Here is a 286,119-nt window from a genome sequence, read left to right on the forward strand (position 1 = left end):
TTGGTCTTCTAAAAGTTGTTCTCTATCCCATCATTCTTTAATTTTGGATCCGTATATGCAGGGTGTTAGGGAATGCCTCCCAAGAATTTCAGGATGAGTTTATCAGGGAAAATGTGGTCGAACATCTTTATACCATTTTTGGATAAATTAAACCGTTTTCTGAAAATAACATTGCTCCCTGTTGCTTTGGGAGTGCTGAAATACAGGGTGATTTTGAAAGTTGTGCAGATATTTTAATCACGAACTACTGGCTTCATGTAGGACTCGGAAAAATGTTTAAAAAATTCTATGGGGCATTCCACGGTGACGGGTGGGACATTTTTATTAATTGTTTACAACTTCGCGGCTAAGTTTTATGTATTTTGTGTGGGAATTTCTAAAGTTCTTATACCCAAACAAAAGTGTACCCACAGCTTTATATTTATAACCTAGGACACATTGGATTTCAAAACTCAACGCAAAAATATAGGGCATTTTACTTGTCGTGACGGGCGGGACACTCTTAATTCTAAACAAATTGGCCTAACTACCATTTATTTAGTTGTTTAGTCAAATGTAGCAGAATGTATTGAATTCGCATACCTGTATATAAAAATCAGGTATTGTAAATTTTCGACTTCCTTGACTTTTCCTCGATGATTTTTTTTCTCCCTCATTTGGTGTATTGTTGGTTGCCGCATTGCCTCAGATGTTATTTTTGCGGAAAAATACGAAACAAAAATAATGAGAAAAGAAATATTTATGGATCCTACGTTGTGTTTTATTGTTCATTTTGTTTAATTAGGTTCTAACGAGAGGCCGTACCTTCGGAAGGTTTTTCCAAATAGAATTAAAACGATTGAGCACACTTCACTTAAATTTTATTTAACAAATAATCGAGTGTGGTGGTGTTTGGTCCCAACAAATTATAGAAATAAATAAATGAATTTAATAACAGAAGTTGGTGGAAATTTGACCCAATGAAATTTGACTCTCGGCCCACGAATTGAGATCTGACTCATGAATAAATGACTAAGCTGGGCAAATATATGAGTTTTATGGCGCGAACAGCATTATACGAGTTTGAGATGCGAACTATGTGTTCCGATTTAGATTACAATTATTTCCCCAATTAAATTTAACCCGACGCGATGCCCTGGAATCTCATAGATCACCCCGGTCTAATCCGGTGGTCGAAAATAAAAGGAAAAAAGGTTCTAACAGGGCCAAAGGGTACCTCTCTTCACGTGTCAGCTGGCCTAGTTTGGTCGCTGGCCCCCTTGGGGGTGACGCGGCTAATTTTGTGCTCTTACGCCGGACCACAGCTTATTGAGTGCGACGGACACTGGCGGTAGCTTCCCGAACTCGAAAATCCAAGACATAAATAATGAATGGAAATGTTTTATAATAATTGCATACTAGTTCCCCTTGACAAGAGCACGTTTCCCCAATCGGTAAATGTAAGAAGATAACATACTTCGCGGTAAAGAAATTAATATAAGATTCTAAAGAGTCACGTGGTCATTAAAGCTCAAAGAAAATAATGTAATCTTTACTTTAGAACGATAAAGAACTAAATGCTGTTTGACTAATTAAATCGCGACTACAAATAATGTACAAGAATTAGAGACATAATTTACCTTGTGAATGTAAAGAACGTGGTCACAAAATGGCTGCTGGAAGTACTGAACGTACCCCCGGCTACTTTGGAGATCAAACCCCGAGTGAATCAAAAAAGCCCTGTTTCCCGTCCCGCAATTGGTTTTATCATTTCTGGCGCACCCCACTTTCGCAACCCCTACTTGGCCAAAGTGACCAATCAGCTCGGTTCTACTTTACGCCGACCGCGACACCCTTTCGATATCTCTAGAACTTTTGAAATTACAGTCTCCGTTTTCCACCATTAATTTAAATGTTTAAATTTAGACTTTTGTTAGGACCAGACCGAATGTACATAATTTGTTGTTGAATTAGAACTCTGAAAAAGAACACTAAATTACTGACTCTATACAATAATAAACCTCAAGATCAAGAAACAAACACAATTAAAAATGGAACAAATAGAATTAAACAGGAACACTGAATTACCGACTCTATACAGTAATAAAAATCAGCACCAAGAATTAAACAGAATTAAAATGAAACTAACAGAATTAAAAATGAAACAAACAGAATTAAAATGAAACAAACAAAATTAAAATGAAACAAACATAATAACATGAAACAAACAGAATTAAAATAGAACAAATTAACCTTATTTTGGAAACCTAAATTGGGCTTGAAACGCTGTTACGTAATTGTCATGTCATGTAACTAAATTCCGTTGATCTGCTACTTCTAAAAATTGTTCTACATTGGTTTGATTACCCAAACTGTTCTAATTAATAATTACTTCGTAAATTTCATTCTCTCTCTCTCACTCACACGTCTGATTTCTACGACTACCTGGCTTTACCGTTACCCGGTCCTCTGTGTTTTCTACCGACTCCCTTTCTACTTTGCTTTGTTACTTTTCTAACTAAAAGTGCAAACGATTCTAGTTATTTTCTACGATAAAGCGCTCTGTTTTTAGTTTGCAATTCTCGCCTTTTAATTACAAATATGCCACAAATTTGAGAATGCTAAAAAAAGTAAATTAACCTAATGAACATTAATTTTGTTGTTCTCTCAATTTGAAACCTGCTAACATCAAATTCATTAATTCAATTATCCCCTGATTTTAACTGGACTCCCCAAATTGTCGAACGAGTAAATTTTGCAATGTTTCTTTTCCCATAAAAACTGTTATCTTTGTGTTGTGTTCGGACGGGACGTGTACCTGCATTTTCAAAGAAAGGTTGGCAGATTTCACTTGAGGAATGTGGTGCCGACACGGCTTCAATAAAATTTACAACTGACGAGCATTTCCGTCGCAAATGAACGGTATTTAAAATATTTCCTTGAAATTATTTTAAAATTAAAATTCTTAATTTATCGAACCTATTCGGACCATTACAGTATTTAGTTTTTTTTTTCCGATATTAGTTAATGAATTTATTTTTACATTAAATCTGGAAGCGAGTTTTAAAAATTGTGACCGGTGGGACAAGAGTGGTGACGGGTGGGACTTGTCGAAAAAAGTTTTACCAAATTAAGCAAATTATGGACGGATCTCACAAAACTTGTAAATTTTTAGTAAAAGCTGCAATGTTCTTTATAAATTAGAGGTGGAAGCAGATTTTTAAAATTGTGATGGGTGGGACAAATTTGAATTTTTTACAGCAAATACACATTTCTGCGATGAATTATATATTTAATTGTAACACTACAAAAGATCGTCCGTAATCATAATACAGTACGATCAAACAAGAACTTTATTTTAACAACAACAATAAGGGAAATACAAAAATAACTTACAACATCCTTACAAATTTCAATTCGGTATATCCGGTAAGCGAATAACCAATAGACGTTTGGTTTGCGGCTACGAAGTAATGACTTTTTTGTATATTAGGAATGTTATTTACAGTTTTCCAACGAGCTTTCAAAAGTTCATTTTCTGCCGTTGAAACCTCGTTGACATCGACATAGAGAAACTTGATGTTGGTTGTTTGTGTTTCTAAAAATTGATAACACTCCAGTGATGTGTTAATCTGTACTCTTCTTGACTTGATAGCTGACCACAACTTTTGCTTAGTTGTGGCTCCCACTCCATCCATTGCACCTTTACCATGACTTGTAGCAAAAAAAGCCCACTCGCAGGATACTCCCTAGTCTTTATTACAAAAACAAAGGTTTGATAAGGTGAATCTATTTTTGAATTGACTTGCACAGCCATCAGTAAAGATTGTAACTTCTTTTTTATTATACCTGAATCATAATCCCTGTTTTTGACACTAAAATGCGTGCGAAAAAGGGCCTTTAAAACACTAAAGCTTTAAGGGTTGCTTAGATAACAACAAATTCACCTACATTTTGAACAATGATAAATAGACATTGATACACGATTTATGATAGCAACGAAACAACAACAATTGACCATTTCTATATCAACGATTAATGACACAGATAACCTCGGAAAAGGTATTTCAGTTTACTTTTTTTGTTATAATTTTCAGATTGTAGTGCAGGTATAATAAAAAATAGCGTATGATACACGTTTATAAGGGCCTTTAAAGCACTTGCGACGTTAAAAGCACTCCGCTACGCGTCGTGCTCTTAAACTCGTCGCGCGTGCTTTAAAGGCTTCCTTATAAACTTGTATCATAATATACTATTATTGTATTATAGACAGTCTAAAGATCATTTATAATTTTTTTTATAAAACCCACACCGAAATTTTACTATGAGACAAATCCTCACTTATGATTGAATACGAGATTTTTTCCTCTGCTTTGTTTAACCATACACATGCCGTATAAATAGTAACTTGTGGATGACGCCAATGGGCACTTTGAATTTTATCTTGGGAGATAATGGCGAAATTTTCGGCGAAGTCCATTTGAAGAACAATTTTTTCGAAGGTACTTTCAGACCTTTTCTGTTGAAAAAACAATGTTTGTTGATCCTTAATATAGACGTGACACTTAAATTTTGTATACTGTTTTTTAATTTCCTCAAGTAATTCAATTTTTGTTCCTTTTTGTCTTACAATTTGTAGACAATCTTCTTTTTTCCATTGTTTCCAGCTTATTAAAGAAGTGTCATCGGCATGAGTTAATGTACAAAGATCTTCAACATCCCAACAACGGTTGCACAACTTTTCACTTGTCATACAAAATTCATTCTTGTCATCGCAGCACGTTTCACGTAATAAATCGCGATAGGAATGAATGTTAGGAATTACTCCTATTAAATTATCCTTAGCTGAATCTATTAGATAAACAAAATTTGCATGATAAATGCAGACACGCACATTGTGTGGCATTTCTTTAAGGGGTCTAACATGCTTTGGTTTAACTGCATAAAATTTTGAGATTCCAATTTTCAAGTCGTAATGTTGTTGTTTAAAGATTGAATAGGCTTCGCCACCGGTCATCATCAAGTGCCTCTTTGGCACCAAGTTCCGAACGCCAGTGACAGGATCTTTGATAGAGATAACATCTTTTCGGTCTGGAGATTGACGACTGATATCGTCTCTCTCAAAGAAACATTTTACAACGTTGATCTGGTCAGGGCTTAAAGCGTCACTGCGAATTTTCTTGTTACAGCTTAGACTGACTTCTGGTAAGTTGTCTTTAACTAATTCCACAATGACGGCTTTTCGTCTGTTCGGGTTGGAAGGTAGGGCAATGTTGGCTTTCTTTACTGCTTTACGTAAAGATGTTTTTGCATTTATATGCAACTTCTTCCCTCGTCAGTTCTTTATCTTCAGGAATTCGCGAAGGAATTTGTTGTTTTTGTTTGAGTCTGTATTTTCTTTTCCTCAGTTTTTCCCGCTCTCGATAGTTTTTTAACGCCGTCGGATTGTTCATCCGGTGTCTTTTTATCTTCTGTCGTCTCTTCTTGTCCCGCTCCCTCTCTTTTTCCAGAAAACGAGCTCTCTTTACCGGATCATTTGACAATTTTTCCCTGCTTTTCCTTTTTCGTGTTTTGGCGTCAGCAGCCATGGTCACTATAAAATTGTAGACTTGTTTAGTTTTAATAAAAATGTTGTGACGGGTGGGGACAATTTTTCTCTACTTTAAATTTATATTTAAATTTAAATTTTAAAATTCCAGTAAAGCACATCATGTACATAATCGTCTTAGTGTTACTTTGGCGATTAAAAAAGGTGCAATTTATTTTTTGATTTATTAGCCATTTTGAAATAACAAAATATTGTGACGGGTGGGACAAAGTGAATCAAATGTGATTTTTTAAGAATAGTATCTACAATACTTACCTTATTTTCAAATATTGGGCACTATAAGAACCTTTACACTTCAAGTAACTACAGAATAATGCAGATTTGACAAGAAAACCGTATTTTAAGATGTGCCAGGTTTACAACAACAAAAATCAGTGTAAACGAATAAAACATGTATAGTCGTTTTCAATGACATCCGTGCTGTCAGTATGACAGTATGTTGGCATCACTTGCTGTTTCAGTTTAGTAATTTTGAATTTCCTAATTTGGCCATTTACCTTGACGCGGCAAATTGATAAATTCAAATTATTATTTATCATTTCCGATAAAAAATGTAGTCTGATTCAGATTCCGAGGATGATTTCGTTTAACCATGTTTTACACCATGTTGAAGACTGAGTTTTATCGTTTGTTGTTGACGTTTCACGAAATATACATTTTCTTTTACCATTACCTCAATTTCTTGTTTGACATTTTTTTAACTAGGATTTTCTTATACTCTGAATTCTTGTTATGAATTTGTGTGTACAATCTGCACCAACATATTAAAAATGACACTGACAGCACGGATGTCGTTGAAAACGACTATATTTGCGCACGTTTACCATAAAATATAAAGTTAAACGAAACTGAAACTGGCAGTGAAGTTGGGATAAGGATATATTTTTTTTCAAGCAGCTCGGTTACGATTACCGTGGAATACCCCCTATGTCAAAAAATAAAATAATATTTATTTTTTGAACTACAATTTTTTTTTTATTGATTTTAGTCTTCTACGTTGTCAAACAACCTCGTAGGAAAAATTTCGACGCATTTTAAAAATACACCCTGTATATCATATTTTATAAAACGTACACCAATGCGGTTTCCTTGTTTTAAAGCATATTTCCTATAGGTTACTTTGCATTGGCGTACATTTTATAAAACATGATATACAAGGGTGTATTTTTAAAATGTGCCCAAATTTTACCTACGAGGTTGTAGGACAACGTAGAATACTAAAAGCAATTTAAAAAAATTGTAGCTCAAAAAGTAAATATCATTTTATTTTTTGACATAGAATTTTTTAAATATTTTTTCCGAGTTCTACATGACGCCAGTAGCTCGTGATTAAAATATCTGCACAACTTTCAAAATCACCCTGTATTGCTCTGTGCTGTGTCTGTGCGCGAAAAAATCTTGTATGTTGCGATCGTAAAATGATTGCTTGGTAACGATTCGAAATTTACTAATGTCACAGTCTCCACTTTGACTTGATTGCATGCGGAGATTCCAATCGTTTACAATGTCCGAGTATTCTATCGTGGAGTATGCAGATATGCATTTTGACATTTTGTGTATGGGGAAAATGGAAAAAATGTAGCGGAAAAGCCAATACAACGTTTTCCGACACCGCTTTCAGATTCTTCTTGTTACACCAGTCTTTAAACGTCTAAAGTCACTGTAACGTTTTTCATATTGCCGTTTCGATTTTTCAGGTTTCAAATGCGACACTGCACAATTTATAATATTCTTTATTGTTTTCGACTGTCATAAATTCTCATTTTTCTCCTTTGTAAACTGCCTCCTAACTGCTCTAAAGCAAAAAATAGCAGATAACCAACCGTTGCCCTAGACAACACATTCAAAGTGACATTTCTTGAAAAATTTGTCAAAACTGTCAAAAGCAAATGCGAAATCATTTTTAATAGATTTGGAAGCTTTGGGGACGTCGTTTCAAACAATAAAATTTTGTATGCAACTCTTTTCTGTGCAAATTGGACTTTTCTAATTCCCCGAGAGGCCAGATTGAAATACGAGCGTAGCGAGGATTTTAAGGCCTAACTATTAAATCTGGATGAGTAGATAGGTACACGGAACTGAAACATCATAATTTTCTTCCGACATTTCTACAATTTTTTTCAAAATGAATTGTTTTACTTAAGTCGTTTCTATAGCGACGTGGCGACATGCGAGCCGACTTTATTTTTATTGACAGCGAAGGAAATTTTACGTGTTCATTTTATAATAATTACAAATTTTCTGTTGCACAGAAAATGTTGTGTACACCGTGGCTACGAAATCCTTTGACGACCTTGTGATTGCTTGCCTCGGCCTAAACGGCCTCGGCGACAATTTTTCTCTCGGTACGTCAAAGAACGATTTCGCATCATTGATATACAAATAACTATGTTAGCAACACGATATTGTTTCTTTTCGTCATAGATTCACATTATGAAAAACAATTCATAACTCCCTTGGGATATTTCAAATTTTTTCGCCTTCCACATTGTTTACAACAAACTCATTAGTACCAAACTATAGCAACCATATATTCACGCAATCTTCCCCTGCAAAATATTTTTAAGAAGGTTTTAGCTTTTAAGTACAGATACTAAAAAATAAAATATTGTATGCACCACGGGAAATATTCATGTTTTTCCCCTCGGTCAACCTCAGGGACAAATCATGTTCATATCTCCCTTAATGCACAAATAGGTATAGTTTGTCTCAATTCTAAATTTCCACCACCTGTTGAATTATATTGGCAAAATAAAAATATTTCTAAATTGGGGATTCTTATAACCAAAGTTGGCAATTATTTTATAAATATGATTGAAATCATTAAAATTAGTTCCTAAGTTTATTTTGATTTTCTACCTACTTATTTGCTGCATTTTAAAAAAGGTTTTCGTTCTTTCCCTTTATTCTAAAATTTTGAGTTGTAAAAACGGAAATTGGCAGATAACCTAACAAATACAATCTGACACATTTTTCACCAAACAGTGTTGCCGGTTGTATTTCCAAAGTAGAATGCAGTGTTGGTGGAAATTTAGAATTGAGACAGACTTTATTTACGTTACAAGACCGGTAGTAACGTTTTACGAGTATGGATGAGCTAGTGAATTACGGGTCGAGGCTCGTAAACTAGCGAGGCCATAATGCGTATACCGGTCGTGTGACGTAGAAGATTTTTTAGTATACTGATACAATTATTTAAAAGAAAATAATTTGGGATAATAATTTAAATAAAAAAAATTGGCTTTGAAAAAGATTGCTATGCCTTTTTACTATGATAACAAACGATTCAACAAAATTCACTCTGTCAAAGTTTTTTATGCGTGTTGAGGATCTACTAAATAGTGCTGAAATGGAAGGTGGCTGGAAGTAGAAACAAGGTTTTGTTCATTTTCTTTCTTCTTAAACTAACACAGAGTACTTCTGCACGTCAACCCACCGACACGCAGGATGCCTGCATGATCAGATCAATGATTGCAGTGAATCTTGACAATCCGTGAGATTCCTTGAGACGTTTTCCAGCTTGAAGAGTAATACGCCTGATGAGTTCTCTTTATCCAAAAAAGCTTGGCATTATCTAGATCCGCTGGGTTGATAGGTGAGACGGACAGTTTTGAATTGGGAATCTTTTTGAAGCATGGGCAGGCATATGAGAGGCTTGTTCTCTGTTCTAGGTCGTCGCGGGGAGGTACCTTCGATGGCCAGAATTCTGGCGGTTGAGATAGCCACGCAGGTCCTGTCCACCATAATAGATGGCACAGTCAGCCGGGTTCTGCTTCCCTGAAATGAACTTCCAGTGAGCTTCAGGCAATGTTTCCTGAATCAATGAGAATCTGTTACCGACGAATTCTTTCCAACGCATTGGACTGCTCCTGATTCATGCAAGAGTTGCTGATGAATCTGTCCATGTGAATACGGGCACTTATTGCAGCTCTAGAGTGACCTGGATGCGTTTCACGAGTTTTGCAAGTAACGCTGCAGCTGATAATTCCAGCCGTGGAATTGTGAGACGTTTCAGAGGGGTTACCTTCGTCTTCGAGCATACTAATGTCACGATGGATGAGGAGTCTTGATTTGTTACTCTGATGTATACTATTGCAGCCATTGCCAGTTGAGTGTTGCTGATGAGATTTGTGCTCCAAAATGGAACAGTGACTTCACCGGGCTCAGGTTGTTGTTCGGGGCTCTGGGGGTAGGTTCTGTTGTGGGCGCCAGGCAACTATAATTTTGGACCTACTGTAGGTCTTGCTCAGTTGCCGGAACAAGAGTTCCTAGTTCTCGACACCGTGATACAAAAAAAAAACTAGACTTGTGTTGAAAATTTAAATAAACTTCTTTCATTATGGATTATTGATACAACGATGAAAATAAAATGAAATGTTGAAGAGCGGTTAATTAATTGTAATTGAATGAATATAAATTAAATTAAATGGTATTTAAGAAAAGCTTTCCTTTTACAAGGGTTTTGTTAACTTAATAATTAATTACTTTTGCTTAATAACTACGATAAAACTTAATACATTTTTAAGCTAGAAACTGTTGGAAATTGTAGTTGCGGTTGCATATAACGAAATTTTCATCGGAAGTCTCTCGTGAATAACCTGTATACTGTTACGATTTAAAATTCCCTCCAAATCGTACTTTTAGAACCTTCTAGAACGTTCGGGAACGTGTGCACGGCCCGCGTTTTCCGTATCCACCACAGAGATAAACCGGACTAGAGGGGCTGAAGGAATATAAGGGAGGAATGAGCGCATCTCAGGTGATTCTCACGACCGTTTGTTCGGTGTGTGTTTGTGTTCAAAGTGGAAGTGTAGGGGGTGTTTTAAGTGTAGCAGGTGTTGGCGTGTCCGTGGAGGAAGTCAATTCTGGCTGGAGAAGTTGTCGTCCAAGGAACTCGAGCTTGAGCCATATCGCCGCGGCGGATTCGAGACTTCCACCACGAAGGGTTAAGCGAACCCAATGCTCAAGCGGATTAAACCCACGTCACCCCTGTTGGACCGCTCATCCCCCAAAGTCCACCTGGAGAGCACGGACATCGCACTGGGCAGACCCACGGCAGAACACCTACGCCACCAGGTCGTGGACCTCCAAGGAAGGTCGTAAGATAAATCTTATCTTCCAGACCGCCATTTTTTCAATTTTCTTTTACACGGACATTCTCATCAGACTGCGAGTGACCTCGCCAGTAAAGACGTGTCAGTCGCATGTACCATTTTTCTGTACCTAGATTTATTTCGCCAGGCCTCGCCGATTATGAATTTTTTTTCTTCTGTTTAGTGTCCGCGAAGGCGGAATAGCGGCGTAGCAGGACTTGGGAGACCTTCCTCCCCTTTTTTCAAGTAAACCACGTTAATTGTATTCCGGGAAAAGTTTAATAATTCGACTGGGACCCGGAGTAAGGCTTTACTTTCATTTTCCTTTTGATTCATAGTAATTCAATTTTATCTGTTTTTCACTTGACCATATTTCAGTCACGTCTTCAGCGATCATAGGAATTGTAACTTAATTTTGTTCACGGTTCAGGACTTATTTTTCAAAATTTTTGCTTGTTTAGTATAATTCTTATGTCAAGCTTATGTCCATTGTGAATAAGGGCCGTCATCGGCTGGTTAGGTTCTTGGAGTTTCATTTCATTTTGCTGGTTGTACTTAAGGCTGGCATACCGTATATGTATTGGGTATAGGGAAACATGGTGACATTATTTCTGGTTTTCAAGAAAAATAATGGATTTTTAAGTTAAAAACTAAAATACAGTTTAATATTTAAGCTTCTTTATTGGCTCCGAAGTAATAGTTGTGGTTCCAAAGACTAAAAGTATTAAATACATAAACGGCAAACTTTGTCAATTTTATGGCTTAGTAAATAAATAAAATATAAAAATTGTGACAACATTGAGAAATTAGTCATTATTCACAGCCAATAAAGGATATTAAGGTTTAATTTAAGGCGTCTCATAGTTAATTCAGTCTTCCGGTTTCGTTAAAAAACAAGAAAGATTAAAAGATTAATTTGCTTACAATATATTGGTGACTCGGCGAGAACAAAATAATTTTACAGTGATCACTGATCACTGAAGAAAAATGTTCAGATGTTCAGTGAGTGAGTGAGTGAGTTAACACGTGCAATTCGTGCATCTCGCAACGCAAAGATATCGTCCTTTCAAGAAAGGACAGGCCTTCTTTGGCTTTAATTGGCTAAGGGAGTCCGTTTCGGCTCAGGTCGCGGGTTCGATTCCGACCCGGGGCGAAATTAAAAAAAAAAAGTTATATTCTATCTCGTGATTCGGAAGTCACGTTAAGCCATTGGTCCCGGTCTACTGAGTTGGTCATCATGCCCCTCATAGATTTGTAAACCAGTCCTAGACTGTGAGACAACATTTATATAATCTCGGTTTTCACTTGATCTTCTATAAGCATCAGAAAAATGAGTTAAAAAATTTAAAAAAGGTAATTTTGAATTTTCTAATTCCGTTGCAATAGGTGGTTTTTGATTATCATTTCAGTGAGAAGTAGAAAATTACAAGTTAAACTTTCTTTTCTTTTACTAAAGCAATAAAAATATTGAATTGATCGCATCAGTTCATCGGCTACAAGAGACTTAAAAAATGTAATCACAGCCATTAAACAGCTGATCCGTGATCCGTAATACGTATAATGCGCTCACAATCGACTCTTTAATGCCAACTATGACGATAAATTTAAATGAACGCACGATATAAGGTATTCATTTTAAATGTTGGGTAAAGTTGTAAACTCAAAATATCATAAATTACGAAAGCGGCAAGTTTTCATTGTGTGGGTACTGTAAAGTAGTAATCCCTCTGCTCACATAAAATTGGTACCACGTTGTACATTCACCATCTTATCGACAAGCAAAAGAAAAAGAGCAAAAGTATTGAGATAACCGCTTTTGAATTCAAAACTAACCGCCAATGAAAGCTATAGAATTACCGGCGTTCGGTACCGTCGGCGACCGCTTGGGGGCGTGGGTGAAAGTCGACAGGGGATGAACGGCCATGTTTTTTTTTTGGAGGGCACTTTTTCTTGACCGCAGAGTAGTACAGAAGTACCGCGTATTTTTCTGTGTGCTAATTGTGCGATTTTAGTTGTTTTTTTTATTGAACTGTGCTAAATGTTGCTGTCCAACTTCTGTTTCGAACTAGGTATGTGTTTGGGGTACTAAAATTAATTCTGCTTCGCGCGAAATGTAGTTTAACAATAATAAGACACAAATGGGTCGCACGTGGGTTTCCACCATGTTTTACAAAATCCACATTTATCTCGACCATCCCCATGTATTATGTTTTTAACATTATAAGCTTGCGAAGGAGCGTAAGGCAGCCTGGTTCTAGTTTTGCTAAATTTATAAAATTGACGGATCACGTTTTCCCTTTGTTGTCAAAGCAGGTTTTTACAATTCACTAATTTTCCTAAAAGAAAATGACTCCAAGTTTTAGCGTGGGTCTGTGGCTTTCACTTTTTATCAGCGCACTCCCTCACTTTGAGCCCCTTTCTAATTATTCCGAGTGACGCTTTTGGTGTAACAAGTATTTATTTATTGCTTAACATTTTTAATCAAAATTTGAAAGTTTCCACTTTCCATCCCGGTAGCAACCAAATGTGTTTATATTTCAGGTATCTGCGCGGGCTTTTTCCTTATCCAGGGATCTTCTACATTTAGGTATTTTCATCGTTTAGTCCCGGGGCGCCCTCCATATTATCCAAGGGGGGGGCCCTTGTCGATGATCCGGCTCTAATAGGCTAGGGTCGACTGGACTGTGTTTTTTTGTTTTATTGTTATGTATGTGTTATTGGTTGTTACCACTTTTCCATCCCAAACTGAAAGTGTTCTTAGATTACTCCGTCAACAAAGTTTTGTCGCGGTTTCGTTTGCATTTTCCAGTTGCTGTAAATGTCAATTCTTCCTTATCGCGAGGGTCTCTCTCTGTTTGAGGGGTTTAGTTGCTCCTAACATCCAATCGTTGAACACGACCCCGCGGCCCCTCGTTTAACATGTTGTGCCCCAAGAGAGACCCGAAAACCATAACGCTTGGCGGGGCTTGTTGAATGCTGGTCCGCAACGTCGCTCATGGTGTAAGTTGAATCCGAGTTCCTTGGCACAGAACTTCCGGAATGGTAATCTGTTCTCGAAGTTTGTGGTACTTGACAAGCGTCGTTTGTTTTTGCTCTGAAATAGTCATATTCAATTCAACCGATGAACTTAGGGTACCTCAATTTGTTGACTTAACGTAAAGCAGTTAGGATTTTTCCCCTTAGCACTAAATCACGGGTAGGCGGGAAATGATAAAGTCGTAAGGATAGGTACCACAGACCTCCGGACCACCCAAAGCCACTCACTCCTTCTATAGCGTATCTGCCGTATTTTGTAAATTAACTTGGAAAAGAAAAAAAGAACATGCTGAAGTTCTCGTCTAGTGCCCGCTCTCGCTCGAACGGTCCGAAGTAACTGTTTTGTTTGTAATGTACATGACCCTCCCGTTTTTTTTTCTGAATTTGAAATTGTGTTGTTTATGAAATCAGTTTTGCTCAATTCTCACTAACTGTCCCGTCCACGTTGTCACTTCGGACTTGTTCGTATTTTCAGGAGAGGTTTTAGCGGAGACGTTTTATTATTCATGAATCCCGGCGTTAACCAAAATCATAACTTTGAATAAATAGCTGGTTTTAATTATTGTGTTGTTTTATTTGCACTCTTCTGTGTGGTTCACAAACCCTGTTGGAACGAATCTGGTAATGTTTAATTTGTATTTAAAAAAAAAACACAACGTAGGGAAATTAACTAAGTACGATCAAGCGCTCTTGGCCATTTTTTTGAATTTCGCGGGTTTTATTTTTCATTGTGTATGTTGGTACAAAAAAAAAAATGCAATGGCCGCTTGGTGGGAAATTTGAATTACCCACTTGGTTCATCACAGTATCCACAAAAAAAATAACACATTTTGCGATCAGTGGCCAAAAAAATGTTAAGAGATTGTTGATTTTGTACTGGGAAATTTTGTATTTGAGAAATAAGATTACTAAATAAATTGATAAATATAGGATTTGCGGAACTGAAGGGGAAACCATTGAACACAGTTCTTCTTGCACCGTTTTGGCTCAATGAATTTAGCAGTTAAATTCAACTTATTAAAGGATACACAACCACATCATATTTATAAACCAGAAAGTTGTTTGGAAAATGACAATTACAAATCATATTTTGATCGTACAGTTTTAACTGATATTCCTATTCAGCATAACAGACCGGACATTATTATTTTAAATAAACAACAAAAGCAAGCATATCTTTTAGATATAGCTGTTCCAAATTCACAGACATATAACACAAGAATTAATAAATATTTAGAACTCTCCGTTGCTATGAGAAATCTTTGGTGTTTAGAAAAAAATTCGATTTTACCACTTATAATTTCAGCAACAGGAATAGTACCGCAAACTCTTTAAAAAAATTTAAAAATTTTGGACTTAGAGAACACATTGGTGGTTGAAATTCAAAAAGGTATATTACTCATGTCATATCGTGAGGAAATTCCTTAACATTGAAACAGAACATAAAACACAAAAAAGTCAAAATGTGGAGGCGAGACGCCGGTAATTGTGTTGATAAGCACTGCACTATTACTTGATAGTATTATCGGTAATTGTGTATGTACCCGGCAAAATTGCCGTACATAAACAAATAGAAAATTAATCGTCATCTGAATCAAATTCATTAGATAATTCACCAGTATTGGCAACAAATATTAATGGTTCCACGTGGTTTTATAAAAGTTGCTCTCGATGCCACCATTCTTTAATTTTGTCTTCAGTGTGCCGCACTGAATTTCTCCACATTTTTGGGGTAATTTGTTGGAGGGCTTCTTTCCACATATCTACGACATTATTTTCCGCATAGCCGTCTCTTTCAATATGTCTGTCGTAATAATTTTTCGTGATTCCCCATATCAACTCTCTATGGGGTTCAACTGACAGTGGTAAGGGGGTAAGCGGAGTACTTTGTGGCCATATGAATAGGACATTTCATCAACTATATGCTCCTTTTCTTTTTTGTTGTTTCTGGCAATATTTAATAATTCAACTTTAAAACTTTTTGCTGGAAAATGAATATTGTTTTCTTTCAACCAGTTTACAATGTTTCCCTTAGTCCATGAAGATGTTGGTTGTTTCTTACTTATTCTCGAATGGTTCACTAAGAGAGTGAAGAACTTGTAGAAACCAATTTTAAAAGAACTCGTGGTTCATATTCTCGTAGTAATCTTGACTATTGGAATGACAAGCAAAAATCCTTCCTGCATTTTCCACAAATCCATCTTTGGTTCCAGCATGTACAATCATGTACCGTTTGCCATTTGATGATCGTCCCGAGTCTCTAACACTTTTTATAGAATCATCGTGCCATGTTTTTTTACTCTCTCCTCTCTGAAAGATCCATGTCTCATCTAAGAAAACCATTTGCGTATACCTAGACGGAGCTGAGATAAAATCGACATATTCTCTCAGAAAATTAATACCCATTCTTACAATATGCGGTTTTTCGCACAATCCACGTTGCTGTAGACAAAGCCACTGGATTTTATTAATTTATGAAGACTTGTTCTTCCAATGTCTATAATTTGTTTTTGTTTAATTTTCTGTAATAGGGAATCGGGGGTGATATGTTCTTTAGCGGCGCGTATGTCATATTATATTACATTTCTTATTTCATGTTGCACGCTTTCATCAACGTCTTCCGTTTTTGAACACATTCTTTTTCTTTTTTTGGGAATGTTATCCTTGTTTTCATGGCGTTGTATAATTTTCGTTAATGTTGTTTTGGATATTCCAGTAGCAAAATAAGTTTTCTTCTTTGGGGCCATCACTGAAGTTAACAAACCTTGATTTTGTTTTTCGTTCTCAGCACATTAAGAATAATGTGTTCCGACTGATGAATGAATCAGATGACCCAAACCACCTGACATATTGAGTAAAATTAACGCACTGAATTCACTTTACACGACACATCAAGTTATCTCTTGAAGGGTACAACTAAGACTGTAATCGTTTAGTGGCTTAGGGCCGGCCGGTCCTCTATTTTTAAAATTCTGGAAAACCCCATTATTATGTACTTTCTGTCTACGCTTGGGATTTCTTATTATTACCTGCACCCATCGTATAGATAAGGTAAGCAGAACGTATTTAAAGTACCTAAAAACAAATGTTTTACCGACGAATGCAAATGTATGTTAAATAATGAACCCCCCAGAACACTCGCTATTTGTCTCAAGAAAATCTGCGGATAAACTTAACTACAAGAACGCAATACCCTCAGAAAATTAATGTTTGGGATGGTATTTTTAATAATCAAATTATTGGGCGATTTTAGTACTAAATTTAAATTCACAAACATATTTCGACATTTTGATAAATGTGAATTATAGCAGTTTCTTTATTGGTAACCAATTTTGCTCATTTAAAACACGCCTGAACGTGTTTAAATCGAACTTTAAAAAACGCTCTTTTCCATGGCAACATCGCGCGTTTTCCATGGAAACATCACCAAACCCGATAGGACCGGAGAAACGTGAAGTCTAAATGTTAACTCATTTAACATTAAAAAAAATATATCGTAAAGTATTCGTGGATAACTGGTCTTTAAAACACTTGCTCTATTTCGAACACTCTGGCTGCGCCGTCGTGCTCGAAAAATCGCGCGTGTTTTAAAGACCTTAATATCGACTTATACTTTAATACTATATTAAAGGACGAGTTTTATAAGGGTTGATTTGGCGCACGAGCCCCAAGTGTAGAAAACGACCCGTAGGGAGTTTTGTATGGGACGAGTGCGCCAATGCCCTTATAAAACGAGTTTTTTTATGTTATTTTTTAGAATTTGCACCCTTGTTTTAATTTTTAAATAAAAAAAAATAAATTTTCAAATTCTAGGGAATTTTGTATTAATTGGTAATTCAAGGTAACGCATGCAACTACATCTGCAACATATGTTAAAAAGTAGAGTTTGGAAGTTTTTTGGTGTAAATGACAATAATACACTGAAATATTGATAAAAATTTTCTTAAAGATCTATTAAACTACGAGTGCTTTAAGAGATAACCATAAACGACTCCAAATTGAATACAATAATAGACCTATTACACACGCAGATTCTAAAATATACTATTATTTGATGAGTTTGTGAGTAAATTGGGCCTTTTTTTGGCACGAGTGGGCCATTTTAAAACGCTAGTGCCAAAAAAGGCCCAATTTACACACGAACGAGTTGAATACAACGTTTTTTTGTCCGACGAGCCCCTTAAAGGCTCCAAATCGGCTTAAAACCTTTAAAATTAGCTTGACGTTTCATTTTGACAAGTTGTGACATTTATCAAAATCCGTTCACATAAGAGAAAATTCTCAAATTCTGACAGTGTCGAACAAAAAAAATGTTTTTCTTCAAACGTCCGTAAAATATGATATTGCACTGCCGCATTGATAATGCTAAAGTGTCACTTCATTGTCATGGCATCTAACGATCTAACCAGAGTCCGTGAAGTTATTATCTCCGCTGAGGAGCGTCCGTGAAGTTATTATCTCCGCTGAGGGCGTCCGTGAAGTTATTATTTCCGCTGAAGAGCGGCTGTAAAGTAAACTAGCTAAATCATTTGAAATTCCTACCTGGTTTCTTAACATGTAAAAAATAGTATATGTTATTCGAAGCAAAAATGGTTTTATGTGCTTTGGCTGATTTATCTGCCTCACTGCGTTCGGCAGCCAATCTACCAGCCGCAGCCATTAAACTTCATTTTTGCTCCTCATAACATAATACAGGGTGTTTGGGGTATAAGGTAACAAACTTCTCCTGTGTAAAGAAATAGACAAAATAAAACTTTTATTCTAGTAACATTTTTTAGTATGTGTTATAATTTTCTAGTAATCATTTTTTCAATTTGAAGAACTACTGTGTGAGATTCACCGGATTTATAAATTATAAAGGCGGCAGCTAAGGCATTTTCCTTTACAAATCTTTATTAGTTTGGTATTAATAATTACAGATACGAACAGTGGCTCTCAAACAGTGGAAACACAGTTTAGTCAGTTAAGTTCAGCATAATAAAAAAAGCGAATTGAAAAAAATGTCACTAAGAAAAGTTGTTCATTTAACCTAGCTGTGCATCTCAGAAAAGTTTGTTACCTTAAACACCAAACACCCTGTATACTATTCTAATAAGTTGACCACTTAAGAAATTGAGATAGCCGAGTTTGAATTTAAACCAACCGCCAACAAAAGCCAGGAAAGTACCGGTGTCGGTACCACCAGCGACCACTAGAGGCGGGGGTGGAAGCTGACAGGGGATGAACGGCCATGTTTTTTTTGCGACACTGCTCCCTTGTCTGTAGATGAGTGCAGAGGTACCCTGTGTGATTTTCTTTTGTGCTCCAACTGTGTGATTTTCGGTGCTTTCCGAACTACATTAGACGTTGTTGTTGTCCAGCCCTTCTGGTTTGAACAAGGTATGTTTGCGGTACTAAAATTATGTCTGTTTCGCGCGAAATGTATTTTAACTATCATAATGAGTCGCACGTGGGTTGTTGATGTTCCCACCATATTGTATAAAATCCGCAATTATCTCGACCATCCCCATGTATCACGTTTTTTAACACTTGTAAGCTTGTGAAGGAGAGTAAGGCCGCCTGGTTCTAGTTTTGCAAATTTTATAAAATTGTACGGATCACGTTTTTTTTTTGTTGTCAAATCTGGTTTTACAATTCACTAACTTTCCTAAAAGAAAATGGCACCAAGTTTTAGCGTGGGTCTGTGGCTTTCACTTTTTATAAGCGCACTCCCTCATTTTTGATCCCTTTTAATTATTCCGAGTGACGCTTTTGGTGTGATAAGTACCTAGTTATTGTGCAACACTTTAATCAACATTTCAAAGTTTCCACTTTCCATCCCGGTAGCAACCAAATGTGTTTATATTTCAGGTGTCTCCGTGGGTTTTTCCTTAGCTAGGAATCTACTACATTTAGTTATTTCCACCGCTTAGTCCCGGGGCGCCCTCCATATTATTCAAGGCGCCCCCCTTGTCGATGAACCGGCTCTAATATGCTAGGGTCGACCGGACTATGGTTTTAAATTTTTCTGTATGTGTTATTGGTTGTTACCACTTTTCCATCCCAATTTGAAAGTATTCTTAGATAGCTCTGTCAACAAATATTTGTCGTGTTTCTTTTTTTGTTTGCTTTTTCCAGTTTGCTGTAGATGTAAATTCTTGACCTTACCGCGAGGGTCTCTCTCTGTTTGAGGGGTTTTGTTTTCTTCTAACCTACAAGCGTTGAACACGACCTCGCGGCCCTCATAAAATTTGCACCCCAAGGGAGACCCAAAAACCTAACGCTTGGCAGGACTTGTTGAATGCTGGGTTATACTCGAGCTCCATGGCACACTTCCGGAAATGTGATCAGGTCTATTTTCCCTGAGTCTGTGTAGCCTGACAAGCGCGTTTTGTTTTTCTTTTGCTTTGGAAAAGTCATGTTCACTTCAACCGATGAACTTAGAGTACCTCGATTTGTTGACTTAACGTAAAGCAGTTAGGACTTTTCCCTTAGCACTAAATCACGGGTAGGCGGGAAATGTTAAAGTCGTAAGGATAGCCGCACATTGTAAATTAACTTGAAAAAAAAAACATGCTAAAGTTCTCGTCTAGTGCTCGCTCTCGCTCGAAAGGTCCGAAGTAACTGCATTGTTTGTAATGTACATGACCCTTTCGTTTTTTCCTGAATTTTAGATTGTGTTGTTTATGAAATCAGTTTTGCTCAATTTTCAATAACTGTCCCGTCCACGTTGTCACTTCGGACTTGTTCGTATTTTCAGGAGAGGTTTTAGCGGAGCCTCATTCGGGGGTCTAGGGGAATGGCCAGAGCTCACCATTTTCCTAGAGTTCTAAATGAGTAGTCTTCTCACATTTGGGGCGACTTGGGTGCCCTCTCCCGAGACGTTTTTATTATTCATTAATCCCGGCGTTAACAAAAATCATACCTAACTTTGAATAAATAGCTGGTTTTAATTATTGTGTTGTTTTATTTGTACTCTTCTGTGTGGTTCACAAACCCTGTTGGAACGAATCTGGTAATGTTTAATTTGTATAAAAAAAAAACACAACGTAGGGAAATTAACGAGGTACGATCACGCGCTCTTGGCAATTTTTGAATTTCGCGAGTTTTATTTCCATTGCGTATGTTGGTAGAAAAAAAATATGAGATGGCCGCTTGGTGGGAATTTTGAATTACCCACTTGGTTCATCACAAAATGTAAAATTTAATAAATTTCTTAATGAAATAGGTACTTACCTGAAATCACCCATAAACTATTTTTCATGTGATCAGTTTTAGATTCACTGAATTTCGGACAAGTGTCAAAGCAGGCAAGTTTTATTACTAAACCCAACATTTAAAATGAATGCCCTATAGCATATTTTAAGTAAAATAGTTTACTTTCCTTCATTGCGGGACTCGATTAGAGATTTGTCAAAAATGACAATTATCCTACATTATAATTATTATGAGACATTGTTATAAGAATTTATTCAACATGCCTGGTCATTTACATTTATTGCGATGTTTTCAATATGCCTAACTTGCATCAGGCATTATGCAAAATGACTGAAAACGGTAAGTAATTTTGAATAATTGAAAGTGACGCTATTTTGCAAAATGCCTAGGTTTTTTGCAAAAAGCCTAATTCAGCTATAAGCCTGCGACATCTTCATATTCGTATTTTGTATCGAGAGTTGCATAATATTTTTAACACGACCTGCTGTATAATAACCGGCCTGTTCATTTCATTAAAAAAGCATTGCGAAAATGTTTCCGAGAAAGAGCCTATTTTCGCCGATGAGGGCGCCACAGTACGGGCGCTTCTAAAGAATAAAAATGCGGAAAAATATGTTTAGACATGATTTTAGAGTTAAGATTGAGTACAGTAAGTTCATATTTTCTTTCTAAAGCTATACTGAATACAATTGTATTTTTGTACTTTTGATTTTAAATTCGAATGTCATTTGAACGAGAAAAACTCTCGGTGACAAAAACTTAAGATGAATAATATCCCCAAAAAGCGCCCGTACACTAGCGCTCTGCGGGGATCACTCAAATTACACTTTTGAACAGGCCGGTTATAATACAGCAGGTCCTGATTTTTAATATACTAGTATCAAGAGTTGCCTACTCACTAGGTGGTGCTATTATAACTGACTGTGGCGAGACTCCCGTGGTCCTTTGGCGCCGGCGCCGTTGCTAGTCTGGGTGACTGGGACAGCCAAGAGTCAACACTCAACACAACACGTGTTTTTGTTTTGGTGTTCAAACAGAGAGAGTGCGACAAATGAAATTGTAAGTTTTTCTTTTCATATTTCGTTTATTATGTTCATTATTGATTACATTTTTCACAATAATGGCAATAGGCGCATAAATGTACAGGTTTGTTTGCTTACGGTTACATTTTAATGATTGCCGATGTAAAGCGGTAGGTAAGCGCCATTTTTAGGTTATGTTAACTTTTTGCAAAATCGAAGTTTTTCCCGAACGTTTTTATTATCTACTCTGTTGTATTTCGTAGAATGAACTGCGCCGATGAACGGACCGTTGTGTGTGGTTTTTGAGGGATGAGTTATCACTCCGGCTTGGGATGTCACTCGAGAAGGCTCGAAGCAATTAGTAACTCACCACTGAATGGTAAGTGTCAAACGCTTGATTGTGGCAATCTCAGAGTGTTATTAAATGTTCAGTAAATAGGTATGTATTTAGCTATTGCAGGTCATTGTTGCAATGAATATTGGAGCACATTTATTCCTGGGTTATTCATGAGAGACTTTCGATGAAAATTGCGTTAGAAATGGATATTTTGTTTAATTTCAAATAAGTTCGCAATTCAAGAAGCTTGGCAAATGGGATTAATCATGACACTTTCTCTTTATTGAGGTTATGAGCAAAAGTTTTTACAACAAACATGGATGTTGCCTATTTGGGAATTTCCGTCTGTAAATAAATGCACCTTACGCATTTTTCTTATATGAGAATCATATCCGTCTGTTCATTTTTTGTGTACATTATGAAAAACGTCTTGAAAATTTATGATCAGTTAAAAATGTGAAAACTGACATGACGGATAATACATAAAGTCCATTCAAAAAACATCTGGACTGTCAAAATCAAAATTGCAGTTGTTAGGTTGGTTAAATCACTAGTTGTTTTCATATTGCCTAGTTGTCTATGATTTTTTAATTTTTCAAACTATTCATTTGTTTAAATTGACATTGTCAAATAAATTGCAAAATTATTTAAGTGTATTTTGTAAAAAGGTTAAAATAGAAATGTTAAATAATTTTCTTCCGATTCTGAATAAATGAAACAGGTTAGTTTATTTTGGATGATTTTGGTTGTTTAATTTGTTACCTGTTTTCAGTTTGTCGTGTGTTTTTATAAACTTTATTAAATTGCTCCAATTCATTTAGTTGCTGCATTTCACTTCAAGTGTTCGAAGCAATGAATGATTCAAAACATTTTTTTTCATTCATTTTAGTTCAATAATTAAAAATGAAAACATAACCTAAATATATTTTGTAACTAGATTTTGATGTCGGTACACTCTAGCGAAAATTTTTTATACCCAAGTACAGTCAAAACAAGCATTTTATTTAAAATTTAATTTTGACAGTCCAGGAGTTTTTTGAATTTACTATACGGACATGACAGACAATAAAGGCCAGCAATCGTTGATTTCAGTTTTATTTTTTATTAATTTAGGAAGCTGGAAGCTATTGGAAATTGTACGGGGTTATTATAAATTTTTGTAGTCCAAGTAAGCGTAAAAACTGAATGTAAACTTTATGGTTGCCGCTCCATATAAAAAAACATTAAAATGATGTGAATAAGTGAATACACACAGGAGTTACCTAAATTGGATGCAAAACAACTCAATATTTTTAGAATTGGTTGCAAAACAAATCAATATTTTTGAATTCAATCGTTAATTTAAAAAAAAAAATAAAACCCTCATCACCGCACTTTTCATGTAAAAAATGACAGCGACAGCGACAAAAATTGACAGTTTACATGAAAGCGGCAAAAATTTCATAACATGGACATGGCCTGCTTCGACGACAATGATTTATAATAACCTGTAGTTTCGGTTGCATATAACGAAATTTCATCCCAAGTCTCTTGTGAATAATCCTGTATGGTATAATTCATTTTTTAATGCTGTAGAACAAGCCAGGCAGTCCAATATACACTCAATACAGTGAGGACTTTATTTCGCTGATCATGGATTTCCATGTTCAGTTTTTGAATATCCGTGTCAATGCATTGGGTGATATTAATAAAAATAAGCAAATGCTTCCAAGCATTTGCTACTTAGCATTAGCATTTGCTTTAAAGTAAAAGCTTTTGCTTCTAGCAATTGCTTGTTTTGGTATTAATAAAGAAATCCTCTTGACGAAAGCATATGCTAGTGACTTGACAAGTAATTGCTTGCCGTTCAACGCAGGGCGCCAGGAAAATATATCCAAAGTGGTGCCTTGTCTATAATTTTTCCCGTGACAAATTTTACAACATTCGATACAATTGGTTGACTTACTTCCATGAGTTCAGCTACCCCAATCTGAAATCCTGTAAATAGTTTAACACTATTTATTACTCTTTGAATAATTTAATTTTTTATACTTGGATCAGCTACATATCGCAATAATATTTTTATTTTCATCACCACGCGTTTCTGCATCGTCATTCCCAAGAAAATCAGCAATCCACTGAACACTTTCATTTCGGAAATGAAACAATTTTACATCATCTTCTCTTTTATAATTTTTATAATTTTTTTCTTTAAGTAGGGTCTTTGTTCGGTTTATTTATGACTTAAGCCAAAATTCCTTAGGAAGATAAAAATACTATAATGGTATTGTCTTTCCTTTCTTTGTAAAATTTACGGTTTCTTGGCACTTGGAATATACTTTTATGGTGTTTTAACAGCCGATTTACAACTACTAGTACGACACGAAGGAGAATGTCATTTATCCTAAAGTGCGTCTATCGATATTTTAAAACAACCTTTTGCTTCCTTCAGTGGTTTATTGCCCGCTAACAAAGATTGTCCTAAAAGTGGTGAGTAACCGATCCTCAATAATCCGCAGGTATACCATCGAGAGTTTTTGTTACAGGGTAGGTAAATAATCCCCTAGTAATGAGACCATCATAAACGACCCAAAATGTTAACTAGTGTTTAAAAAGTCGTTTCAAAATATCGATAGACGCACTTTTAGCAATTGCTTACTATGGGTGCAACTGAACTGCGCACAAAATCCATTAGATCTTTAAACTGACACTCGAACTGCGCTCAAGACATTTTTTCTACCTGGACTGACCTTTACAAACACCTGAACTGCGCTCAGTATCCAAAAGGATTAGAGAGATGGTGAAGTAACCATTGATTCAAATTCATTTTCCCTCACAAATCAAATTATTTATTTCAATATTTTTACAAAATTGTAATGTTTATATTATAATATATAACATAAAAAGTAATATATTTACCTATTACAAATTCGCAATACTACTAAATTTATACGAAATACATTTAACAAAATTATAACGTGATATTTCATGCCTATCTAACTGTATAATTTTTGATCGGATAAACTTCTGTTTTAACAATATTTCCCGTCGAATATATTTCTTTTCATTTCGCTTAATAGAATTTTACATATGTGTCGGTTTGCATTTCCAACAATACTTTTAAAAATGAATGTATGTTTGGATATGGGCTTGAATTTTCTTTTTCAAATTTAGAACGGAAAGATTCGCATGTGTTTGTCGTCCTTAAAATGCTGCAACTGTTTTCCGCCCACATCTCTGGGGGAAATTTAGACTCACTGTCGATGTAATTGTCAACCAAATAATCAGCAAACTGGTCAAGCTTCGAATTTTCTGGTTTTTTTGCACATGAAATCTTCCGCGAAACAATCTCCCACTTCCGCCGGTGGAAGAAATGTCAGGCCGAATAAATGTTTTAGCCAGGTTCCAATAGGAGACTGCTCGTTTTTATATTCTGAAGCTAGTCCCAGTTGCTGTATTTTATGCCACCTATAACAAAAAATGTATAGGGTTGGGCGGAAAATAGTTGGCGCTCCCCACCAGTCCGCTACAGCGTCGCACCGCTGTCTTTTCGCTGCGAGCGTGAACCGTGGATCGTTTATAATACGAGCGCGCTGCACTGGATCGTGATGGTGGGAGGTATTCTTGACGCGTTCACTATTTTTCGCTTAAGTCTAGTTATGTATTATTTGCTTAACAAATAAAAAAGAAATATGAAACGTTATACGTACCATGATTGCGCAAGATGGAATCGGCATCCAATAATTTGAACTCCTTGCCAAACTTCTTCAACGCTTAAATGAATTGCCATTTCGAAATCAATTACAATAGTCTTCGGGTTTAGAATACAATGCATCAAATCACATTTTTCTTTTAATATATCTGTGGCGGTCGTGAAAAAGTAGGTAAGTCAAATAATTTCAAAAATGTGTTAACGATGTTTACACCTTAATAATAAATCATGGAATTAAATAATTCCGATTTTCACAGTTTAAAATTTACTTATATTGAAAGCAAGTACAGGTAGAAAGAAGTTTCTATTTAATTACAGGATTATAGGAATGATGTGGAATTTTGAAACGTTGCCCTGAAAAATTAACATTTTCGACTTACCTACTTTTTCACGACCGTCACAGATATTAAATAGTCTTAAATATGTACTTTTTGATTTGAAGAGTAGAGTTAAATTTCGTTGTCATTTTTTTGTCCTTTGGCTAGTTTCCAAGTTATACAGAGTTTAAAGTAAGCAAATGTGGCAACATCGGTTGGTATGCACAATCAACTAAACCAATTCTCCTTTGAGGTCAGTGTTGCCGCTGCTATTTTAGCCTATTTTGGTAGGTCATTACTCTAAAAAGAAGGACTTCTGTGTTGTTCCACTACCCAAATGGATCTTGGAAAAATTAAAACAGTAAAGAAATTTATAATCCACCTGTAAAATTTGTTAATAAAGGAGATACATCTCTTTAAAATCAGCATATTTTAAGAGCAAGTTGTACAAGATTTATTGTTCCGATCAAAGTTTTTTATTGAGATTTACCTTACCAGACCTCTATTCTTTAAGACCCTTAGGAGATTGGGCGCCATTTTTGAGACACCCTCTATAAGTAAAAAAACGAAAAAAATGCATTCTCAAAAAAAACTTAAATCGCTAATTTTATCACATAAATTAATAAGATCATTGGGGGGTACCCCGTCATAACAACTTTGGTTCGCTAACAATTCTTTGGTTAAAAGAAGTGCATCACAGCTGTCTATATTCCTAGGTTTTGTTTTTATGAGGCTTAGTTGTGAAAATAAACGTTCAGCGGCTGCACCACTATGGGGGAGACAACTTAATGCTTTAAAAAACTGTATGATATTTGGAAATAAAGGCTCTTCGGCTCCATTTTTTAAAGTAGTTAAGTATTCTCTCAATTCATTAAAACCAATGATATTTTTTTTTGCTTTAAAATCACTAAGTAGTCTCCACTCCATGTTTAAGTCGTTAATTGTGTTTGCTTCAACAACATTTTGAAATCGTGAAATTAAATTAAGAAGACTACATTTATCGTCGTCAAACATTGTTTTCGGGTTTAAAATACTCAGGAATTTTAAGGTTTCATCATCAAAATTTACCCGTTCTCTAATTTCTGTGCAAAGCTTCACATAAAAATCGAGACACTTGACTTTCACACTGTCAATGTCTCGTTGGCTCTAGCCATTGGACGTTAAAATTAATTCTGCCTCCATACACAAGTAAACTTTTTCAATTGGCAGGAAGTAATCTGGATTTCTGGGGTTGATTTTACTAATCTCCATTTTATTTACAATTTCAGATTAAAACAAAAAACTTTAATATAAGTACTTCTATAAATACTGGTAATGCTTTCTAAAAATATATGAAACCTAGGAGATTCAGACTGAAAAAAAGTATTAAGTTTAATGACAATGGTTAAAATATGTTTTAAAAATTTAAAATAAGTAAGAAATATTTTACTATCTAAACATTCTAGAATAAAAAACGCACTAGGAACATCATCCTGTAAAACCTCTGATCTAAAGTACAGGGTTAAAGCTGACCATTGCTCACATATTCTTTCCACAACCATATGTAAAGGCAGCCACCTGGTCTGCGAAGGTCTCAACATCTGATGTGACTGTCTGAGTAAAAGTTTGAAACTCGGTTAAACAACTTTTGCGTTTTGCGCTGTGTGAAATAGCTATTTATGCACCAAGGGCGTTACAACGATGATTACGCCCGGAGAACGATGAATCCAGCTCGAGGGCTTTACGGTGTGGCCGGATTGCGGCCGTGGTCACACTTTACCTGTACATTGAGGGCCGTATTGCAGCGGAATTGAAATTGTACCTGTAAAGGTAGGGGCCGGATTGCGGCCGGTCCGCGAAATTACTGGACATCATTAGGGAAGGGATATTTAATCCTAAAATGTCTATTACCTACCATAAAAGTCCTGTTATAAATATCCGGTTTTTCAAAATTATGGTTAGTCTTAACAGTAAACGACACAAGAGGAGAAGTGAAGATGGAAGTGATATTTAGTGAACGTGGTAAAGAATTGATTCTTTCAGAGTCTTTTAAATACTCTAAAAAAAGTGCCACAAAGCAAGGTGTGAAGTGGTGTTGCACAGTGAAGAGCTGCAATGCAAAAATATATGTAGACGAAAGTCCATCGCCGCAATCCGGCCCTGCCCCTTTTTACCCGAATGCTATCACTGCCGCAATCCGGCCATCACCTTTCCAGGTACATTTTAAACGGGAGATTTAAAAGTTGACCATCGCCGCAATCCGGCCCTGCCCGGGCTTTAGCCCGAGAGATGGATATCGTTCGATGGGCGTAATCATTCGGTGACGCCGTGGTGCATACAAGATTTTATTTTTCACTATACGTGTTCTTAAAAAAAAAAAAAATGGCATCTTTGCAATTTTGAATTGATGAGGGCTTACGTATTTCGTATCCTAGGAGTTATCATGCAATTATACTAAAGTGAAAAATAAAATAATTATAAATATCATGGCACAACCTTTCCAAATCATTTTGCAGAGTTTTACAAGCTTTCGATGCACATAAATGTAGGGAATGTGAAATACAAGGCATCACAAATACATCCGGAATCAGCTCTTTAAAATGGGCTTTAACTCCACCAATATTTCCCATCATTACAGATGTATTGTCCAGGGTTGGCATGTTTAAATAGTATATTGTATATCAAGAGTTGAAAATGAAAGATTTCACACGAGTTTGCAGAATTGAGCCACAAGCCGTAGGCGCGTGGCTTAAGCAAACGAGTGTGAAATCGAATTTTCAACACGTGGTATACACGATATTTTTCCGACGACCACAAAAAAAAAACGCTAATATTCGGCATCCCTTCAAACTTCAAATATTATTCGACAGAGCTGCGGACAAAATAATTATGCCGTTGCGCGGAGATAGACATCGTTAATCATCGGCCCGTGTACAATATAAAAACACACAGCTGTCGGCCAATCAGATTTCTCAAATTTTTCATTGTACACGGTTAGGCTGTTCGTTCGTGTTCGTGTTGAAATCGTTTGCAATTTTAAATTTTCACTAAGGAAAAACCGTGTGAAATGTGCCATATTTCACAGTGGTCGTCTGAAAACATTATATTTTAATCTATAGTTTAAAACAGTGTTTTAAACATGTTGTATAAAAAACACACGTTTGTTTAAAACTGTTTAAAACACGTTTTAAACATGTTTTTTAATCCATGTGCTTTAAAACAATAAAAAACAACAAGAATTCAACTTTTTACAGTCACGTTCATTTATTCATATTTCCAATACAAATTTTTTTTGGTATGAGTGGTCCACGAGTGCCAAAAACCCCCAATTTACACACGAACCCGTTAAATAAACTACTACATATTATACCACTAGAGGATAACACGAGAAAATAATAAGAAATCAAATTTCGGTAATTTCGCAGTTTGCATTGCAATATTGCAATACAACTGCGCAGTGCGCATGCCCAGTGTTTGTTCGTAAAAGTAAAAAAGCAACATAATAAAGATTTCAACCGGTTTAATACTGTTTTATTCGTGTTTAAAATTGGTTTAAAACCTGTTTTTTTTAGCCAAGTTTAAAACATATTTTAAACAAAAAAAACTGTTTAAAATAAAAAAAACTGTATGTTTTGTTTTAAATAAAAAAAAAACACGTTTTTTGCCAACCCTGGTATTGTCTGATGCAAAACCCATGCAATTTTTCAAATTGACATTTATTTTTTAAACACATCAGCAATTGAAAGAAATATATCATTTGCAGTTGCTGAATTTACTACTACAAGAGCAAAGTGGCAGTCATTGACTTTATTTAATTTATCATTAAAAAATCTCACTGCAATGACCAATGACTGTTTGGTCGATACGTCAGTTGTTTCATCGATAATTATTGAAAATTTTGACTCTCTTAAATGACTTGCTATGTTTTTTCGAACATACGGCCCTATAACATTTTTAATTATATCTGTCGTTTTAGTTCTAGAGCAGCTCAGTTCCTTAGCAACGTTAGAATCAGGAAAACAATGGGGACAAAATTTGCTTCCATGTTCCATGTATAGAAACGGCAAGTTATGTTCTGCTAAAGCTAAATGAACACAAATTTTTAATTGTGCCTCCTTAACTAATCGCTCCAACCTCTTCTTTTCTTCCGATACCAAGCATTTTTCAATAGAAAGAGTGCCTTTCACACTGTTTACAAATTTTTTATGCAAACTTGTTGCCTCATGCCGTGTTAAGTGCTTCCTTCCACCTTGCACTATTTTGTGGCAGTACTTGCAGTATGCCTTATTATTTTTGTCCACCACCCAGCTGAATTCGTGGGTGCAGACCTCACGGAAGTTCCTTGTTGGGAATTGTCGATGTTGTTTACTGTTACCTTCAATACCTTCATCATTTGTGGGTGTTGTTGAGGTTTCTTGTTCTTCTATATCTGGGTCTGGGAGTGATTCGAAGTGCGAAGACTGCGATGTTGAGGGTGTTGAGGTCGAGGGTTGGAGAGAATGTTTTATTAAAAACCTATGAAGATAATTTATTTGTTATCAAAACTGATGATATTTTTTTTTTATAGAAACTCATACTTATCCATTTCTGATACCAGATGAAAAACTGGAAATTGGCGCCAACACACTTAAGTACGCCACGAGCCACGTGCTATGTCTATGTCACTTGTTATTTACTAATCACTAATCTACTAATCTAACTATTCAAAAAACTGGAAACTCGCGCCAACACACTTAACCCACGTGGTAATCACTAAATTGCTAATCTAGCTGTTCAAAAAACTGGAAACTGGCTTCAACACACCAAACTACGCCACGAACCACGTGCTATGTCACTTGTTATCACTCGGTACTCGGTTGTTGTTGTTGATGTTGTAGCCAGGAAGTCAGGTTGCCACTCGGGACTCTGTCAGTTGTTATAAACAAATTGCCAACTGTGACAACTTTGCGTTATAGTGGAACCAGAAATATAGTGTTTTTATGGACTCTGGTCCATAATTTCTTTTACAATTTTGGGGTCACTTTTATTACCAACTTGAAGAGAGTTATAAATCTTCTATGACAGATGTTTTTGAGCCGTCTGAAAATGGACCATCGGAGACAAAGGTAGGTAGAGCCCAGTCGCGCGACGAGTGCCAGAAGTTTATTGCCCTGCCATAACTGACCCTCTCAAGTTAATGTACTCCATCCCTCATAAAAACACTATATTTCTGGTTCCACTATACCAACAGCGTGGCTACCAAAGTTACTATTACTGGTAATTTTTACAGAGGTGGAAAATTAAATTTTTGTCAGCATATATTTACGTAATCGAAAAAATAAAAATGTATCAAAATGTGATTTAAAAAAAAAGTAGTACCACCGTACCGGCCACAAGAAAAAGTACCAATTTTGGTACAATTGTACCAACGCGGCAACGCTGGCTCTGGGCGGTCCTCATTGTAGCGTTCCTAGATGTCGCCAGTTTAAAAGAGCGCGGGTACTTTGAAATTATCCATGGCAACTTGTTACATCTTTTTGTTTGGGCTCTTTCTTTAACGTTTCACATTGCAAATTTATATATTATTATTTATCTAGAATTCGTTTTATTACAAAATATGTACATGATATATTAAGTAGTAGAAATAATTTGAATAACATTTTTTCTGAAACCGGAGCGAAAGTACTATTTTACGCCCACTTTAGGCATGAATAACATACGAGTATAGGACGAGTTTTTTAATTCGAGTTTAAACTCGGTTCAAAATGTAAACTTAGTTCAGAGGAGAGTGGGCGTTTTTCAATTTAGGATCTAGAGTTAGAACAAAATAGATGTTTATTAGTGTTATAACATACACCCTATTTTTACACAAGTCAAATAAATAAACAAAGACAAAATTAATATTGGATCACAACAGGTCTCACTAACTACCTTATTAATGAAATGATTTTATTATGAAATATTGCTTTATAATGTTTATAATTATCAAATGAAAATAAAACTAATTAATGTAATAAAAAAAAAACTAAGAATGCTGCCAAATAAATTTTTTTCGTTGCATCTTTTTGCCTTCATCTGTCAATCTAAAATTAGCATTGACAAATTTCAAACAATAAAACAATCGCATTCTGCTGACAATCAAATTAAATATTTATGTGGAAATTCTCCACAGGGATGTTCAAAGGACACATCATTGTGAATATCTATGAATGTGGACATCGTGTTGTCCTTTAAAGCTACTCGTTCAAAATTGTATTCAAAAAGTTTCTCGAGTTTGCAAATATAATCAAAAAAACAATTGTGTGGCATATAGAGCTTGCCAAAAAGGTCGTCCAAATCCACAATCTACGATAACCAGTCTATTTTGCGACTGTCTCACAACTTCTACTGTTGACGGAGTAGGCGGTGTCGACACGGACAAATCTTTTAGTTGTTTAGAACTAGTAGGAATTTCGCATTGAATTGATTTGTCCTTTTTAGTGTTAGTTAATGAATTGGCAAGAGGTGTATTTAATTTAACAATTGCTGCAGAAGTACTCGGTTGTGGTTGTGAGGGTGCTGAAGGCTTGCGTAATTGTGCAATTCCGGCAGAAGTACTTGGTTGCGGCTGAGAGAGTGCTGAAGGCTTAAATAATTCAGCAATTCCGGCAGAAGTACTAGGTTGCGGCTGAAAGGGGGCTGAAGGCTTAATTAATTTTGCAATTCCGTCAGAAGTTCTTGGTTGTGACTGAAAATCAGCTGAAGGGTTATTGAATTGTAGAAATTTTACAGATGTATGTACTTTGTTGTGATTGAGAAATTGCTGAAGGCGTCAAAGAAGATACACAGAAGGTATCTTCTGAAGAACACACATTTTTTTTCTGAATGTCTGTAAATCAATGATTATATAGTACAAATAACAAATCATTTACCCATTTGAAAATTACCTATCGCTGATGAAGAAATTATTCTTGGCACATTCATAGTTTTATCCTGAAAGTAAATTTCACCAAAAAGGTTATTCTTCCTCTTCCAGTTCTTCGTGTTTTATCTTTTATTGTGGTGTAAGTTTTTTTGAAATTACGCCACTTTATTTCATTCCACAATATTTTTTTTTAAATCTTTGGATCTCGAAATCTATCCACTCTTTCCATATATTCATTTATTAGGAATAGAAAATCGGATAAGAACATATGTGTGCATACACTCATGGAGTCTCGGCCGTTCTTCCCGACTCAGCCTGTATATTTTACTTACTATGCATATTTTCGTCGTCCTGGTAGTCCATTTCCCACTCTTTTATCCTTTAAGAGCTCAACACGTTTTTTTTACAAAAAATGGCGTCCGCTCCACAGACATCAATAACGGGTGATTTTTTAAATTTGACTTCGAAGTAGGCGTTGAACTGTCGATTGTGATCGCACAATACAGGTTACGGATCACGGATCAGCTATTTAAATCTTACGCTTTTACATGAGTGGTGCGCTCTCAATCGACTCTCCAACGCCTACTTCGACGCCAAATAAAAAAAAAACACCCTTTATAATAGCCTTTCGCGTCGACGACAGACATAACAATTTGGCATCTTCTACTGATTGTTGACTTTACTTTTGCCGACAAAGACATCAATAAAATCTACAACAACTGCATTTCTGTCCCAAATGAACGGTTTTAAAGATGTTTCCTTGAAATCTCGCCGTGTCTTGGAATTGGAGCCTGAAATTCTGCAAGCTGTTGAGGAAGAACCGAATATTAGTTACCGACGACTTGCATTACGAATGGGCGTTCCCAGTTTTACAATTTGGAGAACGCTGCAGTTTGTCAATGGCTTCTTCAAAAAATCGACGAAGAACCCAATTTTTTAAGCATCGTCTTAACCACAAATGAAGCAGAATTTACTCGAGATGGAGTTTTCAATTCGCATAATACCCACATCTGGTCGGAAGAAAATCCACACCAAATCGTGATTTCCAACACAGATTTCCGATTAACGTGTGGGCGGGAATAATTGGGTATCGTTTGATCGGGCCACAGGTCTTACCTTAACATTTAAATGGTGAAGAATATTTAATGCTGAGATTATCTTCTTCTTAGCAGAACTGTGAGGATTCAAGTGGAGGTGAAGGAGGTTGCACATTTTTAATTTTAGCTTGTTGTAAAGCATCAGTAAACAAATAATTTGCGGGCGTGGACCTCTTGTGCTTTGTTCAAATAAAATCATTCTCACTCGGTAAATAGCTTGCAATGGTGCTGGATGATCATGAAGACCTCCCCTAGTCCTCGACTAAAACGTTAAGAGTACTTGTTAAAATTATTATATTTAAAATAGAAAATACAACTTACCTGAGAAAAAAAAATCACTAGGCAATCTTGGTTCAGTCGATGAGTTAAAATATATTCTACGCTGTATCTTTCTTTCAAAAATTCATATAAGCCCTCCAAAGACTTGCACGACATAATTATTCCCTTTTGAAAGATCTGTAGAGAAGATTTTGATATGCGTCTCATCCCTTCTATCATTTCAACCATTTCATGAAGTAAATCCTTCTGTTCTTGTAGTTTTTTCCCACATGGAGTTCTTGTTGGAATGGAAGCAATTGGTGAATATGTGTTGAATAAACCACTTGCTTACTAAGTTGATAAAATTGTCCACATTATGAGCCAAGTTCTTATCTTCTCCTGGCAGATATCTCAATACTGCTGTGTTAGCTGTGTTTAACAGCAATTGTGCTGCCAAAGCGACATTTTGGCGCTCTGTATTCTGACATGTTACATGTAACATAGTAAGTTTGTGAGAGGAATAAACTTCCGAATTTCTGTCCTCCACAAGTTTCACCAATGGTGCCTTGATTATTGTTTGTCCATTAGGTAGTTGAAATCCACGATCTAATAACCAGTTCCTTAATAATTTCAACAAATGGGGCGCGTCAACATAGAAAAAAAATTGAGCTTGCATTGCATCCTCAAAATCTTCCAGTACAAAATATTTGTTACAAATTCTTTTGTTTTTTGGGTCCCATTTATCCTTTCTAAAACATCTTCCCACCCATTCTTTTTCTACTTTCAAACCACCGAATAACATGAATGTTTGTGTTTTCGTATATAACCGATTGTTCTTGCATGCTTCCTCTTCCTCTTTGTTTAATTTGTTTTTCCTTTATACCGCTGAAGTTTTTAAATTTGTTTAGCCGAACCGTACCAACAGAATGAATATTCCTTTCTGACAGATAATGCAACTAATGGTAGACTTGAAAAATAGTTGTCATAGTAGAGCTTATGGTGCATATTGTTGGGGATTTTTCTGGCCATTCTGACCACTACATTACTGGCTGCTTCAAAATCTGGCTCGTTTGGCACTTCCACATAACCTTGGTTACCGGCACAGAGTTCAAAGTTATAGGAAAAACCAGAAACCCCAGAAAGGACCAACATTTTATAACCCCATTTGTGAGGTTTCTTTGGGTTGTAAGTTTTAAAAGTTGAGCGTCCCTTGAAAGGGATAACTTGCTCATCACATGATAAATCTTGTTCCATTGGGATTGCCAAGCAAGCATTGCGTATTTAATAGATAAGCGGCAAAATTTTATCGATGTTGCGATCGTTTTCTAAATTGTTACTGAAATGTAAGCGCCTTTTTATTTTCTCAAATCTGTTTACCGGCATTACATCCGCAACTTTAGAAACTCTTGTCTGCGGAGACCAATATCTTCGTGTATTGGGTTGTCGGATAATGGACATCCATAATAAAATTCCTAAGAATTTTTCAATTTCATTTGGACTTGTCGTAATTGGTTTGTTTGGCTGAATTTGAGTACTATGTATGCATGTCTCACGAACAATTCTAATCAAAAAATCTTGTGACAGAAAGTGGCTAAACAATTTGTAAGGGTTATTGAGTTGTAGTATGTGAGCTGGGAGTATTTCAGAGGCTTCAAATTCTCGTTTTAAATAGTCTTCTTCAATTTTAGTTACGTGTTCACAATATTTTTCCATTCTTCTACTTCAACGTTGTTAAATTTGTCAACGGCAATTTTGCAAACACCAGTCACATTGAACGTAACGTTATGGGTAGCTACATAATTTTTTACTAACGCCCATATTAATTCGATAGGATTCAGGTCAGGGTGGTATGGAGGCAATCGAAGCACTGAATGGGCATGCTCTGATAAAAGTGGCATAAAATTGACGGTTTGACTTATGTATTTTAATTTTTACATAAAGTTCAGGTTTTGATTTTTAAACAATCAAAAAATAAATTTCTTTCGTTGAGCCATTTTAGCATATCTCTTCTTTTCAATCGGAATTTGGGTTTGGTTCAACAGTCGCATTATGGTATGAGGCATTTATCAATTACCACGACTGAATTAGGTTCCAAGTTAGGAATTCGTTTTTCTTGTAGCCACTTGGTATAATTGTTGTGGTTTATGTCATGGCGGTAAGCATCACTTTTTAGCTCTAACCGTAAACCATTTTTTACGAAACCCTTGGAACGACCTGCATGCACTATAATTAATCTTCTCGCTTTAGCTACTGGTGATTTTAAAGTATTGGAAGTGCCGTCATCCCAAAATTTTGGCACAGTGTGTGAACTGTGTAAATACGTTTCGTCTGTATAAATAATATTTCGTCCTTCCTCCTTGTACCGCTTCAACTTTCTTAAAAATTCCACTCGCTTAGCACGAATTTCGGTTTTTTCAATTAAGCATTTTCAGTTGTCTTGCGTTTTCATCCAACGAAATCCCATTTTATGTATCAATTTGTTTTCGTCAAGGGCGCCCAGTCTCCAACCCTTCGCCTCCTCGCTTGTTCGGTCCGATCTCGCCCGCTCCCGTACCTCGTAGGTCAGGTGCCTGTGGTCGCTCATGGTTTCCTCCTATGAAACCTCCCACTGCAGGATCCTTCTTACGATTCCAGTTGTCCCGAAGGTTAGATCTGTGATGGAACTACTTTCGCCGCGGGCAAACGTAGGCTTCTGGCCACGTTCCTGATTAAAAAATTATTTTGTGCCATCCACTCTGCGAGAATTTGCCCCCTGCTGTCTTCCGTATCGGCGCCCTCACTCCCAGGACTTGCTGTTGAAGTCCCCGCCTTCTTCTTCACTTCTCCACCCTTGGTCCGAAAATCGTCCTGAAGGAGGTTGAGGTATCCCTTAAAATCTGCCAGGGTACAGTTCGATGATATGTAGCAGTTGTAGATTGTCAGGGTCCTGGATTGCAGCCAAGTGAAACCCTTCCCGGAATCGTGTTGGGTTGCTCCGAGATTTTGTGGTCCTGTTCATGATAGCCATCTTTCCCTCACAATCCGTAATCCAGCCGCGTTTCTTCGTGGTCATCCTGACGTTCGGCTCGTTCACTAGCACGACGTCAGTTTGTTGCTGTGCGGCCGTTGCCTCCAGTAGGTCTTGGGCTCGGACGCAACAGTTCAAATTTATTTGTAGGATTTTTAATGTGAAGGCGTTGCTTGGCCTTTCGCGGTGGTTGCGTTCACCTTCACCTTCTTTGGCGGACTTCCCGCGCCTTCCTGGCCTTCACGAACATTTTTCTGAATTCGGGACAGGCTTTGGAATCATAACGATGTCCGTCTATCTTGCAAACCGTACATCTTGCATTCCGCTGGCACTCCTTGGCTTTGTGGTCGGCCGCTCCTCTGTTCGTGTAGTTTCCGGCCGCATGGCCGAACTGCCAGCATTTCTCGGTCCGCTGTTTCGTCGAATAGATGATGACTTAGGTTTTCGCTCCATGGAATACAATCTCCACCGTTTTTTTGCAGCCTCTGCACCAGTGGCGGCTCGTGCAATTTTTGTCTGGGGGGCGCTAAAGTAAGAAAAAGGAAGGAACAACTTAGCAACTGACATATAATTTTTAGATACACAAAAACAAATTACAAAAATATTAATATTTATTAAAATTATTATACTTGAGAAAATTCAAAATATAAAATTTATTTAAAATAATACATAGTTTAAGCCTACTTATAAACGTAACAAAACATAAATGCATTCTTTTGAACATAAGTAAAAAAATTATATATTTTGATGTGTAAAAGTCCCTCTCTTCTCCACTGTGTAGGTGAGATGGACCAATGAGGGGAGGAGAGTTAGACTGGAATGAATAACAAACTTATAATCAATATTTTTTCTTGCGACCATGTTTTCCACATTGTTGGCACAAATCTGTATACGTAGTACATCCTTCGTGCATCCAACGGCCGCAAATAGTACATTTTATCCAATCTTCTGTTTTTTTAGTCTTCCGGTAGTCTTCTTTGCACCCCACACATTCATTTTCATAATCTGCTGCTTCTTCGTTGTTATCAGTATCTGATGAATCATTTAATATAATTTCATCAGAACTGGTGGAGGAGGAACAAGATCTCTTACGTTTCAAGGGGGTTTTCTTCTTCTTATTTTCTCTTTTAGCAATTATATTTTTCTTTTTTGTGTCCAATTCTTTTCTTTTTTGTCTGTTCTCCTCAGAAGTAAGAACAGTAGCAATATTTCCTCCGCGCTTACGGACGTTTAATACTGATGTCGAAGGTGTTTCCGCCTCTACGAGTATATTTTCTTGATCAGTTTCTTGCCTTTGAGGTTCATTGTTTGTTTGGTCTTCTGTTATAGTAGGTTCTTCCGTGCGATTACGTATGTTAGCAATAAATGCGTAATCCGGAATAGCCTGCGGATTAAAGGGTACGATCCCAGTCGCACGAAAGGTTGATACCGCATTTTCGACTGTAGCGGCTCTATTCCATGATTCTCCTAATATTAGGGTGTCCAGAAAGTTCTGGGCGTTTTTTAGAAAAATAGATAAAAATAAATAAATATCTATTACTTAAAAAATTAAACAACAATTAAACTAAATATTCGCCGTTATTGTCAATGACTTCCAACCATCTTTGTCCCAAAAACTCTAATCCAGAACGATAGAAGATGGGCTCTTTCGTCCGGAACGACTCTTATCTTTAAGGCTGTTGCCTAGTGGTTGGCCAAGCAATGGTAAAGCGCGCTCAACGGATTCTAATTATTTTTCCACAGTTTTATGTTTGAAGCTATGGTGACTATATTTTTTGTTAAACATTAACGTATCTCACCGGGCTACTGTCTCAGTTTTTTGAAAAATCGCTTCATTCTTTATAAAAAAATTAATAACGTTTTTCAGTAATTCTAGCTATTTTTGCTCAATTTTTCATTTAGAGACTATTTAAAAAGTGCATTGGATTCAGAAGAACGTATCTCATGGGGCTACTGTCTCAGTTTTTGGAAAAACAAATTAGATTGGAAGCAAAAAAATAAACAAAAGCCTCAACAAAACGCGTAAAATTCGGTTATTAGGCAGTCCACTATACTTCTCAACTACCTGGAGGTCGTAAACTCGGGTTGACATAATCACTACTTAACGCCCGCAATGCAACTTTTGTTGGGAACATACTTGCACTGGGCTCACGGGAACATCCTCGGGGCAGAGCCGGCGTGCCGCGATGGTCAACTTATGAATAAAACTAAAATATACCTGTAAAGGAGATGGTCGGATTGCGACGGTGCGGTGGTATCATTTGGATAAAAAGATTGTCATAATCTTTTTAACAAAGTTTAAACCAATCACTAATTATAATAATAGACAGTAATTAAAATAAAAAAGGGTTTTCCACATCACCTCAGAGGTACCCCAACTGATGCGTTGGCTCTAAGGAGGCCTCGCCTATAGCCCTATCTCCATTGTATCTATATATATAAATATAATATACAGTGAGCGGCAAAAGTATGGAATAAATTCCTTAAAAATTAAACAAAATCTTTTTCAAAAAAATCTTTGGACAGGTCAATTTTAGTTTATAAAAATACATGTTTTAATACCAAAGAAAATTTCAAGCAGTCATTTGTTTTCGAGTGAAGACGTCATCGATACTTTTTTTAAATGGAAACCACCTATTTTTTTTCTTGATTCTGATAGCCCCTTTAATTGTCTAAATGACAGTATAAAAATTTTGTTATCTTACATAAGGAAATTTTTGAAAAAAAAAATAATAAAGTTGGAAAAAATTAATTTTATAACGAACAAAAACAAGTCAAAAAATCAAGTAGGTAAATCAAACAGTCAAATGTTACTGTCAATTTCATTCGTCTGTGTTATTAGTTTTACAAAACGTTTTCGAAAATGACTCATTTAACAGAAACACAACGTATAGAAATTTTAATTTTGATTGGGTGCTGGGATAAAACTAAAACAGGGGGAATTTCTTCATAAACTTGCTTATTGTCAACAAGCTGGGGAATGGCAATTCAAACATTTAATTCCATAATTTTAAGTACTGACTAACACAGTTTTTGACTTATTTTTGTTCGTTATAAAATTTATTTTTTCCAACTTTATTATTTTTTTTCTCAAAAATTACCTTATGTAAGGTAACTAAATTTTTATACTGGCGTTTAGACAATTAAAAGGGCTATCAGAATCAAGAAAAAAAATAAGGTGTTTCCATTTAAAAAAAGTATCGATGACGTCATAACTCGAAAACAAATGACTGCTTGTATTTTTATTTTGTATTAAAATATGTATTTTTATAAACTAAAATTGACCTGTCCAAAGATTTTTTTGAAAAAAATTTTGTTTAATTTTTAAGAAATTTATTCCTTACTTTTGCTGCTCACTGTATATATACCTATTCGCAATACCATATGGCACCCTACTCATTAAATGGCATTGTTGCTCCCATGTATATAACATATACACAAGTTCCAGGAAAAAGTAATTGTGGCGCCCAGGACAATAAAATATAATATGGCACCCGTATATATACTATAAAAACTGTTAAAATAGCGCCTTCCGCTGTTGCCAAGTTTATGCTACAAATAGAACTGTGTTGCACTATATCGCGCGCTATATAGGCGCGAATGTTACGATATATCTGCTTATGATGAAATTTTAGAGTCAGTCAATGCATATGGGAACTTAATTTTGTAAATTTACCTGCTACTACAATAATTTATATCAGGGTCCTACATGGTATCTATAAATGATTGTCGGGTCAACCCTGCTTTGGAAAAAATATTATGGTGCCACCTTTTTAAAAAAAGATGCTCAATTTTAATTCGTAATAAATAATTAACTGTCACTTTTGACAATGACGTTTTGTTCGTCCTTTTCAGTTCAGTTTTCTTGGTTCCATAGGTACCTATATTCGTTTTATCGACTGTAATTACACGAGAGGTTTTTTTTTATCCTGGACGAAAAAACCTCGAGCGTAATTCGATGAGATAATTTAATGAATAATAACACTGGTTTACACGGTTTATATACCTTAGCTGAAAATTGTAATTTCTTGTAGATTTTAGGGCACTGAATTCAGAAAAAATATTCAAAAAATTCTATCACGTCAGGTTAAAGAACTATTTAATCATTAACATTAATAATACAAGAGTAATTCCAAAATCAACAAAATTAAAAATGACCTATTTTACTTTGTTTCTTATAATTTTCTGCATCAGTTTCCCTTATAACAGACCAACAGTAATCCCCTAACATACTTTCATCCCAAATGCCTTTGTGCCGATCTCCAAAAAATTTCACATCGTGATGAAACCGCTCGCCCTGCTCGTCACTCGTGCTACCTAAGTTTTCAGGAAAGAACTTCAAATGCGAGTGAAGGAAATGTATTTTAAGAGACATATTTACACCCATCTGGTGATAATTTTACAATAATTCAGGGACAATTTCCCGATATTAGTCATCTTTTTTATTTCTTAAAAATCCTTTGACAAAATTTTTAAAGGATATCCAAGCATTTTTTTCTTTCGAAGACAAACGGGATGAGGTAGGATTTCTGAATGTAGAATCGACTTTGTTACAGACAGAACATCAGGACAAAGAATTTTATGTCTGTTTTTGGAATTTATACCTGAAATCTGTGTCATGCATAAATAAGAGTGGTATTCACGGGCTCTCGCCAAAATACTGGAACTCCAAATCGAATTTTTTTTTTCTCCAGATACCTATCGTATTAGAGTTATCCTGCAGCTTTCACAAAAAACGTGTGAAACCCATTTCTTCTTTTGAAAACCAAATTAATGCAGATATCCTGATTTCAGTGCTTCTGAAATAGGTCTTCCTTTTTTTGCAAATATAAATTGTCCACAAACGCAACAAAAACGATCAGAAGGTAATTTACACGATCTACTATTAGACATTTTGTACAAATTAGGACACTTTCTGATACCAGATGTCTTAAAACAATGAACTTTAAATCGCAGGCATTCGTTCAGAGAAGCAGAAATATTATCTTTTTTAACAAAAAACTGTGAGGTGATAAAAAGATTTTGACTATTAGTGGAGTAACGTTAGGTTTTTATTTCGGAACCGGTAGCAAGAGCTCGGATTTGAACGAAATTTTTTTAATGTGTTATAAATAAAACATATTAAAACCTTTATAGGTTAAAAATTGCCGCTCATTGTTTGTTTAATTAATTTATTGTTTATTTATAAGAACTGAAATTTTCCAGTTAGAAATCGTTATTTTCGCAAGAAAAATACTAGAGAACAATATAGAATGACTTTGGGAAGAGTATATTGTTATACTGAAACTTGTTTGGAATTCATTGTATGTGGAAAAAGAAGAACAATAGGCAGATGTTCGGTAGCCCGGTGTTGACCGGCTCAGATAGAAACACGTTCAGTTTGTCTTCTAGAGTCGCATAGTTAGCATTTTTGAAGAAAATATATTATTATTTTTAATGATTTTTGACAAAAAAGTGTTTAGTAATACCATCCGATCTAAAATAAAAAAAATCCAGAGGTCCGTGAGTAATACGCTTCAGTTGGCAACACGTAAAAATGTAATTCAAATGTCATCACTCATCAGATGTCATTACAATGGAGAACTGTCATTATTAATTATTGACTATTAAGATTGCTATTGCAATATCTTCACTTAAGAGCAAAAAATTTTCATTGTGCAGTGTTACTTCAGAAACGGCGAATCGTCCTATTCAACACCTCTAGTTTTCGAGGAATTTCAACAAAAGTTTCCGAACTTTCAAGGCACTTACAGAGGAGAGTAAAAAAACCAGACATAATTTTTGACATAACAGTCATAAGTGTGAAACCGCCCTTCCTACATTTAAACTTATTTAGACTGATTCTGACAGTTTAGTTAATAGCTGTGCTACAATCGTGTCAAAAATAAATTACTCTCTAGGATTTAGGGATATTCGATACTAGGTTGCCATAAATTTGGTTAGGTTGGGGGCTATGTGGTTTCTAGTGGCAGACAAAAGATATCTCAAAAAAGTAAGGCTGTGGCTAATTCCTTGTCACAGTTGCAAATTAATGACTAATGCCTCGCTAAGTGATAGATGATTTTTCGTTTCACAATCAATTTTGGTTTCTGTCGGCATATTTAATTGAACTTAATCCCTCAATTCATAGTAACCAACCTTAGGCATTCAAAATTACTTCTGAAAATTCTAGTTACAGAACATGAAAAACGTTATTTCTCTAAATGTTCGAAATATAGGGAGTAATTTATTTTTGACAAGGTAGTAGGTACGTCTGATCAATTCTTCAAATCTTCCAGTTGTCATAAACTGTCACATTGACAATAAAGAATGGATTATATTGAATTTTTGAAAATGTCACAATTTTGATGTCCGTTTTTTTTTACTTCCAACTGTACCAACAACTTGCCTTGATTATTTTGTTTTTCCATTCCTGAAAAACAATGTGCTCAAAAATAGGCCACTGTAATTGCCCACCATCAACAATTTTAGATGAAAATGACATAGAAGAGGATGAAACCGGGGAAAATATTTAATTTTTATAATACACTCTTAATAAATTTTTACTTTCAGCATCTCTTGTATATTTTTTACCAATACCCGTCACAATGATCGTTTGAAGAGTTCTACTCACTTTGAATTTTAAGTAATTCATTGTCTTAGATTTTTTTTTTTTGTATCATGTTGTATTGGTAGGTGATATTCTTTGGCAAAGAATAACTTATAGTTGACTCAAGTTGCAAAAAACCACTTTGCCTTTGCAACAGCACTTTTATGGCATTAGTCATTCGAAATTACTTTAAAACTGTACTTATATGGAAAATATTCAGTCCAAACTATGACTTTCTGGTCCCTTTGTGCCTTTATTTGGTTCAAAAATATTTAAAAAATGCTGCTGCAGATGACAACTGGTTTTTTGCAACTTGAGTCAACTATAAGTTATTCTTTGCCAAAGAATATCCGACAAACAAAACATTAAACACAGGGAATAAGATTTTATTGAAAAATGATAAAAGCTATTTTTTAGAAAAAAAATTTATGTTATAAAAAATTGTCAGAATTTTAACAGTATTTTGAATTAGTATCTTGTATTATCAAATTAAAAATTTTAACACGTAAAACAACCGACAAAAACACAACATGGAAGTACCGCAAACTTTTCAATAATTTATTTAAACAAAATAATTCGGTTGCCATGGTGACCATAGCACTCCCGATCTTTGAAAATATCCCAATTTAACTATTATAAAAAAAAAATAAGCACAAATATAATTTCAAGATTATTTATTAAAGAAATCATAATGAGTCGCTTTTTGTGTCGGTGAGTGTATTTCCCACTATGAGCGTCAATTTTTAACCTATAAAGCTTTTAGTATTTTGTATTCATGACATAAAAAAAATAAATTATTACAATCGGAACTCTTGCTACCGGTTCCGAAATAACGCCGTATCTTTGTCTATCGTTACTCCACTATATCATTTGTGTTTTATAGAAGGCAACTAAACATAAAAATAAGGTTTTGATAAAAGGTATATAAAAAAAAATATTTGTAAACTAGTGTAATCGGTAGGTAATTATGAAAAATTAAATTGGCCATTTTGCACTTCAATTTATTACAAGCTGTGTCAATGTTTAAGATTGTTGGTTCGTTATCATAACAACAAACAATAATCAGGTTCGAAAAAGTTTGCCATGGAAGTTTAAGCACATTTTGTTCAGATGCAAAGTTAGGGCTAACTTTATCCGATGTCAAAGTGACAAATGCATCGCGGCTTATGGGATTTTTTATACACGAATTAAATTATGGCAGTTAATCACGGTTAATAAACACAAAAAGTCTGTATTTTTCAACATTTACTGAGTCAAACAGACTGCCAACATTTGTGAGGTTAGTTTTTAATTTTTTAATTTTATTTTAGCTTTACTTTCTCGACGATGGTTTGTTCTATTGAGAATACGTTCATTGTTGTTTCTTACTTTCAAAATGGAAGGTTTATTAATGGTAAACGCACATCTTCATTATCTGCTTATAAAAATGAATTACAGACAAAATATCAATCAACATTCTGGTTGGTTCTTTGTTAACTCACATTGGGCGAATTGTGAACAGGTTTTTAACGGTTGGAAGGGTGTAAGGGTAAATCATCAGGACGGTCACCAATATCTGATGAACTTGTCGAGGATTTGAGAGAAAGGGTGGAAGAGACTCCACAAATATCCATAGCCTGTTTATCAACAATCTGTGTTGTGTATGTTGTTAAATAAATTTAAGATTTTATTGGAAACCTGGAAGAATTATTTCTCCTGAAAAACACTGTTATTTATGTTGGAAGAAAACATGGAGTTAATACCATAGTCGACAGTCCAGTCTAGGTCGTATTTATCAGAAACAATATCACAAGACTTCCCATTTTTTCGGAAAATTTTAATTTTATGACGAAAAGTTTGTTGCTTGGCAATAACCTTTTGCCTAAAGCAACAAACTTTGAGTCTAATAAAATCAAAATTTTCCGAAAAAAAATGGGAAGTCGAGTTATATTTGTCTAGACAAATTCCCGAATGAACAATTCAAACAAACATTCGGAACAACATCACAAAACGGATAAAAGGTTAGTTAATATTCATCGTGGCACTTTTCCTGCAACAATTTACATGTTGTATTCCAAATTGTTTTCACACTGTAGTCAATATCACTGCTGGAGTCGTTTCTAAAATGATTTTTTAAATCCATTTCGGAAAACGTCAAAATAATTTTCTGACATTTTGTTCATTAATTTGTGTTACCAACAAAAATAAAAGCCTTGTCAACGTTGTTTTCACCGGAAGGGAGTTTTTTGTCGGTGGAAGACGCATTTTCCGATCATGACTAGATTTATTAAAAACATGTAAATCGGTACAAGTCGTAGAACATACACCATCCCAAACCATAACCGAGCTACCTCCGTAAGGCTGCCTTCCAAGAATGTTGCATTGGTCCTCGAATTACTCTTACACGTCTGTCAGATTATTCCAATAAGCAAAATCTGGACTCATCTGAGAACAATAGTCGTGCCCATTCATTAGGTATCATTCCATCTGGCATAGTTTTCTGCAAACTGCAGACGTGCTTGCCGATGAGCTCCTGATAATAAGAGTCCAGTAGCAGGGCGTCGAATGTGCAAGTTGTTTTCTAGAAGACATTGGCGAATGGTTTCGAGACCAATTCGAACATTAGTTTCTCAGGCTAACTGCATTTGCAGAAGTAGGGTATTGGCATTGTCTAAGTAGAACAATTCTTCTACTTAGACAATGGTATTGGTGAAGCGTTCTCTGACAGCGAGCAGTCTCAGATATCTGTCCTGTGCTGGTGTTGTGGGCCGATGTCTTCCTTGTCCAGGACGCCTAACATGGTTTCCAGTCTCCCTGTAACGTTGCATGACCTGAGAAAAGGTAGGTTGCGAAACATCAAATCTTTACACCAGCGCAGGATGGGAATATCCTTCGCCCGCTAATGTAGCCACTTCAACGCACTCACCACGGCTTAAATTGCGAAAAACTTGTTTCATTATGACCAAGACTTGTGATTTTTTTACAAATCGCTAGCAAGACAATACAAATTATAATACAATTCGATCAAAAAGGACAACCGTTTACTGTACGTGTTAACACCTTATCTTTTAGTAGGTATGGCTTTTTTTTTAATAAATAAGCAAGGTCAAACTATCTACGAGTATTTTAGTTTTGCACGTACTATTTTAACAAATCATAGCATCCATGTTTGGAAATTTTTGTAAACTTTTCGATTATTACAGGAAATGTTAGTGATGCGTTAATTTCTGAGAGCAGTGTAGATGAGGCACCCGAACATTTCGGAACAACAGCAAGGAAGTTATATCTAAATATGTAAAGTGAGCCCGATTTTAAGTCAGGGTGACAAATAGGTCAGGTCAGGTGCAGCGCAAATGTGTAGCTATCTTTGTCCTACACATTAATTACTAAATATGCGTCATCTTTCTCAAACTTGCAATTTTGTGCCGTTACCATGACAATACAAGTTGCAACTCAACTTGAAATCGGCCTCTAAGTGAATTGGGCGCAAGAGAGAATTTAAGTGGGCGCTGCGTTAACACCCCGGGTTTTCTTTGTATCTATTTCTCTATGGGATTAGGTCAAAGGAAGAGTTTATGTTAATTGTCCCAACAATAATTGATTAATATCCTCCTTTTTATTTACACAAAAGATGCAAATAGGAATTAAAAAAAAGTACAGCTACAATATTTTTTAATTTATATTGAAAAAGTAACAAATAGTATCTAATACCTACACACAGATGAATACATAATTAATACTCAACGTATCCCACCTCCACCCGGCGGCACGGCAATTTTGCAGGAGTACATACACTATTACGGATAATACTATCAAGTAATAGTGCAGTGCTTATCAACATAATTACCGGCGTCTCGCCTCCGCATTTTGACTTTTTTGTGTTTTATGTTCTGTGTCAATGTTAAGGAATTTTCTCACGATGTGACATGAGTATAATAATATACCTTTTTGAATTTCAACCACCAATGTGTTCTCTAAGTCCAAAATTTTTAAATTTTTAAAAAGAGATTGGGGTACTATTCCTGTTGCTGAAATTATAAATGGTAAAATCGAAATTTTTTCTAAACACCAAAGATTTCTCATAGCAACGGAGAGTTCTAAATATTTATTAATTTTTGTATTATATGTCTGTGTTATATTGTGTGAATTTGGAACAGCTATTTATGGGTGAGTACCTGAATGTATTGTAAAAAAAGAATCATTTAGTATTGTATTCATTTACGATCAAAGTTCTTATTCGAACATAGTCATCTTCCCCAAATATGTCTGCATGCTCTTTTATAAATTTCATTATCAAATCTTTTTTGGGAAATATGCGATTTTTAATATTTTTGGCAAACGCATTTTTTACCATTTTTTTTTTCCGATTCGATCCATCTTCTTCTTAAGCCTACAGAAAATGTAATAAATTAAATGGATCACGTCCAACATAACTAGAGTTTCAACAAAAAATAGTGGATTCATTTTATAACTGCAATCTGCCATATTGTAAAATTATCGAAATGTTAAAGTTTTCTAAACCGAATTAGAAAAAATCTAAACAATCGGTTTAATGGGAACGATTGCTAAGATAATGCGGTTGACTTGGATAACTAGAATTTGAAGTTTGACAGATTTTTGTTATGAAATAAATTCATTAACATTATGTATACCTTTAGTACTTTTTTTCTTTTTAGGGGCCTCGTTCCTTTTAGAAGAACCTACAAAAATATTAGGTATTATGTAAATTACAGTAATTTTTACTTTAATTGCAAGACTTTTTGGAATTTGATTTGCAAAATTAACCAATAGCATATTATTTCATAGGTAGTTGTTAAAATGAAACTTTTTGTGTCAAAACTGAAGGCGATAAGTACAAACCCAGAAGAATGATCTCTACATTGGTTCAAAGGAACTTATTGGAAATTAGTTAATATGCAATCCAAATTATTATCCTCTAATTGTATAAAAAAAAACAATTATATACCTGGTGTATTTTCAATGGCAACATCTTGACTTCCATTTTGTAAATCTGAAAAATATTAACAATCAATCTTTCTTTATGAAAAATAAACACTATCTTGTTGTTAGTAGTTAGTACACATTGGTGTTATTGGTGTTCCTGTTTGTTATTTTGATTGTCATTAAAATTATCACCTACGACTTTTGTATAATGCACAAAACAATTACTTTGAATATTTTCGACAGCATGTACGACTACGTTTTCTTGTCCATTTTGCAAATCTAAAAAAATATTAAGTCTATTATTCATAACGAAAAATAAATATTAGTAGATAGAATCGCGGGCAAAGAATACTGGTACAATATGTTACTGTAGACACTTCCAAAATTCACTCAAAATGTGAGTTTTGGAACTATCTACACGAATATGCTGTACTTACCAGTATCTTGTGCTCGCAATAGTACCTACCTACACATTGGTGTTATTTTGTGATTGCTTATATTATAGTATTTATTCATCTTACCTGGTTCATTTTCTTCGTCCGTCTCATCTTCTAGTGCTTCATTAATATTAATATCAATTTCGTCCAACGATTTATTTTTGAAATGTGTAGCGTTTCCTTTTTCCATCATTTGTAAAATTTTTGATACCTTTGCTGTCTGGTATACATCTTGAGGCAGTCTAAATTATAATTAAATTAAATTATAGTAACAAATGTATTTTCTTAAAGTAAACTTACTTGTAGAATTGTTCATGAGTACGAGTCGTATGACCCATAAATTTAGCTAACTGATCTATTTCGTTATTTTTAAGAGCTAAGAGTTGAGTGACTGTTGCGATATGTTTTCGTAATCGACTGGAGGTAATCAAATGTGGTTGTTTGGCACCACACATTTTTGCATATTTACGCATGACAGCGGTTCCATCTATCCAACGTTGGGATTTTGGGTAAGTAAAAAAGTAAACATTTTTTTCCGGCAACCAATTCATATTTTTTCGAATGCTGAGAATCATATCATAAAACTTAAGTGTATCTTTAGGAATTAGAACATGGACAGTTCGGCTACCTTTGCCACAGGTGTTAATTTTCTTATAGTGCTGAGTTAAAACTTTTTCCGTCTCGGTAAGTGATTTTAAAAATTCGTCTTGGTTTGTACTCATAGCATCGTTTTTGCTTTGTTCTTCATAAGATTCTAATTCGAGATACTGAATATCGCCTACACGTTTTCGGTTATGTAGAATACTTAAAACAAGAGTGGTTTCTACCAATGCTCTATAATCTTCCATTTCCGTAAGCTTCCTCGGCACACTTGTCAAGCAGTTGTTTTAATTTCATAATATCTTCGGTTAAGGGCAATAATTTTGGTTTGTTTGCTGCTCTGTTATTGAGATCCTTCATTGCAAGGCTGCCTAGTTCTATAGTCCACTGACTTTCTATTAATTCTTTGAATCTCTTTAAATCGCGCAGGCAAATTTCAACGTCACCTACGGAAATTAAAATATTTTTTCTTAATATTATTTTCATGGTTAAATCAGCAATTTGCTTTAAGTAAGCCCCAAATTGTAAAGCTGTTGATCCTGATTTAAATGTTCTTGTTTCGGCATTGTACCGTGACATTTTTTTTGTGGCTTCGATCACATCATCAAAAGCTTCTGGCTTTAGACAGGATAACATATCCTTGTATTTTGGGTCTATTATTCTCATGTTAATTACAAAATTTGCGCAGCGTCGCATTTTTGCCTTGAGATGGTATTTGCTCCTATTACTAGGTGTTTTTTTCAAAAGGTCATCTCCCCAACTTACAATTAATATGTCATTCATTATTTCTTTTGCTACGTTATCTCCTCTCATTTTTGACAACACTTCTTTCTTTAAGTTCATACTGTCCAAAATTTTTCCATATTTTTTTTGACAAGCGGAATAAATAAACGAATCAATCACAGCATGTGATCTTCCACAATCAGTTTTGGTGTTCGCAAAACAACGTTTTTCATGACGACATAAATATATTTTTTTTATGTATGATTTGCAGTGTGAGCAAATGATATAAGTGTCTTCATCGGCTTCTTGACCCCGTATACGACGTTTTGGAATTATATGTCCTCGAATTCCTGCTTCTAAATTTCCGTTATTGCGAATCAAAGTTAAAAGTTTTTTTCTTTCCGGGTCGTTTTTCTTCAATTTTGACAATGCAACGACTTCTTTTTTCTCTTTATGATTCCTTTCTAAATGTCTAGCAAAGTGTTTTGAGTCAATTTCACTGTCGCAGAATGTACAAAACGTTTTCTTGTACCCAGTTTCAAAAAGAAAAGATCTCTGCAAAACAGAGAACATAAAAGCAAGGTATCCCAACAATACAGATGGTTGTAAAAAAAAAACGGGAACTCTCAGAATAAAATTGACACATTTTTATAATTTTTTCCATGGTGTGAAACCTTCTTTCGAGAGATAGGTTAGAATTATGGTCAAAATTCAATGACATTTTAAAACATTGTTTGATAGGTATTGTCAAGTAAACAGTTAATTGACAAATGGACAAAACCAAATTTACATTAGGAGAATTTCCTTTTCCAGTTTTTTTTCGCAACCAACTGTACGATTAAATAGAACTCCGCCTGTTATGCAAATCAGACCAAAACATAAACTTGTATGTACATACAAACCTTTGAAACTAGGGGTTCTTTTACTATGTTTTGATGACTAATTTGTTGTTCATCTAAAGATATGTTTATGCTAATTATTGGATCAGATATTTTTGTTGAACTGACCGCAACCTCATTATTAACGATAATTGTGTTTTCTGGCTACAAAACATATTGAATGTTTTTAAAATTATTTCATATCTTGCAGAAAATAAAAAATTGATAAAAAACATAAAATTTACCTTCCATAATAAATCTTGTCCTTTGCCAACATTATCTGCCTCTGGAGTAAGATTTTCCTGGATTTGCTTCAACGTTTCTGAGTCAAACAAGTTGTTATTCTGCAAATCAATTTATTTAAAAAAAAATATTTTCTTTTTTTTTTAAACAACTAATAATTAATTTTGATGACTGATAAGTGATAACGAGTAATAAGCTAAAAGTAATTTTGACGATTGTGCACAAAAAGCTTGTATAAAATTAGCAAGTGATTCTTAGTTAAGGTAGAAATTCGTTCTACATTGTTAGTGAAATAACATGTTGAATGAAAATGACTTAAAAAAATATGTTGTTATGTTTAAATCATTTCATTCATAAATGAAATTTAAAAAAACACCCGATATTTAAACGTACAACACAAAAAACATAGTAATCGCATGCGATCGTTCAGGGAGTAATAATTTTTGAATGGAAAAAACTTAAATAATTTTTGTTTTATAATACAAAAATTTCCGATAATATTCCGGAATCTGGAAAAGTATTTAAATTGAAAAACAGCAAAGTATTCTATGAGAGAGTAATTTATATTACAGGAATAAAGTGCTAAATCAGGCACTATTCGTGAATCACCTTGTATAGAGCAAGATTAGGGTTAAATTGGGCTAAATTTTTGTATTGTTCTTATAGAGTTGTTATGCAATTAATCCTGATTTTGGTTTATACAACTCGTCCTTAGAAACACTGTTGCATGCATTTGGGGCACACCGTACTTACAAAAAATGACCAAAAAACCAAGAATGGTTTTTATCAGCTATCTTGTTTATTAATGTTTATTGATACTAACCATTAGATTATTATCAGTTTCTCCTGCAATTTTAAAATAATTTGGTTCGGCAGTGTTGATGTTTATATAAGTAGAAGTTTTTTTCCCATCGTCAAATTCCTTATGAGAGAAAGATAGAAAATAAATTAGGGGTATTAATATATGTAGTTAACAAATGGTTAACTACAATTTTTATAGAATTGATATTTACATCTTCAGAACTGGTAAATGATGAACTCATGTTGTCCGAGTAATTGCTGTAATCGGGTGAAAAGTCTCTCTCCATCGAGTCCTCTTCTCCAGTGTCATTGTGAATAGTAGTATAAGCAGCTAAAAATGCAAAAATTTAATAGGGAAGTAGGAAGTACGAAGTCATAATAATGACGAGGAAAACTTCGTTGTAACTGGTTGTTGGAGTTGTAACGATTAAAATACAGAGTGTTTTTTAAATGCTAGTACAATAGTAGGTGAGGATGAGTAGATCTCATACACAAAAAAATTATCTAATCAAACAATTTTCGTTTTCGAGATAAAAATAAATTAAACTTTGGCTAAATTGTCAGTACGCTACTGAATTAAAAATAATTAAAAACGTAATTGGGGTTCTCAAGCAACATTAATAACTTTGTTGTATTTTTGTTTATAGCATTGCCGGATTGCTATAGTTTAACTTATTGTTTACTATTGTTGTGTCTGTGGCGTAGAATGTCCATGGACAGGGTTGTTAGTTTATCCATACCGTTTTAGATTAAAAAAGAAAATGGTTTTCTGGACTCTTTAGTATCTCTAGATGACACAGTTTTTTTTTTGTACTAGCATTTAAAAAACACACTCTATATTCAAGTATCCATTCGTCAAACGCCACATGTTACATTTAATAAAACAGCTGTAATTGCGGCAGTATTGCACGGGTATCGACGTTACCTACCTAATCACAAAAATAACAACAGACATGGGAACTTGCATTCATTTTTTAAAACCCAACAAAAAGGGGAATCCCCTATTCCAAGTGCCTATCTTAAAATAAAATTGGCTTTTAGTTATTTTCCAATATCTGTCTTAGAAAGAAACCATGCTGTAAAGTCCTCGTCGAAAATGTTTACTTTAATTGTAAATCATTTTACAATAGGAGAGAAAATACCATAAATAATTCCATTATACCCTATAATTTTATTGCCCCTTTGTTGTGCAGTACCGACTCAAGGAAAGGCAAATATCAGGTAAACTAACAACCCCTCCTTAATTATGGAATTATATAAGACGATTTTCTCTCCTATTGTAAAATGATTTACAATTTAAGTCAAGATTGACTATTTTTCAACGAGGAATTTACCTATCTCGAATGATTAGGTACGTTGACAACAGTGAATATTTTTAAAGGTTTAAAGGTATAAAAAATAACTGGGTGTTTTTATTTACTTACCTACCTTATCAGAATAAGAATATTAGGTACCGTATGTTTCAAAAAATTTCTGGTCAAGTAGGTTCTGAAAAACAAAAGCATTAAAAACGTATGGCTTAGCTTCTCAAATAATAATTGAACTGTCAAAAACGTCATTAATCGCCATAATAATTTTGTTCGCAAAATTTTATCTATGAAAATGGTTTTCACTCCTGAACAACAGATATTCATGATTGAACCTTATTTTCGCGATGGTTACACACTTCACACATTTCGTGAAAGTGGCAGTGTTCAGCGGAAGTAGTCGACCTAAAGTTTGTACTGAGGAAAATATTGAGACTCTCCAACTCAACGTCAAATGGAAGACGAACCCCAATTATCTCTCAGACAACTGTCGCAGCAGACTGAGTTATCTGTGTCCACTTGTCAAAGAATTGTTTGAAAGGATCTTGATGGTTCAGTAAAAGCTGAAATGTACCGAAACAAGATTCTTAATGTTTTCATCGCTCAACTCCAACTCGCTCAGGGGTATTTTCAATAAGACGGGGCTACAGCACGGGAGACTCTTCGTTATGTGGGGCAATTTTTTGATGATAGGTTGATCCATCGAGATCTCTGGCCTGCACTTTCAATGTGCATCGAAGCTCAAGGCTATCATTTTCAACACTTGCTCTAGAGCATAGGTGGCCAACCTTTTTGTTCTCGAGTGCCACTTTATTTTATTAAAAATTTATTAAAAATTTGACGTGCCACTTTTTCTTTTCTGTTTCATTCTTCTAAATGATAATGCATTATGTACCCCTGCTCTACTCTTTCATCTGAATCGAATAACAAGAAAAAAGTTTTCACTTTGCGCGAGTATTGTCACCGCGGGCAAATAGTGGCACGCGGTCATAATCTCATCATAATACTTACGCTAAGTAAAAACTTTTTTCCTGTTATTCGATTCAGATAACTTAGTAGGGCAAGTTTACATATGCATTACCTTTCAGAAGAGTGAAAAAGAAATGAAAAAGGGGCACGTCAAATCTTTTTAGTTAAATAAAGTGGCACTCGAGAACAAAAAGTTTGGCCACCGTTGCTCTAGAGTAATTTAAAACACATTATTGTTGATTGTTGTTTATTTATTTATAATTACATTACTTATTTACACAATTTGCGCGGATTTATTTGTTTTTGTTGATCTGGATTCATACCCTAACTTTAACCTGTTACAAGAAGGTCAAAGACCGTTCCTGGCGGCAATATTAAATGTTCAGCCAACGCAAATTCTCGTAGAATCGTAAGAAAATAACCGTTCTCAAGCTTTTCCTGAAATTGTTATTTTATGACAGTTAGTTCAAACAATTATTGTGATAAACACATTTACGCCTGAATTATTCAAGTTACGCCATACGTTTTTAATGCTTTTGTTTTTCAGAACCTACTTGACCAGAAATTTTTTGAAACATACGGTATAAGTACTTACCAAGTTGTGCTAACTGCAGAATTCGCTTACTTCTTGATGGCATTTTATTTAAATTAAATTAACCCCTACACTGAAGCACGTGTCTACTCCACAACGTTCATTAGAAATTCTGTCAAACCTTCATAAGACTGACCTTTTTTAAATAAAATTTAAATTTTCCGTCTTGTACAGATTTATTTCCGGTTTAGACAGGGAAGCACTGCATAAAACGATTCCACCTAATACAGGTTTCACTATACAGATTAAAATAAAAGCGCGCGAACGCGATAACAGCTTAAACAATGACATTGTTGAATCAAACAGTGTAGTTGTTTAAATTACAAAAATATCCTCTGGAAATTCATAGCCATAATTACAATTAAATAGTGCTTATAGGCGGCCCGGCCACGACTCGAACGGAGCAAACAGTGAAATACATTGGTTGGAATCCTACACTAAAGCTTGCCAAGTTAATTTCTGGGAATAAAACAGGCTAATGCCTCTATACCTCCAATTAATAATAATAATAAAAAAAAAAATTCAATTAATAATATGTAATTTCAGCAACAGGAATAGTACCGCAAACTCTTTTTAAAAATTTAAAAATTTTGGACTTAGAGAACACATTGGTGGTTGAAATTCAAAAAGGTATATTATTATACTCATGTCATATCGTGAGGAAATTCCTTAACATTGACACAAAACATAAAACACAAAAAAGTCAAAATGTGGAGACGAGACGCCGGTATTTATGTTAATAAGCACTGCACTATTTATTACTTGATAGTATTATCCCTAATAGTGTATGTACTCCGGCAAAATTGCCGTGCCTCCGGGTGGTGGAGGGTTAAGATGTAATAATAATAATGTTGAAAATGTTGTTACACAGTCTAGGAGGGTGCAACTGAACTGCGCACAAAATCCATTAGATCCTTAATCCGACACTCAAACTGCGCTCAAGAAATTTTTTCTACCTGAACTGACCTTTACAAACACCTGAACTGCGCTCAGTATCCAAAAGGATTAGAGAGATGGTGAAGTAACCATTGATTCAAATTCCTTTTCCCTCACAAATCAAATTATTTATTTCAATATTTTTACAAAATGTAAATGTTTATATTATAATACATAACATAAAAAGTAATATATTTACCTATTACAAATTCGCAATACTACTAAATTTATACGAAATACATTTAACAAAATTATAACGTGATATTTCATGCCTATCTAACTGTATAATTTTTGATCGGATAAACTTGTTTTAACAATATTTCCCGTCGAATATATTTCTTTTCATTTCGCTTAATAGAATTAAGTTTTACATATGTGTCGGTTTGCATTTCCAACAATACTTTTAAAAATGAATGTATGTTTGGATATGGGCTTGAATTTTCTCTTTTAAATTTAGAATGGAAAGATTCGCATGTGTTTGTCGTCCTTAAAATGCTGCAACTGTTTTCCGCCCACATCTCTGGGGGAAATTTAGACTCACTGTCGATGTAATTGTCAACCAAATAATCAGCAAACTGGTCAAGTTTCGAATTTTCTGGTTTTTCGCACATGAAATCTTCCGCGAAACAATCTCCCACTTCCGCCGGTGGAAGAAATGTCAGGCCGAATAAATGTTTTAGCCAGGTTCCAATAGGAGACTGCTCGTTTTTATATTCTGAAGCTAGTCCCAGTTGCTGTATTTTACGCCACCTGTAATAAAAAATCATTTTAAGTTATGTATTATTTGCTTAACAAATAAAAAAGAAATATGAAATACAGTACAACCTCGATAATCCGAACCAATTCAGCACGAGCGTGTTCGGATTTGGCTTTTGTTCGGATTAAAGAAAACTATCCAAAAAGACTACAAACAAACTGAAAAATAATATTTATTCCAAAAAATAACATCAGAGCCTACTCGTTAAGAAAAAAATCTTTAATTGACGTTTGTTTGAAGATATTTGATTTATTAATGTGTAGTTTCATCGCTTTTTCTCGCATTTGCCTTAGCAATAATATTTGATTCAATGGAATGCCATTTTCCGTTGCCCATTGGATACAAATATTGAAACCAGCTAATGCTGTGCTGTGAAGAGTTGATCCTTCTTCAGTATCTGGTTCATCTTCTTCTGGTTCATTTTGTTCCACGACCTCAGCAACAATTTCATCGTCTGTAAATGTGATGTCTTGTTTTTCATCTTCATTGTCGATTGCCCATATTCTAACTTCATTTCTAGTTAGATTTCCTCCTTTAGACAAGTTATTTAGGAGTCCAGTCATAATAGCTAATTCGTTTTCTTTTGTGTTCTCATCCGGACGATTCCCTCTCAGTAGTGTGGATAATGGAAGCAGATCTTCTTCATCATAGGAATTATCTTGATTATCGTTAATGAAAGATGCGTCTTGAAAGCGATTGGGCCAAAGATTCTTCCAAGATTTTGTAATTAAGTTTACACTAACAGATTGCCATGCTTCCTCCAGTGAATAAACAACGTCTTTTAGGTTTAATTTTTTCAAAGTCTCAGAGATGTCATTTTCTGCACTTACAACTTGCAGCAGCAGAGTCTTGCGATAATGTAGCTTAATGGCTTGGATGACGTTCTGATCCATGGGCTGCAATATCGGTGTACAATTTGGTGGTAAAAACATGGTGGTAATTTGACCATCGTCACTAAGTAACTCGTCTTCACTGGGATGCCCAGGAGCGTTGTCCAGAACAAGAAGTGCTTTCTTCGGCAATTTTAATTCTGACATTTTTCTTCTCACGGCTGGTACAAATTCTTCGAAGAACCATTCCTTGAATATATCTTGAGTGACCCAAGCTCTAGGCTGTCCTTTGTAAATCACTGGTAAGGAACCAGTCTTAGTAAAAGCTCTCGGTTTTCTGGCTTTCCCAATTACGAGCAGTTTCAGTTTGTGGGTGCCCGTTGAGTTGGCACAGGGCATAAATGTTATCCTTTCTTTACTAATCTTACGCCCCGGAGCAGAATCTTCATTTTTGTGTACTAGAGTCTTATTTGGAAGAACCCTCCAAAATAATCCACTTTCGTCTGCATTGTACACTTGATCTGGTGTCAACCCGAGTTCTCCAATTTTCTGCAGAAATTTATTCTTGAATGGTTCAATGGCGGTTATGTCCGAAGAAAGTTTTTCCCCACTTACAGTCAGCTGTCGAATACCGAATCTATTTTTAAATTTGTCAAGCCAACCCAAACTAGCTTGAAAATCATTTTTTCCTGTAATTTTTTGATAAAAATATCTTGCCTTTTCTCTCAAAATTTCTCCAGATATCGGGGTATTTCGGCATCTTTCTTGAAGAAACCACGTGTAAACTGCAGAATCTACTGCTGGGTAAAATGCTTGCTTTATGGTTTTTCTTTTACTTGTTTCGGCTTCGCTAGATGCAATAAATTGTTTTATTTTCTCTTTTTTCTTTTTAATATCCGAAATTGTAGCTTTTCCTACTCCATATTCTTTTGAAAGTGCTGTGACCGTTTGTCCGTCTTCGAGTTTTTGTAAAATGTTATACTTTTGTAACAGAGTAAGGGTACGATGTTTTCTTTTTTCTGCCATAATTTTGTGTAATAAAGCAACGATACTCTCACAAAGACGCACTTCTTGTAACTGAAAATGCATTCATTGTTTTGTTCTCCCCACTTTCTTCTAACAGCTAGTCAAAACAAACATGTTATGACGGTGTTCGGATTAGCGAATTTGAACAACTGGTTTTGTTCGGATTATAGAAACAAAATATTTGTTCGGATTACTGGAGTTTCGGATTACCGGGGGTTCGGATTATCGAGGTTGTACTGTAATACGTACCATGATTGCGCAAGATGGAATCGGCATCCAATAATTTGAACTCCTTGCCAAACTTCTTCGACGCTTAAATGAATTGCCATTTCGAAATCAATTACAATAGTCTTCGGGTTTAGAATACAATGCATCAAATCACATTTTTCTTTTAATATATTAAATAGTCTTAAATATGTACTTTTTGATTTATTTTTCAATAAACAAAATACTACCGGCACATAAACCTCATTGCACAATGCATGTATGGTAAAAAGTTGCCCAAAGAATTTTGCGCAAAATTCGAATGTGCCGTCCATGTAAAGAGTGTCTTGTTGGCACATAAATTCGATATTGCTTTTACAAGAAAACACAACGATATTTTCTGATAGATTGTTACACAACAAGAACGGTTCTTCCTTACTTGTTTTTAAGTTCGCAGTATTTAAAAATATTTGTACCTCTTCAGCCGATCTTGGCAATTTTGGCACTAATTGTAATCGTGCACGATTAATATTGTTTCTTATGTATCGAAAATCGGTGACAGATATAGTTTCTAATGCGTCTCTTTGATTATTTAATTCTTTCCGAATTAATTTCGCTGGTTTGGCAGAAATGTCTTCTTGGGCTTGTCTCTTTAAGGAGTTACTGACTTTTTGTCTTACCAATAATTCTTCTTCCAAATTGTGATTGTGAGTACCTTCTTTTCTCGAAAAAACTGAATTTAGAGTGTAAACTGTTGCTATGCAATTTTTGTTTGTACACCGCCACACTGTTTCTTCACTTGTTTTCAAAACTCTGTATTTTCTGAACTTGTATTTTTCAAAAATTAACAACAACTGTCCACGTTGACTTAACATAGTATCAAAATTTTCCATATTTACGCTTTTAGTAAAACTAAAATTCACAAATAACTTATATTTGTTACTTATACCTCACTTATTTATAATTTTTTCTCACCTTCTTACCCCTTCCAGCCCCCACTAAACAGTTTTTTGAAAATTGTTATTGGCCATCACCCTTCTCGGTTCTCCTATCTGCTCAATGGACAACTATTTGAAATAGATAGTTTTTGGAAATTCATAATGTTGTTAGAGCGGCCTGTCCAATTTGGTTTATGAATTGTGATGCCGCCGACAAGTACCTACTTTCGATACGTTGGTGGGCCCTCAAAGAACTGCGAAAATCCCAACATTTGGCGTCTGTTTGTCGCTATCCTGTGGCAAAATCCACAGGAGGCAACGTCGAACGAAACAAACAAAAAAGTACCTGCATAAGTACTGAGCGCAGTTCAGTTGAAGATTAAGCAACCCTTCTGATAACCTGACTACCTGTTTCTAATCTGTGCGCAGTTCGAGTGCCTCCGTCTAGGACTGGTTTACGAATCTATGAGGGGCGTGATGACCAACTCAATAGACCGGGACCAATGGCTTAACGTGACTTCCGAATCACGAGATAGAATATAGCCTTTTTTTAAATAATAATAATTATTATTATTAATTGGAGGAATAGAGGCATTAGCCTGTTTTATTCCCAGAAATTAACTTAGCAAGCTTTAGTGTAGGATTTCCAACAGATGTATTTCACTGTTGTAATTATGGCTATGAATTTCCAGAGGATATTTTTGTAATTTAAACAACTAGGTACACTGTTTGATTCAACAATGTCATTGTTTAAGCTGTTCAGAAAGACACGAATGGGTAAAAAATGTTCTCTGCATTTGGTTTTATGTTGCATTTTTATTATGTTTTTTGTTGAAAAAATTGTTTTTTTTTACTAGAAATTTTAACTTAACAACTACTCTTTATACTTCAGTTTCCATATAAAAAAAATCTTTGAAATAAATATCGTGGAAAACGAATTTTTTTCCATAATTCGCAAATTATTGTTTAAACAATATAAATATTTACGTGCCCCAACCAAAATGTTTCTGATTTCAAATAATATATAAATACACAAATTTAAAAAAAAAAATTCATCAAAATCGGAGCTGTTTCTGAGGATTAAGAAGTTTCGGCGATTTTTCGGCTTTATTGACTCGACTATTTTAATTATGCAAAATTTTAAATCTACTTTTGTGTAAACTATAAAATAGCAAGTATCCCGTTTAGTAATATGTAACTGCCCTTGAATTTGAAACATATAATTATGGTTAGATTTCAAAATTACATTTTCATCTTTATCTAAAGTACAATAATCAATTTTTTTCGTTTCTATACCTTCTTTTACGGTTACATCTCTGGCCGAATATGGTCATTTCACCTCTACAATTGATGTTGCTCCAATTAAACCATCTGGAGAAGCTGCTAAAAATCTTATTTCTGAGTCAACAAATAAGCCACATTTTTCTACTTTTAAATTAGTTTGATTCTGAAATACGTGCAAGGCATTTGCTTCATTTTCTATACCATATGCTAAAGATTTAGGTAATTTATTTGAGGAATATGACGCTTTTAAAAGGCATTTTACGGTATTAGCAGTATCAGTGTGAGGCTTCATTTTGCAAATTTTTCCAAAATTACTAGCAGTTAATCTCAAAGACCTTTCGTTATGCCACTGCGGGTTGGTATTTTGGCCAAAAGTATTTTTTTCTATCTCGCTAACATCTAACTTATTCAAATCATGCAAAAAATTTAACTTGGCACTTTCAAAATCTTCTGGAGACATGTCGGGAGCGTTATTGATTTCATTTAATGTGTTACCATAATCGGAATCTGTACTAGCAATTCTATTTTGTCTCTTCGCACCATTATTTTTTCTCATACCCCTAGCTTTGAAATGTCGTTCTGAAAATTTTTGTGTATGATATCCCACTATATTGTTATTTAATTTTTCAATTGTTTTTAAAATAAATAAGCCCTTTGTATTATAATCAACAAGAGCGCTGTAACATCTACCTTCGTATGAACCTTTTAAAGAAAAATTAATTCTTTTGCCCCCAACAAATTTATTCACTATTGAATTGTAACATTGAAGAAAGATTGGCTACTCTGTTAAGACAACGTAAAAACGGTTCGAATAAAGATGAATTAACAAAATCTGAATACAAAATAACACTCGGTTGTCCAGCCTTCTTACAAAAATATGATGCACAATTCGAATGATCCCCGAAAATATGGTTAGGGCTGTTTAATATGTCGGTTTTTAAATACTCAATTTTTTGCGATAGAGGGATATTTTGACATTTACGATATTTAATAGCACTTGTAACAGCGGTTCTAAACTTTAAAATATTGTTACGCAAGAAATTTCTAATTTGAAAATCGACTCTAGGCATTTTTCCTATTTCTCTAATTTTATTACAGTAGTTTCGCATTATGTGATTTCTGCATTCGATTTTTTCTATGAAACAATGTGGACCGTAGGGCATCGACTCTTTTATCTTTTATCTATCTCCATCTCCTATGATTTTAGTATATTTTAAATTATGCATAGCTACAGAATTTTTAAAACCTTCTAAAATAATAGCTGTTTCCATTGATGTTGATGTGCTTTTCCAATTTTTAAAACATTTATGTGATGGTGCTTTTTTTTTAATTTAGCAAATTTTTCGCATATTCTGCAGTACTTATTTTTAATACCTATATATAATACTTTTTTTGATCGAGCGCCAATTATAGAAGCTACCCCTGACAATGCATTATAATTCGTTTTATAAGAGCGTTTACTCCATGCTCCCTCAACAATGACTGTAATCATGCCTACGCCATTTGTATCAACTTCTCCCGCTTCTAGCGCTAACCTAAGTTCTTCTTGCCCTGCATCAATCATTTCATTTATTGCAACTTCTTTAACATTATTTAATACTTGATTTTCTACAGCAAAATATGTTCACGAGCTCATGCATGGGATATCTAATGCTGCAGATAAATAGGAAAATTGAGTAAAACCGGCACCCATCGCAATAATTCCACATACAGCCGATTTATTAATTTGCGAAGAATCGGTGTCGGGTTCACTACTAAATGTCCCTTCCAAGCCGCAAATAGCACATTTGTAACTGAAATAACTTTTTAAACCATACCGTTTTTCATTGATAATATCTACATTATAAATTTACAATGGTGTCAGTCCACTTTACCGATTAGATTTGGTGGACTGGGAATTCGCCGCATTTCCGATATTTGCCTCCCTGCTTTCCTATCTTCAGTTCATGGTGTTAAAAAGCTTGTTTCTCAGTTACTAAATTCAAAGGATAATGAGCTTATTATTCACCATTATGATGAAGCTTTAGCAGTCTGGGATGTAGAAAATGAGAACGAAAGACCAACAATTCCACAATTTCAGAAGAATTGGGATAATATCAATATCAAAAGAATAATTGACAATGACTTAATCTTTAATTCATCTAGGGACTTGGCTCGTTTTAAGGCTTTGCAATGCAGAGAATCAGGATCTTGGTTACATGCAATACCTTCTCCTAATATTGGTACTCTTTTAGATAACACTTCCTTCCAAGTTTGTATTGGTTTAAGATTGGGTTGTAATCTTTGTACACCTCATATTTGCAAATGCAATGCGAAAGTTGATGAAATTGGTATTCACGGTCTAAGTTGTTCCAAAAGCAGTGGTAGATTTTCAAGACACACTGAAATTAATTCTATTATCAACCGGTCTTTGACTTCTATTCATGTTAATTCAACTTTAGAACCAAACGGACTATCTCGTGATGACGGAAAACGCCCTGATGGGATGACTTTAGTACCGTGGAATAAAGGTCAACCTTTGGTTTGGGACGTTACTGTCGTAGATACACTTGCAGACAGTTACGTATTGAAAACATCTGAAGTCTCAGGTTTTGCCGCTGAAATGGCTTGCAAACGCAAACATAACAAATATCGTTCAATTATTTCGTCAAACTACATATTTAAAGGTTTAGCCTTTGAAACCTTAGGCCCTTGGTGCAAAGAAACAATAGATTTAATTAATGTCATCGGAGACCGACTTATCGCGGAATCAGGGGATTCAAAATCTAAGAAATTCCTTTTTGAGAGGATTTCCCTTGCCATTCAACGTGGAAACGCTGCAAGCATTCGGGGCACTTTTCCAGATTCCGCATTTTTATCGGAAATTTTCGCATTGTAAATTAAAAATGTTATTTTATGTTAAATTTTAATAAATAATTTCTCATTATAGAAACTGCAATCGAAACCTTGGTGTTTAATTGATTTTAATGTCAAAAATAAGTGATTTATGTCAACAATTCTACGACCTGTCAGCTGAAGTTTAGTCTCATTTGGAGAATTAGCACTTTCTTGTAAAAAAACATCGTCATCTAAATTTTCAAAACTATTATTTAAACTTATATCAATATCATTGTTGAAATTAGCAATATTGTCTATATGTTCAGCTGTAAAAACACTTTTAGAACCTTTTCTTTTTTTTAATTTTTTTTAAATATTTCTTTTCTACTTTTCCGCTTTCTTGAACAAGCAACATGTTTTTTACTTTCGTGCCCCATTTAAAAGCAATAATAAAACTTAATTCTATTTTCAAATAATAAAATAAAAGAAATTAAATTAGAAAGCCTAAGATTAAAATACCTATACTATATATTAACTAATTAATCAAACAACTAAATAACCTTAGAATCAGCACAGTAGATAATAATCAGCAGCCAGCACAGTGATCAGCATGAATGTGACACTCAAAATGCAACCACAAAACTGAAAATATTTTTTCCATTAATGCATGTTTATAAACTTTTCTATCCCCATTCTTTCCAATCTGGAAGCCGTTGTTGGTCAGTTGGGCCGAACTACCTGTGTCTGTCTAATGTCGAGTAAACGGCCAAACTGTAGGTAATTAGTTGTTCTCAGTAAAGATTCAATATTGAATATTAGCACCCCTTCTAATTTACACAGAAACTAGGTAAATACCTATCATCTTTTTCAATAAACGTCTGAGTGGATAAATTCTGACAGGGTTCCAAGTATTTCTGGCAAATGGAGAAAGTTGGAAGTATTATCCGATAGCAGATTTTTTTCTGGAAATTATTTGCGGCGGAGACGAGTTCCTTCCGGTACCCAAAATATCCTAATCTTGGATGCAGGTAGTGAAGGGTTGGGGATTAGACTGCATTTCAGGGGTGGTAATTATGATCTGCACATTTAAAAAATAATTTTTATTCTAGTCATCCTTCCATTTTTGCTTTTTTAGATGTACTTATTAGTTTTCAAACATATACGTATAGCAAAATTCAATCTGCAAACAGAGGAATGAAAAAGTTGAGAAACGACGTAAGAAACAAAAAAGAGACATTACAAAAATTAATAGAAAATTGTGAGAATGGAATACTCCATAGAATAAATTTTGTACAAATAATTTCTTATCGTGATAACCCTATGTTGTAATAATATTCCTGAAAGTAAAGATTTTATTTTAATATTTAGTAAGTTTTCCTTTATCTTGCACTCAAAAATGTAAAAATATACCTGTCGCCTTCCTTAATCCTTCGACAATAAGCGGGAGCAACTCGTCTACAGATAACAGCTAAGTACCGACCACCTGTGGTGTAAACTGACCGCTGGGAGGAACTCGTCTATGACCATTATTTGTGCAGGTAGTGAAAACAGGCGCTATTGTAATTGTAATCCTATCTTTCTTATATAGAGATATAGTATAGCCTTTTGGGAAGACGTCACGATTTTCTTTCTCGTTTTCTCCTGTTTGAAATGACAGAAAAAAATGCGATGCGTTTATTTATTATAGGTTACAAATTTGAAACATAATAGTTATTCATGATCAATTCAAATTAGTTTCTGACTAGTTCAAACATACGTGAAGTTACTAGATAATGGCGTCCTCGCAAATGGGTAAACATTGGACTCTAACAACTATTTTTGCATTAAAATTTGATTAATAGTGACAGTTGTTTGATGTTTATTAGCTAAAGATAGCAGAGATACGAAAAATCTGACACTGTCAAAGTCATAGTTGCCTCTTATCTAAGTAATAGTTGATTGCACGGTATTTAGAGTTTTTTTTACCTATTTACCCATGACGTCATTAGCTAATAACTTTTACGTATGTTTGAGCTAGGATCCCAAACAAATTTGAATTGGTCGTAAATAACACTAATATCAATATCTGTTCATGTTGGAATGAACATCAGTGGTGCAAATGACCTGACCTGTTACTATGATAACTCACATGAAAGTTAATGCCCCATGTGTGCGATTTGCACCACTGATGTTCAATCCAACGTGAACAGTATACTGTGAGCGACAAAAGTATGGAATAAATTCATTAAAAATTAAACAATATTTTTTTTTCAAAATATCTTTGAACAGGTCAATTTTAGTTTATGAAGAAATTCTCCCTGTTTTAGTTTTATCTAGTTTTATCCCCGCACCCAATCAAAATTAAAATTATGTAAGATAACAAAATTTTTATACTGTCATTTAGACAATTAAAAGGGCTATCAGAATCAAGAAAAAAAATTGGTGTTTTCTATTTAAAAAAACTATGGATGACGTCATAACTCGAAAACAAATGACTGCTTGGAATTTTCTTTCATACTAAAACATGTAGTTTTATAAACTAAAATTGACTTGTCCAAAGATTTTTTTGAAAAAAAAATTGTTTTATTTTTTAGGAATTTATTCCATACTTTTGCCGCTCACTGCATATACTTTATTCACGTTGAGTTGAACATTTCAAGGTCAAATAATTTATTTTTTTGGCTCTGTAATTATGTTTTGTAAATAGTGACATGCAGCTAATCAACGTAATGCGAATTGTCAAATTGACACGAGCATAAAATAACCGCACAGTAACCAACAATAAATAAATCATTCTTTAAATTAATTTTCTGGAAGTAAGAGATTAAACCGCTAAAGTACACAGATACCTCCAACCTTCAAGAAAATCTAAAATTTGCCAACAGATTTGTTCACAGTAGGAAGATTTACTGCTCTTATAAAATGCTAATTTTATGACTGACGGGTCTCGAGAGGGTACCTGCTGCAGTGTTTGACCGATCTAAGAATTCTGAATACTTCTGCAACTTGAACTACACCTCGCCCAAAAGTTTTATTACTGTGCAACAGCCTTAAGACCTTCTTCCTCATTTATTAATTTCGCAAACCATCACCGACAAGTATACTGTTTTACCGTCCCCGCACCTTTAATTCTGCATATATTTCTTGTCGCTGCTGCCGCTGAATGTCCACATTTAAATTCTTATAACATTAAATTACGATTTCGTTCTTTTTCCATGTAAACAATCAATTACCAGAATGTAACAAATTGAAAATTATTTAATTGAGACACGTCAAATTGTTTATGGACAAGTGTACTTCATATTTTAAAAAACTAACAAAAATTACCAATTGATTTTACATTTATTTTATATCGAGAAACAGAATACCACAAAAACGCTCATAACTTTCTGGACACCCTAATAGTTTTCCAAAATTGACCCTTTTTAATTTCCGGCCAGTGTTTCCTTTAATAAATCGACGACAGGCGTCGTAGTAAAAAATTTTTAATGACTTGAAAAAACCCCGATCTAAAGGCTGTAGGTAGTGGGTTGTATGTGGGGGCAAACAAAGCAGTATAATATTTTTTTCTTCAGAAAATTGTAGCATCTCTAAATTGTTTGTATGTGAAGTGTGACCGTCAACTATCAACAAAACTTTTCCGGGCATCTTTCTGGGAAGGAAGTGGAACTTCAACCAATCAAAGAAAATGTCTGAATTAACGTAGGCTGATTTTTTATTCATCCTGATTGCGGACCCCGGTGGCATACCATCTGATAACTCATCGTTCTTGTTTTTACCCTTAAAAATACAATAAGGGGGGAGGAAGAAGCCCTCTGCATTACAGCAAGGCACGACGCTTATGGTTTCACCTTTCTCCCCAGGACTCATTGATGGAACACTTCTAGATCCTTTTTCCGCTAAGACCATACCAGCTCTTGTATTCAACTGTAACCCTGTCTCATCAACATTATAAATGTTGCCAGGTTTATCATACAATTCATTATCAGTCAAAATGGTATCTAGTAAAGTAAAATATTTTTCAATTGTTTGTTTAGACATTGCCACTGAACGAGCAACTGACATGTTTTCAGCTTTTCGAACACTTATGTCAATATTTCGCCGCAAAAAAGACTGCAGCCATTTTATTCCTGCTTTACCTAAAAACAGATAAACAGCGGCATTGTTAAATGAAACATTTGCAAATATAAATAGATATATTAATTTACCTTTTCGTGCCTCCGGCCGGAATTTGGTAAATTACAGATCTCGAAATCGTCCAGAAACACATGCATTGCCGGCCTAGTCCGGCTAAAAGTAGGGATTTTGAGTTGTCATCGGTTTCGGTTAGCATTTGTTATCAGAATTCTATCAAACGTCAATGTTTGTTCTGTGGATGGCTCGTTAAAAATGTTTTTCTATTTATAACAAGGCACAAACTACAAAGAAGCAATATTCAACTAAAATTAATTAATTAAAATTACGTTTCGAGCCACTTCTTGAATATGGGCTGGTGTATTTATTACAACAAATGTTTCAGGAAAATGTCAAAAACAAAACAAATTAATTAAATTTAATAAATGTCAGGAAACAAGAGCGATGTTGATTTTAAAATTTAAATGTTTAAATGTAAGTGTTGCCAACACAAAAAAAGTCCCTAATACCAATTATTAAAACAACTGCTTTAACTTCCATTTAACAAAAATCCGCAGAAGTCGGCATGAAAAATTTTGTGTATCACACGCCCAGAAACTGTTTTGCGAGCATTCGTACTTACAATACTCGTCTATCGACTCGTATTGCAAACCGTACTCATGCTCGCAAACGTGCAGTTTCTGGCCTTGTGATACAAATAACTATTAACGTTGTCAAAATTATGCTTTACTCCTAGTTTTGCAGCTAAATTATATGCCATTACGCGTACTTCTTCTCGCGTCGGGGCAAATCCACTTCTTTGTAACTTTTTAATATGAGTGGCCAATTTTTTTTCTGCAATTTCCTCTAATAATGAGTCTGATCCGAGACGATGTTTCTTGAATAAATTAATTGTTTTCATTCTTCTAAGTAACGTAGATTTAGGTATGCTAAATGCTTTGGCAGCTTCATTGACTCCCATCGCCCCAGTACTCACTGCGTTTACTGCATTTTGCAAGTTTTCTGCAGTCCACTCCCCTCGATTTGGCGGACTTTTCTTCCGAATATAAAATGTAGGCATATCTGAAATGAAAAATACATAGAAACCCTTGGTCCATCTCTCCTCTGTAAAGGTGGTCCATCTGTCCTCGATGCAGAGGGGAGATGGACCACTTAATTACAGCTAATTCTGCTTGAATATAACCACATTTTTAGGTTATAATATCTTTTAAACATTTAATTGTTACGTTGGAGTATGAATAATAAGTGTAAACTTACCGGATTTTTTTTAACATTAATGTTCATGTAAGGCACCAAAAATTATTCACTGCTTTTTCCCAAGATTATTTATTATTTCACTTAAACGGAACACTCTTTCTACGCGGTTATTTGTAGGAACTGGGATCATTATAATTAACATTCGTTAGGAGAGGGGGTGCTCTGAGATACTTTTAAGACCAATAGTCCATCTCTCCTACCGGTCCATCTCTCCTCCCTTTACCCTAAATGAAAAATCCATCCTTCTGTCTTTCGCCGATATGAAGTCTTGAATAACTTTCTCGTCGAAATCATTTATGTTATGAATCAGATTTTTATTTATTGAGATCATTGCCAAAGCGTTAAGACGTTCGTCGCTCATTGAATTACTCAAAAATGGTTTTATTCTCTTTAAAGTTGAAAAGCAAGGCTCTGATTCCGCAGTAGACTTCGGTGTTGTTATTATTATTTTTAATAATCTGATGAGCTCACTGTAAGTCTCTTGTAGATTATTTTCAACAATGAAAGAAAGCATTTTTATGGCTCCAACAATATATCTAAAGTCTTGTCTGCTATAAATAACTTCTAATTCGGTCTTCAGTTTTTCACGTTCTACCATTGGGTAAAATTGAACAACCGAATTGAAGACTCACAATGGAAATTGTTTTGAATATTCGGCAAACATATCTGGGTCTAATAAAAATGAAACTTCCAAATGACCTTTGTAAAACATCTGTCTTTTAATTGAAGAACAATCGTATCGCAAACTTCTTTTGAAATTAGACTATTTCTACTTTCAGCGGTGATTTTTCGTCGTTTATGTAGGTTATGCGTGTTTTAAACTTGTTTCTCTATTTCATCTGTTGTTCCTAACTGAAGAAATAACCGCTTCAAATGTTTCCATATCCTTTAGTAGTTGCACGCCATCTTTTTTTCTGTTTTGAAATTGATTGAATAAGGTTTCCACATGTGGAAAAATCTTATGAAATAAAGTTAGCCAAAATATAAAATCTTGGTCTTCAAGAGCCCTTCGTAACCCATACGTGTCTCTGCAAGTTACAGATTTATCGCATTTCACATCTGTATGTTGAATGAGAAAAAAAAATCGGAATGGCGGACAAATTTGAAAAAAAAATTCACTTTAGGATTTTGACTCGTTGCCTTTTGCATAATTAAATTTAATTGGTGAGCATAACAGTGCATAAAGTGAGCATGCTTGTACGTATCTTTAATTTTTGTCTGCACACCTCCAATAGCACCACTCATCACATTTGCACCATCATAGGTTTGTGCTATTAATTTATTGGGCGTTCTATGAAGCAGTGGACCTATAACGATTTTAATACTTTGCGATATACCATCGGCTGTCTTCTTTGTAATTCTAATAAACGACCAAAGTCTTTCAAAAACGTTACACTGAAAGATGTATCTAAACACTACTACCATTTGACAGTGACTTGTAACGTCTGTTGTTTCATCACATTGTATGGGCAGAAAATCTGCTTCATTAATTTGATTTCGAATTTCTGTTTGACATACAGCAAACATACTATCCAGAATTTCGTTCTGTATTGTCTTCGACGTACCTTTGAAAATGGATGCGGTCTTTAAGTGTTCGTTCATAATGTAGTCGATGTCTGAAGTAAAATCCAAGAGTTCTCGGAAAAAACCACGATTGTGGGAATCTTCTTTTTCGTCGTGTCCTCTCAATGCAAGCTCCAATTTTCCGCAAAATTTAATACAGTTTATAATTGGAGTACAGAATTTACTTTTTCAACACCTACTCAGCCCAGGTTTTCATTTGAACGCATGACGTTGCCGATTGTTGGGGATATCAAAAATTATCTTGGTCAAAGATGGTCATGGATTGGAAAACATCCGTTTCAACTTATTTCGTGTGGTTTGTAGGGCTTTGTTTCATACGTTAAAGAATGTCATTAACAACTCCTTTTACTTCTTTAGTACGAACGATTGGCCTACCAGCACCTTTTTTGAGTCACAGAGCCAGTTTCGCGAAACACACCAACACAATTTGTAGGGCATGCATAAAAATTCTGATTTTGACATTAAAAAATGATTGACACAAATGCTTCGACAATTATTTGAAAATCCATGACCACCTTTGACCAAGATCATTTTTGAAATCCCGGTATTTTCACGTAAAAAATTGGCGAAGCCGCGGGTAAAACCTAGTACATAATAAATGTGAACAAACTTTGGCTAGCATAACACAAATGCGCATTTTCTTTGAATTCTCGTAATTCAGTAAAATGTCGTACTTTTTTTGGTTCATCAGATGTGTATAGCACAGAGCGCCAGCATGTATCGCAAAGCTTGTGATTCTGCTTTAGCTTAAAAAGTGAGGCGCCTAAAAAATTATACAATGCAGCCTGCACGGTGTCACTAAGTGTTTGTCCATTTATCGGATCATTCTCTACATTAGAGAGATAGGAATCTATATTTTTGTCGTTACTCTCTTCATCTATGACTGGTGGTATGTCACTTATAGATTGACAGTAACGAACAAGATGTCTATGGTCCGAAATTCCATAACGACCATGCTTAATGCTGCATTCAAATTGTGACAGGCACCCTAATGCAGTACCGATCTAAGCTCTCGAGCATCTGGCACAGATCTGCGACTCCTTATTAACACAGAAGAGATTTTCTAATGCATCTAGAGTTAATCGCCCTAGCATTACATACTGAAAACCTTTTTGCTCTAGATATATTTGTTGGTAATCCAGAGCCGTTTGTGTTGCCAACAAACATCCTGTCTGGAAGGGTTTCCAGCATTTATCCTCAGTTGTTGTATGGCGTATTATGTTCATGAATGAATGCAAAAATTTTATTGAAACTTCGTATTCTCCCATCTCCTTGTGTGACAATGCTAGCTGCTAGTCATTAGTTGGAACCAGTTGTGCATAATACCTAGACAGGAACCAGGCTGTAGTTTCATATCTTGAAGATATGTTATTCGCGGCAATGTGATATCGTATTGCCGCGGATACATCATGACTTAAAAAGACGACACTCAAGCCAACATTCATTGTCTCAAAATGATTTGGTTGTAAAACATTCTCTTTGAGGCGTGGACATACCGACACGCTTCTGTCCGCCATTGTAGGGCAAAATCTACTTTCTCTCTCTAACGCACGTTCAATATCTATTGCGGTACTTTGTATATCTAGTGACTTTATACAGCCGTACTATTTTTACATTTTTGCGATTTTCTACGTTTTTCTTACAGAAATTTCTACCTACTTCCTTTGTAAAACTATGTTAGTAAATCGGCAGTAATCGTACGGAGCAAGGTTTGCTTACAATGATTAAATAAAGAAAATTGATTTGTACATCAGAATTACGATTACTCCAGCTTAAATTAGGGTTAAATTGTATATCAAAATGTTCAGAAAAATACAGCACGTCTTTCTAAAATAGTGGGTTTGTAACCTGACTTTGTTTAAACAAGAATTTATAAATTTTCCCACGACTGACCACACGTGCAAGTGTAATCTGATATCTTACTTAAAAGCCTTGATCTGTAACGCTTCTCTCTCCACCTTAACTTATCGGACCAACCCTTGGCTGGCGACGCTGGGTTTAAAATCTAAATCGCAGACGCTCAATTCTAGTGAACCAATTCATTTGTGAATATTTTAAACAATTCGGGTGATTTAAAAGGATTTAAACTAATTAACAAATTTTACTATACAGTGAATTTTTTTTATCGATGAACCATAGGGATTTACATGGTGTAAACTTTATTTCGTGTTAGTGGGTTTTCTACTGCTAATTTCAAAATTATTTTTCACACACTTTTAGCTTACTTAATTTTTCACAAGTTCTGATAATTTTTTTTAAATATTATTACATTACATTAATAATTTAATAATTTTAACCCATTTTTACATTTCATTAAAGTTAGTAGGCTGTGTCCACTAACATTGAAATAAATTACGAAGCTCTAAAACTGAAAAGTAAACATTTTAACCCCTATTGTCGATTCTAGATAAGCGCTACGCTCCCTAGCGGAAAAAAACCGAATTACCACTAGTGACGTCATAGTGAGGACGCTGTTTGCTGTTACATGTTTTGATGTTATTTATACTTTATGTATACGGGTTTACACGTGGTTTCGTGCTTTTGTGTGTTTACATGTCCATTTGGATTTAATTTTAATTGATATACGATATAGACGTTTTGTTAAAAGTGTGGTTCTAAGTGATTGTTAGTGACTAGTAATAAACACTATTAACAGTAATAAGGCAAGGCTTTTGGTAAGATGGTAAGACCATAACAGGAGTGATTGTACATACAAAGCACTGTTTATAGGAAAAAAGAAAATCTTTTGAAGTCATTAGTAGCGATTTTTATGAACAATGGCAGGTAGAAAATGCAATGTAAATTGTGCAGTATATGGTTGTACTTCAGTACGTAAAAAGAACCCAGAATTGTCTTTTCATTCATTTCCAAAAGAAGGGGAAAAAGTCAATATTAAAAATGGATTTGGAGTTGAAGAGGTTTGTAATCGAAGACAGTTATGGGAGGCAAAGTTGAAAATCGGGAAAAAAGTGTCAAAATCTATGAAAATATGTTCTGTACATTTTAAAAAAGAAGATTTTGAACATGCAAGTAAGTTGAATATACAGTGTGGAAATTACTTATGGAATAAATTCATTAGTTTTGAAATTACTGAATTTATTTCATAAGTAGTTTCTACGCAGTATAATATAAATACTGATAAAATGAATTTTTTTTTTTTTAAAAGATAGTGGGTTATGGAGTGGTAAGAAGATGTTGTTGCCAACAGCTGTCCCCAGTGTTAATCTTCCCCAGTCAGCAACTGTAGTTGTAGATGAAGGAAACCAGAATAAAACAAAGGCAGCAAGAGATATGCGTTCAAAGACAAGACAATTGTTTAAAGAGCAAACAGCAGATCATAATGTAAGCAATATAAAAACAGAAGAACAGAGCACGAGAGTTGATACTCTTAGTAATTTGGATGTTGAACAACAAAACATGAGACTTGCAGCCGCTGAGACCCTCATTTTTCTCAACAGGCAAGAGCCAAAATATAAAGATGCTAGCGTACAGACAATAGAGACATGCAAATGTTTTGAAGCCAAGGATACAAAAGAGTGTTTCGTACAAGTAGACACCAAGTTGTCAGTTTCAGTAACTGATGTAGTTAAAACGGATAAGCAGTTAAACAGTTTAACTGGGATTTATTCATTTCAGTTATTTAATGCAATTGTTAAACTCATATCTATGGTTATTGACGATAAACGAGCGCACAGATTATCTGTTTACAATAGGTTATTTTTAGTATTCATGAAATTAAAGTTGGACATGCCTTATGTTGTGTTTGCGGTATTATTCGGAGTTTCATCTCAAACTTGTAAAAATATATTTTTTGATGTAGTTCCAAAATTGGCATGTGTTTTACGCTGCACTATATCTTTGCCTTCTGCTGAGGAAATTAAAAAAAATATGCCCCTGTGTTTCACAGACTTCCAAAAAGTGGGAATTGTTCTAGACTGTATAGAATTGTCTGTACAACAGCACAAAAGACTTTGTTGTAGGATTAAGTGTTATTCACATTATAAAGGTACAACAACATTAAAATTCATGACCGGCGTTAGTCCTGCTGGGGTAATTATATATGTAAGCCCTTTGTATGGAGGCCGAGCTTCCGATAAAGCCATATTTGAAAAGAGTGGTATTTTGGATAAACTAACTCCATACGTAGATGAAATTATAGTCGACAAAGGATTCTTAATTCAAGATTTATGTGAAGGATATGGCATAAAAATAGTAAGGCCACCCTTTCTAAAAAATAAAAAGCAGTTTTCTTATGCAGAGGCAATTATAAATGCCAAGATTGCTTCTGCAAGAGTGCATGTTGAAAGGGCAAACGCGCGCATAAAGATATTTAAAGTTCTTTCAGGCAAAATATCTGTTGAGATGATACCTCTAATGAACGATATTTTCAATATTGTATGTGGTATTGTTAATTTATCAAGACCAATATTGGCCGACAATAAATTTATGTCATAATAGTGTATTACATATTACTTAATGTTACATGTTATTATATTTGAACTGAATCACTATTGGCAGGTGAAAAAATTATTAATAATTGTAATTTATTTTTAAATAAATACTGTATTTTATTTTATGATTTATTTACACAAACATGGTGCAACATGTGGACAAAATAATTAAATTTCAAAGTAAAACAAAATTTTTTTAACAAATCATGATCTCTTAATACATTAATGTTTAAGAAACTATTGTCCTTACTTGCAAAGACCACAAAATCAGTACTATTTAAACCCAAAATGGCCATTCCCAACTGAACTTGGCCATAATATCTGTGTTTAGGGTTTAAATAGTATTGATCTCCATCATGTTTAATAAAATCTCGATGATGTTGAATTGCTTCTTCTATTGTATATTTTTTTCCTAGAATCATAGAAATTAATATTTTTATTACAAGTATTTGGAATTGTTACCTTTCACTATGCACTTTATTTCCAACAATTTTTGTGGTCGTCCATTTGCATCCAGAATTATTCCGTCAGGGGAATATGCCAGCCAAGGATTTGCTTGGCTGATTACCAGTCCTACTTGTAAAATCTCACAATTGTAGTGTTTCCGGTAGGCATCTTTTGCAACTGCCTCACATGCTATGCCATATTCCATATTTGCATTTCTAAAAGGCTTCGGCCAAAAATATTGCAGTGACTTTTTTTCCCATTTTGATTTGACATTTTTGCCATATGTAAATATCGAATAGCACCTTGAGCCAGTTATACGAAATTGGCGCTGTTTCATCCAGGCTGTGCTACAGTGGTAGGTTTTCATAGCCATTGAAATTGGGTCATCACAAACCACATTTGACATATAAAAATCGTGACAGCAACCATGGAGTGGCTGGATTTCTAGTTCTGCCACATATTTCATTATATCATTTGGTTCTTCTAGTAGGGTCTTTAGTGCAATATTTGGCATCTCATTAGAATTTATCATTGAAGGAGCTGGGGTCACTTCTAAATTGCTGCTGCTTGCACCAGGCATGCTCACACGTCCTTGTCTGTATAATTTTAAAATAAGATCACCAGAATTAATTGTTGCATGTTCATCTTACCTGTGTTTAGTCAGAGCAGAATGAGGACTTGCCTCTAAAAGTATTTTTTCAAAATACTTTGAAAGTTCTTCATCCACAACACATGGTGTGACCTCCTCAAAACAAGCCGTTTCCATTAATGGCATGGGTTGATACTGCTCTAATGCAGGTCCTTTTTTAATACTCCATGTACATTTCACATCAGTTTGTGATAGTACCACGAAGTTGGAAATGTTGTTCCTAAAACAGAAATTAAAAAAATTAGTCCACATGTTAAATGTCTATATAGCAAGTACAATAATAAATAAATAATAGCATGCTAAAGGGAAATTAATTCTTATACAACCTTGTACAGAAGATCAGCACTCCAGCGATATGTTTGCATTTTGCACTTTCTCCTGCCTTGCATGTACACTTCATCTCTGTAATATTTACTTTGGCGTTAGAAATCCTCAGCACCCCCGTCACTGTGTGCGGTAACGACACAAGAGATGAAGTTTGCAAACAAATTGCATTTAGATGCACTTCACTACTTGTTTTTTTTGTTGCATCGCACGAAATCACGTGGCGACTATTCAACAAGCGTTCTCCTTCGGCGAAATTTCTCGATTTCGGAGTAGCATCCAGGAATTTGCAAACTGTTTCCACAGTTACATATAATTCTTGTTCACTTGAACTGGACATTTTGAAATTAAAAGCCGTTTAACCAAGACACCACAGTAAGACACAAAGAATAAACAGAATAAACACGTCCTCGAACTTGGCATTGACAAACGAATATCCTCACGTTGACGTCACGAACTATGTCACTACCTGTTTTACCGACATATAGAATGACGTTTGAATCGTCAATTATTAAAAGATTTCCCAATTCGAAAGATAAAAAACGCACCCAGAAAAACACTCTTATTTTGTAACCGCACAGCACAGTCACACACAGCACCGGAGCTGTATTTTTCAGGGAGCGGGTAGTTGTTCGGGCAGACTCCTTGATTCCTTCACAGAGTCCGGTACAAATCGTTACAGGGCGCCAAGTAGCTTGATTTGCCGCTCTGTGCTACTGAAAGCCACTCAAGAAGAAACGAACACAAACTTTGTAACAATATATTGACTGCCTGTCGACCACTCGCACCTATTATGTGGCGAGCAACCGTGATCTGGATATACTGGCCAGTCAAGAGTATTCTTATTTTTAATCTAAATCTAAATTTGGTAATGTTCTTTGGCAAAAAGTAAACATTAAAAATGTATTCATTCATAAGATGATGACTTCTTAACTAGTCGACATACTTTTCTATGTCTTTAACGCTGTAATAACCTCTGTTGACGGTATCATTCTGAGTGTACCAGAGTACATCTTCCTTTTTTGGCCACTTCCAATTTCCAAATTTTCCGACTTGTTCCATACACTTCACCTTCACAAGATGATCTTCCTGTTCAATTATTTGCCCCGGGATATTTCTTCAGTCTATAAGAAACGAAGACAAAATCTCCGTCTCCTGGTCCCAAGTAAGAGGCCTCTTCATCATCTTCATCTGATGACGGTTGAATGGCAATAGAACTTTCTTCAGAGTCTGACGATTCAGGCGTAGGTTTGGATTTTCCCTTGGTTAAGTTTGGTTTCTTTCGTGGATTTTTAAGGATTTTACTTTTCTTATTTTTTGCTGCTTCAATTAATTTTCAGAAGCTTCTCAACATATTCTTGTTTTGTAATGATCTCTGCGCCATTGCATACACGCTTTCTAGTTTTCTTTGGTGGGGTTTCACCACTAGGTTTCTGCTCTTTGACCAAAGACAAAAGAATATTTTGAAAACACTTAACACTAGGAATATCGGGGTCCTCTAAAATTGTGCCTCTTGAAGTAGATGGTCTATCTTCATCAGTCTGAGGGGCGGGACCTTTTTCATTATTAACACTGTCCTTTTCATCTTGAGAAATGTTTTCAGCTTCCACTTCCATCAGTACTGCATCTTGTTCTTCATCATGACCATTTCTTCTCGACTTCCATTGTAGCTGCAAATCCCTTTGTGATGTTGCCCACAACTAAATCTCTATAAACTTCTTTGAGAATATTAACAAAGTCGGGGTTGGGAATTCTTTTTCTTGGGTTAAGACGCTGCCAACGGACGAGTTCCTTATCCCATGCCGTCTTCAAAGGCCCAAAAATGCAGACATCTAGGGGCTCCAAGTAATGCGTTGCGTAACTAAGGTAACGATGTTGGGGTTGGATGCGTTTACAATTTCGTCACTCAAGGCGTTCCAGTCGCTAAAAACCCGATTCGGAAGGAAATGGCTTCTGACACTTGTCTTAAAATTTTGAATTTTCTGTTTAAGTCGATGGCCGCGCAAATGGATGTTTGTGTTGAATTCAAATAAATTAAGGAATTCGTCAGATTCATTGTTGGTCAATATTTTATAGGTCCATATGAGATCACCCCGTCTTCTGCGGTGTTGGAGAGTTGGCAAGTCTAACATTTGGAGTCTAGTTGCGTATGGAATCGATCTAAGTCCAGCGACTCGTTTAGTAGCACTGCTTTGAATTCTCTCAAGGGTGTCAATATCACGTTGTAAGTGAGGGGACCATATCACATTCACATATTCCAGCAGAGGACGTATATAGACTTTATATAATTTTTTGAAAGTTTCAAAATCAAGACGACGAAAAACCTTGAACATTAAATAACTAGATCTGTTCGCACGTTTTGTTATGAAACATGCATGAAGTTCCTTTAAAGCATTTACAATATTTCGAGCATTGTCTGTGACAACTGCTACTACTTTATTATTTATTTCCCATTTTAACATAGCCAAATTTAAGTTGTGAGCTAGATTTTCACCAGAATGACTGTCATATTCAAAAGGCATTTCCAAACAAAAGTTTTGTGTTCCAAAATTTTGGTTGATGCCATGTGCGGTCAAACTAATAAAATAATTAATATTGGAAGACTAGTCCACAGATCCGTAGTAATTACAATGTATGGAATATGTTTCAATTCTATTTGTACTTTATTTTTTATACGTGAATACATATGGGAAAGAACTGTTTCTGTTATGTACGTTCTGGATACAATCTTATACTTTGGACAAAGCTTTCGCAAAAGTCTACAGAATCCTTCCTTATTAACAAGATCAAGGGGTTCCATGTCCAGACAAATAAGTTCAGCTATCGTTTGCGTTATCTCCTTTGCTCGAGGATGATTGATGTTATACATACCACAAATATTTTCCAAAAGATGAGGAATCGTTGCTTGTTTCTTTATTGGTGGTGTATCATCACTCGTAGTACTATTATCCAAACTTGCGTCATATTGAGTCTTTATGACTTGATCTGCATGGAATCGCTTGACATGTGCCCACATGTTGCTGGTGTTAAAACTTTAGCGGCTGCATTTTGACCACCACGAGAAATTTCACTACCACAATAAGTGCATTTTGCTTTATTTACGTTATCTGTTACTTTAATAAAATGCTTCCAAATATCACTTGCCTGGCGTTTAGACATTTTGACAAACACACGACTGGTAGAAATAACACTATGGTCCAGGCGATTGTACGATGAAGGTACGCAGCCGAGACGACTTGTCAACATAAAGTGGCTGACGAATTAAAATTCCGAGGCAAGGTAAAACGACATCGATCCGCGTTATTATTATTGCTACTGTGATTCGCCTGCCCTGCTCAAGCTCGTAATCCCCTTGTCATAACCCCATTAAAACCCCCACCGGTTGTGACAATATAACTAAACAAACAAGGAGAAGAAAAAAAAAATAGTTACACTGCGCTAGTGGCAATAAATAAATTTTGAAAATTTCTAATTGACACGTACAACAAACGAAAAGCCACAATTAAACGACCAATTATAACTTATCCGACTCGAAGGACCAAACAGTGTTTTTCTCCAGGGCAGTTAAATCAGTTTTTGTTGATTGAAGTTCACCTAAACGAAGAGCTTTGCTCGATTTTCTCCGTGATCCACAATTCGTTAAATCAGAATTAACTGAGGACCCCGAAGAGACTATGGGTGGATTAACGAACATTTTGGTGCCAATTCTAGCAAGTGCGTTTCAGGACACGCTACGATGTTTGTCTTTTAACGACGATGGTCAAAGTGCTTCTTCTTACAAAATGTCCCTCAATGGCAGGGGGTTTGTCAATCCCGACCTTAAACGACATTGTGAAATCGTTAACGCGCAACAACCAATTTGTGGTGGAATTTTTATGTTTTCAGTAAGTTTTATATTGTCTAGTTTCTGTGTTAACCTCAGATGAGGACGGTGTAATAGCAATAGCACCGCTAAAAGAAACTGATAAATTATTGGCAAATATCCAACATGGGTATGAAACACCACCGTATTTCACAATGGGCAATTTTACATACACGAGCATAGCTTAAAAATGGGATGTTATACACAAGTTGAGTACATAATTGTTTGCAATACCATTGTCACTGCAAAATAAAATTATTACGAAGAACTGATAAAGAGTAAAATTACGTTTGGTGGCTAAAACAAAAATTATGTCGTAGAAATAAGTTGTCAGTGTCAGTTAGAAGGATTAAAAATACTTACACCGTCTTCATAACAAATCTTGATCAATTTGGTTAGGTACTTTATTTTGTAATTCTTCATCTGCGGACTGTGTTTTAGCTGGCCCTTTAGATTCGCGGTTTCAGGACTTTCTACATTTTCATTAGATGTTTCAAATGCTATTTCATCGGGTGTTACCAGTGCTATTTCATCAGGTGTTACAAAAGCCACTTTATCACCTGTTACAAATAATTTACCATCTCCAAGTCCCACAGTTTCATCATCTTCCGTTGCGTCATCTTTAAAAAAAAAAATCCAGATTTTGTACAGAGTTAGGGACTCATCATTAAATTCTTGATTATTTAAAATTACATCTAAAGATTCAAACTTTTTTGTAAGATCTGCTCCAGCAAAATCAAGAAACGTTTTGTAATCCGTAGTAACAGAAGATGCGGGTGTTATCTGAAAGTGAAATGATTTGGGAATTATATCTGTGGCGGTCGTGAAAAAGTAGGTAAGTCGAAAATGTTAATTTTTCAGGGCAACGATTCAAAATTCCACATCATTCCTAAAATCCTGTAATTAAATAGAAACTTCTTTCTACCTGTACTTGCTTTCAATATAAGTAAATTTTAAACTGTGAAAATCTGAATTATTTAATTCCATGATTTATTATTAAGGTGTAAACATCGTTAACTCATTTTTGAAATTATTTGACTTACCTACTTTTTCACGACCGCCACAGATATATTAATGTTTATTAATGGAAATCTACCTCAATAGGTTTATTATCCTTTGCTAAACACTTTGAAAAATCTATTGCATCAGTATTAAAGGGACCGTCAATATTTATATTTTTTGACATTAGATAAATTTCAATTTCGTGGAACCATTTTCTAATATTGGTCTCTGAGACACAAGCACTTGCTGCACTTACTGCCTCGCTAGTTCTTTGTACAATTGTTGGGTGTCTCTTTAAAAATGCCCACTCTATGGGAATGTTAGAATTATGATGTGAAGAAACAACCTTTTGTGTCAAATTATATAAGTATCTATGCATATAAAAAAGGACCACAGATTAACACAAAAAAGTTTAATCAGAATCGCTACTTAAATATTCTTCGTCTGAAGAATCTGAATCTTCATTGAGGTTAACAATAATAGGAGAAGTATCCGTTAAATCAAAATGCACTTCTCTTTCCATCGGTGTATTTCTTCGCAGTATGCTGTACTGTGTTTGTCCAAATTTGGGGAGTTACAGTTACCAAACAAAGATATCAAACTTTCCACAGACCGGCCATCTCTACCAACATGTTTAATGTAGTAACATTTTGCAATTTCCCAGACATTTTCAATTGCATTGAATATGCAATGATAGGGTGGAAGTCGAAGAACTCCATGTTCTGCTTGCAGCGCCAGGTTATCCACTATGTATGATTTTGGTGGTTTATGTCTGAAAGCAGTTTACAAAATTATTGGACCAACTAATATCCAAATATGTGCGTATAATTTCACTTTTTTTAGCAATTATGGTTTTAGACTGGCTCAAATGCGATATTTCTTTCACGCAACCAGTTTTGAATTTCAGCCTTCTTTGAATTTGAAGTAGGTGATTTGTTTTCGGTGTCACAATGGTATGTATGATTTTACCGTGATAATCAGTTTTTCGTTGACGATGAAAAAATCAGTTCCGCCCCTTCGATAAAACCATCGCAGTTTCCTGTATGAACAATTATTATGAATTTAATTATAAGCTTTTAATATTTTCTTTAGAAGGATTTCAAATAACAAACCTTTTTCCTTCGACTTTTTTCGTACACTTTTTACGTTGTTCTCTTGTCATGATTTACTTATGGTTCCATCCTGGAATATATCTACGTTTCATCTATAAAAACAAAATTAAATAATCCCTCTTTCATAAAAATATAAGAACGTAAAAAATTAATTCTTTTAAAAACAATATGGCTCATTTCCGTAAGTCCACGACGTAAATTGTCTTTTTTCCACTGGAAGCCTATATTTAATATTCTCCAAAGCGATTGTCTACTTCCTTCAAAAATATATTTTTCTTGTAGTCGTACTAATAAAGGTCGAGAGTAATGTGTTTTTCTGTAATGAAATAAATAATTATGAGAAACTAATTTTACAAAATAATTACATCAAGCTTACTTTCTTTATCCATATCATATATCTGATTCCGAATCTCTGCTTGTATAGTTTAATCCACTGCCGTGACAGGTTTTCTTCTTGGACGCGTTTTTTCGGACTTGTTTGAGGGAATCCACATTTTCTGATGGTTGAAATGCGGTTTACCACGGCGGTCTTTAATTCCAGGCGAGAGTGTAGCCCCCACTCCAGCGTTAATGAAAACGGCAAGGCAATAGTATTAAGTACATAAGAATAAGAAAACAGAACTGCGAGCTATTGCAAAGTTTTCAATTTCCTTTCCTTACTAGAATTCGTCTTTCTTGCAGCTACAACATTTTTTCTAAGTTTCTTGTAATTAGATAATAATATATTACATATGATACTAATTATTTTTGCGACTGAATCGAATATCGGCCTATTACATAAACAAGTGTCCCTAATCACTCGAACAATTTCTTCGTCCCGATAAATGTTCATTTTTACCACATGTCTAAGCAGTGCGTGGTGGTTTTCAGAAAGATTTACAAACATTGTTTCCAACTGGGGTGAAACTAAACTATGCATAGTTTTTATGCTTATGTTTTCCAATTGCAATTACAATATTTGACGGTACAGTCAAACCACCTCGATTAATATTTTGCACATACTCCGAATCAAACTCATCCCCTATCAATATTGCTGCACAATTTTCACAGTTTAAATTAAATTTGGCTTTTAAAACATTTTGGTCACTGACGTCTTCTATAGAAATTGCATCAAACGACGGAAAAATAAAGGTTTTAGCAGAGTCTTTTAAATTTATCCAATTATTTCGAATACATTTGGCAATATGCACCGTATCAAACATGATAAACATGGATGGTCAATATCTGGCATGTATACAACGTCAAGATCCGCAGAATTTTGTCTCAATATTGAGAACATACTTTGATTCAATCTATTGTTGTCTGAAATTATGCACAATACTTTGAAGCCATAGGCTTCGAGAAGTCTGACTACTTTTGCCGTCATTGTGGCTAGTTCTTGGCCTGTCATGCTTTTTACTGGAGTTAAATTTACAACATGCTCATAATTTGAAAATAAACCCGAAATAAGAAAAGCCTGTATAGTTTTTGCCTCTTCTAGTTGATTTGAATTTTGGGGAAAACCTTTTAGTTTGCCAGAAATATATTCTACCGACTCTTTGACATAAATTTCGCCCAATTGTAGTACAACCCATCTATCAGAATCCTTGTTTAACTTATCACCAGTTAATTTCAAAAAGTGTTGTGTTTTCTGACGCATTCTCAGGAGATATATTTAAAGATGCTGTGAGCCGTTGAATATACTTTGGGTGAGGTAGAATAAGAATATTATTCGATCTCAGCGTTTCGTAGCATTTTTTTGATTGCATAAAAATCAAAAAGGCGGTTTTGTTCTTTAAAAATAAGAGAAAATTGTTCAGTTAAAAAAGACATTCGGTTGACTTTCTCTTCACTGTTATCTTCTTGCATTAATTTATATTTAATTGTTTCAATTCTATCCGTCACAGCCTTTATCATAGATTCCAGACTAACTATCCCACCTCCACCCGGCGGCACGGCAATTTTGCCGGAGTACATACACTATTACGGATATTACTATCAAGTAATAGTGCAGTGCTTATCAACATAATTACCGGCGTCTTGCCTCCGCATTTTGACTTTGTTGTGTATTATGTTCTGTGTCAATGTTAAGGAACTTCCTCACGATGTGACATGAGTATAATAATATACCTTTTTGAATTTCAACTACCAATGTGTTATCTAAATCCAGAATTTTTAAATTTTTAAAAAGAGATTGCGGTACTATTCCCGTTGCTGAAATTACAAGTGGTAAAATCGAAATTTTTTCTAAACACCAAAGATTTCTCATAGCAACGGACAGCTCTAAATATTTATTAATTTTTGTGTTATATGTCTGTGTTATATTATGTGAATTTGGAACAGCTATATCTAAAAGATATGCTTGCTTTTGTTGTTTATTTAAAATTATAATGTTTATCTAATAGATGGTTTAAATTTTTTTCTAATTTTGACCACATATTCAGTTTGTTGCTGTCACATAAAATAAATGTTAAATACTATAAAATCTCCCAAACTCTCGCTGGACGAAGTATACTCAGAAATGCTGGAAATAACGAAGAAAATAATTGTAAACCTGATCACAATCGTTCAAAATTATTATGTCACTGGCTAGTAAAAGACAAATAGTCAAAATCTTTTTTAATATTTAAAATAAACGAGATCGAAGCTGGACTTTTTGATGTTTAAGAGGTATGGAATTTTTTAATTTTTTTCCTCATTATTTTCTAATACGAGTTGACATTGTCCCATTGAGTTGTTCCGTAGTATCGCAAACGTTTCGTGATTGATGTTTTTGTTGACGTAAATCGCCTGCGCCCAAGAACCGTACACTATAGCCCCTCTACTACAAATAGTACCGACATCCCGGAGCAAACCTGACGGGAAAATTGAAACAAAAAAGTTCCCAACGAAAACTACGTGCCGTGTGATTTTCAATTAGACGCGGGAAAATGTAAGCACGATGGATGATGGAAACGTCATAACATAACCTTTGGTCATGACTCATGACAAACAGATGTTCCAAATGATTTTACCAAGTATTGATGCATGTTAAAACTAACTCAACAAACAATAACAACGCATTGTTTTATAAATTGTGTTTACTCATTGTGTAACTACTATTTACATTTTTTTGTTTTACATTTACATTAGAGTTCTTAATGACAAAGTACATACGTGTGCGTAAATATAAATTAAGAAGATGTTTAAACACTCCACTACACTCACAAATACCAACATGCCACTGTATGTGAATTATTTGCAACTCCAGTGCAGTTAGATATGCATGATTAACTTGTAATATTGCAACATTTGCACGAAAAAGTGATTCGATTTTAACAAAAATATGAAAAATGAATGCTGTTGGGACTACAAATGCCTTTAAACGGGACAGCATACTATACGCTTCAGTCTGTGGATGAGGGGATCGATTAAATTCGCGAAACAGTAGTCGCAGTGATTATGTCGTTCTTTCACTTGATGAATAATATTACCTAGTAAATAATATAATGAATTTAATTCATTATGACTTATGTCAACATTAGCACTTAAATGGATCACAAACGGCTCATTTTCCTTGTTATCTGAACAGTCCAAATCTTTGGTATCTTCAGAAAGAAACGTTTTGGAAAATTGAAACAAAAATTCTGCATCTGATTCTGCATAATTGGATTTCTGTACTGATTTGCTATACTGTCCCAATGTAATGAGTCGTAAATGGCTTTTAAACTCCCTTGCAGTAGGTCGTGGATTCCTAGCTCTGCAAGAACTAAACAAGTTCTCCAACGCATCTTGCGAAAGCCTGCCCAACATTACAAACTTGAAGTTGTGTGTATGAAGATACAATTGTTGTATATCTAAGGCCGTTTGAGTACACAATAACAGTCCAGCCTGAAATGGCTTTCAGCCTTTACCATCTACATACATATCACAAATAATGTCTTTAAAATCATTGAAAAATTGAATAGTGTCAGTATATACAGTTTCATTTGCATGAGATATTGCCGACTTGAAATGCCGTTCCGACATTAAATAAAACCATTTGGAAATTGGTTTTATAAACCAAGTAGTAGTATGATAGGATTCAGAAAACACTTTCTTCAAAATCAGGTAATGTATTGCGGCTGCTATATCATTGTTAAAAAATTTAAAGGCGAATGAGACATTCATCTTCTCAAAGGTGTTGGGCGTTAAAACACTCCTGCATAAATATGGGGCTAGCTTCAAGTCATACTGTGCATCAAATTGCAATAGTTCTTCTACAGCATTGGCAGAGACGGTTGGATGAGGAAGGTTGTATTTTGCCAATGTTTTGTTACTGAACGAAAACGTTTCTCCGTTAACGAGTTTTTTAGATTCTTGACCACATGACATGCATCTGGCATTACAAATAATTTTGCTGATCCCACAGTCGGATGTTCTGTAAAGTTATGTATTGTAGAATGTCTATTGGCGTTAGTTTGCGGGCGGGTGCGGGTGCCCTTGGTTATTATCTTGTTCCCATGAAATTGATGGGCGGAGCCAGGAGCTCGCCATTTTCTATATACAGTTGGGTGTTGTTAACATTACATTTCTACGAAACTCATGATTTCCTGCCGGAGGTGGGGCCGGGATATACGTCTTGTTTTGTTTATTCCTTTTTTCAGCTGCTGCAGCTCTGTTTCTTTCGACAATGTTTTTCTTCTGTTGATATTTTTCGCAATCAGTACTATTCGCCAAGTGTCCTTGTAGTGGAGTAACGATAAACAAAAATACGGCGTTATTTCGGAACCGGTAGCAAGAGGTCCGATTGTAATAATTTTTTTTTTAATGTCATGAATACAAAATACTAAAACCTTTATAGGTTAAAAATTGACGCTCATAGTGGGAAATACACTCACCGGCACAAAAAGCGACTCATTATGATTTCTTTAATAAATAATCTTGAAATTATATTTGTGCTTATTTTTTTTTTATAATAGTCAAATTGGGATATTTTCAAAGATCGGGAGTGCTATGGTCACCATGGTAACCGAATTGTTTTGTTTAAATAAATTATTGAAAAGTTTGCGCTACTTCCATGTCGTGTTTTTGTCGGTTGTTTTACGTGTTAAAATTTTTAATTTGACAATACGAGATACTAATTCAAAATACTGTCAAATTGTGACAATTTTTTATAACATAGGTACAATTTTTTTCTAAAAAATAACTTTTATCATTTTTCATTAAAATCTTATTTCCTGTGTTTAATGTTTTGTTTGTCGGATATTCTTTGGCAAAGAATAACTTAAGTAGCACCTACCAATACAACATGATACCAAAAAAAATTCTAAGACAATGAATTACTTAAAATTCAAAGTGAGTAGAACTCTTCAAACGATCATTGTGACGGGTATTGGTAAAAAAATATACAAGAGATGCTGAAAGTAAAAATTTATTAAGAGTGTATTATAAAAATTAAATATTTTCCCCGGTTTCATCCTCTTCTATGTCATTTTCATCTAAAATTGTTGATGGTGGGCAATTACAGCGGCCTATTTTTGAACACGTTGTTTTTCAGGAATGGAAAAACAAAATAATCAAGGCAAGTTGTTGGTACAGTTGGGAGTAAAAAAACGGACATCAAAATTGTGACATTTTCAAAAATTCAATATAACCCATTCTTTATTGTCAATGTGACAGTTTATGACAACTGGAACATTTGAAGAATTGATCAGACGTACCTACTACCTTGTCAAAAATTAATTACTCCCTATATTTCCAACTTTTAGAGAAATAACGTTTTTCATGTTGTGTAACTAGAATTTTAAGAAGTAATTTTGAATGCCTAAGGTTGGTTACTATAAATTGAGGGATTAAGTTCAATTAAATATGCCGACAGAAACCAAAATTGATTGTGAAACGAAAAATCATCTATCACTTAGCGAGACATTAGTCATTCATTAATTTGCAACTGTGACAAGGAATTAGCCACAGCCTTACATTTTTGACATACCTTTTGTCTGCCACCAGAAACCACATAGCCCCCAACCTACCCAAATTTATGGCAACCTAGTATCGAATATCCCTAAATCCTAGAGAGTAATTTATTTTTGAAACGATTGTAGCTCAGTAATTAACTAAACAGTCACAATCAGTCTAAATAAGTGTAAATGTAGGAAGGGCGGTTTCACACTTATGACTGTTATGTCAAAAATTATGTCTGGTTTTTTACTTTACTCTCCACTCTAAGTGCCTTGAAAGTTCGGAAACTTTTGTTGAAATTCCTCGAAAACTAGAGGTGTTGAATAGGACGATTCGCCGTTTCTGAAGTAACACTGCACAATGAAATTTTTTTGCTCTGAAGTGAACATATTGCAATAGCAATTTTAATAGTCAATAATTAATAATGACAGTTCTCCATTGTAATGACATCTGATGACATTTGAATTACATTTTTACGTGTTGCCAACTGAAGCGTATTACTCACGGACCTCTGGATTTTTTTTATTTTCGATCGCATGGTATTAATAAACACTTTTTTGTCAAAAACCATTAAAAAGAATTATATATTTTCTTCAAAAAATGCTAACTATGCGACTCTAGAAGACAAACTGAACGTGTTTCTATCTGAGCCGGTCAACACTGGGCTACCGAACATCTGCCTATTGTTCTTTTTTTTTCCACATACAATTAATTCCAAACAAGTTTCAATATAACAATATACTCTTCCCAATGTCATTCTATATTGTTCTCGAGTATTTTTCTTACGAAAATAACGATTTCTAACTGGAAATTTTCAGTTCTTATAAATAAACAATAAATTAATGAAACAAACAATGAGCGGCAATTTTTAACCTATAAAGGTTTTAATATGTTTTATTTACAACACATTAAAAAAATTTCGTTCAAATCCGAGCTCTTGCTACCGGTTCCGAAATAAAAACCTAACGTTACTTCACTATTGGCCACAGTTGGCGCATTTAATCTTCCTCTGATCCTCTTCCACGTTCGCGCACGTTAGGCACTTTGCTGTGGCAAAACAGTTCGTCGCAGCGTGCCCCCAATTTTCAACGGGGCAACCTACTATACCTACAAATTAGTCAGTTCTACCAACCTTGCTATTTTTAAATTTTGCCTTTGATTTTTACGGAGTATTTTAATGTCTTTTTGTTGCAAAACGGAATGACGACTGAAAAAGACAGATTCACATATTAGAAAAATTGTGTTAGAACGCACAGTCAACAAATCATCTTTTCATAAACATCAATCGGCAGGTGGAGTTCAATATTATATTCAATAATTATAATGTTAAAAAAAGACAAAAAATAAGAATCTAGATATTATTTACAGCTACCCTCATTTCAATACTTCTACTGCTTGAACATTTTGCAGAAGTGATGGCTGAAATTTGGAAGTTTGTGATTTTAAGAAAATGTGAACTCTACACGTAAAAAATAAATTTGTAATGCGCTGTAAAATATAGTGGCACGTAGGAAATGGATTGTTGTCAACTGTCGATGGAAATATGGATCATAAATTTTCCAGTTTTACCTCTCCCAAAACAAGCTTGTTGCTATACTGCCGGAAAAAAACACTTCAGCTGCTAGGATGATATCAAACAATCTCTTATCAAGATAAATTAACAAGTTTTCCTTATACGATTTAAATTCAACTAAAGCCTTTATCTCTGCAGCGGCTTTATTGGGTTTGTAGTGATCGAAGACATACAGTAATTGCAGTGAAGTTGTTTTTTTTAAACGTTATTAATCACTGAGCCCAGGAAATAAAACAATGACTCTTTTTCCTGAATATTAATGTCATGATTTCCTTCTTCAACTTGAAATTCAATGTTCGGTTCCATGATATTGTTTTGTTCGGGTTGATTTGTTTCTAACAAATCAACTATGAATGCTCGTATGAAAATACTAACTTCGCAAAGTCGAACGTTTTCAGATAATTTTCCTCGTCCAATATTTTGAATCCAAGCCTTATATCGGCTTTTATCCGACTTAGGGCCGGTTTTTCAATCGATGATTAACATTTTGATTATCTAATAATTACTTCTTGATTAATTTCAAATTAATCATGGATAGCGTTTTTCAAACCAAAATTCAATTATGATTAGCTAATTAAAAATTAACTGAAAGTTTGTTACGTTGGTATTAACTTTTCTGTCAAATTTGACAACTTGGTGGTTTGTGATTTGTAACAATTTCAAATTTAGGTAATTGTTTACTTTAGCTACTTGTGGACACCCTTAGGGAGTCCTCCTACATCGTTTCCCACCACTCAAACCTTGTGCAAATGCCGTTGTTTTTCTTTCTTGTTGTGTTTCAAGGTCGCATCATTGATCAATGTCTAAAGGGCAAGGAACATTCATTTGCACAAGGTTTGAGTGGTGGGAAACGATGTAGGAGAACGCCCTGCGGCTGTCTAGCCAGAAAAAACGCGAAAATTCCACAAATACCTAGGTAAAGTAAACAATGACCCAAATTTGTAATTTTGGTTCATCCTAATTTCCGCATTTTCTCCACCTACTGATTGTATTTCTACAGTCTATGCCCCTATAATACAATTAGAAAATCTTGCTATGTTAAAGAGAAATAAGTGAGAACAGAGTCAATTGCTTTTATTGTGCCCTAACAGTTGGGTATCAATCTCTAACCATTTTACCAAGGATAATTACATCCATAAAGCAATTGACTCTGTTCTCACTTATTTCTAGAAGTACTATAAAAAACTTTTGTTTACATTCGTTAATTTCATTTCGGTTTGGGGGGATTTTAATATAATTTGGACGCAACGCCGCTAGAGCTCTACTTGTGTACACCACAAGTCTCCAGCCACGCTCCTATTGCATAAAATCGCAGACTAAAAAGCAACTGATTTTGAGGCGATAGACAGTCATTTCTGAAATAAAAATTTTGCTGGTATTTTAACCCCTGAATTTGATGCAGACTACTCCACAACACTTATCGGTTAGTTTGATAGGAAATAGCTTCTTCTATTTCTTCTAACAATATTTCTACTGTTCGCGAACACAAACGAAAACGACTAAAAAAATCTTTTTGGTCCCATTCTTCGAAGTGATTGGGCCTAAAGCGTATAGTTTTTGGCCTTCGTGACTCTTCATCACTACTATAAGCATTAACGTCATAAATATCATCAATCATTATTCTTTGCTCATGGTTTTACTATTTTAATAATAAATTTTCAATAAATCGGCAATGTCACTTTTGACGTTAATCATTAAATTCCGATTAATTCACAGAACATCGTATGATTAAGTTAATCAAGAATTAACATGAACTTTTTTGTTAATCATAGGTTGAAAAACGGTAACATTGTGTTAATTACAAATTAAACCTTAATCAAAAATTAATCATCGATTGAAAAACCGGCCCTTAGGCAAACGGTAAAAGCTTACTCCAGAAAAGCTTCGGCAATTAACGGCACAACAAGACGGCATTATTGCTGAATAATTTTCAAATGGACTTTTTAAATTTCGAGCGTCAATGTGACAAATTCGCGACCGTAGCGCCCCGAGCGGAATTGTGAGTGGTGCTGTCATCCGAAGCTGGCACCCGTGTCGGTACTTTATATGTATCTACTGGCTTTGCCTGGTATCATAGATAATTATAATAATGTTGTTGGATTGAATATCAGTTGTGCAAATCGCACACATTTGGCATTAACTTTCATATGAGTTGTCATAGTAACAGGTCAGGTCATTTGCACCACTGATGTTAATTCCAACGTGAACAGATATTAGTTCGTTTTATATTTTCTAAAATTTCTAATAGTGTATTTCTTTTTATCTTTTGTTTAACAGTTTTCCTCCAACAGTTTTATTAAACTCGCAGAAGGATATGTTAGGTGTCCTCTGCACCTAGTTTCCTACAATTGTTGAAAGACAAGAGGAACAATCGACTGATTTATGCCTTCGAGCAATGGCACCGCAAACATATACAAATGCCTCTTCATTGTCTTCGAACATAATCATAGTACCATAACTAAGGTCTTCTTCTATGGCTTGATCTAATTTTAAATCAATCTGGGCTTTTGTGGGGTTATAATGGGCTGGTAAATTGTAAGCGAATAATTCAGTTGGATCACGAACCAGGGCATCAAGCGTGTTTGCTCCTGTTATGTTACTACCCTTGGGTGGTTTAATAAGGGAATAGAGTGACATGAGCCGAAAAATTTGAGCTACTTGTAGGTACTGACTCAGGATTATTATTTGCTCCACCACTAGTTCTCAATAAACCAAAAAAATGCTCAAGAGGATCTTGGTTGATTCTTGTGGTCCAACGTGAACAGATATTACTATCGTATATAGAATGCAAAGTCAATGTATGCGAATTTTTTTGGTTTTAAGAGCTTAGCCCCAAATATAAAGATGTCGCTTGTAATGTTTCTAGCACAGGTTTCTATGAATATGTATCATTTTTCCACGTCCTCCCAAATACATAAGACACTCGTCACTTATCCCCGCCAGTCGCATTCGAAAAATGTCTGTTTTTGATAATTGCTATTGATAACATAGAACATATATGTTTTAGATTTTGGAAAATCATACTGATAATAACGAGTCTCTAGGAGGCCGTGTTTTTTTTTTTAAATTGTGACAGTAAAAAAATGTCAAAATATAATTGTCCAGCTTTTAAATGTTTTAATAAAAACTTCTCTCGGCACCGCTTTCCGAACCCTTTGAGAGATCGAATCAGATTTTGTAGATAGAAATCCTTTTGCGAAAATCCATACTTAGAAAACTAAACGCTAAAAGACAAAGAATTTTTTATAATTTAGCGAATTTGCGGAATTCATTTTGCTTCAGATTTTACCAGTAGTGGAAGACTAAGTCGTAGTGCCTGTCCCGAACAACCTGCTTTTGAAGGTAAATAACAGTTAAAGTGGTTTGTATTTTTGTATTTTTTTAAATGTATTTTTCACGTTGTAAAAATAAATCAGTTTAAATATTAACATTTTGTGACACCGAAAACAGTTTCACAAAGATCAATTTTATAGCATCGTTTCTAGTGAATTTGGGGTTGGTATTGAAAGTAAATTTCAGTGTTAAATGTGATGTCATTTGCACCTGAATCCATGTTTTGGATCAAAATAAACTATTAAGGGGGTAGATTATTATTGTACGGTTGGCTTCAAAAAAAAACGGGAACTGTCAGAAAAAGTTCTGTCAAATTTTATTAAATTTTTATAGTTTGAAACGGTCTTTTAGAATTTAGGTTAAAAAACTACACTTATGTGTCAGAAATGTCAGTTATGCAAATACAAATACTACTGTTAAACAGACATAAATTGACAAATTAAATTTCCAATTCACATTAGGTCTAATTTCATTTCCCGTTTTTTTTGAAGCCAACTGTAACAACATCTGGGAAACCATTTAAAATTTAATTTTCAATGAAATGACATTGCTTCGTCAATACCAACCCAATTCCATTAAAATAAAAGTCACTAGATCTATGCCTGGTGTTAAAGTCACTACAAAGCATATAATTATAAAGGAATATAACGCGCCTTAGCTACCTTCCTTATGCGTAGAAAGTCTTGCCATCAAAGTGAAACAAAAGACAAGTGTCATCTCACTCGTTGAGACTGCCCACAAATGCGCATGAGTAAGAAAATATTCGGTTTGAGCGGCATTCCGGGGTTTTGACATAGTTTAAAAAAATAATCACGCCGAATTATTAAAAAACATTCGTGATGATTATTTTTGTTGTAATTTTAACTAGATTAGCACTCATCTTTGTTGCTATTAAGAAATCCCACTCGTGAGATTTCTATAGCAACAAAGATTTGTGCATCTAGTTAAAATTATCATCACTTATATGTAATTACATAGTAATTACCGCTGAATTTTTTTTTTATATTTACCTACACTTCTCACAAATAACATGAAAATGAAAAATTGTTCAAAATGAATAAAAATTGTAAAAAAATATGGACAGAAAAACGCAGATAGGTTTTTAAAAATATAATAAAGTTATACAGGGTGTCCCAGAACTCGCGGATCAAATTTACAGTGCGTTTTCCTTGGTGATAACTGAAAGCAATAGCGTTTAAAAAAAAGGACAGGGTATAATCGATTTTTTGTAATGAATAATTCAAGTTGACCAATCAGAAGGACGCTGTTAATTTGAATTTCACGTAAATTTAACCAAAGGTTTGAATTGCCTAGCAACATAATTCTAGTAAGACTGGTATGGAATTTCAAGTAAATGTTTGGGCAACTGTGAAGATTTTGACAACGTCAAGTTATAATTTGATTCGAAACTGTCAAACTTCGTATTGAAATCATATATACAGCTGCAGAGTATGCCGAAATGCTCATAATTTATGGAGAGTGCCGGCGCAATGCACGTGAGGATGCAAGGGAATATGCAATACGTTTTCCACAACGTTTGCCATATCCAAATTATAACGTATTTCTATGGTTGGTGTACCGTGCTCGAGACACTGGGTCCTTGGTGCCTACCTGACAAGAAATTGGTGGTCCCCCGCGAGAAGTTAGAACGCCAGAGACTGAAGATGCTGTTCTTCAGTCCTTTGATGACGACGGTAGAAGAAGTATATTTGAAAAACTACATTTACCGCGAACCTATCAATATTTTAGAAGAACTAAATAACCAAATTCACGAAACACTGGCTACTGTTATTCCTAATGTGCTTAGACTGGCAAGGGAAAATTTAATGAAACGAGCTCGCCTATTCCTTCAGATGAAAGGTGGTCAATTTGAACACATGTTATAAATTATTCTTTTTATTTTGCATGTTTCTTATTTCATTTGTTGCATTCTACATCGTTTAGTTATAAAATTTGATCTTAAATGTTTACTAATAATGATGCTAAAATAAATAGGTATGTTCAATCCAGTTTTGTCTTCTTTCTTTCAAAACTGCCACTATGCTTGATTTGTTGCTCAAAACCTACGTGTAACTCCAGCTTTTTTAGCAATGTCAAGAATGTTCCTAAAAGTCTTTTCTTTCATTTCGACGATGACTCGTCCCGCTCGTGTAGCTGCGCTAATACGTTGCAGATGCAGAGTGTATGCACAGGAGTCAGGATAAATTTCTTGTGATTCCGATTCACTTCACAGGCCCTGCATATTTCACTTTTTACTAAGATTTTTAAGGTAGTAATATGTATTACTCACTTGACGCTACGTCGCCATTTTACCTTCCATCAACAAAGGTTCAATTCATCATATCCCTCCCGTCAATTTCCCATACCCCTCAAGGTTACAATTGCTCTGGAAATTTTCGCTCATAACAAACCATATTTCATTCATTGTCGGAAGAAGAAACTTCTTGCGTTCCCTGATTTAGATTCTATACAATTATTCACCTGTCTTTGGCGCAATTATCCCATTTTTGGTTATTTCAAAATTAGCTGTCACTTTTGACGTCTGTTTCGACAAGTTGACCAGATAAATATTGAAAATAATTTTATTATTCATCGAATTATACGTTGCTTGGCAATTGAGGGAAGGTACTCAATTTTCTCATAAAGGGAAAATTAGATCGAGCTCTATTGGTCAATTTGATTAATTCATAACTAAAAAGCTGTTGCACCCTGAATATTTTTCTAAACGTTTTTTACCTTCATTACCATCAAGGAATATACAGTTTCAATTTGATCCGCGAGTTCTGGGACACCTGTATATAGAAAAAAAAACCTAATACATATAAACTTATTGATTTCGGAATAAAATTAACTTCGTGTATTTATGTCGAATGTTCGAATCCTTTTCTGATCTTGATCGACCGTCGTGATGAAGTCGAACAGTTAAATAATATTTTAACATGTTAATTAACCAGTAAATCAAGTAAATAACAAAATCGAATAAAAGTGGTTTTATTGTCTTTCTCTTGACTTGCGCTTTTAAAAAATACCAAATTCACCTACCTCACCTTCTCTACCTTCAAAGAATAAATAATATTTCTTATACTATGCATAATTTTTTTTGAGGTTATATTTATCAATTGAGATTTTATAACCAATTTGGTTAGTTTAGTGGAGTGCTGGAGGCTGGAGTAGCTAAGGCTAATCCTTAGCCTTATACAATACAAGTTAGGAAGATACAGAAGTCAGAAACTCAGAACTAAATAGGCTAATTACAAAAATTAAATGTTTATTGTTAAAAAAAAATAAACTATTGAACTGTAAACTGTAACATCAAAAAACACAACATAAAGCATAAAATAAATGGAAAATCTTTGGCAACTTATTAGTTATTCATCACTATCTGAAGCCCCTGAATCAAATTGCAAGAAAATTTCTTCTACTTCAGATGTGGAAACGGTGGAACCGATAGATTGAATTTCATCAGTCTCATCATGACGCAAAACTTCATTGCTGTTGCTATCAGTAGTATCAGTATCGGTTGTAGTAGTATTTGAATTTGTGGTAGTAGTGCCCATTGTTTGTTTCTTGTAGCACTTATCTTTTGCACTGTGTAGCTTAACCATGTCTTTGCAAATATTCAAGTTAAATTTTCTAAATACCAATTTCATTATAGTGTCTTTTGTAAGTCGGTTCCTTTTTTGAGTTTTTATGTTCCCAAAACAGCTCCAATTTCTTTCGCTCGCTGCAGCTGTAGCTGGAATGCTTAACAAAATGACTGTTATTTTTGATAATTCTCTTCTGCCACACAAACCTTTCCACCATGTTGTAGGGTCCATTAAATCAGCTGCTTTCATTAGGGATTCTTTCCCCCAAAGCGACACTTTAGCGTTATATTCCCCGATACCTGCATAGAGCTTTTCAACATTTAAATTCAGTTTTTGTCCCAAATCTATGATAAAATCAATTGCCTCATTTTCTTCTTCTTCAGTGAGTGGGTTTTTCCGCAACTTACAATTTAAATAACGTGCTGCCAATTGCGATGGATGAGAAATAAATTCTCGCCTGTTTTTCAAAAAAATCATTATTTGATCTTGATCACTTTCTTCTAGAAAATGAACTCGTTCTCTTAGGTCCTTCTCCATTTGATTCAAAGTATCATGTACATAACTCAAATTAGCTGAGTCTCCTTCCAAATTTGTAATCACATCCGAAGGTACTTTCAGCAATTGTTGAATATTTTCTACTGAAAACCAAAAATTGACATCAAGTATGGTTCTTCTTAAAATTGTAGGCATTATTTTTGTGATATCTTTATTAACTGTAACAGCTTCAATTTGATTTCGGCATTTTAATAAAGATTCTAACATTTTGGCATTGGAACCCCATCGAGTATCAACATCCAAACTTAGTGCAGTTGGCTTTCCCCCATTTTCTATTTGATTTTGTTTTAACATTTCTCTTGGTAGTTGTCTATTTTTGAAAAATTTTATTATATCTTTCACATCTTTAAGTATTATGTCAAAACCATGGATACCAAGAATATCTTTGATTAGCAAATTTATGCCATGGGCCAAGCAACCAAAAATTATTAAGTATGGATATTTTTCTTGTAATATTTTCCACGCATTTTTCATGTTTGCTGCGTTATCAGTTACAACAGCACAAACCTTTTTATGTCCTACAGAGTCTATAGCACCAATTAAAATATTTGAAATATATTCACCAGTATGTGATTCACAGTTTGACGTGACAGACTTAAAAAAGAAGGGTTTTGGTGTGCAGAATAAGACGTTTATGATAGAATTTCCAGTATTGTCTGTCCATCCATCAGATACAAGGGTTAAGGCATCAGCTGCTTGCATTTTTATGTTGACTTCCTCCTGCATGAGTTCATATTCCTTATTAAGTAGTGGATTTGAAATGCAATGGCGACTTGGCAATTTGTATGCTGGTCTTAAATGTCGGAAAAACTCAATCCAATAATGATTTTCTACAATATGGAAAGGAGTTGCAGTCGAATATATTGCCCTGGCGAAAAGAACATCTAAGAAAGTTGTCAAATCAGAGCTTTTCGAGGTAGATGCTAATGAATACTAAAATAATAAAATCATCTATATTTAAAACAATAAAATCAAAATAAAATTTACCCCATCAATTTCAGAGTGGGTCATATTATCATCATCCGCCTGCTCAATTTCAGAATATTCTTCACCATAAGTCTTTGAATTATTCAGGCTCAGTTCTCTCAGACTTGTTGGTTCCAATTCCGATACAGCAGGAACTAAAGGCAATTTTGATTTTGAAAGAATTTTCTTAACATTATCTGGCACTTTCTGGCATTTATATGTGATATGATTCCGCATTCGCGTTGCATTAGTAATGTATGCATCGCCGCAAATTTTGCAAACACCAGACTTGTACTTTCCTTTTCTATGTGGGGTGAAATATTTCCAAATAAGGCCAGTAGGTCGTGGCATGCTGATGCTGCAGTGCAAACTACACAAATTTCCTAACCTGCTCCTGCTTTGAAAAACATTTCTCGGAATTATCTAAATTGATTGTATTTTGTGTTAAATTATTTACCTGTTTATGTCCTAACCACCATCTGGAACTGTCCAACTGTCAAGTCAGAAGTGTCAGAACAAGAAAGTACAGTTTCAACTATTGGCGCGGGCGGCAAATTTGAAATAAATAACCAACTGGTTAATAACGATAATTTACTTGACGTTATTAACCGGACAATAGACCGGTTAATAACCGGATTATTATCTTCCTTACAACACTACGCTTAGACCATATAGGTGCGGCGCTTCGCTCCTATGGACTGCTCATTCCCTATGCTTGCTGTGTACGGAAAACGCACCAACATCTAAAAAAAAGAGGGCAATATTTTTTTTCCTTTACATTGACGGAAATTGTATCTGCGAATGTGCCGTGAGTTCAGCGGTAATGGAAGGATAGATTTAAATAAATATTAATGAACATGATTTAAATCAACTACATTAAGGAAATGGAAGGTTCAAAATGTAATTATAATTAGTTTAAATCAACACTTATTTTATTGAACATTTAAATTAAAAAAAAAAAATCAAAAATTAAATTTGACAATCCAATTCGAAAATTGAAAAAAAATTTAATGAAATACATGAAAAATAATATAAAATAAAAAATTAATACATAATTAATACAAGGAGCTATTTGAAAAATAACCGCAGTAAATTTTTTTTTTTTGGGCTTTTTCTCAGATTATGGAGTATAACATATTCAGCCGTGGCCTCTGTATCTCCCTGTATTGTTTTTATTACACTTTTACTGATGACTACGCAATAAATTAGTGTTAAAAAGAACTAATTTTTGAGCTGTGTTCAAAACAGAGTTTATGCGTAAAAAGTTGTTACGAATTTGTTTCACAGATTACTCATTTTTCAGCCAATAATTTAGATACGTCAATTTGACGGGGCATTGTTATCTTATTTAAAATTCTTTTATTTCTGAACTATTCGGTAAAATACAATAAAAATTCAAATAAGTATGTATGTACAAACCCCGGTGTAGGTACGTCTGCATCCTAGGGATCAGTCTTCTCTGGAAAAATTTACTTAAACTATTTTAAAGTAAGTTTTTAATAAAACGAATTTAAATGTTATTAATTTTATTTTTTAAACAATGAATCATGGGGTACCAGGTACTGTTACGTTATAAATTACGCTCCAGAAACTGGGCAACCCTGTTACCGGTTACAAATTCGGAATGTTCAGGGGTATAACGAACAAGTCGTGGCTTCGACTCGGTTTACAATGCGAACCACGAGAAACGCCGACCGAAGCTGAAAAATTGGTGAGAACAGCCCGGAGTACGGGAAATGATACACAATCTTCCAACTAATCGTTTATTCAGATGTCAAACAATGAAAATAATGATATAATTGAAAAAGAAAACAACGAAGCCTGACTAGCCCTATGGCGTGTACAAAATTGAATAACCCTAACTCCTCGGAGGGTCCTCCGGGTCCCAGATATTCAACGAACGAGTACCGGCGAAACAGTAAAAAAAAATTCCCTTCTTTAGCGAAGGAGGAAGGCCGACTGGTCCTACGTAACGTCGCTATTCGGCTACGCCGCCCGCATAAGCGGGGAGGTCCTCCAAGTCTTCCTTCGCTCCAAAAAAAAATTGAAGTTAAGATGTTTTTCTCCGGTACGGACCGGTGAAGAACCACGCGAAAAAAAATGTTCGGTGAGCGCGATACACAATTCCTGGCGAGGTCACTCACCGATTGATAATCGTTCGTGAATATAAAAACCCGACGGACTTGATAAGGAAATTTTTTCTTAGTTAGTACGATTAATGAAATGACGCGCCTTATGATAAAACTGCAACTTTAACAGTGGAACAAATTATAATCCTAAACGCGATATACAAATTAAAGGAATTTGAGAGAACTTTTCACCCGTCGAAATAATGAGTGACAATGGAAATTTGACTATAGTTAAATACAAACGCTCAATTAGTTCGACGGAGTGACAAAATACAACCGAAAATTTTGAGAAGCTGCGGCCTGTAAAAATTGGGGTGTCACCACTGCTCCGGACTTGCTGGTGGGTAGATCCGGCACCTTCCGGTGAGTCCGGGGACGACCTGGACTGACAGGACTCGACGAGATCCTGATCCGCAAAAGCGTTCGGTCTGGAACCTTCCGTAGTGAAGTCCGTGATCCGCTTGGCGATGTGGGCGGTGGTACTTAGACGAATCGTCTCCAACGGCCCTCGTGAACTCCACTACGTCGTCTCGTCGGCCCTGCAAATTCACTCGATCACTGTCCCCTTGACTCTCCCCAGGCACTGACAACACTCTCCGGCAAAAGGTCGTGAAAAATTCCGCTCTGTCTCTGGTTCCCCCGATTTATAGCTTCCACCCCCTCTGTGCGCAGATTTTTCGGCGGAAGTCCGAGTACGTTTCCGTCGCGATGGATTCTAGATCATTCTAGAAAAATCGCGAAGATTTACAATCGCGCGGCGATTTAAATCGTAACAGTACCCTCCTAATTTTTTTGTTTTTATTTATAAAAGTGGCTATTATGGAAGTGGGTGCGTCAAGCTTAAAGAGGGGGTGAAGGTGAATAAATAATTTAAGCACATCCTAAATAATAACAATTAAAATATCTGCAATAAATTCAACAATGTAACACAATTAGCACCAAAGAAAATTTTAAAAATGTATATGTAAATAATTATAACTAAATAAGATGCTCTAAATTTATTTCGACCATTAACTTCCACACACCTTTTAATTCTTGAATAAAAACTCCGTGAAGTTGCAGTTGCAGGATCATTTCATATGGATGAAATTTCAAAGACTATAAAGTTCTAATAATCGTGCTTTGTGAGACATTCAGTGTAGCCGCTACTGCTCTTGTGCTTGTGTGTGGATTTTCAGTTACCTAATCAACAACGGCATTTTGAAAGTTAATATTTTTGGGGAGTGCATCCCTTACTCGTGACAATTCTTTAACACTGCCAGTATCTTCAAACAGCTTTACAATTCATCTGATATTCATTTCGGAAAATTTATCATTTTCTTGACGGGCCTGAAGAATTCTTGCTGCGACTCGATAGTACCTGTGACACTCTCCATACGTAAAAATAATATTAATTTTCTCTTGCTGTGAGAACAACATCTTGTATAAAAGATTATTTCAAAGATTTCACAAACTTTTTTACTTTGACGTTGTCAAATAATAAATTAATTATGTTTTTTTTTTTTTGTAAATCAGTGAGCCGTGAAGTACTTTTTTACGTAAATACACACTGGTGAATGAAGTCTGGAAATTGTCTTTATTTAACATTAATTTATTGATGAATAATAAGCACTAGGATGATTATTAGGCAGAAAATCTACACAGAAACATTTGATATGCATGTTAAAAGTTATAATGTTAGAAAATGCTGAAAATAAATTTTTTTCATTAATTTTTTTCTTGAATATTCCTCTTCTGTCCAGATCCTTGTTAATTTTTGTAGTGCCTATGTAAAGAGGGCAATGCAGCCTTTATTAAGACTAAATATCATTGAGCAGTCATTTAAAATAACGAAGATATTCAAATATAAAGTTTAAGCAGACGCACCCTGTATATTTATGTGAAGGCCCGAAGTTATATGCTACAAAGTAGCGCAATTCGGCCGCCATTGTTATTCTAAAATTACGCGGTAAATTTAAAAAATATTGGACTAATGTGGCAATTTGGTCAAAAAATGACATTCATAACCAACATTTTTTGCATTCGACTGTATGTAGAGTAGTTTATGAAATTTGAAGGTAAAAATAAAGTTGTAAATCAAACGAAAATGTGTAATGACAACGTTTTATTTATTATGGTTGGGATTATTAACTGCGGCTTTCATGGCCACGCTACGACTGTCCTGTTTGTTTGTAATCCTTTTTTTTTGTTCCCTACGTGTAAAGTAAACTACTTTTAACAAAAATATGTATTAAATTGTTCAATACACCATGACAATTAGGGATGGGTGGGTGGTACTATTGCGGCCAACAAATTTCGTCCACCTTTTTCCTGTCATTTCACAAAAATTGTGTGTAGTTTAACCTTTATTGTCATTATGATTGACGTTTGCAAATTAAAGTTTGACATTTATTACTGTCACCCATAAGAACATTGACACAAAATGTGAACATGTGAAGTGAGGTTATTCGTCCCTAAAAGCTACTTTAGAGTATACGTGAGTGGAATGACGAAATTTTTTTTTATTCCATCCTAAACGATAAAATGGTATTTTATCTACCGTTTTCTTCATGGTAAAATGAAGTTTTATCGTCTAGAAAAATAAAATAATTACATTTTCACAAGTTTCTTTATTCTTTTTTAATCAAAATTACAAACGTCTGAATTGAAATAACCGGAAATAACATTGTTAATAAAAATTAAATGTGCACTTTTTAAACACTTTTCCACCACATTTGACAGTATTCTCGTTAGCGACATCTTTGCTTTTGATGAAGTTAACGACATCCTCACTTTTGATGAGGTTAGCGCCACTGCAACCAGGTAATTCGTTTGAAAATCCTTGACAATTCTTTGTGCTGCTTGTTCCCATCAAAATTCTGTTACAAATCTCCTTCTTATTTTCAACTGATTCATCAATGTAGCCTTCTACAACCGAATTCGATTTCCAGCCACCATGTCTCTTCATCATAAGCGTGTTAGCTCCAGTGTTCGCCAAAAGAGTAGCACTTGATCTCCTAAAGCAATGACCAGTGTAAGATTCAGGTAATGGCAGCTTTAAAAATTACGCTATCATTCGGGGCATCTTGTAAAATGTGTTAATTCCCACCACTTGCTTTGTACATTTTTCATTGCGATAACCCAAAAAGAAACTCTTGGTTGGTGTATTTGCAGGTCTTAAATCACTATATTTTTTGTATAAAGCCAACTTGCTAACTCCTATTTTCGTATTATCCACAATAGTAAACATACGCTTCTTATTCGTTTTTGTTTCGGGAACTTGTATTATCAGAATATTATCTCGATCTTCGATATCGTCAATTTTCATTTTGTGTAATTCATCCATTCTGCATCCTCCGCCGATTCCCATGACCAAGGCAACCTTTAGATAATTTACTTAATATTGAGTGAAACTACCATAATAAAAACACTTACCTTTATCAACAAGTAAATCTTATCAGGTGCATCCTCCAAAAATTTGTTAAAATGTTCCCTCTCTAACACATTTGATTTAATCGGTGTGTAGGTTGAGTATTCTCGCTTAAGGAAAGTCTTCAGACTCAAAAATCTAAAAAAATAAACGTTTTAATTATAATATTCAAAATAATCATTCTTCTTACTTTGATATGTCTACTTGTTCCTTGATCAGTAAGGTACTCTTCAACTTTGAATAACAACTCCACAATGTTTAACAGATCTGGCTTCTTTAATAATATCTTCAGGAACATACAATTCATCTTCATTAAGGAAAGATTGGGCCATTATTTCCTCAAAAATGAAACACTTTCACGACGCTTTCACGAAACTGCTTTTAACTTTGTTGATAAACAAATTATCTCGGTAACCGACTCCCATGCCAACAGCCCCCGCTTTGAGTTTCTAATGTTTAACATCCATTGTTGTTTTTCTGTTTTTGACGTTTTTTTGATTGTTGAATTTTTTTGACGTTTATAATTGTCATAATCAAAATAATTCAGTAATTCAATCGAAGTAATGGAGGATGGAATAAAATTTTGTATTGTACACGACGATAAAATTCACCATTATCTTCTCGAGCGTATTAGCCTCTCGGCTTACGCCTCGAGGCTTAAACCGCTCTCGAAGATAAAATAAAATTTTATCGTCTTGTATAATAAATAACTAGTTGCTTTTCGTAAAATCTAAATTTTAATTCACACTCATATATAAAATGAAATAACTGCTGGCTTGCGTAACACAGATTTTATTTTTCTTCTTTGTATTCTCTCAATTTTGTGAAGTGCCCTACTGAGACGTGATCACCTTGTTTCAAAAGTAGAGAAGAATAGCATGCGTGGCAATTTTTAAAGTTTTTTTTAACCTTTTTACAAAGCGCCAATATAGTTGTACAAAGCTTCTTTGACATTGACACTTAATTTACAATTCACAAAATGTGCCATTAATCCATAGGGAACTGTTTCCTCTTCATCATTAAATTGCGCACTTGGTTTCAGGGTATTTATCGAATCACAATAGCGAACTAAGTGATCGGCATCGGCAATGTCGTAATTCCCGTGGTGTATTTTCCCTTCAAATTGCGACAGACACACCATTCTGAAGGCAAACTTAAATTCTCGGGCATCAGGTACGGACCCTCTTCTTCGAATAGAAGAAAACAAATTTTCTAACGCACCCTGAGTTAGACGCCCCAACATAAAATAGTAAAATTTTTCGCGATTCAAATATATTTCTTGCAGATTCAGTGCCGTTTGTGTAGCCAAAAGGACTCCGGTCTGAAAAGGTTTCCAAGCCTTGTCACTTAGTGTGATATTTCTGATTATATTTATAAAAGAATGGAAAAATCGTATTGTATTTTCATATTCCTCTTGATTGGCATATGTGAAAGCTAGCTTTTGGCATCTACTACTCATTAATTTGAACCATTTATGCATAATAATATGTAATAAACCATGCCGTCGTCTGGTGTTTTGCTTCTAACCTTTTAGTACCCACATAATACAGAATTGCTGCCGCAACATCATGGTTTAATAAAGTAACACTTAAAGCAGTATTCATTTTTTCAAAATGGTTTGGGTTAATCACATTTTCCTTCAGACGGGGACATAACGTAATTATCTTTGTCCAGTTGCATAACTGTTTTAAACGGATCCAATGAAATTTCTGTTGAGGGGAACTGAAACACTTCACGAAGTTCTTCAGCCAGGAAAAACTTGTGTCCATTCGTCAACGCACCGGCAACGTTCTTAAAAACGTGTACCGGGTCTCTTCAGGAATATAAGGGTGCAATGTATAATTCTAAATTTCGCTGTGTTTACCAGCCACTACGTTTAGTAACCTCCAAAAGTCTCCATTTGTGGACCCATATCGGATATGACGACACGAATTCAAAGTCCAATTTCATGTGCTTTTGTGATTATCGTCATGATTTTTTGTACTTAATAAATCTTGAGAAGATATGGAATTTCCTGTGAATTCATAAGTCACCGTTTGCTTCCACTTACTGGTTACGCCTGCCAGCATAAATACTAATCCATGCGTGGCCAAATCATCACATCTTCCTGCAGAGCCATTGATTGTGGGCCGACCCAAAGTTGTCGAGGTTGAACTGTCATAGACAAGGCCTGGTTTAATTGCTATTTCATCAATAATTCAATCGTAACACTAGATTCATCAATCTCCTTGTACTTTCTCTTCTTTGTGTTAATTTCAGGGCCTGACCTGACCATTTAATCTGAATACAAGAAATTGCAAATTGTTAATTTTTACCTTGTGGCAATCTAAATAACCAAAAGCCGTTTTCGGATCTATTTTTGCAATGTGGTACACAACATGCAGTCATGTGATTTCGCGCGGATAACCGAATCTTGAGACCCGCGTGCTGTAGAACGTTTTGGCGACGGTTTCTGCAGTCATGTCGGCCATGGGCGTTATCTCTGGTCACCTGGTGAAGCAGTAGGTCATGGTCAGGCAGTAACGGTACCCGTCTGATTCTGGCAATGGGCCTACAATGTCCATGTGGACGTGCCCCAAGCGGCTGTCTGCAATTTGGAAAGTGGTGAGTGGGGATCGAGTGTGTTTGCTTACCTTGCTGCGTTGGCATGGCAAGGAAGTTCTGGACCACAACTTGATGTCGGCGTCCATGCGAGGCCACACGAATTTGTTTTTGATTGCTCGACTTGTGGGTTTGAAGCCAATGTGTGCGGCGTCGTGGAAAAGGTGGAAAACTTTTTTTCGGAATTTTTTAGGTACGTATGGGCGGACGTTGTCGGTGGAGGTGTCGTAGTAGAATGGTCTGTTTGCGCCGGCTGGTGTGAACTGTTTGAGGTGGAGTCCTGTCGACTCTGAGTCCAGCAACTGTTTCAGTTCCGGGTCTGTTTCTTGTGCGACGGCGAGCGCCTCGTTGTCGAAGATGGTGGCTGCGGTTATCTCTTCGATCCTTGATCACGCGTGAGCTACTGTGTTTGAATCGCCTGGCAGGTGGACTATCCGGGTTGAGAACTGCCCGATAAAGTCCAGCTGTCGTAGTTGCCGTGGGGATGCCTTGTCCGATCTTTGTTGAAATGCGAAGATGAGCGATTTGTGGTCAGTTTCTATTGTGAAGACTGTGGCTTCCAGCATGTGGCGGAAGTGTTTAATCGACTCATAAACACCCAGATCAGCTTCTTGGAGAAAAAACCGAGAGGTTGCCACGAGTCTTACACTCTCTGTTGTAACACTCCCCGGATTGCTACGTCTGAGGCGTCGGTGGTGAGTGTTAAGTCGCCATGCTCAATGGGATGTGCTAGGAGGGCTGTATTGGCGAGTTCTTCCTTGCATTGGTCGAAGGCTGCTTCGTCTTCGGGGTTCCACGCCACGGGTCTCTTGTCATTTTTTCTGACGTTCGTGAGGAGGTTATGCAGCGGGCTCGGGATTTCGGCGGCCTTCTTCACGAAACGTCTGTAAAAGTTTATCATTCCGAGGAACCTGCGTAGATCTTTCATAGTGGCTGGCTTGGGATACCTAGTGATTGCAGCGACTTTGTCTGGGAGGGGTTTGCACACCTGCCGATGAGATGCGGTGACCCAGGTACTCCACTTCTGGCTCGCCGAAGACGCACTTGACAGGATTCACTACGATGTGGTTGGCTCGTAGCCGGGTGAAGACTGTCTCTAACTGTCGCGCATGCTCCTCTGCTGTCGTTGAAGCCACTAGTATGTCGTCTAGGTCACCAAGTACTGTATGTAAGTGTCTTTGGAATGTTTGCGCGGCGTTACGTAGCCCGAATGTCATTACCGTGAATTCAAAGAGAGCGAACGGGGTGCACACTGCCGTTTTTGGGATGTCTTCTTCGGCCACTGGGATTTGATTGTATGCACGCACAAGGTCTATTTTTGAGAACACTCTTTTGTTATGCAACTTGCTCGCAAAGTCCTGAATGTGAGGAATGGGGTAACTGTCTGGCACTGTTCAACTTCCGGTAATCTCCGCAAGGACGCCAATCACCAGGTGTCTTCGATACCAGGTGAAGTGGGCTTGCCCATGGACTGCTAGAAGGTCGACACCAGCCTTGTTCGACCATGAATTGGAATTCAGCCTGTGCGATCTTCAGTTTTTCTGGGGAAAGATGTCTGGGAGTTTCCGCTACAGGTGGCCCTTTGGTGAGGATGTGGTGTCTGACCGTAGCTTTGCTTGGTGTGTCTGGGGGCGGTTTTTGGGTGATGTCACTGAAGCGCCTCAGTATTTCGTGAAATGGACTGTCTTTGAGCACCCTTGTGATGGACAGTACAGTGGAGGGTAGTACCATACCAGTTGCGGAGAGGTGTGTTTCCGCGTCAATGAGTTTCCGCGTTCTCAGGTCCGGAAGCAGGTGGTAGTGTGAGAGAAAATCTGCACCGAGGATATGAAGGCTCTTCGCAGTTTGAGGTCTAGAATCAGCAGTTTCGACACATAGACCTGGATGGTGGTGTTGTTCGCTACGAAAAGTGAATTGCCCTCGATCGGCTGGCATAACTTCCCTAGGAAAAAATTTAACAAGGAAAATTTTAGGTTCGACTCCTTTCGGGGCTGAGCCTAGATACGAACGTGTCGTCGCCGAAACGAGCGTCGAGAGTTACGTCACTGGTCTGTTTTAGCCTTTTATTGTGTTCAGGTGCACAATGGCATTTGCAGGACCCGCTTCGCCTCCTGCACCGGCGATTTTTGACTGTTACACAGCCTCCCCCCTTAAATAAAATTTTGTGACCGAAGGGCATTGCATTGAAAACCTCGTGAACTTCGAAAGAAGCAATAAAAAATTCAACTTAGAGAAAAATTCGAGTAATGGAAGTTCGACTTACAGAAGTTTGACTGTACTTCAACTAACCGAGTAAGCGAGGCGGTTACAGGACTTACGAATGGTCTGTTCTGACAGTGGATTGTAGTGTGGGAAAACTGGCTTATAAAAGTAAGGTTATATATATTTAGCTCTGCGAGCCAAGTAGGCTCAGGAGCAGCTTCATTGTTTAGTGCATCATTATGTTCGTTGGCTTGAAACAATTAGAAATAACATTAAAGATAATTGCTAATTTTTCTTGTGTTCTGACTTACCTAATCGATCTTCTTCTGCGTATTCTAAATTCAGGTCAATATTTATGTCTTCTAGATACTTCCCCTTGTATTCCACAGGTACTGTTCCTTGTTCCATCATTAGAAGAAGTTTTGATATTTTTGCTGTTTGATAAAAAATATCAACAGGTAGTCTAAAATGTAAATGTAAAAAAATTGCGTCAAAACATTCGAAATTACAATAGATCAATTTTGGGTACTCATATTTTGTTATTACTACGTTACTTACTCGTAACAGCGCTTTTACAATGGCGTTAACGTTACGTCGATGTTAAAACGTTAATGTTAACATTAACTAACTACATGTATTTCAGTACTTTTTATAAATTATTTCCGTTGGCTAATGTTAGAATGTAACGTTAAGAATCTAGAACATTTCTAGAACTAACGTTATCGCTAACAATATCATGCAACATTAATTTTCATCATAACGTCATTGTGAACGGTCCACAATGAAATACATGTAATTTTGAATTTCTAGATCTAACGTTAACATTAACGTTTTAACATCGACGTAACGTTAACGCCATTGTGTATGGGCCTTAAAGCTCATCATGAGTTTTTTGGGTATGACCTATAAAATTGGCAAACTGTTTGGCTTCTTGTGGTTTAAGATTTAGTATTTGAGTTACAGTGGCGATTTGCTTCCGTAATTTATTACTGGAAATTGCTGCAGGATTTCCTACTTTTACTTTTTTGGATAATTCCCGAATTGCTACATCGCCGTTACCCCATTTAATAATATTGTTGGGCATGGCAAAGACGTATTCATTTTCTTTATCAAAGATGTGATCGTTCCGGTATTGCAATAATGTATTAATCATTTTTTCTATTTCTTTCTCTAAAGTGCCACATTTTGCACTGACAAATAGTGTATAAAACGTCACTTTAAAAACGATTGCTCATTAGTCACAACTTGGTGTCCATTCGGGCGTTTTCGGGATATTAAACACGCTCGAAGTTTCTTTAAACACGGCTTGAATTTTTTGGACATATTTAGCTCTAGATCAAGTTGGTATTTTGACGTTTATCAGTTTCGCATCCGGCGTGAAAGAAAACGTCATTGCAGTGGAATAATTCGTTGTATTTTTCAAATATGGCCTGAAGCCACGAACAGTTTGTATCCTGAGAAATATATACAGGGCAAGTCACATAAGGTTTATTTTTGAATTTATTTTGTACGCAACCAAAATTACTAATTATTACGCTGACCACTTGATACCGTTTATAATATTATTGAATTTAGCAATCAACGTAGGTGTGTAATTTGAATGAAAATGTCAAAATGACGTTTTCCTGTTCTGAATAATGAAATCAAAAATTAAATTCATCAACTGTCATTTTTAGCCAAATTACATACCTACGTTGATTACTATATGAAATCACTTTATAAACGATATCAAGTGGTCAGCGTAATTAGTATTTTTGGTTGCCTACAAAATAAATTCAGAAATAAACCTTACGTGACTTGCCCTGTATATTCCTATTTGGTATGTTCATTTAGTTTGTATGTTTAAATTAACGTTTAATTAAAAAGTTGCTTGTTTCGTTTGTGTGTTCCATTTGTTAATTTGGTCGTAGAAAAAGTATAGTATTCAACTCGTTTATAAACTTCTCTAGACACTTGTTTATTAAACACTCGCTCCGCTACGCTTCGCTCATGCCTAACATAAAACGCGTGTCTAAAGTGCCGTTTATAAATCGTGTTGCATAATATACTATTTTCAATCTCTTTTGGTACTAAAATTACCACAGCCCTGGAACCCTTGCCACTGTTTACTACTCTTTTGTATTGTGTTGTAAGAACTTTCTCTGCTTCTGTTAAAGCATTTTCAAAGTCTGTATAATCGCTCCTCCTGTCTTCCTTGTAATCAGTTATTTTTAAATATTGGACATCTCCTATTCGACGACGATTAAATAATATCAATAATGACAATGCACATTTGTTTAGCATTTTAAATGATCGATGGTTAATCTCGTTATGGATTCTTCGGCCAACTTAGTAACTTCGTCTCTGAATTTTTGTATGTCATTTACTAATGGCAAAAGTAAGGGTTTGTTCCATTTATTTTGTTGTAGCTCTTTATTAGCTAAAGAACCCATTTCTATATTCCATCGTCCTTCAACTAATTTTTAAAAATTCTTCACGCTTGTCATCCAGAGTTTTGCATCTTCCGCGGTTTTACACTGAAAGCCTGTACTTTGTTTTAGTATTAAGGTCGTTAACTCATCACATGCTAACTTTAAGGATGTGCCCAAGTGCATAGCTAAGCTTGGAGCCGTAAATGTTTTCTTTTGGTGATCATAGCCCACTATTCTTCTTGTGTCAAACAATATGTTATCGAAATTCTTAGGATGAAGTATTTCTGGAAAAACAATTTTCATTTTTAGTTACTTGTCTAAAGCTTATTAGTTAATCTTGATAATTCACGCATTCTGTTGCTGCAGGAGTATATCATTCGTTCTCTTTTATGTTTCTTCATATAAGACTCGCCGAAATGTGCAATCAACAAATCCTTTTTGACCTTGTAATGATCTGAACATTACTGTTTATCCGCCATTTTGAAAACAAAATAAACAACCCCTGAAACGTAAATAAACCCCAAAAGTAAACAAACCCCAAAAGTAAACGAATAAAAAAAGTAAACAGGTTAAAAAAAAAAACAAAAAAAACTAAACAAAAATGTGGCCAAGTGGTGATCGTCGAAAAGTGTTAGGACCTACGTTGTGTTTTTTTTTTTGACAAGACTTCAAAGGCGGATCAGATTCTTGGTACAAACGGTGAGGATTCCAATTCGGGGAGTGTCGATAGAAATGAAACAACTAGGTGTGGAGGACGCCAAACTTTTATTTCATTTAATTATTTGATCTGCAATAACTTTGAATTTTGAAGCGAGCAACGCAAGATGGCAACAAAACAAAATAAAATATATACACAAATAAACAGCATTAAACGATGCAACACAAAAAACATAATTTACCAAAATCGAAATAGCAAACGATGAATTTTTAAAGAAATAAAGACAAACAAGAAATTAGACACAATGCCAAATCTCACGTTGCACTCGCATACGCCAAACGAACCGACAAAGTGGATTTTTAAATTAAGGTGAATGAACGAATTTTTCCCGACAAAATAAAAAAAATAAATAAAACAAATTATAAAACGCGGTTATTGCAAAACGGGACCGATAAAACCCCCGTAAACGGTATCCCAAAGGCGAAATCTTTTCAAACTTCATAACAAATTTTTCTTAAACACTAATTACAGTCAAATGTTTCATTTCGGTACAGTTGAGATACGGGAACGCGCGATTTCGTCACAAGCCGTTTAAATGGAGAGACAACAACTACAGAGTACATGTGTGACCATTCCTACAACTAGTGGAGTAACGATAGACAAAAATACGGGGTTATTTCGGAACCGGTAGCAAGAGTTCCGATTGTAATAATTTATTTTTTTTTTATGTCATGAATACAAAATACTAAAATCTTTATAGGTTAAAAATTGACGCTCTAGTGGGAAATACACTCACCGGCACAAAAAGCGACTCATTATAATTTCTTTAATAAATAATCTTGAAATTATATTTGTGCTTATTTTTTTTTATAATAGTTAAATTGGGATATTTTCAAAGATCGGGAGTGCTCTGGTCACCATGGCAACCGAATTGTTTTGTTTAAATAAATTATTCAAAAGTTTGCGCTACTTCCATGTTGTGTTTTTGTCGGTTGTTTTACGTGTTAAAATTTTTAATTTGACAATACGAGATACTAATTCAAAATACTGTTCAAATTTGGCAATTTTTTATAACATACATTTTTTTTCTAAAAAATAACTTATCATTTTTCATTAAAATCTTATTTCCTGTGTTTAATGTTTTGTTTGTCGGATATTCTTTGGCAAAGAATAACTTAAATAGCACCTACCAATACAACATGATACCAAAAAAAATTCTAAGACAATGAATTACTTAAAATTCAAAGTGAGTAGAACTCTTCAAACGATCATTGTGACGGGTATTGGTAAAAAATATACAAGAGATGCTGAAAGTAAAAATTTATTAAGAGTGTATTATAAAAATTAAATATTTTCCCCGGTTTCATCCTCTTCTATGTCATTTTCATCTAAAATTGTTGATGGTGGGCAATTACAGTGGCCTATTTTTGAACACGTTGTTTTTCAGGAATGGAAAAACAAAATAATCAAGGCAAGCTGTTGGTACAGTTAGGAGTAAAAAAAACGGACATCAAAATTGTGACATTTTCAAAAATTCAATATAACCCATTCTTTATTGTCAATATGACAGTTTATGACAACTGGAACATTTGAAGAATTGATCAGACGTACCTACTATCTTGTCAAAAATAAATTACTCCCTATATTTCGAACTTATAGAGAAATAACGTTTTTCATGATGTGTAACTACATATAATTTTCAGAAGTAATTTTGAATGCCTAAGGTTGGTTACTATGAATTGAGGGATTAAGTTCAATTAAATATGCCGACAGAAACCAAAATTGATTATGAAACGAAAAATCATCTATCACTTAGCGAGGCATTAGTAATTAATTTGCAACTGTGACAAGGAATTAGCCACAGCCTTACATTTTTGAGATATCTTTTGTCTGCCACCAGAAACCACATAGCCCCCAACCTAACCAAATTTATGGCAACCAAGTATCGAATATCCCTAAATCCTAGAGAGTAATTTATTTTTGACACGAATGTAGCACAGTTATTGACTAAATTGTCACAATCTAATCAGTTTAAATAATTTAAATGTAGGAAGGGCGGTTTCACTCTTATGACTGTTTTGTCAAAAATGATGTCTGTTTTTTTTTACTCTCCACTGTAAGTGTCTTGAAAGTACGGAAACTTTTGTTGAAATTCCTCGAAAACTAGAGAATAGGACGATTCGCCGTTTCTGAAGTAACACTGCACAATGAAAAGTTTTTGCTTTCAAGTGAACATATTGCAATAGCAATTTTAATAGCCAATAATTAATAATGGCAGTTCTCCATTGTAATGACATCTGATGACATTTGAATTACATTTTTACGTGTTGCCAACTGAAGCGTATTAATCACGGACCTCTGGATTTTTTTTATTTTCGATCGCATGGTATACTAAACACTTTTTTGTCAAAAATCATTAAAAATAATTATATATTTTCTTCAAAAAATGCTAACTATGCGACTCTAGAAGACAAACTGAACGTGTTTCTATCTGAGCCGGTCAACACTGGGCTACCGAACATCTGCCTATTCTTCTTTTTCCACATACAATTCATTCCAAACAAGTTTCAATACAACAATATACTCTTCCCAAAGTCATTCTATACTGTTCTCTAGTATTTTTCTTGCGAAAATAACGATTTCTAATTGGAAAATTTCAGTTCTTATAAATAAACAATAAATTAATGAAATAAACAGTGAGCGGCAATTTTTAACCTATAAAGGTTTTAATATGTTTTATTTATAACACATGAAAAAAATTTCGTTCAAATCCGAGCTCTTGCTACCGGTTCCGAAATAAAAACCTAACGTTACTCCACTAAACCTCTAACGCATGCGACACCCCCGCGCACTATTTCTACATCCGCATGCCGGTCGGAAAGGAGATGACGGGGCACACAACTTCCATGTTAGTCGAGTCAATAAAGGTTTTTACTTCTTAATCCTCAGAAACAGCTCCGATTTTGATGATTTTTTTTTTTATAAATGTGTGTATTTATATATTATTTGAAATCAGAAACATTTTGTTTGGGGCACGTAAATATTTATATTTTTTAAACAATAATTTGCTATTTATGGAAAAAAATCCGTTTTCCACGATATTTATTTCAAAGATTTTTTTAATATGGAAACTGAAGTTTAAAGAGTAGTTGTTAAGTTAAAATTTCTAGTAAAAAACAATTTTTTCAACAAAAAACATAATAAAAATGCAACATAAAACCAAATGCAGAGAACATTTTTTACCCATTCGTGTCTTTCTGAACAGCTTAAACAATGACATAGTTGAATCAAACAGTGTATAGTTGTTTTTAAAAATAAATTACAAAAATATCCTCTGGAAATTCATAGCCATAATTACAATTAAGTAGTGCTTATAGGCGGCCCGGCCGCGACTCGAACGGAGCAAACAGTGAAATACATAATACATCTGTTGGAAATCCTACACTAAAGCTTGCTAAGTTAATTTCTGGGAATAAAACAGGCTAATGCCTCTATTCCTCCAATTAATAATAATAATATATATACCTTTTTGAATTTCAACCACCAATGTGTTCTCTAAGTCCAAAATTTTTAAATTTTTAAAAAGAGATTGCGGTACTATTCTTGTTGCTGAAATTACATATTATCAATTGAATTTTTTTTATTATTATAAATATTAATTTTTATAATAATAAAAAAAATTCAATTGATAATATGTAATTTCAGCAACAAGAATAGTACCGCAATCTCTTTTTAAAAATTTAAAAATTTTGGACTTAGAGAACACATTGGTGGTTGAAATTCAAAAAGGTATATTATTATATCATGTCATATCGTGAGGAAATTCCTGAACATTGACACAAAACATAAAACACAAAAAAGTCAAAATGTGGAGGCCAGACGCCGGTATTTATGTTAATAAGCACTGCACTATTACTTGATAGTACCGTGTGAGCAACAATTACTGATTAAGTTGGCAATAAATTCTGGTGACTTTTATGTCATGTTCCAACGAGAAAACCATTTTATTAATAAAAGATTACACAAACTAAGACGTTTAAATTTGAAATGTATACCAGCTGTCAATAATGTCAATAAAACAAACCGAAATAGATACAATTCACAGTCTTGAAAATTTCATGTAAAATTTGTTATTGCCAACTGAAACAGTTATTGTTGCTCACCCTGTATTATCCGTAATAGTGTATGTACTCCGGCAAAATTGCTGTGCCGCCGGGTGGTGGAGGGTTAAGATGTAATAATAATAATAATGTTGAAAATGTTGTTACACAGTCTAGGACTGGTTTACAAATCTATGAGGGGCGTGATGACCAACTCAATAGACGAGATAGAATATAGCCATTTTTTTAAATAATAATAATTATTATTATTATTAATTGGAGGAATAGAGGCATTAGCCTATTTTATTCCCAGAAATTAACTTAGCAAGCTTTAGTGTAGGATTTCCAACAGATGTATTTCACTGTTTGCTCCCTTCGAGTCGCGGCCGGGTCGCCTAAAAGCACTACTTAAGTAATTGTGAGTAAAGTGAGCGGCAAAAGTATGGAATAAATTCCTTAAAAATTAAACAAAATTTTTTTCAAAAAAATCTTTGGACAGGTCAATTTTAGTTTATAAAAATACATGTTTCAGTACCAAATAAAATTCCAAGCAGTCATTTGTTTTCAACTTATGACGTCATCAATAGTTTTTTTTAAATGAAAACCCCCTATTTTTTTTTCTTGATTCTGATAGCCCTTTTAATTGTCTAAATGACAGTGTAAAAATTTTGTTATCTTACATAAGAAAATTTTTGAGAAAAAAAAATAATAAAGTAGGAAAAAATAAATTTTATAACGAACAAAAACAAGTCAAAAAATCAATTAGGTAAATCAAACAGTCAAATTTTATTCTCAATTTCATTCGTATGTTTTTTGTTTTACAAAACGTTTTCGAAAATGACTCATTTAACAGAAATACAACGTATTGAAATTTTAATTTTGATTGGGTGCGGGGATAAAACTAGATAACACGAAAACAGGGGGAATTTCTTCATAAACCTGCTTTTTGTCAACAACCTGGGGGATGGCAATTCGAACATTTAATTCCATAATTTTAAGTACTTACTAACACAGTTTTTGACTTGTTTTTGTTCGTTATAAAATTTATTTTTTCCAAATTTATTATTTTTTTTCTCAAAAATTTCCTTATGTAAGGTAACAAAATTTTTATACCGACGTTTAGACAATTAAAGGGGCTATCAGAATCAAGAAAAAAAATAGGGGGTTTCCACTTAAAAAAACTATCGATGACGTCATAACTCGAAAACAAATGACTGCTTGGAATTTTATTTTGTATTAAAATATGTATTTTTATAAACTAAAATTGACCTGTCCAAAGATTTTTTTGAAAAAAATTTTGTTTAATTTTTAATGAATTTATTCCACACTTTTGCCGCTCACTGTATAGTCCCAATCACCAATCAATGCCTATCGAAGTGCGGAACATTTATTACAACCCGTGACGAAACGAACGCTGATGTCGCTCTAAACTGCTTTCCCAATTACATGACACAAACTTTTCTTCCGATACGAACAAATTACGATTTTAACAAATTTGTGAATTTAGCATGTCAGAATTTTATATTTACAATGCTTGTCTACATGCAAAACATACCTATCACAACAAAACACAGTCCTGGCTCGAACAAAGATTAGTGGAACACGTGAGACAAAAAGGGAAAAAAGTGTCGCCAAATGGGACAGCGTCAATATCACTGATTTGCACCAAATCTCACGGGAAAACACTCCGTCTGTTAATTTGCGAATGAAAAACGTTTAATTCAACAGCGGATGGCCAGGGGAATTAGAGAAAAAAAAGAAAACGTGACTTCTTTTTTTTTAACAGAACACTCTGCACGAACAAAACACGTCTTGCCTCCGGCGAGGGTGAAAAGAAAGGGCGCTTTCTCCTCCCACCATCCCTTAAGTCACTTCTTGACCATGGCCTACTGGATTCCATTTTTGGTAAACAAACCAAGGCCTACTTGGTAGCCGTGAAGTGGAATTTTGAATCTGGGCACTACAACCTCAAAAGCAATTTCGTCTGCCTTCATTATATTGAATACCTAAAACAGTTAAATAAATATGCAAGACCATAAAAAGTGTCTGGATCTATTTAAGTACTTGTTCTTTAATATTCAATTTTGATATCACTTCAGTGGGGTCCATTGCGCATGCTACTGCCGTTTGAGAAAGAGTAAGTTCATTAATTTTTGGCCCACTTTGGTTCGCATCTTTCAAGGAACACGAGTTAGCATGCCGCTTTAAATATTTCTTTGTGTAAATCCCTTTACAATGAACACAGGGATAAGAGGTCGTATCTTTCATTATCCAAAAAGCTGCTAATTAAAGGTGACGTGCGGAATTTAGAAAGGAAATAGACCTTAGTGATTGTGTTGTGCAAGTGCAAGTGGTGCGCTTTTCCGGCCGTCCAGGTAGGGGACACGGGGTCCTCTGCCGATAGCGTCAGAAAGCGCACGAAAAATTATCAAAATGCCTGCAAAACCCGCCGCGGCGTCCACCTCCAATCGCCGGAAATCTGTGACCCCGGAAGTCAGCGTAGCTGCTCAGCTAGGAACTCCGGTCCAATTTCCAGATGCTGACATGAACGACTGGCGCGCTGTAATCAAGGTATGTAGCGCTAACCTAGCCGTAGCACGTGACTTTATTATGACGAGCAAAGAGCAGCTCGGGAAGCGTCACTGCACACTGTTGGCCCTTGAGCTTATCCAGAAAGGATTAAACTCCCTGCTGTCCAACGAGCGGGAACTCGCGTCTAACTCAAATCCACCCCCGATTGACGAGAACAGAATCTGCGAAATCGTGAAGAGCGCGGTGGCCTCACAACTTGCCGCATCAACAGTAGCTCCTACGCCTACGTATGGGGCCATTGCAGCGCGAACCCCAACTGCCTCAGCAACTAAACCTACGCAAGTCACGAAACCCGCGCCTCCCAAAAACAAAATTACTATCGTCCCCGAAGAAGGCTGTCCTGGAGTGCACATTGCAGAAGATACTAAAAGAATTCTTCTATCCCGCTCTGCCCGCGAATATGGCATACGAGTAGATAAGATTGTTACAATGAAAGACAACGCGGTACTACTCGAATCACGCTGTGACTTGATTTTAAAGCTGGGAGACTCGCAAGTTCTCAAAGACCTGAAACTGAAAGCGGTCCCGATTAGAAAGATGTGGCCGAAAATGCAGGTAATGGATGTACCAGCAAATGTTACTCAAGAGCTCCTGGAAGAACTGAGTGGACAAAATCTACCGGACTCAGTTCCAGACCGTTTTGTCAGGAAAATCTTTAAACATGGCCGAAGACCTTCAGAAAATTCGCAGTTACGTGCCCCTAACGAATCTGTAAATTACGTAATAGAAGTGCACCCAGCAGCGCGCCGGCACTTTCTGCAGACCGGACGCATATACACGTCATGGCGATCACATCAGATTCGTGATTTTATTACGGTAACAAGATGTTATAACTGTCAACGGTACGGGCATATCGCCAAAAATTGCAACTCTCCCAAAGTTGATGGATAATAAGCCCAACATCATACAACTTAACCTGAATAAATCACGCACTGCAACAAACAATCTCCTGGCGCACATGTTGGAAAAAAACGTCGCCATGGCGCTCATCCAAGAGCCCTATGTCTGGCGCCACAAAGAGGGTTATAAAATACCCCTATTGCAAGGTCTGAGGGTAGCGGCGGTCGCAGCAGAAAAATTCAGGGCTGCCATTATCTACAATGACAAACTTGTGACACCGCTCTTTGTCCCTCAAATCTCCGCCGAAAACATTGCCGTCGTAACAATGCAGCTTGGTAAAACCGAAATGGCCATTGCGAGCGTCTACCTGCCACCATCTGGCGACATCAGGTCGGAATTCCCGGCCCTACAAAGAGTCATAAATGCGACCGTACGCCTTCGGCTCATTGTCGGCGGCGACTTCAATACACGGTCAACCAGATGGTTCGACACCAGAGACGACACCCGGTCCCCGCTGCTTCAGGAATTTTTTGACCTAAATGACTTAGATGTCGCAAACCAACCCGGCAACGCCGCCACATTCCACTCTGCCAACGGACAAAGTCACATAGACCTAACGGTCACAAACCCAACAGCTACACCCCACATAAACAACTGGAAGGTCACGGAGACCCTCGTTGTATCTGACCACAATGCCATAACTTTCTCACTTTTCGGCAACCAGGACACGACCTCGTCTCAAGTAAAAGAGACAAAATATGTAATCGATTACAAACAGCTTTCCCCTGAATACGTATCCGAAAAGATGGAAACCTGGAACAACGATTTCGACGCAAGCTTTCCAGAGTTAGACACCACGGCTGCGGTCGACCGGGCCGTCGACTTTATTTACACAGGTGTGCGAGAGTGTGCAGCCGCGAAGACCTTTAGGCGCAGGTACCGTGCACATCGACCGGACTGGTGGACAGATGCTGTCGAGCGATTCCGAAAAATCTACCTGAGCAAGAAATCGCTACTCTACAAGAATCGCCACCCCGAATACGCCAACCACCTCTACACGGAAATGGTGGCAGCCCGGGAACGCTTCAAGACTAAATTGACGGAAGCGCGACAGAAGAGCTGGACCCGTTTCGTCCAAAAGGATCTGGCAGGAAATCCATGGGGGGTCGCCTACCGGCTGGCCGCGGAGAAATTTCACAAGACTGGGGTCCTAAGCTGCTTCACACGGGAAGACAATTCACCGACATTAACGCCCCACAATACGCTAGAATTTCTCATACACAAACTTCTCCCGGACGACGACTCTTCCGCAAACACCAGGGCTCAGGATGAATTTAGTCGAGATTTCAGAGCCATAAATGCCCTACCGCACCAAGCCGAGCCGTTTACTGCCGAGGATCTCGACCGCATCGTGGCTGATCTAAGGCCGGGCAAGGCCCCAGGTGTGGACCAGCTACCGGTAGGACTCATCAAATTACTACACCCATGGACGGGTCGCTCACTACTCCGAATTTTTAATGCGTGCTGGAGGCTTGGGTACTTTCCGGCTGCCTGGAAGGAAGGAAAGCTGGTCATTTTGCTCAAAGACCCTACCGGCGACGCTGGCAGCGTGAAGAACTACCGACCAATAACGTTGCTACCAGCATACGCAAAAATATTAGAAAAACTTCTCAAAGACATGTTGACACGAACGGTCTCGCCTCTGCACTCTCGACATCAGTTTGGATTCACATCGGGCCGTTCCACCACCGATGCCCTTCAAACAGCTGTCACTGAGGGCAACCGGAAATATACACTCTCTATTTTTATCGACATCCGAGGCGCCTTCGACAACGTCTGGTGGCCGGGGCTATTTCAGGTCCTCAGACATAAGCGAATCCCATATGAATTTCTGGCCCTGCTAAAGAGCTACCTGAGCGACCGCACCGTTACTTTGACACAGGGAAGCGTCTCGGTTCACAAGCTCATTACGAAAGGATGCCCCCAAGGCTCGGTTTTGGGCCCGACACTGTGGAATTTCATGCTTGACCCCCCCCTCATCGATTCCGAGTGGCCCGAGGGCATAAAGGTGGTAGCTTACGCTGATGACCTGGCGATCATCGTCACCAGTGACTCCAGGCAAACACTAATCAACACAGCCCAATCGGCATTAGATCGTGTAGCAGAATGGGCCCACGAAAACAAGCTGCGAGTGTCGGAGGACAAAACTGTGTGGATGGTGCACAAGTCTCCGCCACGTGTACATCACAGAGACATAAAACTACGATTATACGGGAAACCGATCAAAAATGTACAAAACCAGCGCTACCTGGGAATAATAATAGACCCAAAACTAAATTTCGAAGCAAATGCCACCCATTCAGTTCGGAAAGCACGTCACATAACTCAGGGACTTCGCCGCCGCGCCGCTCGACACTGGGGGCAGACCGCACCATCGACGCTACGGACAATTTACAACGGAGCGATCCTTCCCATTTTAACATACGCGTCACCGCTCTGGATAAGTGCCATCAACCGTGTTAAAGTGAAAAGACAATACTTGTCCCTATATGGAACTTTCGCCCGCCTCCTGACAAAAAGTTATGTGTCGGTCTCCACAGATACCGCCGGTGTTCTCGCAGGACTCCTCCCCACAGACCTGGCGATTGATCGTGCTAACACACTCCGAGCTCTGAGAAGGGGTCGGAGCTCTCTGTTTCAGCCAGGTATGACTGACTCTACCGCCCATGCAGCTCCGAGCGGAGGACATCTGGCAGGCTCGTTGGGACGAATCCAACAAAGGACGGACTACGCATGCCTTCCTCCCATCAGTCTCCACAGATGTACAAACGGTTCCGGCCACAGGTCATCAAAGAACACAAGTTCTAACGGGTCACGGCAACTTTCGATGCCATCTTTACCGCATCGGGAAAGAAGATTGCGATGGCTGCGAAGAATGTCCCGACGCCCCCGACGACCCCAATCATCGTATTATAGAGTGCCCGAAATATCTCGGGGCACAGGAACTTGTACACGAGGAGACAAGACTTTGGCCTCCGCCATTGACGGAGATTCCCTTCTTGCAAAATGAGGAAATTTTTAATATGCTCGCGTCAGTAATTCCGTAAATCCTCTCAACAGATGACGTCACTCACTGCTCTCCCAAGCGCCAATCCGGAAGTGCAGCCTCCACTGGACGGAACCAGCAACAGCAATGGACTCAGGAACAAAATTTGTGGTTATTTTGCAAATTGTACATAGTAAATAAGAAATAGAAAAAAAAATCTTAAATTGTAAACTGATATGCCGAGACCTGTACCATGTGCCCAATTTGGCACACTGTTGCGTGAATAAACGTGCCCTCGGGCACCTTTTTTTTTTAGGTCGCATCTTTGTCCATTGTTTTTGTACAGTGTCGATTTGGTCGTATGAGTCCGGTGATGTATAAATTGAAATTGGTGTCATTTCTCAACATTGCAAAAGCTTGCCTACGTTCCTTGCTATGCAATGGATAATTGAATATACCTATTACTTCGTTTTTATCATTATGTCGTCTTTTCAAATGTCGCATGAAATTTTTGGTCGCGATATCTTCAGCACAAAATTTGCAATGAATAAGTTTTTCATCAGACCGTTTTTTTTTCTGTAAAAATATTTATAAAAAAACAAAAAAAAAGTCATTTACGTTTACCTGTAATCTGTCTGACAAAGGTTCCGTAAGTGGAGCGGAATCATTTAAATTTATTGTTTTTTGTGGCCATAGAAGTAAATTATAAATAGATACAGGAAAAAATTAATTTTCATTAAAATTCATACCTTAGAACTAAAATTGCGACTATTTATTTTGTTGGGTTTTGTAATACTTTTTTTACTTGTTTGGTCTTTTTTAGGGTTATTCAAAAATTCTTTTTTTAAAGTGTTTTCTTTTTTACCATTCTGAAAAAAATATTTATTGATTGTTTATTTTTTAAGATCAGCCTTAGAGACTTACAGAAGATCCTTGAATGATAACATCTGATAAAATGTTAATTTGTTTTAAATTATTCTTTCTAGTATTCTTTTTTACTGAATAATCATATTTGTCACTGGACTCAGGTGACAGACTTCTGTGTTCAAATGAGTCGTAATCTTTTACAATCAGTTCAGGCACAAGAGGCACATCCAAAGAACTTAGGTCGTCACTATCAGGAAAATAAAGTTTATCTTGATCCGAGTCATCTGTCTCTGACGGCGAGATATAACTGCAATTACTTTCAGGGTAATTTACCTCTACTTTATTAAAATCATTTTCAATAATCCAATTCTACAAAGAAAATGTATTTACTACTAACAAGGAGATGACCATAGATGTAACTCAGAGAAATGAATGAAATGGAGTTTAGAATGTAAATTTGGACTCGACATTATATGATGTAATAGTCATTTTTATGCATGGGTCTTCCGTCTTCGTAAAAGAGAAAATCCATATTACATTGTTTATACTAGCCTTACCCACGCTTGACTCTACTGTCGGTATCTATTAGGTTTATGTTCTGGGCCCAAGTAATATTTTATAGATACTGCAGAACATAAACCTGATAGCTCTAGGTATTGACAATTTACAAACGCAGGTAAAGTCCTGGTCAAGAAATAGTCAATTCTGACTTAAATTGTAAATCATTTTACAATAGGACAGCAAAGCGCCTTATAACAACCATAAATAATTTCTAATTTTATTGCTCCTTTGTCGTGCAGTGCCGACTCAAGGGAGGGCAAGCATCAGGTATATTTAGCAACCCCTACTTAGAGAAAGTCTACCTAAAGCATTTGTTTAAGAAATTTTGTCTTCTCGATTGATTTTCGTACACTACGAATAGAAATATTTTGAATTCCCCACAATAAAAAGAGTGTATTTTTCAACTTATAACCTGTGTTTAAATATGTGGCGTCCTTTTGGAGAGAACTACGAGGAGGAGGAGATGGTCGACGTTGAAACAATTTTTGATAATAACGAGGAAAATGAAGGTAAAAAAATATAGATAAGGGTGTATATTTTAATGCCAAATTATAACAGGGGTACCTGTAATTTTTACAGCAGGACTGAAAAAGAAACATAACTCTAACGATGCTAAAGAAATTATAAGAAATGTCTACAAACATTTATTAGAATCGGGATGTAAAGCTGTCGGTAAAGACCGATTAACGGGAGTCAACGAAACCACGGTTTCAAAAATTTGGAACCGAAACCCGGAAAATTTGGAAAGGAAAAAAAGGTAATCAAAAGATAGCAATTATTCTGCAGCTGAATTGGATGCAGTTAGGGATATCATATATCAAGTAATTCCGAAATTATTATTTAGGAAAGTGAGTGTGAGAACACAGCAAAAAGCAATATTTACCTGATGTTTGTCCTTTCTTGAGTCGGCACTGCACAACAAAGGGGCAATAAAATTTGAGGGTATAATGGAATAATTTATGGTAGTTATAAGATGGTTGGCTGTCCTATTGTAAAATGATTTACAATTTAAGTCAAAATTGACTATTTCTTGAGGAGGACTTTATCAACAATGCAATTTTTTGTCTTGGATTTTCTCTTCAACGCGGACCCCTGAAAAACAAGCGTTACATCACGTAATGCCGAGTACAACCCTTCATTTTAAACTTCATTTAATTTATTTTTGTGAGTTACATATTTGCTCATCTCCTTTGTAGATAAAGACTATAATTAACTTTGCAACTCATTGTAAACTTACAGAAGTTTTTTTAATGTTTTCATAACTATTAGGGTTAAACACAGGGTCTTGTTCAATGGAGACAAAACATTCAGCCTTTTTGTCTTTGTTAAATTTGAGATTCGACTCAGATTTGTTCTTATAATCACAAAATTCCGGATCTTCTTTGGACTGAAGCTCGTTGTCATCTGAATTATGTCCTGATGTAAAAAAAATAGAAAATAGTAGATGTATCTAGCAAAATTCTACATTTCAATGCATGTTTGGAGTGGCCTTATAGTTATTTATGCAACGAGTTTCTGTGTAAATTGGGCTTTTCTAATTGCCTGACGGACAAGATTGAAACACGAGCGTAGCGAGGGTATTAAGGCCTCGAGGGCAATTAGAAAAGCCCAATTTGCACAAAAACGAGTTGCATACAAAATGTTATTGTTTGAAACGACGTCCCTGAAGCTTCCAAATCTTTTAATTTTTAATGGTTTCGCATTTGATTTTGACAGTTTTGACAAATTTTTCAAGACCTGTCAGAAATGTAACTTTGAATGTGTTGTCTAGGGCAACGGTTGGTTATCTACTATTTTTTGCTTTGGGGCAATTAAGAGGCAGTTTACAAAGGAGAAAAATGAGAATTTGTGACAGTTGAAAACAATAAAAGTTTTTACTGAAAATTTTAAAGTGTTGGTAGTTATCACGTCATTCTATTTATTTTAAGGAAAACATTTCTAAATTTTAGTTCTTTAATAGCCGTTTTAACCGTCTAAAATTTAAGAAGTGCTTAAAACCTTGGTTAAAATTATTAACATCGTGACAACAATAATTGTTTTTAATTTGTTTAAAAATCGAGACAGACGGTCATAAGAAGTTTCTAATTTTACGTACGAAAAGTGTCTATTTTAATGCAAAAAACCTGTATCGAAACTGGTCACTCTTCTGAATACATCAGTAATTTGGGAATTCCCAGAAATGTAGCAGGGTAACTAACCTTAATTATTTAAAGTTAACCCTAAATAGAACCCAACTTACCTGTGTCAAGTGCCATCTGCACCAAGATATTTCCTCTACTGGCCATCGTTGTTTCAATTATTATCACATTATTACAGATATCACAGAATTGCACAGCTCTGGTACGTTTTAACTGATTAACTGCTAACAACGTTGCCAAATTTCGGAAGTGTCAACGTATGGTATGCGTAGTGGAAGTGACCAAGTCGTTTCTGTAGAATCGATGGTGGCGCCAACGGCATATATGTGAACTAAGTGCCAAACTGACAAGGTATAAACATGACGAAGTCACTTCCACACATTTTTTCGGATCTGGTACCCCCGCGTCCTCTAATGCCCAAATATGCAAAAAATACGGCGAAACGTTGTCACTTCCGATTTCGGAAGTCACAACGTAATTTTGGAAGTGACAACGAATGTTACGTACCTATTTTGGAAGTGACATGATACACTTCATATGTATATAAACAGTTACTCTTGCAGCTCTGCACTGAGGTCAGTCAGGTCACAACACAACGTTAAAATTGACAAGTGACGCACATTTGATTGTTTTTCGCTCGCTCCGCTAAAAAACTCGACTCCCTTGATTTTAGCTTGCCGTGTCGTGCTGTGAACGATTTTAGCTTTTGCTGCGAACGATTTTACCGTGTCGCATGAAACTAATTCACTGCCCGGGAATAAAATGTATGTGGCGCGCCTAAAGAAGTTTTCACTTCAAAAATAAATAAACAGGTTCCCGAAACCGACTGGGCGAATTCAGTAGCAGAGTGATTTAATGCAACGTTGATGTGACGGCTAGCGCAATAGTTATTAGGATAACTAGTCCAGAAAATGATATTCTGCGAGTGTGAGTGGTATATTGCGTAGCCAAGGCACAAAATTTTTCATGCCGACAAATTTAAATCATTTTTAAAAAGTAAAAAATTATTATTAATTAATTCAACCAAAGTAGCTTCTATATCAAACTTTGTTGACATTTAAGAATTAATGCTGCCAGCCCATTCTCTAGCGAATTTTTAACCAAGGTCACTTTTGTAAGTACTAGGCCGAGAATTTAACGTTCCCGGCGGATTTTGAATCATGCAAAACCGTCGATAACGGCCGGCGGCATGAAAAAATTTTGTAAGTTAAGGCGGCGAGCGAAAATACAAAGGTTGGTATATTGGAATCAACAAAGGTTCGTATATTGCAAATCGCCCTGGTTACTACAATTACCGCTGTAATGCATGGTAACTAAAGAAAATCAAAGATTCTTATTCGTTTATAAAGTAATGAATGATATATACTCTATTCTTTATCTTGGTGAGTGGTCTTAGGGAAATTTTTAGCCGTCAAGTTGAATTTAGGGATTTTTGAAAGTTCTCTAGGAAAAATGCGTTGGTAGTTGTTAAAAAATATTCAAATATTACAATAATTTACTTACAGAGACGCCGCAAAGTCTTTCTATTTATTATTTTCCAGGTTAAATTGCTCATGATCATGATTCACACGCACCGGCACCCAGACATAACCTCAAAGGTATCATTTTCACATTGCATCGTTTTCTAAAATTTTAATAATTTACTTGGGAATTTCAAAATGTTCTAGGCCGGCCACACACTTTCCGGTCAAATTAGGTCCGGTTTATGGTTTAAGAATCCATTTAATTTCTCAAACCCAAACTTCTTTGCAATATTGCCCGGCAATAGTAGTAGTAATTAAATACCACAATTGCACTGACTATTCCATTCACCTGTCATTTGTTAAAAATAAAAACACAATTTTACACATTTGTTACCATGGTTTCAAAAAATTGGACCGAATATTCCCACTCGTGGAAATTGTATCGGTAATACCACTAGTGATCGCAGCGAATATTTTTAACAAATGAATGCAGCCTTGAGAATTGCTTCCAAATGGACTTACGTGTGTTTTTTGTGTTGTTGGAAACATTTTCTTCGATTTCTGCGTTAATTTCTTCTTCCGATTTGCTACCAAATTGCCAAAGTTGGTTCATGGAATAGTCTTCCGAATACAACTCGTAGTCCAAATTATGTAGACTATTTTTCAAACTGGTTTCACTTATTCAATTGTGCTTGGTAATCTCACTCGTGCAGCACGTACTCGTGGATTCATTCCCAAGCACAATTGATAATTCGTGACCAGTTTGAAAAATAATCGACATAATTTGGACTACTCGTGGTGTTATATATGAAAATCGCACGACAATAGCCAATAGAAAAACAGAATTCGGTGTCGTTTCTATAACAAAAATTTCTTGGAAATTTTTTGCACCTAGCTAACCCAACATGAAATTAATAAGTGGAAATTTTTTCAGCAAATCAAAATCATTTATTTATTAAAAATCCAAGAAATTTTGTTGTTGTCTTGGTTATGGCTCGTGAACTAATTTTTCTATTGGTCTTTAATGAGTGTCGTACGATTTAAAAATTTATAATTTAAGAAGCATAATGTCCGTGTCGTTCTGATTTTCTTACCGAATATGCCCTCGTGCATTGATTAATATCCGGAAATAATCAATGCACTAGGGATATTATAAGTGAAAATTTTTAATTGTATTAAATAAAATACATGGATTTTAGTTCTTACATTTTATTTAGATTAAAGAAAATTAAATGAACGGAAAAACACTACCTATATGTATAGAACAAAACAGTACACCAGCAATGATGACGAATTTAATTCGGATGTAATAGTAAATAATAATTTCCATTAATCGAGTAAATATAATTCCACATGCTAATTATGATTGTCGATATAAGAATAAGAATCAACACAATTTTGAAAACTAGTTATGTAGCTTTCACCTTTACCTTCATTATTGGAAACATATTGGTCCCCACAACTCGTGATCCTGCCCACCAAAAGTTGTAGTCTACTTATGTCAGCTGTAGCGGTGTACTCAATCCTGATTATTAGGTCAGTAATGATACTGCTAATACTAGATATAACATTATTCAAACAGGTAGTATCACTTTTTCCACACACAACAATTTGCTTCTCAAAATCATAGATGGATTTTAATGAATTGTTAGCCAATTGGCTGCTCGCGGAATAAATGTCTTGTATTGGAGAGTACATTTGTTGGTCAACACAATCTATTAGACCTTCTACATTTTCCGGCCCTAAATTTTTAATTAAATTTTCAAAATTATCAACACATACACTTATGTCAACTCCTGCTTGTTCCGCCGATTGTACAATTGCTTCATACTGAGACACATATTCATCGCTTTTTGTTGTTATTACTTCTGAACCATTTGCTCTCGTTGTAATAATTGCATAATCTATTACTTGTGAAGCATTTGCATATATACCAAAAGCGTTTGTAAGACCTGTGCTTGTAGCTTCCCTTAATTGATTGAGGGCTGCTTGAGCATCATCGATCGCGTCTAATGGAGTAATCGCAGTCCTGCCACGCTACATTAATAAGTATATGAAATTAAAAATTATTTCAAAAATGTTAAATTACGCTTACCTGAACTGTCACCAATACCCCAAATATAAATATAAAAATGTTCTTAAACATTGTCTCGTTTTCAGATATTGGAGTAATGAATATGTTGAAGTGATTTTATATTTATACAAGTGATTGATAAGTAATCTCCAATCTATTCAATGAGCTTTGATTGATCGATTATAGAATATTATTTGCGAAATATGATTATGATCGGTATTATTCACGAAATTGTTTACGACATAAGCTATAGATGTGTACTGTAATTGTCCAAGTGAGTATTTTCACCTTCAAAATTTTAGAAAAAAGCGTAGACAAATTCGCCAATTATGAAATTTCAAAATAATTATGATATACATATACCGGATGTCCACTCCCAAAGTCGAATACAGACAATTAACATTGTGCATTCAATTTATAGGTATTATGCCATTATTTCAATACATCAAAATAAAAATAAAAAAAATTGTTTCACAGTCTAGGACTGGTTTACAAATCTATGAGGGGCATGATGACCAACTCAATAGACCGGGACCAATGGCTTAACGTGACTTCCGAATCATGAGATACAATATAGCCTTCAGAATATAGCCTTCTTTTTTTTTAATTTCGCCCTGGATCGGAATCGACCCTCGTGTTATTAAAGAATTAATAATCTAGGATTAATAACTGAAGGGAAAACAATTGAACACATCATTTCTTCTTGCACCGTTTTGGCTCAAAGCGAATATAAGAAACGTCATGATATATTCGCTAAAATTATACACATGAATTTAGCTGTTAAATTCAATTTATTAAAGAATACACATAACATTATAGTTATACACCAGAAAGTTGTTTGGAAAATGACAATTATAAATTATATTTTGATCGAACAGTTTTAACTGACATTCATATTAAGCATAACAGACCAGACATTATTATTTTAAATAAAGAACAAAAGCAAACATATCTTTTAGATATAGCTGTTCCAAATTCACATAATATAACACAGACATATAACACAAAAATCAAAAATTAATTAGCTATTTATGCACCAAGGGCGTTACAACGATGATTACGCCCGGAGAACGATGAATCCAGCTCGAGGGCTTTAGCCCGAGAGATGGATATCGTTCGATGGGCGTAATCATTCGGTGACGCCGTGGTGCATACAAGATTTTATTTTTCACTATACGTGTTCTTTAAAAAAAAAAAAAATTGGCATCTTTGCAATTATGAATTGATGAGGGTGTTATTAATTCATTACGCCCGCTTATTCTTATTACGCCCTGTTTTATTCCCCGGTTGTTATGGACATGTTTACGTATTTCGTATCCTAGGAGTTATCATGCAATTATACTAAAGTGAAAAATAAAAATATTTAGAGCTCTCCGTTGCTATGAGAAATCTTTGGTGTTTAGAAAAAAATTCGATTTTACCACTTATAATTTCGGCAACGGGAATAATACCGCAATCTCTTTTGAAAAATTTAAAAATTTTGGATTTAGGTAACACATTGGTAGTTGAAATTCAAAAAGGTATATTATTATACTCATGTCATATCGTGAGGAAGTTCCTTAACATTGACACAGAACATAACAAAACACAACAAAGTCAAAATTTGGAGGCGAGACGCCGGTAATTATGTTGATAAGGACTGCACTATTACTTGATAGTAATATCCGTAATAGTGTATGTACTCCGGCAAAATTGCCCTGCCGCCGGGTGGTGGAGGGTAAAGAAATAATAATAATATTAAAGTGATTAACAGTTTAAGCAGTTTTTATTATAAATTCTTAAAAAAAAAACTAAACAAAGATTAAAAAAATTACAACAAATATTCAAATAACCCCCCGTTTTGAAATAAGGAATGCACCAATCTGTTATAAAAAGCATTTCTTACACCAACCGCATCTCAGTAATTAACGCGCACTCGGTAGTTATTGCTTCTGTTAAAGAATTAATTTCTGGGTGGCGTCTTTTGTAAATTTTGCTTTTAAAGTGGGCCCCAAAAGAAAATGTCGCAATCAGGAGATCTTGCTGGCCAGTTTATAACACCACCTCTACCAATCCAACAATTTGCAAAGGAATCATTTAAAAAAATTCTAACATCTAAACCGAAATGTCTGAGACAGCCATCAGATTTCCTGATTTATTCTTGCAATGCAGGTTCTACCTTAGTTAGTAATAAATTTAAAGAAGTTGCTGAATTTAAATTTCCCTCTATTTCAAATGGACCAATAATATTGTTATTAAAAATCCCGGCCCATATATTAAATTTTTGAGGATACTCTAACTCTAGGATTTTCCTGAGCCCAATATCGCGTATTTTGAACATTTGGTTCGTTATTTAGTGTAAAAATGCATTCGTCTGTGAAGCCAATTGCCAACAGAAAGCGACGATCATTGTTAGCACGTTCCTGCATTTCATAACAGAGTGTACTCCTACTTTCTTCGTCAACAGCAACAATCTCTTGATGACACTGTGCCTTGTAGGGATGATATTTGTACTTCGTGAGGATATTACATAACCGCGATTTACATAAACTTAGTTCAAGAGAAATTTGTCTTAAGCTGTATGTTGGGTCCAAATTTACCATCGCCAAAACACGTTCTTCTGTGCAAAATAACTACACAACTTTAAAAATCACCCTGTATATACATATAGAGGTATACACAGGATGATGAATAATAGGTGTCTTTATTTATTTATTCAAATCGGATAAAAAAATAAGCAAGATCAGCAACAAAGTATTTGCGGCAGTCACCCGGTATATAACATAAAATGAATCATTGGATCACCTGTTTAAAGGATATTGATTATTATGATTGATTATTGATTAATAAATTGTCAGGAAAAATATTTCTGATATACTTACAATAGTTGTATTAAAACATATAGGGCCAGTTTATAGAAAGAGAATTAAATATTTAATTCGAATTAAATTTTAATGCGCAATTAACCCATGAATCCGAAACTTCGATTGGTTCAATCTGATCACGTGTTCAGTTAATCTCAATTTCCCTCATGTAAACTGGCCCTTAGACGAATTAATTTTTCCCTAAGATTGTGACATTTGAGATTTACGAGTACTACTTTAATTTTAGATATTATCAAGAATATTAATAACATAATTAGGTACATAACATTTCTGTTTTATAATACAAAAATTTCCGATAATATTGGGGAATCTGGAAAAGTGCCCCGAATGCTTGCAGCGTTTCCACGTTGAATGGCAAGGGAAATCCTCTCGAAAAGGAATTTCTTTGATTTTGAATCGCCTGATTCCGCGATAAGTCGGTTTCCAATGACATTAATGAAATCGATGGCTTCTTTGCACCAAGGGCGTAAGGTGTCAAATGCTAAGGGCCGGTTGTACCAAATTACACTGAACTTCGGTTCAATTGAACTACAGTTTATTACTGAACCGGGTTTATTTAATAGACGCGTTGTACATCTCTTGTTCACAGTAAGATCACTTGAGCGACCGTTTTCGTCAAAATTAGTTATGTTGGTAGAATCAGACCCAGGTTACTCGCGTAAAACAGTTTTTGTAATACCTGGTTGTTAAAGGTGGCTTTCCGGATTGTTTGTCACCATGTAAACAACCTGATAACGGCCGGAGTCCGTTAAGGGTGTCCGTTATGAGCGGGAGCGGCCGTTATGAATGACTAAATAACTATAGCAACGCAGATCTAAATTTTATTTTTCAACTTTTTTACAATTAGTACAATAATTAATGTTTAATATTATGGGACACACCTTGAATTAATCGAAATCCGTATGTCACTAGCAGATGTAGACGAGATCGAAGATTATGCTTCAGAATTTTAACACCAACACAAGCGCGATTTTGCAGGGAATAACGATGACCTCACTTGCTCTGCTGCCATCCGGACATCGGGAATATCTTGATCGCGGTTTTTTATCGGAACAATTTAATTGATGAGTACAAATACATTTTGATCAGTAACTATTTGTAATAATATTTACTAAATAATTAAGTAATAAATCTGAATGCACAGTAAAATATTTAGAGGCAAGTTAAAAATATATATTCCAAGTTAAAATACTGAATGATCAGTAAAATATTGTTTGGACAGTGGTAAAACATTTTGATCTACGAAATTTTAAATCTGATTCAATGAATTTGCGTTTGTTAAGTATTAAATTTAATTTGTGGCACAGAATATTGAAGAACACAAGTAAAAAAACAATTGCTCAGTGTACAATTTACTTGATTCTTAAAATTGTGTCAATTAGGTACGATTCGAGAAAAACAACATAACCTATAAATTTGACCGCGCAATAGTCTGCAAGTGTCTTGTGTTATGGTGAAATAAATTGCATAAGTTTACAAGGTAAATTGAGGTATTTATAAATATTTTTTCACAGTCATATTCTGCAGGCGTTCAGGATGAACAATAGTCTAGTTGCGGAGTACGAAACGTCGGAATCATCCTCTGAGGAAGGACGTCATCACGAATCATCGCCAAAGAGGAGAGTTATAGGAAATTGGATAAAGATTGGAGTTTTTTCTGGATCGGATGAGGCTGAAAAATTTATAAAAGATAAAAAAATATGGGGATTTCATTATAAAAATAAAACAGAAGAAGGAATAAAGAGATACTTCAGGTGCAATCAAGTTAAACTTCGTGGACAACAATGTTCTGCAAAAATATATCTTCAGTATGATTCGACATCGCATGAAGTGCATTTATTCAAGACTAAATCAGAACACAATCATGACTCTATTGAAACAAAAGGCGTTCTTGGAATTGACCCTTCTCTAAAGTTGGAAATCCAAAAACTTTTTGACCTAAAGTTAAAGCCAAAGGCTATTTTAATAGAATTGTCCAAGAATAGTGATATCAGGAAGCTTCCCTCAAAAAGACAATTAGATAATTACTTGCATCAGTTGCGAGAATCCAAATATGGCCCGTCACAAATAAGTGTTGGAGAATTGGAAGCATGGCTACTGAAAAACTCAGTTATTCCAGAAGACTTGCATATCCCTTTCGTCGCACAATACGAATTAGAGACTGAGGAAGAGGAAAGCATTTTTCGATTTTTCATAACAAGTAGATATTTGATGAGTATTTGTGCCAACAGTTACAAAATTCATGCTGATGCAACCTACAAACTCTTGTGGCAAGGTTTTCCAGTTCTAATAGTGGGTACTACCGATATGGATAAACATTTTCACCCTTTTGGTCTTTCTGTTTGTACTAATGAGAAGAAGGAGGATTTCAAGTTTCTCTTTAGAGCGTTAGTTGCCACATCAAAGAAATTATTTGAAAAAAAATTTGAACCTAACGTGTTGATATGTGATGCTGCAAAAAGTATTCAGAATGCTTTCATAGAGATTTTCGGAACTGATAAGTTGATAATCATGTGCTGGGCGCATATGAGGAAAAATGTTCAGAAACGTGTAGAGCGTGATGTGGAGAAAAAAAACCGTTCCCTAATTCTGAGTGATATTAACACTCTTCAACTTTCTTCATCTCCAGAGATATTCGAAAAAGCTGTTGAACTTTTAAAAAAAAAATGGAATACGGAGCAAGCTTTTTTGAATTATTTTGAAAGAGAGTGGCTGTCTGATAATAGCAATTGGTACGAAGGTGTAATGAAACATGTACCAAGTACTAATAACGCCTTAGAAGCGTTTAATAAAGTTATAAAAGACACTCATACCCTTCGGGAACGCCTTTCATTAAACCATTTTCTATCGGTTGCTCTTGAAAGTGTTCAACAATGGTCGAACGACTATAAAACTGAGTTGAAAAAATTTTCGAAAATACCAACAATTACATTGTCCCTGTGGACATCTGCCTATCAGTGGACTAAAAAGAATAAACCAGTTCTCATTGTCTCCCAACAGGAGAGTCAAATTAGTTACAAAATTCCAGCAGGGGATTCAACCGAAGAACCAGGAGAATTAAATGACATTTGCGCAGAAAATTGGGTGGAATTTGAAGAGTTTAAAAATAAGGCATTTTCATCCTGGATAACTACCATGTCAACTTCTCCAGATGAGTGGATTAAGGGAAACTGTAATTGTCCAGCTTTTTTTAAAAATATGATATGTAAACATATTATTGGCATAGCCATTAGACTTAAATATGTCAAACCACCACCAGAAGCGCGAAATATAAGTATTCAAGGGAAACGTAAAAGAGGGCGTCCTTCTAAGGCAAAAAAAGCTCTTATTGTGCAGTAGTAATATACATAAACTTTAAGCTATAGGTACTTAAGAAAATGTTTTTTTTAATTTTTAAGTTTGAAAATTATTTTTTCATTGTTTATTTTATCGTTTAATTTTCAAGTAAATTCTACCATAATGTTGTCCTGATTTTATTTATTTGAAATTCCTCTTGTCGAGATTAGTACAGAACCTGCCTCACAATCTATGCTGTATTGCCGTGCTGCCGTACATTTTCTGTAGGTATATTATCAGTCAGCTCTGCCATTGGCTCTGCCCTCAGACCATTTATCGTTATTTATATTTCAATTTCACTATTATACTTAATCATATTGAATCAAAATACTTATCATAAATTATTATGAAACTTAAGTTTTTTTAAGAATCGAAATGCAATTAATTATTGAACAAAATATCTGATCAAATAGTATTTCTACATATCATTTTTTTTTAAATCAGTCAAAGATTAATTTTTATCCGGACAGAACATACTGATCAAACTGAATTTTCTACTTGAAAAATGTTTATTTTTTTACTTGTCAACTGAATAATGTTACTGATCAAATAAACATAAGCCGTTTTTTATTGCTTTCAGTTTCAGTCGTTTATTTTCAACGGAAAGTTGTGTTGAACAAATCTGACAAACAGCAGCAAATGTAGACAAGATCGAAGATGATGCTTCACAATTTTAAGACTAACACAAGCGCGATTTTGCAGGCAATAACGATACTTCACTTCCGGACATCGGGCATATCTTGATTGCGATTTTTTATTGATTTCATTCATTTATTTTCAACGGAAAGTTAAGCGTTGAACAAATCTGACAAACAACATTGAAACAATTTTTTTTCACAAACAACGGTTGACATGACGACGTCCTCCGCACACTTAATCATTCGGTTTTTTCTATGGCGTCGAAAAAAATGTATTTCAAAAAGATAATTGTGAACGAATCATAGAGATATTACAAAAACTATTGTACAATACACGTCCGTTAGGGCCTTTACAGCCTCGCCAGTATTATTCGACTCGCTCTGCGAGCTCGTCTCACAAAATCTCTGGCTCGGCAGTAAAGGCTATCCTTACGGACTTCTACTGTAAAATACTATTAAATTTGTCATTGCCGACAACTGTGAAATTTATCTGTGAATGTGTTTTATGTCGATTTTTCACAATGAGTACTAATAAAAGGTCCACCATTTTTCTACCATTGAAAAAACATTTACTGGGCTTGGTATTTAAATTTAAAGATAAAATAGAAAATAAAAAAACAGATACAGATGCAAATCAATTGAAGAAGGATGCATGGAAAGCAATTGAACAGGAATTTAATATTGTAGGGTTTGAAAATTATCGAAGTGCTTTGATTCTTAAAAGAAAATATGAAAATCTAAAAAAAGAACAAAGTGAAAATTTGCAGACGAGAAAAAGTACACTTTGGGCACAGGAGGAGAACCGGCCAAAAAAACAAAGAGTGCTATTACAGATACTGAAGAAATAATCAAAGAAATAATTGGAGACCAATTAACAGGACGCACTTCCAAATATGACAGCGATACGGTAGGTAGGTACTCAGTGTCTATCTAAAGTTTGAGGTCTTCTTTTACGATATTTATTTTGGCTTCCAGAAGAAGTTCTATTGCTAATCTATCGTCCGAGATTGATGCAACACTTCCATTACTTCAAGAATATGAAGCAGTAAACGACAGAACAGATTGTCATGATCAGGATGATATAGGAAAATCATCGTCGACACAACGTAAAAGAATATTACCGAACACGTTTACTTCATTATTTATCACTTTTTTATATACTGTAGAGTCCGATTCCATACACCATAAAAATTATTTGAGCAATAATTCAGAAGTTGCTGGTGACTGGAGATCGTATTCTGCAGATAAATTGAGAACACCAAAATCTGCTCCACTAAAACGAAAGGTAACTAAGGATGGATCTTGGATCTTTAAGCAAAAGACTCTGCAACTGGGCTCAAAGTAAATCTGAAATGGAAGATTTAAGAAGAACACATATCATCAATGAGCAGGAAATTCGCTTAAAGCACATGCAAGAAATACATGCACTTACAATTGTACAGATGAAAGAGAAACATGAGCTTTATGTAGAAGAATGCAAACTGAAAATGAAAATTCTTGAGGCAGAGCATTTAAATAAAATAAAAACTTCAACGCAGAACGCAGGTTATTCAAACCCCACAAATTGTCCATAGTTAATTTTGTTATTAAATTTCGTTCATAAATACAATTGCCTAATATTTAAACATTTGTTAGTTTATTTAATTAATATTATTAATCGCTAGCTATCATTATTCATCAGTACTCAAGTGTAGAAAAATAATGAATGAATATATTTCTAACTTCATTATTTCGGTTGTCATTGAAGTTATTGTTTTCCACAAGATTTTCGTTTACATTTTCGGTTAAAGCTATGGCCGCTTCTATTTCTTCATTTGTTTCGGGAGCCTCGGTGTCGTTTAGCATGCAAGCAATATTATGTAATATTGCTGATGCTATCACAAGAGGTTCTACTTTCTCAATCGACAGGCGTATTCCTAAAGCCAGTACAGGAAATCGTCTTTTAAGAACCCCGAAACATCTCTCTATGGGATTTCTAGTTCTTGTTTGAGCTTCATTAAATAACTGCTGTTCTGGCGTTGTCTGGTTTAGTAAAGGTGTTATTAAATATGGTTTAATACCATATCCTCCATCACCTACTAGTAAATCGTTTCCAAAATCAACATTTTCAAAGCGATGCCTTAACCGTGAATTCTTAAAAATATTACAGTCATGGGCTGACCCAGGCCAACGACAGACTAAATCCAGAATTTTTAAATTAGCATCACATATACCTTGCACATTAAACGAAAAATAACCCTTCCGGTTACGATATATTTCGGCATCATTGCCTCCTGGGGATTGGATTTTAACGTGTGTACAATCCACAGCTCCCACGCATCTAGGAAATTTGCTAATGTTAAAAAAACTTTGTTTAATTTTATTTTTTGCTTGTTCGTTATCCGGCATATTTATAAATTCTGCACGGCGTCTTGCTATTGCGTTAATGACATTGGGAATCGCTCGGCTTACTGTGGCTTTATCAACGCCATTACTGTCTCCGATTAGTCGCCAAATATCGAAGTGTTATAAACACCATGTCTGACTGTGAAAGGGCGTGATTTTTATCCGTTTTTGAGGAAATTTCATCATGAATTTCCTCAATGATAAATCTTACCACATCTTTGGGTAGTCTAAATCGATTTCTAAAATCGCAGTCATTCCATTTATCAAAATTATTTGGGCGTACCCTGAAAGTTTGAGCCAATCTTGGATTTCTAATCTAATCTAAAATGAAATGTTATATTGACGTTATTTTTCTATACGACATGTTTACGATTTCAACAAGCTCTAGAAAATCTTCATCTTCATCATATTCTGGTATCCACTCCATGTTATTACTTTAACGTATAAATTGTGACCTATCAAATAAATGTCAAAATGATACTGATCCATCCTTGATCGATAGATATCAGTCGATCACTGAAAACCAAGTTCAATGCTTAGACAACCCTCAGTCACCGTTCGTACAACAAAATGATCTAACTTTAATCTAGACTGGGAGATAAACTGAAGATAAACCAATTTGGTACAACCGGCCCTAAACCTTTAACCACGTAGTTTGACGAAATGATTGAACTATATTTGCTATGTTTGCGTTTGCAAGCCATTTCAGTGGCAAAACCTGAGGCTTCAGATGATTTCAATACGTAACTGTCTGCAAGTGTATCTACAACAGTAACGTCCCAAACCAAAGGTTGACCTTTAATCCACGGTACTAAAGTCATCCCATCTGGGCGTTTTCCGTCATCGCGAGACAGTCCGTTTGGTTCTAAAGTTGAATTCACATGAATAGAAGTTAAAGACCGGTTGATAATGGAATTAATTTCAGTGTGTCTTGAAAATCTACCACTGCTTTTGAAACAACTTAGACCGTGGGTGCCAATTTCGTCAATTTTCGCATTGCATTTCTAAATATGAGGTGTACAAAGATTACAACCCAATCTTAAACCAATACAAACTTGGAAGGAAGTGTTATCTAAAAGAGTACCAATATTAGGAGAAGATATTGCATGTAGCCAAGATCCTGATTCTCTGCATTGCAAAGCCTTAAAACGAGCCAAGTCTCTAGGTGAATTAAAGATTAAGTCATTGGCAATTATTCCTTTGATATTAATATTATTTCAATTCTTCTGAAATTGTGGGATTGTTGGTATTTCGTTCTCATTTTCTACACCCCAGACTGCTAAAGCTTCATCATAATGGTGAATATTAAGCTCATTATCCTTTGAATTTAGTAATAAAGAAACAAGCTTTTTAACCCCATTAATTGAAGATAGGAAAGCAGGGAGGCAAATATCGGAAATGCGACGAATTCCCAGACCACCAAATCTAATCGGTAAAGTGGACTGACGCCATTGTAAATCAGTTAAACGGAAATTATCACTTATAATATCCCAAGTGCATTGATTATTTCCGGAAATCTTATCAAAAATCTTTTAAAGTAAATAAATATTTTTCTATTAAATTCAGATATCTACAAGTGCACATCAATTGTTAATTTTGATAATATTTTATTTATTTCCCAATAACAAATAGTTTTAAAAATCAACAATATTTTAATTACAGTTTCAAAACAAATAATAAATGTCCTAACTTCAATCAAATGAAATACATATTCAATTTTATGAAATTTAAATAATAGCTTAAAAATGTTCCTTTCCGACTTATCGTTTCCTTTTTACACTGACGATTGAAGATGGAGTAATAACATAGCGAATACGAGTATATCGTTATATCGAATGTTCAATTGAAAAAATGGTAGTGCACTAATTACGGTTAATTGAGGAATTTTCTGGAACTAGCTGAACACAACGATCAAATCGCGTGTTAAATGTTGAAGAGCAAATTTTAAACGCAACGGGAGAGAATCCAGGATTAAGTACCAGAAAATTAATGTATCACAATGGGTTGTATCTAGGACCTTGCATGAACAGCTACTTTATCCTTATCATGTACAAGGAGTTCAAGGATTAAGTCCTACAGACTATCCAGTGCGTCGTCATTTTTGTAGATGTTTTTTACAAAAAAGCGCAGATGATCGTGATTTTCTTGCTAGAGTGTTAAAGTTTCTCCAGCGAGAGATTGGTGACATAAAAATCACTAAATTCTACGTAGAGAAAGTAGTACCTAGCACACGTAAAATTTGAAATATATCCTTCAAGCAGTAACATTTTTGTCCTCAAATTATGCTCTAAATAATGTATTTTACTGCATTTTGTGCATGTGTGGGCCCAAGAAAATCCTCATGCGGTGCGACAATCAAATTCCCAGCAGTGATTTTCCATCAACATTTGGGCAGAAATTTTTGATAATTTTCTAATTGGCTCTCATGAGCTGCCTGCCCGATTGACTGGCGCTTTTTATTATCATTTTCTTCACGATGACCTGCCTCTACTGTTAGATAACGCATTGGACAATATGCCATTAAATCGAGAGCTGTGGTTTTTAAATGCACCTCCACATTACAGCCGGCAGGTTAGAGACTTTTTGAAAAGGACATTATTATTATTATCATTTGGACAAGTTGACCAACAAGATGTCCCAATTACAGGTCAACCAAGTAAAAGACAAAGCAAAAACAAAAAAGAAGCAAAACGATCAAACCACCAAATAGTCATACAGAACTATAGGAGTACAAGTAAGGGCAACCACTTGTAACAATGAAGTGTAAATTATATAATTTGCTATAGGGTTTAAAAATTTTATATTCCTTTGCTGCGACCATGGGTAGATTGGGTGCATATAACTCGAATAAGTGACTCTAAAATTTGAGCTAAAATTTTTGAGTATCAGATTTAAAACATTTTGCACTTCTTTAACTCTTCTTTTTGTTGCCGAATTTGCTTGCAATGTTCACTCGCGTCAGTATCAGCCTAATACCGGGTTTTCGTAAATGATTTGTGTCACAAGAAGGCTGTGTCTCCATTTAAATACATGGAGTCACAGCATACCTGATGCATGAATCATTTATGAAAACCCTGTATAATATTCTATTTTTTTCTATAGCATTTGTATTTTATTTTTGAAGCCTTTTTTTAATCATTACTAATCGTGTCAGGTTTTAAAATCTCGATAGTATAAACCTTGTTAAGGTAATAAAAAAAATAAATTCCTTTATTCCATCCTAAACGATAAAATGGTATTTTATCTACTGTTTTCTTCATGGTAAAATGAAGTTTTATCGTCTAGAAAAATAAAATAATTACATTTTCACAAGTTTCTTTATTCTTTTTTAATCAAAATTACAAACGTCTGAATTGAAATAACCGGAAATAACATTGTTAATAAAAATTAAATGTGCACTTTTTAAACACTTTTCCACCACATTTGATAGTATTCTCGTTAGCGACATCTTTGCTTTTGATGAAGTTAACGACATCCTCACTTTTGATGAGGTTAGCGCCACTGCAACCAGGTAATTCGTTTGAAAATCCTTGACAATTCTTTGTGCTGCTTGTTCCCATCAAAATTCTGTTACAAATTTCCTTCTTATTTTCAACTGATTCATCAATGTAGCCTTCTACAACCGAATTCGATTTCCAGCCACCATGTCTCTTCATCATAAGCGTGTTAGCTCCAGTGTTCGCCAAAAGAGTAGCACTTGATCTCCTAAAGCAATGACCAGTGTAAGATTCAGGTAATGGCAGCTTTAAAAATTACGCTATCATTCGGGGCATCTTGTAAAATGTGTTAATTCCCACCACTTGCTTTGTACATTTTTCATTGCGATAACCCAAAAAGAAACTCTTGGTTGGTGTATTTGCAGGTCTTAAATCACTATATTTTTTGTATAAAGCCAACTTGCTAACTCCTATTTTCGTATTATCCACAATAGTAAACATACGCTTCTTATTCGTTTTTGTTTCGGGAACTTGTATTATCAGAATATTATCTCGATCTTCGATATCGTCAATTTTCATTTTGTGTAATTCATCCATTCTGCATCCTCCGCCGATTCCCATGACCAAGGCAACCTTTAGATAATTTACTTAATATTGAGTGAAACTACCATAATAAAAACACTTACTTTTATCAACAAGTAAATCTTATCAGGTGCATCCTCCAAAAATTTGTTAAAATGTTCCCTCTCTAACACATTTGATTTAATCGGTGTGTAGGTTGAGTATTCTCGCTTAAGGAAAGTCTTCAGACTCAAAAATCTAAAAAAATAAACGTTTTAATTATAATATTCAAAATAATCATTCTTCTTACTTTGATATGTCTACTTGTTCCTTGATCAGTAAGGTACTCTTCAACTTTGAATAACAACTCCACAATGTTGAAGCCTTATACTTTTTTACCTTTTCTGCAAAGTACGATAGCAGGACTTCTTCTGATACACCTTTTATGTTTCTGCTTTTCCTCCAGGCACAGAAAATATTGTATTCTTTTTCATACAACGATACAGATTTTCGCGGCAATAAATTTTCAATAACAGATCTGGCTTCTTTAATAATATCTTCAGGAACATACAATTCATCTTCATTAAGGAAAGATTGGGCCATTATTTCCTCAAAAATGAAACACTTTCACGACGCTTTCACGAAACTGCTTTTAACTTTGTTGATAAACAAATTATCTCGGTAACCGACTCCCATGCCAACAGCCCCCGCTTTGAGTTTCTAATGTTTAACATCCATTGTTGTTTTTCTGTTTTTGACGTTTTTTTTATTGTTGAATTTTTTTGACGTTTATAATTGTCATAATCAAAATAATTCAGTAATTCAATCGAAGTAATGGAGGATGGAATAAAATTTTGTATTGTACACGACGATAAAATTCACCATTATCTTCTCGAGCGTATTAGCCTCTCGGCTTACGCCTCGAGGCTTAAACCGCTCTCGAAGATAAAATAAAATTTTATCGTCTTGTATAATAAATAACTATTATCTAGCCTTGCTGTTAAAGTAGCACTTTATCTACCCATGGGGTTAAAATGCTACCTGACCTGACCTGACCTGACCTTTTGATTTGAATAGATAAGAGCACACTTTAACATCTACTATAGATTTTTTTTTTGTTATCTATACAGGTGGTCCCGATATAACCTGCCAGAAAAATTCTGGGTCATTAGAAGGATCTAACAAGTCCAAAAAACCCCTTTTCATTAGGTCGAAAATCATGGGGATAAATTAACCCCTATCCACACCCATTCCACGCTGCTGACCACAAAAATACTCAGGAATTAATTGTTGGTGTTTGTAAGGATGACAGTATCTAAGCAATATAGGTACCTGAATCGTTTATGACAAATCTCAAATTTGACAAACTAAATCAAATTAATGACATTTATTGAAAACGCTGTACACTGTGTGCGTTAATTCACCAGCTTATTTAGGTACAAAAGCTTAATTTGGAGACTGAGATGAATGAGTAATAAATAAAGTGGTGTTCCTCAATGTGTAAATAAACTTAGAGGCAGTGTGTGCAAAATTGTGGAAGAACTGTGTAATAAGAGTATCGTCTTAATTGTGATTAAATAGCCAAAATAATGTATTGAATAAATTTATTTATCCTTTACATATTCGTACTTTCAACTCTAACTGAGAATATCTACTAACTAATGAAAGGTAAACTAGACTAGAAAAATTATTTTATAATAAATGTTCTGTGTGCCTTCCGTTGGCATTTACGCACATTTGAGTACGCCGGTACCAATTTTCATAAACAGAATTCAGCATTTCTGGGTTTTTACGAATCTGGTTCGCGGCGTCTGTTACGCGTTTCTGGAGTTGGCCTTTTGTATTTATTTCAACTTTATATACCAAATCTTTCGTGTGGCCCCAAAAATTAAAATCCAGAGGGGTTAAATGGAGGATCGGGAATGCCATCGTATTGGAATCAGTCAGAACCAACCTCACATAAATGCAGATGTAGCTCCACAAAAGTACAACGGGACGGAAAGACTCCTTCAGGAAAACGCTCGCCGGATGGTCGCCTTGCCAGTCTTGAATTACCACGTGTTTCGCGATAGAGTAAATGCAAATCGGCGTATTCTTGTTTTGTGAATTTCATAACTTTTTGAAGGATTCGCAAATTGAAAATTAAACTTGACAAATGTCATACGTGTTACAGGTACCGTTGCTAAAGAAATTGCAGCCAAGTAACCAGATTTACCTTTTTAAAACCGATTAACTCATTAGCGTACAGCAAATTTTTATCAAATTTTGAATTATTTTTATGAAAACGAAAAGATTTTTATTAGAAACATTTTTTATGTATGAGTTCTACTCATCGTCACCTATTACTGGATTTCTTCTGGCAGGTTATATCGGGACCACCCTGTATATATAAAACTGAATGTCTGTTTGTAGATTTTGTATGCAAAACTACAGTTTTACTCCGATCTTGATGAAATTTTGTGCACTTGATCTTCAAAACAAGAAGAAAATTACTGTCTACTTTAATTTTACAAAAACCAACCCCTACTACCATTTTCAACCCTGTTCGAGTTGGAAATACCCTCACCTTCGCCGCTTCACCCCTATTCTTCTGAGTATATGGTCACCTTCGCCGCTTGACACCCACAAAAAGCAACCCCTATTATCATTTTTAAGCCTGTTAAGCAACTGCAAAATCGCGCTTGTGTTAGTGAAGCATCATCTTCGATCTTGTCTCCATTTGCTGCTGTTTGTCAGATTTGTTCAACACTTAACTTTCCGTTGAAAATAAACGACTGAAATCAATAAAAAATCGCGATCAAGATATTCCCGATGTCCGGAGAGCAAGTGAGGTCATCGTTATTCGCTGCAAAATCGCGCTTGTGTCGGGTGTTAAAATTCTGAAGCATCATCTTCGATCTCGTTTACATCTGCTAGTGACTTACGGATTTCGATTAATTCAAGGTGTGTCCCATAACATTAAACATTAATTATTGTACCAATTGTAAAAAAGTTGAAAAATAAAATTTAGATCTACGTTGCTATAGTTATTTAGTAATTCATAACGGCCGCTCCCGCTCATAACGGACACCCTTAACGGACTCCGGCCGTTATGAGGTTGTTTACATGGTGACAAACAGTCCGGATATCCACCTTTAACAACTAGATATTACAAAAAATTTAATTTCGTATCGAAAGTTACACCCAAATCTTTGAATTTGTAGACTCGTTCTAAACGATGTTGGTCAATTATATACGTACGTTCCTTGACAGAAGGAATCCGGGAATATGCATTTAGCAGAATTCAAAGAGAAGCGATTTCGAGAGGACCATTCAACAACAGTTAATAGTTATTTATGGTACAAGTGTGTTCTAAGGGAAATAAGTCACTAGAAAAAACGGGTAAGCCACGAGCACGCAATGCCAACGAATCAATTTAACTATTTCTGTTAACAAATTAATTGAATTGATGCTGCTCATAATTCGAAAATCAAATAATTTAATGAGAAGGCCAAGATTCATGTTGCCATAGAAAATTATTAATTTTGTTGTAAATAGTTACACGAAGGAAAAAATAGAAATGGAAGAAACTGTGTTTGTGCCTTTGGAAATTCAGGAAGAAGCCAAAATTGCCTGCTTAAACTTGTTGCCGATCAAATCAAAAGACGTCTACGAAAAGGAACTGCAGAATTTCAACGCATGGAAACAAGAAAGAGGAGTGTCTGGTATCAACGAGGAGGAAGTAATATTGGCATATTTCATTAGCCTCCAGAAAAAATGTGCCAGCTCGTCGATGTGGACTAGAGCTGGGCCGATACCGGAATTTCAGATACCGATACTTCAGATAAATGCATCTGAAATTTTATTTCACCTTGTTTTCACATCACAATGTAAATATCAAGTAAAAACCATTATCCTTGAACTAAATTGAGTGGGAAATGAAACAGAAAAATGGATTATGGATAAATAAATTAATATATTTAATTTTATTTTATTAGACAAATGAAGAATGAAGATTAAAACAAAAACACATTTCTAAATTATGGGTGTAGGAATATTAAAGGTACACAATAATGAAAAATAAAATAAAATATTTAAATTTAAATCAGCATAACGCAAAGGGTAATTCTCCTTCAATATTTTGCGAAAAATTTAAAATCCTTTGCATATTTTTCCAAGATCATCCAATTCTTTTTAAGGAAAATCAATTGTTTCACATGTTCTGCAGTCAAACTCGTCCTCTTACTCGTTACAATACAGCCGGTTTCCGAAAATATTTGTTCGGAAATTACGGAACCAGCTGGAATAGCTAGGTAATATGCTGCTAGTTTCTTTAAATGAGGGAACTTTATTTCCTTTTTCCAGAATTCCACTGGATCTGACTCCAATGGTTCTGTCCTCTTATGTAAATATACGGAGATTTCATTTTCAATATCGCGATCCATATTTTTATTTTTACTAGTTGTACCGGTTGAATGTTCGTCTGATTTGCTTTTAGAAAGAAGTAATTTTTTGGTAACAGAAAATAATGTAATTGTGCCCGCTTCCTCGGTTTTATCAAGAGTATCAAACTCTTGATACTGTTGTGGTGATCTTTTATGATCATCAGCATAACGCAAAGGGCAATTCTCCTTCAACAAATCTTTAAGCCCGTCTTTTGTTTCATCTGAAAATAGTTGCGCTTTGTAGCGTGGGTCTAACGCAGTGGCTAGAATATATGTTTCGTGGTTTTTTATTTCGCCAAACCTCTTAGAGATTTGGGATGAAATTTTCTTCGTTGCCGCTGTAACATCTGTTCAGTATCAGCATCATCTTCAGTCAAATACTCTTTCATTATGGTTTTTAGTAATTCTATTAAAGCCCATACATCAGACAGACATTTATAGTTCAGATTCTCGGAATCTTTCCGATTTAAATTCAGAAATTTTTGCATTTTTTTATTGTTTCATTATCAAGGTCATTGCATTTGAATTATTGTAATTTCATCCATTTTCAATCCATTTATCAGAATTTATTGTTCATTTAAAGAATCATTTTACACCCCGTGTTCAACATCATTTTAGTTCGGAAAAGTCATTAAATTTATATATCTTGTTTTTATGCTCGGAAACATACAATATGTATTAAGTTACAAGTTTATTTAAGACAGAATTGATTTATAAGTTACAAGGTCACTGTGAGGAAAAGCTTTTTCTTCCTACACTATGGTAAAGTTGAATTTTACCGAGACCATAGGGACGAGAAAGTAGGTGTTTCTACGGCTAGCCTTGCAAAAAAAAAAAACAGAAATGGCTAGGCAGTAAATTTTTTTTTTACTTTTTTCAATAGAAGGCGCTGCAATAATATTTACAAAAAAAAAGATTTTTACGATTTTAGGTAACTTTTTTGGTTCAAACAAAAGCCGTATTCTTTTTATAAAATAACCTGCTTAAATCTAAGATACGTAAATTTTTATTTTAAAATTACCAACAGATATAGATTTCTGCAGAAAGTTATATCTAATTGTGTGTAGGTGCCGCTGCGTTTCGGACTGTTTGTTTTGTTATTAAATCAAATGGTTATTGTTGACAGTTTGTTGACAGACAAAAATTATTGCAGTCATGTTGTGTAGGAAGAAAATTAATGTGTAAACCTTGGCGGCAAAGTGATTTTTCCAGGCTTCAAGAAGTGTCCAGGCTCGCTAAAGCTCGCTTGTAGGTACATTTCTTCTTTCAGCCTGGAAAAATGTCACTTTACCGCCTAGGTCTACAATATACTATTCTAGAAGACCAGAATAAGCGTTAAGTTTTAAGGTTTCAAATAAACTGGTTCGTTCTATTTCATTATTTCATTTTTACCCATTCAAAAAAATTAACATTAATCCCATGAACCAGTGCACAACGCCGAATTAAGCACTTATAGAATTAATCACTGTTACAAGAGCAAGAATAAACGACATTATTTGATTTCAAACGAAATTAAATCTTTCATTTGTCTTCCGACGCTAAAGACTAGAACGCTTGTCCCGGCAGCTGGACAAGGTAACAAAGCTCCTGAAATAGTTGCTTGGCGCCCACAAACGAACCCACCCCTTTGCCCCGAAAATGGGTCACTGACCCATTTTGGACCATAAACCTTCGTCACCGGGAGTGGCGGTGTCACCTGGGAGACCGCATTCTCAAACGGGACCACCCTCTGTCATCCGGTGCCAAAGGTTTCCCGGCGAAGCTAGCCCCTAAATACTCCGACCCGTACACCGTCATGAAAGTCCTTTCTCCAGTGGTGTACAACCTCCGATCCCCTTCCGGACAGAAGATCCTCAGAGCACACATCAAAGACCTGAAACCCTATCGAGTGGCCGAACCCCCGACTGATTGTGCCAACATTTACAGGATGCCGAACCCACGAGCCCACCAGCGCCAGCGGACTTGCAGAGTGCCAAGCAGCAGCTGCGTCGACGACAGGCCGGCCAGGCTGAGCTGGCCCAAGCAGCTCGACGGGCCGCCCAACAGCTGCAGCAGCGGTCCCGAAGGGCGCCGCAGACCCCCCAGGAGGGGAAGAGGAGACGCGGACCCTCAAGGATGTCCGGAACGCACCCGCTCCCCCACGGACGAGCCCGACACCAGTGGGCCCAACTGCCAGCGGGGAAACCCCCTCGTTCCCGCAGGCCCGACCAGCCGCCTCAATCTGCCAGATCGACGGCTCGGACAGGCGGGCCCTCCCTCGGCTGACAGGGGAATCACGGGGGCCTAGACCTCACCGTCCGCAGCCGACGGCGTGGTCCAACGCCGCCCCGTGTTCCCGACAGGAGCTACTCCCCCGACGACAGCACGCCACCGACCACGACACCGACCGGCCCGCCGGAAAAGCCGCCCACGGGCAGCCCGTCCGAACACACCCTGCAGCCGGCGGACCACCCCCCGAGAACGACCACCGCCCCAACAGCAACAAAGGTAGCAGGCATCACAGCGCTGCCGCATCAGGCGTGTCTCCCGCCCGCCGCTCCACCCACGCAAACGACCTATCCGCAGGGATAGGGAAGCACTTGCATCGAAGTCGATGAGTTCTGAATTGAACTTGATTTTAGAACGTGTCATAGACATAGTAAACTACATAAAAACTAGGCCGCTGAAAGCCAGACTGTTCAAAAAACTATGCACAGACATGGGAGCTGAACACACGGCCCTGCTATACTACTGTAATTCACGATGGCTTTCACGTGGAAATGTCTTATCCCGTGCATTCGAGTCACATCAAGAAATTCACACTTTACTGCAAGAGGAAAATCATGAAAACTCCAGATATTTAGCCGAACCAGACTTTTTACTGAAACTAGCATATTTGTGCGATATATTTGACAAACTGAATGTCTTGAATCTGTCTCTGGAAGGCAATAACATGCACATATTGAAACTATTGGAGAAAATTTCGGCGTTTAGGAAAAAACTGCAGTTGTGGGTAAGAGAAATTAATGAAGATGGCGGCAAAGATTGTTTCCCGAAATTGCATAAATACGCCCTCTCTAATGAGCTCGTTGTCTCACAAAACTTGCTGTCCCTTTTCACGGAACACCTTTCGAAGCTCACTGAGTGGTTTGCAAAATACTTTGCGGAACATAATGTCGAAAGATTTTCGTGGATCCAACTCTAAATTCAAAAGCCATGAGGATTCTCATTCCCCTTGCAACATCAATGCAATGCAAAGATCAATGTGGAGCAAGAAATGTGAGTGGCAGTGTCGAACCTTATTCCACGCTTTGAAAAAATGTGTGGAGATCACCAAGCTCACACGTCACATTGAATACTTGCCACAGAATTTCTTCTTATTTTTCTGTAATAATAATTCTTGTGTGTCAGTTCTAATATACTGGGTGCCCCAAAATTCGCGGAACAACGTAGTAGTACGTTGTTTAGTAGTCATTAAGAGATCAGGTAAAAATGTTTAAAAAAATTAATCTTATTTTTTGTAGAAGATATGGACCTATTCGTTACACTAAATGTGGCAACATTTAAAAACATTCTATGTATCCCAATAGTCTGCAAATATTAGGAATTTGGACTTTACAAATATTCGATTAATTATGCATTTTTATGTAATAAAAAAACAAAACGTAACAATGGTTCTCTCACAAATTCCATTCCTCATCCTTTTTTTATTTAACAAGGCAACATTTATTTCTGACAAATTTTGAAAAAATTAATGTTTAACGCGCAATTCAAGTATTTTAACCAGCTGTAAGTTCCTCATTAAAATTTTCACAAGAAAATAATGACGCTAGATTTCAAGGTGTTGACGCTACCGTTAAATATATTGAAACCATGTACAATTTCTTTCAGATTCATAATGTAAGCAATAAAATTTTCTATATTAAATCCTTAGACAGTGCTGTTGCGCCATATGTAGATATCCCTGATGAACGATTACATTGGTTAAACATTACATTTCCAAATTATATAGAACATATTCAAAATTCATCGTTATTAATTGGTTTTCAAGGTTCAACAAATGAAACAGCTCATGCGCTAATTTTCACTGCGAGAAGTACATATCTCTGCATCGAATTTCTTCTGCAGCAATCAGCCTTTTATTGTGTTTTAACAAGGTCCTTTAGTTCTGATGCTGTAGAAGGAATGTTTTCTCATGTCAGACTCAAAGGAGGATCAAACGATGCAGCAGACGGTAGAACAGTGGAATATGCGTTAAGACAAATATTACGTTGTGGTATTGTGAAATGCTCAGAATCATCCAATACGGCAGAAACCGTTAACTCTGTTAGTTCTGCAAAACTTTTATTCGTCTGTCTATGCACCAAGGCAGGTCATCTCGAATTAGTAACTGACCTCACATCTGAGGCATTCTTAAATGCATTACGAAGATTCATATCGCGTCGCGGATTTGTAAAGCAATTATTTTCGGATAACGCAACAAATTTTAAGGCATCCGAGAAGGAACTAAAAGAAATGTATAATGTTTTTAAGAATAAGGATTTTCACAACAAAATTACTTGCACATTAGCAAACAACAACATTTCATGGTCGTTCATTCCACCTAGATCGCCTAATTTTGGGGGTTTCTGGAAGGCCGGAATAAAATCCGTAAAATACCACATAAAGCGGGTCGTAGGAGAAACCATTTTAACGTACGAAGAGATGTATACGCTCTTAACCAGAATTGAAGCTTGCTTAAATTCCCGTCCGTTATTCCCTATCTCCAATGATCCCAATGATTTAAACGCGCTGACTCCAAGCCACCTACTGATTGGAGGAGTTTTGACTGCACCGTTGGAACACGATTTGACAGAAATCAAGGTGAATCGTCTGTCTCGTTGACAACTGATTGAGCAGCTTCGCCAACATTTTTGGAAACGCTGGCAGCGGGAATACGTGTCGCAGCTACAGCAACGAACCAAGTGGAAGTCAGCAACGAAGATCATTCAACCTGGGAACTTGGTGATCCTCGTGGAAGAAAATCTACCGCCCCTGTGTTGGAATCTTGGCCGAGTCAAAGAAACGTATCCAGGCAAGGAAGGATGGTGTAGTGCGAGTGATCGATGTTAAAACAAATAAATTCACATACAAAAGAGCAGTGTCCAAAGTGTGTGTGCTTCCACTAAGTGACAAAAAAAAAGACAAAAGTGTGTTGTGTCAAATTGTAAATACGGGGTGATCAAATAGGACTGTTTAAGTTGGTAACACTGAATTGTATTTTAAATCGTATAACAGGAGTAACTTTCGGTTTTTGATGGCTTGTCGTTGTTAATGCTATACCTACATCAGATATTTGTCAAATAAACCAACAAAACATATCCGGTTGCAGTGTTATAAATAACCGAATTAAAAAATTTTCTTAATTGTAGTGCCAACTTAAACAGTCCTTCTTGATCACCCGGTAGTATCATCATTATTATTGCAGTTTGTCAATTTGTACATATTTATTTTATATTTTAAGGCCGGTTTATTCGCCTTCAAGTAACTTTATTTGAACGGTAATTACCATGGTTCTACCAATAGCAGATTCTAGACCATAGCAACTACTGGCCAGATAAATTTACTTGAAGGTGAATAAGTTTGTCAATTTTGTACATAAGTATATTTATTTTATAGCTATTGTTACAAGTAGAGTCAATTAATTGTACGTTTTTATGAAATTGTTTAACCATGTAAATAAGTCATTGAACCCTGGAAAAGTTCAAGGGGGGCGGCATGTTCGGGAAAATGGTGTGGCCGGATTGCGGCCGTGGTCATACTTACCCTTTACATGGAGGGCCGTTTTGCGGCGGAATTGAAATTGTACCTGTAAAGGTAGGGGCCGGATTGCGACCGGTCGGCGAAATTACTGGACATCATTAGGGAACGGATATTTAATCCTAAAATGTCTATTACCTACCATAAAAGTCCTGTTATAAATATCCAGTTTTTCAAAATTAAGGTTAGTCTTGACAGTAAACGACACAAGAGGAGAAGTGAAGATGGAAGTGATATTTAGTGAACGTGGTAAAGAGTTGATTCTTTTAGAGTCTTTTAAATACTTACTCTAAAAAAAGTGCCACAAAGCAAGGTGTGAAGTGGTGTTGCACAGTGAAGAGCTGCAATGCAAAAATATATGTAGACGAAAGTCGGAAAGTGTTATTAAAAAGTGATGGAGTGCATAACCATGAAGTTTGTAAAAATTTGAAGAGAAATATCATAACCAATTCTCTCAAGCGAAAAGCTACCGAAGACTTGTCAGAAAGACCTGTGAAATTAATTCATAAAGAAATAATTGCGACTCCTACACCCTCCGAAAAATTAAACAGCCTGGATATTTATTCAATTAAAATTATGCCAGAAGACAAGTTGTACCCCAGTTACCAAAAAGTATGCACGACACCCATGAAGCTATTAATGCAATTGCCGTCAAGAAGAGTTTGTGTTAGTCAATGATGCAACAGAAAACTTGTTAATATTTTCGACAACGACAAATTTGAAGTGTTTATGTGATGTCGATACAATTTACGTTGACGGCACGTTTAAATATTGTGCCCAATATTTTTGCCAGTTATTTACACTTCATGGTATAGTAAACGGCCATTACATTCCTTTGGTGTTTTGTTTGCTAAAAAACAAAGAATATACCACATATTTAAATGCATTTAAGGCTATAGCCCAGAAATGTGCCGAAATTGTATCTAAAACTGAAAGCGAAAGGTTAAAATTTGAACCGAGAGTAATATTTGCAGATTTTGAGGAAAGTATTCAAAAGGCAGTATGTATTATGTGGCCAAATTCCACATTGAAAGGATGTCGTTTCCACTTGGCACAATCCTGGTTTAGGAAGATCCAAAAACTAGGTCTTTCTAATGATTATAAAGATAAAACTTCAAACAATGGCAAGATCAATAATAAAACATTGTAAAAATATCTATTTTTATGATAAATTTGTTTTTAGGTTCTTGGTTACGATGGATATTTGGTTGCCGTTTCTGGACCCTGAACATGTTGGTGAGAGTTTTTGCGAAGATTTTATGGCAATATCACCCACAAGTAACCCAGCATATCAAGAATTCGCCAACTTTTCAAGTTCTTTACACATATCTCTTTGAAATGAATTATAATTTATCTTAAAAACAAGTGAACGAAACTGTTGAAAAAAATAATTAATTTAATTTTAATTAAAAAATACTTGCGGCCATATATTGATAGGCAACTCGGCAGAAACGTATTTCTCTACTCATAATTATCTATAAAAATTGTATTTTGATTAAAAAACAGATGAACGTAGAAATCATGCAGTGGGATCTCGTACTATGACAGATATGTCTATTGTCAATCTGTGGTTGCCAAGATCTTGCAAAAAAATATTTATTTTTCATATTGCTGTATAGTCCTTCATTATCATGCTTGGTTAACCAAGGTTTAAAAAATATTGCCCCGCCTGAGGCGTAGAATATGCAGGGATAGAGTTACTTTATTCCTTTTGTTTTAAAAAACTAAAAATGAGTTTCCTGGATTTCTTAGGGCTTCCAGATGCCACAGTTTGTTTTTTGTACTAGCAATTTTCAAACACCCAGTGTACAATAACCACCAAGTTTTCTTTTGCAGGATAATTGTTCCGTCCATACCGCACACATAATAAGAGAATGGATGGCCAACAAAATATTAACGTTTTGCCTTGGCCTGCAAAAAGTCCAGATCTAAATCCGATCGAAAACGTATGGAGTTACTTAGTAAAGAAAATATACAAAATGCCTTTTAGGCCAGCAAATGTTGATCAACTCTGGCAAACTATCGAAAGTGCTTGGGAAGAGCTCGTAGACACCTACGATATGAGGTCACTAATTATGTCTATGCCAAGGAGGCTAGAACGAGTTCTGGTTACCAACGGCTCTGCAACAAAATATTAGCTTTATTGAAAAATGTGCTCTACATAATAATAGTTATTTAATAAACTAGTTTGTTAATGAAGGCGATTAATAATCGAAACTGTTTAAAACACGAACGAGTGTAGCGAGTGAGTGCCTTTAATAGTTGAGATTATTAATCGCCCATTAACAAACGAGTTGATTACATTTTTTCGTTGACCGCAAACTTTTTTTTTGTGACAACATTTCAAATTAAAGCCAAACCAAAACCAATTTCATCTTTTTCGATAAATATGAGACCTTATAAAATACCTTCATCCTTTTTTGTCCTCAGGGTAGGCCATTTTTAAATTTTTCAACACTTTCTATTCACTTTTCCACAAAGTCAGTGTCAGAAGACATCAACTCCACTCACGTTCAATTTCACGTAACAATCACAGTTGCTAAGAAAACCTAATTACCTTTGAAAAATATGACATGCGAATTATAACCAAAAAGGTCGGCTTTTGAAAAAGTGAATTCCTAATCGTGCAGTTATGGAGCTATAAAATATAGAAAACCCTGCTGCACTACCTGCTGCAGTGTTGGTAAGTGCAAACAATGCATGTTCGAGGTTGTTTATACATAAAAATATAATCAAAACGTCAAAATCGCAAAAATCGTTGATTAATGAAAAATAGTGTATTAATGAGGTCCATTAATACACTATATTTTAGACAAAATAATTCATTAATATTGAAATTAACAAGCGGTCAACGGAAAAATAAATTAACTTTAATTTTTAGTATTAGTCTTTAAATACATATTAAAATTATAACAATTGTAATAGAAAGTTATAGGTAATAGAAATCTTTTCTTATTCTCCCATACATATAGTACGTAACTGAACCAAGTTTTATTTAATCTAGAACAAAACAGAAGACGTTTCTATGGCACCAGAAATTCGTTCACATTTGGATGGGGCCAATAGTACCATATAAAACATCATGAAAAAAGTACTTATCATTTTAAGAAATTCAAAGCTAAAAAATTTTCATTAACTCGAAAACTTGATACTATAAGGAAAAATGGACAAAGATCTGAGAGTGCAGAACTCAAATTAACTGCGCGTTCCCCTGGAATAACAACGGTGTAACTACATTTTTCACATAAATTGAGATATGGGTATCACAAAGTTCTATCTGCAATTTTCTGTAAAACTGCATAAATTATAGCGGCATCTAAAAATCTACGGCAGAATTAGGAAAATTATAGTGGGACCAGAGATATAGTGTTTTTATGGACTCTGGTCGATGATTTCTTTTACAATTTTGGGGTTACTTTTATTACCTTTTATTAACTTGAAGAGAGTTATAAATCTTCTATGACAGATGTTTTTGAGCCGTCTGAAAATGGACCATCGGAGACAAAGGTAGGTAGAGCCCAGTCGCGCGACGAGTTGCAGAAGTTTATTGCCCTGCCATAACTGACCCGCTCAAGTTAATGTACTCCATCCCTCATAAAAACACTATATTTTTGGTTCCACTTTACAGAGTTCTATCTTCGTGCGAATTCGGTATTTTATCCAAACAAGGGTGTATCTGCATTCAGTTAGAACCTTGTTAACGTAAAATTGAAGATACACCTGTGTTATTATTAAAAATTCAGTTATAACCTACGAAAATATTTCAGTTTGAATTAAAACGTCTAAAAAATTAAAATGTGTGCATTAAGTTTGTTCGAAAAGTAAAAATGAACAGGAATGCCAGAATATTAACACTGGCACTAGGTAAGTAATACAGCATATGAAATAATTATCGAGAAAATGTTTGCAACAGAATTTCAATTATAATTATTGTTTAAACTTTTTTTTTCAGCTGCTGCAGCTACAGATAATCCTGATAAGAAGCGTGATAATCAGGTCGATGTTCCAACAATTATAAGACACACACATGACGGCTGCGCCAATAATAACAATAACTTGCCTGTGCAAAACAATGTAGTTGTTATAGAAAATAATACACCATTTCAGTCTCTGAAAGAAATCATAGAAAATGCTGAAATAGTCATTGAATGTGCACCTGAAGATACAAAATCTGCCTCGACATCATCTTCTGAACCAGCAAGATGTGTAGACTTCCCCATTTTAGAAGACTTTGCAGGTATGGCAGGTAATACACAAGAAGTCAACCAAATTGAATCTACTCCTGAACACGACGTGTCATCACTTTCAGAACAGGAGGGGTCTGTAATTCTGTCTTCAGAAACAGAAAAAAGTGAAGATGATCTTGACATTGTAATTGAAACTGAAGTCGAAGTAAACCAGATCAATGATGAGGCAAATCAGGAAAAACAATACAAAAGAAAGAGAGTTACCAGACCCGAAAAGTGGAAAAGCAACGTTAGAAAAACGTTATGCCAGTCTGGTAAAGAATATATGAATGCAAGAGGAAAAAAAGTTGGTGCCAAAAAAATAATAAACAAAAAAGATTGCTCAAATGCATGTAAATTCAAATGTTCTCGAAAAATTGGAAATAATGGTAGAAGGGACTTATTTCAGTATTACTACTCGTTAAATCAAAATGAGAAATACGTATTTCTTAAAGAGACTACTGAAAAGTATGTGAAGAGCCGTAGGACCACAGAACAACCATCTCGGCGAACATACTCTTTAAAATATTTCTTTAAAGTTCAAGAACACAAAATTCAAGTTTGCAAGCAATTTTTCTTAGGAACACTTAATATTTCACAAAAACCAATATACACAGTTCATTCGCTTAACCAAAACCAGACAGCAAAGAAGGACTTAAGAGGCAAGACAGGTACCCGAACAATCTCAAATGAGCGAAAACAAGTTGTGATAGATCATATAAGCAAGTTTGAGGTAATAGAATCTCATTATTGCAGAGAAAATAGTAAGAGAAAATATCTAGAAGCAACATTAACAATTCCAAAAATGTACAACCTCTATCTCAAACACTGCGAAGAACATTGTGTAATTGATCCAGTGAAAATCTCAATGTACAGACGTATATTTTGTACAAATTTTAACTATAGTTTCCATAAGCCTAAAAAGGATGTTTGTGAACAATGCAGTAACTACTATTTAAAAAAGCGCGAAAAACGACTCAACGAAATTGAAGAAACAAACATGACAAAACATCTTGCTGAAAAGGAAGCTATGAGGAAAACCAAAAACGACGATAAGAAAAATGCTATACCTGTTTTGAGTTTTGATCTAGAAAACGTAATAACATGTCCACGGTCTTTTATTGGAAATCACTTCTACTTACCCAAGTTGACCATATACAATTTAACAGGTCATTTATCTACCACCAATAAGGGATATTGTGCAATATGGACAGAAACTCTTCAAGGAAGAAGTGGAAATTGTCTTGCAAGCGCTTTTAGGAAAATCGTTGAAAGAGTTTTAGAGGATAATAATGTGGAAGAACTCATTACTTGGAGTGATAGTTGTGTGCCTCAAAATCGTAACTCTCATATAGCATTTTGTGTATTGGATATAATGAGAAATTATCCGGCTCTACAAAGCGTGACAATGAAGTACTCGATTCCAGGACATGGCGCCGTCCAGGAAGTGGACAACATCCACAGTCAAATTGAACGGCATATGTCAAACATAGAATTTTTTTCACCATTGAGTTTCGTAAAGGAGCTTAAAAAGGTAAACAAGAAACATCCATTCCTCATAATGCAAATGAGAGACCAAGACTTTAAAAACTACGAAGAATGTTCTAAACAACTGAAATATGACATGTGCCATTTACAAAAGTTAGCACTTTAAAATTTACTAATAACGACATAACGGAAGTCGCGTTCAAAAAAAGTCACCTCGATGAAAAGTTTCTCAAAGTGTCCATAAGTACTCCAGTTCCTGTATTAACACGTCGTCGAAGCAAAAAAGTAATAGAACCGAAGACGCCTCCAATTGCCAATTTAATCCCACAACCGCTTCCAAAAAAAAAAAGAAATTTCCAAAGAAAAAATCGAATCTATAAAGAAAATGTTGCCAAGCATGCCTCAGTTGGATCAAGATTTCTTTAAAACATTTCTTAATTTATAATTCTTAATAATGTGTTTTTTGTTTTTCTCGAGTTAAAAATATTTTCATTTTTTAAAATACAATGTTAAATAAAATAAATATTTATTTTGTTACACATTACAATAATATTTTTTTTTACTTAACACTTTGTTTTAATTTAGCAGCTCTATTATCCTTTGAGTTTTCGACTTAATTAAGTTGTAAGAGGCAGTTAGAACTGTGCATTATTCAAGATTTCCGAAAAGTTAACTTCACAAAGTTCCATCTACATTTACGCACTTCTAGTTTTAATGTAAACCAGCATTATATCCATCTAATTATCCTATGGGTATAAAGCTAATGATCCTATTTTCAAGTTCAAACAAATTCTACTTTACTAAGGTTTTCGTAATATTGATTATCGATTGTGTAAAATTGCAACAGTGATATCTCAAAATGGTTGAGTGCGTGCGTTCTTGGCTGAGCACAACCTTCCTTTTTTATTAATGGATCATTTACCACTTTTATGTGCTGCTGCTTTCGCAGATTCTCAAATTGCAAAAAAAATTTAAAATTAAAAGAAAGAAGTTGCAAAGTTGGAAGTTGTAAAGTTTATTAGAGAGAACCCATTTCCTTTGATTGTAGAATGAAATTACAGATATTGGTTTATAATAAGTGCCTTGCAGTTATTGGAAGATATTTTAAGGGCAACGAAGTTCATGATACTCCCTTAGATTTCATTGAGGTGGAAGCTGCTACTGCAGAAGGTTTATTTCAAAGTATAAAAAAAGTTTTGGATGAAAATAACATACCTGATAACAAATTAGTGGGAATTGGAGCTGATAATGCAAAAAAAATGTTGGGCCAAGTTAATAGTGTGCAAGTGCTTTTAAAAAGAAATATAAACCCAAGATAATCATATGCATGTAAGCAACTTCCAGAATACTTAAAGAGTTTTGTTCATTCTGTATGTAATTATTTTTCTAAAAGTACCTACAAAAAGATGTGAAAATTTCATTTTTTTCAAGATTTCCTCCAAGAAACTCCATCTAAAATATTGAGGATTTGCAAAACTCGATGGCTCTCACTTAGAATGGTTTGTAATCCAATTTTGGACAATTTGAATTCGCTAGATTTATTTTTTCAAAATGAGGTCTTTAATGAAATTACAAAATGTTATTTGTTATTTTTGAAATATGTATATTCTAATCATTGTAAATAAACTCAATATTGAGTTCCAGAGTGAGACCCCTAAAGTTACTTTGTTGCTCGAAAGAGTTACTTTTATTAAAAAAAACTGTTTTAGAGAAATATAAAAATAACGTAGAACTTATAAACGTTAACGATCCCTCAAATGTTTAGAATTGAATGTACAGTTGGATTTAAAAAAACGGGACACGTCAAAAAAAATTTACACAATTTTTTTGGTTTTTAATAGTGTGAAACCGTCTTACAAGAGATAGGTTAGAATTATGGTCATAATTCAATGACATTTTAAAAACTTATTTGATAGGTATTGTCAAGTACACAATTAATTGACAAATGGACAAAACCAAATTTACATAAGGAAAAGATTCATTTCCCGTTTTTTCCAACTGTAATAGTTATTTGGGTCACTATTCCAGAAAAGGATATTTTGTGAGTGGTATTGCGTAGCCAAGGTACCTAGCCGAGGCGGAGCAACACGAGCACTCGCAAAACATTTTTTGGACGTGTAATCCACAACATTTTTCATGCCGCCAAATTTAAATCATTTTTAAAAAGCAAAAAATAATTATAAACTAGTTCAACCTTTGATTTTATATTATTATATTAATATGAAATCAAAGTTTCAACCAAAGTATCTTCTATGTCAAACTTTGTTGACATTTAAGAATCAATGCTGCCAGGCCATTCTCTAATGAATTTTTAACCAAAGTCACTTTTGTAAGTACTAGGCCGGGAATTTAATGTTCCCGGCGGACTTTGAATCATGCAAAACCGTCCATAACGGCCGGCAGTATGAAATAGTTATTTGGATCACAAGTCCAGAAAATGATATTTTGCGAGTGTGAGTGATATTGCGTAGCCGAGGCGGTTTAGCCGAGACGAAGCAACACGAGCACTCGCAAAACCTTTTCTGGACGTGTAATCCACAAAATTTTTCATGCCGACAAATTTAAATCATTTTTAAAAAGTAAAAAATTTGTTTCACAAGTGGAATCGAACCCGCGACCCACGCGTCCCTGCGCCGAAACGGAGTCCGTTCAATGCTGCCTGCCCATTCTCTAGTCAAGGTCACTTTTATAAGTACTAGGCCGGGAATTTTACGTTCCCGGCGGATTTTGAATCATGCAAAACCGTCGATAACGGCCGGCGGCATGAAATGTACTTTGGTGGACACTTCGAACTGTTGCTTGGTAATAAAAGTTGTAGTTAGTTGTAGTTAGAGTTGCAGAAATTTTCAGAATTCTTGAGTCAGTCTAACATTGCAGCAGGTACTCCTTCGAGACCCGTTAGTCATAAAATTAGCATTTTACAAGAGCATTAAATCTTCCTACTGTGAACAAATTTGTTGGGAAATTTTAGATTTTCGTGTAGGTACTTTAGTGGTTGAAACTCTTGCAGACATTTTTTTAAGGAAATAACTGATAATATAAATTAATATAAATGTAAAGTTACGAATTCTAAAAACCGTGCGATCAAGAATTACTTAGATAAGGGGCGGCTATGACTTTGACAGTGTCATATATATATTTTTCATGTCTCTGCTATCTTTAACTAATAAACATGAAATAACTGTCACTATTAATCAAATTTTAACGCAAAAATAGTTGTTATTGTGCACGTGCAACATCCTTTTATGACCCAGTCCACAATGCGCGCGTGGATATAATGCGCCATTGGCGTAGCGTCTATTATTTGCTATTTAGTTCTGTTGGTGTTTTTTTGTATTGTTTGCGTTGTTGATATTTTATTAATTTTTGGATAGTTTTCTATTCCCTTCAGTCCATATTTGATTCAGTTAAGTAGTGTAGTTAATAATTTGAATAGGTTAGAGTGATTTATGGCGAGTTGTACCGCATTTTCGTTAATCATGTAATAACTAAAACGAGATTTAAACTTAATGGTGTATTAAAATTTGTTTCGCTGCACCGCATATTTTAAAGTCTGTTTAAGTAAACATGATTAATTAATTAATTTGAACAAAAATAATCGAATTGTAAACAAATCCCTTGACAACGGAAGAAGAATTCCGCTGGAGGCGCTACTATTTGACAGTTTCAAACTTGACAATTTTAAGAAAAAGTGGAAAAAGTCAGAATAAATCCTAAACAATTGTGAGAAATTCAAAAAGTAACGATTTCCTGTTAGCGCCATTTACCGGTCAGCCTGTACAGCACCGGGGATATTCGAAACCCAAGACGAAGGTCAAGCCAATGCATGGGTTTGCAATATCGAAAACGGGAACCGGGGAAGCAGTGCGAATTCAGATGCTTGAGACGTTAGAGAGAGAGAGAGATGTGCTAATTAATAATTGTTTATTGTGCACCTCATGTGTCGATTAAAAATTGTTGTAATCGTCCGATAATTAAAAATTGTTATCCTGAGAAGGGTATTGCTTTTATTCCATTTTGTAAAATGATGAAAAACGAGGCAAAAAAGAAGAAAAAACGCTGTCCGAATTATTCTCCGGAGGAAAAAACACTTTTTTTGAGTATTGTACATAAGAACATAAGTACAAGAGTATCATAGCGAATCAAAAAACAGACGTGGTTAGTTCGGAGGAAAAAAGTAAGTGTTGGTAGAAAATTGCCAAGGATTTTAACAGTCAAAACCCGGGGAGCGTATTTCGCGATGCAGCTTCGCTACACAGATTTTTTTTTAAACTGTGTCCAACAAAAGAAAAACGGCTGTGAAGAAAAAAAGGAAACACACAAGACTGGTGGAGGATCCAAAAAGAAGAATAAAAGGAATTCAAGTAGTGAACAAAAAAACTGCATAAGGACTTGCAACTGAGTTTGATTGTGATGCTACATTGGAACCAGCGGAGTTAGAAGTAAAATGTGCTTTTGTTGCGAAATATCTTACAACAACTTACGTCGTATCAGCAGGAAAGTCTATTTCCTCTTCAATTAAAATCAAAAAATGTAAAACGCTTGCTTTTGTGAGATTGAAGCGCGAATAAAATCTAAATTTATCGAGTTCATGAAAACGGTCAGACCTTGTGAACTGAAACCGTGGAAAACCAAAATCAATGATCTCCAAGAAATCATCAAAATCTTCCATGTTGATTTTAAATTTGAAGTCACATTGACATTAATGACATTACATAAACTCTATTTAAGGGTTAATTCGCCGATTTTGGCTACTTTACTAAACAAAGATTAAAGGTTATTTAAAGTGCGGTGCAAACAAACTTGTAAAATTAAATAATACTTAACGTTAATCACTGGATTAAAAGTGCGGTGCAACCGGCCATTAGGTAACTTTTAGGTAATTTTAATTTTATTTAGCGTAGGTTAAATTTCAGTTTTAGAAGTTTAGCAGTTTTAGATTTGTTAGTGATTGAAAGAGGCTAATTATTAATTGTGCCATAGTCAGCTGCAAAATGTGTAAAGTCACCAAAGACTCAAAAAAATGCATTGAAAATATTACTTTCCACAAGTAAGTTATTACAAAATAAGGTGTTGCAATAATTATGATTGATAAATGAATTTTCGTAGGTTCCCCAACAATGCTGCAATTCGAAAATTGTGGGTGGAATTTTTAACAAAGCAAACTGGGTTCATCATAAATCTAACCAAGCATTCTGTTTTGTGCTCGTTACATTTTACTGATGATTGTTTTAATAAATTTCGATTGCTAAAGTGATATTAAGAAAAGACGCTGTTCCGACTGTCTCATGGTAGGAATACCAACTTTCTACCGGTATTAGTTCTAAATGTAACTTTTAATTACGGATTCAATCATTAGAAACTACAAGTTCGGACTTTCAGCAAGCTATCGCTTCAAGTTTAATCAGTTGTGAGGTATCCAATGACTTCCACAAAGTTTCATGTGCTTCAATAACGTCAAAATTGGGAACCTTAACGGAGCAAGTCACAGAAATCTTACGTACGGGAATTCACATCCTTTCTAAAGTAAGAAAAATATTACAAAAGAAGGTGAAGTGTTTGAAACATAAATGTCTCCGGCAGAAAAAGATAATTAAGAAATTAACCAAAAAAAACAGGGAAAGTCAGCAACCCAAGTGTCTGTGATAATCAAAACAATATTGGAATTGATGGGAAGTTCTGGGCAAAATTCAAGATTTACTTGAAAGAGTATGCCTGAAGAAAAATGGGATACCACTACCTCGTAAATCTGTTGAAAATTTAAGAAAATTTTCTGTGACACTTCAATATTATTCTTCTCGAGGTTATAATTATGTGAGGAAGCATTTTGATAATTGCTTACCTCACGTTCGAACTTTGGCATCTTGGTATAGTTCTATAGTTGGGTCTCCTGGTAGAGGCACTACATATGCTAAAATTGAGATCAGAGTTGCTAAGACAAACATCTGACAAAACGATAGTGTGTTCCTTAATTTTCGATGAAATGGTTATAAGAAAATATACTGAATGCGATGGACGACAATATCATGGGTTTGGTGATATGGGTGCAACAATAGATTTTGCGAGTAACATCGAAGCCAAGGAAGTTTTAGTTTTTATGTTGGTGGCTATTAATGACACTTGGAAAGTTCCTGCCGGCTATTTTATGATCAACAGTTTAAATAGTGAGCAGAAAGCCTCCTTGGTAACACAATGCCTTGCACTAATTAAAGAATGTAATGTTGTGGTAACAAATGTTACTTTTGACGGTTGTCCTGCCAATTTTAGTATGGCGAGTGCACTAGGTTGCAATCTTTCCACCCATAATTTGGATCCGTATTTTGGAGCTGAGAAAACAAATATTTTGCCGGATCTTTCCCATATGTGAAGCTGATAAGGAATACTTTTGGAGAGAAGCGAAAGTTAATTGATGCTGAAAATGGAATTATAGATTTTCATTACGTAGAACAGTTTAATGAATTGCAGGAAAGTGAAGGGCTTCACTTAGCTAACAATCTCAGGCGACGGCATATTCAGTTTTTTAAACAAAAAATGAAAGTTAAATTGGCCACCCAACTTTTAAGTCGTTCCGTAGCTGAAGCATTGTTATTCTGCAGAGATTGGTTGCAGATCAGAAATTTTGAAAATTGTGGGCGTTCTGCTAAATTTATATTGATGGTGAATGACGCTTTTGATATTTGGAATTCCAAAAATTTGAGAGATTTCGGTTTGAAGTAAGCACTTTGTCACAGAAATTTGAAGAATATGTGAAAAAACTTAAATTCACATCTAATTCTTTGGTAATCGAATCCAACAGGGAAACAGGTTTTCTATGTTTGGGTAGACAAAGTGCTACTTTAACAGTAAGGGTAGATAAAGTTTTTTTTTTGCTAACCTAGCAACCCTCATACTAACGAGATTTTAAAACCTGACACGATTAGAAATGATTTAAAAAAAAATATATTTTTTTGTTCGACTTGAGAATTTTCTCCTGTCTGAACGGATTTTAATAAATGTCACAACTTGTCAAAACGAAACGTCAAGCTAATTTTAAAGATTTTAAGCCTTCCAGGGGCTTGTCGAACAAAAAAATGTTGTATTCAACTCGTTCGTGTGTAAATTGGGCTTTTTTGGCACTCGTGGGCCTTTAAGATGCTCGTTTGACTCGAGTTTTAAACTGGCCAAAAAAGGCCAATTTACACAGGAACTCGTTAAATAAACTACTATTATTTAATCAGTTTTACACAAGTCGATTGTTTTTAAATGTATCGAGGTGCTTTTAACTAGTAACAATGGTGAGCTTTGTAGAAAGTGACACTTTTTGTCGTTTTGCAGCAAAAGATTTTTTGCGTTTTTTTTTTTGCGTTTATGACAGTTTTCACGTTTATTTTGATGAAATTCACATTATTACTGTAGACATTTTGTTTAAATCGTGCGGAAATGAGATTCAAAAACATTGCAAAAGTGGTGACCTTGAATGAAGATGGTCGCAGCGTACGGTACATTGCAGATTTGTTGAATATTGCTAAAAGTAGCATTCATGACGCCCTGGTACCGTCGGACTGGACAATACAATAGAAGACCAGGATCTGACAGAAAACGCTCTAGAAATGAACGCGATGAGCGTTTTTTAACATTATCCGTCCTTCGGAACCGCTCTTTAACGTCAATTGTTCTCGGTAGTCGTTTGTTAGAAGCTCGAGGAACTCAAATTTCTTCATGAACTGTACGAAGGGTCCTACACGACAGTGATTTGAGTTCTCAACAATCGGTAGCATTCCCAAAATTAACAACAGATCTTAGAGTTAACAGAATGAGATTTGCGGAAAATCACACAAATTGGACTGGGTATTCAGCAGTGGAGATCAGTAGTGTTTTCTGATGGGTACCGTTTTTGCTTACATCCCCAGATGAACCGAGCGTGTATGGAGGAAACCTGGAGAACGATTTTCACCTTGCTGCATTTCACCCAGAACACCTTTTGGTCATGGTGGTGTAATGGTTTGGGCGGGTATTTCTTTTTACGAGCGCACTTGTTAGGGAGAATTTCTTCTTTATGCATGATAATGCCCGCCCACATACTGCATAAATTGTTACAAATTACCTACACGCTGTTGAATGACATGACATGAATCCAACACATGTATGGGACACGTGAAAACGGAATGTTAAAAAATTCAACCATTGCCAGAAGCCATTAAAGAGCAGCGAATAGCGTTGTATGAAGAATGGGAGCAAATGCCGCAAGAGATTCAGCATGTTATTGAAAGCACGCCTAGACGTATCGAAACATTTCGCACGTGTCGGTAATACCCGATACTAACATTAGGTTGAAATTTAAAAAAAGCGAAAAATTATGTTTGTTGAAAAATGTATTTGTTGTTAAATTTTTTCAAAAATGTTACTTTCCTTGTTTGCTACCTCTTTTACTTAATTTTCACTTCTGTCTTCTGATAAATTATATAAATAAAAGTTTTTTGTTATCATTTATTATTGTTGATCACTTTCAAATCTTAAATTAATTAGTAGATAAATTAAAAAATTCTAGAGTCCGGGTTTTTTTGTCCAGGAGTGTAATAGTTATTTACACAATTAGTGGGATAAAAGCAATATTACAGGATTCGAGTGTGAAGATTGCAGATGACGAGAGCGTTAGCCCGAGTTCATCTGTAATCACACGAGTTTCCTGTAATATGCTTTAGCCCACGTGTTATGTACAATATTTTATCTAAAACCGCCCCGAATTAAAAAAAAAAGGTAAATCTTATTTATTTCCGCCAGTTTCAATACACCACTCAGAGGAATAATAACTTACTTATCCCACTGAGTGAGGTAATGAAGCTCAGTTATCCCACTGAGTGGAGTAATGAAATGCGTCCGGTAATGAAGTTCCTTATTCCACTCAAATGAGTGGGATAAGTGTCATTTATCCCACAGGATTACATAAAATACAAAATAATGCTATAGAAAAAAATAGAATACTATACACGATGATAAAATTTAATTATCTTCTCGAGTGTGTAAAAACGCTCTCGAAGATAAAATGATTACACAATTTTTAACTATTACCGATCTTGGATGTGCCCATGTGTCAGGTTTACGATATGAAACTTTTTCGGTATTGGAACAATTATTTATTTGTCTGCGAAATGTATGGTTTCAAAAAATCAATCGATATTAATACTGCCAGATTCCATAAATTTTGTTCAACATATAAAGCTCATAAGTCATAACGCTAATGAACCGTTTAAAAAAGAATTGAAAAACTACGATGCATCAAATTTGCCGCCATGTACAGCGGAATTACACCAGCAAATTTTACGCACTCATGTATTACAAGCATTTAGCAAAATGCACATTTACGGTTCCCAAGTAGTTTATCAATGGATGAGACTTACAAGATGGGAAATTTGAATTTTACTGGTTCGAAAGAGATTGTATGCCGCCTTCTGTTTTAGATGCTTTGAAAGTAGTTGAAATAGAAACAGAAATCAATACATTGTTTCCTTGTATTTGTATATATTTTTGTATCTGGTGAACCTTGTTCACTGCATGATGCTCGAGTTTTGAGAAGATCAAGTTTATACAGAAAAACGGAAGTAGAAGAGTTATTCAGAGAAGATTATTTTTTACTAGGTGATCTGGCATATCCCAGCCTATCCTGGTTAATGCCACCATTTAAGGATAATATTCAACTACAGACACTCCTCACAAAGAATCATTGTTGAACATTCGTTTGGACTGTTAAAACAGAGATTTAGAAGGATGCAACAATTGGAAAATGTATCCATTCATTTAGCGGTACAGTGTGTTATGGCAGCATGTGTTCTCCACAACATTTGCCTATCAAATAATGATATATTACAAGAAAGAATTATTTTAGAACCTAATATTGAAGACGTTTTTGAAGGACAAAACAGACCCAGTAGAAAAGAAGAAATTTTCAGAATAATGTTTGAGTAAAGTTATGTAGTTTACGTCAATTACGGGGTGATCAAGAAGGACTGTTTAAGTTGGTAATGCTGAATTTTATTTTTAAATGGTACAACTGAAGTAACTTCCGGTTGTTGACGGCTTCACACTGACAGCCGCATCAGTGACAAGTCAAATTTGACATTTCAAATTAAATTAAACACCTGGTGAATCGTTTGAGAGAAGAGTTAATTTATGTTTAGAGCAAAATGGGGAGCACTTCGAGAATTTCCTTTAGTTAATTTTTAGATTATTATTCCGAATTCCAACTTTGATTTCTTTTTGCTGTTAATTTTTACTCTCATAACCTACCATTTTGTCGTTATCAGATATCTGTCAAACAAACCCACAAAGCATATCCGGTTGCAGTGTTGTAAATAGCCGAATAAAAAATGTTCTTAATTGTTTTGCCAACTTAAACAGTCCTTCTTGATCACCCGGTACAATAAAAACAGCACTTGAAAATGTTTGTTATTTTTCCTGGAATTTTCTAATTCGTCACCCACCTGGTCCCAGACGAGACGAATTTTGTTTCTACTGTATATCTGTCATTGAAGATCTATAACTCTCTTCAAGTTGGTAATAAAAGTGACCCCAAAATTGTAAAAGAAATTATCGGCCTAAGTTCATAAAATCACTATATTTCTGGGTCTACTATATCTGCCCATGCATAAAATGATGAAATAGTAGATGACAGAAGAGAGAGAAAATACAGAAATTTGCGCCAGAACCTATAACCTAAGAATTTGTATGTCTCTGTGATGCTTCACGCCTATTTCCTCTGCTATTTCTATTGTTTGGGTGTGGTTTTGAGGCCCTTTTGTTATCAACCTTTTTGCTGTGTAATGTGTGTGTTATTAAAGTCCTCACACTTTAAGGAGAACACGTCGAGTCATCCAAATCCGTCCGTGAAGTTTTGTCCAGTGGCGTATCACTTGCGTTCAGAAATGGGGGCATACGTTTTTATTTGAATGATTGTGATACCGCTTTTATCAATACTAACCTCCCTCAAATAAAGAAATAAAAATTATTTAGTTCTGAAAAGAACTGATTTTAATGCAATAGAAAACAACCCTCAAATCACGAAACAACGAAACGAACACTGGCAAAGCAGATCACGAATAAAGGTACGCCTCTGACGCCGCATGGCCGGTAAGCGGTTCTACCTTCCCACCCTAGAAATCGAACAATGGACTCGACCAACGTAGTTGCGTCTGCCGCGCAACTTTATTGGTGTGTTCTCCTTAAAGTGTTGGCACTCTAGTTACCTATTGTTAAGAAGTTTCAGCTGTACAATGAACGATTCCGAACTGATTGACTTTGTGCGCCAATTCGAATTAATTTATAATAAACGAAATAAAGAATTTAAAAATAACATTGCGCGTGAAAATGCCTGGCAGGCAATAACTTGTAATGATCTGAATACATTACTTTTTCCGCCAAATATTCGAACCTGCGCAAAACGGTAACAAATGTGGTCGTGATCGTCATCGAAGCGGAGGAGCCCTACGTTGTGTTTTTCTTTTGGCGGAAAAGGTTCGGAATGGGGGTTCCAGTGGGAAGAGTGCCGCAAAATAAAACACACACCTTTTATTGAAAAAATGCCTGTGATAACGTTGATTTTCGGCGAACAAATGAAATGAATCCAAAATTAACGGGGGCCAAGTATAACAAAGTAAAGAAAATTAACTAGCTGAGGCCATTGCAAAAACAAACAACAATATTAATACAGCAACATTTAAACAAACACAACGGGTAAATAACAACAAAAATGACAAGTTAAAGGTTGCAAAAAAACCCAGTAACAAATTTATAATGCAGTTATCACAGACAGGGACGGATAAAAACCCTCTCCAAAACAGTATCCCAGGTATTACTCATATTTTACAATTCAAGTTATGACAATTCCAAGTTTAATTAGTAACTACGCGGGGGTCAAGGTACGCCGACAGGAGCTTAGAGCTGGAGGTAACAAACTCTCGGCCGCGAGGGGACTCAGAAGAATAATCTGAATCGGCTTGAGACCAGCGACGTTTTTAGTTATGTTGACGCTACACGATGCTACGAACGTTGGCTCCAACGTTGGACCGAACATTTGAGACAAATACGTTCGATAGTTGGTGCGGCAAATGTACCGGCTACACGGTGTAGCGAATGTTTGATCCAAAAAGTGTGGTATAAACGTTTGTCCGGTTTGTCTAGAGTAGGAGATATCATGGAGGATGCAGATGTTGCGGCTACAAACGTATCTGCAAATTTCGCTTACGTTGCCGACAAAGCCATCCCGACATAACATTTACAACCGATTTCGGCCCCAGTGAACGGTTCTTCGGACGTTTCGTTGAAATTATTTAAAAACAAAAATTATTTATCTATAACAGTTAATGCACCATTATCCTTAAATGGAGGTACAAGCCATGGTAAAGAAGGATAGGCAGAATCCCCAATAAGAAATTTATTTCCAAAATATTCTGGATTTTCAGCTTTGCGATAAATTGCTGATTTCCTGGCATCATGGAGAGATCCTGGTTCACCACAATATACATCTAAAAAAAAGTTTCCTTATCTCATCAATTCCTTGTATTAGAACACTATGGAAGCCTTTTCTATTTATGTATGAATCTTGATGATGTTGTGGACGGTTTATTTTAACATGGCAACCATCAAGACCTCCAATTACATTAGGAATGCCTCGTTTTTGTTCAAATTTCCTTTCGTTTGCATTTGATTCTCTTGGAACTGCCCATTTAATAAATTCTTTTCTAATACTTAAAAGATAGTCCACCACTCGCACTAAGCAACGATGAGTTGAACTCAAAGATACACCAAAACGATCAGCAATTTGTCGAAAACCTTCACAGTTGCTTAAATACCATAAGGTTAAGAGAAATGCTTTTTCTGTTGAGATGTTGGTTCTTCCACTTTCATATGTTGGAATATAATTACTTCTATTCAGTCGTCCTTCAAGTTTAAATTTCATCAAATATTTAACAAAAATCATACGATGGTCACTTATGAATAAATTCATATGCTGTGCATCTATTCATTCGAAAATGTGCTTGAAAAGTTTTGTCGCTGTACATTGGTATGGTCATTTCTACATAAGACTGCACCTTAATAACTGTCTGTCTTCATTTTCGCTTACGTATAAACAATTCCTCATCTCAGTTCGCTATATTGGCGAGTGACTTGCGGACGTGTGCCACAATATTCTGGGTGAAATCGAGCTGTGGGTGAGAATTAGATTAGGTGGCCATCCCATCTTTATTCTTTACTTCCATAAATCAATTATTTCCTCATATCATATCTAATCACTCACCGTTATCGCGCCAGCAGTTGGCAACTTTTTGCATCGGCAGCGATTATCGCAGCCGCTGCGATAAAATATGAGAACCGCTATTAAAGAAAAATGACTAGCCAAACTACGAAAACCCCAACAATGACTACCCCCAACCATTTTCCAAAAAAAGATCAGGCAATCATATTGACAGCGAATGAAAATCTGAAAAACCGTGATTACGCGGTAAAAATTGCCAACCTGATCGGAGGAGCCCAACGCATACTGTACCTATCGAAAATTGCCCTCAACAGAATATGCATATATTTGAGTAGCCCTCAACTAGTCGTAAATCTGACTGCACAATACAACACAGTCGAAATAAATGGTTTCGAAGTAGGCCTGAGACGTCTCGTCACACCGTCGCAACGTATAATCCTCTCAAACGTTTGAGAACGCCCTTGAGAACTCGCGCCGCACTTGTCCTGGTCCTGACGACATCCCCCTGGCATTTCTGCAAAATATGTCACGGCGAACCAAGCAGCACTTCCTAGAGGTGGTAAATCTGATGTGGACCAGGCGTTCGTTTCCTGTCCTATGGTCGAGGGCCGTCGTTTTACCGTTAAAGAAGCCAAATAAGCAGTCATCATCTCTAGATTCATATCGTCCGATCTCCTTGACCTGCAATGCTTGTAAAGTAGTTGAAAAAATGATAAATCAGCGACTGTTGTGGTTTTTGGAAACCAACCATTTATTGGCGAACACACAAAATGGGTTTCGGAAGCAAAGATCAACAATGGACAACATTATATTTCTGGAGTCCAAAATTCGCGAAGCTTTTAACTTAAATCAAAAGCCTCTTTGCCTTTTTTTCGACTTAGAAAAGGCTTTTGACATGACCTGACAACACGGTGTTTTGAAGACATTGAGCTCCTGGGGTCTTCAAGGACATATTCATTATTTTATTAGTAACTTTTTAAAGAATCGAATGTTCACTGTGAGGGCAAATGGATGCACATCCAGCGAAAGAACGCCAGAAAACGGCTGCCCTCAAGGATCAGTGTTAAGCCCGACTCTTTTCCTCATAGCGTTAAACTCTATACAACAGCAGATCTCATTTCCAAGTCTTTCTGCGACATATGCAGACGATCTTATTGTCTTCGCAACAGGAAAGAATTTAGAAACCCTCGAAGAAGAGCTACAGGATACTTTGCGCAATCTTGAAGCCTGGTCACATTCTACGGGTTTTCACTTCTACTCAGAAAAGACAAAATATACAGGGTGGTCCCGATATAACCTGCCAAAAAAATTCTGGGTCATTAGAAGGATCTAACAAGTCCAAAAAACCCCTTTTCATTAGGTCCAAAATAATGTGGAAAAATTAACCCCTATCCACACCCATTCGACGCTGCTGACCACAAAAATACGTACCTACTCAGGAATTAATTGTTGGTGTTTGTAAGTATGACAGTATCTAAGCAACATAGGTACCTGAATCGTTTATGACAAATCTCAAATCTGACAAACTAAATCAAATTAATGACATTTATTGAAAACGCTGCACACTGTGTGCGTTAATTCACCAGCTTATTTAAGTACAAAAGCTGATTTTGTAGACTGAGATGAATGAGTAATAAATAAAGTGGTGTTCCTCAATGTGTAAATAAATGTAGAGGTAGTGTGTGCAAAATTGTGGAAGAACTGTGTAATAAGAGTATCGTCTTAATTGTGGTTAAATAGCCAAAATTATGTATTGAATAAATTTATTTACACTTTACATATTCGTACTTTCAACTCTAACTGAGAATATCTACTAAATAATAAAAGATAAACTAGAGTAGAAAAAATATTTTATAATAAATGTTCTGTGTGCCTTCCGTTGGCATTTAAGCACATTTGAGTACGCCGGTACTGAACAGAATTCAGCATTTCTGGGTTTTTACGAATCTGGTTCGCGGCGCCTGTTACGCGTTTCTGGAGTTGGCCTTTTGTAATTATACCAAATCTTTCGTGTGGCCCCAAAAATTAAAATCCAGAGGGGTTAAATGGAGGATCGTGGACGCCATCGTATTGGAATCAGTCAGAACCAACCTCACATAAATGCAGATGTAGCTCCACAAAAGTACAACGGGACGGAAGGACTCCTTCGGGAAAACGCTCGCCGTATGGTCACCTTGCCGGTCTTGAATTACCACGTGTTTCGCCATAGAGTAAATGCAAATCGGCGTATTCTTGTTTTGTGAATTTCATAACTTTTTGAAGGATTCGCAAATTTAAAATTAAACTTGACAAATGTCATAGGCGTTACAGGTACCGTTGCTAAAAAAATTGCAGCCAAGTAACCAGAATTACCTTTTTAAAACCGATTAACTCATTAGCGTACAGCAAATTTTGACCAAATTTTCAATTATTTTTATCTCGAAAACGAAAATACTTTTATTAGAAACATTTTTTGTGTATGAGTTCTACTCATCGTCACCTATTACTGGATTTCTTTTGGCAGGTTATATCGGGACCACCCTGTATAGTTTTCAGTAAGAGAAGGACAGATTACACACCAACCTTAACTCTCTATAATCAGGCAATAGAAAAAGTACCCTGCATCCGCTTTCTAGGAGTCATACAGTTGTGGACAAAATGAAGTGGGACAAGTCTTGATGCAGATTTTCGCTCAATTTTAGTTGATTGCAACGGGCGCTAAATCTGAAGTTTTAAATTTGACACTTGTCAAAAAAAAAAATCAAAAACGATCATGGTTCGCATCACAGACAATTAAACATAGTAAGACTGTCTAGATCTATTCAAATTTCAGCGACGCGCGATACTAGCGACGCGCTAACGTAGGGCCGAACTAGATGTATAATAAGTTGCATATTCCTCAATTACTGCAATCGAATGTATAATTAGTTGCATACGGACATATTTTTTTGTTTTTACTTATCTATTTTTTATATTATTGTTTTATTTATTAAAAAAAAAACAAAGACAAACAATTATCCAAACATTTTATTTCATTAAAAGATAAAGCTTATATTATATTTATATTATATTTCATTATTTTTAGTTTTCTTATAAAGTTTTTAATTTTGAAATTGTTTTTCGCTTATAACGATTCATGTAATACATAGATTATCTTTTCTCTGAGATTGAGTTCACAAATTTTGGTACGTTGAAAAACCTATAACACTGCCTGAGAATTTTGATGAATGTGCACGTTTTGGGACAACTACAGGATCAGGAATCACAACTTCTGTAATTCACAGTCATTAAAATTTTCGAATTGTCTGGAAAAACTGTTATTTTGTGACACTGTGAATTTGGAACGAAAAATTGATGGGAATGGCACGGTACACCTATAAAATCTAGTTTTTTGAGAACTTGGAAAATAATTTTCTGTAAAGTGGTCTTGCCAAATGAGTGAATTTTGTAGTTTTGAAGGAAGTATTCCAGATGTATCTAAAACCTTTATCCACCTTTTTTCAATTCTGAAAATAACATTTTTTGTAATAACTTTTTTTTCGAAAGTATTACTTACGGAATACGAACTTTTTGGTCAAAAACTATTCAAACAAGTTAGTCAGGCTTCGACATCGCAGGTAGAAGAGACTCGGGACAAGTACGAAAGTCGTTTTGGATTATTTTATAATTTTTATCATAACGAAATTGATTAGCAAATTTTTGACAATGATTAATAAAGATTTTTGAAACGAACAAATTTGATTTTTTGAATAAATCAAATTTCTCGCTGTCAACGTAAATAGCCGATTCATCATCGACTAAATACGGTTATTTAGTTCGGCCCTACGCTAGGGTTGCGCTAGCATCGTCCACGTCTCCTAGGTTTTATATGGACTTTAACAGTCTTAATTCGTTATTGGTCTGTGGTTCGGATTAGCAATTTAGTCAAATTGGGAATAATTTCTAAAGCTGAGGACGGTTGGTCCATAAGGCGGATTGCTCTCAGGTACAATATTAGTAAAAATTCCGTCTTCAATATTTTAAAAAAGTGGAGACAACAAGGAACAATAAATGCAAATCCTGGGGCCGGACGAAGAAGGGTTTCTAATCAAGAGCAAGATGCTTTATTAATCCAGACAATAAGAGAACATCCTTTTTACTCCGTTGTGGACGCTGTGGGAGAAGCCAACTTCCCAGGATCGGCTCGTACTGCTCGAAGACGGGTAAAAGAAACAGACCTACGTTGTCGTTCAGCGGCGAAAAAAATACTTCTTACACAGCAACACAAAGAACGTCGAGTTGGATTTGCTTTAGAGTACATGGCAGTTGATGAAACCTTTTGGGATAATATTATTTTTACTGATGAGAAGACTTTCCAGTCAACACGTAATGGTCCCATTCGTGTTTATCGTCCCGCTAATAGCAGATTCCAAGGAAGATATGTAAATCATGTAGATAGTAATAGATTTACTGTAAATATGTGGGCTTGGATATCAGCACGTGGCCCCGGTGTTTTATGGCATATTGATACAAGATTGAACAGTCCAGAATATATTTCGATTTTAAATAATATAATGTTGCCCTCTGTGTCGCTGTTATATCCTGATCAGTTTTTATTTCAGCAGGATAATTGTCCTGTCCATACGGCACATATTGTGCAAGACTGGTTCAGGCAAAATAATATTCATATCGTTGATTGGCCTAGCCGCAGCCCCGACCTAAACCCTATCGAAAACGTCTGGGGGCTACTCGTAAAAAAAATACAAAGGCAAAATCTCAGACCCCTAAATGTAGAAGAAATGTTAGAAATTCTTCATAATACATGGGAAACTATTGAAGACGATTACTGCTTGAATTTATGTCATTCTATGCCCCGAAGATTAGCAGAAGTTAATCGCAACGGTGCAATGACAAAATATTAGTTATTGTTAAGTTTGAAAATTATTATTAAATAAATGTATTTAGTTTAGTTTGAATTATTTTCATTGCATTGTATTTAAGATCAGGGGAATAATAAACTCCCAACTTATCATGGGTACTTACAAATTCGATTTTAATTTTTTATTTGAAAACCAATAAAATTTTAGATTTATTCAACATATCCTTAATTTCACAATCATGTGAATATAACTGATCTCCTAGAGAAAATGATACGAGCGAGAAAAATTTGTCGATTTGTCCTACTTTATTTTGTCCACAACTGTAAAGTTGCACTAGGTGAGGGTTAAGGGCCAACCGTAGGCCAACATTAACAAGGAAAAACGGAATTAATATGATAATAATATGCAACACAAAATACATAATAAACTATAAATATTTTAATAGTAACCATAGAAAGAGTAAACTTTCAGACAGACTTACATTAGCGAAAAAACATTGTCCCAGTTCATTTTGTCCACAACTGTATTTGACTCCCAGCTCACTTGGAAAAGTCATATTTCTTCTATAGTTTCATCCTGCAATAAGCAAATTGGCCTACTGAGAATCTTGGGACATCATACATGGGGTGCAGATACAGGCATCCTTTTATCGGTTTACAAAAGCTTAGTTAGATCAAGACTTGAATACGGATTAATTACCTATGGTGCCTGCAGGAAGACTACGAGGGAGCCAATTGAGGTTCTTCAGAGAGCTGCTCTAAGGATCATTCTAGGCGCTTACCGCACCACACCAAGCGACAGCTTGTATGTTCTCTCACGCGAAATGCCGCTACAACTGAGATTCGAACAACTGACTCTTAACTATGCCGCGCAAATCTACTCCCAGCCATCTCATCCTAACCACAGTTTGCTCTATCCACCCTTGGAAACTGTCCCTAAACACACAAAACTCCCCTTTATGCCTATAGCCGAACGCATTCACTTGTTTCTCCAAAGACATTCACTTTCATTCCCACCATCTTTTTATAAACCAGAACTTAGAATCCCACCATGGAGCATACCATCCCCAAAAATACTGTTTGACCTGGCCACCTATAGTAAAAGCGTTACCAACCTAAGTATCATAAGTCAAGAATTCTGCAGACTACGTTCTAAATACCCAACAGCAACGTTCTTGTACACAGACGGATCTAAAATAAGCGGCGCACTGGGAGCGGCTGTCCACACGTCTACACGGGAACTCAAGATAAAGTTACCACCTTATGGTAGTATTTTCTGTGCGGAACTAGCAGGCCTGTTAGAAGCCGTACAGCTGGCAGTGAGACATGTTGACGGCAACTTCATTATATGCAGTGATTCCCTTAGTGCACTCCAGGCGATGCAACATCGTTACTCCACCAATCCCCTAGTGCAGAAGATTGCCGAAGAACGTAAAACAGCCCTCCTGTTGAATAAGGAGCCTATGTTTATGTACACGCCTTCTCATGTGGGTATAACAGGCAACGGGAGAGCGGAAGAACTAGCTAAATCGGCCGCTTTGGACGCTGCATTACCGGAAACAAACTATGGTCTTTCCACCGACTGGAAATCTATCATCAAATCAGCCGTAATAAACACCTGGCAATCCCAATGGGACTTGGACTCCTCGCATCTGCATCGGATAACACCCTCTGTTAATCAAGATCTTCACCTTTCTCTGGATCGGAGGTCTCAAGTAATTCTATCGCGATTGCGGTTGGGACGTACACCTCTAACGCACTCATACCTCCTCAACCAGGAGGATAGACCCCTATGCATATTCTGCCAACAGTCTGATTTGACTATTACACACATTCTACGTGACTGCCCGGCCCTGATCAACTCCCGCAAGGCATGCCAAGTGAACTGTGGAAACTACTCTATGCTTTTCGAAGACTGGTTCAAATTGAAGTCCTTCCTCAGGAGTATAAAACTTATAAATAACCTATAACGCACTATAACTATGCTAATGTAATATTGCTGTATGGCCCTCGTAGCTGTGGCAATAAAATTAATAAAAAAAATAAAATAAAAAAAAACCCTCATCTGAACTACTACACTATTAGTACTAGACAAACAAGTATTACTTAAGAGGTCCTGTAAAATTTGATTCTTGAATCTTTTTGTGTATTATTAGATTGACTTCTTACCACAGCATACTGAATCATTTTTTAACAACGTATTTTCCAGCTTATTGTAGGTATAGCAGTTATAACACCGAAAATACTTCTGAGGTTATATTTTTTTTACACTTTTGGTGACGAAACACGAAACGTTAAAAGCACTCCACTATGCTCTTAAACTCGTCGCGCGTGTTTTAAAGACTTCCTTATAAACCTGTATCATAATATACTATTATTACCCCATAAAACTGGATTTGCTGCATTTCCCTTGAATCATATTATTATTCATTAAATTTACTACATATTTAGTATAGCCAACCCTTTTTAACAGAAGATTTTTGCGGTCGTGGAATTTCTACACAAGGAGGGCTCAGCACGTTTTCTAGCAATAGTTCCCTTATTGTGGCTGGAAAGAAATGACAAAACTGGTTTTGACCTCGTACTACCAATTAGATTCCATTAACAGATATTGTAAAAAAAACACACAACCTACAAGAAGAACTGGCCTTCCTATAAAGTTTACAAAGTTCATCACAAAACAAGTACATAATATGTATTTGCTCATTGGTTTTAGTTCTTTTTATTAATTGTAATGTTTGTAGCATCTTATGACGATGCAGAAAAAAAAATTACTGAGCTTCTGGAATACTCTTCAGAGGCTACCTCCGATTCTACTACAAGCTTGGTCGAAAAATTTGATGGATTACGTGATGCCGAAAATGCTTCCCTTCCTCCTCGCGTGCTGATTCTTGCTCTGCTGATTCCGAAGAAGAGGATCACTTACCTCAAAAAAGAAAAAAAATGCGCAGAAAGAACCAGCTTCACTTCGTAAAAAAACTAACGTCGCAGAAATATCAAATGTTTCGCTTGCAAGCACTTCGATGCTCCCTAGTCCTACCTCATCGCATTCGACATCTTCAAGTAATTTTCTACTCCACATTAGCCACTCATTTTTATTCATAAATATGATGTTCACAGGCTTCCAACATGATGTAGATGTAGGTACGCCAGGAGTTATATAAAATATCAACGCATGCTGAAAATCATTCTGTAATTCTAAACGAAGTGCTAAGAACTCATAGACATCTACAACAAGATAAACTTGTAGCTTCATCGAATTTACCAATGTCTCCAATTGGAGATTTGTAGGGATTCTTTAAATTGGATAACTCCATCGGAAGTGATCATGATACAGTAAAACCTCCCTTAACGGACACCTCTGTTAGAGGGACATATCTCTAAATCCCGACAATTTCAAGTATTTTCTTATACATGTTTACCTCTTTATTCCGAACCCTATTACGGACGCGGACGCATACATTTTTGTTCGAACGGACACCTGTAATTTAAAACCATGTAATATGGAAACGATTAAATCTTATGAATACTGGATTAATTTCGTCAGTAAATTCTTTTAGGATTATGTCGACAAAGACGAAATATTCGGAGCTTGACAAAAAGTTCCAATATTCAGTACACGTATTTACTTACGAGCAGACGTATTGTTATAACCCATAAAATATTTTAACTCTCTTTCAATCATGTCATCGGCCTCACAAAGAAAGTCTTTATCCTTGAAGGCCAAAATTGAACTAATCGAATTTGCAGCTTCATAAAAAATTAGCATTCGACAGTTGACCCGAAAATTCAAAGTGGGAATAACCCAAGTTAGTGTTGTTTTGAAGCAAAAAAAATCAACTGAAGAAATTATGGAAACAGAATGGGAATTTGCAAAGTAAACGGAATTTCTACAAAACTGGAGGATTAAGAATTGATACCGTACTCATTAAATGGTTTACTAAAGCAAGGGCGAAGAATATTCCAATGTCTGGACCTATTCTAAAGGAGAAAGCATTAGAAATATCTAAAGAATTGGATTGTGCAACCTTCAAGACATGGAATGGTTGGTTACAAAAAGTTTTAATCCGCCATAACATCATGTCTAAGACTGTAAATAAAACCTTTGGTTATAGGAAAATCTAAAAAGCCACGTTGTTATAAAGGTGAAGCACTACAAGACTATGAAGTTTCTTGATATTGCAATGCAAGCTTCAGTACGACGGCGACGTGCCCAAGAAAGCCGAACTCTATTCAGAATGCCTCTGTTTTCACGAATTTCCTGAGTGGCGTTTTAAACGTAATGAAGAGGTGCATCGTCGTACAGGTGCCACATTTTTCGTCAAATTGCTAGAACAATTTCCTCGAGTAATTCGGGCAAAACTTTAAAAATTGAAGATAACCGCCTACATTCAAACGGCGAGGTAAAACATAGGGCCCTACGAGATGATTTTCAACATTTCCAACCCAACCCACACGTTAATTGAAAAATTACTGCTGGAAGTGATGCTCTTGGATTTCGTGAGGAATACCATCTTCTGCAACTAAAATGCGATCTTCTCGTTGGCGGCCAAGATCGCGCTTATTGATTTCGAAACGCCCGAAATCGCGAAGATACTGCACAACCTTTGTTTACAAAGGTTCGTACATTGGGAAGTATCCTCTGAGGCAACTTTTCACCGTAGATTTTCCGTGCTAGCTCTGAGTGTCCACGAGCTTCACCATTGATCAAAAACAATATCGATTTTCTCCAGGTTGGTGAAAGACATTTGTGATTTGAATTCAGGTTAAAATCGATGTTCTTGTCAAAGTGACTTAATTTTGAATTAAATGACAACAAAAAAAGTCTACTATGATCTATTTTTTACCTATTTTTTCAAAAAATTCAGTGGCTCCCAAACTTTTTTTTAAAAACTTTTAGCCCCTTTTTCTCGAAAAATATCAACATTTGTATAAGGCACCATTGGCTCAATCGTTACCTTTTGTGAGGTTCTATCGCAGGTTAAAATATATGCACAACCTTCAAAGTCACTCTGTATAAAACAGTTAAAGGCCGTAAGACTCTCTGCTAACAAAAGAGGATTATTGAAGCGACAATTAAGTTCTTATGAAAATTCTTAGAACTATAAAAATCATCAAATCATATTTTATTTGTCTATCTAGATTCTAGACGAAACTTGGGTATACCAAAATGGACAATCTATTTGTCGGTGGATACATGCACGCCGGTTGCAAATTTGGATTTTTGTCTGGTTGTGATTACATATTAGATTCTAAGAACAACGATAGAGACTATCAAGACTATCAACGGGAAGCAATTTGCCAGCTGGATTAAAAACCAACTTTTACCCGCCCTTAAAAATTGACCTCGCAAAAAGTAGTCACAATGGATAACGACACTTATCATTCTCTTGAAATCGATAAGCCTCCGAATTATTCATCAAAGAAACAGGAAATGAAAGAATGGTAACTAGATAGGAATATTCAAATTGAAGGCAAAATAACAAAAAATGAACTGTGGCAACAAATTAAATCACTACGGCAAAGAGAAAAAGAAATGTTGATAACCTTCACGAACAACATGGAGTTGAGGTTTTAAGACTACCGCCGTATCATTGCGAATTCAACCCTATAGAAATGGCCTGGGGGTTTTGTAAAGGGTATTACAACAAACACCTAACTGAAAAATTTGCTTTGCCAGCATAATCCATAGTAAAATTTTCACAAATATGGCAGGCACACTGAGCAGCTTATTGCCGACAATTGGCAGACGCATGCACGCACGTGGGTTTATCTTCAAGAGGTCGAAAATCGCGCCTTTGTATATCTCCATCGAGACCTCTTAGTCCAATCAATAGGGAATTTTACCTTGCAAAAGGTACAGAAAAGTTTATACTTGGCAGGTTTCTTCTATCAGGCATATTATTAATATTGTTGAGTTTGCGACCTTGGGGGTTGCCGCTCGCCACGCCATACTGGAGAATAGGGGTGCAAAATCACATTTTTGCGATTATTTCATTATAAGTGCGAGATACCTCTATCTAAGTTATTATAGAAAATGTAGAGAATTGCATGCTGGCGTATTTTTTCTATTTGAAAACCGAGACTAAAATGAAGAGTTCATCATTATGGTCGACTTATTCAATGGTTAGATCTCTGATGAATATTAATCATGGGATTGACATTAGCAGATTCTTGAAATTACGTGCGTTTCTAAAAAAACAAAACGAATGTTACACTCCAAAAAAATCTCGAGTATTCACGAAAAAGGAATTTGATACATTTTTGTCTGACTCCTCTGATCAACAGTACTTGGGATTGAAGGTAAAATAATAGGTACTATTCAAACAGATTTTAGTATTTGATATTTTTCAGATTGTGTTGGTTATTGGTATATCAGGTGCTTGTCGCTGTGACGAAATGGTCAAAATGAGGACTGACGACTTTGAAGACTTGGGATCTTTAGTCCTGGTAAAAATTCCAGACAGTAAGACAAAGAAACCTCAATCATTTACAATAGTCGGAGACAAGTTCATTAATGTGTACCGGAAGTACATTTCACTGCGTCCCGAAAACATGAAAGAGTCTAGATTTTTCTTAAAATATGCGAATGGAAAATGCTGTCGGGCAGTTATGGGGTTGCATAAAATTGGTGGTGTACCTAAGGAGGTGGCGTTCTTTTTAAAACTACCTAATTGTAGCGAATATACAGGACATTCTCTGAGACGGACATCAGCAACATTACTCGTTGATGGTGGAGCCACGGAGGGTGGAAAAGTTCTACCATCGCTGAGGGTTATATAGAGGAATCTCTGGCTCACAAGCAAGACGTGGCTATGAAAATTTTGTGCCCAAATACCAATGTTGTGACTCCTGAGGTAAATGCACTGGGTCCACCAAGTAGTCCGACCGCAATTGAAACTACTGATGTTACCCTTTCAAAAGTTGCAATAACTGCTTCAAGTTCAGCTGTCGCTGAAGCAATGAGCGCCTTTAATATTCAAAACCCTTCTAACTGTATATTTAATTTAAATTTTTATAAATAGGTTTAATTAACTTAATAAATGATTTGTTAAAATTTGAGTTAGGAATTTTGAATGATTTAGCTTGTTTACTTCACAGCCGCTCATCAGCGGATATAATAACTTTATCTGCCGCTCGTCAGCTCGTTAGATGCCATGACAATGAAGTGACACTTTAGCATTATAAATGCAGCAGGATAATGTCATAATTTGCGGACGTTTGAAGAAAAAATAGTATATCGACGATGCGCCTGCAAATTCTCCTAACTGACATTTTACTCACAATTGAGTTAATCCCATTCGCGGAACCGTCTGATGAATGCGCATGTCTGTGCAAAACCTCCTTACGGAGAAAAAATCGTAAACCTTAAAAATAGCCGATTTCAAAAACTCGTAACTACATTGACAGAATAGTTGGACCGCAAAATCTCCTATCTCGCTAGTTATGTGTGTTATACAGGCGGTGGCTGCAGAATCTGACATGGTAAGCTGTTTTTTCTTACAATTGTGATGCATTATAATGTTATTCAGATCAACTAAAAGTTGTGTCCATGCAAATTTAGTTAGCTATTTTGATGTTGTTAGGGTTACTGTGTATACAGGGTGTTAGGTAAATGTCCGGCCAACGTTTAACTGGTAATAGTATTCATCAAATGTAACATAAAAGCTTAGTAACATTTTGGCGAATTCCAAAAACTATTTTGTATTATTTCCCTTGATTTCCCCCCTTTATTTTGACGAGCCGTTTACCATAATGCACCTTTATTAGATAATTTATGATTTAAAAATGGTATCTTAGCATTATCATTGATATTTGAATTTGTCATTTTGACAAGATTATAAAATGGCACAATATTCTATCAGTGAATATGCTGATATGCATTTGGTATATGGAGAATGCCTAAGCAATTCTCATGAAGCCATGCGAAGGTATGCTGAGCGTTTTCCAAACAGAAGACACCCGAACAGAAAAACGTTCGAAGCGGTAGCTCGAAGGTTACGCGAAACGGCGTCTGTTTTACCAAAAAGCAACGAAATAGGAAGGCCAAGGGAGCTAGACATTGATGAGGCAGTGCTACAACGAGTTGAATAAACACCAGAGGCTAGTACTAGAGAATTAGGTCGCCATTTAATGTTAACCACTGGAGCATTTGGAACATTTTGCATAAAAATCTGCTGTATCCGTATCACATTCAAAGAGTGCAAAGTTTGACCCAAGAAGATTATCCAAGAAGACAAAATTTTTGCGAATGGTTACTACAAGAAAACGATCAAAATCCCATGTTTGTTTCAAAAATTTTAATGACTGATGAATGTTGTTTCACTAGAAATGGTATTCTTAACTTTCATAATACACATTACTGGGCAGATGCAAACCCATATCGAATTCGCAAAACAAATTTTCAGCATCGGTTTGCAGTAAATGTTTGGGCAGGGATAATAGGCAATGTTTTAATTGGTCCATGGATATTACCACAACGATTAAACGCTGACATTTATCTAAACTTTTTAAGAAATTCGTTACCTGAACTTTTGGAAGAGTTGCCACTTGCAGTTCGTGCTGAAATGTAGTTCATGCACGATGGCGCGCCACCTCATCTCAGCAGAAATGTGCGTAATTTTTTAAACGTGACATATCCACAGCCATAGATTGGTAGGTGGTCTTACTACTTGGCCTCCCAGATCCCCGGATTTCAATACATGTGATTTTTATCTGTGGGGACACATGAAAGCCCTGGTATACAAAACACCTGTTGGAAACCAAGACGATCTTTTAAACCAGGTGATGGATGCTGCTGAACACATCCGAAATCATCGTGGAATGTTGCGGGTTCAAGATTCATTAATACGGAGAGCTCATGTTTGCGTAGACTTTGAGCATTTACTTTTGTATTTTGTATTAAACGTTATTGTAGTTATTTTCTTTCAAAAATTAAATTGGTTACAATTACAAGGGGCAGTCTAAGGTGACAAGATGGTGACATTTGTTCCAATTGATAATTGTCAGATACAAAACTTAGCTATTGCTACGATTTTTAAAGCTAATTATTGTACAATAAGGCATCCATAGGCGGGTAACAAAATTTGTGGAAAATCTTCGCCGATTTTTTAATGGTTTTTGAACAACTTTTGGTAAAAAAGTTACTAAGCTTTTATGTCACATTTGATGCATACTATTAACAGTTAAACGTTGGCCGGACATTTACCTAACACCCTGTATAATCAAGGCGGTCTCTATTTTAACAGGCCAGGATACTGGCTGTGTTGCCAAATTTCTTAGTGGGCCATTCCATAGCATCCTGAGTTTCAAAAATATTTGCACTTCCATAGAAAGGCGGTTCATTCAAAAATCATTTTAACAAGACAATTAATTGTGCAATTAATTTCAATAATTGAAAAAATAAACATACCACACAAATGTTGCGTACCCAATTGCAAGTCAAATTATGCTTCTTGCAAGTCTTCCTACGTTAGCGTTTTGCAATTCCCATCCAAGAAGATTAGAATGCAAGAATGGATGCGGATTTTGGAACTAGAAAACTGGCGCGTGAGGTCTTTGTTGCTCGTTCCATTAGGTCCAAAATCCATTTTAAATTATAAACCTGTATTGGTGGTAGGGTCCATACACCCGAGTGGGTAGCTTTTGCAGTTCTTATTTATTTTTAACAATTCATACTGCACCTTTATTAGTCTTTAATGGTCCCTGTGTACGACTTTAGAAAAAAGTCCTGAACTGTACAGTGTACAGGTGGCATGCGTTGGAATTTGCACTGGAGCTAATGCAATCACGGTGAACTAAAAGGACTACTATCTTCATTTTGGATAGGATACTTGTTCAGAATACAGCACTCTATGAAATTTTACTAACAATAGCTATCTTATAAAACAGGATACACTTAATTACCTTGACTGGGACACCTTTGACTGAAGTAAAATTGCAATACGAGAATTAGAAAAATCTTTCAGTGATGATTCACTGACAGCTGACAATGACAAAATAGTGAGTGACAGTGAGTGATCACAAAACTTCAAAACCAGTAACTTTTTTTAAAGGTTGGCGAAGCAACGTTGCCAGACGTTAGTGGGCCATTCCACAGACCACTTTCTGAAGTCAGTGTCACGGCCTGTTAAAATAGAGACCGCCTTGATATAATGTATGATTTTCTTTAATAAAATAATATTTGATACCATTGTTTGAATAATTAAACCAACCATTGCTTGGCAGATTTTTGACAGATCTGTGCCATAAAGGCCAATTTATGCCCTCATTTGGGGGCGTATAAAGACGATTATTGACTAAGATAGGATAAACAACATTTATCCACGACTAGTGTATAATGTACCTCTTATACGTCTGTTTGCTGACCTTAATAATACCCATTAATCACGGCAGTAATTAATGAGTCATTGATTTAGCTATAATATTATATTGTTTTGCTACAAACAATTATTGGTTTTTAAAATTTTATCGTGTAAACCACTAAATATTTTCAATTCAGTTCTGTACATACAGTGAGTTTTTTTTTAAGACTGGCCATAGGGTTTTACATGCTAATTTTTCAACCCCCTGTTAACTTTTGTGCCGATAAAAATATTCAAACCATTTTTGGAACAAAGTTGGAAGATTTTTTAAACTGTCGGATAGATTATAATTTAATATCCCAAACTGTCGAAGAAGTTGTGAAAAAAATATTTTTTAGGGCGCCGAAATAATAGTACGTCGAGCGGCCGTCAGAGTAGCGCCATTGTCGGCTCAACCAGCACCTGACGCAACGCAACGATCACTCTGCTCGCCGTTTCGAAGATGTTGCGTAGGTCTCTCCAGGCGAGCCTGTTGGAGGGTCTGTTATAAGCCGCAAAGACATGAGTGCCGTCGACTAGTCTGACCTCGATTACCTCGACGGAGGTGTCGATCTTAGTCTTAATTTTTGCATGAGGGACATTTTTATGAATTAACAACGCGACTCCACCAGCATTTACCGCGTCAGGTCTGTCCAGTCTGTATGTCGTATAGTCCTTAAGTCGTAGTTTGTCCGTTGGGGTCAGCTTGGTTTCACTGACTGCCATCACGTCGACCTCGTGGGATTTTAAGAAGTCAGTCAGCGTCCCCTCGCCGCCCCTGACCCCGTTGGCGTTCCACGTCGCAATTGTTAAATTAGTAGTTGACGTGTTCAGACGCGTCAACGCATCGCTTGTGACAAGAGTAATCTGGTGAAAAATCCAACGATTAAGTGCTGAAAAGTGCAGTATTTTCTTATAACAAAGTGATCAAAAAGAACAAATAGTGAAAGTGAAAACAGACACTCTTATAAAACGGCCGCAGCCCGGGGAGGCATGCCCAAGGGGCGAGCCGTACGTCCTACTAAAAAGACTTAAGAGGAACGTTAACGTGCTAGAAGTCCAAGAAATCGGTGCAGTAATGCAAAACATTCCGAGTGGTTCAGTGGAAATAATTGAAGTGACAATGGACACTGGCGGGACATCCGCAGAGGGATCTGATAACGGAGGCTGGCAGGGGCCAGTCACGGGTCGTGGCGCCGCTAGGCTAAATAAACCTGACTTCCCGAAACTTAGAATTACGAATTCTTTTCAGCCACTATCAGAAAGGACGACGGACAACACAGAAGCCGTACCGATCCAGGAGACCAGCAGGTCGACAAGACCCACGCAGATAGAAAATACATCGAGGACCAAACCTCCACCCCCGATCGTGATTCACGGCTTCGTGGAAAACTTCGAAGATTTGAAGCGGCTCCTGCAACAACAGGTAGGCCGCAATTACACCGTTAAATTCACTAGAAGGAACACGACGATCTACATGAAAAACAAGCAAGATTGGACTAGAATCAAGGACATCCTCAAATCCAATGAAACGGCCTATCACACCTTCACCCACAAGGATGAAAAAACACGCATTCGTGCTGAGTGGACTCTGTCAGGGTCCCACAGAAGAAGATGTCCGGGACGCTCTCCAGGCCGAAAATGAAATCACGGTGCATAAGGTGTACCGCATGAAGGGAGCGAAAAGGCCGTGTTACTTGGTGGTCACCGACAAGACGCTGACCTTGAATCAATTAGAGACAGAGGCAAGGACTCTAATGAACACCAGAATCGAATGGGCTCGTCACATTAACAACAAGTTAATCACGCAGTGCCACCGCTGGGGGCACGCCACCAGTAATTGCAACGCAGCGCCCCGCTGCCTCAAATGTTCAGGGGACCATTTTACATATACCCACAAAGACAAGGTCTTCTGTGTAAAAAAATTTACTTGTAGGATGCCGGATGGGGCATTTAATTCATCTGCTTCTCAGTTCCGATCAGTGGATTAGTTAAAGTCGAAATACGACAATTTAAAAACAAAGGCGGGGAAAGTGGTGGCGGCGAAGCGCACCTATAGACGAAAAACAGGCGGAGGAGGTGCTAGTACAGACAAATTTGACGCAGTGATAGAAGCCGTCCTACGAATTATAAATTTAAAAACAGTCGTAGGATTTGCAAATGGTGTTGATTGTGATCATGTGGGTTACGAGTATTTTATTTTTGACATGATATAATTGTTAATCCACGGTTTGCGGATTGTTACGGAAAATGAATACGACTCGTTCTCGGTTCAACTGGTTTATTTTTACAGTTTATTTTAATGTTTCTCTGTCGAGTTACTTGGAACGAGTGGCCCTCGTCCCTTATGCCTGGTCCCAGGTAAGCTCTGGTAGACAATAACAATAACATGGTTCCAGGAACTCTAATATACAGTACGACTGTACATACTGCCCCCGTTGAAGGGTTATACTTCAAGTACCTGTCGCTACATAATATGATTGAAAATACTATGATAATACATTGATAAAATAAAACGTTATACAATAAGTAAATCAAGACAAATCAATCAAATACACAATTATGACAATATACATAATTTTATTACTCCGCACAAAGCACGAGATTTCTTTTAGTTTGTCTCCACTGGCACGACACACACCTTTCTTGCCGCACGCTTTAATGTCCCTTGAGCGGTACGCACGGTCACAACACGAATCTTGCCATCGTCACCAGGATGCGTTTCCACAATTCGGCCAATTTTCCACTGAAGTGGCGGTAAATTATCCTCGGCTAATACGACCATCCTTCCAATGTCGAGGGAACCCGTTGTTACAGCATCTGTCTTCCACTTGGACCTCGACTGCAACTGAGTTAAATATTCCTTGGTCCACCTTTTCCAGAATTGTTGGCGAAGACGTTCCACGAACTCCCAACGTGCCAAACGATTGATCGAAACCTCCGTGAAGTCATACTCTGGAAAGGAGTTTAGTGGTTCCCCTATGAGGAAGTGGCCTGGTGTCAGGGGTTGGAGATCGTTAGGATCTGAGGATATGGGGGTTATGGGACGCGAATTCAAACACGCCTCGATTCTTATCAATAATGTGTTCATCTCCTGAAATGTTAAGTTTGAATTTCCCAGAATTCTTTTTAAATGTCCTTTGACAGATTTGACATTAATTTCCCACAAACCTCCCATATGGGGTGATCTGGGGGGTATAAAGTGCCACTTTATCCCTTCCTTTGCTGCAATATTTTGAAGGTCATTTTGAATATTTTTATTTTTAACAAAGGCGTATAACTCAGCCAATTCGTTCTTTGCCCCTACAAAGTTCGTGCCATTGTCAGAGTAGATATCTTTGGGTAATCCTCTACGTCCGACAAATCTCCGCAACGCTGCCATAAATTCGTTAGTTGAGAGATCATTTACTAACTCGATATGCACCGCTTTTGTGACAAAGCAAACGAATATTGCAATATATGATTTTATAAGTCGTTTGCTACGACTTCTCGACTCCTTCACTAGTAAAGGTCCAGCATAATCAACACCACAACTTAAAAAGGCTCTACCTGGCTTGACTCGCAATTCGGGCAAATTTCCCATTTGTGGCTTTGTGATAATTGGATTTACCTTAAAACAATTTTGGCAATAATGCAATACTTGTCGTATTGCACTCTTTCCGGAAATAATCCAATATCGTTGGCGCAATGCTGCCAAAGTTGCCTGGGGGCCGGCATGAAGCTGTCGTTGGTGCTCATATATTATTAATAATTTTGTTACAAAATGTTTTTTTGGTAATAAAATTGGATTTTTGGTCTCTTTTGATAGGTGTGCATTGGTTAAGCGCCCTCCAACTCTAATTATATCAAACTCGTCGATAATAGGATTTAATGAAAGTAATTTGGATTTGTTGTTTAACGGTTTATTGTTTTTTAAATTACAATAATCTCCAGGGAACTCCTCCCTTTGAACGATTTTTGCAATTGTTAGTGTAGCTGTTTTTAATTCCTCAGTAGTCAGGTAATTATAAAGAACTCTTTCTTCTTTTACTTTAGTTTGACAATTTTTTATGAATCTTAACATCCTAGCAACAACTCGTTGCAAAGTTGTAAATTTAGAGAACCTACTCAAAAAATCCGTTTTGCTACCTGAATCATGGTCATCTATTGTAGTCAACGTTACTTGTTTCTCCGGAATTTCCGACTCGTCTACCTGAATTGTCGAGCTGGGCCATAAATTCTGGGGCATTTTAAGAAATCCAGGTCCTCTGAACCAAATTGCACTTTTTAATAATTCCTCTGCATTTGCGCCTCTACTTAGAATGTCCGCGGCATTATTTTTGCTTACAACATGATTCCAATTGGAAGGGTTAGTTAAAGACTGAATTTCTGAAATGCGATTTGCAACAAATGATTTTAATGAATTTGGAGGAGAACTGATCCATGCTAAGACAATTGTGGAATCGCACCATAAGAATTCTTGCGAAAATTCTACGTTAAATACCTGTTTTATTTTATATATTAAGCGTGCAAGAAGTAAGGCTCCGCATAATTCTAATCTGGGCAAGGTTATGGTTTTTAATGGTGCTACCTTTGATTTCGAACACAAAAGTGTTATTTCAAAATTGTCTTTGTCATCACCAACTCTTACATAAATTGCGGCTCCGTACCCTAATTGCGAAGCGTCGCAAAACCCATGCAATTCGATTGTACGATAAGGAAAAATATTGATTACTTTTCTAGGAACTGCTAAGTTTGATAAACTGGCAAGTCCTTTTACAAATTCAACCCAAGATGAGTGTAAGTCCGCAGGTAGCGATTCATCCCATTCTAATTTTAGACACCAAAGCCCTTGCAGTATTATTTTCGCCTTCATAATGACCGGACCCACTAATCCTAACGGGTCGAATATTTGGGCAGTTACCGATAAAACTGTTCTCTTAGTTACCTTTCTTGGGAGGTTTAATACTATTTTGTATGTAAAAATATCTGTATTACAAAGCCAATGTATCCCTAGCGTTTTGCTTGCTTCACATTTATCGAACTTTACCTGTGGTTCACATCTACTTGCTTCTTTGTCTAAGAGTACTGATGCATTATTTGATTTTAATTTATGAAGCGGGAAATGAGCCTGTTCCAAGATATTTATTACACTGTCTCTAATATGAATCAAATCTTTTAATGAATTTGAGCCGGTGAGCAAGTCATCCATGTAAAAATCTCTCGCTACAACCTCACTCGCCCTTGGATTTTCAGATTTATTTATTATAGCTAGCTCTTTTAAACAACTAGTTGCAATGAAACTAGCAGGCCGAGTGCCGTACGTAAGTGTCTTTAATCTATAAGTTTTTAAAGGTTCGCTACTCGAGTTTCTCCAAAATATTAATTGATAATTTGCGTCTGCAGGATGCATCACTATTTGCCGGTACATTTTGGCGATATCCCCGGTCAAAACATATTGAAAGGATCTAAATCTAAGCAAGATAGAAAACAGGTCTTGTTGGATAACTGGTCCGTTCAATAAGTTGTCGTTTAAACTGAGTCCCGTGGAACTCCTCGCGGAAGCGTCGAACACCACGCGCACCCTACTAGTGGTACTATTTTCATTAACTACTGCGTGGTGACTTAAATATGAAAAATGATCATCTGGAATATTCGCTACTAATTCCATATGCTGTAACTTTAAATATTCGTTCATAAAACGTGAATATTCTTCCTTTCTTTCTGGATCCCGATTTAACTTACGCTCTAAATTGTAGAACCTTTTTAAAGCTAAATTTTGCGTATTTCCCATATTAATTTCTCCAAATTTTAACGGTAGTTTGATCACAAATCTGCCTTCAGCATTTCTGGTGCACGTTTGTTTAAAGTGATTTTCGCAGAAATCTTCCTCTGCTTCTAAAACTTGGTTGCAGGTAGAAGGTTCAACAACCGCATTTTCCAATTCCCAGAATTTTCGGACACTATCTTCTACCGTTAAATGGCAAATTGTTGGGGATATATTGGTGGTTAAGCCATTGTCAAACTTTCCCCCTGCTATAAAACCTAGCTGGGTTTTTTGGTATGTAATACCGTTAAGACCTGTTACCTGACCCACACAAAGCAATTTTAAAAATAGCTCGGATCCTATCAACAAGTCTACACTTTTGGACACATAAAATTCGGGATCCGCCAGATTTAAATTGTCTGGAATTTGCAACTGATTAACGTTTAAAGAAGCTAATGGTAATTTTTCAGTTATTTGATTAACAACTAAACATTTTAAATTTGCTGTGAATGCATTAATTCTCGATTTTATGCAAACATCTACTTCTCTATTAGCGGTACTCACACTGCCATTTAAACATTTGATTTCGATATTGGTCTCCTTTTCTTTGAGATCTAGACGTTTGCACATCGAAGATGTTATGTAACTTGACATTGAACCAATATCCAAAAAGGCTCGGCACGAAATACTGATTTTTGGAATTCTTAATTAAGATTACTGCTGTTGACAATAATACAACACTTGTGGTTGATCTGATGGAATAAGAATTTACAGTTACATCGCTATTGTCGGCATTAACACTAGTATTATTTGAAATATGCAAAAGTGTGTTATGTCTTTTATGGCATATATTACATTTACTACTTGATCGACAATCAGCTATTAAGTGATTGTCCCGTAAACAGTTAAGACAAAGTTTACGTTGTTTTACTTCATTGTTCCTTACATTAGCGTCTAACTTTTGAAATTCTGGGCACTTTAATATGATATGTGATGTTTCCTTGCAATACAAACATAAAGGACTTTTCTTATTAACAGTTGCATGTGTTATTGTGCGACCCTTACTTTTACTGTTATTGTTAATTGAATTACTTGAACCAGATTTATTTTGCACATTATTTAAAGCTTCTAAGGCCATACAGCGTTTTTCTAAAAATTTAAGGAATTTCTCAAATGTGGGTACCACTGTCGTGTCTAGTGACATTTGCCACTCACGTTTCGTAGCATAATCAAGTTTTTCGAAGATGACTAAAATTAATATTACATCCCAAGATTCTACCGGAACTTCCAGTAATTTTAATGAGCTTATAGTTGAATTTATAACATCTATTAGTTCTCTGAGTTCTAAGTAATTAGGTTTTGAGATTTCTTTAAAATTTAAAATTGAGTATATATGATCTTGTACAATTAACCAGGTTTGTTTAAACCTTTTTTCTAAGATTTTCCATGCTTCTGAATAAGTTTCCTCTTTCAGTTCTAATGTTTGTATGGACCTAAACGCTTCCTCTGTTAAGCAAGATTTGAGGTATTGACATTTTTGCAAGTTGTTTAAACTTGTGTTTTCGCTTATTATGGATTTAAATGAACTTTCGAAACTAAGCCACTCTTTGTAATTCCCTGAAAATGATTTTAAATTTAAAGTAGGGAGATTCATTTGGAATGAGTCTCTTGAATTTGATGGTGCCGATGATGCTGGACCGGCACCAGCTGTAGAAGCCGCGATGGCGGCGGCGTCAGCGATAGCCTTAGCCTTATCTACAATATCATTAATTGAAGCTATGACGTCACATAATTTATCCTCAAATTCAATGCTCTGTTTTAAAATATCCTCCGGGTGCAAAGATTTGTCAGTTTCTTCAACGCTCTCAATTGCTGCTTTGAAGTCTACCCGTAAACTTTGTAGGGACTCTAAACGGGCCTTTAATTTATTAATACTGGTTGATTGAATGTTAAATTCTTCTACATATTGCTTTATGTGATTTATTTTGGAATTAATGAATTCTACCTTTTCTTTGGCCGTTTTTGCCCTAGTCATTTTAATCTAAATTTGATATAATCACTGACTGATCTGATCGAGACGTGTTTGTCTCGGGTGAATTTAGGATTTTTATGGAAGAAAGGAACTTTGGGAACCACTAACCTTTTTGGAGTCTTCTATGATGGAATCCTAGTTGGGTCCGCCCATGCCGTCTTCATACATATAGGGAAATCCTGGAGTCCGATGAATAATTAACGTTGTTCCAAGGGGGAGTGGAGATCACACGATGCTTGCCACTGCTGCCGCTAACTTGAAGCACTTTTCGATCGGGGTCACTCTCGAAGATCCAATTAAACAATTAGAATTTAAATGCGGAACTAATCCGGCTCGAAGGACCATATGTTAATCCACGGTTTGCGGATTGTTACGGAAAATGAATACGACTCGTTCTCGGTTCAACTGGTTTATTTTTACAGTTTATTTTAATGTTTCTCTGTCGAGTTACTTGGAACGAGTGGCCCTCGTCCCTTATGCCTGGTCCCAGGTAAGCTCTGGTAGACAATAACAATAACATGGTTCCAGGAACTCTAATATACAGTACGACTGTACAATAATTGTGACCCGCCATTTTTTTAGGATTATTTTGCAACATTTTTTTCAGAGGAAAACACTACCTTCGCTGCGGACAATCCTGTGGTAATAAAGTCACAAGTGTTTAATTAGAGTATTATCCTTATTTCGTATCTTTTATAGGCAAAAATATCTACGGACGAACCCTTATCCCCTATAACAGCGCAAAGAGAAGTTGTGAGTGACACTGTCACAGATTATTTCAAAGTTAAACTTTACATCATTTAGGAATCAAATTTTGAAACAAATAGGGAAATACGTCAGTAACAAATTCTGTTGTCCAGGACGTACGTACATTAAATCTAATACTAAGAATGAAAATTTATATTAAATAGGGACATAATTAGCAAATAAAATATTTTTCTAGCAAGTTGAAGAGCAACCTGTCCCAAAACAAATTAAAACACAAAATTGGACATCATACACTCCTCACAAACTTAAACAACGAATTTCCAATAAGCTGCGACCTACTGTAGAAAATCCTGTAGTACAAGCGGAATACTACCGCCAAAAAGCTAAAGAAACAGAGGCAGATATTATGCTGAAAAAATAAGAAGATCGAAAGAAGGAAGAATACACAAAAAAAAAAACTTCGGTTGTTAGATTTAGAAAACTAAGAGAAGAAGAGTTGAAATGAAAATTTAATATTAGTATTTGAAGTAATGTGTAGATAATATTTGAAGTAATTATTGAAAAATAAACTATCTATCACATCTTATTGAAATGTTCATCAATTAGCAATCGTCTTACATTTCTTCCTCTAATTAGAATGTTGTTAGGGTCTTCGTTCCGCACATTTTCATTCTCATCATCGTAGTCACTGTTCTCAAGCCACTCTGCTGGAAAATAGTCGTTCATTTCCACAGCAATATTATGTAAGACTGCTGTGGCAACAATAATTTCCATCATTGTGAGCAAATTAACTCGCATTCCTAATGAAAGGATTGGAAATCGTCGTTTCCACACCCCATACTGTCTCTCTACTACATTTCTTGTCCGTAAAATTGATTCGTTATATAAATTTTCTGCAGGAGTTTGAGTTTCTTGCAATTTTGCCATAAGAAAGGGCTCTATGGCATAGCCACTGTCACCAATGAGCATATATTGCCCATTTCTACCATCACAAAATTCTCTTTTAACCCGACTATGGACTATGGACTATGAAAATTTCATCAACAACAACAACGAAGGCATTATAGTTGCAGTGAAAGGTGCTCAGAAAAAGGAATGATTAAGTACGTTACTCAATATGGAAGCTATTGATTTGGAAGATGATTATCCAGAATTTTCAAATTTAAATTTTTTAAATCGTTTCACTGTCAAAAGCATTATTTTAATATGTTTTTTTTAGTGGTTACCTATTTTGCTTAATTAAAGCACGCCTTCAAAAAGGCGCGTTTATTAAAGTTTCCATAGCAACATCAACAGCCCGAGAGGACCTGAGAAACGTGAAGTCTAAATGTTAACTTTTTAATGATTGATCTGACGCGAGTACCTTGTAACGTCAAATAAAATACTACTAACAAATGTTTCAAAAGCTTTAATCAAATATTCAACAACCTTAATTTTTTAAATGAATGTGAACAATACAGTTGGGATTAAGTGACAGATTGCAAATTAATTTAGTTTTTTTTTCATTTTCCATGTAGTCCAGTCAATATAAACATAAAAAAGGGTCCGACCTTGCAAAAGGTCATGTAGTTCTGATTTTTTAATATGTTGTTTGGATCTCAGCCAAGAGTAAAACACCAAATTTGCAACTTCGAAAGACTTGTGCGCGCTGCGTGGTAGCCAAAGAACAGCAAAATTTTTGCACTATTTTCAGTTTTTGCTCAATATCTCCTAAGATATGAGTCTCACAGATAAAGTTGAAGTTACCTTTTTTAAACTAGATTAAATTCGCTACAGGCCCAAGCGAACTTTGTGCATGCAGCAGTTTCCGAAATAGAGCTCTTCAAAAATTGGGCATTTTTTCCAAGAAGTGAAATTTTTTTTGTTTACGTCTCTTTATTTTATTAAATATCGTCAAAAATACTCGCCCCATGAGAAAAGTCATGGGCAATGAACTTGAAGTGTATTTATTTAGCTTTAATAGTAAAGATTAAAATACAAATTTGAATGAATGGTATAAATTACAAATTGTTGATAAAATTTTAAACGATTTAGAAGAGTTCCAAGAACGTGATAGCGGTTGGGCCCTTTCTGAAATCCTTTATATAAAAATTAACATTAACTCTTATAATCCTACAAATGTTGGAATTTCAACACACGTTTGTAGCAAATTATTTCTCTTTCTGCTTTTGCTACTTGTCAGGATATTATTAAAATTCAAACACTGAATTAAAACAATAACTTTAATAAAATAACGAATAATTTCAATACATTCCAACTACAACTCTCAATTCTCTACTCTGTCACTGCTTAACTCTTGACTCTTAACTTCTAACTCTTGACTCTAAACTCTAACTCTCGACTCTGCCCTTGCTTACCCCTTTCTTACTTTTATATTGGCACTTCCACATTTCATTCAACCACTCACATTCATTCTAGCTTCAACGACCAAATTCACTAATCCAATAACAATCAAATGTTTAAACCTAAAAACAATCCGTTGAAGCCAACCGACTTTCCTAACCGACAACTTTTCTGTTAAAACTAATTCGTTCCGATCAATCTATTAGCATTCACTCATAACCAAATACACTTCTACATTTCCTTATGACTAACGGATTTTAACGAATTTACATCGACGGTTGAAAAATTACAACAGTTCGGCCTTTCCTGACCTAATTGACGACCTCGTCAATGTCGTGACATAATTCCTCCACAAAGTCAATGTACTAATAAACTAGAAACTAACAACAAAGCTTCCACTGATAAAAACAAAGCATCTAACATGTCTACGTTAAAAAAAAAGATTACACATTTTTTTTTTATACAATTACAAATCAAGTTCAATAATGCGTTCACTTAAAATTCATTTCACTTATTCACTTTTAGGCACTAATTTTAATCTGTCCACTGGAAGAATACCTTTATAGATTCTGGCACTCTGTTGTTCCCCTTCTATATCTTGCACCAAATATCTGTCGTTATCCAACGCCTTGACAACTTCATATGGACCCCTGTATTTTGCTGTCAACTTCCTGCTTTGTCCTGTACTTGGCGCTTCACATCTTACCATCACCAAATCCTTCTCACTATACGTTGGAGGTTCTCTTCGCTTCTTGTCGAATTGTGTTTTCATCTTCTCCTGATTCTTTCTTAATAACGACTGAATTTCTTCTTCTTCCGCTTCATCGTTAAATTGAATTTCACTGTTGAGCTGAATTATTTCCTGAGTTAAGGGATTTTCTTCCAAGCCAAAACCTTTATACGAGAAAACAATTTCGTTTGGCGAACGTTTAGTTACACTATGAACACTACTATTTATGGCCCATTGCACTTGAAATAGTTTTTCGTCCCAATCATTACCTTCTTCACTCTCTACGGAAGTAGCTAAACACGACGTTATTATCTTGTTCATTCTTTCCATTTGTCCATTAGCTCGAGGCGTACTAGACGCAATTTTCACATGTTGTATACCAAACAAATCACAAAATGTTTTAAAACAGTCCGAGGTAAAAGCAGTACCTCTATCACTAATGATCTTCAACGGCTTTAGGGTTTTGTCGATCCCTAAATGCAAAAGTGTTTTAACAAACGCTGTCTTTTTACGACAATGTTTATTGATCGGCACTTGGTAGTAACCACTTCTTAAATCCAAACTCGTAAAATATTTCATCTTGCACATTCTATCCAACTGATCGTCTATAAGAGGAATCGGATAATGATCTTTCACAGTTTGTTTATTAAGTGCCCGATAGTCTATGCACATCCTTAAATCACCGGTCTTTTTCTTCACTAACAACACTGGACTAGCAAAAGGCGAGTTGCTATCCTCAATGATATCAGCATCCTTCAACTCTTCTACTATCTTCTTTACTTGTTGTTTTTCTGTTATTGCCATTCGATACGGTCGGTAATAAACTGGAGTTTCATCTTTTAGATCGATCTTCATTTCGATCTTATTCGTCAAGCCTATCTGACGTAAGTTCTTGGCTATCAGACCTTTGTTCTCGTTCAACATGTCTAATAGAACACTTGCATCCTCTTCCAACAAATCTGTGTGAATGTCTTCGTATGAAATTGGTTCATCATTGATCTCTCGTTTCCCATCGACTTCAGCTATTTTGCAAATTTCTCCACGAGTGATTCTATCTCCTTCTTTAAATACTAATGGTTTATTCGAAAGATTCAAAACAGGCAGTGCGGATTTTCCTTCGTTATCCACCTCGATTACGCACCGTGGAATAACATGACCATTCTCTCTCATGCCACCTTCTATGCACAATGTTTCATTGACAACGGTCGAACAAATAGACACATGTCCCAAATAATTGCTTGGAATCGTCACCTGCTTGCTTGATGATATATGTGTTTTCTTATCATTTGCTTCATTCACGTTGAAGAAGTCAGACAATCCATTTCGTACCATCAATTCATCGGACGTACTTATAATGCACACATGAGGTTGCTCGGTGTAGGGATGACCCACCAGTACAGGTACCAACTGGCTGTCATTAGGTACTACATGTGCATTAACCTTCGCGGTCACGTCATCGATCGTAAGGTCAACAGTTAGCATCCCAATGGGTTTTACGACTCCCTGACCATACCCAACCAATGGTTCAAGATCAGTCTCAAAATAAGTGTAACCCATTTGTTCCACCAAATCGAGTCGAATTGTGACACAGCTGCTGCCTAGGTCAATATAACATTTCGTCGGTCTTCCATTAATTAGGGCATCTTTGAAATACTTCCTGTGTGTATCACTTCCAATTTGCAACACTTTTATACCTTCGGTCGAAGAACTACTCACTGCACTTTTACTTTGAGTTTCTCTAAATTTTCCACAGTCTTTGGCATAATGTCCTATTTTCGAACACTTAAAACACGTCACACTTTTATTTTTATTGCTGAAACAATTTCTCGCAATGTGTCCTTCTTTGCCACACTGGTAACATTTTGGTGTTCCTTTAGGATTTGTCTTCTCATTACCACTAACAAAGTGTTTGCCAAAAACTTTGTCTTTCGTGTCTGATATGTAATTACTAGCCGATTTGATGTCCGGAAGTAATTCTGAGGGTCTCTTGTACCGACTCAAAGGACCCAAATGATCCCGGAATTTATTATTGTTCAAACCATGCACTATCCATTCGATGGTTTCCTGCTCTGACATGGCTGCCTTGTTGCACCTAGCAAGTTTTTCGTAGAAGTATTCCACGATATGTTGGCCACTCTTACGCTTATAATTTTGGGCATCAAGCGTAATTGCCATTCTGTTCTCTTGACAAGGGAAGTTTTCACGTAATAATCTACACCAATCTTGCCATTTACGTTCTTGTCTTGGTAAACTATCCCGCCACGCTCTTGCAACTCCACATAATTTGGATAAACCGAAATGACGTATCGCTAAATCATCCCAATCGTATATCTCGGCATACTCTTCAATTTTGTCTATCCATTGATTGACAGAAATATCTTCTTTAACTGGATCGAAATTAGGTAACACTTCATCGATGTTCTTAAAATATCTTGGTCCTCTTGTTAGATCTTCAATTTCTCCCATGGTTTCCCCCGTTACGACATTGCCAACTTCGTCACCTGTCATCTTCACTTGTTATAAATCTAGCACACTCTTGCTTTTATAACAACTCTCGCGACAACGTTACACAGCTCCTTAGCCCGTTTCGCACCACTGACAGACGATCCACGACAGTACGACAATCCACCGTAACACTTTATCTCTTCACCACTGAGACACTGTCTTCTAAACGAACCTTTCTATCCCACTTCTGATAAACTGTAGCAAATTATTTCTCTTTCTGCTTTTGCTACTTGTCAGGATATTATTAAAATTCAAACACTGAATTAAAACAATAACTTTAATAAAATAACGAATAATTTCAATACATTCCAACTACAACTCTCAATTCTCTACTCTGTCACTGCTTAACTCTTGACTCTTAACTTCTAACTCTTGACTCTAAACTCTAACTCTCGACTCTGCCCTTGCTTACCCCTTTCTTACTTTTATATTGGCACTTCCACATTTCATTCAACCACTCACATTCATTCTAGCTTCAACGACCAAATTCACTAATCCAATAACAATCAAATGTTTAAACCTAAAAACAATCCGTTGAAGCCAACCGACTTTCCTAACCGACAACTTTTCTGTTAAAACTAATTCGTTCCGATCAATCTATTAGCATTCACTCATAACCAAATACACTTCTACATTTCCTTATGACTAACGGATTTTAACGAATTTACATCGACGGTTGAAAAATTACAACACGTTTATTTACCATCTTTTATAAGAAAAACTAAAAGCTTTATAAATGTCAAAAACAACGATGAATACTGTTTTTTGTGGTTTGTGGTCTGTTGTTTGTGCTCTACGGCCTGCTAATGTAGAAAAAAATTGTAGTAAAGTATCCAGTTATCCACATTTTAGTAAATTGTTAAAATATGACGGAATAAAATTTGCGATTGCTTTAAAAGACATTCCCAAATTTGAAATGATGAATGCATTATCCATATCTGAATGTTTTCACTATTAAGTGCCGGCGCCGCCGCTCGCAAGGAGACACAACGTATGCGGCGCGGGGAGCGGAGACGCAATCATCATGGCCGCTGGACGGCAACGCGTAGCACGCTTGTCGTACCCGTTCGTTATGTAACCAGTACTCGTCAAGTTGTTAATAAATTATATTCACATAAAACCAAATGTGTCCGTTAGCGAGGCCCACCATAGCTAACATCAGAAGTGGTTGAAGTGAATCCCGTGCCCGCAATAGGGAAAAAGAAGAAAAGGGGGTCGCCCTCCTCCAGCTCGAGCAGCAGTTCGTCCTCATCAGCTGATTCCGACTGCAGCCAAAAATCGCACAAAAAGCGGAGTCACCGAAGGCGTAGCGACTCATCTTCCCCGAATTCGATCCAATGCATGACAACATCGCAGATTGAAACCGTTGCGTATAATGCCAACCTTTATAAATGGAAGCCGTTAATAAATTGAAGGGTACTGCCAAAACATGGTATGACAGCTTCGTCAGCAACGAACGTGACTGGTCCACATTTACGTGGCGCGACTGGAAATCCATTTTATCCCAAACGTTCCGAGCAAATCGCGACGCCTACAAATTGTTTATGGGTGTTGCAAATCACCGACCTACCGAAAATTACTCTCTTTATGAATTTCACTTCGAGCATTTGTCTCGAATCAACAAACTGCGAAGCTATAGTAATTATTAGGGCCCGGATTTTAGGCAAAATGGACTATTTTTATTTTTTAAGGCACATGTATGAAACTTGTCTATAAATGATTTCTGGCTTAATTAGAGTAATTAGAGCCATATTTGATTCTGCCTATTCGGCCTAAAATGCCCTTTAAATACCTATTTTACCTTTTAACTGCCTGAACATGCCTAAAATGACCAAAAATCAATTTCATTTTTGCGGTTTTTTCCCAATTTTCGAATTCTGGGAAGTTTACGGTATTGAAAATGTAAAAGTGGTACCTCAATAAAATTTACAATGCTTTATGATTTTAAAATTTAAGGAGATGTAATTACTGAAATGTACAAAGTGCAGTACAATACAGGAATTACTTTTTCGCTTTTACGGTTGGGACCATGATGTCAGCGGTAAATACTCCGACAATACCTAAGTAGAGCTGGTGCCAACTGTCATGATCGATGACCTTGACAAAAGCGGCGCGAAGGCGGAGCCCAATTTCAATAAGTGAAACGTAGAAACATCGGTCGTTTGGTTAGAATTTTCAGGGTGGCGCCAAATTTGCATTTTACATTGTCCAACGGTTTGGGTTAGAATGCCAGACATTATTTAGGGACCTGTCGCTAACTAAATATCAACATAAATTAGCCCACAAATCTGTAAAGCGTGATAAAATGGTACCGATGTTTTTAGTTCGAATAGTAAGGCCGCTTCGGTACGCATTTTGGTTTCTGCGTCATCGATCATGAGAGTTGGCACGAGCTCTACCACAAACCATTAGACTGGACTGGCATAAATTACAGAGTTTATCTGTTTGCCTCTGTTCGAAGGGGTGCAGGTATACGCGGTCTAATGTTTTCTGATACTTAGGTATTGTTAGAAGCTTTAACGTTTATAAAATGGTCCTTGCCATAAAAACGAAAATTAAAATCCCGAAGTGAAACAATAAGAGAAACCTTAAGGGTGTCATTTTCTAAAAATTTAAGAAATATAAAATTAACCATCTCCTCTGAAATTTGGTGGGAGACGTAAATATAAGCATTACAAATTTGTCATTTCTCGTTTACTTTATCTCCGTGCAGTGGTCGTGTTTCTTGTGAACCTGTTTAAAGTGAACATAATGCCGAAACAAAAAATTAGTTTACGCGAAAAAATATTACAGTGGACAAGCAAGAAAGATTTATATGAAATAAAATCAACCCGAGAAATGTTTTGTAAAGCTTGTGGTAAACTGGTAAGTTAAGCATAATTAAAAATATGTCATTTTATATTTTTTACTTATTTGAAAATTTTATTTTTTGTAGTTTATATGCGAAAAAAAATGTCACTTGCAACAGCATGAGCAAACGGCCATCCATAAAGAGAACATTATGACACCGCTTCGGCAAACGTTGCTGACACAGAACTTGGAGGAATCGGCAAATAGTACATTCAATATGGAACTTTGTAACGTCTTTTTAGCTGCCAATATACCATGGCACAAACTACAAAATCCTGCGTTTCAGAATTTTCTGACAAAATATTGTGGTAGAAAAATTCCGGATGAGTCTACTTTACGGAAAAATTATTTACCAAAATGCTACAAAGATGTATGAACATACTATCTTTTAATATTTAATTTAAAATTATTTTCACTTTTAGACTATTGACCGCATTCGGAATGAGCTGGATCCTTTTAACATATGGGTTTCAGTTGACGAAACAACAGATGCACTTGGGCGATATGTGGCGAATTGTCTGGTTGGGAAACTTTCAGAAGATGAACCTGGAAAATCTTATCTTTTGGCGTCTAAACAATTAGAAAGAACAAATCATGAGACAATAGCTAGATTCGTAAATCAATCTTTAGGTAAGGGTTTTTCACTTTTTTAAATTTATTTTGATTTAAAATTTCTATGCGTAGAAATCTTGTGGAGTACCAGAGTTGTTGCTGAAAAGTTTCTTTTGTTTGTAACGGATGGAGCACCATATATGATAAAATCTGGTAGACACCTTAAGGTGTTTTATCCAAAAATTGTGCATGTCACATGCTTAGCGCATGCTTTAAATCTAGTGGCTGAAAAAATTCGCTATCAATATGAAGATGTGGATAATTTAATTTCGAACGTGAAAAAAATTTTCGTTAAGGCACCTTTGAGAGTTGAAATGTACAAAGAAAAACTAAAAGAAATGCCACTGCCTCCACAGCCAATTTTAACACGATGGGGAACATGGCTTCAGGCTGCTATGTTTTACAGCGAACACTTTGATTCCATTAAAGAAGTAAGTATATAAAAGATAAGCAAATTAATTGATTGTTAAACTGTTTTTAACTACTCACAGGTTGTCATGTCCTTTGATGGAAGTTCTGCTGTTGCTATTCAAAAAGCACAGTCTATAATGAAGAAACCCGGAATAAAAAACCAATTAATTTATGTTCGCAGTAATTTTAAAATAATCTGCGAAAGTATTACTCAATTGGAAAAAAATGGGTTACCTTTAACCGATTCAATCAAAATTGTTGAAAACGTATTTACCTCCCTAAAAAAATCTCCAGGCCCTGTAGCAGCAGTAGCATTAAAAAAACTTGAAGATGTTACTGAAAAAAATCCTGGATACAAATTTCTTCTAGAATTGGCAAGAATTTTTAGAGGTGAAGATGTGCCGGAACATGACACCAAAATGGAAGAAATTTATTACAAATTTGCGCCCATTACCTCTTGCGAGGTAGAAAGAAGTTTTTCAAAATATAAGTCCATTTTGGTGGATAACCGACAATGTTTTAAAGTAGAAAATTTAGAGCAATATCTTGTATGCAATGTAAATACGTAACAATGTAAATAACTAACAAACTTGTAGTATTGTATATTAATTAATAAAAAATAATTAGTAAATATCTTGTTGTGTGTACCTACTTAAAACTTTAAAAACACATTTTTTAATTTAATTAACCACAACTTTAAGGACCTAGTATGGCTTATTTTCAGTTTTTAAGGGACTATTTGCAGTAGTTTAAGGGACTATTTTAGGCACCTATTTCCGACTTTTTAATTGCCTAAAATCCGGGCCCTAGTAATTATAGACGATGTCCAACAAAAACTCAAGTTATACGTTCTTGATTCCATGGAGTTAGTCATGGATCGTCACTTTTTACTCATATGAAGTGTATCAAGATAAAGTTGTTTTACGAGAACATCCTGCATTTTATTTTAACGAAAGTAGATCAATTCGAATAGGAACACCAATTAAAAATTCACAAAAGTATTTAATTGGACACGTTATAGGACACCATCGGGGTTATTATCCTATAACTCCAACAGAAAAAGGACAAAAACTATATTGGGGACATTACGAACTTATCGAAAACAATTATTTTACTGTAACCAGAAATTTTATTCAACAGCTTCTTTAAGTGAAAGCGCTGAAATATTGTAAGGACCATTTGAAACTTTGTGTTTTGTATATAAATATAATTCAAGAAAACTACTATGCCTATTCGTATTCAACATAAATGTCCGATATGCAAAGGTGAAACCGATACCTATGGAAGGAAGACCTTGCATGTCTTGCGCCATGAAAGAAATAATTAAATTTCAAGGATTTAAACATGATGATGATGACCCTGAGGAACAAGAGGAAAATTCTCAAGAGGAATTCCCGAATTCATAAACTCTGATGAATTCAGCTCATCTATACCGTTCGATTCAGATCATTCGGGTCCGTCTACGTTACAAAGAGATCAAAAAGAGTAAAACAGTAAACTTCTACTGCATCGTGGACTATGCCCACTGGGGACACCACATCAAAAAAAAAAACGCACCGTATTGCTCTACATCTGTGGTGGTGTGGAAAAAAATAACAAGTACAAAAATAAAAGTAATTCTCGATTTCTACACGCTGTAACTACGAAACTATTGATCTGACAGAAAAACATAAAGAACAAAAAATGTAGAGAATTGCATGCTCTACATTTTCTATGATAACTTAGATAGAGGTATCTCGCACGGATAACGAAATAATCGCAAAAATGTGATTTTGCACCCCTATTCTCCAGTATGGCGGGGCGAGCGGCAACCCCCCAAGGTCGCAAACTCAACAATATTAATAATATGCCTGATAGAAGATACCTGCCAAGTATAAACTTTTCTGTACCTTTTGCAAGGTAAAACTCCCTATTGATTGGACTAGTGGTGATGATCAGTACCATTCACGACAATAGTATCGAGGTAGTGAAAGCGCGAAGGGGTGAAATAGAAAAGCCGACCTGTATCCTTCAATACAATAAACAGATGGGAGGAGTAGATTTAGCAGATAACTACCTACATTTTTGTGGTACATCAAGATGCAGAGTAAAAAAAATTTATATGAAAATTTTTCATCACATGTTAGGTAAGGATCATTATACTGAACCATTTGAAATTATAATCTTATTTCTAGGTGTTACAACACTCAATTCATATCACATTTATAAGAAGCTGGATGGAAAAGTTAGTAGACTTAACTTGCTCATTCATCTGGGAGAAAAACTTATAGAAAAATATTCCAAGCCAGTGAAAACTAGAACTAGACGATCACGAACACCACAACCATCGCGTTTGATTGAAAGGCATTTCCCTTCAATTATACCGCCTACAACAAAAGAAAAACATACAAAAAGGTATTTCAAAACCTTTATAATTTACTGTCAAACAAAAAAGTTTTTTACAGGTGTGTTGTCTGTGCGAAAGCTGGGAAACGAAAGGAAAGTAGGTATTGGTGCCAAGAATGTCATACTGCCCCCATGCTTCCGAAAATATCATACACGTGAATAATGATTACATTTATAATTAAATAAACTTTTTTTGAAATAATAAGGCAATTTTACTTAAAAAAAAATTCAAAAATTCAGCCATATTGAGCATGACGGATATGTCCGCAAGCGTAAAAAATACGGGCCACCTAGCAAGACGCCGCGTGAATTGGTTGGGGCCACTTAAGGAGTTAATAAACAAGTTTTTTGTAATTTGCAAATTCATCTAATAACCTTATAAAACGTATATTTTGAAAATTTAAAAAATCGTAAAATAAAATGAGTAACGGAAGAAAAAAATAGATATTGTTTTGGTCTATTCTGTTTCAAAAATGTAAATTCATCAGTTTCTTTTAACAGTGCTAATATTACTACACCGTCCTCATACGAGGTTAAAACAGAAACTGCGTAACAAAAAAATATCCTGAATATAAAGCATAATTCCATATGAAAAAAACTGTGCAGTGCAACTAAGAACGGGAAATCTCCCAACCAGGAAAATTGCATCAAATCCCCCGGAAAATGGCAGGGCGCAACGGCTGCGGGGCATCAAGTGCTGTATGGATGCCCCCAATCACATGGTCAACGGATTCTACGCCACTACGCAGTGGCCAAAAACCGTAATTAATCCGTCTCTGGACGTTATCGGGTCCGATCCCGCAGTGGATCACGATCCCTGCTTTTCGCCGGTCGATTTATCGGTCGATGGACGCTATTTTACGCGAGCGGAGCGCCCGGACACTGGTTTAATACGGCGAAAGCGGTACGCGAGGTGGTTCGGTCGACCATTTGGCGAGAAAAGAGGAAGTACACGTGCCGTTGCGATTTGCATCGGCGCTCTCCACGGGGTTGAAATGGTTTTGGTGGAGGCGCAAGTTAGCGGGCGATTTTACCGACCGATAACTGCGTCACAGTACCTGTCATTACATATTCGAACAATTTTAGAACGGAGAAGTAAGTTTGAATATAACATTTTTCTAACTGTTATTAGTTGGTGGTTCCCCAAGATGGAAGTGCAACGTATGACTAGTGAAAAATAGAAAATGTGAAGGTGCCAAGTTTTGTAAAGGTCGGAGATTGCAATCTGGGGAAACGCACCGGCGATGTGTAAGTAAATTTTGCAGAGCCAAATTATATGTGAATAGTGACAACAAAATTACCAAATCGAACTTAGAACATAGCCACGAAGTCAACGTTGATTCATCAAGAACTTAAAGATATTTTGTAAAAGTTATAAACTTATTTATTACAAATTTTAACCCTTATAACCCCAATGTCTTCACAGACGAAGATTTTGCTCCATCTTTCGTGACAGATCGGCCATTATCAGCCCAGCCTTCTAACAGCTACGGCACAATATGTTTACCAGCAAGGATCTGGAATAGTACTGCATAATTTGTTGTGATTCATATTCAAATTCTCGTCCAAGAGAACAGTGGATACAATGTACCATGTGTAAAAATTGGGCTCATGTGAAATGCATAGATAAAGGTGATGAAGTCACTTATGTGTGTCCCAACTGTGAGTCAGATGAAGAAATGAGTGATGAATAAGATTGCTGATGAATAAAAATGGAGATTGCCAAAGTTAATTACGCCTGATTAAAGTAAGACTGATGACTAATCTTAATTGTAATTTAACTAAATAAAAAAAAAGTTTATCTGGAGGTTACCAGTTACTCATTTCTTGTTCTTTTTTCAAAGTTTACTTATGCATCTGATAAGATTTATAAGTTGATAGATCTCAATTATAATTTAATTAAGTAAAGAAACCTTTACCTAAAGCTCACCACTTATGTTTTGTTGTTTTTTAAAGTTTTGTTAAGCATCTGATAACATTTATAAGTTAATAGATCTCTACTATAATTTAAGCAAATAAAAAAAGTTTGCTTGGACCAGTTATGTTTTGCACCAGTAATATTTTGTTGTTTTTTTTTTTTAAGTTTAGTTGTGCATAGAATAAACTTTACATACATACATGTATAGAAATGGTTGTTTTATTTAAGAAAACCTATGTTATTCTGACAGTGTAGTGTTATAATCTAAGCGAAACAATTTGCCTCAAAGTTGGCACAAATCGCCCCAAAGCGGAGCTGAATGTTCCGCTCCGAAATTTGACAAAAATTTGCTTCTGTAAAAAAAAACTATTGAGATATTAGCAGAAGTAATTATAATACAAAAATCGATAAACATCCGTTCATTATTTTGCACATGTTGAAAATGAAACCCTTCAATTTTATAATAAAACTTCATGTTCTTTTAAAATCTGAACTTCCAGCCCCGTTCTCCCCTACATATTTGCAAAAAAAAAATGATATTTTGGAGGATTTCACTCTGAAAGACCTACGTTCGGAAAAACATTTATAACACAAAAATGGCAAAATTGCCTCCTCTACCAAAGAACATGGCCGACTCATATCGAGGTTGTAAAAGATGCAAAATGCATATTTTCTGTCTTTTATAAATGCATATATGTAATATAAATAATATTCAAGGTGTTTTTGTCCCTTTTTTCCGAAATTTACCAAACGGATGTTTCCATTTCATAATTTAGCAGGTAGAAGAACGTCCAAATCTTTACAGATAAACTTATGTAAATTGCTTCCCAGAACGACACAGGTAGTTTTTCCAAGAGAAGAGTCGAATTGTCTGGCACTCGAATTTACCCCATGCGGTTAATTATTTCGAAAAATGAGGGTTTTAAGTGCCTTTCACCTAACTGTTTTACCGTTTTCTGGAAAGGTGGAATAACTATCAGATAAATAATTCTCACGCTTCAAAATTTTCTTCAGTTCTTACCGTTCATTCAAACGCGTTAGTTTACCAAAATGCCGAAGCAAGTAACAAACAAAAACACCCTACTAAAGAGATGGATCGCCGACAAAAGTGACTTGAAAATAATTGACTAGTGTCATATTTTTTGCACCTTTTGTGAAAAAAGGGTAAGTTTACCATTATTTTAAACATAATATAATTTTATTTAAAAACAATACAAATCTCTTTAATATTATGTAGTTCCTTTTTGTCAAAAAAAATTGTAATTTTTTGTTTTTCACAGATTACTTGCGATAAAAAGTTTCAAGTGGATCAACATTTGAGAACTAAAATTCACAAGGAAAAGAAGCAAACCCCCGACACATTGGTTCAACAGTTGCTTACAAATGATCAAGCAGTGAAAAATTCTTCTCAGGAGAATTTCTCTAATATAACCTGTTCGTGAGTTTAAATATTCCTCTGCACAAAATTGACCACCCGTTGTTTCAACAATTTTTTAAGACCTATTGTCCAGATTCTAAAATTTTTATTTCTTCTACATAATGTAAGAAATTTGTTGATTCAAATTATACCGGGACATTTTTTTTAACTCTGAACATAGTCCATACTTATTCCCTATGTTCAATTTTAAAAAACACAGATCAATGCATTGTGAGTTGCTATGGAATCAACTATACCGAACACCAGAGATTTTGAAATAATGTTAAAAATTGTTCCGATTGATGGAATTGGTCTATCATGTGTTGCATTGTAAATGTCACGCACATTTCTAATGCTCTGATTGGTATAGAATAACTGCATTATATGTATTTCTTCTTCAAACAACGTGACAATTTTGTTAAACTGTCAAGTACTTATTTTCGTTACATTAGTTACGTGATTAGATACATGCATTGACCTGTGTTTTTTAAAACTGAACATAGGGAATAAGTATGGGCTATGTTCAATGTTAAAAAAATGTCCCGGTATATCTGTAATGGCGGCTATTAAGGAGCGAATTGGTAGTAAACCAATTTGGTTGTCGGTTGATGAAACCACTGATGTCAAAGGACGTTATATTGCAAATTTTATTATGAGTGGCTTGGATGAAAATGAACCAGGCAATGGTTATTTAATCAATGTAAAAGAACTTAACAAAAAAATGTGACAGTCAGTCGGTTTATAAATGAATGATTAAGCAGTTTTTATTTACCTGAAAAAGTACCAACAGACAAGGTCTTATTAATGGTGACTGATGCTGTCCCATATATGTTAAAAGCAGTTCAGAATCTAAAAATATTTTATCCTAATTTGATTCACTGTACCTGTTTAGCTCATGGTTTAAATAGGGTTGTGCCGAAACTACTGGGTGATTTTAAATGATTGTGACTTTTTTTCTTAAGTTGGGAACATTTTTCATAAATTATTTTAGCAAACTTGATACCTTAATCAACACATTGGCGTACGTACGTCATTTTGACATTTTATGTATTAATAAATTGTGTCAAATAGGCGAGGACGCCTATGTTTATGTCAACTATCACATTAAAAAGCAGAATAACCAAGAATAATATTACCAACATATGAAAAAAAGTCACATTCATTTAAAATCACCCGGTATTAGATTAGAAGTTCCTGTTGTAAATAGTTTAGTAACAAACATTAAAAAAGTATTTATTAAAGCCCCCTTGCGTGTTCAAATTTACAGAGAAAAGTCACCAGGAATTCCGCTGATCCCAGAACCTGTGCTAACTAGATGGGGTACCTGACTAAAAGCTGTAGATTTTATTTCGACAAATTATAATGGAATAAAAGAGGTAATATCCGATTTTAGTTGCGACAGTTCAATAGCTATTAAAAAATGTGTAAATCTTCTAACGTCTAACCCAAACAATGAAATACTCACTGGCACTTGTAAAAGTGCCGTTTCTGGCCTAGTGATACAAATAGCTATTGTAAAATCAACGCAAAACATTGTGTTTTTAGAATACAGTTTTTCCGCTCTGCGGCCGAGGTGTAGTTTTTAGTTAGTTTTGTCCGACTCCACAAGGCAGGTGTTTACGTGTTGATTCTGTGATTTAAGCTAAAATGTGAAAATGGTGAGTTTATTTTCGAGTAGTGAAATACATAGATATATATTGTGTTGGTGTATGGTGAAGCGTCGGGAGTGCTCCTCGAGTCTAGAGAATTTCCGTGGTACTTCTTGTGAGGGTACATGGTATATTCGATCCCAATAGACAACTGAAGTTTTAAGAAAACGGGTGGAAAATACTCCCACAACAATTCGCAATAACAGAGGAATGCTGAAAAGAGTGGAAGAATTATTTCATCGGCGACTTCATTATTGTATTGACAATAACGGCGGTCACTTTGAACACACAAAGTATATTGAGGGTCTGTTTGGGGCCAATCAATTGTCAATTAAAAATACAATCAAAAATTTTAAAATTTTTGTTGTCAATATGAATTATGGTTTATCACATATTATAAATAGTTACATTAACCCTTTAACGCGTTGTGGTTGCTTTAGTAACCACCCTCATAAGGTCCTGCCGATACATGTTTGATAAGTATAAATAGGCGAAAGTGAACCCAAATGCATTTAATAGCACTGCAGGATGCGTTGTGACTAACTTGGAGCTCACTTTTGATATCTTAGCTGCGCTCAAACAAAAAATGCTATTCTATATGCACCACAACCCACCCGCGCACTGCATTTTTTTGCAAGTTTCTGCCTGTCTTGACAATTTCTTGTCACCGCTTTGAATCCGTTGCAAACTGGTTAGTGTTAAGTATATCACTCGAAAGTGCACACTTCGAGGAACAATTTGAGGGTGCCAACGTAAAAAAAGCTTAGATTTAACGCTTATGGTAAATTTAGTAACAAATTAGTGCACAAAATTTTCGAAGTAAGTATAGTTGTTTTATTATTTTTTTAATCTTCTAAATAACATTTTCGCATGTTATTATATCTCATTCTTTTCACAATTTTGTCTATGAAAAACTAGAAATGCAATTTCGCTCTAATGTTTTAGCGCAAAGTTGTTATTTCATTTTTTGTAAAAAACAACATTGTGGATTATAAGAGTTGTGTATATTTTCAATTTTACTTTCAATTTTATTCATCATGCCAGGTAGGTTGTTATTTTTACTTGTTTTGGCAGATGTCATCAGCATCACACATCGATTTGCCGAAAATAAGTTCGGAACAGCTTTTCGATTTGCTCGATGGCATAAGTGAGGAGCAAGCCGAAAATTCTGAATATGGTGGGGACAGCGACCCAGAAGATACAATTCACACATTCATTCACAATTCATACATCTAGTAGAAAATTTACAAGGAACAGTACAAATTCTTCAGAAAGCATTCTAGACGTAGAACCAAACTCCACTCCGTCTAGTAGTAGTTCGACGACCTCCAGTCCAACAAGAGCGGTTAAAAGGCCATCAACCTCTGGCGTATTTTCCGAAAATAATGATCTAGATGGCTATGGCACTGACGATTCTGTGCGAGACCCTGACTATAAAGAAAATGAAAGACCAACTAAAACTAGCCGTTTTGCATTATCTGATTCCGAAGACACTTCAGGTGATGAAAATGTTCATGTCAATGCCATATCACAAAACGCAAGTTATGATTTCAAAAGAATGCCTTTGTGATGAATACATTTAAACGTTTTCAATTTAGTGAACAGTTTGGCCCCACTTTCATCACTGACTGGGACAATCCGCTCTCCATTTTTGATCATTTCTTTGATAGTGGCATTCTAAATCATATTGTTTATCAATCCAATAAATATGCAGCACAAAATGGAATATAGATTTGAATTTGACTGCATCAGAGCTGAAAGCATTTGTAGCCATCGTCATCATCGTGGCGTTTCATCAAGTACCAACAATACGATTATACTGGCCTTCAAATGAAAATTTTCGTGTGTCGAAAATATCTAACATAATGTCACAGAAAAGATTCCTGAAAATCCTAAGATATCTACATATGAACGGTAACGCAAATATGTATGCCGACCAGAAACTCACCTAAATTTGACAAATTATACAAGGCCAGGCCTCTAATCTTGCATCTCAATAGCAAGTTTCGGGAGTCATATGGTCCATCCAGAAACATCTCAGTTGACGAAAGCATGGTGGCTCTCAAAGGCAGATCAACTTTGAAGCAGTATATGCCGATGAAGCCGATAAAGAGGGGTTTCAAAGTTTGGGTCGCTGCTGATTCGCGTACAGGATACATGCTGAACTTCAAGGTGTATTAAGGGAAATCTAAAGGAGGCGAAGAAGATACTCTGGGAGAAAGGACAGTGGTTGAAATGGTGAGACCTTATTTTGATAAAGGGTTCTGCGTATATTTTACCAACTACTTTACATCATTCGATCTTTTGTCCAATTTACTTTTGAATAAAACTTTTGCATGTGGAACGCTTCGGGAGAACCGAAAATATTACCCAAAACACTTAATGAAAAAAGACAGGGAAATGGCAACCGTAGACTCTGACTTTACTTCAAGCAAAGATATTTCAGTTTGCAAATGGAAAGATCGCAGGAAAAAAAGTGTCATTGTTGCCAGTACATTTCATAATCCGGCGACAACAGTAAATGTATCGAGAACAAATAAAGTAGGCCAGAAAGAAGAAGTAAAATGTCCAGAATCAATATCTGAATACAACAAGTACATGGGTGGGGTCGATAAATTCGACCAATATATGTCTTATTACATATTTCGTTAAGTGCGTTAAAGGGTTAAATTGAAAAGCCTGATTCTTTTCAAGGTATTTTTTTCTTTGTACTCGAACTAGACAAAGTCGACATAAACAATTATTTACTGATTTTTAACATTTTGGGGCCAATCAATTGTCCGTAGAAGTATGCCACAAATTCCACATGCAGGCGTTCAACAACAGTTTGATCGCGCCCGAGCAGTTCAGCAGACTTTACCAAGGATCTCAGAAGGAGTGTATCCAGTAAACACTCAATATTTGGAAGAATCACACCCTAACCCTGCAGACACTGAACATGGTGCAAGTCAGTACGATGTGAACTGCCTTCATATGTGGCTAGAAATGATATATAGCTTCGCAGGCCTCTGGTATTTTATGTCCAAGTGATTGGGCAGAAATCAGTGTTCTAAATTTTAAATCCTCGTAACTTCGGCCCGTAGCAAGAAATCGTAAAGTAACCGTTAACCGTTCGTGGGGGCTAATGGATAGGCTCATCTGAGTGACTTTTTTTTTAATTAATGGCGTTACGAGTTGTTGTAATTTGAAATATGTTTTCTCGTCCATTCGGAGGTAATTATGCCAATCTCCTGGCTCCAATCTAAATTCTTCTAATAAATTGACATGGCCAAGGCTACGTTTTAATAGCCCCTCCGAACGACTTTTTTTTTTTGCTTTATAGCCAAGGCCGCCGCCACTGCCAACAAATACGTGCGGTTCATCACAGTAAACTGTTGAAAACTACACTGTTGTGTGTGTGCACCGTTCGGCTTCGTTTATTTCCAACCAACTTATCCGTCGGTTAAAACGGGCGAAAAAGAAAGGTGTCTGTGGGGCCCTTTAAAAAGAGTTGAATTCCGTACAAATGCAGACACTAAAGTTTATTACTTAGTTATCTGCTGCAGAAGTTACATTCTAGATGCCTAAAGTAGTAGTCCAGTCAATAGAGACATAAAAATGGCTCCACCTTGCAAAAGGTACAGAAAAGTTTATACTTGGCAGGTATCTTCTATTAGGCATATTATTAATATTGCCGAGTTTGCGACCTTAGGGGGTTGTCGCTCGCCCCGCCATACTGGAGAATACATACATTTTTTGTTCTTTATGTTCTTTTTGTCAGATCAATAGTTTCGTAGTTACAGCGTGTAGAAATCGAGAATTTCTATTATTTTTGTACTTTTTATTCTTTTCCACACCACCACAGAGGTAGAGCAATAGGGTGCATTTTTTTTTACGTAGTGTCCCCGGTGGGCATAGTCTACGATGCAGTAGAAATGTACTGTTTTACTCTTTTTGATCTCTTTGTAACGTAGACGGATCCAAATGATCTGGATCGATCGGTTTAGATGAGCTGAATTTATCAGAGTTTATGAATTCGAGAATTCCTCTTGAGAATTTTCCCCTTGTTCCTCAGGGTCATCATCATCATCATCAGGATCATTTGGCGTTTACCTGTTTCATTAGTATACACGTTGGAGTCCGATATTCCCGTAGACGGACAAACAATAAATGCTCGATTTCTACAGGCTGTAACTACGAAACTATTGATCTGACAAAAAAAACGCAAAGAACAAAAATTGTAGAGAATTGTATGTTCTACATTTTTTGTAATTAGTTAGATATACGTATCTCGCACGGATAATGAAATAATCACAGACGTTCCAGAATCTGAAGATCAAGACGAACAAATACCTGAAATCAATGAATTTCTATTTTGGCAAACGCCAGATGATCTTAATGATGATGATGATGACCCTGAGGAACAAGAGGAAAATTCTCAAGAGGAATTCCCGAATTCATAAACTCTGATGAATTCAGCTCATCTATACCGTTCGATCCAGATCATTATGGTCCGTCTACGCTACAAAGAGATCAAAAAGAGTAAAACAGTAAAATTCTCCTGCATCGTGGACTATGCCCACTGGGGACACCACATCAAAAGAAAACGCACCCTATTGCTCTACCTCTGTGGCGGTGTGGAAAAGAATAAAAAATACAAAAATAAAAGAAATTCTCGACTTCTACACGCTGTAACTACGAAACTATTGATCTGACAAAAAAACATAAAGAACAAAAAATGTAGAGAATTGCATGCTTAGATAGAGGTATCTCGCACGGATAATGAAATAATCGGAAAAATGTGATTTTGCACCCCTATTCTCCAGTATGGTGGGGCGAGCGGCAACCCCCCAAGGTCAACTCAACAACATTAATAATATGCCTGATAGAAGATACCTGCGAAGTATAAACTTTTCTGTACCTTTTGCAAGGTAAAACTCCCTATTGATTGGACTATAGGTGGCTAGTTAACGAAGAGATTTAATTAAAAAGTGGTTAAAATCATGTACTTCCTTCAAATATGATGGTACTGTAGTGTAGGGAAAGTACCCCGGAGCCCCGCCGCACATAAGAGGAAAAAAAAAGAGAGGAAAAAAACAAGCCGACCGCAAGGTACCTGATAGACCAGTACGGTGAAAGGGGAAAGGCTATTTAAAAAAAAAATAATTGGGTCCGTACCAAGCGCCAATGAAGAAAGTAGAAAATGAACCAGAGCAACAGTTATTGTTAAATTGTTTTCAGACATTCATTAAACAACATATACGTTCCAGATTTCAAACATGTTTGGAAAAATATGCAAAACAAAAGGTGGCGTCCCGCAGAACTGCTTCACGGACTTTGATTCCGAGATTGTAGGAAGAAAAGATACTGAAAATCAGAGCCATTGTTTCAAACATGGTGATGTTTCTCAGAGTTACTTAATTGCTGTTAAACAATTAGATAAAATTAACAATGTGACAATTGCACGATTTGTGAATGAGATCCGTTCATTTCTTTCAAAGAATCGAGTTGCCTAGGTAGTTGGAACCGAATTTCCGTTTGTCAACAAATTAATTAATAATGGTAAAAAACATTTTGTCAGCACCAACTCGAGTTCAGGTGTATAAAGAGATGGTGGTCGACCTTTACCTGAATAACCAATTCTCACAAAGATGAGTAAATTGGATCAAAGCTGCTCTTTTTTACAGTAAACATTATGGTGATCTTCAAAACGTAGGAAACAGCTTCGAATGTCAAATAATTTTCAAAAAACCGGTATTAGCAGGTCAATTAGCTTACATAAGGGCTAATTTTGCTGATATTCCAAGTATTATTGAAAAACTTGAAACTACGTACTATTCTTGACTATTTAACAAACGTTTGTGAAGGAAATGGTGGCGTAACTTTTTATTCGGATAATTGCACAGGCCAGAATAAAAACAAGTACCTAAAGTCTGTTTTTTCCTGCAATCCCAAGCCGTGGCGGGAAATTTGGATTAGTTAAAAATCGGTAATTTTACAATAAATTAATCCTGCTAGCAGGGATGTATCTGTCACATGTGTGGTCATTAAACATCATCAATTTTAAATTGTCAAATCTTTAGTTTTATCTTTTTGCTCTTTGCGTTTAGTTCTAAATACTTTGTTAGAGCCGTTTGACACGAGCCTTATTTCAGTACAACTGATTCAGTTTAAAATTTAGTACTGATTACGCGGTTGCTCTATGACACGTAAGTTTGTAAAATACGTACTATTGGGAGCATGGAATTTCGGGCAGCAATTTATATGTCATTTAAAAAAACCTAATGTAGTCTAAGCTTTATTGTCAATGTCATAATAATTAATTTTGACTGAACTTCAAAATAAACTGTCACAATTGTGCACAATGAGGCTGGTCAGATCAATTCTTGAACCACCTGAACAGCCTCCATTCATCCATAAAATTCACGATGAAAATAGAAGAGAACAACCAGATACCTTTTTTGGATATGTTGGTGACACGGGACAAAGACCAGCTTCGTCACACAGTTTATAGAAAAAAAAAACATTCTGACAGATACCTCAATGCGCAATCTTACCATCACCCACAACAGAAAAAAGCCTTTATGAAAACTTTATTCCATCGTGCTGAAACCATCTGTGATGTAGACAATAAAGAACGGGAATTGAAACATATTAAGTGGGCGCTTTAAAAGACTTTTCAGTGGATGACCGAGATGAAAATGATAATGGTCTTTTTCGGTTATCTGAAAACATCTCTTGCTTTTCAAATATATTAAAGAATTCATTTGATACATCCCCAAATTCTGATATATTGTCATCTTTGTTCTATATTGCCGGATACTGTGCACATTCACTAATTAAATTTGTTAACGGTTGTGGAAATCGTTTAACATACATTACCATCAATTCAGATTTTGTTATAAATTTTACCAACTGTGGCGAAAATGACTTCTGTAAATGTTGGTGAATATTAAAAAAATTTAACAAGAAGTGCTCTAAAAAACAACCCTCTGAATTATTATGTGAAGCTTCTATTCAGGCAAGTCAGATATTTACTGAGCTTATTTCAGATAAATATGAAACTGAATTTCTAAGAAGCGGTAAACAAAGGATCACTTTACGGGAGTTGACAATGTTGAAATTGGAAAAATATGTAGAAGAAATTAATAACAATGTAAATATTTTATGTAACAAAACATTTAAGTTGATATTGATAAAAAATAGCCATATTCTTGCCAATATATTTCTTAATAATTATTCAAAATTAATCAACGACCAAATTAGCACTCAAAATAAGGATTCATCAAAAAGAAAATTACTTAAATTTTTTACAGTCGTACTGTATATTAGAGTTCCTGGGACCATATTATTGTCTACCAGAGCTTACCTGGGGGGACCAGGCATAAGGGACGAGGGACACTCGTTCCTAGCAACTCGACAGAGATACATTTAAATAAACTGTTAGAATAAACCAGTTGTACGGAGAGCGAGTCGTTATTTATTTTTCCGTAACAATCCCCAAACCGTGGATTAACAAATTTAATAGTCAAACTTATAAAGCACATATAGACAGGGCTATCGGAGAGGCCCCCACAAGGGCGAACGCATATATTGGGTACCTCTAAGGTGATCTGGAAAACCCTATTTATTGTTTTTTTTTTTAAGCAATATTCAGTTTTACTCATTGAAATATATCTGTGGCGGTCGTGAAAAAGTAGGTAAGTCAAATAATTTCAAAAATGAGTTAACGATGTTTACACCTTAATAATAAATCATGGAATTAAATAATTCAGATTTTAGGTAGCTCGGTGGCCGCATGGCTGTCGGAGACAGTGCTCCGAGGTCGCGGTCCCGGCGCTAGTGGGTTCGAATCTCACCGAAGGGGGAGGATTTTTTCCAAGGGAGGAACCTCCGCCGGGCCATGGATGTGTGTGTATGTCTTTCAGGGGCTGACGGTAGGGTGGTGGAAGGAAGAGCGACACTCTTCCGACACCACCGCAGGTCAGCAGGGTGGGCCTCCCATGGATGTTTGTGTTTGTATTCGTGTCGTGGCGTCCAGAAAAAGGAGGAAGGAGAAGAGAGGCTGGGCGTGGGTAGCCGGGGAAAGTACCCCGGAGCCCCGCCGCACCACATAGGAAAAAAGAGAAGAAAAAAGCCGACCGCAAGGTACCTGATAGGCCCGTAGTGGTGAAAGGGAAAGGCTATAACAAAAAAAAAAAAAACAAAAAAACAAAAAAAAAATCAGATTTTCACAGTTTAAAATTAACTTATATTGAAAGCATGTACAGGTAGAAAGAAGTTTCTATTTGATTACAGGATTTTAGGAATGATGTGGAATTTTGAATCGTTGCCCTGAAAAATTAACATTTTCGACTTACCTACTTTTTCACGACCGCCACAGATATAATTGTCTCTATTTTGGGTATTACAAGTTACACAGTAGTCCGCCAGATATCGTGACGTCACTGTTTGTTGGTCGGGGCGTCTATCAATCTCGGAGGTTACGCTTGAGCCAAAAATGAGATGCCGTCAAAAAATCCGTTGGCAAATAACCAAAATATTCAACTCAAAAGTCTTAGCTGAGACACCCTTTATATTACGTTCGAGTTTTGAATTTTTTTTGAATTATAAGGTAGCCTTGTGAACAGAAAAATTAATTTGAAGTTTATTTGTTGACGTTGTTAAAATGAGTGAAAGTGACCCACCAAAATATGGAGCACCAGAACCTCTGTATATAGAACATTTAAAAATTTCGCCAGCCAAATATAAACATTTGCAGGGCCAAAGGAAGTAATCCCGAACTACACCTGGCAGTTTGATGATAATTTAAAATATTAAATACTTAATACTATTCGAATAAATAAAAAAATAAATGAATTAAAATATTCTTTTTGTACCCTAATTATGGTTTGAGTCGGCTAAATAAATCCTGCAAAACCAAGTAACTGATCAAAGCTAATAAAAAAAAAAAATCAACAGCAAGTGACTGTGACGAATTTGGTGTTTTATGTGCATTATGATAATGCCGGATAATATCCTGTGATTCAAAAAAACCTTCATCAAAGTATGCCATGAAAAACAAAGACAGATATGACAGGCATGTCATGTCATGTATTATTGTAATATTTGAACGTTATGGCTTTCACCGAACACCAAAAACGCTGCATGTTGGAAATTTATTTCAGAAACGGCGTAAAAATTGATGGGCAGTGGATTTATTCCACACGTAATGCATTTGAAGATTTCCAGGAAACTTTTCCAGAAGTGATCGTGCATTTTGATACATTTAGCAGAAAAGTTCATCATCTTGTGCACTTATACAGGGAAACTGGAAGTGTAGGACGTAAAGAAGGTAGTGGGAGACCAAAGGTGAGAAATGAAGAAAACATTGAAACGGTACGACAAGTAATTGAGGAGCAGCCAAATACTTCAATACGCCATTTACAACAACAAGTCGATCTGTCCTATACCACTTGTCAGCGTATTCTGAAACAAGATCTTCATTTACATCCTTATCGTCTACAACTAGTCCATGAACTACTTCCAAATGATCGACCTCGAAGACAGCAATTCTGTCAATGGTTTATGGAGAATTTTCATAACAAGGGTGCGATACTGGAAAAAACATTCTTTAGCGATGAATCGTGGTTTCACTTATACGTTAACTCACAAAATATGAGAATGTGGAGTGGCGAGAATCCTCATTATTATATTGAAGTACCGTTACATTCACAAAAAATTGGAGTTTGGGCTGCAATAAGTGGAAGAAAACTAATTGGACCTATATTTTTTGAAGGTAAATATTCAATTATTTATGCAACTTTCAAAAACCTAAATGTTCAAATTGCAGGGATACTCAATGCCGAGAGATATCGTCTGGAAATTTTAACTCCTTTTATCGAGACATTGTTAGATGATGAATTAACACAAGGCTATTTCCAGCAAGACGGGGTTCGCATTCACACGACCTGGGCAAATTTAAATTTTTTAATGGAATTTTATGACAACCGCCTTATTAGTTTAAATATGCCACATGAGTGGCCTCCCAGGTCTTGTGATCTGTCCCCGTGTGACTTCTTTTTGAGGCCATACATTAAAAATTCAATTTTCAGTGCACCTGTGGTTGATATGGATGATCTTCAGCAAAGGATAACTAACAAATTCGAAGAAATCAATAATTCGCCGTGGATATTGCAAAATGTTATTGACTCCATTGAAAGAAGAGTTAGGTTATGCATGGATGAAGGTGGTGGTCACATAACGGATATTCTTTAACCCATTCATGACGGCCGGTGATGCGCACGCTCCGAGCTCCCAGCCTGACGCAGGAAAATGATGGACTTTGTACTTGTGGACTTGCAGCGACAAATATAAACATTTGCAGGGCCAAAGGAAGTAATCCCGAACTACACCTGGCAGTTTGATGATAATTTAAAATATTAAATACTTAATACTATTCGAATAAATAAAAAAATAAATGAATTAAAATATTCTTTTTGTACCCTAATTATGGTTTGAGTCGGCTAAATAAATCCTGCAAAACCAAGTAACTGATCAAAGCTAATAAAAAAAAAAAATCAACAGCAAGTGACTGTGACGAATTTGGTGTTTTATGTGCATTATGATAATGCCGGATAATATCCTGTGATTCAAAAAAACCTTCATCAAAGTATGCCATGAAAAACAAAGACAGATATGACAGGCATGTCATGTCATGTATTATTGTAATATTTGAACGTTATGGCTTTCACCGAACACCAAAAACGCTGCATGTTGGAAATTTATTTCAGAAACGGCGTAAAAATTGATGGGCAGTGGATTTATTCCACACGTAATGCATTTGAAGATTTCCAGGAAACTTTTCCAGAAGTGATCGTGCATTTTGATACATTTAGCAGAAAAGTTCATCATCTTGTGCACTTATACAGGGAAACTGGAAGTGTAGGACGTAAAGAAGGTAGTGGGAGACCAAAGGTGAGAAATGAAGAAAACATTGAAACGGTACGACAAGTAATTGAGGAGCAGCCAAATACTTCAATACGCCATTTACAACAACAAGTCGATCTGTCCTATACCACTTGTCAGCGTATTCTGAAACAAGATCTTCATTTACATCCTTATCGTCTACAACTAGTCCATGAACTACTTCCAAATGATCGACCTCGAAGACAGCAATTCTGTCAATGGTTTATGGAGAATTTTCATAACAAGGGTGCGATACTGGAAAAAACATTCTTTAGCGATGAATCGTGGTTTCACTTATACGTTAACTCACAAAATATGAGAATGTGGAGTGGCGAGAATCCTCATTATTATATTGAAGTACCGTTACATTCACAAAAAATTGGAGTTTGGGCTGCAATAAGTGGAAGAAAACTAATTGGACCTATATTTTTTGAAGGTAAATATTCAATTATTTATGCAACTTTCAAAAACCTAAATGTTCAAATTGCAGGGATACTCAATGCCGAGAGATATCGTCTGGAAATTTTAACTCCTTTTATCGAGACATTGTTAGATGATGAATTAACACAAGGCTATTTCCAGCAAGACGGGGTTCGCATTCACACGACCTGGGCAAATTTAAATTTTTTAATGGAATTTTATGACAACCGCCTTATTAGTTTAAATATGCCACATGAGTGGCCTCCCAGGTCTTGTGATCTGTCCCCGTGTGACTTCTTTTTGAGGCCATACATTAAAAATTCAATTTTCAGTGCACCTGTGGTTGATATGGATGATCTTCAGCAAAGGATAACTAACAAATTCGAAGAAATCAATAATTCGCCGTGGATATTGCAAAATGTTATTGACTCCATTGAAAGAAGAGTTAGGTTATGCATGGATGAAGGTGGTGGTCACATAACGGATATTCTTTAACCCATTCATGACGGCCGGTGATGCGCACGCTCCGAGCTCCCAGCCTGACGCAGGAAAATGATGGACTTTGTACTTGTGGACTTGCAGCGACAAGTTTGATGCACGTTTGCTTGACTGATCTTCGTTATAAATATATAATTCATCTACAAGCTGTTGAAAATGTCCAGAAATAAAGGACTTACAGAGGAGGATTTGGAGCTGTTGCTCAATGAAAGTGGCAGTGATTATGTACCGAGTGACATTGAAGAAGACGGATATTCCAGCGAATCTGAAGGCAAAATTCTAGACTTGGGTGAAGAAGTAGACGTAGAACAAAACAGCGATAACTTGCCAGGGCTTTCAACTAATCAACTAAACAAGAAAACGAATAAAGAACCGAAAATAAATATTTCTTGGAAATCTGATAACAATTTTACGCCGAAAGACATGTCATTTGATAAATTCAACTCGGGTGTCGCGGACCATCTCCAACTTGATGAAAATTCTGTTGAACTGGACTATTTCAAAATATTTTTTGATGAAGATTTACTTTGTGCTATAAGCAAGGAAACTAATAAATACGCGAAATCATTGAGGGACGATGTGCATTTGGTCTCGTTTTCTCGCTGGGTTGACAGAGATGTTTCAGAAATGTACCAATTTTTTGCACTTTGTATACTGATGGGCTTGGTAGAAAAAGGGTCATTGAAGGATTATTGGTCAACGAATCCTGCTATTGGTACGCCATTTTTTCGCAAGATCTGTTCCCGCGATAACTTTTTGCAAACATTATGGGTGCTATTCACAGACAATTTTTTAGTAATCCTATAGTCGCTACTACTAAGGAATTAATTTAAACACAAGCTAGCAGCGATTACCATGTATCTAATTTTTCATTATTCAGGATCGAGTATTAAAGTGTGGTTACATTTAATTCAACGATAGTCAACAAACGACGTTGCCGTTGCTCTACAAATGTCAAAGTGACAAATAAATGTGAAAGTTAGTGATTATTTATTACAATTGGAGATTATTAAGATGGGAGAACAACACGAAAAACGATTAAGAACGTCCAACTGGTCCCAAGAAGAGAAAGACATGCTTATAAATTGCATAAATAAAAGACTATCTGTGATAGAAAATAAGACAACGGACACGAATAATAATGCCCGAAAATTGCGAGCTTGGAAAGAAATCCATGAGGAATTCACAGCAATATTTAATAATAAGGACAGAAATATAACGAGATTAAAAGAACAATGGCGAAGAATGAAGCAGATGGCAAAGAAAAATGTTTCCAAAGTAAAAACCTACAGACAGAAAACAGGCGGTGGACCTCCATTGGAAACAGAGAATGCTGTAACTGAGTTGGATTGGGCTATATCAAATATGATTCCCCATGAATTTGAAAAAGATGAAAACATCTTCGATTCCGATAATATAAATCCAGAGGAATCACCGTCTAGTCAAAGTAATCCTGTGCTGATAATAATCGTACCACCAGCGACAACGCAAAGCGACTCAGAAATATTTACAGCTGATGCAGAAGTTACTGAATTAAGTCCAAACAATGGTGAAACAGTTGTGTCCGAAATGCCTAACACAACTAAAACTAGGAAAAAAGGTAAAAAGCGTAGGCAGCAATTTATGAATGAAATGAGTTCCTATGAGAAAGAAATTTTAAAACTACAAAGAGAAAAAGTGATGGAAGAAATGCAACACAAAAGAGAACTTTTTAAATTGCAAATAAACAATGAAAAAGAATCGCATGAATTGAAAATACAAATGCAAAAGGAACTTCATGAAATAGAGAAAGAAAAGAAGTTGTTGGAATTGAAAGTCATTAATGAGAAAATAAAAATTATATGAATTTTCTGTAGATGTGTAAATATAATAAATAATAGATACATTTGTTTAGTTTTGTTTATATTGTGTCTACATTTAGACAAAAAAGTAGGTACTCCATTTTAATCAGAAATGCCTGCGAATGAACTGTTGACGAAATACAATTTCTCTTCTGTTTTGTTGTGGCATTAGTTGAGCGGGTTGTTCTAGTCGTCTAATATTATCATCGTCGTCGTGGTCTTCATCTTCAAATCCATTCCATTCTATTGATAAATTATGTAACACACAGCATGCTACAACAACAGCTTTTGCGGTTTCTAAATTAGTGTTAAGTTTCTGGAATAGACACAAAAACTTTTTTTTTTATCTTCCAAAACTACGTTCTATAATATTTCGTGTAAGAATATGTGCTCTATTGTATCGTTCTCCTTGTCTAGTTGCTGGATTAAGCACAGGAGTAAGTAAATAAGGAGTACAGCCGTAACCACTGTCTCCGATAAGAAGACCTCTGAATTCATTGTTTTCAAATCTTTGTTTTAAAATGCTTTCATTAAAAATTCGAGCATCGTGTGCACTGCCTCTCCATCGTGCTACTACATCACATACTTTTCCTAGGTGGTCTACAACTACCTGTGTATTGATTGAGTACCACCCTTTACGATTAATATAAATCTGCGCTAAAGGCCCACCAGGGTTACGAATTGGAATATGAATATGTACCATCGATGGCACCTATAACACGAGGGAAATTGTTTATCGCAAAAAAACCTCTCATTATTTCCAGTTCTTCAGCTTCGGTTCGAGGCATTCTTATGTAAGTTGCCCGTCGTCGAGCAAATATTCTGCTAACCTAATAATAATTAGAGATAGATTTACTTTCTCCAAAATATTACATTAAAACAATATCTTCTTACTTTTTTTATAATTCTACTTATGGTAGGTTGACTCAAACCATGCAAGTCGGCAGTATCATCTTGAATTTGCCCTCTGGCAAAATACCGGAGTGCACACATCAACTGCAATTTACCATCTACGGGATTACCACGATCATTTTCAATAGGAAATTCCAAGGCCATCTGAATCAAAAAGCTACGCTTATAAGGCCGTTTCAATTTTCGATTTTTCCATATAAACTTTGTTTCTGTGACATTTCGGGCAGCAGAACCTTTTTGCGCTCCATCTACCGATTTCGAACGCAGTCGATTTACACTTTTTACTTTGAGGTTAACTGCTTAAAACTTCAATTAAAACATGAATGCTATAAAATATCCAAGATCCGAGCTTATTTTGGATATACTCTGGACTAGCAAAATATGTACTAATAAATTAGAATTACAAAAAAAAATTAAATCACAACACAAGGTAGGTTAGAACAATTTATAATTTTAATATTTTTCTGCAAAGTGGTTTGTTTTGGATTGCACATTTCTTTTTTAACAAATCTGTTTTTTCTTGACAAATATTATCCAAAACTGGTTTCAGCGTTGCAGTTATTATCAGCTCGCAGATCTGATTTTTATGTAGCAGGCAAGATGAAAATATCGGATTTTTTAGCAAATGAGGGCGCATTATCTCGACCATTTGGTGGCACGTGTTTTGCATCTCCATAAATTGTAATGCCTCTTGTCCAATATCTGCAATCCTCTGAACTACAGCAACAAATATAGAGCTGGGATAAAATAGTCCTCCACGATCCTGGAGACTGACAAGTTGTAATAAAGGACCAGGAACAGTAAATGAAAGTAGCGGGGTTATACAAGCATCACAACCTATTTTTGTATTAATTTTTTTGCATATATAACCTGCTAAAAATGCCACTGATGCAGCATAAATGTGGTTATCTGGTGTGGTGTTGTACTTAAGATTTTGAATTCTTCTCAAAACAAAAGGTAAAAGAACGTTTTCCATAATGGTAAGCTCAATGGCAGGTAGGGATGGTAGAGTTGTAGAGCTAATGAAGCCTTCATTTGCAGAAACATTTGCAGACGTCGAAGCTTTAATTATGCCACATCGCAAAATTTGTCGCATAGCGTATTCAGCTGCCCTGGCATCAGTGGCGTCATTGGAACCTCCTTTTAATCTTACATGTGAGAACATTGCTTCAACACAATCAGAACTGAATGATCTTGTGAGCACATAATAAAATCCAACTTCATTCAGTAAATATTTTATGCATAGGTAGGTGCTTTTGGCCGTAAATGTTAAAGCATGTGATGTTTCTTTTGTAAGCCCATTTAAATTTAAGGTCGCCGAACTTTGCTGGATGTCAGCAATGTACTTTTGGAAAGTGGTATTCAACCAGTGAAGACGTTCATCCGAAATGTGAACAAACGGCGCCTCACTACTATCCAAAGTGTTGGTGTATTGGTACCTTCTTGAAACATTGTGTACCTTAAAAAAGTGGTACATATTTTCCATATAAGAAATTGTGGCATCAACATCAGAAAATTGTTCATCACCTGCTTCTTTCAGGAATCTTAATGCTGCCGTTACCGATGGAGAAAAAACTTGAATGGCTCTACGCACATTCATTTTCTCAAAACGTGTGGGAAATAAATGCTTCTTGGTCAAATATTTAACAGGTTTAACTGGCAGACCTTGTTGCAGTTCAAATAAAAATTTTAAATATTTCGCAGAAATTATCCCCTCTGATGAACCCATATCGTGATCAAGGAAAATACTTCGGGCATTTTTTAATACATGCACAAAGTCAAAACTCAAAAATAATGGTATGTGAGGTAAAATAGGATGTTGAATAGAATTTTGAAGAGACCCATTGCCAAGCTTTTTGAAGAGGCCAACATTCCCAGAAAAGTTGTCTGTTACAAGTCGCAAAACTATAAAATTACAATCTGTTAGCAATTGCAACACTCTTAAAGTAATAGAATGGAAATCTTTTGCCGTTAACGTTGAGTGGAAAAAATATCCAGCTGGAATTGTGAATTGAGTTGACAATCCATGGACAACATAACATAGCATCTTACTAGCTATTTTCGGCCTTTCACCAATCGTTCCTGAACTGCAGGTATCTAATCCATACACATAATCTTCTGAACGACTGTAGTGCATTTTCTCTTTAATTGACATGTCGTCAATTACTACAGAACATATTCGTTCAATAGGATGCCTAAACTGAGATACTTCGGCACACAGGCGTTCTTTGATTAAAATATTTTGACCGTTGAATTTTCCAAGATGTCTCAAAATTGTTGATTTTGAAGGTAATTTTGTTAAATTGTTATGACAAAATCGGTAACCTTTAGCTGAACAAAATCTCCATACCGTACACATTCTGACTGATATTTCAGACCATCTCGGTACTTTTTTACTATAATTATTTATAAGATCCATCAGAAAGATGGCTTTCTCATCAGCGTTTTCAGCGTTTTGAACTATATTATTTATTAAGTTCATATTTTTTGAATTTTTACGTTTCTCTTCCTCTAAATCGTTTAGTTTAGCCAAACATTTTAAATATTTTTGATTTGTTCGTTTCAGCTTTTGGGTCAACACTTTGCAATGGTACTGAAGATTAGCCACATACTCCGCAGAAATACTATTTACTTGAATTGATTTGGATGTGATTGGAACGGTTGGAATGACGAAAGGATTTTGGGGTACAGGAATTTCGACCGGAGTTTCAGTGGGAAAAATCTAAAAAATAAAAACATTAATAAGATGACGGTAATTAATAACTGGAGGTTCCTGATTATGACTGTGAAAACGAATAAGCAATTGATCGAAAAATGAGAAGAGGAAGCTCACTTTGCTTTCTCATATTTCGTGGTTGACTTCGCTTCTGTGTATATTTTATGTATCAAGAAACACCACAAGTCTGTTTTGATTATAGATACTTACAAAAATAGAAGGAACAGCATCTTTACATAAGCGTCGTCTTTTAGGGGTTGTAATTATGAAGTCTTGTTGAAAATGCCGCTCACAAATTTCTGTGTAATCCGTAATTTTTGTAGTATCTTTTATATTACAAATACAAATTAAAAGGTTGTCCTTATCATTGTCTGCATAAATTTGCTTACCGCAAAACGTTTCTAAAGCCTCGAACCATTTTTCTCTTTGTTTCATACTACTGGGAATTTCAAATAAGCGAACATCTTTTGCCCCACAAATGAAACACGCTTTTACCATTTTATGTAAAAACTAATATAGAAAGGTAATATTTTAAATTGCCGCCAATGTTTATAAATTGAACTGCCGTCAATTTAATATTGTCATGGCCTCCTAGATATGACAAGAGACAAGTCTCGAGAAAGACTAAAAGTCTTATCATTTTATCTAGGAGGCCGTGAATGTTGTAGCTTTGATTCGTTGATCGCCCACCGAGGGCGCGCAATAAGGTTCTGTATTCTTTTGTTTTATGGCCACTCTGCAGAAACAATTATTATGTACATTGAAACGGCCTTATAAGCGTAGCTTTTTGATTCAGACGGCCTTGGGAAATTCATTTCCAAGCAGTCCATATAAATTTTCTACTTGAGCCTTTGTAAAGCGATACCGATTTTTGAATTCCCTATCTGTATACTTTTGAAAAGGATTCTCACGAGCCCTATATATTCTGGGATTCCTAATTTGTCCCATGTCTAATGCGTCTCTTATTTCAGCTAAATCTTGAATTGCTTCGATCATAGCTTAAACTTTGAACGCAAAACTTATAAAACCCTGAAATACAAGTGTCAAATAATGCTAATCAGCTGCAAAACTACCTCCTTAGTTGTGACTAAATTTTGATATCACGTGGTTTAAAATAAAACAATGCTAACGTGTGACTAAATTTTAGCTAGCCGAAAAATCATCTCTGAATGACAATTTCACAAATTTTTATTTAACCAACAGTTAGTTATAAGATAGTACAGATTTAAAATGTTTCTGAATAGCACCCTATATGCTTTGCATTTTGCTGATAACCAAACGATGGACAAGACAGATCCACTGAGAAAAATTAGACCCATCGTAGATTCAATGCAAACAAAATTCAGTAATAGCTTTTATCCGTTTCAAGACTTGGCAATCGATGAAAGTCGCATTCTCTGGAAGGGTCGTTTGGTTTTCAAACAATATATACCGTCAAAGAGACACCGGTTTGGTGTGAAGTTATTTGAAATTTGCGATTCAGAGACAGGATATATCTTGGGTTTTATTGTTTACACTGGGGCATCTACTGCAATCGAAAGAACTGAAAAGTTTGGTATATCCGGTGATATCGTCCTAACGCTAATGAAACCATATTTGAATAAAAATCATATCCTCTACGTTGATAATTGGTATACCAGTGCGATATTATTCAAGCATCTCCTAGAGCAACAAACAGGGGCTTGTGGTACAGTGAAGCCGAACAGAAAGGGAATGCCTGTTTTTGAGCAAGTTGAAAAGGGGCAATGTTCAGCCGTTCATGATGATAATCTATTAACTTTGAAGTGGAGCGACAAAAGGTATGTGCATATGCTTACAACAGTATTTACAGCAAACCAGAAAGATACTGGGGAAATCCACTTCAAAACCGGCGAGCCAATTATAAAGCCAGAATGCATAATAGAATACAACAACAAAATGGGAGCTATTGATAAAGCAGACAGACATAAAGCAAGTCAGTTTTGTAGGATGCGCAAGAAAATCATTGAAATGGTACAAGGTTTTTTTTCACCTCATCGACTTATCACTTTACAATTCGTATGTAATGTTCCAAGTGAAAACAGGGGAAAAACCCTCGTTTAGTGATTTTCGACTGAAAATTGTTACTCAAATTATTGAACAATATGCCAAAAAACCTTCGACAATCCCAAGACCACCAACGATTGACAACCCCATACGGCTTACGCAAAGACATTTTCCTTCACCTATTCCGCAAACCGCAGCACAAGGGACACGAACCCAGAGGAGATGTCACGTCTGCAGCAATACCAAGCTACAGAAACGTAAAAGAAAAGACGTGAAATTCATGTGTGTGGAATGTGATGTTCCACTTTGCGTTCACCCATGTTTTGCCGATTTTCATACAAAAAAGAAGTATTAGGTATTTTTTAATTTCACCTTTTATTTAGAGTTATGATTATGTTTTCTATTTTTATGTACTGTCTTATTTGTTTTTACTTATAATTAAATGCTAAAAATACAAGTTTTCCATTCAATTATATTCAAAAACCATAACCGTACATGTACGTGCTTGGCCGTATAAAGGAGGAACGTACACGTACAGCGCTCAACCCCAGTGCGGAAGTTGACGCCGTACATGTAAGACACTCGCCAATGAGTGGGGATTGTGTCGTCGTATATGTACGGTGGCCGGATCACAGAAGAACACTTATTGACAAATGTGTACGGCGACCGGTAAAGCAATGTTTGACTATTCACGTAATAGTACGGCGCTAGGCCGTCAATGTCCGGAATGTAAAGCGTACATATACGGCAACCGTCCCGAATGGGTTAAGTTTCATTTATTAATGTTGTTAATAATTAATTTTAAATCAATCAAGTACATTTGTTTCATTAAAAAAGTCCTTTTAAATCGAACTCTGTTTCTTTTTCCAATTATTATCCGCTTGATAGTTCAAATTTCAAACGGCTGAGTACTTCAAAATTCAACAACACGTTCGTAGTTCTAGGGTCCCTAAACTGTTTCAACCATCCAACTTTATGTTCAGACGTACAGTTAATTTCAAAATTATAGAGTACACCTAATTTTCTACAGTGTAAGATGCACTTACATTTTTTGTCAATGATCAATGTCAATTTTGACAAACAAAATGCCTGATCTAACTGAAAACACGAAAGTGCTCATTCTTTCCAAATTAGAAGAAGGGTGGTCGATCCGGAGGGTAGCCCAGTATTATAACATCGCTAAGAGCACCGTACAGAGGATAAAATACACACTATTATGGTGTTCTAAAATATCAGCGACATTTTATGTTGTCAAACTTACCTAACCTATGACGCCCAAATTTCAAAAAGGCATCTTTACATGTGGAAAAAACTGTAATAAATCGACTTCTTGATTTTTAAAGTGTACTCGATAATTTTGAAATTAACTGTACGTAGATTTTTTCATGGCACACTTTGATGAAAGTTTTTTTGAATCACACGTTATAATGGGGATCGAGATTGCTTTGTGAATTGTCTTTTGGGTTGCATCTTTACCTGATCAGGCTCGTCATCTTACGTGAATAAACCTGTATTTGTTGCTTTATTTTTTTCTTAACAATTATTTCAAAGTATTCGTTTATTATGTTAGGAATGTTATTTTACGTTTATAATCTTTCAGAATAAAAAAAAATCAGTTTCATAGTTACATTCAGTTAATTTTCCTGATTATTTTAGAAAATGTGGGCAATCTGTCCCGGAATTGCCCTAGTAGAAAACGATTTAGTGGACAAACCCGGAAATGTATACAATATGGACGAAACCGGTCTACTTAACAATAAACCCGGACATGTCTTTGGCGCAAAAGCTCTAAAAGCATCCCTGCTATTACCTCGGGAGAAAAGGGGGAAATTAATTGTAGCTTGTTATAACGCGGAAGACATTTGTGCCCCTATACTGCATTTTCAAGGGAAAAAATAAGGACAACTGAGCCGACGGCAAGCCACCTATTTCATCAATTAAGATGTCTCCCAAGTCAGCTTATGCTAACACATTTTTTACCTATAAAAAGACCTGGTAAGGTATTCTTAGTACTAGATGGACACACGTCGCATACTAATTCTATGGAAGTCTTAGAATTTGCGGAAATCAACGAAATAATTCTTTTGTGCTTTCCGAAACATACCATCCATTATTTGCAACCACTTGATCGAGCTTTTTTTAAGTCGCTAAAGAGCCATTATTATTGGGAGTGTAAACAATTTATAAGAACGAACCCAACAAGAAAATTAAAGAGAACGATTTTTAAAAAACTACTAGGAGATTCCAGTGTCAACTACCAAACCTGGCCATAAGGATTAAACATGAAAAATAGTTTTTGCATGATTTCTGGTACCAACGTGGGTTAAATTTAACTGCCGATTAAAATATACGAAAGCATTGTTATAACAATAGGTAACTAAAGTAACGAAGCATTTTAAACTACAGTTAACTTTAACTGGCGTTGGTACAACCGGCCCTAAGACTTTCTCTTCATATTTTAAGTTTATATTTTATGTGTATTATATTTTATTTTTATATGTTCAATTACGTTTATGAATTTAAATTTCGTACCATCTCAAATGGCCGAAATATTTGATTATTAAAAATACCAGCCCAAGCATTAATTTTCTGAGGGTGTTGCGTTCTTGTAGTTCTTTTCTTGAGACAAATATCGAGTGTTCTGGGTGTTTGGCTCATTATTTAACGTAAATGTACATTCGTCCGTAAAACAAATAGAAGACAAAAGGTTTTCGCCTTGGTTTGCCCTTTCCTGCATTTCTTAGCAAAAAGTAATTCTACTTTCTGTCTACATCAAAAATTTCCTGATGGTATTTTAAGCTAGTGTGACACGGTACTAAATTTCACAGAAAATTGAGTAGTAAATTTTCGAGAAAATTTAGAACACCGTGTCATACACAAAATTACCAAATAAATTTACTACTAAATTTTTGCAGAAATTTATCACTACGTGTTCTAAATCCAACTAAAAATGTACGAAAATTTGCGCAGAAACCACAAATTGAAACAGTTGAGCCAGAACGCATGCTCTACCTTTGAATTTGTTCAACTCTATTGATGCCTGTACTAATTTGTGGCTTCTGCGCACATTTTCTGACATTTTTACTGAAAACTTTAGAATACGTTGCAAACAGACTATGTACTTGCCACTACTAAATTTTATCAAAAATGTACAACTAAATTTTCTGTGAAATTTAAAACCGTGTCACACTAGCTTCAGTTTGTACGGATAATAATTACACTAGTTTACAAATTAAAAAAAAATATATTTACCCAGAGAGGAAGTTTATTATTTTTAGTTTTAGGTTACCTACTGAACATACAAACAGCAGCAAATAATTTTTATCACCTCACCTTTGCTAAATATGACAGTTTAATATTTTGACGTAAACTATTTAAAGTTAATCCAGCGAGAGATTGGTTGACATAAAAATCACTTATTTCTACGTAGAGAAAGTAATACCTAGCGCACGTAAAATTTGAAATATATCCTTCAAGTAATAACATATTCGCCCTGAAATGATGCTCTAATTAATGTATTCTAGTGCATTTTGTAGTGTTGGGTTAATTTAATACAATTTAAAATTTCCCAATCTCTCACTGGACGAAGTACACAAGTGTTTGATTAAGTCTTGTGTTGAGCTAGTAAAAAGTCAGGTCAGGTCTGGAGTCTGACCCCTCCAAGGAGCCGTGAGACCATGTCGTTGGTGGAGGGGCTTAAGTAACCGGAGTGATGCTCGGGGCGTTGCCGGCGGGAGCTTCGTGCTCCTGGCAGGGTCACCCATGCCGGCAAGGCTCGAGCGGACCGGCGAAAAACAAAGGACAGCTCAACCCTCAGGATCCACAACGGAAGTCGTGGCACGGGAACTGGCGAACCCGGGGGAGATCCGAGCTACGGTTGGTCGGACGCGGATCAACCGTCACACACCGTAACCGCGGCTCACACCTCAACAACCCGTGCGAGCGTGGCAGGGGTACGTCGTGTGAGGACTCGCGGCCGGGGGGCTTGCCTTAACCGGCCGGCCCGCGAGGAGACGACCTCCATAAAAAATCGACAGCGAAGTCGCAAAAACCTGCGGGACACCGGGCGCACCCCGCAGTATAAATGCCTTCCCCCTGGAATGGACGTCATCCAGACTCGTGGGAATGATATAGAAAAGTTCAAAAACAATCACCAAAGTGACAAGAGCAGCCGGAAAGCAAGAGGAGGAGAACAGAAAGCACCTCTTGGAGAAGCCTGCGGCGAAATAAAGCAGGCCGATAATCCGGAACAGACGCAAATACCCGCTGTTAGAGGAGGACTTCGCAAAGTTTGCCGTAGGGAACAGAAATGTTCACAAACGGATAAAAGACTGGGCTAAGGAGCTACCCAGTCTACAGAAGAGGGTAGCAAGCGAATACCTGGAGATGAAAGAAGTACTAGACGATACGAAATATCGTCTAGAGGCAGAGAGGGAGGAACATAGGAGAAAATACATGGCTCTAGCAGCCAAGTGCGAAGCCTTAAGAAGGGAGAGTGAGGAAGCAAGGACAGCAACCTGCAGCACCTGCTCTAAAAGAGTCTCGGTAGAAAAAGAAATTGAAACGAGAGCGTTGGACTTCAGGAAGTTCGAAGGGTTCGCTGAAGTCCTGGAGCGAAAGTGGACAAAGGAGAGCTATGCGCTCATCAAGGTGGAGTATGGCGACCCGTTAAGGCCCAACACTGAAAACCTCGTGGTATTCTGCGACGAGCAGCCAGACAAGTGGCCTAAATATATTAAGAGGGTGATAGACACCTACCCCGACGTAAAGGATGCCGAGAAGGTGCCCTGCGAAGGGGACAACTACGGCGTCCTGGAGCAAATAATGAAAATAAGAACATCCAAGGAGGCGAAGGGTTATGAGGAGAGGAGGAAGTGTTTTGTAGCGGCCTTCCTCGACTCCTCGAAGGAGGACAGGAACGTGGAGAAGGACGTATTCCACGTTACCAGGGAGATAAGGAAGCTGTTTGGCAATGAAACTAGCACGAATGTGAGAATGAGGCTACCTCAAGGAATCCAGGAGGAGAAGATCAGGAAAATAGTCAAGACCGCATTCAAAGATTTCGCTGGTGCGGTCACAACTAAGGCTCAAATGAGGCAGGATGGAAACAGTACCGCCAGCAAAAAAATGTCAGGCAACGCCGTCATTGTGAGCGCGAACCAGCAGACGTACGCGGAAACTCTTAACAGGTTCAGCGCCACAAGATTTTGACTAATTTTTCTCCCTGGGCCAACGTTGTTATTTGTTATTTTTCTAATATTTGAGTTCTCTTATGTCTATTTAACTGTCCTGGACAGCTGTAATATTTTTCTAAATATGAAAAAATAGAAGCGGACACCGGTGTCCGCTGTGGCCTGTCAGTACTGATACGTTATGTCAGGATATAATTTTACACGTTTGAACATGTTAGCTTGCCTGTCGACTTTTATGTGTCATGATGATTAGTGCAGTTTGTTTCGTTGTGTGGCTTTGATGCAGAAATAATGGAGAGCCGTGGCAAACGTATTTTGAAATTAGCTTTAGAATCCACTCAGTGTTACGACGGTAAACCCTCCTTTCAATATATTTTATCATACATACTATATTGGTAGATTTTTTAGATGATATTTCCCTCAATGATTCTTATTCGGATGACTTAGATGACGATCCGGTGTTCATTCCATCAGGCAGTAGTGAAAATCTCACAAGCGATGATGATAGTGAATATAGTGACAATGATATTTCCCGTAAACCAAAGCAAGCATCTTCTACAAATGAAAATGTGCCTGGACCTTCTTGTACCTTTCAAAGGAAGCTGCGTAAGGTACAAAATTGTCAAGTATCTTCACCAAATGAAAATGTTCCCGGGCCGTCTTGCTCCTTTCAAACTAAGCGTCGTAAGCTGGAAAAATTTCATGAAGAGGATTTATTAGGAAGTTACAAGAATGAAATGAAGCGTAATGATATTCAAGAACTCGAATTTGAGCATGATACGGAAACTGTTGAACAGGAAAATGCCGGCGATGAAATGGAAGGCGGTGATCAGTTGGTACACGAAGAGCGAGTGATAGACAATGAGCATCGACATCCACTACGTGATTTATCTACATCAGTTTGGGGCCCGCCAACAGGAAATCACCTTGAGTTCGAAGAAAACTTTGACGGAGGCATAAGACCAGAATGGCATGCTGCTCTGCAAGAATGTGAACCAGTTGATTATTATCTTGCTTTTGTTGATTTGGATATAATTGATTTAGTTGTGAATCAAACCAATATTTACGCCACACGTTTTGTAATGGACAATAGAAATATAAGTAACAATGCCCGTGTCCAAAGTTGGGAACCAACAACTGCAAAAGAAATTATCCATTTGATAGGCCTACTAGGTTATATGGGTACTGTCCGAATGAATTCATTGCGAGATTATTGGTCCAGAAAATGGATTTTGAAAACAGATGTTGCCCGCAGCGTTATGAGTCGAAACAGGTTTGAAATCTTATTGAAAATGCTTCATTTTTCTGATAACGAGCAATGCCGTGAGGGAGATAGTTTATATAAGGTCCAACCGCTCCTGGACATGCTTATAAAAAATTATCAAGTAATTTATTCTCCTGGTAAAAAATTTTGTATTGACGAAACGATGGTGCCCTATCAGGGAAGACTGATTTTCAGACAATATAATCCCCAAAAAGCGCATAAGTACGGAATCAAAATTTTTAAGTTATGTTGCGATAAGGGTTATACGTGGAACATAAGCGTGTATGCTGGCCAAGAAAAAACACCTGACAAATCGTTAGCAGTTTCCACCAAAGTCGTGCTAAATTTATCAAAAAAACTTTTGGGAAGTGGGAGAATTTGCATAATTGACAATTGGTACACAAGCCTTCAGTTGGCCCATCTATTACTCGACAATAAAACCCATTGTATTGGAACATTGCGGGGTGACCGCAAAGGAAATCCCACTGAAGTGGTGAAAAAAAAACTTAAAAAAGGAGAGATTGCTGCTCAAGAAAACGAAAGGGGAATTTGCATCCTCAAATGGCGAGACAAAAGAGATGTGTTAGTTTTATCCACATGCAATGCTGATCAAACAGTACCAATTATACGCCGTGGAAATACAATTGATAAACCAAAGGCAATTGTAGACTACAATTCGGGGAAAAGTTCCATTGATATTTCAGACCAAATGACTAGTTATAGCACGGCATTGCGAAGAACGATACGTTGGTACAAGAAGTTGGCTATTGAAGCACTTCTTGGGACGTCGATGGTGAACGCACGCACACCTCATCTATAAAATAATTGAGCAAAGCAGCATTTCGATAACAGACTTTCGTTTGTCAGTTGTAGAAAGTCTGCTGAAATATGAAGATAAAAGAGAAGAAGCTGCTTGTCCTACTGCGGGAGTGCTAAATTTAAAAAGTCATGTTTTTGCCAAATTAGAATGCAAAGCCCGTGAAAATCGAAAGTATTGTAGAGGGTGCTACGATAAGAAGATGAAAGGATTAATTGACAAAAATAAAGTAAAAAAAGTTATTACATTTTGTCAGCAATGTGAAAGCAATCCACGATTCTGTCTGGAATGTTTTAATTTTTTCCATAAAAATAATTAAGGTGAACCTAATATATGCGTTACCTATTCATAGCCGTTCAGAATGCTAGAATATGTTTTGTTTGTGTTATTTTATATACATAATTTTGTTGTTAGAATTTACTTTGTTTGAATTGATCTTCCAATAAAAAAAATATTTTAAGCAACTTTTTTTATTGCTTCAAAAAACCTGAACCCAGGATGCAATAGTAGAGGGCCGCAGCGGACACATCACCACACTAAACTCCATAAAAGCACGTCCGCTCGGCCCTGCACAATCGATGAACATTTGAACGTCGAGCGGACACCGGTGTCCGCCTTGGCCCAAGTGACTGACAGCATAGCGGACACCGGTGTCCTCTCTGGCGCTCAACCTGTTAAGACATTGAGGAACCAGATCACGGACGAGGAAGTCCTAAAAGGGATCAAAAAGGTCCAAAAGACCAACAAAGGAGAAGTATTTCTTCTAATTGAGGATAAGGCGGGAGAAAACACCGCGAAGAAAATTGGAAGCGTGCTTCAAAGCAAGGGCCAGGAAAAAACCGCACCAAAACGGTCCACATCAGGGACATATTCGGGGTGGCAGAGCTGGAGGAGATTAAGAAAGCCGTGGTCGAAGCGGTAAACGAAAAGGATGAGGGGAAAATAGAGATAAAATCGATGCGACTTGCTCAAAAGGGAACGCAGACGACCACGGCGACGTTAGATCGCGACTGGGCGGACAAGCTCATTAGTATGAGAACTATCCGCATTGAAATGTGCATGTGCAAGATACAGGAGAGTGGATCTAGGGAGATGCTATAAGTGCTGGTGCTACGGCCACATGGCAAGCGCCTGCCGCGGGACGGACAGGACAAAGCTGTGCCTGAATTGCGCACAGGACGGGCACAAAATATCTGAGTGTGGAAGGGAGGCATTCTGTCCGTTGTGCGAGAGGATGGGCCATGCCGCCGGAGCTGGGAGCTGCAAGATCTTTAGGGAGGCCCGAGAGACGGCAAGGAGCAACAAACGCGGCAACGAAAGTGCTGAATCCAGGAGAACCTCGAACGAGGAGGGGGCACGAGACCCTTCAAAAAACGGGGATTAGGCGGGCATCTCGGATGCTCGCCAGGAGAAGGCAAGGGTGGGGGCGAACGAGGCCTTCCAGGGTCCCTCTCGCAGCTCCGATGGCGGGGAGCCTCCGAATTATCCGACCCCAGATCAAAAAAAGGTCAGGTCGGGTCAGGTCCCCCTCCAAGGAGCCTTGAGACCTTGTCGTTGGTGGAGGGGCTTAAGTAACCGGAGTGATACTCCGGGCGATGCCGGCGGGAGTTTCGCGTTCCTGGCAGGGTCACCCATGCCGGCAAGGCTCGAGCGGACCGGCGAAAAACAAAGGACGGCTCAACCCTCAGGATCGACCACGAAAGTCGCGGCACGGGAACTGGCGAACCCGGGGGAGATCCGAGCTACGGTACACCGTAACCGCGGCTCACACCTCAACAACCCTTGCTAGCGTGGCAGGGGTACGTCGTGTGAGGACTCGCGGCCGGGGGGCTTGCCTTAACCGGCCGGCCCGCGAGGAGAAACCTCCATTAAATAACCGACAGCGAAGTCGCAAAAACCTGCGGGGCAACTGGCGCACCCTGCAGTATGAATGCCTTCTCCCAGGGATGGGCGTCACCCTGGGAGCGACCTCCTTTCGTCCCATATTCGTGGGATTTATTATGGACAAAAATGAAAACGTAGAGCAATCGCAAAAAAGGACGGAAACAATAAAAGAGACAGACTTGGCTAAGAATGATGGACCAAAGGACGTAACGGTAATGGAAGAAGCAGGAACAAGCAAAACCCCGCAGATGATTGTGCTGGAGCTGGAGAAGACACTGGGGAGGAACCTGCCCCGGAAACTCTCCCTGAATTTAGGCCAAACAAGATTGGGTGGAACCTACTCTACACCTACATCCCCAGTGCCGGCATCGCCCAGCTACAACTCAGGGTGCGTAAATTTAAAGTGTGATGAATCAGCAGGAAGGTCTAAGTATAAGGCGGGGGGAGTCTGGTCCCATCGCACCAATGACTTCCACGTCGACGCCGGGAAAGCCCAAAGCGATACAGACTGCCAAGTTGGAGACGCCCGCCGCGTACCTGACCCCTAAAATACAGGAGCGGCAGATTAAAAAAAGGAAAGCTGCCGCGAACTCGAGCCCGAACGAGGAGGCACCCAAAATAGGAAACCCCAATAAGAGAGTGATAGACAGGCTCTGCATGCAGATAAGCAAGCTGGGAAGAATCGTCGGGGAAACCTATCACCCGAAAAAAGAATTGAAGTCGGTTGCGGAGAGCCTTGCTAGTTTGACGGCGCAGCTGCAATCCGGCAACAGTAATGAGGACTCCTCCTCTAAAGAAATAGCAAGATTAATCGAGAAGGTCAACGCGGAGGTGCAGGTGGATGTAGAGGGCGAAAACAGCAAAGATGCTGAGGGGCTGCGGGAAAAACTCCGGACTGCGGAGCAGGATCTGCGAGCCCTGCGAGAAGAAAATGATGTCCTCAGGAAAAGTCTGCAGGAAAAAAGACCCACACAGGACGCTGCCGTTCAGGTTGACCTGAAGTCGGAGCTGAGGACGTGCGAGACTCAGACGGGTGCCTGGTCAAATTCTACTAATGAGTTAAAGACCCTGGAGAAAACTGACACGTTCGAGCAATGGGGCGCGACCGCAAGCAAGAAATGGAGAGAGGATCTTTTTACCAACACCGTGGTAGTTGTCGGAACGCCCTTCGAGACGAAGGACGATATTACGAAGGTTGTGCTAGTGGAGCTGGAGGACGGGATATGGAGCATCCAAAGGGCCTTCAGGGAAAGATACCCCGAACTCCGATTCGTCGGACACGAGCTGGATGTGGTCGAGCAAACGACCAGAGTTATGTCCCAACTACCTGGCGAGGTAGTGAGGCGCAAGGTCGTCAGGATATTGCATGGTGGCACGAAAGGAGACATATGGAATAAGCTCTGCGAGCTCAGGGTAGAAACTGAGAGCGACGTGCGGGTGGCCATGCATCATGTCAACTGCATGAGAGTGGAGCGCTTGAGAAAGATGGTCGAGGCGATCTTCCACGGAACTGGGAGGACAGTGTGCATTTACACAACACAGGCCCAAATGGAGGAAGGTAGGAAAGAGATCCCGCCGGAGGGAAGAATAAAAGGTGCTGCCAAGGTATTGAAAGAATCTAGAGGGCGGACCAAGGGGGCGCTCATAATAATAGCCAAGAATGAGCAGAGTGCTAAAGAGGTGCTGCAGTTAATGCGGACCAACATTAATCTGCAAGAAATCGGGGTCAGCGTCAAAGGCCTGGCTAGAAGTGACTCCGGAAAAATTAAAATCGACGTCCAGGAAACCAAGGAAGTGGGACGGATGTCGTTTAAGAGAGCGGCCGAGAGTTGCGCTAAAGACGAAGTTAAGGTAGTCTGGCACGAGCCCAAAAAGACACTCATGTTGAGAGACGCCGACAACGTCGTTTCCGAGGAGGAGATTCAAGAGACCATCTGTGCGGAGGCGGGCGACGATGTTGGACAGATAGAGGTCCGCATCAAAAAGCCGGAACAAGGAGCAAAGAGCAGGAAGACCTACGCGATGGTAGCAGAAAGGCATAGATCCTCGAAAAAAAGGAGCGGCTTCGGGTGGGCTGGTCGCAGTTCAGGACAAGGGCCTTGGAGAGGCCAGCGAAGTGCTTCCGCTGGCAAGAATTTGGGCACCTAGCGGCGGATTGTAAGAGCGACATCGAGAGGAAAGATGTGTGTTATAGATGCGGGGGAGCAAACCACTTTGCCAGAGACTGTCCGGAAGAGACACCGAAGTGTTACTCGTGTGGAGAGACTTAGCAAGAAGCACGAGGTGCAAAAATTATAAGGCGGCGGTCGAGAAAATGAGGCGGCAGGATCGAGGAAAGCAGGCCAAACAGCGCGCTTCCTCTCCGGTACAACCACAACCTCCAGTCTCCGGGCAAGCATGACTAGCGGTCTCTCACACCCCCGGAGATGAAAGACAAAGACAAAGAAGACAGGCGAATTACAAGGCGAAAGAGAAGGGAGAACGTGGAGGAGGCGGGCACTTTGGATGCCCGCCAAGAGTAGGTTCGGGACAGTCCGAGGAGGCACGGGGCAATCTGCGAGTTAATCGGAGAGGCACGGCCCTTCGGGATGTAAGAAAGGCACAGCAAGAACAGGGCAAAAAGACCAAAGTGATAGCAAAATTACGGGTCTCCCAGATAAATCTGAACAGGAGTAGGGCCGCCCACGACTTAGTTATGAACTCGAAATCCAAGGTGGATGTACTGATAGTCAGTGAACCTAATAAAAAATTGATTGGCAAAGGTGGATGGTACGTAGACACTAACCGGGACGCGGCCATCAACGTGGTATTATGTTCACTTTAAACAGGTTCACAAGAAACACGACCACTGCACGGAGATAAAGTAAACGAGAAATGACAAATTTGTAATGCTTATATTTACGTCTCCCACCAAATTTCAGAGGAGATGGTTAATTTTATATTTCTTAAATTTTTAGAAAATGACACCCTTAAGGTTTCTCTTATTGTTTCACTTCGGGATTTTAATTTTCGTTTTTATGGCAAGGACCATTTTATAAACGTTAAAGCTTCTAACAATACCTAAGTATCAGAAAACATTAGACCGCGTATACCTGCACCCCTTCGAACAGAGGCAAACAGATAAACTCTGTAATTTATGCCAGTCCAGTCTAATGGTTTGTGGTACTTAGGTATTGTCGGAGTATTTACCGCTGACATCATGGTCCCAACCGTAAAAGCGAAAAAGTAATTCCTGTATTGTACTGCACTTTGTACATTTCAGTAATTACATCTCCTTAAATTTTAAAATCATAAAGCATTGTAAATTTTATTGAGGTACCACTTTTACATTTTCAATACCGTAAACTTCCCAGAATTCGAAAATTGGGAAAAAACCGCAAAAATGAAATTGATTTTTGGTCATTTTAGGCATGTTCAGGCAGTTAAAAGGTAAAATAGGTATTTAAAGGGCATTTTAGGCCGAATAGGCAGAATCAAATATGGCTCTAATTACTCTAATTAAGCCAGAAATCATTTATAGACAAGTTTCATACATGTGCCTTAAAAAATAAAAATAGTCCATTTTGCCTAAAATCCGGGCCCTAGTCATGACGCTAAAAGTTCGCATTTGACAACCGCCTTATGGTATCGTGACTCTCATTCAAAATTCAACGACTTGAGTGACGCAAATCAGGGATTCACAAAGCGCAAACAGTTTGAGTCAGGTAGCAAACAGATCGACCTCATCGGACGTTTACACGGCGATATTTTCAATCAGGAGAAATTTTTGTTAAACGGTGTGGACTTGCGAATAAAACTTGTACGATCGAGGGATAATTTTGTGCTGATGTCAGCCTCTGCAGGAAAGTTAAAAATTGTGGACGCGACATTGCTGATAAGACGGGTGAAAATAAATCCCACAGTTTTACTATCAATCTCCAAAGTGCTTGAAAATACGACGGCAAAGTACCCGATTACGAGAACTGAAATTAAAGTTTTAACTTTACCGGCTGGAATTCAATCAAAATCGCTGGATAACATATTTCTCGGGCAGCAGCCGAAAAGAATTGTTGTAGGGTTCGTGACAAATAAGCGTTTAATGGGCACTACGGCTCTAATCCGTTCAATTTTGAACATTTTAACATGAACTTTTTCGCGCTGTACGCTGACGGAGTTCAGATACCATCAAAACCTCTTCAGCCCGATTTTGCAGCTGGCAACCCGCTCTTTGTAAATTTGTACCAGACGCTGTTTTCTGGTACGGGTATCCATTTTTCAAACTAGGGCAGCGACATAGGACGAGAACATTATGCAGGAGGATACTGTCTGATGGCGTTCGATCTGACGCCTGATTTATCGGCAAATTGCTCCACCCATTGGAACTTGGTTAAAAATGGTAGTTTACGTGTAGAAGTAGGGTTTACTCGCGCATTGACCGAGACAATTAATTGTATTGTGTATGCTGAGTTTGATAATGTGATAGAAATCGATAAAAATAGAAATGTCATTGTTGATTACGGTAGCTGAATAAATAAAGTTACATGAAGTTTTAAATCTAATTACCATTTATTTCTTCGCCCCTTAACCAACGGTAAAAAGATTATTGCCTAATAAGAGCATGACCCGCCACAATCCGCCGCCCCGTGTTCGCCGCCGTTCCGTCCCGCGTTCGCCGCCGCCGCCCCATGTCCCGCGTTCGCCGCCGCCGCCTCGTGTCCCGCGCCCGCCGTTTCGACCCGCCGCCTGCGCATCCGGCCCGCCACCGCACCCGTTACGCGTCACACCCCCACCAGCCATCCGAATTGAGATGTGCATGCTGTGAACCCTTATAATAATAACGACTGAAACACCACTTACAAGTAGTGTTGCAGTGAGCACAAGTGCATCATCACAACAAACAACTATGACCGATATATTTATTGATTTCCAAGGTTTTTACGCCAGCTCGGGTTTTATTTTCAAAGAGTTGGCCATTATTTTCAACGATAACGTTTCGGAACCAAAACATGTAGTATTCAAAGAGCCGTACGAATTTTCAAATCTACATTCTCGAGATAGAGTGACCGCTAAGTGGGTGACCAAGAATTATCACGGGTTAGAGTGGACCGATGGCGACACGCCCTATGACCGTTTAACAGAGATTTTGACTCAGTCAATCGGTGCTGCAGGGATAGTAATTGTTAAAGGGCTTTCAAAAGAGCGAATTTTGTCACAATTTACCAGCAACAAAACGTTAATTCTGAACCTGGAAGAATACGGATGTGTCAATTTTCGAAAATTGTTGAGCATGCGCAGTGATATGTGTGATTTACACAGTGATAAAAGTCATATCTGCGCTCTTCAGAATGCTAACAACATGAGCCGCTGGTATAATGAACACCATGGAGTTAGAACTGTGCCTGAACAAGGTAGCGAACTTGACGACGGCTACGATACATGCGGGTGTTTTTGCTAACAACAAATTACCGCGACGTGCAAGTAAACGAACGTTTATTATCGTAAACGACGACCCATCATACAAGAATGGCAGTCATTGGTGTGCACTTTACGTTGACGAAAATGGTTTGGGATACTTTTTCGACAGCTTCGGTCAGCCGCCGCGTAAAAACCATGTACGTTTTTTAAAAGAAAATTGTCGATATTGGAACTACAACGCGAAGCAGCTTCAGCACCAGTCATCGACTCTGTGCGGGAACTATTGCGTATTATTTCTCTTAAACTTTGCGTTAGGTTACTGTGTAGATGACTTTATGAAAATGTTTACATCTGACACTAGTTTGAATGATGTAATATGTGAAGAAATATTTCAAATGTATTTTTCTTAAATATATTTATTAAATAAAAAGGTATAAAAATAAAGGTGGTTCATTCGTATTTATATGTATATATATTTACAAGAAAAAAAAAATTAATATTATTAAATATAAATGTGTACAGAGAAAAAAAAATTATATACAAAGAAAAAAATTATATACAAAATATATACAAAGAAAAAATTTATATACAAAATATATACAAAGAAAAAAAAATATATACAAAATAAAAAATTAATTAATTAGCAACAATAATGGGTACAGTTACGCCTACAACTGCGCTTTAAACCCGTAGGGGACTGTGTCGTAACGTTCATCGAGGCGGCGGCGCTTAGTGTACTGTAGAGTGTATCTTTTTGCACCGTGCTTGGTCAATACGTCGTAACGCTGGTTTCTTACAATTCGATTATCGATTAGATCGATATGGCGATGAGGGTCTTCCAGCACGATCGATTTAATAGTTTCAAAATTGACCTTACCAGAGTTTTCATAGTGCAATGTCACGCCTTTGACTTTGCAAACAGTGTCAAATTTGCCGGCACCATCACACCAAAATTTGTAAGCGTAATTTTTGGGGCCTGCGCTAACAAATTCTGTTATGTGGCTTCCGGCCCCGTAGTCGACCATTTCATCGGTTAAATCACCGAGGAAATCGCCGACTGGGGGCTCCCAATCATTTTCGCTAGAAACAAAAATGACACTGTCTGATACAGCACTCTCTCGCCTAGCTGTTCTAGATGTTTATACAGCTCTAAACGCGCCATTGCAGTGGTGTACGCCGCAACAACGACGTTGACCGTTTTTAGCGGTGATATGTCCTCCTCGACACGTTCCCAACTAGTCAAAACTCCCTCATCATTTAAAATGGTGACGTTATCTACTACAATGGCCGGGTTCATGACTAATTTAAATAAATCAGCAGGCTGACTTATGATCTGGGTTTGCGACGCGTTCTCTTTCTGGCCGAATTTTCCCCAGAATGAATTTAGCATTATCTTTGATACGAATCGCAAACCCGGATTCTTAGCAATTTTCGCTGGTTCGAGCTTAACGCCTTCGCGATCGTAATAGCCTTGAATATAGCGGTCCCGATCATCTTGCGTGACACACCATGACGGCCAACCGCTACACTCCTGTTTGATTTTAAGAAAGTTATTAATGTAACCCGAAAAGAGGCCCCCGGCCTTTGTAGTAGGGTCGTACTGAACGACATCGTACTCCCACACCTCGTGTATGCTAATAATTATATATATTTTTTTTCCACGGCTTTGCGAAGCTCGTCGGCAACGTATGTACCAGTGAGCTGACGGTCTTCGGGCTCGTGATCGCACTCAGTTTGGCTGCACCCCTCAACGCACGTACGGCACAGGGGGAATGTTAATCGCCCGTTACACCTGTAGGGCAGGACCGGGTGGTAGAGATCTTGAGGGGGTAGCACCGTACATTTTACTAACCCCTCAATCGTATCGATGTCCAGGCGTGAGCAAACCTCGGGACCTACATGAATTTTCGGGTGCCCTACAGGGTACTTGCCGTACTTATTCACGAATGGATACAGCGAGCACACGTCGTAATATTTGATCTTCTCGCCGGGTCCGCACTTGTAATAAAGTTTCGCAGCGTTAGTGCGACCACCGAAGAAGCTATCTCTAGCCTTGAGGTGCAACTGGGATGTGACACAATCGTTTTTAACAAATGTTGCCAGTTCCTCGTTTCTTTCGATAGCTTTTTGGAAGTCGCACTCCCACATTGTAACTACGTTGTACCCGGCGAGTTTTAGTCGGGCTTCTTTTCTGATGGTGTTTTCGCGCCGTAGAAACAGCGCGTCCCGCTTGTCGGCCAAACGTGACGTTTGGTCGACGAAGCATCGTTCGCACCCATGCCAAAAACAACCGTGAAATTCGTAAACGGTGTTCGTCTCTTCGCAGAACCCGTCCACTAACAAATTTTCCCTCAGTCGAACTTCTCGTCCGACCCCGCTGTGTACGATGTTAACGCCACTCACGTGGGCCTCCCAGAGCAGCCACTGGATCGCAATCGCCGATTGGTTGTCGGCCAAACGGTAACCATTCTGCGGTATGATGCCTATAGTTTCGGGTTTTAAAAAATTTCTTCTGAACACTAAATTACAGGCCGACGCTATTGTAATGCATTCTAAAAGCGGGTCCACATTGTTGGCGTTTAAAAAGCATTCCCGAAACTTTAGGCAACTTTGCCGCAGAATGTTTACGTCAGCCCTGCAATACTTAATAATTTCAGCTCGCATTTCGAAAACGTATCCAGCGGCTCTCTGTTCACGATGCCAATTTAAGAATACCTCCCTATCACGAGGTTTCATTAAATCGGCACCGTAGAAGCCCACGTCCGGTATATCACCCACGTAATTTTCGTTGGCAGCTGTATTGAAATAATGGGGGAAATACCCTTTACAGCCCGAGATATTGAACGCTTTCGGGAACTGCGAAAGAGGCAACTGAATAAAGTTGAGACTGTCGATAAATCTCAACGATGACCCGCACTGAATAAGCATCAGCTTGGTGCCGGTCCTCACAATCTCCGGGGTCCACCTACTAAAATCTTTACACATTTCTCTTAGAATAAAGCAACCATCAAACCTCCCCTGATTGTGAGCTATCACCGTGACGTTGAAATTTATCGACAGTCTCGCCAAATGATTCAGAAACCTCTCCACCGAATCGGTGCCGTAAAATATATTTTCACGTGCACCGCACCGATTACAAATTTCATCCTGGTTATCGTTGGCGATGCAGGCCTGACAAACCTGTTGGCTTATGCACAAATTTGGTTCGTGTTGAAACATATTTTCTGAAATTTGGGTCTCCTGACGCGTTTCTAAGTCGTAAAAACAAAGCAAAAATTTTGAATGGTCGAAATTTTTCGCGGAATCTTGATTGTTAGGCATCATGTAGCACAAGTGTCTAACAGGTTTGTCAGCTCTACATGTGGTACAATACGTCACCCCACAGACGTGCTGCTTCTTTTTCTGCACCCAGAAGTATGTCATACACCTGTCGCAGCATTTTAGCTTGTCGCAGAGTTTTGATGTTTTGTGCTTATTAAAGCATAGTTGACCTCTAAAATTTCTTTGACATATATCACAGGTGATCGTGTCATTGTCCAGGCGACATGGCGGGTTATCATGACAGCATGGACAGATGTATGGGCATCTCCTGTGGCGCCTCTTGTCAGCGTAACGCTTGCTGCACCATTCGCAAAAATAGCAGGTTGCAAAAGCCCCGGTCAAACTGAGTATTACATTGTAATGGAAATTCTCCATTATTAAATTGAGCCGTGGACGCCCCGAGGCCATATCACCGGTAAAATATCGCTCGGTGCCCGTGCGATTCGAACACACGGCGATTGTGTACTCTGTAAGGTAATTTTGAAACTGGGCTATGTGCTCATATCTACCCCCATGGCTCAAATCGACTCCGGCATCACGACATAATTGACGGGCCATCCCGCTTAACAACTCGAGCCCCGCAACCCCCTCGAATTTCCGCTTCACGGTTCTTCCCACTAACCCACATTTTTGGTACTCTACAGCCACAATAAGAGCCGCCGCTAAACAAGTGCTATCCGCATTTTGAATGACAAAAATACTGTTTTTGGCGATACTGTACTCGTTGAACGTTACGCACCGTCCATCTATTGCAGAAAACCCGTGCCCCGTAGGCGGGCGGATGGCGTCCACTCTAACAGTCAGCCGGTCGTTGGTGAAAAACGCCGCGTTGCTCTGTAGGACTCTCGCTACGATGGCTAAGACGACGTCGACGGTCAGCTGCGACAATTTCCTGAACGACACCCCGACTGGTTTGCCCGGGAAAGCATCGTTTTCTAATACGATGCCTATAAAGTCGTCAGCGTCAAACCCTCGACATACGTACGTCAAGAGTTCACTAAAGGCTCTCTAAAATGAGAAAATTGATGTAATTGATTGCAGATAAACATTTGTGTGCTAATTACCTTTAACCACTGTAGCGGCTGCTCTGTCCCAGCAACCGGCTTGAATGTGAACGCCATCCGCCTAGCAGTTAGCGCGAATCGCTTGTTGTACACCTCGCGTTCGCCGGCCTTTGTGAAAAATTGAAAATCATCCTGCAGCCCCCCTGTCGACGCTGTTCCGGCGCCTGTTTGCAGTTGGGGAGTCATGGGGCCGATTCCTCTAACTGAAATAAAATTAAATATGAGAATAACCCGTTAATTGATATTTTACATTAGTCTTACCTGAATGTTTTTGGCTTAACTTCGCAGCTTCATCGGGTTTGCTGGTGTTGCTGCCGTGGCCTAGCTCTAAAAAATTTCAAATTTAATAAATATATCTAATAATGATTTAATTCATTAATTACTTTTTTCTATCATAGTCATTAGCAGGTCTAGATCGTCATCGCTGATTTCCGATGAAAAAGACGGCTGTTGTGTAATCGGATCGACGACTTCCGAAGATGGCCCGGCAACGCGATCCGGTGATTTCCGCACTGGCATAGCGTTCACTACGGCGGTTGGGTCGACCTCGCCTATAGCGCCGAAATTTAGTTAGTGAATTATTTGCCTGGTTATAATGAAGATAACAATAATAATAATAGTTAATTAATTACCTTGTTCTATTCTATTCATGAGCTTGTTTAGCTCATCGTCACCGATCTCTGGTGAAAGGGGTGCTGTTTGTATAATCGGCTCGCGCACCTTCGATGATGACCCGGCAGCGGGGCCCGTTGATCCCCGTGCAAGCACCGCTTTAAGGGCAACCGCTGTATCATCCCCACCTATAGCGCCGAAATTTAATTTGTTAATTAATTACGCTACTATTTATTTATATTGAAGATAACAATAAATAATCAAATAACCCTTACCTTGGAGCATGACTTGGATCTGGAGCCTGTCATATGATGCTCGATCTTCAGCGTCAATGTTCTCACCCTGCACAATACGCGTCGTGATGTGGTCGCACACTTCGCGTAAAATACGTTGGGAGATAAAGCTCCTACCCGAATATAATTTCAGCACTTCCTTCACGCTGAGCTCGCACAAATATTCGATGAAAGACGCCATTTTTTAAAACTTTAACTCGAGAACCACAAGAATCACTGTGTATTGCACACCGGACTGATAAATATATATTAACCGAAAGTTACAAAATTTTCTGCTTAAATACCCCTCATGCACTCATTAGGGTATTTGGCTAATGCATTTCGAGTGTAGAAAGTTTGGCGATGGAGAAGTTCATAACGCGTTCGTAATTACAAATGTCTGGAATTTTACCTTGGCCTTGTACATCAGATAATAGCTGATAAGTGTTGCACATACGAACCTATTATTAATATTAATAATTTGTTATTTAATTAAATGGCTATTTCGGTGCTTTGGTGAATGCTTAAATTATTTTCAATTTGCTAGCTAGTTTTTAGCGTGGCAGCTTAATTTTCATCAGAATGCTGTTGTGATTCGAAAACGGCGACGACGATCATTAAAGCGACCCTCATTATGTGGCTGACTAGCGCCTTTCTATTTCTGGAAAGTTTGCAGACGGTGATTTGGGCTTTAACCTTCCCCAACGTAAAAATAAATTATTTCACTTCACGTTCTGAGCTAAATTTCGGTAATTAATCGAAAGTTGGATTGCAGATTACATCGGGACATTACCAATTATTGAATTCACAATTAATTAATTAACTAGTGATCGGGGGTTGGGGTGAAAGCGGTTCGGGTTAGGCTGGAAAAGATCCCAGTCAATACCCATTAGCGGTGGTGAAGGCGGACTGCCGATGATCTTTAAAGGAATTTTTCGACGCCACCGGTGTCCGTTAATTATTTAAATTTCAATAAATCATCGTTGATTATTTTGATTTCGTGAATTAATTTTATTTGATTGAATAATTAATTATCTGACTTCAGTTATTTAATTTCAATTATTTTGATTTCGTGAAATAATTTTATTTGATTGAATAATTAATTATCTGACTTCAGTTATTTAATTTCAATTAATCATGGGCGATTATTTTGATTTCGCGAATTAATTAGTCTGTAATCGGCGGTTGGGGTGAAAGCGGGTTAAGCATGAAAAACCCCCGCCGGGTTTGATCACGTGACATCATGTCGGGTTAGGGCCGCTGGCGAAAAAGGTGCCCCCGCCGTCATGACAGGTCAGCGCAGAAGTGTCCCCACTCAGGTTAGTCGGGGTGACGTCATGTCTGGTCAGCGCCGAAGGCAAAATCACTAATGTACCACATATACTACTAACGACATGCTCGTACAAAACGCAGGAGAAGAAGCGACGTTTATGGGACCGCGTGGACAATCAGTGATCGACGTTACATGTGCCACCAAAGAGTACGGAAATGGAAAGTGGAAGACACGGAAACTCTGAGCGACAACCGGCTCATCACGTACGAGATAGACGGGTCAAGTGAGAAGGAAATGGAAAGGAAAACGGGTGCAGGATGGCTTTGGAGAAAGGAGTCGGAAGAAGCTTTCGCCAAGGAACTGGAAAAAAGGGTGGGCGATATTCGCGAGCTTTCAGTTGGGGAACTAACCGGAACAATCGAACAGACGTGCAACCGTGTGCTGAGAAAGAAATACTGGGGTAAGAACGGGCGAGAACCGGCATACTAGTGGACGCCCGAGATAGCAAACACCCGAGCCGCTTGCGCAACATGGAGAAGGACGATGACGAGAGGAAAGGGGAACGAGGCGAAAAGACAACAGGCCGGTGAAAAGTATAGGGCTAAGCGGAAGGAACTGAACGCCCAAATCTTTAAGAGTAAGGAGGTGGCGTGGAAAAGGCTAGTAGAAGATGTAGACGAGACTCCATGGAGTACGGGGTACAAGATAAATTTAGTAAATTTAGCAGAGATACGCCACCATCAGGTCCTGAAACATGGGAAGCGGTCCAGAAACTTTTTTCAGACACCCCCCTGCCCGTGTGGACAAGAGGATCATTCGAAGAGGCCTTAGAATTCGACCGGAAGGAAATAGAGGCTGCGGCATACAAGCTTCGCTTGTAATTGTACATTGTACAATGTGACGATTATATTAGAAGTTCGTTAGTTACAGTTGGTGACGAATCTGGAGCAGCCGTTTTCCAAATTTCAATAAAGTCATTAAAGTCATAAATAATAATCGATATTTCCTTTACTGTTTTTATGTAAATTTTCTGATAAGGCCGTTATAACCGTTGGTAATTTGAGGGATTGAGTTTGATTCGTGCATTTTTGATTAGGCACTAAATGAGTGAGACGGTGATTGGATATGAAAACTAGGAAAGGGATGCATAATAAAGTATATAAGGAAATTTGATTAGTTTTTTCGACACTCTTGTTTTGATTTGAATTAAGATTTTGATCTAGTAACGTGTTCATGTACTGCACTGATTGATTTCTGAAAGCAAGCAACTACAATATACTGGGTGCCCCAAAATTCGCGGAACAACGTAGTAGTACGTTGTTAAGTAGTCATTAAGAGTTCAGGTAAAAATGTTTAAAAAATCAATCTTCTTTTTTGTAGAAGATATGGACCTATTCGTTACACTAAATGTGGCAACATTTAAAAACATTCTATGCATCCCAATAGTCTGCAAATAGTTCATTTTTGTTGTATCCTTGGAAATGAGAGGGAAAAATCAAAGCCGTGTTGCCGTACACTATTTGAGGTAAAACGAACATAAAATTACTACTTTGAAATGCTGGAAATAATGAAGAAAATAATTGCAAACCTGATCACAATCGTTCAAAATTATTAGGCCACTGGCTAGTAAAAGACAAATAGTCAATAGTATATTTCAAACCAAAGTAAGAAAGTGGTTTCTTGCAGACCGCAGGCAAAGATTATAAACCGAGTCGTAGACGAGGTTTGTAAGTGCCTAAGGTCTGCAAGGACACTTTCTTAACAAGGTTTGAATACAATTTTTTTCCCTACCGGCACAACTTTGTTGAAAAAAGTCAAAAAAGATGGTTATATTCGTGATTAAAACGAAAATTTTGAGAATTGAATAGTAGGCTGTGTTATTTGTTTAATTAACTTGTCATCGCATTTGAAGATTTGAGGTTTGTTCGAAAATTTGATATAAACAGGGTAAAGTAATCTACCTACCTAGCTTATCTGTTTATTTTCCAGATTATATGATTGACCTACCAACTTACTTCATTGAATTGGCTTTCATTTATCAATAACTTATTTCACTTTTGACACTTTTGACATTTGTATTTTGGTACAGTTTTACCATAAACATTTCATGATTAACTTTCTTACCTTAGCGAGAAAGTTGAATTTTCTCACCTCAAATGAGGTATCCACAGCCTACATTTCTAACCGGTAGGGAGAAATTTTTTATTATTTAAAATAAATGAGATCAAAGCTGCACCTTTTGGGCCCCCAAATCTTCAAATCTAAGAGCTATAGAATTTTTTAATTATTTTTCTCGTTATTTTCTAACATGAATTGACATTGCCTCATTGAGTTGTTCCGCGAATTTTGGGGCACCCAGTATATCCGAAAAAATGTCTCAATTAAGAAAGAGAAAAACAAGTGAAATGTGGCAGTTCTTCGAACCCATCAATCAACTTTATGCGCAGTGCAATATTTGCAAGGCAAATAAACTAGGCAAAAATGAATAGGGAATTTTTCCTTTTTTGAATTTTTTATAAATACCTTTTAAAATTTATAATGAAATGTGTTAAAAATATACTAATATAAGCAATTAAATGTAATGTTTCAAGAACTTGTAACATTTTAAATTTATCTTGTGTTTAAGAATACGTGGGAGGATTGGGGCAATTATTTTGCCTTCCAAGAAAAATTGTGGAATTTCCTATTCATTTTTGCCTAGTTTATTTCCTATAAAACGTCTATTTCGAATTTGAAATCACATATGCGGAATAAACATCCTACAGTGTCTCTTCCAACAGGTGCAAAACTGGTAAGTTTCATTAAATAAATAATTTCCAATAAGTTGAAACTTCTTTCTTTACTGTACCTATTTATTTTGCTAGCAAAGTGTGTATTTGCATTTATATTTAATCTTTATTTTTGTGATTTACAGCCTGCAAGCGAACGAACAATTTCAAAGGTCGCTGGCAATTCAAAAGCGCAGGAAGAAGCTATTCTCCAGGAGGACGCTGTTATTCCGTCAACTTCTACTGAAAGTCCTCAGCCTCAGATCTCCCAGAAGCCATCCACATCCCGATGGGTTGGTGCTCAACAAAAACTAACCAGGTTTCTTCCAAAGAAAATCACGCAAAAACCAAAGGAAAGTATAGATAATCAATTAAGTTTACTGTTTATTATGGATTTTCAACCATTTCGAGTAGTTGAAGATACCGGTTTTCAACAATTTGTTTCTGCTTTAAATCCTGCATACGCCTTACCCAGTAGCCACACTATATTATTCCGGCGATGTATGAAGAATGTCTTCATAAAATGAAAGAAATTATTGAAACCGGAAGAAAATGTTGTGTTACGACCGACTGTTGGACTTCTATCAATACAACTACATAGTTACATTGGTGTTACGGCACTTTTTTTTAATGATAACTTTGAGTTACATTCGATTTTATTAGAATGTTCTGCAATGCATGTGTCTCATACTTCAGAGAATTTGGCGGCAGAATTGTACAGGATTGGCGAATTGAAAAAAAAAAATCTTACTCGCGGTATCAGACAATGCATATAATATTCAAAATGCACTTTCGATACAATTAAATTGGAGGCATTTCGGTTGTTTCGCTCAGACAATAGATTTAACAGTTGAAGACGGTTTAAAAAGTACGGATGTGCAGCAATTAATAAGTAAAGTCAAAATTATTGTCACTCATTTTCGGAAAAGTTACTTTGCCAATGAAAAATTATTAATATTTCAGCGTCAAAACGGTTTAAATAAAACACCTTTGAAATTAACGAACGATGTTCCAGTTCGCTGGAACTCAACTTTTTACATGTTGGATAGATTTACAAAATTAGAGACGGCTGTTAAAAGTTCCATTGCGTTAATTGATAAGGATCTCCCTATTTTAAATTCATTCGAATGGTGATTACTGATTAGCTAGAGAATTATGTAGTATTTTAAAACCATTTGAAAATGTTACAAAAACCATCAGCGGTGAATTGTATTGCACCGCATCCTTAGTTATTCCGATTACTAATGGATTAATTAATGTTTACACAAAGTTGCTTCAAAAAGATTTTTTACCACCAACACAAAAATTAATTAATGATTATCTCCACGGTATAAGTGAGCGTTTGGGAAATGTTGAACGAAGTAATACGTTAAGCGTATCAACATCCAAGATTTAAAAATTCTGCCGACAATGCGAGAAAAAATGTCCAAGAGGCACTTGGAGAAAAACTTTCGGCACAGTTACATAAATTTAGTATTGATAAAACAGATGATAATGATAAGGATGATGAATTCTCAATATGGGGTTCCTTTGATCAAAGTGTTGCGGTTGCTCGACCTCGCGGAACGGTCACAAGTCGTGCAATCATTGAAATTCAAAGGTACATCGAGGAAGATCTAAAACAGCGAAATTCCGATCCTTTAAAATGGTGGCGAGAACATAAATTTCATTTCCCCAATTTATCTGTAGTTGCACAAGAAAAATAGTGTGCTCTAGCTTCATCGGTTCCATGCGAAAGGCTGTTTTCCAAAGCTGGCCAAGTTCTCAATGAACGTAGAACACGATTAAGTGACAGGAAAACTCAGATCTTAATATTTTTAAATGCCAATTACAAATATAGCAAATAACTGTTTTTTAAATTCCAAAATTTTCTTTAATTATTTTTATTTATAAATTCAATTTAATTCCGGTGAAAATCCAAATTATCGGGCGTCATCACTTCCCTTATGCTTTACATCACATACTCTGGAGATTTTTCTGTTTCAGAGGATCCCACGGACGAAGACATCGAGCTTATAAATAAGAAACTAGGACCGCCAGGACCAGAGCCAAAAGGACAGCCAGGAACTGAGCCAAAAGGACAGTCAGGACCACGGACTGCTAGGACCAGGAGCCACCAGTACCGCCAGTACAAGAAGCCACCAGGACCGCCAGCACCTGGACCCCCCATTACAGGACAGGACTACGTCACCAGGAACCCGCACTCACCTCCTTGCCTCCACTGCTGAATTCTGAGTCTAACGAAGGTTTTCTGCAGTTTCCCTTCGACTGTGACGCGAATGCGAGACTCCGAAACAAATCCGATCTGCAGCCGCCGCCCACAGCAGCGATATTGTTAACGTATAAATTGTATATTGTATAAGTAATAATTTAATTGAATGTACAAAAATTATGAAAATAAAATGTGGGTGTTTGAATTGAATTTAATGTTGTATTTTTTGTATTGTTTTGTTATTCTTTTATAATTTTTCAAATAAAACATTAATTCATATAAATACATGTTATAATTTCCTTCCCTTTGTGTCAAAAAAAAACTGATTCCATGCCATATGGTTAACAAACATTTCATTTTTATACAAGAAGGTGTATTTAAAGAAGTACGCAGTTCACTTTATTTATTTTTTTTAATAAACAAAATATGTTTCCATTCAGCAGCTCCAGCTGTAAAGGGTGTTTTTTTAAATTTGGCGGCGAAGTTGGCGTTGGCGAGTCGATTGAGAACGCATCACTCGTGTAAAAGCGTAAGATTTACCCCTCATTTCCGATCACTTATGATTATAAATTATAATTACGAATTATAATTAACAAAGTTTGGTCCATAGTTGTGAATGACGGTGTGCACAATTAAATTATAATATACAATTATTATACATATAATATATAATATACAAATATACAATACACTTGTAGTGTTCCTGTTCAGACAGGAGCAATCTGGCGATAACTTCAGCGGTAATTTGCAGCGTTCACAATCGCGGTGGCGTTCAAACGCGTCCTGTTACATTTGACCGCTGCACGCGCTGATTGTTTTCGTGATTATTGCACAAAAATGTCGATCACAACCGAAAAACTTATTGAAAATGTAAAAAATTATAAAATTCTATATGATCTTTCTCATCCAGAATATAAAAATAATCGAAGAAAAAATAAAACGTGGGATGAAATAGGAGCCTTGTTAAACACTGACGGTGAGTACCTATTTATTACTAATAAAATGTACAATAGGTATTTTATATTTATTTTTGGAGATGCAAGTAATTATCTACAATTCAATGCGAAGTGTTAACACGAATTAGCAATTATTATTGTCTATTGAAGTAATTAGTAAATCTTTCGCGAACTTCAAAAGCGAAATTCGTTGCTCTTCGTCCATCAATTGGTAAGGGAGCAAAACCGTCCACTATTGGTTCATACGGGTCTAACAAGTGAAGAAAATGCTGATCAGATTTTTTGACTCGTAAATAGTTGTGTAGAACACATGCTGCATTTACAATCTGTTTTGTAGTCTCCACCTTAACTTCAATAGGCCTAAAAAATACTCTCCATTTCTGAATTAAAATTCCAAAAGCATTTTCCACTACACGTCTAGCACGACATAATCCCTTGTTGAAGTTCTCCTTTCTGTTGTCATGTCGTACTTGTCTATATGGATATGGACGCATCAAATATAGAGATAGTGTAAAGGCTTCGTCACCGACAAGTACACAAGGGGTAGCTTCATTCTGCCCTGCTAGTGGTCGACTTGGTGGAAGATCAAATGTGCCACTAGCAAACCTTTGCCCCATTTTTGACACCTCGAAAATTCCTCCATCACTATTTTTACCATACGCACCGACATCGATACAACTGAATTTATAATCTGGGTCCACAATAGCGAGTAAAACGATAGAAAATTTATGTAAGTAGCAAAAATGATTTGAGCCAGTTTTGTTAGGGCATTTTATGGTTACATGTTTGCCATCAATGCTTCCGATACAGTTTGGAAAGTGCCACTTTTCTTGAAATCCAGATATTGCTTTCTCCCATATTTCTGCAGTAGGTTGAGGCATGTATGTAGGTTGAAGCCTTTGCCAGATTACATCACATACTTCGGCAACAGTGCTACTTACTGTGGAAAAACCCATGCGAAAACTATGACCGATAGTGCTAAATGAGTCCCCTGTGGCCAGAAACCTGAAAAACAAAAACATACGTATACGTACTAATTTAAATTGAAGATCATTCCCTTGAATTAGGTATTAGTAGTTCATTAATTTCTCCATTAGCAGAAACACAGAAATAAAACACACCGGTCGACTTAATAAAACATTTCTGGGTCCCTACCCTATTGGATACATTAATCAACTAGGTACTTATAGGTACTAATTTATTTTCAGGTGATACTTTGAAGAAAAAATGGAAAAATTTGCGCGATTGTTATGCCAAACACTTACGATCAGAAGTTGTTACTCACACTGGTCAAGAACGAAAAATCCTCGATCGCTACAAAACATGGCCGTGGGCGAAGCAAATGGAAATATTTAAGCCTTTTTTGCAATTTGCTAGTACAAATACTAATGTAGCTAACGTACCAAGTGGATATGAGACAATCCCGTTGCAAAGTGAGGGAGAAGCGGTTCTACGATCTGACAATGCAGGCGCCGATACAGTTTCCCAAAACGAAGACGACCTTTTTCATGGGGGACCACTATCGCCAAACGCTTCCATAATAACTAATGCTCCAGTAACTAGCACACAAACTGTAGTCACTCAAACAACTAACACATCAGACACTGCTAGAACAAAAACTCCAGTCACTCCTAGAACCAACACTTCTCAAAGAAACAGTACTACTCGAAAGAGGCGATTGGAGGAGCAAACCCAGACGCCAACCTCAATTGATAAAGTTATAGCATATTTCGACAAAAAACCTTGCAACAATACACAAGCGGCGTATGATGACGTAGATCTAATATTTTTAAGTTACGCAAAAACTTTGAAAAAATTTTCGCCAAGACGTCAAACTATGACAAAGTTTAAAATAGCCCAATTGCTCATGGAAGAAGAACTAAATCAACAAGCGGAAGACGGATACACCACCACTACAGTCAGTGTACATCCTGGCCCATCTTCTACGGAGACATCTGCTATGACTATAAACTCTCCTGTCTCAGAATCAGATTATACTCAAATGACATACTCGTCCAGCGACACCAATGATCATACTACTCAAGGTGTGGCTACTAGTGCCTCCTTCTACGAGGGATTTTCAGAGTCTCTTCATTATTAATCCAATTAATGTATTGTTTAACCCGACTAATTAATAAATAAGTTGCATTAATCTAAGAATATATTACGACTACAAAATGATTTTCTACCTTAGTGTGACTGTCAGACGTTCCACTGGTTCGATGGGTTCCCGATAGTTAGTGCACTGCTTTTGTATATCATCTTTGATAAGATTTAAAAGTTCATCAAAACATTCGAAGTTCATTCGAAAATATAAGAAAAATCTTTCCTCATCATTTCGAAGGAGTGGGTATAATGTGTGAAATTCACCTTCCTTCCGGCGGACCATATTAATTTCATGCACCCATTTCCTTGTTTTCCTGAATTTAATTAAAACAACAAAATAATTACATCGTACAATACTTTTGCTTCGGTACTTACCTTATATTTTCGGCGTCTTCTAAGAGTGCAGTCAAAACTAGAAACTCTTCAGATTCACATTCACAGGAAGCCATATTGATATCAACACTAAAAAAAAAACCAAATGCGACTGCGATCCCGCGAACAAATCGCTTTGGTTTGAATGCTACTGATCGCGATCGCAATCGCCACCGCGGCCGCTACCGCCACCGCAGCCGCCACCGCGTTGGTTTGTGGGATCCTTAAATCGCCGTTATTTAAAAATCGCGATCGCCGATAGCGGCGTTATGCAAAAATCACGGTTTTGCTCATCACTAGTTCCTAGGAATAATTATTAATTTGCGCAATATGTTCACACTTTTTGAAGATCTTAACAAAAAGGACTTGGAGTTTTTGCTGACCTATAAGCTTTGTCAGGATTTCCTTGGAACGTTTTTTGGTGCTATAAGTAGAGAGGGATTTAACAACAACCCAAACTGCTTACAATTCAAAACTGCATACAGGCAATTATTAGTAATGCATGAAATTAAAGAATTGGTCAACGGGAACTGCTCATTTGATGGGGTTTAAATCCTCCATACATCTTCCAAAAGCATTGATAATTCTTCAGAAATAAATATCGATGTCGAAATAAATCCAGAGGAAATAGAAGAAGATATTCTTTTATCAACATTTTATGAGTTAGCCGACTATGTGGAAGGAGTGGTTGACTACATCGCAGGATTTGTGGCAAAAAAACTGAAAACCAAGTTCAAATGCCATATTTGTATTCAAAATTTGGGGGGGGAGTGATGAGGAGATGCCACTTCTAACAAAAATAAAAAACAGAGGTTCCCTAAAAACGCCATCAACGGATGTTGCCTATATTTGCAAAACCGCCGAAAAATTTATCAGGCACCACAATATAAAAAAAGCTAATATGCACAACATATTGACAACGAAAATATTCAATGTTGTTCAGAACAGGAAAAAAATAGGGCACAATTGATCAATTCAATTATAAAATGTTACCTAAATGTTCGATTTTTTTATGAAGCTAAAAATTCCCAATTTTAAGTTCGCGCTTGAAACTTTCGAGCATGCGCAGAATGTTCATTTTCCCTGGAATGCACGTTGTTTGTCTCTCTTACTCCTTCAAAAATAAAATAGAAGGATAGGAAGGGCGCAATATAGTACTAACAAATATCTGGTTTAAACACGTTTAAAAAGTCGAACCATGGGTAGACTAACAGCTCTTCCCTCCGAAGTTGAATTAAAAATTGTTACTTGTATAAAAACGATGGAGAAATGGGGGTTTGGCCTATCAAAAATAGTTATTTATGTACCAAGGGCATAACGACGATGTTTATATTCGAAGGCAATAATTTACAAATCCGAGGGCCGTCAAAACTGTCAATGAAACAGTTCTAATGGGATATTTTCATGAATTGGTAAGTTATCTTAAAAAAAAAATCCTGATTCAAAAATTACAGCAGATTTACAACTGAAGCGTACCAAATGCCCAGCTCTTATTAAAAATATGCTAAGCATGAAAACAACCTGTTGATTACCGACTTACAGAAGGTAATGTTATTCAATATATATACAGGACTGTTTATTCTTAAAACTCATGGTTACAGGTAAAATTTTCTATTCTGTTCGATGAGAGTACAGATATTGCCACTCAGAAACAATTAGTTGAAATGGATGCAAGAGATTTGAGTGCAAGGGCAATTTATCAGACATTTAAGGGTGTTTTGGAAATGGCTTGTGATGGAGCATCTGTAATGGTGGGAGAACATAATTCCTTTTACTCTCATTTAAAAGAAGAAGTAAAAAATGTTATTCTTTTAAAATTCATTTGCCATTCAGCTCATTTTGTTGCCGGAAAAGCATGTGCTGAATTACCTCAAGAAATTGAAAGTTTTATGCGATTAGTCTACACTTACATATCATGCAGTTCAAAAAGATGCAGCCAACATAAAGAAATTCAGACATACTTACTTTAATCAGCATCACTACAAAATTCTTAAACTGTCAGGGACAAGGTGGTTATCAGTCCACCAATGTGTGGAACGAATTTTATTGAATTGAATTGAATTTTGAACAAACTTTTTTGATTGTTCAAAATTACAATAATATATTTTTTCTATTTTTCACCTATAACACAGTCAGTATAACACTCAAACTGGAACATTTACTTAAGTTTTTAATGTTGGCAGTGATTCATAGTGAGTTGTTGCTACGTGATCACTACAGTTCACAACACTTTAAATTCAAAACTTGTTCGTCTATTTACCAGCGTTACCAACCCTTATATTTGCCAAATATAACTTTCCTAGCATTACGTTTTGAACTTTTTTTAAATTTAAGGGGCAAAATAGAAAAAATATTGTATTATACTCGTTTTATAAGCCATTTTATCGCACTTGTTTGCTATATAGCACTCGTCGCTGCGCTCCTTGTGCTCTAAAAAACGCGTGCGACAAAATGGTGTCTTATAAAACTCGTATAATAAATTACTATTATAGTCCCTCGATTACACCAATACCAAGCACCAGTACAGAAATTAAAAATAAGCCATTGTTGCGACAGGGAGCTATTGTGCGTGCTGAGATTGAAATGCCCCAGAAATTCCTACCTTTTCAACACAGTCGCCCTCATCAATAATACCAATTTTGCCATGCAGAAAAAGGTAAATCTTTGTTGTATGTAATAGGTGCTTACTTTTATAACACAAAATACTGTGCTTGAAGGAAACGAAGCCAGCCAATGTATTGGGGTGATTTATCAGAGGCTGATTTCACTAATCCAAAAAAATTGAAAGTCATGTGGGATATAGTAAGCAAAACCATAAACCGTCAAAAAAGAGAATTTCGTACTTGCAAACAAAATGATGCAGAATTCAGAAAATAATTAAAACATTACATAATTTAGTGGCTCATTTGAAGAATACCCACAAAGTTTCTTCTGAATGTCATTTACTTCTTCGGGTTTAAAAAATTGAAGTACCTACATACACTGAAGGGAGTACTATATTTTCAGCAAATGTAATGGTAGATTATAGTTGTGGCTGTAGAGAAAATAATAAATTTGCACAAATAGCTTTTGTACACTCAATTCTTTTCTCTGGTTACGAAAAATTGGTTGTAAGTTCCAGACCATAAATAAACGCTCGGAAATAATGGAATACGCAAGAATTGTTAGATGACTGCGAAAATATTTAGATAATATTGCCAAATATAGAGCCGAAAATAGACAAATCTATTACCTAGATGAGACATGGTATGACACGCACGACACGGCGAAAAAAGGGTGGACTGATGGCTCAAACAACTGCCGAATCACAGCTATGGCTCCAGGGAAAGGAACTCGGTTGGTGATTTTACACTGTGGATCCAGTGATGGCTTTGTTGAAAACGGATTATACTTGTGTGGAAAGAATATGGAACAGTGTAATGTAGATTAACATAAGAACATGGACGCTCGTATGTTTGAAGGATGGTTCGAAAACCAAGACCAAATGGTGTAATTGTCCTAGACAATGCCTCATATCATTCGAGACAAAGTGATAAAATTCCGAATACAGGTTCTCTAAAAATAGAAATCCAGGATTTTTTAATGAAACACGACTTATATTATGAAGACGGATATACCAAGAAGCAGTTATTAGAGGTCCTACGTACAAAGAGTTTTGAAAAACATGACGTAGTCGACCAATTAGCCCAGAAATATGGACATACGGTGTTGAGGTTACCCCCATACTTCTGTATTTTTAATCCGATTGAACTCATTTGGGGTCAGCTGAAAAAAAGAATTAGACGTAAGAATATTAACCCCAAATTTGAGAAGGCCGTAGAAGAGTTAATACGAAATGAAGTCGCCAAAATTAATGCGGAGAATTGGATTAAAAAAATTGAAAAGACAATCAAAGAAGAAAACGAATATAGATCTCTAGGGCAATTGATTAGTAATAGAGATGCAAATGAACAATTTATTATTAATTTAGAAGATTCTGATGACATGTTTAACGACGAATACAAAGAAAGTGAAGTTTAAGTGTATGTTCGTTTTTATTAGTAGAAGTAATATTGCGTTTGTGATATTTCCTTAGTTGTATAATGTTCATATACAGCCAAAATAGACAAGAAAATTTGTGCTTTTTAAGGTTTAATTTTCAATTTTAATTTTAAATAAGTTTGTAACTTCCTACGATAACATTAGGGCGTAATGCTTTAAAATTAAAACTCTCTTTTCAACAACATTTTAACAAAAAAACTGTCAAAGAAAAATATTTGTGTCTACTTTATTTTGATTTCGACTGTACATCATCTTATATACAGGGTGATTTACGAGGAATAATGAGCCCGACGGAATAGAAAATGCAACCCGCAATTCATTAGGAGAAAAACCCGGACATTTACCGCAATGTATTGTGGGTTGCATTTTCTATTCCGTCGGGCTCATTATTCCTCGTAAATCACCCTGTATTTAATTTTATTGCTCAAATTACGTTTTATTTTTTGGGATTTTGAAACACTTGCGTCCCTATGAATAGTAGTTCATTTGTTAAGAGTACAAACGTGTTTGGGATATTTCTTTATTTATAATATGTATTTAGAATTTTATTTTTGGCAATGGATGCTCATACCTCCCCGCGGTCCTTGCTGGGCAATAACAATTACATTTATAGAATGATTTAATTGTTGTTGGCAAAATTGAGCTGCTTCAACATGTTTGTACATTTTCCTGAATACGCTCCTAATTGCACGCGTCTTATTTATTTGCAGCTGGTGTCAGAACTTTTGTCTTGTTCTTATAGTCCTGTTTTGTTTTATTTTCAGGCCGCTACTAAAGTGTTGGCAGGTATTATACAGTGGGCAACTTTTGCTTAAAGAATAGCACTATTAATTACTCAAGATTTTACATGTTGGGCACCAAATTGTAATTACAATAACGTAAGGGAGACATGCAAATTTTTTCGATTTCCAGTGGATGAGAAGCAGTTCGTGCGATGGATAAAAATAATCAGTTGTAATACGACGATGTTATGTTATGTTATGTTATGCCGATTATTTTTGTGGTGGTATTACCAATGTTAGGGGCGCTAGGAATTTGACGAGTGCGTTAGCACGAGTCGAATTCGAAAGCGCCGTTGACGGTCCAACCCACACCGTGTCAGAAAAGGCCGAGCAGAAATAAATGGGCCGAGAGCGTCCCATCGTCAGGTTGGCCGTGTTAGCGCCAGAGCGCTATATTTTATATTTGGCGGCTTTTCCCATGTGCCACGTCTCATGCGCATGTCCATGGTGTAGTTCAAGAAGAACAACAACCGGCCTTGCGAGAGACAGATAAATCGTTACGTTCCTGTTAATCATATATTACAACCGTTGTACTCCTTACATTTAAGGATTAAAATATAACAGTTGCGTATTTTTCATTTATTAAATTGTGTTCTTTAACAGCATTTCTGCTATCTTATGTGACTGTTCGGAAGTTGTATTTTGGCACCTTTTTCGTTTTTTAATCTTCATTTTAACACTTTCAATTTTTGAAAGATACAAAATTTGCATTGTTTACTTAGGCAAAGCAGACTCCACTAATTTTCGAATGTATTAAATAGCACTGTAAGGCAAATGCTTACAGAGATATTTAGAGTATACGAATTTTATGTATTATATCTCTGTAAGGACGTTTCTTACATTGCTCTGTTAGCTACATTATGTAACTTTTTACATTATGCAGTGAAATTTTAGAAAATAGCACTACAAATTCATACGCATTTCAAAATTGTAAATAACTTGGTTCATTTACCAAAAGCAAATGATATTCACCGCTTTGAAGATCGCGAAAATAAATTCCCCATTCATAGAAATATTGATACTCAATTACGATTCTTTTCAACACATCGAAAGAGAAAAGTTAATGATAAAAATTATAGAAAACCGAATAAAAAAGAAAAGATTAGTATTAATCATAAATTGTTAAGTGGAAAACCAGAAGAATTTATTGCTAAGAATTCAGTTAATAATCACTCTTATTTCTAAAAATATTCCTATTCCTAGATTCGTTTTTTTTTTTTTGTAAATGTTATGTTTTGTTTTGTAATAATATTGTGATGTATTAATAAATGTAATGTTTTCATATATTTTAATCTGTAGTTAAATGTAACTCACGTTGGTGCAATCGGTCCTTAAAAAAGTTCGATCAACGACGATTTAATTATTATAAACGCCAACTTTTGCACGACTATTATGAGGAAGTTGGCGACAAAAATTGTTAAGTTAAAACATCTACAAAATGTATCGCCCAACTATTTAATACTTTTCACGACAGAATAATCAACTGTCCACCAAAAAAAAATACCATGTCAAAAAGGTTGAAACGACTAAAAAAAAAGGAATGCACTACAGAAAAATGTATACAACGCCATTAATACTCAATTCCTCGCTAATGCACTTGTGGAACCGGTCAGCCGATTGCTCATAATTATTTGTTGCTTCTGTGCGATATGTTTGCGTGGTACAAAGTTAATCTTTCAGCGACTTCCTTTTTTAATGTAAGTTATTAATATTTGTAAAATTATTATTTAATATTAGGTACAGTAAAGAATGGCGTCAGCTGTAACATACGTTGAAAATTTTAACGGTGACGAATTTGAGACGGAAGAAAATGTTGTTATGAAACCTAAACGAAAGCGACAACAAAATCGTATCTGGTTAAAGAGAGAAGAATTTGATTCGGCTGAAGCAGAAAAAAACGTGAATTTAAAAAAAAACTGGAAAAAACCATCTTCAAAAAATACTTTAGACGCCTCTGCTTCACAAACCGTGCTTGCACTTGCAAAATGACATTTTCTAGCCTTATGATACAAATAACACTATTGTCGTGCAATGCTCTTTTCTGGCGGGTAATACTACGAGGGCGACTAGAAAAGAAATCTACCTAGCCATGAAAGAAACAATTGTTAGTGCTACCCCATTTTGCCCCAACCTGTTCCCCATCTTACCCCACCCCTGGGGCAAGACGGAAGCATTTGTACTTTTTCATTATTATTTTTTTTTACGTTAACAATAAACTTTGGATTGATTTTTTCATTATGTAATATTGCTAAATACACTGTCCCAAAAAAGTTAAGGATATTCTCGATATGTGAATGATAACGCTCGTCTGCACAGGATAGGATTGGTTTTGGAAACCTTAGATTTGCAGAAAATTCAACATTTTCAGATACCTGCACGATCTCCGGACTTCAACCCCATTGAACCCGCCTGAGACTTTGAAAACACTCTCGCAAAATATTTGCCTTTTCCAGAGAATATTCGGGAATTGACTGACAGGAAGAGATTGACAACTTAATTCGTCATATTAGAGAAGTTATACGGATACGAGGACGAAATACCGATTATTTGAAATTAAAACAAAAATTATTTCATTTAATTTAATTTTAATTTTATTTAATTTCGAAAGTTTTACTTTTATTTTAGTTCCATTCTGTATTGATTTGACTGAAAATGAATAGAATTACACATGTGTATCGATTATTATGATCCCTCTTCTTCCTTTCTTGTTCACAAACAGCAATATCCTTAACTTTTTTGGGGCAGTGTATGTTGTAGGGACTACATAGGTAAGTAAAATTATATTCAATTTCCTTGACAAATATATTTTATAATTATTTTATAACCTTAAACTCCCCATCTTGCCACATGCTCCCCTATAAGATCCAGAAAATGGCCTGTTAGAATGATCAAACTTGGGATCGATTTAGCCTTCGTCAATTCTTGGATTGAATATAACCAGACCCTTCCAAGAAGTGCGATATGATGGCTATAATCACCTACCAAGTTATGACGGTAAAAAAGAAAATTCTAGGTGTAAGATGAAGGATTGCAAGAGTAAAACGCATATACTATTTGGTACAAAGTGTAAAGTTCACCTTTGTAATATTCTAAGACAGAAATTGTTTCGTAAGTTCCATACCCGCTGAATTTCTTGTAGATATCAAATAATCATGTTTTTCTAATAAAATATAAACATTTTTTTATTTATTTTTTACTTCTTTAATCCATGAACTCTATTTGTCCCTAATGATGGATATGATGCTAAAATGGGCACAAGGTAAAAGTTAAGTTTCTTGCAACTTAAATGTTTTCACAAAGGCCGTTTAAACTTGTAGCGAAAAGATTGGAATTTTAAAACAATTATTTCTAGGTGTGATAGTGAAAGGATTAAATCTATATTATTTGAAAACTGTCGAGTTCAAATTGAATCAGTACAAGGATCAACCGGACAACATTGGAAAAGAATTCTTTTTGCATTGACACCTTAGCACATTTGCTGTCATCACTATTATCATCGTAGTCGCAATAATTCTCTATGTAATATGTTCTAAATGTCGACTATTTAAAGGTTTAATTGGCTACCTTAAGGGCTCACATTCTGACGATGATCCCCCACGTCCTGGCTCTTGCTGTCCGCAGATCTTCAATTACTGCAACATAAGCTCCAACATTTCGAAAAGACCCTCAATTCGTATTGAAACTGACTACCACTCCGAAAAGATCGTCTACCAAAGACACATCCCGCTGGCGTCACTTTCCACAAAAAGGAGACTATGACTCTTCTCCACCTGGTAAAGAAAAGAACTACGGAGGGAGGAGTGTTATATCCCAGTGCAGTGATAAGAGAGTTACCTAATGCGAGAGTGCATCAACCTGGACAAGTGATAACTGATCTCAATAATTCGAACTGATTTATTTCTTTGTTTTTTATTCAATTGTAGCCCTTGACTCAATTATTATAATTATCATCAATTTGTTACTATTTATTGAAAACTCTAATGCATCATTTTATTATTCTTTTCACTTAGATTTACTTCATACTCGTATGTCAATTTTATCACTTTTGTGAAGATGTGGATGTCACTTAGTCATTAACCTTTCATTATCATTTCTTATAAGTATAAGACAAATGTAACGTCCACCACGGGGGCATTTTGATAATATCTTTGTACAAGTCACTGTCATTGTTGTAATCATATCTTATGTTGTAACTTCTGCTTAAATAAAGTTATATTTTTTAAAAAGTGTTTCGGTCGAACCATAAAATATTTATCACATTCTGAAAAAGCCACAACCATACATTTAGAAACTTACCCGTGAGCTGCTAATTGTTTCAGGTGTTCTCTGGACCTCTGGTGTCTTCGGAAGCTGATGTCTCATTTTGTTGGTAAAAAAAAAAAACACACACACACACACAACGGTCCCTTGATCGACACAGTTCATTCTGTAAAATACAACAGAATTTAATTAATAAACACGTTCAGCAGAAACTTCGATTTTACAAAAGGTTAACATAACCTAAATATGACGCTACTCGCTTCACATTCGCTATCAGTAAATTTTAACAGTAAGCCAACAAATGAACAAACTAGTGCATGTGAGCGACTATGGCCGTTATGATGAAAAATATAATTAATAATGAACATAATAAACAAAATATGAAAAGAAAAACTTACAATTTCATTTATCCCACCAGGCAATGGCACTCCCCAGCACTATCGACAGGTCGACACCAAAACCACAAAAGTCACAGAACACACACCAAAACCCGAAACCACCCCTAAACTGTACTGTTTGAATTGAAAATGAAAACAAAAACAATATACATGTGCAATTCCAATTCCAATGGGCCAATAGGCGACCGCGATCCGCCAATCTCCAAATAATGAGCGCCCTCTACAATTCGAAAGAACTAAATTTGAAGACAAAAAATGAATTCATTAATAAATTAATCACGGGCTCCTAGATACATAAGAGATTCGTCTCATATCCTTATCCGACCTGTCGCATTCGTAGTTCTAAGCATTATTTTTGTTTTATAGGTGCGCGGGTGCGCCACAATACGGGGCTTATGTGTTTTACTGGTTGCTCGCCTTGCAGGCAATAATTGTTTTATACAGTGTGTCCCCAGATAGTTGAAACGACTCTTGTAAAAGATAAAAAATTCTCTATTTTTCTGGGATTCAGCCCTGCTTGGTTAAAGACTAATTTCTAATATAATTTTTGTTTTGAAATATCAAGTATGTTTTGGAAGTTTTCAAAAAAAACTATTTTCCTGTAAAGTGCCTTTTATGTGACAAATACGACAAAATGTTATTACGAAAAATCGTTTAGAATCAATATCTAGGCCCATGTACCAAATTTCAAAATAGGTAATAGGCCAACTATGATTTTTCATTTTTTTAATGTTTATTTCACAAATCAAAGAATTTTATTTTTAAGAGCTCTTATTATGAGTAAAAAAAAATCACACTTAGATTATTGCTACAAGTTCCTGACTTAACACTAATAAGTTATAATTCAATAAAACTAAATTAGAACTTTATAGTATAATTCAGAATAAGTGGCATCGCGGTAGGCGTTGATTCTCTAAAGTGAGCTTTATGTTATGTCAAAAAATTTAGTAAACATGTGAAACCGTCATTACTTTATTCTGAGGTTATGCGTTACATAATTTTTTGATGTGAGATACCCGCTTTTGAAGTCAAACTAACCGCCAATAAAAAACTATAGAAGTACGGGTGTCGGTACCGTCGGCGACCGCTTGGGGGCGGGGGTGAAAATCGACCGGGGATGAACGGCCATGTTTTTTTTGGAGACACTTTTGTCATGACCGCAGAGTAGTACGGAAGTACCGTGTATTTTTCTGTGTTCTAATTGTGCGATTTTAGTTGTGTTTTTTTTTATTGAACTGTGCTAAATGTTGCTGTCCAGCTTCTGTTTTTGAACTAGGTACATATGTGTTTGGGGTACTAAAATTAATTCTGCTTCGCGCGAAATGTAGTTTAACAATAATAAGACACAAATCAGTCGCACGTGGGTTTCCACCATGTTTTACAAAATCCACATTTATCTCGACCATCCCCTATTACGCTTTTAACATTTATAAGCATGCGAAGGAGCGTAAGGCAGCCTGGTTTTACTTTTGCTAAATTAATAAAATTGACGGATCACGTTTTCCTTTTGTTGTCAAAGCAGGTTTTACAATTTTTTACAATTCACTAATTTTCCTAAAAGAAAAGGACTCCAAGTTTTAGCGTGGGTCTGTGGCTTTTTTAATTTGTACTATCCCACCTCCACCCGGCGGCACGGCAATTTTGCCGGAGTACATACACTATTACGGATATTACTATCAAGTAATAGTGCAGTGCTTATCAACATAATTACCGGCGTCTCGCCTCCGCATTTTGACTTTGTTGTGTATTATGTTCTGTGTCAATGTTAAGGAACTTCCTCACGATGTGACATGAGTATAATAATATACCTTTTTGAATTTCAACTACCAATGTGTTATCTAAATCCAGAATTTTTAAATTTTTAAAAAGAGATTGCGGTACTATTCCCGTTGCTGAAATTACAAGTGGTAAAATCGAAATTTTTTCTAAACACCAAAGATTTCTCATAGCAACGGACAGCTCTAAATATTTATTAATTTTTGTGTTATATGTCTGTGTTATATTGTGTGAATTTGGAACAGCTATATCTAAAAGATATGCTTGCTTTTGTTGTTTATTTAAAATTATAATGTCTGGTCTGTTATGCTTAATATGAATGTCAGTTAAAATTGTTCTATCAAAATATAACTTGTAACTGTCATTTTCCAAACAACTTTCTGGTGTATAACTATAATGTGGTTGTGTATTCTTTAATAAATTGAATTTAACAGCTAAATTCATGTGTATAATTTTAGCGAATATATCGTGACGTTTTTTATATTCGCTTTGAGCCAAAACGGTGCAAGAAGAAATGATGTGTTCAATTGTTTCCCCTTCAGTTCCGCAAATCCTACATTTATCAAGTATCGATTGTAAACCGCATATGTGTTTTTTATAATTTCTTGTATTTATAACACGATCTTGTATTGCAAATATAAAACCCTCCGTCTCAGGGTGAATATTTGATTTCTTAAGCCATGCATGAGAGGCCTGAATATTAACTTCTGGTTGTTCCAGTTCTTTAAAGTATCTCCCATGTAAAGACTTCTGTTTTATATTTGCTATAGTGTCAGGTATATTTGGCTTAACAATATCTGAAATTATATTATCACTTAAATTTAAAGGTGTGTAGCCTTTATCGGCTGAAACCAAAGCATTGAAAAAGGTGATATCACGAGCTCTATTGAGGAAATAATTTTTTAGTGAAGCAATTTGATTTTTTAGCAGTATTTCTATATTTGAAAAACCCCTACCACCGTTTTCGCGTGGTAAATTAAATCTTTCAATAGCAGATTTAGGATGGTGTTTACTAAATTTGGTAAAAAGTAAAAATTATTATTATTATTATTATTATTATTTGGTATGTTGGTTAACAGGTTGTACACCCAAACAAAAACCAACAGTAAACAGCGTTATACAATGCAACAGCTCAAAAAGCGACTGTGTTCCGTTACGGGAAACGCTCAATTAAACCTCTGAAATGCAGGTAATCAATCTCTTAAATTGTCTTATATAGAAATATCAGAAAACTATCATTACGTCTCATATTGAGAGAACGCAGATTTGCCATATCATGAAGAACAGAATTAGGAGTACCTCTTGGAGGAAATTCAGCAATTAACTTGAACAGAAGATACATGGCAAACTTCCTCTGAACCGACTCCAAAGCATCAACACCTCTACGATAGATCGGCGACCATACAATTGAACAGTACTCCAATTTAGATCTGACCAAGGTAAAATAAAGCGCCCTTAAGCAACTCTCAGACCTGAATCGTTTGCACGATCGAAAGATGAAACCTAAAGTTTTGACTGATGATGCCACAATAATATCAACATGTTCGTTGAAGGTGAATTGAGCGTCAAATGTAACGCCTAAATCGTTGAAAGTGAAACACCTAGTCAATGAAGGATTCCCAATTCTATAATCGAACATAAGCGGCTTGGTCTTACGAGAGAACGAGAGAATGTAGCATTTGTCACGATTCAAAGGGAGACCATTACTGCGACACCAACCACAAAGCACATCAACATTTGATTGCAAACGCATACAGTCAGAAATATCTCTAATAGTAGAATACAGCTTAACATCATCAGCAAACAAAAGCACATTTAAACTAAATATTTCAACGATATCGTTAATAAACAAAAGGAAAAGCAAGGGACCTAAATTAGACCCTTGGGGAACACCTGAATTTACAACTAGCCGAGCAGAATAGAAACCTAAAACATTTACGTAACAAAAACGATCCGATAAATAAGACTCGAATAGATTTAAAAGAGAATCACTGAACCCGAAGTGTCTGAGTTTATTTAATAAGATATTATGATCGATGCGATCAAATGCTTTTGAAAAGTCGGTGTAGATGACATCAACCTGAGTATTTTTATCCAACGCAGCTGAAATGAAATGCGAGATGCAAGATAAATTGGTGGACGTAGACCTACCCCTAAAAAATCCATGCTGATGTTCAGAGATAACATTTTGTACATTAGTATATATATATAAGAGTAAATAATAGACTCAAATACCTTGGAAATATGCGGTAGAATGGTGACAGGTCTATAATTTGAGATAATGTTCTTCTTACCCGACTTGAATATAGGACACAGCTTACCAACCTTCCATAAGCAAGGATAAACTGAGGTTGTTAAAATTAAATTGTATAAAAAATGCAAAGGCGTAACCAGTATTTGAGCACAATCCTTAAGGATAAAACCAGGAAGGGCATCATCACCGCTGGCAGAAGACGGCTTCAGTTTTAAGATGCCTTAGGATATCATCAGTAAAAATACTTGGCAAATGAATATAATTGTTGTTACAAGGATTATTAAACTGAAAATCCGTCATTGATGGTGACGAAAAATTCTTTTCGAAGTAGGATGGAAAGGCGTTAGCGATAGTATGCGGGGTGGAGTACTCGACTTCATCTAATTGCATAACTGAAGGAATAGTACTAGATTTCCTTTTATGGTTCACAAATGACCAAAAACAACGAGGGTCGTGAGTTAGTTGCTGTTCAACCGTAGAAATGTACTCATGGTATGCTGCATTAATGCTGATCTTAAGATCACGTCTCAAGGTCCTAAATTCAATTAATGTAGAGCGTGACTTAGTTTTTTTGTATCTTTTAAAAACCTTAAACTTGTGTTTTAATTTCCTAATAATGTCGGTTGTATACCAGACCGGATAATGTGAAGAATTCGCTCTGTTCAGCGGTACAAACTGCCGAAACATATCATATAACTTTTCATAAAATAAACCGACTGCCACATTCACATCGTTCACAGCATGCAGAAATTATTCCGAGTGACGCTTTTGGTGTAACAAGTATCTGTTTATTGCTTAACACTTTAATCAAAATTTTAAAGTTTCCACTTTCCATCCCGGTAGCAACCAATTGGGTTTATATTTCAGGTATCTGCGCGGGCTTTTCCTTATCCAGGGATCTTCTACATTTAGGGATTTCCATCGTTTAGTCCCGGGGCGCCCTCCATATTATTCAAGGGTGGACCCTTGTCGATAAACCGGCTCAATTAAGCTAGGGTCGACCGGACTGTGTTTTCTTTTTATTGTTATGTATGTGTTATTGGTTGTTACCACCTTTCCATCCCAAACTGAAAGTGTTCTTAGATTACTCCGTCAACAAAGTTTTGTCGCGGTTTCGTTTGCATTTTTCAGTTGCTGTAAATGTCTATTCTTCCTTATCGCGAGGGTCTCTCTCTGTTTGAGGGGCTTAGTTTCTCCTAACATCCAATCGTTGAACACGACCCCGCGGCCCCTCGTTTAACATGTTGTGCCCCAAGAGAGACCCGAAAACCATAACGCTTGGCGGGGCTTGCTGAATGCTGGTCCGCAACGTCGCTCATGGTGTAAGTTGAATCCGAGTTCCTTGGCACAGAACTTCCGGAATGGTAATCTTTTCCCGAAGTTTGTGGTACTTGACAAGTGTCGTTTGTTTTTGCTTTGTAATAGTCATATTCAACTCAACCGATGAACTTAGAGTATCTCAATTTGTTGACTTAACGTAAAGTGGTTAGGACTTTTCCTTTAGCACTAAATCACGGGTAGGCGGGAAATGTTAAAGTTATAAGGATAGGGTGCCACAGACCACTGAACCACGCGCCAGCCACTCACTCCTTCAATAGCGTATCTGTCGTACATTGTAAATTAACTTGGAAGAGAGAAAAAGGATGCTAAAGTTCTCGTCTAGTGCCCGCTCCCGCTCGAACGGTCCGAAGTAACTGTTTTGTTTGTAATGTACATGACCCTTCTGCTTTTTCTGAATTTTGAATTGTGTTGTTTATGAAATCAGGTTTGCTCAACTTACAATAACTGTCCCGTTCATGTCGTCACTTCGGATTTGTTCGTATTTTCAGGAGAGGTTTTTAGCGGAGCCTCATTCGGGGGTCTAGGAGAATGGCCAGAGCTCACCATTTTCCTAAATGAGTAGTCTTCTCACATTTGGGAAAACTTGGGTGCCCTCTCCCGAGACGTTTTTATTATTCATTAATCCTAATCCCGGTGTTAACAAAAATCATAACTTTGAATAAATAGCTGGTTTTAATTATTGTGTTGTTTTATTTGCACTCTTCTGTGTAGTTCACAAACCCTGTTGGAACGAATCTGGTAATGTTTAATTTGTAAAAAAAAAAAAAACACAACGTAGGGAAATTAACTAAGTACGATCACGCGCTCTTGGCCATTTTTTTTAATTTCGCGGGTTTTATTTTCATTGTGTATGTTGGTAAAAAAAAAATGAGATGGCCGCTTGGTGGGAAAAGTGAATTACCCACTTGGTTCATCACAGATGTAAATCTTAAGTGATTCAATATTTTAAAAGGCATGTAAAAATTACGTTTTTAAGACTTGGATAATTGCATTAATGGAATTTTATTCTTCATCGTCTATAATATCTGCATTTTATATTTCACAAAAATCAGTTGGAAAATAACCGAATTATTGGGCTTAAAATCTTAGCTGAGACACCCTGTATAACCGGGAAAGTTTATATATTTAGTTACAAAAAGTTACTCTCATCGAGCCGGATCAATGATTTGTCATCGATGACAGTTTTCATCAGCGAATGTACTATTGCGGGCAAAAAAAGTGGGACATCAAATTTCTGTCAGTTTTGAAAAATTCGATGTAGTTCAAGCTTTATTGTCATTTTTTTTGACACTATTCCAGCTGACAGTTTAAAAATTTATTTTATACTCCTATTTTCCTTTTCCAAATGCCCTCTTCTTTTGATAAAGGTAGATTTTGATTGGAAGTTTGCATTAAATAAATATTCACTGTGTGCTTAGGCTAGGGCACAGACTAAAGATTGGGTAGCTTCTGCGCACACCAGACAAACTAATTAAATATGACATCTGACATAGGATAAAGATATCCTTTAGTTCAACATATTGAATACCTTTCATAATCATAAATTAAAAATCAAAATTTTTGCACTGTGCCAGGACTCACTGCTGATTTACTACATACAGCTGGTCTTTTTTCTATTTCTTCAATTCTAATAACGAGTCATTAATTAAGGAATAAGATTAATGCGAAGGTGGAGAAGACAGCAATAAAAAAGGGATTGCAAAGGTGGTTTAAAAAAACGTGTCGGAGCAATAAAGGAGAAAGTAAAAAAAAAACAAAAATTCAAACTTTATGAGGGGTTCTAATAGAATTTGAAAGTTTATTCGAATTCATGGTCTTTTTTCACTTTTGGTAATGAACAAAAATAACGAATAATTATTATTAACTGTTATTGTCATAGTTCATAGTAGCGCGTTCCGACTGCGTCTTTACCTTAGTATTAACGCATAAAAATATGTGTAAAGGAATCTAGTATAATTCTGAATTATAGATATTTAAATAATAAAGCACATCTCATTTTTTGCTGGAATATTTCCTACTTTTGTTGGTATCTTAATAAATCTTACGCGATATTAATTAAATACATATGAGATTTGACATAGGTTGAAAATATCCTTTGGTTCAATATATTTTATTACTTTCATAATCATAAATTAAAAATCAAAATATTTGCACTGCAGAGAGCCACTGCACGCATAATATGTGTGGATCACCGACCGGATAGTCGGTGAATGTGCGCACTCGCATTGTACACCATGCTCTATCAATAGTTGGCCAACTTTCTTGTTGAAAGGGAATTCCAACTATTTTTTGATCAATCTGTCGGCCGACTACAATCGCTTTAGTGTGCGCACTCACATAAGTCCTCATACTTATTAAGCAACCAACTAAATTGTCGGCCGATGAAAAGTCTGTAGTGTGGCCCTAGCCTTACACTCATTTCCTACAACCTACAATACTTAATGACAACGTCAATCAATTCAAAGTATAGGGTTAAAATCAGGTAAGGGTTATTTCACATTAAAAGTCAAGACAATGATGTTGATGTGGATGTCCCACTTTTTTTGCCCGCAATAGTACTTTATTTGAGCTCAGTAATTTAAACTCACTTTGCGCTGGTATTTATTGTTTGTGAACTACCGTCTGATCTGACCGAGTGCTGGGCTCGTAGTTCGTCTTTCAACGTCTCAACCAGAAAGGAGGTATAGGATAGAGGAGAAGCAACCCGTAAGAACCAATGTTAAATTATAGTATACGAATTTCAGCGTCTCTGGTGGGTGAGGCTCTTAATAGCTAATAGGTGTTCATTTAATATTCTGGTAGCATCACCTATGGAAATCTTTTATTCTGAAAAACGGATATCGCAGCGTTAAAATACGACATTACCTCACTATAAAATAACAGAATGACACGAATTATGATAAAAAGTAACACAATTACAATTCACGCACAAATTAATCAATTTATTAAATGAGGTGGTGGAAATGTCTACCTTCTTCTTTTCGTAACAATTTGTGGCACGTTCCTACTTTCCTACACAAGGTTCAGTCTGTTGCATTGCACTAACTGGCGTATTGAAGTGTGGGGAGCATTTTGCATTGTTTCTCTTCCAGTTTCAATAACTGCAGCAGCGCGTTTTAGCAGCCGACCTGTGGTTTTTCTTCGGTAAACGCCTCCAGTTTCACGAAACAACTTTACACATCGACTCAGGTTTGTCTTCGAAAATTTTCGGTCAACAATAACATTGGGAAACTCGGCGTTAAACTCTTCTAAGCAGTTTTGTACGGAGTAGATCCATGAACTATTCACTTTGAAACCATTGCGAAAATAACTTTCAATCAAAACGTTTTCTGCTCTAACACCAGCTGAACACCAGCAAAACAGTAAATCTCTCTGAACGCAAATGTCAAAATATGACAGTTCTACTCTAATTTTACTAACCGGAAGTTCAAACGACGACATGCCTTAACAAAAACAAAATATTTCCATAGGTAACGCTACCAGAATATTAAATGAACACCCGATATTTATGTAATAAGTACATAATATTAGGTCTTTGTGGAAGAGCCCTACAGTTTATGGCAGAGCAAGCCTGCGAGCGAGGCTAATAAATAGGGCAAGTTTACAAAGCCTAATTATGTACAGTTGCGGAATTAAAATTTCGGGCAGTATTTTTCTGTCACTTCAACAAAATCTCCGTAAACCACCTTTTAGTGTCATGATGACTGACATTCAAAAATTAAACTTTTCGGTGTGAGTCATGCTGACAATCTTTTTAATTGAGTTAATTTGATTTGCCTACCCGTTATTATGCCACAAATCACAATTTTTTGAATGCAAGTCAAAAAGACAAAAACATGGCAAGAGTAAAAAGTGAAGTTATTAATGTAAAGGTTCTTTTAGACTTTATGTTATAACATTGACAATACTGCCCGAAATTTTATTTCCGCAACTGCACTATTCCGGACAGGAAATCTTGGCCAACATTTTTTTGACATTTCTAAAAAAATAGTTATTTAATAAACTAGTTTGTTAATGAAGGCGATTAATAATCGAAACTGTTTAAAGCACGAACGAGGGTAGCGAGTGAGTGCCTTTAATAGTCGAAATTATTAATCGCCCATTAACATTTTGGTGACAAATTTTGAAATTAAAGCCAAATCAAAACCAATTTCATCTTTCTCCATAAAGATAACAGCTTATAAATACCTTCATTCTTTTTTTGTCCTCAGGGTAGGCTATTTTTAAATTTTTCAACACTTTCTATTCTATTCGCTTTTCCACAAAGAGTGTCAGAAGACGTCAACTCCATTCACATTCAATTTCACGTAAAAATCACGGTTGCTTTCCTTAGTTACCTAGTTACCTTTGAAAAATATGACATGCGAATTATAACCAAAAATGTCGGTTTTTGAAAAAGTGAATTTGTAATTGTGCAGTTATGTAGCTATAAAATATAGAAAACCCCGCTGCACTACCTGCTGCAGTGTTGGTAAGTGCAAGCAATGCATGTTCGAGGTTGTTTATACATCAAAATTTAATCAAAACGTCAAAATCGCCAAAAACCGTTGATTAATGAAAAATCGTTGATTAATGAGGTCCATTAATACACTATAATTTAGACAAAATAATTCATTAATATTGAAATTAACAAGCGGTCAACGGAAAAATATATAAACCAATCATTAGTGTCATTAATAAATTACAATTATTAAAAATCACTTTGAAGTTTTTATTGTGACATCAAAAAAGCAGGGAAATAGCATTATCGAGTCAAAAGTTGGGTTATATTCAATAAAGGCCAGTTCACACATATTTGTCAGTTAATATTTTATGTTGTGGCCAAGATTCCTTGTCCGGAATAGTACGAACTACATACAAATCTTTAAGGCCGATTTATAGTTCCGTATATACCGGGTGTAGAATTGGTTTACGAGACATAGGATTTTACATGTAAAAATAAGGAGTTGGCTCCCCTAATAATTTTATGCCAAAATAGTCAAAATGAAAGTTAGAGAGAATTAAAAATACTGTCTAATTCCACTCTTTGTTTTTTTCTAACATCTTGTGGTACTGAAAGAAAAGCAAGAAAGGAGTTAACACAAAAATACTAAAAAGTAACACTAGCCATGAAATTTGACTTTTAAAATACTACCTATGTATTTGTCGGATGGTTTCTCTATTATTTAATTGTCTTTTAATTTGCCCTTCAAATGAAGTCGTACAGGACTACAGGATGAATGAAAAGGTATCTTCCATCAAATGCTCAAACTTCTCTATAATTCTTCCAATTATTTCTGTGGCAGGAATTGATCGGTCTGGGAAACCTGAAGCAAATGTTGCTTGGAAGTTGCTTAAAAAAGATCCTCCATAATAACATTTAAAGAAATAAATACAATTTCATGCTTAGTAGTACTTTTTACTGTTTTGTGTCAACTTTTTTCTTGCCTTTCTTTCAGTACCACAAGATGTTAGAAAAAAAGTAAGACTAAAATTAGACAGCAATTTTAATTATCTCCAACTTTCATTTTAACTATTTTGCCGTAAAATTATTAGGGGAGCCAATAATTGAAACTCTTTATTTTTACATGTAAAATCCTATGTCCCGTAAACCAATTCTACACCCGGTATATGTACGTATGGCATAACATATCAAAATTGAATCCTATTGAATCAAATGTATTTATTCATTTATAGATCCTTTATCATAACATATTTAAGTCCGTATCCGTTTACATATGAATTGGCCAATTTCAATTATTATGTTATGTACCATGAAAGTTACGGAATTTTAATATTTTTCCATAGAAACGGTTAGGTGTAGGTATGCTGTGAATAAATTCAATTTAAAAACATTATTGAAAAGGTGGAAAATATGAAGGAAATTTTAATCGTACAGTGTGTTGAAAGGTTCAAAGCACTGTACTATAAGTCTTCCAAAGACTTTGAGGACGGTGTGAAGAAGGAAATGATTTGAAGGAGCTGATTTATCCGTGTTTTTGTAACTCGTTTTTTTCGTGGTTTCTTCCTTTTTTCTTTATTACGACCTATCTCGAATAAGACCATAGCACGAGCAGCAGCTTCTAAAACCTCGTCTTCACAAAACATTTTGGACAATTGTTTGACACTTAAAAAATCAGCAATCATATCACGTTTTGTCATGAACTATAAATTGAATTTAAAAAGTTATGTTATGTTTATGATTTTTGACTATGTTATGCTATACGTATACGGAACTATAAACCTTGCTTTATGTTCGATTGTGAAGTTAAGTTTCTTTTAGATACAAAATTAATAGATTCTAAAAATTAATAATTTCAAAGTGTTCTGTTTTTGTTGCTGCGGTTACGAAGTTGTTTATTACTATGCATTTGAAAACGAACAGTGTTTGTATTTGAAATATCAGCTGAAATCGTCTTTATTTCTAGTTGTAATAATGAGCAAAGTAAGTGAAATTGCGGCAAAAGCCAAAAAATCTCTACTGCAAAGTTTTCTATTAATTCTATTCTTTCCTGATTTAAATAAAATTATGAAATTTAGTTGTTTTGACGTTTATTTTGAAGTAATACCCAAAATTGATAAGCGTCCGCTTTACTTTATCATTACGGACGAGTCCCTAAAGAGGTAGTTTATGGACGACAAACGATATAATAAATCATGAATTATAAGATAATCGAACATAAAATAATGAATACACTCTGATAAACTGTTCCTACCGTTCCCCGTTACCCCTAAAGCAGCCCGGAATCTGAATAGTTACGAGCCACAAATACCAGAGGTCGCTACTTCCCCTCTATCCTATATACTCTTTGGTCTCAACCTACTCTCTGGACCCAGGTAAACTCCGTACGCTGATATTGTATTCTCAATTTGGTTGTAGGTCGTAAAATTTTATTGCATATTATGAGCGATTAACGGGCACAATGGTTGGATTTGAAAAGGTTGGGAAGCGGCGCGTGCCGTTTGCCGTACAATGCAAATATACAAAATGTACAATACAACCCTGCTTAAAATATTACCTGCTAGTGGTAAACTAGGATTTATAAGCCCCGCAAGATCTTTAACTTAAAGTACCATAAAATTTTACGACCTACAACCAAATTGAAAACACAGTAGTTCCAAAACATAACGCAGTGAAAAATACTAACCTCTCCATCTCAATTGTTTCACGTTATGTAGAAAACCGTTGCAATCCTGCAGATTAATGCCCGCACGCTTGTTTCTGTGTCTGTCTTCTTTCAAAAAACGTGCAATCTTTCAGAGTACGGAATGATCAAATTTTAGATTTCCGATATTTTTTTGGTGTTCAGTGTATATTTTTTTATTCCGATTTTGAAAGAGATAATTTTTCTGAATCGAACGATATACCGCATGTTAGAATGCGCTTATTAGTAACCGAGAAAATAAATAAATAAAATAGCATTATTAAAATTTTTTTCCTGGAAAAAAGTCACGTTACTATGGAAAACAATCCTAAACGCAATATTTATTACACGTTCTGTCATATTATTTTTTGTTTCTGTTCTTCAGAAAGTATTGTTATTGCGTTTAGGATTGTCTTCCATAGTATACCTGTTTTTTTTTCGAAGAAAATCTTTCCAATAATGCTATTTCATTAATGATATGCCGCATATTAAATGCATATCGTTGGATTCAGAAAAATAATCTCTTTAAAAATGTGTATAAAATAATATACCAAGTTTTTAAAAAAACAAAGTTGATTATCATCTGACATTGAATTACTTTTTGAAAAAAAAAGTCTATGTTGTGTTTATAGTGCTTCTAAAGTGATTTATTCCAGTTTTAGTTTTATTTAAATCAAGCCATAAATAATGGAGATATGGCTGTTTTTACAAAAAATTTGAGGATCAAAAAAATAAATAAATAAATATTATATTTCATTAAATAGCAACATCGAATGCGTTATTTCGTGCAATTGTCACTGTTTTTAACAATTGTCAATGTCACTGCCAATTTAAAATTATGAATTTCAATATTGAGCAGCGAATAAGAATCATAAAATGGTATTATCCTGCTAAAGCAGGTCGCTCTGGTGGAACAGCAGCTGTAAGAGTGCAGGATCATTAGCTTGCAATATATCCTAATCGGCTACAACCAACATTTTTGAAAGCATAGTTACGTCAAAAAAACAATGTTGCCAGCAATTCCATTTAATTTTTTCTTGTAGTTCTATCTTTTGGGCAAATGTGGAAAACTTAATCCAATTTTCGTAGCCAGCCTGTATATACAGGGCAAGTCACATAAGAGTTATTTATGAATTCATTTTGGACGCAACCAAAAATACTAATGATGCTGACCACTTGATACCGTTTATAATGTGATTTAATTTAGTAATCAACGTATACAGTGCATTTTTTTTAACTGTTGCCATAGGGAATTGCATGGTAAAACTTATATATGCTGTTCACGATTATTTTAAACACGCAGGAGGCCGCGAAATTTTTTTGTTAGATTGGCGTCAGGTCCTGTCACATGACGTTTCGTTTTTAAATATTCGCATTGTTGTCAATTCCGTCATTAATTTAGTTAATAAGAATTTACCCAGAACTGCCCTACAAATATGTATGTTTGATTTCAATTACAATTTTACGATTATTGTTCCTAATGCGTTCAATTATTTAAAAAATGTAACAACTTGGGAGCAGTGTTCCGTTGAATTATAACCTAAAATAGATTTATTATGACAAATCACAATATTGCCAACTAAAATGTCAGATTTTCATAGATAGTCCGAATTTGAAATAATCGTGAATGGTTTATACCTCCTGTTAACTTTTGTTCTGATGAAAATATTCAAACCATTTTTGGAACAAAGTTGGAAGATTTTTTAAACTATCGGATAGATTACAATTCAATATCCTAAACTCTCGAAAATGTTGTGAAAAAAATATTTTCTAGTGCCCTGGAATAATAGTACAGTTAATTTCAAAATTATCGAGTACACCTCAAAAATCAAGAAGTCGATTTATTACAGTTTTTTCCACATGTAAAGATGCCTTTTTGAAATTTGAGTGTCATATTTTTTATATAGGTTAGGTAAGTTTGTCAACATAAAATGTCGTTGATTTAAGAACACCATAATAGTGTCTGTTTTATCCTCGGCACGGTGCTCTTGGCGATGTTATAATAGTGGGCTACCCTTTCTTCTAATTTGGAAAGAATGAGGACTTTCGCGTTTTCGGTTAGATTATATATTTTGTTTGTCAAAATTGACATTGATCATTGACAAGAAATGTAAGTGCTTTTTACACTGTAGAAAATTAGGTGTACTCTATAATTTTGAAATTAACTGTACGTGGAGCGGCCGACACAATAGCGTCCCTGTTGGCTCAACCAGCACCTGATCGTCTTCACTTTTGACTTTTGTCACTTTCATTTAAAAAAGAAATAGCGACATTTCCTCATT

General features: G+C 36.2%; 3 protein-coding genes and 8 long non-coding RNA genes across 17 annotated transcripts; 5 read left to right on the forward strand and 6 right to left on the reverse strand.

Moving 5' to 3' along the window:
• Positions 1-21,812: 21,812 nt before the first annotated feature.
• Positions 21,813-151,637, forward strand: LOC138128523 (uncharacterized). 3 transcript variants are annotated; one of them, XR_011158742.1, is made up of 4 exons: positions 21,813-21,972; positions 22,199-22,314; positions 105,655-105,785; positions 105,898-107,228. It is a non-coding gene; the product is annotated as an uncharacterized lncRNA (long non-coding RNA). The 3 variants fall into 3 exon arrangements; XR_011158744.1 differs by lacking the exons at positions 105,655-105,785; positions 105,898-107,228 and adding an exon at positions 149,737-151,637 and having other exon boundaries at positions 21,823-21,972; XR_011158743.1 differs by lacking the exons at positions 105,655-105,785; positions 105,898-107,228 and adding an exon at positions 22,387-23,126 and having other exon boundaries at positions 21,823-21,972.
• On the reverse strand, positions 47,913-55,835 carry LOC138129010 (uncharacterized). Of its 2 annotated transcripts, XM_069045259.1 has the most exons (7): positions 51,679-51,794; positions 49,754-51,331; positions 49,538-49,695; positions 49,242-49,295; positions 49,039-49,083; positions 48,725-48,772; positions 47,913-48,462 (listed from the first exon to the last, which is right to left on the reverse strand). In XM_069045259.1, the coding sequence occupies exons 2-7, from the start codon at positions 50,299-50,301 to the stop codon at positions 48,395-48,397; spliced, it is 921 nt and encodes a 306-aa protein (XP_068901360.1). In that variant the 5' UTR covers positions 50,302-51,331; positions 51,679-51,794; the 3' UTR covers positions 47,913-48,394. The 2 variants fall into 2 exon arrangements, with proteins under 2 accessions (XP_068901360.1, XP_068901358.1); XM_069045257.1 differs by lacking the exons at positions 47,913-48,462; positions 48,725-48,772; positions 49,039-49,083; positions 49,242-49,295; positions 49,538-49,695 and adding exons at positions 51,900-51,998; positions 52,721-52,819; positions 52,911-53,029; positions 55,570-55,835 and having other exon boundaries at positions 50,139-51,331; positions 51,679-51,819.
• On the forward strand, positions 73,710-75,883 carry LOC138128361 (uncharacterized). The gene is made up of 2 exons (XR_011158615.1): positions 73,710-74,342; positions 74,479-75,883. It is a non-coding gene; the product is annotated as an uncharacterized lncRNA (long non-coding RNA).
• On the reverse strand, positions 75,741-78,098 carry LOC138128360 (uncharacterized). The gene is made up of 4 exons (XM_069044564.1): positions 77,186-78,098; positions 76,861-77,079; positions 76,226-76,806; positions 75,741-76,175 (listed from the first exon to the last, which is right to left on the reverse strand). The coding sequence occupies exons 1-4, from the start codon at positions 77,521-77,523 to the stop codon at positions 75,886-75,888; spliced, it is 1,428 nt and encodes a 475-aa protein (XP_068900665.1). The 5' UTR covers positions 77,524-78,098; the 3' UTR covers positions 75,741-75,885.
• Positions 94,918-95,971, forward strand: LOC138128867 (uncharacterized). The gene is made up of 2 exons (XR_011158943.1): positions 94,918-95,660; positions 95,716-95,971. It is a non-coding gene; the product is annotated as an uncharacterized lncRNA (long non-coding RNA).
• Positions 103,793-105,334, reverse strand: LOC138128522 (uncharacterized). The gene is made up of 3 exons (XR_011158741.1): positions 104,803-105,334; positions 104,618-104,750; positions 103,793-104,564 (listed from the first exon to the last, which is right to left on the reverse strand). It is a non-coding gene; the product is annotated as an uncharacterized lncRNA (long non-coding RNA).
• On the reverse strand, positions 129,285-131,692 carry LOC138128738 (uncharacterized). The gene is made up of 2 exons (XR_011158889.1): positions 130,187-131,692; positions 129,285-130,128 (listed from the first exon to the last, which is right to left on the reverse strand). It is a non-coding gene; the product is annotated as an uncharacterized lncRNA (long non-coding RNA).
• Positions 142,609-144,390, reverse strand: LOC138129154 (uncharacterized). Its single transcript, XR_011159121.1, has 3 exons — positions 143,697-144,390; positions 143,512-143,644; positions 142,609-143,458 (listed from the first exon to the last, which is right to left on the reverse strand). It is a non-coding gene; the product is annotated as an uncharacterized lncRNA (long non-coding RNA).
• A 36,898-nt stretch (positions 151,638-188,535) lies between the features above and the next one.
• On the forward strand, positions 188,536-196,778 carry LOC138128954 (uncharacterized). 2 transcript variants are annotated; one of them, XR_011158968.1, is made up of 5 exons: positions 188,536-189,136; positions 189,647-189,890; positions 196,071-196,130; positions 196,188-196,351; positions 196,432-196,778. It is a non-coding gene; the product is annotated as an uncharacterized lncRNA (long non-coding RNA). The 2 variants fall into 2 exon arrangements; XR_011158967.1 differs by having other exon boundaries at positions 188,536-189,890.
• Positions 196,779-203,962: 7,184 nt separating this feature from the next.
• LOC138128405 (uncharacterized) lies at positions 203,963-206,280 on the forward strand. 2 transcript variants are annotated; one of them, XR_011158641.1, is made up of 5 exons: positions 203,963-204,639; positions 204,710-204,994; positions 205,047-205,254; positions 205,309-205,667; positions 205,728-206,280. It is a non-coding gene; the product is annotated as an uncharacterized lncRNA (long non-coding RNA). The 2 variants fall into 2 exon arrangements; XR_011158640.1 differs by having other exon boundaries at positions 203,967-204,994.
• Positions 206,281-248,546: 42,266 nt separating this feature from the next.
• On the reverse strand, positions 248,547-263,909 carry LOC138128135 (uncharacterized). 2 transcript variants are annotated; one of them, XM_069044320.1, is made up of 8 exons: positions 261,865-263,909; positions 261,573-261,803; positions 259,797-260,388; positions 251,923-259,743; positions 251,674-251,841; positions 251,552-251,617; positions 251,291-251,493; positions 248,547-251,234 (listed from the first exon to the last, which is right to left on the reverse strand). In XM_069044320.1, the coding sequence occupies exons 4-8, from the start codon at positions 251,939-251,941 to the stop codon at positions 248,547-248,549; spliced, it is 3,144 nt and encodes a 1,047-aa protein (XP_068900421.1). In that variant the 5' UTR covers positions 251,942-259,743; positions 259,797-260,388; positions 261,573-261,803; positions 261,865-263,909. The 2 variants fall into 2 exon arrangements, with proteins under 2 accessions (XP_068900421.1, XP_068900420.1); XM_069044319.1 differs by having other exon boundaries at positions 251,923-260,388; positions 261,865-262,849.
• Positions 263,910-286,119: the final 22,210 nt, after the last annotated feature.

The sequence above is a fragment of the Tenebrio molitor genome, chromosome 4 (assembly GCF_963966145.1).
Source record: "Tenebrio molitor chromosome 4, icTenMoli1.1, whole genome shotgun sequence".
Lineage (NCBI taxonomy): Eukaryota > Metazoa > Arthropoda > Insecta > Coleoptera > Tenebrionidae > Tenebrio > Tenebrio molitor.

Bases quoted from the DNA above. Each gene is read 5' to 3' on its own strand.
- LOC138129010 (XM_069045257.1), bottom strand. From the start codon at position 55,612: ATGCCATCAAGAAGTAAGCGAATTCTGCAGTTAGCACAACTTG. The intron at 51,999-52,720 runs GTTAGTATCAAT...ATTGATTTGCAG, and splicing joins AAACTGATAATAATCTAATG to AATAACAACTTGTTTGACTC. The intron at 51,820-51,899 runs GTAAATTTTATG...TATGTTTTGTAG, and splicing joins GACAAGATTTATTATGGAAG to CCAGAAAACACAATTATCGT.
- LOC138128360 (XM_069044564.1), bottom strand. From the start codon at position 77,523: ATGTCCAGTTCAAGTGAACAAGAATTATATGTAACTGTGGAAACAGTT. The intron at 76,807-76,860 runs GTAAGATGAACA...AAAATTATACAG, and splicing joins TCTGCTCTGACTAAACACAG to ACAAGGACGTGTGAGCATGC. The intron at 76,176-76,225 runs GTAACAATTCCA...CTATGATTCTAG, and splicing joins AATAAAGTGCATAGTGAAAG to GAAAAAAATATACAATAGAA.
- LOC138128135 (XM_069044320.1), bottom strand. The intron at 251,618-251,673 runs GTAATTAATGAA...GAAATTTTTTAG, and splicing joins AATGACTATGATAGAAAAAA to AGCTAGGCCACGGCAGCAAC. The intron at 251,494-251,551 runs GTAAGACTAATG...ATTTTATTTCAG, and splicing joins GTTAAGCCAAAAACATTCAG to TTAGAGGAATCGGCCCCATG.